Source organism: Myripristis murdjan, chromosome 1 (assembly GCF_902150065.1).
Source record: "Myripristis murdjan chromosome 1, fMyrMur1.1, whole genome shotgun sequence".
Taxonomy (NCBI): Eukaryota; Metazoa; Chordata; class Actinopteri; order Holocentriformes; family Holocentridae; genus Myripristis; species Myripristis murdjan.
In genome coordinates this window covers 11,872,630-12,118,554 of record NC_043980.1, presented here as the reverse complement: position 1 = coordinate 12,118,554, position 245,925 = coordinate 11,872,630, and the positions used below count along the sequence as shown (strand labels likewise).

Genomic DNA, 245,925 nt, shown 5'->3' with positions numbered 1-245,925 from the left:
CAGGCACACACACTCACACACTCACACACACACACACACACACACAGATACAAACGGGTGAAGGGCTTTCATGTCAAACTCAATCTTTTATCTTGATGCTTTAGCGACATTGCTCTTTACTTTCTTGACAGTAAAGCATGCTGTCTGCACTGAGCTGAGTATGTGTGTGTGAGTGTGTGTGTGAGTAGGGGTGTGTGGTGTGGTGGGGCTGTGTGTGATTGCAGTCTAAAAAAAAAAGATGTTCCATTCCTTCCATCACCATTCACAATAAGTATATATATATTTACTCATGTATTTATTTATTTACTCTATTTATTAGATTTTAACATTTCTTTCAATTCTATATGTATATGCCTTTATAATGTATGGAGATCAATTAGGACTTGAGTTTGTACCATTGAACATAACTGTGTGTCTACTTTGGGGCAATGTGTGTGAGAAAGATATGCAGAGAAAGAGGTGTGTGTGTGTGTGTGTGTGTGTGTGTACAGTGTTTCCTGTCTTGGCGGTCGGGTCGATGTTTCCGTGGCAGCAGCATCGTGTCGTTTCTCTGAGAGACATGCAGAGCGGGGTCTGTCAGGAGGAAGAGGAGGAGGAGGAGGAAGGGGAGGGCGGTTTGACAGCCAGCGTTAATTTTCCGCTCCTCTGTTAAAAAAAAAAAAAAAAAAAAAAAAAATGCTTTCACGTGTAGAGGAAGAGGCACGCAGGGGACCGCACAGCTTCCCTTTCCTTTTTGCCAGATCTTTCACCGAGTTGCGTCTTCGGTTTCACAAACATCGAAACTGGAAATTACACACTAATGCTGCAAAAACTCACTTTTTGCATTTCTATTAATATGTTTTCAGTCACGGCTGAGCGCGTTTCCCACCTCATGCCTTATCCCGGCTAGATTCACGTGAAGCCAGCCATAATATAGACCTACATCCGGCCTTTGTTCTTTTTTCAAAATAAATGCACTGCAACTTCAGTGGCCGGAAAATAACAAGTAAGCAAAGAAAGAGGAAACGGCAGTGGTTTCAAGACTGAATGTGTATTGAACAAAAACAGGCAACAAAGCTTGTTTTATGTGTCATTTTCATAACATATGATATGGAAATATATAGGTCTCTACACTGGTGGTAGACTGGTGTTATTTTCCTTAAAAAAAGAGTAATTGTCAGCCTATAACCCATTAAAAGCAAGAAAAAAAGTATACAGCCTATATATGATTTGCAGATTTGTGTCATCATTTGTTCTGTGATTGAAACTGAAACTGACTAGTACTATTACTCAGATTTATTTTAATCTTGGTACTCAGAGCTGAATTAGGAAAGTTGTCATTCCCATGCAGTGCACCTGATATAACTCTAACACCTTATACAAAGAATGATCTGCTAAAAGCCTATCAGCCATCACTAAGGCTGCTCAGAGGCCTTATTTCAGAGCTTGTTTTGACTGACTGTACAAGCCTTTAACTGTACTCTAATTTCAACTGTTCATTATTCCCTCCATAACATGATTATTATCCTGTATTTTAACATACAGCTATTATATGTTGTTTGTTTTTTTGATTTTGATTTTATTATTGTTATTTATTATTGCTCCTGTTGTTTACATTTTGACACCACTGTAAATGAAGATGCCTCCTCTAAGCTCTTTTAAGGTGAAATTAAACTTTATCCACTATTTCAGGTCAAAGTGGCAGCTGTGAAAAAGGTCTAGCAATGGACCAATTGATCAGTCAGCTGATTAACTGCGCTGATATCTCCTGCATTTTGACATTTGTCAGCATCGGCCAGTGTTGGCAGTCATGAGGCTGGTAAACATAAATGTCTGCAGGCGGTCTTGTCAGTGAGGCTGCTGTGGAACAATGTCAGTGCCCCTCAATATTTACTGGTAAATGCTGTTGTTAAGTGCTCTAAAATTGTATTTATTTTTCATTCATAATTAGTTTTTTTTGATGACCTGCGGACATTTATTTAGTTGATACACAAATAAGAGCAGTGTAGACAGAGTGCATATCTAGAACTGTGCAATTCACCAGTGTGCAATAAAACTATGTTGTCTACCATAACTATCCATAGCATTTTTAAATCATTTTATGTATATATTACTATTGAAAACACATATTTTACCTATATTTTTTAATATTTTTTTACCTATACATTTGGCACCTTAATAGTTCTTTTGTTGAACTCTGTTTTTATTTATTATTTATTTATTTGTAATATGTTTGTATTTTATTTAATTTGAACTTCAGTTTTTAAGGGGTGAATGCACCATCAAGAGGATTGTTCTTCAATTTCATTGTACCTTGTGCAACGGCAATGAAGAAATCTTGAATTTAAGTTCAACAGTTTTGTGTCTCATTTGTTGTTATTTGTATTAAATTGTTGTATTTTTGTCAGCCGCAAAAACACAATCAAACAAAACATGATATAGGCATTATACTTTGACCATCATCCATCACTGAAAAACCCACACTGGTCCACCATTAAAAAGGTTTAGTGAAATACATTATTCACCAGTGTGTGATGGGGTCTAGCACTTAAAACACGGTTAAATAAAAGCTAAATTGCCACATTAAAGGGATCAAAGTTTCACTCGCATGCTTACTCTGGTTTAATTGTAGGCTTTTATTTTGAAGCCCGAATGGAACGTATTCCGGTGTTGTCGCGCGCGGCTCGTGCGGAGCTTGACGCAGCTGACGGTTAGGAGGCGACGAGGCTGGGAGCTGCTCAGTCTGCCTGCTCTCACACTCCCGTCCGGACAGAGAGGGGCTCCTCCGGTACCGATGAGACCACACAGCCGGGACCAGGGCTGAACTGAAGAAGACGGACCATCCACATGCAGTGACACATCCAGGGGCTTCACACCGACAGCGTCGCGGCGGAGGAACCGTTTCCTTGGCTGTTTTTTTTGACACATTTTTTTTTTTCTTTTTTTTTGAAAACAAGACGCATATCAGAGGGGGGGAAGATGTTGCTCAAGGAGTACAGGATATGCATGCCCCTCACAGTGGAGGAGGTGAGTTTTCCATCAATTTCTTTACTTCTTTGTGATGTTTTATTATTATTATTATTATTTATTTTTGTTTTTGTCTTCCTCCCCTCACCGCTGCTGAGGTTGTGCCTGCTGTCAGACAAAGTGACAGCCCTCACGTTTGGGTTCGTTGCTCCGGGCGAGAAAGTGGGAGGAGGAGGTGTTGCTGGGTTACGATCAACTTTCAGAAATATACTCACCCAATTTAGCTGCGAGGAATTCATTCAAGACTTAACTCCCGCACACATTTCTCCCCTTTCTCTCCTTTCACGGACAGTCAGTCACACACACATAAGGGTTTCCGTGGCTCTACGCTAATATTTGCGCAGTGGTTCCTGAAAGGCATCAATGCAACGCATCCAATCTCAGGATGTAGCTCTTGCTGCCAAGCCTGTCAAGGATTTGTAGCGTTGCTTACACGCCTCACACATTAGTGGATGCACCGTGTCTCCAAATGCTTAAAGTCTTACACACTTTCACCCTCCAGGGGGGAAAAAAAAAAAGTTTGGTTGTTTAATTGGATACAGGAGAGGATTCCTATGGAAGGCTATATGATGGAGATGTAACACCAACAATAAATAAATGAATGCATACGCACGTAATCCTGTGATAGAGGGAATAAAACACTACAGAATATGGTATTGTTACTATAAAGTCAGTAGCAGCCACACTGTACCCTGAGGGAATATTGTAAAATTGTCAGGCACATGCTCTGTTTCTCTACACGTTCCTGTTCTCTCTCTATCACACACACACACACACACACACACACACACACACACCCTTCCAAACATACAGTTTGTATTACATTATGTTCATGCGGCCCTATTGGATGCACATGATGACAGGAACACAATGCTCATCCTTATGTGAAAGCATGACCATGTGGAGCCAGGGCCCCTACTGCAAATCCATTTAGTGGTGCTTCTTACTACTGTTTGCCCCTGCTTGCACACTCCTTGATCTCAGGGAAAAAGGGCCATTGTCTCTAATCAGACAATTTGTCTCATGACACTGCATCTAAAAATACACGGTGCAGATGATTGCTCTCCTGTCCCGGGATGCACCTTTTTCAATTATCACCCATGCTGTCGCTATTTCTGTAGCTGTCTTCCTGTTTGTCCCTGCTGCCCGTGTTGTTGTAATGCATGGATGTTGGTTGGTTTTCTCAGCTGGGGGCTAGTAGGGATGCAGAGCGACGGTCTGAATGGAGCGCACCGTCACACTCATGCCTGCGGATCTTGAGGAGGCAACTCAAAGGAAATATGATTGGCCATAAAGAAAGAAAACACGTAGCAAAATGAAAACAAGCACAATGCAGCTATTTTCATCAGCAGATAATTTTAAAAAAGGAAAAGGAGCGACTTTACCTTATGGGTTATTGATGATCAACCACTACAAGCTTTCAGATCTTTTATTGTGTACTCATAAATTTCCCTGTTTTTAACCTGCCTAACCAGCTAGTGCAGGTACAGTGTGCTGCAAAATAGCCTTAGGCCAGTGGTATTTGGGGAGGGGGTGTCTGAAAAAGTCTGTAGTAGGCTGTTATAGTAAAAATGATTGGATATTAAAGGGAAGATCCACTTTGGTCTTGGTGTCTGCATTGATTTTTAGATTATTTTTATAGCTATAAAAACACTCATGCTCTTGCTGTGGTAATGGCGAGGTAATTTCATTTAGCTCTGGATTATAGAGTTCAATTAGAATTTAGTTGTTGTAGTTGACATTTTCTGAAAATGACTAGTTTTCGTTTAGGTCTTATTTCGTTTGAGTTTTACTCTTAGTATTTTTTTGTACAATCAGTTCTTGGATGATAAACATCTCAGTTTTTGCCTTATGCACTGTTAGTATAAGATTCTGTGTGTGCTTTTGTAAGTGTGTGTATCCTTTCTGATTTTAAACGAGCTGACGTCGGCCCTGCATTAATGCATCTGGTTGCTGAACTTCTGTGTTTTTGTGAAAACTTAACTTGCATAAAACTAAAGCATCAGACCTGTCTTCCCAGTTTTGCTTAGCTTCAGTTTGCTGAAACAACATCTAAAAACAGATAATGGCTCGTGACATTTTTAAGAGAAAACGCACAACGTCTGCATCACTCTGAAAACCTTTGGCTATCATCAGTGATTTCCACTGAATAAAAGCTGCACTGATATTCTTTTTTGCCTCCATCATCTTGTCGTTGTCCCATTCTGATTTTGCTTCATTGTGTTGCCATTAGCGCTGCCCACTTCTGTCAGCCACTTGCAAGAAAAGAACGCGTTCATCATAGTATACTTTGGGTTGGTTTGTCCTTTCTGAGCCACTGTAGAAACATGGCAAAGCATGTAAAACTGGGACCAATGCCTATATATGTTAAAACATTTACTCTAACTTCATGAAAACACTGCAATTCTTCATTTCTGTTTTTTTCCTACATGAATAAAAAAGCATGTGTATGAATATCCTGTCATTCTTTGACACCGTCCTTTAAAGAACAGCAACAAGTTTTGTGTTTTTTTTTCTTTTTTTTTTTTCATTTCCTGCTCCACTGACTCATGTACCTGAACACTGGAATGACGTCAGCTGTGACACACTGTAAATTAATCTCCATATTGAGCTTTCAGTGCAAAGGTGTTGTCTGATGAGTTTCCTTTGAGTCATCCCTCCTGCACATAGGTGTTCTTGAGCTCTTGCAACTGTATCTGCCTATTCATCTTTGTGTGCGTGTGTCTGTGTGTGTGGGGGGGATTTTGGCCAGTGTGTGATGTGTGTGTTTGCATGTCTTCCTTTCACTTAAACAGCCTTGAGCATGTACCAAAGGTGTATTTCATGCATATAAAATGTCCTCAGTAAGGACAGGAAGAACAGCAAGAGGTTTTTTGCCACATCCCCTGCGCATGTGAACAGATGGTCGTCATCAAGAGCGAGAAGTGGGGACGGCAGAGAGGACGGTTGACAGCGAAGCTCGTCTCACCACCGCTGTAGCACTCAGCCTCCTTGTACTTTAAGTTGCTACCCTGAAAACCACTTTGCTTCCTTCATCGAGAGGCCACACGGAAATGTCTAAAACACATCGTCAGAGTAGTGCTAAAAGGACTTGCACAAACTGCTGATCACTTTCTGCTAGTGTGGATTTTTTTTACACCTTTTGTCAAGATGTAAAATCATAAATGGAGGCTCAGAGAGATCGATAATAATTCAGATGAAGCAAGGATGCAATAGAATATTTTCCTGAACTCTTGAATCTGAAGGCCTTTCTTTGCAGAGAGGCCAATTCCTCCTGAGTCAAATGAACGTTTTTGCTGGGGATTAAAAAGTACTTTGACATGTATGAGTGGAGTGATCCAATCAGAACACAACCTCAGCTTTTATTCGTCTCGGCCCTGTTTGATTGACTCTTCAGCTGCACCTGTTAACCTCCACTCGGCTCATGAAACGGTCGCAACTCACAGTCACCGCACACAACACAAAAGCACACCGATTTTGTGCTTTTCTTGGATAAAAATCCACCAGTTGACCACAGATTATTTTACCAAACTGACATTGGGCCAGTTGCAACAACATTCTCTTAAATTTCTCTCATTTTTCTGTCCAGAGAAAGACTAAGAGGTCAGACTCCGGATGCGTCAAATGTTCTCAATCATCCAAAATGGGGAGCCAACCAGGTGTGCTGAATGATGAATCCCACTTGTTTGTAAACCTGAGGCGTGTCTCTGTATTTGTTGTCGTTGAGCATTGGTTGTCTGTTGTTATCATGACCGTGCACATTGAGCTTGGTGTCACCCCGCATCTCCGATAACTTGAGTGGGTGTTTGCTGTCTGGCTGAGGGGGAAAAGAAGGGCGGATGGATGATGGATGGATGAAGGAATGGTGACAAGTGGGGGTGGGGGAGCATTAAAAGGAGAGGGAGGAGGAAGACGGTGGAAAGACGGAAGCGCAGTGGATGGAGGGTGGAAGAGGGAGAAATCCAGCTGGAGAGAGAGAGGAAAACACACCAGGGAAGTTTTGCAGTTTTTTTCCCCCTCTCTCTCTCTCTCTAAGTCGACCGGGGTCACGAGCTAATATGCTGCATGCGCGTGTGTGTCCGCGTGCTTGGATCTGGAGTCACGGGGACATGCGAGGTCACGTCTCCCTCTCTCTGTGTATTGTCTCTGGGAAGAGATTACTGTCTGCCGCTTGGCTGTGTTACATCATCACAGTCTTGCTACTGCAGATGTGAAGAGATGGAAATCACGGCTATCTGTGCGGTGTTTGGGCAAGTTTTGTGAAGCCCGTTCCGATTAAACAAAACATTTAGCAAGCTTAACCTGATGACTTGTTCAGTGAGCCGTGAATGTGTGTCCTATGAATCATCACTGGTTTGGTTTTGCCCATCCCTTGCTCATTATTCACACCCATGTTCTTCCATATCCTCTTTTCTCTCCTTTCTTCAACTCATAATGTGTGTGTTCTTTTTGTGATTCTAGTATGATAATTTGTGTTTTGTCTTTTTTTTTTTTTTTTTTTTTTTTTTTTTTGCTATTTTTGGGTATTTTTGGGCACTCATTGCTGTTGTTCTTTTGCATTACACTCACCAGAAATCCCCTGTCAATCAAACAGTGTGGGTGATATTGTGATGCCTTTTCCCTTAGAGTTTGTGTCAATGAAGTTTGAGTTTCTGTGGGTGGCGCCTTTTAGACAAACTGGAAAAGACCTACTAAACAGCACAATGACAGTTTCTGTCACCAAGCACAATGCGCAGGCTTTCTGACAGAGAACCTGTCCCTTATCCCAACTCTAACCATAACTTCTTGTCCTGACCAAAAACATCTGACAGAAAGGCTGATTTTATACGAGTCACAAGAGAAGTGTTTCAAATATAAAAATGCTAAAATTATATTATAAAATAATATGAAAAATCATGAAATGGCTACTGTGTCATAGGAGTGTGAATGCGCATCTTAAAGGGATTCAGGCCAATTCACTTCACAGTTTGCTAGTTGGCAATTTGAAATAAAGAATATTTTTATTTTTTGGACTGATTCAGTTTGTCTTTGAGTCAGCAATTGGACACATGCAATAATGTAACACTGTAATATTTTTTCTTTCAGTGTGAAAAAATTAGACAGCAGAATTACTTGAATGTTATTTATTCTAAAAAAGTATTATTGACAAAAAGTTCAACTGATAGTATTCTGTTAGATCAACACAATGTTATGTCCTTTTAATTTAAAGAATTGTGAATGATTCAATTGAAAGAATTTCATTATAATTCAGACTGAAGAGTGGCATATTGTTTATTTATTTACTGACATGCATTATGACAAATATAGCAATGCAGTAAATGAATCATTACACCCCTATTGTGTTATATCCGTGGTTGCTAGAACAACAGACTACTTTAATACATTGAAACTGTTATGCTTATTCTGTTATATTTGCTTCATATTGCAATGGAGTTGCCAGATATGTTGTACCGTATTTCACCAACTAATTGCCCGGCCGCAAATAGCCGCCTGGTTCTTTGAAACGCCTGGGGTCTGCACCCACTTTGCGTATTAAACGCCCAACCGAATAACCACCGCGGTGATTATTTGCATTATATTGAGGTAACCCAAAATAAGGCTATTCACCTTATTTTTGCAGAAGTAAACAGTTAGCCGCACAATAACTGTGCGGCACTTCCGTTTTCTGTCAAAATAAGAGAGCTAGCTAACGTTAGAAAAAAGGGTACCGTAATCTTAAATCGACCGACTGTAAATATGTTGGACAGTAACTGTCATCACAATAATGGCCTGGTGCAGGTCTGTGCAAAAATAAATAAAGGCCTGCAGCGAATAGCCGCTTGGTTCTTTTAAACGCCTGGGGTCCAAATTGATTTTGCGTATTAAACGCCCGGGCGATTAATTGGGGAAATACGGTATTTATTCTTACTTGTATTGATAATATATGCATTAAAGAAACAAATTCAATTTTCATCAGTAGAGGATGAAAAAATCCTTTGTTGTCTGCATACACCCACAGTAGTATGCAGGTCCGCTGCAGTTACCTTCAGTCTTCAGTATTGAGTTGAAGTTACATTTCAGACAAGATTTAGACCGCAATATAACCATAACCACTTAGCCAAGAAATAAACATTTTCCCATTTCAACACCTTGGGTTATAGCTCTATCCTGTTCTGCCTTCAGAGCGGGGCCATTTATCAGCTGCCATGCCCATTTTTTCCTGGAAAGGGATGGAGAGGTGATTCATCACCTTGGACACTGACAGATGTGTTCTCTCTCTCACTTTCTCTATCTGTCTGTCTACTAATACGTCTCTCTCTCTCTCTGTCTCTGCCTCTCTCACTCTTTTGCAATAGTTCTCATGTTCATCTGTCTACCTTGCTCTCTTTTTGGCTGACTCACCTTTTACAAGCTTCTTAGAAATCTGCTGACATCATTCAACCTCTGGATGACCTGAGTTGCTTTTTGCCTGCCGCATGAGCGCCCTTGCTTTCAATGCTGATGCTCACCGCTTATGAACCTAAAGTTCTCTGTTATTCCACGCTCACATTGCTGAGTTTAAAGAGCACCGGAGATAGGCGGAAGATTACGCTCAAGAGTTACAAAGACCCAGACAGCATCCGGTGAATAAGGCTTTCACAGGAGCACGCACTGATCTTTAAGGGTATGCATCCTGCAACTTTGATGCGTTGAAGTCCGAAAGAAAACAGAAAACTCACACTATCAACTCGCTCAGGGGACACACCCTATTTTTTCCCTGTAATGCAAACGCAGCACCTTCATTTTCTCGTTCACTTAACGCAGGACATCATTGATGCAGAAAGGCAGCTTCTATATCTTCCATTGACTGATTCGGTTCAATTACATACTATTGTGACTCATACCATAATGGCATTCTGTGAAGGCCAGTGAAGGAAAATGTTCTATTCAAAGCCAAATTAACTCCAAGTTAGTTTGTTTTAAGTCTATTTGACAGCACTGAGGCAATCATTCCTAGTCATTACCTTGAATGACAGCTCGGTGAAGCATTTCAGCAGATTTTAAACTTCTCTGCTTTCCAGCTTTGGCAATAAATGGGGTATTATCGCACCATTATCACACCATCTGATGTGATAGTTCATAATCTGCTCTGAGACCCACAACAGGATAAAGTCTTTCTTGAACATAGGCAGTTGTTCCAAGCCATTTAGTGCAGAGAGCACAAAAGTGTAAAGTCTCATTTTTGACCTTCATGCTTATCACTTACAGGGAGCAAAGATAAGTGAGCAATTAAGTGGTGAATCTGAGTAGAATGCAGTGCATAGCAGTCACTTCTGCCCAACAATCAAAACTAACTCCCCTCGTTCTGTTTTTAGTGCTCATACCTTTTTAATGAATGCTTTTCACAGGCAGCGTCTAAGTTTAGTAATGCTAACTGTGTTTTGAGATACAAGAGACCTTTTTCGCGGGTCTGTTGCTCGTGTAGGTGCTGGTTGGCAGGCTGAGGGGAGACATGGAGAGATGAATGACAGTATAAATTGAATGGTGTGGGCTGCATGAAAAACTGGACGGATGATTGGAAGGATGCCTGGGTGGCTGGTTTACTCCTTTCAGCATTTTGCAGAGAATAAGCGTCCCTGGAAGTCTTGTTTTGGCCAAACTTCATCACAAAGACTGAATATCTTGTAATGTAATGTGCCCACCACTTGCAAAAGCCACATTCATTGCATTCAACTATTACCCCTGCCTCATTTGTAGCCACTAAGTAATGCCAGTGTACAGAATATAAGTGGGAGGACGATGGAGCACAGGAGGCAATTGAGGTACAGTGGAAGCAAAGCAAGTAAATAAAGTAGTAGTTCTGACAGATCTGAGGCTCCAGTGACCAACCTCACCATCTATGTATTGACCACAAACCTGCTACACACATAGCATATGCACTAAGCTACCCCTTGAAGGAGCTACGTTAATTCCATCACCCAAAAAACACAGCCCCAAAAAATGAGTGGCTGTAGACTCAACCAATTCTGGATAGCCGGTATATATTTGTCCAATCGCCCAAGCCTAGCAGGGCCTCTTTATATTGCACATGCATCAGTACAGCTTGTGTCATTCATCACACACACACACACACACACACCACTGATAAAAACAAATCAAAATAATTTGACTCACACCCTTGAGTTTAAGCAGCTGACACACTGATGCATCAGCTTGTTTCGCTGCCACATCTGCTCACTGCATCTACACTCTCAGTCATTGTTTTAATCAGCTGTTGGGATCCGTTGCCATTATACCAAGGTGCTGAAGATTTCGACCTTTTTTCTCTCACACCAAAAACACCTTGATTATGTACTGATTACTGTGACAGCAGGCATAAATGTGTACAAGACTGTTTCTGAGCAGTCTTGTGCCAGGTATATATCGCATAACGCAGTTCCTCCGTGAAGACAGTTGTCTCCTATGTCTCTGGTGGCAGAACAAAACAACAAAGAAGTGTCACATCAAGCAAGAATCCTTTTCAGTGTAACTTAAATCATTTGAAAAAGGTGATGAATAAAAGCGTTACTATCTCTAAACAACTTTTTTTATTCACATTTTTGGAATCTTTTTTTTTTTTTTATCTTTTTAGGGATATATTTTTATTACATAATTTTTGTCCTCAGACAACCTTCTTCCTTTGGCAGTCCTTCCAACTGGCACTTGTGAAAAACAAATAAACATGGAATTGATTAATGCTTGGGCAGAAAATGATGATCTTTTTACAGAGGCCAAGCCTTCACCAGCAGAAAGACTCTATATGGGTACCGTTATGTTCAGCATTTTTGTGTGAAATCATCAAAATGTTCATGCACCAGTTGTTTTACTGTGATCATTGCACACTCGGATGAAAGTCTGAACCAGTGAAGCCACAATCATTTCGGAAGCGTAGGGGCTAAAAATGTACGTGTGTGTGAGTGTGTAGCGGCAGATAGAGCAGAGATGCAGCACTCGGAACAGGGAAGTAGCTACCCGCCAGAAGTCCACAGTAATATACCCAACTTGAGTCCATCAGCCATGGTGTGAATTTGAGTTCTTTTTGCTAATCATAAATGTGGAAGTGCCAGAGCGCAAAACCGCAAGTGTGCTGAATTGAGATTGGCCAATAGAGCACATACACCGGCACATCTGCCCAGTAATGAGGCAGAAACAAACTGTATGTGGCACACGATAGCAGTACCTAAGTGTTTACTATGCAGCAGTTTTGTCTTGCCTGCCTCTTTATTGAAAGAAACTATTCAGCACACAACTAAACTTATTTTACAGGTACTTTCTGCATGTGGTGGGCAGCTATTATAGGATACTTAATAGGGGGAAAACACAAGCCTGCCTACTTGGAGACAGGTAGACATACTTAGGTAGGCAAACTCACACACACACACACACACAGAACGCTACACACACACACACACACACACACACACACACACACACATGTTCAAGCACCTGTACACACATGCTCCTCTCCAGCCAGCCTGGCGCAGCATTCCCCCTTGGGCAGTACCGGCTGAGCCTGGTCAGATAGGGCAGACGCTGCCACAGAAATGAGAAACAGGTGGTATAGGCGATTGGCATGGCAGCTGGTGAAGTGTCATGCATGGCTGATCGAAGAGGAGTGTTCATGCTAGTAGTGACACAGTACACTGTAGTAGCACTGGGACTGCAGCACCATATTGTTGAGCACTTTCGATCATGAGGGATTATCTTCCAGGGAGATTTTGTTGCACACACTTTTTTTTTTTCTTCTACCATGCTAAGGTTACTCTTGTCAGCTCTTTACTTTGCAACGTCACCCCCTTGAGGCGTTATTAAGAGGCTTTTTTTTCCTTTTTTTTTGCATGCCCTTAACAAAAGATTTCTCCACTGTTTGTAATAGTTTGTGTTAGTTGCTTCATTCTCTTCTTCCTGTTTAGTTAAAACCTCCTTAATAAGGGCTCTTTAACAAGATTGGTTGCCATTGTTCGAGCCCCAAGCTTGTTTCCATGACGCCGGGAGTTCATTTCATGTATCCACAGCCTGGGAGAGCTGAGCAGGGGTGAGAACAAATGCGCTGCAGCTCAGCAAAGGCATCGCGGCTGTTAAATTGGTTCATGAAGTTGTTTGTAGAGAAATCCAACAGGTTGTAGGTAAAGTAACTGGAGGATTTAGTCTCCTTGGAGGCTTGGGAGTTTGATTTCAGAGCAGATTATGTTATAAAGTAGAATATAATGTGATGAAAAGTGATATATTAGTAGCACATGTAGCAAAAATCTCTTTTCTTGAGTTGCCATCTGCAGGGAGGTTAACTACATAATAGCAGCCCTGGAGCTGGTGCAATTCACTGTCTTGCTCAAAGATACTTCAACAAGATGGATGGTTGCCAACATGGGGGTGTAAAGGAAAATTCCCCCCTAAAATATATTTTTTACCATGTTCGACAAAAAGGAGCTGGATATTTGCATTTGCATACTGTCTTGTTGTTTTATAGTATAATTTTGTTGCAGGACAATATTTTTTTTTTCATTGCTAAAATGCCAAACACAGCGCACTTGGGGAACAGCTGCTGCTATGATGGACCTTAACAGAAAGAAGAGGTGTGCGATCCCTCATCTTTGCTGGATTTTTCCTTTATGTTTGTTAATATTGCCCTAAATTGGGGCAATATTTTAGGGGGTGACAGTGAAACCTCACTGCTAACGTTTCTGTTGTAGATCTCTGAAGTTTTTTTTTTTTTTTTCCTTCTAAATGTCGTATAAGTTATGGCTGGTTAGCTGCAGAATAACAAAAATACATCAAACAACACCTCAGCACCAGAGGCAGTGTGAATCACCAAAGCAAGGTTTTTAAATGGTTGTTTATTTCGTTGAAAGGCTGTGTTTCTACTTATTGCATCACCCTGCTGCCTAATATAGTACAAATAGTAAGGCTAAATGGGACACTGAAGCTGTCAAATGACTTGCTGCCACTAGGATTCAAGCTAGGTACACAACAGCCATAATATTTTCTACTCATGTGCAAAGTTATCCATGTCAAATCTCTGAGAAGGGCCGTCGTTTCTACTCCATGATTAGATCCTCTTTTACATTCCAGGGTTTAGGAAATGGCACTTGGCCCGGTGAAATGGGCCTTGTTAACACTGTTTGTTTCTTTGGTGTCATGGTAAGGTGCAAGTCCTTTTTGCCATCTGGTATATATGACAATGTTGTGATTCAATCAGCATGCCATTTACTGCCATTTACTCTTCCAGAGGAAACCATCATGGCTTGTGATGGACCATTATCCACGAATGAGGCCCGTTCTCATTTCCTAGATGGCTCTGTGTGTGTGTGTGTTTGTTTGCGTGTGTGTTTGTGTGTGTTGTACCCCCAGGGATGCTGACAATCCCATTCTCTTCCTAAGAGAGGCTGTTTGAGCTGTCTGTAAAGCAAATAATTTTCTCTCTCTGTCACACACACACACACATTTTAAGTGTAGTTGTTTCTGTTATTTAATAGCAGTACTAACACACATCATACACATACATACAGGACAGCAGTGAGCTCTGTTGTAGATCAGAGAATGAATCCAATGACAAGATCTTTACTATCATACTGCAAGGGAGCAAATGCCAACCTGTGTTATTTTGGAAAATGTCTTGACATATTGCGTTCACTGAGGTACAAAACAGGAACCAGTCCCATATCAGTGTAGGTGATTTGATGTTATTTTTTCTTCTATGAATACGGGTGTCTAATCCAAACATCATAATGCAGTCGTCTGATGATTAATATGTAATCATTTCTGACATCTGTTCCAATTGTCACTTAATTTAGACCCACAGCATACATAACTCAGTAGCAGATGCCACTTGTCCAAACATAAAGTAGCCTGCAGGTTTGACAGTTGTAGATCACAGCATGAACAGAAACTGGGTACTCAAGTTTTTTTTATTTTTTTTTTATGAAACCTATTACTATTTTGAGCTTACTTGGTTTTGTTTATGCAGACTTTTTTTTTTGGTTCACATCCTTTTGTAGACTCTTCATAGAGGAAAAAAGAAAAACACTTTCCTTATCCTTTTCTCTCTGTGTCAACAAAACACAGGTAGTGTGCAGTTTTCCACCAACAGCCACGTATGGAGGTGAATTAAACCAAATACAGCTGAATTTGGCTAAAACGGAGACAAAGCAAACAATTCCTGAGACCAAAATGACTCGACTAATACATCTGCTCTGTGTAGGCAACTGTAGTGTTTTCTTTTTTTCATTCACATGAACATTCAAATTGCCATGGCATTTTCCTGGAGGACTGCTTCTCTGTATAGTCATCACTTTACATGTAATGGCGAACAGACCTTTTTTTTTTTTTTTTTTAGAAAACTATAGACAGCCAAGTCTGTACAAATAGCATAAAGTTCGAGAGGTTGACTGCAGGATAGTGAACTGATGGAATTATGTGGGAGGTGGAACTCCACAGTCTGACTCCTGTGCTTGACATCACAGCCATTCATATGCTGCACTCAGTCAAGAACCTACAAGTGGATGTGTGCATGTTGTCTTGTTTATCAGAATTATATTTCTCACACTATGTGGAATGGTTTATTCTGTGCCTGGATGTGTCTTTAGAATGATGAGACAGTGCAAATAGCAGCATGAAGCAGCATCAGAAATTGTGGATGATATGTAAGTTGATGTGGTGGCACGATGTGAGTCTGGTGTCAGTGGTGCTGAAGGAATTTGGAAAATGTATTTCTGGTCTGCTTTGGATGATACTTGTGATATTATATTGTATGTGCATTTTGCACATTCCTAGTTACCGAACTGATGTGAATTTGCTCCACAAGCATATTTCTACCTGAAAAGTACAAACTGTGTGTGAGGTTCACCACAGCTTTTATATGAAAGAGCACAGATTAAATGTTTGAAAAACAATGCTCGGAGAAGGGTGGCATCCATTGCAGGGGTCAATGGTAAGTGCTGTCCTTTTATGGAGGGTTTTTTTTCCTTTTTCTTTTTTTCAGATTTAATTTTTTATTAATGCTGTATAATTAAAAATTGCTTGCTAGTGACTTGCCTCATCAAAGCTTTGTAGCTGCAGCCACATGTCTCGTACCGCCCATAACTGGGACAGAGTGACACATCAACTTGCTCACAGAAATACAAAACAAAAAACTGTGTTCACATTGTGAACACAGTGAAGGCTGAATTAATGGTTAATATTGTTATTGCTGCCGTTAGATGGTTATGTATTTTCCCACAAGCAGCAGGTCTCCAACAGCACAGCCTTCAGAGGGGGTTTTGCCTTCAACAGTGCCTCCATTCAGCAGTGATAGTCTTCTCCTGCAAGCACACCCAGCAGGCCACTGCATTATTTTTGCTGCCAAATCTGAATTTCAGCGACCCCTTTGCGTTGTATGAATTATTGAACAGTTTCCTATTAGAGGCAGAAGAGAGTTTAACACCCTAAACAGAATGACAGAATAAGCACATTCTTTTGCTTTTGAAATCAAGTCACCATCTAGGCTATATCATAATAATAGTAATGTACAGTGGAAAACAGGTACTGGCTGTGATTCAGATAAATGGTTCGGAGGAAGGTTATGAACACATGATTTTTAAGGTGCTATTTTTTTGTTTGTTTGTTTTGTTTTTACTCTTGAATGCATTTTTAGGGTTTCATGGTAATAAACACAGTGTTGGTTTGATGCCATGAAGCCCTGCTCCAATACCACAGTTTGCTGATCCAGCAACACACCAAGAACAGTAAGCTTAGTGTCTGCCTCGCTCTGACGTCTGTTGCCTGGCTAAAGTGAATACAGTGCTAGTACCTTTAAGACCAGTGCAAAGCTGAAGCCTCTTTGCAAATTTCAAATCCTGCCTTAAGTAAAAATGCAGGCATGTTATGTTCCAGCTTATTTTTACTTTATTTTTGCAATGCTCTTATTCTGGATGAGGCCTTATAACAATGAATAACCTGATGAATAACCTTGCACCAATACACTTTATAGGTATTTATCCTTTTATAGTCTTTCTTTGTATCATATCTAATTACTTTTAAGGTTTACTCAAGAATAGACTCAAGAATCTTCTCACCACTAAATGCACAAGGTAACAAAGATGTGAATGTTTGGTGGTGTGAAGACACACACACACACATGCGCATTTGCTGGACTAAGTAAGTTAGAAAAAAGGCTGTCCCAACATTCTATGAAAATAAAACGTTAAATTAGCCTAGAGGAGGTGGCCAAAATAATTTTCTATCAGATGAGCCACTTCTTGCTGGACTATAATTGCCCAGTCAGCCAAGAATGTGACCTTTTGAAGAGGGTGCAGAAAAACATTATCATGAGACCCATATAAACAAAAGGTGGTGCTTAAAGGCATGATACAGCCTAATAATTACTTCAGCAAATGTTGCATTGATAATGATGTCACTTGAGCGTGAAAATAGCTTTTAAGTGGCCTTTTGTTTATTTGGCTTTGCTATCAGCGCTCAGATATCTACCATTTGCTGTGAGCTGTAACACTGATTAGGGCCTTTGGCTTTCTTGTGAGCTATTTGCCTTTATTTTTGACATGATTTTATCACCGGTGGCTATGAACTAGGGCTTGTCAACCGATCGAATTTAAACTGTCCTTTCTCAGCCTTTGTAGTTTCACCTACATTATGTGTGTGTGTGTGTGTGTGTGCTTGTGTGTGTCTACCCAGGTGCAGTAGTAGGTGGGGTGTTTTTTGAAAGCAAGTTAGCTCAGACCTAATGGGATTTAGCGGCATGCTGACATTTTTATGAACTGGGCTGGTACAGTGAGTCTACACCCCCACTTAAACTCCACAGAGACGTAGGAGAGGCACAGCAGGAGAAAGAAAAAAGGCAAGTTGAGGGAAATTAACCGCTCACGCTTGTAACCTCTTTTTGACTTTTTCCTGCTTTTTTTATATGTCTGTGGAGAGACGAGAGGGAAACAGGAAAGGAAGAGAGATTTAGCAGATGTGGTTTAAGAAACAAGAACAAGGGGAGGCAGATGGAGATGGGGTAAAGGGGTTTAGGCAGATGCTCTTGCAAATGCAACTTGCTGCAAAACAGATGGAAAGTGAAAGAGAGTGAGGCAGATAGAGATTATGAGAAGCTTGAGTAGTCACATAAAATATGAAAGAAGTCGGTAGTAGAGATGGTATAATTCAGCCAGTGGTTTCTGAGTAGCTCTTTAACATTATGCCAGCAAAACTGGCTTTGAGAGAGTCTCTTAAAATAACGTGAACTGTCAATAGTGGTCACTGCTGTGATCCTAACAGCTTTATCAGGTCTGATGAGAATAAAGACCTGCGCAGACCTTTGTGTGTCTTTCGATCACCTTGGTCATGATCACAAATTGTAAAACGTAAAAGCGCAGCTGTGAACATCACTAGTACAAGCTCAAACGACAAGCAGCATGATATCTTTCTATAGTAAGTGATTAAAATCAAACAGTGTTTGACAGGGTTAGGGTTAGGGGTAATGAAAGCCTGTAATAGTATAACTTAACTGTCCCAACATTGTCATACTGAATGATAAAACGTTTACAAGAAGCACCACAATATGTTACTAAGAGCTAAGACGAAACAGGTATGCAATTCAATACAGGTATAAGTGGATTGGGGTAAACAATGTAAACAGTAGCCTATCTCAAAGTGGCAGTCATTGTGTTATGTGTATGCCATTGTGTTGCTGTAGTATGTGATATGGTGTGTGTGTGTGTGTGTGTGTGTGTGTGTGTGTGTGTGAATGTTGTACTACTCAACTGCTGACACTGTCTTTGAACTGAACTGTTGAGTCATGTCCGGATGCTCCTGTACTGCCTGCCAGACAGCAGGATCTTCAAAATTCAGTGGCTGTGGCCGAGAGGATGCGCTGTGTCTTCCTCCTGCAGCGCTGGCCACTGCATTACCAGGCCATGATGCTGCCAGTCAGGATACTGTTGATGGTACACCTGTAGAAGTTGATAAGTAGGCTATTCTGGAGCCCATGCCCAACCTTCTAAGCTGCTGGAAGAAGAACTGTCTTGCCACCTTCAAGACCACACCTGTATGGTGTAACCAGTTCAGGTCCACGCTGATACTGATTCCCAGGAATCTGAAGCAGCTGACTCTCTTCACTGCTCTTCCCTCAATGTGGATGCAGCCTCCTGTAGTCCACTATCAGCTACTTGAGCAGGAGGTTGTTGTCATGACACTTCAGTGTCATGTGATGATGGTGGTGTCATCAGCAAACATTATGAGGGTGTTGGAGCTGTAAGTGGCTGTGCAGTCGTGGGTGAAGATGGAGAACAGCAGGGGCCTGAGCATACATCCCTGGGGTGCACCGGTGGTGAGTGTCAGTGTGTAAGAGGTGGCATTGCCAATCTGCAACACCTGTGGTCTGCCCATCAGGAAGTCCAGGATCCAGTTGCATAGGGAGGAACTGATGAGCACGTCTCTTCTGAGCTTCTTGACAGCAGTCTGGATGGCACTACAATGTTAAAAGCTGAGCTGTTGTCAGTGAACAGCATCCGCATGTAAGTGTTTTTTCTGGTCCAGGTGGGAAAGGACAGTATGAAGTATGAATGCTATTGCATTGTTTGGAGTTGATCAGGTGTGGTGGGCAGAGAGGATGTGATGTGAGCTTTGTCAATCCATTCAAAACACTTCATGACAATAGAGGTGAGTGCTAGTAGTTATGTAGGCAACTCAGGTTTGTTCTCTTTGGTACTGGTATGATGATGGTCCTCTTGAAAATTGTGGGTACTGCAAACTGCAACAGGGAAAGGTTGAAGATGTATGTGAAGACACTTGCCAGTTTGTAGACACATGCTGATGAGAGCATGGCACACTAGGAGCTTTGTCTGTTTGCCTTTTTAAAGGGTTTACACATGCTTGCCCGATATTGCGATATTCCGATATTGCCCGATTTGAAGTGGTCAGTTGTCCTGTTTTAGCAGAAACGTCAGCTTGGTGTGGTTCTCAAAGTGATCGTAGAAAGAGTTCACCTCCTCTGGAAGAGAAGGTGGCACCTCACCCATGCTGCAGCCCTTTGTCTTATAGTCCGTGATGGTCCTCAGCCCACTCCACGTGCCTGGGGTTGTAACATGACTCCAACTTTTTCCTGTATTAGCCCTTGGCCCTCTTTATTGACTTCCTGAGCTTATACTGGGATTTCCCATACTTGTTTGGGTCTCCATAGTGGAAGGCTGCTGTTCTGAGTGCCAAGCATACCTCCAGTTAACCCATGGCTTCTGGTTAGGATAAACCTGTACAGTCACTTTTGGTCTCCTGGCATTTGGTGAATGCCAGGAGAACATTACCTGGCTGACTGCATTGTGCCAACTGTAACGCCTGGTTTAGGAGGGATAATGCTGTGGGCTTATTTTTCTGGGGTTGGTCTTGGCCCTTTAGTGCCATTGAAGGAAAATCTTAATGCTTCAGCTTACCAAGACTTTTTGAACAATTCTCTGCTTCCAACTTTGTGGGAACAGTTTGGGGAAGGCCCTTTTCTGGTTCTGTTGGTGAAGGAGATGAGCTTGGCCAAATCTGAAAGCATCAGGTTTGCGTGTGTCCTGCTTGATGCTAAAGCACATCCCCTATCAAATGCAAACAGCCAATACCCCACTGGTGTTACATGTCAGCATAACCCTTAAAATGCACCAGGCATGGACACGGTGCATCACACAGGCGGGAGGGGCGCCTAGCCGCACATAGATGAAAAAATTAAATAGATCAGCCATGCAAAAATAGAGATCTGCACCGCAAGGCCCACACAGGTGCATGGGGTTTCCATTGGTCAGTGCAACAGCCTCAGTTGACTCAAATGGACATGTTCTGTTGCAGCAACAGTGTCGCGCCATATCCATGATTGGTGTATTTCAGCCCAGGTGCTCTTGAACTGCTCCTATTTTGTGCAAACTGTTTGAAAGTTTTTCTTTTTCTTCTTTTTAAAGTTTGCTTTGACTCTCCGGATGCTGCCAGAGTTACAGTTCAGTTTTGTAGAGTGTACTTTTCCAGGATAAAAATACAGAGGCACATACTGGTCATCATGCTGTTCTGATATGCCTCCAGCCTACACGCAGGTGGATAGCATCTTTGGAAGAGTGATCAGCTCAGCTCAGCCCACGCACACACACACACACACACACACACACACACACACAATTGCACACGCGAAGTAGACAGGCTATAGATAGCTATATGCTGACACAGTTAATTATCATCTCTCGTTTCTACGGTAACCACTGCCATCCATCCCTACCATTACCCCCACAGTGGTGTGGATTATAGTGATTATGGTTTAAGACTATCCCTGGGCTAACTGTCAAATAATGAGTCTTACCTTCTCCAATGTCTGTGAATTAGCACCAATCACTTCTCTGCAGTGTGTTTTCTAGTATCTCACCTTGAACAGAAGAAGAGAAGCTACAGAAAATTCATAGAAGGTCCTGGTCAAATCCATATTTGAAACACCTGGAAAAAGAACAATTTTGAAAAAGTCATCAGTTAAATTACTGTTGCTGTCTGCAGTTGTGCCATGGAAAATCACATACTCAGGATTCCTATAGAGACTCAAGGCAAATGGATTATTCTAATACTTGTGATGTCTGATGTGTGTTTTTTGTCCCTTGGTGGCTTTCCATCCCTACTGTGTTGCAGTTATCCTCACTGCAGCAGTAAAATCATTTAACATGGGAGAATAAAGACAAACACGTCTTTGAAGATGTAGCCTATACACTGACCTCATTTCATTTTGATTGCTCTTGAAAAAGTGTAATTGTAATTCCAAATATTTGACTTACTCAGCTGTTAAATCTTTTGTTTTTGAATGTGCACTTTTGCACTGCAGTTATTTGTTAGAAGACAGGTCCTGACCTGACAAAGGCTTTAGTGGCTTGAAATATTGTCTTCTAATAAATAATTGCCTAACATGTGGAAATGTGTTCCCTTTGTTTCCACTAATGTAGTTTGTTAAACCAACCACCAATCCTGATGCATGTGGACTATCTCAAAAACTGAAAGCTTGAAAAATATCCTACTCATCTCCTTGCCTACTTGACCTTAGATTGCACCAGGGGTAAATGGGACAATATCATTTAAGTATTTTGGGTGTACTTCCCCTTATAAAATCCATCCATTTGTAGTCATTCTGCTGGCTAGGAAAATGTTATCACTCTGGTGTTTTTGTATTTGAATTGAAAGATTATGTGGATTTACAAGTGCTGAATAAAATCCATGACCCTAAAGCCAGATAAAGGCCATTCTGAGGCAATTGAACAGCTTCAAAACTGCACTGGCGTCAGCTGGAGCCCAGCCAGCTTGTCTCAGTTCAATAGGCTGAGCTCCTCCCAGACACTAGTTATCATCAAACAGCAGTGTGCCTCTAACCTGGATAAGATGAAGGGCCAATATTATCTTTGCCAATTGGACACAAGGGGATTGTCATGAAAGGACACAAAGATCATCAACTCACTGAATACTGCAATGAAGCTAATAAACTCCCAACTCTTATCTTAATGGCTTCACAGTGAAGGTTGATGTTCTTGGTTTCTGCCAGGAGGGAGATAGGAAGGGAGAGAGCAGAATACTCCCCTCACGATTAAGTGGACGTAAACTCCTGTTCTCAACCTTTTCAGAGAAAAATTAGACGTAGGATTGGTTTTCCCCTGTCTTTGATGTACATGTGTGGGTGAAAGCCTGCCTGAAGGTGTGCATGCATGCATGTGTATATCTTATTTTATTTTAGAGTCCTCCTCAACTGAGTCAGCTCTGACCGCAGCTGATTTGTAGTTTGATTTAGAGGATTAGGGAGCAAAAACGCCTGCTTAGATGTATTGACTGCAGGAAGTGTGTGTGTGTGTGTGTGTGTGTGTGTGTGTGTGTGTGATAACATCACTCAGGGTGTATGGGGGAAGGAAGTGAGAGGAATAATGTTTGGAGAAAGAAAAAGAAGAAAGATGCACTTATCTTTTAATTTAGAAAAAAGCAGCATCAATCATTTTGCAGTTTCCAGGCAGCCAATTTGCATGAAAGTATGAAGTAACAAGCCGCTCTCTATGGTTTCAATCATTTCTAGATATGGCTCATCAAAGCTAACTTCACTCTTAGAGGTGAGGTCCATGAGACGTTTTGTCCACTTAAAAAAAAAAGTTTACTCTGGGATGAAAACAACTAAGAAATGCATTTGAAATCTTTTCAAAAATCACATAATTTCACTCTTTTAGCATTATGAATATTCATTGATGTAGGGGTCATTCATAGAAAGAATGCACACAAGCTCCCTGCTGTGGCTGGATGAAAACCACATAAATCCAAAAAGTATTTCAAAGCGACTGTAAGTATTTTGAATAAATGCTTCTTTTCTTTTCTTTTTTTTTTGAAGTTATCCCTGGGTTTTAAACAGTCGTGAAACCAATTCAGCACATGATCACATAAACTTTGAAGTGAAAACAAGAAAAATGCTAAAATCGGCTTTATAAGCTTTTCACCCAGCTAAGGCATTTTAATCTTTTTTTTTTTTTTTTTTTTTTTTTTTAAACTGTTCTCAGGGATAATGACCAGTCCCACTTGATTTTTCATTTCATTTGCTATCATAAGCATAAAGACCCCAGTGATCACAGCTGTTTGAGTGTTTTCACTGAGAGGCGGATTCTTTGAAGCATTGGCCAAAATGCAATTAAACAACGCAGCAGTGACGTGCACGTGGAAAAATTGTGCTTATGAAGTTTAAACTTTGATTCTTTGTAAGCATGCAGTGTTTGTTATTCCACTCTCCATTCTGCTAACACTCCTGTTTGTTTATCATGACGCTGCTCAATAGGACTAAGCAAGATAGATTAAGGTTAGATAAAAACAATGCGAGCCACTGTGTCAAACTCCCCCTTATAATATTGATGTCATCGTGTCCAGCGCTCTCAGGAAAACATTTGTTCGAATTTTTCCCACAGTAGCCAAGACAGAGATGTGACCCGGAACTGGGCTCTCTGAGGAATCTGAGAATGCAGCTGGCATTTAAAAAGATTAATTTTTATTTCCTCCCTGGGATCGTCCCCAAGGAGGACGCCACTTTTAGAAGTCCAGGACTTCAGAGGGTACTCTGAGTACTTTCTCTCTGTCTCTCTCTGTCTCTCTCTGTCTCTCTGTCCCCCTCTCTCTCTCTCTCACCACAGTGGTATGTAAGGAAGAAGTTGTCCTTCCTCTTTCAGTCATGATTACATTGTTTCATGTGATAGGTCTGTTGTTTCAAGCCTTTTTTCATATTATTCTTTCCCAGTTATGTAACTGGGAAAGGATAAAAGAAAGGTTTGTCCTCCCAATAGGGCAGCTGCCTACAAAGAAGGCATCAAGGGGATTTATGGCTGCTCGTGGACAGAATCATAAAGTACTGAATAGCTTAAATCACATGACTTCATAGCAAGGGGTACACATTACATAGTAGGAGACATCTGACTCTAGTTATGGCAAGAATCCCTTATGGAATAATAATTACATAAATCCTGTAATCAATTTTAGAAGAGTATTACGCAAATAGCTGCAAAAGCAAAAAATACCTTTAGGGATGTTGCACAGATATTCAAGTGATAACCTACCATAGAGGAAAAGAATGCATCAAGTGCACACATTTTTTTTTTCCTCAAGGATGTTTTTGAGGAGAAGATTTTTTTTTATATGTTGGGTGTACAAGAGTGTGTCCTTGTGCTTCACAAAACCATGGAAATTGCACACAAAGAAAAAATAAATTTCTTTAAACCTTTATAACTCTTTCTCCATATCATAAATGCACAACCATTTAACAATAAATGGCTGCAAAAAACACTTTTTTTCACAAAATACCAACACTTTTTTCACAAGGAATTTCCAGATGGCATGTTCTTTGTGCTTACGTGATGGTATACTAGAGGCAAACATAAAAAATAAACAATACTTTAACAGATGTTTGACCTGTGTTAATGCACTGGAATATGTGAATAGGACAGACAGTAGTGATTGCTATCTTTTCAAATTCTGTACTTCCAGTGTCACATTGTGCATGTCTTAATACAATATACAATATATAATAGAGTTCTGATGGTTAGATTTTTTCCTAACATCTTCATCTACACTCGCCTCCTTCATCCAGTCTGTGCTTTCTTAATGTGTGCAGTTATTGACTTTCATGGCTCTGACATGTTACTGTTGACTTAAAGGGAACTGAAATTGTAGTTCTTTATGCTGCTATTTTCCACTGATTTCCACAGAGAATGTGAAGCCTGTTTTCCTTCATCCCTTGTCTCCCTTGTAAAAAATGTTGTGGATTTTATTTATCCTATGCTGTTGTCAGAGAAACAGTTCATCATGTCCTTACCTCTTCGTTTAACCCCAAATGAAATGAAAGCCAAATTTGCGAGATGTAAACACGGTATGGCAAAGTGCAGGAGCTTGGCTGTTCACATCAGAAGTGTATTTCTCAGTTCTGGTTACACTCTCCCGTGCTCTCTCTCTCTCTCTCTCTCTCTCTCTCTCTCTCTCTCTCTCTCTTTCACTCCCTCTCTTTTTCTTTCTACCTGCATGTGATCGATATATTTTGAATGAGTTGCAGCACGCCAATTCATGTTGAAAGAGCAGCAGCCAATAGGGAAAGCCCAACACATGGCTGACCAATGGTAGCCACCATGCGCCCGTTGTCTTTGGTCAGCCAACCGGTCCTGTAACTCTGATCACTCAGTCTCTCACAACCTCAGTGACACACACAGTTAGGGTTAGTAGTAGGTGCAGGTGCGGTAAAAAAAAAAGCCTTAAAAGCCTTAAAATTGGCTCTCTGAGACTTTTAGATGGCCTGATGTGCATATTAACACTGATAAAGGGACAGGGGTGTCAAAAGGCTTTTAGTCTGTGAGTGATTTTAACTGACAGTCAGTCCTCCTTCATGACAGCCCTCTTCATTGCAGCCTTGATGTCACTCTGATGAGGGACTTTGTCATTTAACCCTTAGGGGCGATTTTAATGTTGATTGCTTTTAATGCTGTATGTTGTTTTTCATGCACTGTTGCTGCATTATTCAAGTTGGCTTAAGACCACAAACTACAGAGGGATTCTGGTTCCCATACAGGGGTTATTAGTTCACACCTAAACCTCATTAAGGGAACCACACACACAATCTTGTGTACATCTGACATCGGCCCAGGCCTGTAGGAGGAGTGAGGAGGATTAACGTTGTCATGGAGCTGTAGCTTATGTGTCTCCAGATATACCAAAAGAATAATATCACCCACTGATATGGTGGATTACATGAAACCACACATGCTCTCTCTCTCATCCACGGTCTCGCTCATGCAAACACACATACATGCCATTATCATCTCCATCATCATTATCAGCTATCAGGTCGAGTGTGATTGTTCTGCCTAGGATTGTGTGCCTCACTTGGGTCTTTAGGTGACTGTAGAGGCTCACCTGGATCTTTGCGGGTTATTCTGGTGTGTTGGTTGGTGGTGATGCTCGGTTTCTCCATCACTGAAGATCATTTTGTGGGCTATAGGGCTCCCTTTTTGGGAGGGCTCCTGGATGATATGGCTGTGAAACTCTACAGATCCACTATATGATATTCATGAAAATAATATTGCCTTTTTTGCATTGGGTGTTCCTGCATACAGTCATGGAATTAAGGTCATGATGTACACTGGGTACACTGTTATGTTGTTATAAAAAATAAAATAAAATCATGTATTTGAAGTCATCACAGATACATATGTACATGCTAACAATATACTGACTCTAATAACCATGGAGTCATTAACACTATTTTCCTTTCTTTTCTTTCTCCACAGGTAAGGACGAGCTTTGTTTTCTTATGTTCAAATTGGCACACCCAGCACCTCGGTCAGTACTTCTTATGAAAACATCATATATGTTGACCTGATCTTGCATAGTTGCATTGAGGTAATCTTCATCTTTCCATCTTTGCTTTGCTGTCACATGCTGCTGTAAAAAGATGTTAGCATCAAAGGATGACTAGAAGGGCTTTGTGTATATGTGTGTACATTTGTGTGTGTGTTTGTGTGTGTGCGTGCGTGTGCGTGTGTGTGTACAACATCTTTGCACAAGTCAGCATTCACAGTAATAGACATCATCTCCTTACATGCAGGAACATGTAGAAATGAACTGAACAGAAAAGAAATGTCCTCTCACCTGATAGCTGGCTCCTGCAAAATATTAAGATTTAAAAATATATAATATAAAATATAAAAATTTCTTGCACTTTGAATATGACGGACTGATGCCAAGATTTAATGTCGCTGATATGTAAATGAGTGTCTTTTCATGTTCAGGCACAGTAACAGCTCTAAATATCACATGTTTATTGACAGGATTTACTGACAGCATTATGCTTAATGGCAGCCATCTTAAGTGTGCCAGTAAATTTATCAGTCAATGGGTGAAGCCCCCTTTTTTGTATCTTCAAAATCTGTTCAATTATTATTATCTCGGCGGCATTGTAAAAGAGGGAAACCTCAACTGTCTCCCGAGAAAAAATAAAGGTTTCAATCAATTCTAGTTTCTATAACAACACTGTGATGTTGTACGATGGTCATCTTAATTGTATCAGCCAAACAACCACCACTCAGAAAAGGTTGATTTGAATGGATAAGGCCTCTTTTGTACTTTGGTAGTCTATGGTTTCAGCAATCCAAGTGTACATCTCATAAAGATGATCTCCCCCTGTCCTCAATTACAACTCATCCTCCTTTCACTCTCCTGGTTTTATAGCCTTGGAAAGGCAAACAGGGGGCAGATGTGCTGGCTCTTTAAATAGACCTAAAGAGGTCTTAACAAGCAGCCTGCTCAGCTCCAATTAAAGTCAGACTGCCCCTCAGTCAACACTGCCAACATACAGCACATCTTCATTTCATCCAAACCAATTAGAATACGTACAGCTTGGGAAATGAAATGTTGAAATTCCAGTCGCATATCTGCCGTCATTAAGGAAATTCCAACAGTCATGCGCAGTTAATCAAATTTATTCCCACAGTCTCTGCTTTCTTTTCCTCCTGGTTTTCTGTGGCATACTTGTTTAGATACCAATTTAAATAGACTTGTAGAACTGTTGCTGACACTACTGAGGAAACATTTTCATGGGGGGAGGGATGAGCAGGATGTGCTACCTGAGTAACATGCACAAACCAACATGTCAATGGAAGGGCTAATCATAAAAGTGCTGATGAAGAGGGGGGAAAAAAAGAAAGACCTGTTCATAAAAATGTATTTTGAGAAGAGACATTAAAGAAGATGCTGATTTTGTCAGCATTTTCTTAACAAGCAAGGCATTCCAGGGCAGAAGCCATGTCTCTATTGCATTTTGACTGTATTATGAGGGGCCAAAACAACAACAACAAAAAAAAGATTTGGTAAATTTGGTAATATTTTTACAGGAAGCAGGACCGCACTACTTATTATGGTTATTGAAACACTTTTTTAAAGGGCAATCTCAGAGTTGCCGTTGTTTAATTGGAGTAAAGTTTGGAACATCCAACACTTGATATCTAAGAGGCATGCCTTTTAAAGATAGCTAATGTGCCGATATCGCTGGATTTTACTAGGACATAAAATGGGGTATCATATGGCCATGAAGGGAGGGTTTATGTTTCTGGATGATGTGACTTAATGGGAGCAGTAAAGGTTGTGTTCTTTAGGATGTAAACAAAAAAAAAAAAAACCTATTGCAATCTTCAAATAAAATCTTAGATGGGTACTATGCAAATATCACAGCACAAGTATACATCTTGATAGGAATATTGTTGTGATACCATGGGAGACACCAAAGAATATATCATGAAGTAGGATAAGTAGTTGTAACAATTCTCACTGCCGAGAGACAGAGACAGTTAAATGTGCTGCACTGATACTTTGTGACTTCGGTCACCAAGTTTGTTTTCTTTATTTTATAAAGCGCAATAAGGAACATCTAACATGCACTGTTGTTATGTATTAAATATGCAAGGGAGGCACATTGTCATGAGGGACCAGCCCCATTCTCTTACTAATTTATTTTCTACGGCTGCAGCCTTACTGTCTGACATGCTGCTGGGACACATACAGTTGTTGGATAATGAATGTGGATTGTATAGAGTGGTATGTGAAATATACAAAATGAGCTTATGGATGAAGTGCTGTTGGTCTTGTTCCACAAGCCATTTTGTGCTGTAAAACACAAAGTACAACTCTGCATCTTATTCCATGACACCTACAGCTTACATTAAGTTACCAAGATGATTCATCAAATATTGATCACTCTGTGCTTATTTTACCTCAATGCTTCTCGCTTCCTGACCCAAAATGTGCAGTTTGTTTGGCGCATACAAACTGATCATGACTTCCCACATGTTTCCCTTCTTGGTGTGCATGTAAGCGTGTATTTGTGTGTGCATGACTCACTCTCATCCCACGTCTTTTTCTCCTGACAAGAACCTGTATAAGAGCGCTGCGCCGCAATCCCAGAGTTTGCTGGGGTTGTTGAATCTCTCCTTACTTAAGAATCTCTTCTAGTCTCAAAATAAGCGTTTTCTGCGACTGCCTACCTTACTGCTGCTATATTTGCATCCCTGGACCAATAAAGTAATAAAAAGTCATCTAGCTTTCACACCATGGATGTCTGTTGATCTGAATTACAATGAATGCAGACATACTGTATATACCCTCACACGCTGGTGAGGGTATATGTATTATAAGTATGCTTTTTATCCCCAGTGAACAAAACTATATATTGCTTAAGAGAGATGCACAAAGGTCAGGAGTAGGAGCTGTGACGTAATAATTACCCAGCTTTAGTGACTCCTTTTGGGAAATCTTCTTTTTTGGCTTGACCCCGTCCTGACACATTAGAAATCAGGGCCAGTTATACAAAAGCACCTCTGGGGCTGGCAGGAGTTCAGTGTCTTGCTCAAGGACTGTTCAGCAGGGTGGGTGGCCTTTTTTTTATTTTGCTCCTCTTTTTCTTCTCTCATTGTTTTTTTTTTTTTTTTTTTTTTTTAGAAGTTAAGTGCATTTCAGTGTATTTTCTTTTAATAAGCAAAGTTTTCAGGCCAGCCAGTTTCTTTTCTTCCTCTTCTACATAATATTATTATTTTTTTAGAAGTTAAGTGCATTTCAGTGTATTTTCTTTTAATAAGCAAGGTTTTCAGGCCAGCCAGTTTCTTTTCTTTCTCTTCTACATAATATTATTTTGGGTGATAACTCACCCTGAAGCTTAGCTAGCTTCCTTTTTGTGAACTGATTTGGTTTAAGTAAATAAATAAATCATTTGTACTTGTAAATTGTGTCATCAAAGCTGGCTTCAGCTGCTGGGAAAGAGCACTCTTTTTATGTTGTGCCCATTAGACTTAGCATAACAAAGCAATAGGCCACTCTGTTGCTGCCCTCTACCTGGAGTACGTCATAATCCCTCTACAGTAAGTACTACAATACGTGGAAGCAGCACAGGAGACTTGTGTTCTCAGGTCAGACACACATGGATGTCCAGTCTTTGGATTTGGTCTCGGTCACTCTCTTCTCTCTTGCCCTCTACCCCTTCTTCCTTGTCTCTCTTCACTTTCTTGCCAGCAGTTATGCAATCTTCACCAATAGCATGCCCAACTCCTCACCAGAGTGTGGCGGTGCATACACACACACACATACACACAAAAGCAGCCCAGATTTGCACAAGCATCGCCACAAGAACAACTGAATAAGATTGTTTTGGTGTAGGTGTCAGTCAGTTCAGTAATTCTTTAAAAGTAAAAAGTGAAGGAAGGCAGGACAGATCTCTTAAAATGTGGTAGTTCTTAGGTGTAGCAGTGTCACAGGTCCTGTTTGTGGCACATAGTAATTTATTTTGTCTTTTAAACTGTTGTCTTTTAACTTTAAAGTGTAGTACTTCAGCTAAAAAATAGCTAAATTAGCCTGGAGACTAATTAAGCAAAGCAGCTTATATTAATGACATCAGAGTATTAGCTGCTACAAAGGCCTACTGAATATGTTAGGTAGTGTACAAATAAGATGAATGAACAAGGAAGTGATGGTTAGTCGGTGAGACACTATGGTTAGCGAGCTAACAAGTGGAATTACCTAAACTCAAAATCAGTCAGATGTACTAGTGATTAAAGTATCATTTCCTGGCCAAAAGCAGCACGAGAAGTAATTGTTATTAAAAGAGAGCAAGATAGGCAGAGAGAGAGAGAGAAAGAGAGAGAGAGAGAGAGAGAGAGAGAGAGAGAGATTGAGTTGGAAAAAGACAGGGGTGTGACCCATGTGACTCTTAAAAAAACTTTTTTATGCAAGAAAGACAAAGATGAAAGAGAGATAAGTCAAATAAGGTCATGCAGAAAGTTTCAGTTCAAGTTAGCTGAAATCCAAAAAGGCTCATTAAAGAGTAATTCTGCATCCAGCCTGATCTTTTATCCTCCTACTGTGGGAGTTAAAAAAAAAAAAACAAAAACAAAACAGTGGGTGTGAGGGGAGGGGTGGGGGCTGGGGTGGTGGTGGGGGCATTATCCTATAGATTTTTAGCTTGGATTGTGGGAAAATGCATTGGGTGGTGTGTTTTCTGGACATGTGCACACACTGATGGGCCTGTGTGCAGGACTTTTAATTAAACATTAGGATTTAATATTGATTTAATAAATGACTTAAGGTTTTGGTATAATTTACCTTTTAATACTAACGATGAATGACGCAGTCCAAGGTCAAGGTGATTGGTAGCCTGTATATCACGAAGATGATATTGTGCTCACATTTTTTCAAAATTAAGACATTTCCTACAAATCAGGAAGCAAAGAGGAAGCTACAACTCGTCCTCTGCCACCCATCCGGCATCTTAAGCTTTACTGAGCACCTTTGACCTATTTTTTTTTAAATTTCTATCCGCCTTGTATTCATTCACCCCACTGACATTACCTGCAACTCTGAAAGCTATTGCTCAGGCCGAGCTTTAAAACCAGTGCTCTCCTCCTGTGTTGTGCTGTAAACCTATCTCACTTTATGCTGTAAAGTACACCTGGCAAAATGCTGTGTAAATAGACTTTTGTATGGAATGATAGAAATGTCTTAAAATGAACATGGTAATGATATATTGATGTTAAAATTATACATGTGCAGTAACACCTTTAAAGACAAAGCCAAAAGACAGATGTAGGGGAAAGTATACGTTTTAACATAGAGGTCCTGTTCTGATTGGATGGCCCACACTCTGATGTGTGAAAGTAGCTTTTTGATCCTTCCTTGCAAAATGACTTGTTTACTAATGGGTTTTTCTCTGCATAGAAAGGACCCCAGATCCTCACAGTCTCAGGATGGTTTTTATATCCAGTGACGACAATAAAAACATGTTGATGAGAAACAACACATTTTAGTTTCCCATCCCTTTAAGACAGAGGTAGAGGGAAAGAAAGAGAGAGAGAAAGAAAAGATGCAGTGAAACTGTTCAAGCACAGCCAAGACAGAGCAGCTCTCCTCTAACCTTTCTCTGAGGAAGGAATGTTTTGCTGGGTAATTAATAAGATATGCTCTCTCTAGTCTGTCTCTCTCTAAACATTCTCTCCCTCCAACTTCTTTCCCCTCTGCACCCCTAGTGATGTCATCACACACGCACACACACACACACATACACTGGCCAAGAATCAACAGTTCAGATATTTTGGAAAAAGAGAAGCAACGTCCTCCAAATAAAGTGGGAAGAGGGGCGGTGCTGCTGGGTTAATTTGGCCTAAATGGGGCTTTGACATCAGTCGGAGATGAAATTGGACTGAGGCACATATTTGTGAAAGCTTCATTCGGAGGGCTTAATAAAGGATCCACCCCACCCCCCCCACCCCTCACCCCATTCCCTGGCTTTGCTGCTGTGAAAATTTATAGGACAACATGGTTGAATGGCACTGAAATGGCAACTCTGACTTACAAACTTGGGAGTATAAAGACAAAGCTGGCATGAGGCATTGTGAAGCACTATAAGTATTCTAAGCACATTGTACTGTTAGTGCATGATAATTACTGCAGTCAGAGCAGGATGTAATAAGCCCAGCGTGCACTGATTACTGGCATGTTGGTTTCTAATTTTGGCATCAACCTTCACAGGTCAACTTTTTCTTAGAGGGGATGTTTTCGAGTGATTTCTGGCTTGCTTGGCTAATAGCCTCGTCTTTAAATGCCATCCGTGTTGATTGATGTAAGGCCAGCTGATTGTGTTTTGTGTTCTGGCAGAAGAACAGAATGCCTGACCTTTGTATGCACTTGTGTGTGCGTGTGTGTGCATGTGTGTGTGTGTGTGTGTGTATTTGTCACTGGGAAATGCAACTAAAATTATTCATACAAATTTACATAATCTTTTGTGGTAGAATAACAAAATATATAATTGATTTTCTTCTGTGGAGGCTAATCACTTTACTGCTTGTAGCCTTACTGGCCACTTGTTGAAGCCTTTGTGAATTTGGATTTCTCTGTCAGCGGACTGACTCGCGTGCCTAGATTACATACATATTACGCAGCATGCTTGATGAATTAGTGCTAACCTTGTGGCTGTCGTTGTGCATATAGTCAACGCTGAGAGTGAAAGGCACATTTGCAGTGTGTTTGCAGATGGATGACGCAAGAGCCGGTCCGGGAAGTGGGAATGTGTCCAGAGGGCTGCACAGTGTGCTGAGGCTGAACGTCACGTTCCCTCCTCTGTTTGTTTACCTTCCCCCTTCCTTCACTGGGTGGCTTCTCTGTTCCGAGGGAAGAAGTGTGAGCAGAGGGAAAGAGGGAAAGAAGGAAAGAAAGAAAGAAAGAAGGGAAGAAAAATAGGAAGGAAGAAAAGAAGGAAAGACATAATGGAAGGGAGGAAGGAAAATGGGCAATTTTTACAGCTGGGAGGAAGTCGTTTGGAAAAACGAGGAGTGGAAATCAACCAGAGAGTCGGCTTGAACTGATGTCATGTCGTACTTACATGACACAGTATTTTGCCATGAAGAACAAGGCTCAACCCCAGTATTTTACAGATATTACTGAAATATACTATTGTTACTTTTGGCTGAGTATTTGCTGCTGACTTACATAAAGCAGGAATGATACGAAATTCTGCAGCCAGGATAGTGACCAGATCCTCATGTGGTCAAACTACATGTGGTGAGGCCTCTCTGCAGCAGTCAGCTGGAAAGATGTTAAGGTTACATTAATTATTTTACCCATTTTAATATTGCTGTATTTGTGTGTTTTATTTATTTATCTATTTATTTTTTCTAACGTCTAGTTCCCTACTGGGTATTGTTAGTAGTATTCAAACTGGGTCTGTTTTCCTGCCATCATGCCAATTGATTTGATCAAAATTCTGTTTCTTCAGTGGAGAGCTCACGCCTCTCTGCTGCTCAGTATAGTCCAGCGTGGCTAAAGGAATTTCGATCCACTGGCATGATAATGAAAACTAGGGAGATAAGAACCATGTTAAAAATATCTGAATTTATCCTCTAATATCCCATAACAATAAACACTTTTTTACTTTTTATGAACAACAAAGCCTGCACAAATGTCCTCTCAATGTTGATGGAAAACTGTCAGGCTGAATTTGTAGTTTTGTTAATGCTTGTTCAGCCTTTATCATCGAGTTTCACATGAAGTTGATGATAAACAAATGTTCGGGCCAAATTTGACCTGCCTGTGGTACACTTGATCAGAATATTAAGCCTGTATCCAACAAACCAGGAGTACTGTTAGACCTGAGGCTTATTTTTGAACGACATACCAAAAATCTTGTTGCAGTCAAGCCTTTTCCATCTTGTGAATGCTGCTAAAATTAGACCCATCCTCAATCTCAGCAATACGAGGATATTTTTCATGCTTTTATCTTTTCTCACTTTGACTGCTGCAGTGCCCTGTTTACTGCTTCAGCCAAAACCTCAGCGTGTTCAGGGTGCTGTTGTGAGACTCTTTACTAAAACTCTGCATCTCCTCAGTGATTCTCTGTACATTGTAAAAATTTTTTAATACCTATAATTACTTGTATGTCTTTGCATCAACATACACTCCTGATCAAAATTTTAAGACCAGTTGAAAAATTGCAAGAATTTACATTTTGCACTGTTGGATCTTAAGAAGGTTCTAAGTAGAGCTTTAAAATGCAAAAAGAAGAAATGGGAGTGAGACAAAAAAAAAAAAAAAGAAAGAAAAATGAGTAAGCAATTTATTGCAAACAACCATTAAACTGAAATAGGCTTTTCATCAGCTGATCAAAAGTTTAAGACCACTGCCTTTAAAAGCCCAAATCTTCACAAAAATGTGGATTCAGTGTCTTCAGTGTCATTTTCTGTCAGGTATCCACACTGTCATGACCTTCTGATGGCAAAGGCAAAAAAAAGCTTTCTTGTTAATCACCTCAAAAATTCGTTTCGGCATGCTTGATGCTAGTGTTTCCAGGGGGCTAGTGGGAATGTTGCTCCAAGTGGTGAAGATGGCTTCACGGAGGGCATCCACTGTCTGGAACTGGTGTCCATTTTTGTAAACTTCCCTTGCCATCCAACCCCAAATGTTCTCAATTGGATTCAGATCAGGGGAACACGCAGGATGGTTCAAAAGAGTGATGTTATTTCTCTGGAAGAAGCCCTTTGTCAGGCGGGCATTGTGAACTGCAGCGTTATCCTGTTGAAAAACCCAGTCATTACCACACAGACGATGGCCTTCAGGCATGAGGGATGCCCCCTGCAACATCTTCACATAGCCAGCTGCCGTTTGACGCCTCTGCACAACCTGAAGCTCCACTGTTCCATTGAAGGAAAAAGCCCCCCAGATCATGATGGCGCCCCCTCCACTGTGCCGTGTAGAAAACATCTCAGGTGGGATCTCCTTGTCATGCCAGTAACGTTGGAAGCCATCAGGACTGTCAAGGTTAAATTTTTTCTCAGAGAATAAAACTTTCTTCCACCTTTCAGTGTCCCATTTTTGGTGCTCTCGTGCAACCTCCAAACAGGTAGGGCTGCTAGACTCTAGTTAATGATCTCTATTCATACCTCAGCTGTGTTTGCAGCTGACTATGTTGGTCCAGTGTAGTTAATGCAGTGATGTGCATCAGGAGCATGCATGTTCATTTCACTTTTCCTCTTTAAATATAATATATCTATGAACTATATATTAACACTGGGTCAATTCACTTTTCACTGTCCCCTTGAACCAGAAGTTCCAGTCCAAGTTTTGATTTCAAGCATCTGTGCGTGGCTAACATGGTGGCTAACAGGCTTTGATGCTCTATTTAACTTTATGATCAAGTTTATGAAGACTCAGACTGGCTCGGCACCGTGGAAAATCAGTAATGGGCACATGTGGTTGCGAACAGACACATATAGCTGCCTACACTGCTCTCAGTTTGTGTGTGTGTGAGTGTGTGACAGCTATTTTAATTCTCACACCGAAAAGTAGAGGTTTCAATTGCTGCAACTTAAATGATGATTGCAATGATGATGACGTTCATCATTACATTCTTCCCATTTATGTAACAAATCAAAGACTGATATTAACAGTTTCTTTTAAGCACCTCTTCACAAACAAAATGGAAAAGAAAAAAAAATGCTTGGCAAACTCTGTAAGTTTCCTAAACTAGTCAAGGGACAACCAGCTTGCATTTGCAGCTCCATGTGTTTTTTTTTTTTTTTTTTTTTTTTTGGCCAAGCCTGAGCCTAATACCATAGGCAATGTTAGCGCAGATCAACATCTTGTCCACAAATTTGTTCTGAAAGTTGTTGTGCCCGAAAACATTTACCTAGCCTCATGCTTGTAAGCAGTGAGAGGGCGGCTGAAAAAGATGCTGAAAATATTTACAGTGTGGGAAAACTTTAAATTGTTTTATGATAACAAGGCTGAGTGTCAAATATGCAAACAAAATGGATCCTCTCTTGCCAGCGCATTGAGCTTGCTAAACCACTGAACCAGGCTACAGGCCAAATGTGGCCTTTTAATGTTTTATTTCTCATGCACAGCTGCATGTTGCTACATTTTAAAGAAACAAAGAAAAACAAAATACTATACTTTAATAGTAAAATAATAAAGTAAAATAAATTATTGGAAAAGATGCCAATTAAAAATGTGTTACTGCATGCTGTTTACATCGTAGGGGAGATAACCAGTGGCACTACACCTCTGTCCTTTGATAAATCAGCATGTATGGGAAGCCGTCCAGTATAGCTCAGTTTGCTTTTTCTAAGCCAATCCTTCCATAAAATGCAGCAATTATATGAATATGAATGTTAATTGTGATGAAAAAGAGGCATAGCTTTAGAAATGCTTTTATGTTGTAATTCAGTTTTTTGGTGATAGGTATACAGACAAAAGCAGTAGATATGCTCACTGGCAAAGCTGAAATCTCACCAGAGCTGGTCCATTAATAGACCTCTGGATGACGTCAATAAATATTTTGGCTCACACTGATGATCAAGTGTTGTTCAGAACGGTGCTCATCTCATGTAAACATCTACCTTGCCCATGCTACCATGAACTATTTCATTGGAGAAAATATCACTGTAAGACAATTTTATTTACAAACCGGAGCCGCGGCGTCTCTTAGCTTGTTTACTGTGCAGAGAAGTCGAGAGGAAACGGGGGAAATTGGGCTCTGTGTTTGTGGTAAACATTCTTTACTATCACAGCAGCTGGCCTTTTGTTTTAGCCCACACGCAGACGATATGGCCCCTGGCGTGCCATGACCCCATCCTGTGACACATCTTTGTGGATATAGACATAAACAGTTAGATATAAACTATGAGTTGTGTGTGTGTATGTGTGTCCATGTGTGTGTGAGCAGTTGCGTAGGTGGCTGTTTCTGCATTTGGTTTTGCTTGATGAGTTTGCTGGTTTTTGTTCAGCTGAAGGTCACCACTCTCAGTGGTCTGGAGATGGAAAATTCTCTGCGTTTCACCAATGATCTGTGTGTGTATATGTGTGTGAGTGCATGGTGTGTGTGTGTGTGTCTGTCTGTTTTTTCATGTTTGTATGAGAGTGGATATTAATTATGTCCATGTTCTTTTCTGTTCCAGCTCCTTTTTAACTTTGTTTTGACTACACACATCTACCTGTCTCTTTGGCCTTGAGTGAATGGTCCCTGTTAGCGAGGGTGTTTTGGAAACACTACTAGTTTTCATTTAGCCACAAGATCATTGGATCACAGACAGAACGACAGACAGACAGACAAAGAGGCAGACAAAGGCCCAGACAGTCTGACAGGAGCCCTTTAGGCCTATTCTTTGAGTCAACATACCGGCGGCTGTTTGTTTGACATTTGTGGGGGTGAAGAATTTGTCAAAGTGGCGTGGTGACGCCAAACAAAGACAAGGTAATGGAGAATCGTAAGCTATTGCTTGATGCAGTGATGCTGATGGGTTTTACCAGCTCCTGCACACTGGAAAGGTCTCCTTCACTTTCCTTGCTTTCTGTGGAAAACCTCTAACATTCCCATCACATAATTTGGTTTCCAGCATTTTGGCTGGACAGTAGAAGTGCTTTTTCCTCAGCAATGCTAGCACGTCCAAGTCCCCTTGCCTTGCACCTCTTATAGTTATGCATCAATACAGCTGAGTATCACTTTTATTTTCATCAATATTATACAGATTCTCCAGCCCCTTGTATTAAGATTTACTGTTCTGTTTTGATGAATTGGAATGGAACTGATTTATTAGGCCTATATGTTTTATATTTTATTAGTCTACCAAGGCATTATGCAGTAGGTTGTAGTTTAAGTTGTTTATACATGTTCAGTAAAATCTGTACAGTATTGCAAAGTATAGTGGTAAACACAATGATCAACAGTGCAGAGAAACTGTAAAATAATTGAGAGTATTCTCCTATGCTCAATTACTGCTAGTGAGAAGTTCCTATACACTTTAAGGTGTAAAATGTATATTTATAGTTTGGAGGGGCATGTTGAGTACTTGATGTCTCAAATGACATATGGTACTTTTTCAAGTTTTTAAACACTCTGTTCTAACCTTCAGCCAACCGTTTTAGTTCAGCCAGCCTCGCCTTTTGTCGAACACAGAAGTTGCCATTAAGTAATAAAAGTCTCTCTAGTGATTTACAAGGACTTAAATATCTTGTCTTGGCAGCCTCTCTGGCCACACCATCTCATACCTCCATCTCTCTCCCTCTACTTTATCTCACACATATACCTCTCTCTCTCTCTCTCTCTCTCTCTCTCACACACACACACACACACACACACACACCTCACAGTTCATCACACTCCACAAAAAAACAGACCTCTGCAAACCTGTAATGCAGTTCTGTTCAGTTGTATAAGTCTACTGCAGTCCGTTTTAATCCATTTACTCTGCAGTGTCCTCCTCTCTCTCTCTCTCTCTCTCTCTCTCTCTCTCTCTCTCTCTCTCTCTCTCTCTCTCTCCTTGCTAGGCCTTGCTAGGCCCTTATATGGGTCAAATCACAGCAGGGTCACTGTTAGTTCTTCTCACCATTGACAGCAACAGGAAACAAATGTTTAGGAGTTATTATAGACCACAAACTAAGCTGGAAACCACATATAAATTATATTAAGAATAAAATATCAAAATCTATTGCAATATTGAACAAAACAAAATACATTCTCAACAGAAATTCATTCCATCTATTGTACCACTCTCTCATAGACCCATACATTACTTACTGCGTGGAGGTCTGGGGACACACTTGCAAAACAGTCACAAATCCAATTTTTATATTACAAAAAAGAGCAATAAGAATAATAAACAGAGCTGCTGATCAGGAACATACAAACATATTATTCATTAATTCACAGGCCCTAAAATTCATTGACTTGTTTGACTTTAAAACTGCACAAATCATGTATAAAGTGAATAATAACATGCTTCCAGAAAGTATCCAGAAGATGTTCCAGATCAGAGTGAATAAATACCAACTGCGAGGGAGTTGCATGTTAAAAAAAAAACAAAAAACAAAGGCAAGAACAAATGTAAAACAAAGATGTATAACAGTAAAAGGTGTAAATTTATGGAATAATTTAGAAATAGAAATGAAATTATGTAATACGCTTAATAGATTTAAAAAGCTATTTAAAAATAATATTATTAGTAAATATAAAACAAAATTATGAACACTAGTGTACTTATGGACTGCCTTGGGACCCTTTGTATATATACACATATTTTGTTTTTGTGTCTTTCATTTACTTTATTTTATTATTTAAGAGAGCTGACGAAATCTTAGTAATGTAAGAAAGATAGGTAAAATAAGCTAAGGCTTCAGCCTATATGCCTTTTCGGTCAGTGTTTATTTGTATATATTATATATTTGTTTTGGTTTTCCACTGAAAGGAAATGAAATATTATTTATTGTTTAAATATTTGTGCATAAGATATTGTCTATTCATAGGTGTATTTAATTTCTGCCGCTTGAAAATGACCGAAATAAAACATTCATTCATTCATTCATTCAAATGCAGTGTGTTGCTGTTTGCAGGGTGTTGCCCCCTTCACCCACCACCATTTATAGAGCAATGCTGCTGGTCCAAAGGTTCTTGCAAATTCATTTTTGTGCTTGTTTTATAATCCATTATTACGATGAGATTTGGTATTTACCACAGAAGGAAAAATGTAACACTGCTTTAAAACTAGGGTGGCAGAGACTGGCTGTCAAGCAAAGCGCCATAGCCTCATTTGCAGGCTTTCCCAAGCCTGGAAGAAGGTCCGGTTATTTTGGAATAACTGGCGACCTAGTAATACCCACCCACCCTCCTCTGATTGGTCAAGTGAGTTGTCCATCTCAATTTGAAAATGAAAGCACAACTTTTTAATGGTCACAGTGATTTTGTACAAGCCTCTTCATTGGCTTGATTGAATATTGGCGCCATATTTCACCGACTGCCCATTTTTCACCCTCACTTTTTCCCTGGAGAAAAATTTTCTGCAGGGTGAGCAGAATCAGAAGTAGAAACCCAAATGATCTCTATCCGTAAAATCTGAAGTCAGGAAATAGAGATCACCGTCAAAGCGAAAACACCAGGGTTCAAGCCCCGATGTCAGCAAGAATCAACAACACCAAATCCCCACCAGCTCCAAAGACATTGACCACAGATTGATCAATACAATATCAAATAAATTAATCCAATACTGTTTTTGTGGTTGCCTTAAAGGTGCTACCTGTACCAATATTAAATACTGTAGGGTCTCAATGAACTCCCACAGTCCTATCCGGTATTCACACCTGGACCTTAACTCCACCCATGGACCCACCTTTCAGCTACCACTGGTCACTGTGACATGACAACAGCCTATGGCGTCAACAAAAAACAAAAGCAAATACCGTATTTCCCCAATTAATTGCCCAGGCGTTTAATACGCAAAATCACCTTGGACCCCAGGTGTTTAAAAGAACCAGGCGGCTATTCGCTGCAGGCCTTTATTTATTTTTGCACAGACCTGCACCAGTCTATTATTGTGTTGATAGTTACCATCCAACATATTCATAGTCGGTCAATTTAAGATTACGATACACCCTTTTTTCTAACGTTAGCTAGCTCTCTTATTTTGACAGAAAATGGAAGTGCCGCACAGTTATTGTGCGGCAACTGTTTACTTCTGCAAAAATAAGGTCAATAGCCTTATTTTGGGTTACCTCAGTATGATAGAAATAATCGGCCCGGCGGTTATTCGGGTGGGCGTTTAATACGCAAAATGGGTGCAGACCCCAGGTGTTTAAAAGAACCAGGCAGCTATTTGCGGCTGGGCGATTAATTGGGGAAATATGGTAACAACAAAGCCAGAACTACAATACTATAGTACAGTACAGAACTGTAGTAGGGGCAGCGACAACGGCTCTGCTCTTCCCTCTGCACTCCCCCAGTTCCCTCTCAGCTGCAGTTCTGCTCTCTTCTCAGTGTGGCCTGCTCAGGACAGGCACACAAGAACTTGCCCAAAATCCTTGGTCACCAAGGTATACACCGCCAACCAAGCAACAGGATTCACAAAGAAAGTTAGCGCCGAGCTGCTAACTCTGCAAAGACAACAAAGGACCCTGAAACTGGTTCCCTCTGACTTGCACAATTAGTTTTCAAACAGTGGTGTCCAAAGGACAAATTTAATACAAGTTAAATTCTTAAATTCTATCAATATTTAATCTAAATATTGAATCTTTTTGATTGCCCACAATTCATAATAAAGCTGTTGCCCCCAATGTCACATTGTGATTTTTAAAAATTTAATGAATAGCATGATATAATGCCTGTAAACAAAAAGAGTGTTATTTATGTGCTACTGTTTCTCAAAATTAACATCACATTTCCTATTAACACCCACCGCTTCCTGTCACAGAGGATGTGGCTACGTGGCCCAGAGGCCTCTCACCATCTCTGAGTTTCTTTCCTAAGATGATTTCAAACTGAAAGTGTTAAAGGTCTTTCTTAAAGTTAAATGATGCATTTAAATCAGATTTAAAGCTGGTGAAAAGTTTTGGCAAACATGTTCTAATAGTCTTAACAGTCCTATAGGTTTCATACTCACTTTTATATTTCTTGGGAAAATGGCAGTAGGGATAAGTGAGGTCAGTGATTGATATTTCCTTCCTAATGCATGAAACTAACAGCAATTAAACTATAAATTATGTTGGGCAGAACCTTTGAGAATGTGTGTACATTTCACAGTTAGCATAGCTGGAATTCTGTATGTGGTAGAGTAACTCTATTTTCAGGTGGCATGACCTACATAGAGGATCAGAAAAACAAAGATTCTGCCCAGTTAGTTTTTCACTGTGTTTTTCCCATAACTGAGGAGTGGACAACCTTTTTAAATAAGGTTCATTTGTAGAGAAATCTACAAATGAACATGGTGAAAATGGTTAGAATATTTACTTTTCACTTGTAGCATACAGACTTCAGCATAACCTGGTTTCAGCATTTTTAATAGATTTATAATTATAAAAAAAAATGTTCTTAGTTTCATGCCTTTGAGCCTTTACCATATATTTTTTTATTTATTTATTTATTATTATTATTATTATTATTCTTGTTGTTATTAAATGAGATGGAATTCCATTGTACCGTTTGTAATTGCCTTGACCAATCAATTATGTCGACCCATGTAGACTTTGCTGAGGACAATGAACATGCCATATTTATTCCAGAGACACCACATGATTTGCCCTCTCTGTGATGAGTCTTGGAGTCACATGGTGTAGATGCTGTTTGAGGCATTTCCACTCTGAATCACTGGGGGAAACACTGGTCAACAATAGTTGGAGTGAAAGTTGTGATTTGTGTGTCAGCGTGGTTCTGAACTCAGCGATGTCTCATGGTCCCCTGACGGAAATAGCTGAGATACTTTTGCATCAGTTTTCATTTCAGGACAGACAGGAGAAATGTGTGCAAAATTCCCCCACCACACACATGGACATGTGTCTGCTCCCTCTCACACAGAAGTACACATAACATGAACACACACACTCTATGCAGTAATTCATGCGTACTTACAGGATCAGGGATGGCAAAGCACTCTTGCAGCCATATGCACACACTGAATCAATGTGTGGCAATAGAGCACTCAAAGAAATACACTTATACACACACGTGCGCGCACACACACACACACACACACACACACACACACACACACACACACAGACACGCACACACACACACACACAGACACACACAGACGGTTTGTACCCATTCAGTCAATAGTCTTACAATGGGTTACTCGGCCTGTAGGAGAGTGTGTCACATGAAGTCCAGCAAAACTCTTTGCCAGAATCAATGACTCATTGCACTTAAACAGAGGGAACAGATGTCCAGGGAGGAAACACACACACACACACACACACACACACACAGTCATATTTACAGTCATATTTACACATCTGCACACACGTGCACATGCACAGGCCTTTTCTCTCTTTCTGTCAGCATTTATTGCGTCACTGCTACTCTATCAGTGATAGGACAGACCGTTCCAGAGGTGAAGTTCTCACATATAAGCACGTGCGCACACACACAGACACACACACACACACTCTCCATCTCTCTCTCCCTCTCATACATGTACGTGTACATACAAACACACTCTCATCACCCTCCAGGAGGCCACTGCAGTGTACACTCAATAAAGAGAGCTCTATTGATCTGTCTACAGGTGCCGAGGTAAAAGAGACCCTTAATAACCCACTCTTCTCTGTGTCAGACAGCCACTCTGGCTTTGTTGCCTGCAGCCAGTAGCAAATCCTGGATGGCCCGCTGCATGCATGTGACCGCAACTAAGACTGCTGTCATTACACACTGGCTGATCGGGGCTTTTATGACCTCCCATTCTAAATGCATATGCATTAATATGGAGTTGCTCCACCTTTTGCAGCAAATTTAGAAGGAAAGACACTTTAGAAGGTTTAGACGGAAAGGCATTGTGCATATAGGAAAATAATAATCAGAAAATAAGTTTTTTGGGGGCTTTACTTTCCAAAATAAAAGTATGAGAGTTTGTTCAAGCAGAAATACTGTGCTAAATAAATTCTCGTGAATTTAATCATGAAATCCAATAACTGAGAACCCTGATTAATATTTGATGTCATAATAATATTGAAAAAAAGTCCCATTTTTACAGTAAACACTGCATACATTACAGTTTACAGAAGGCAGACTAAATTGAACACTGCATATAAAAGTTGACCTCTTATTGCTACTGCAGTAAAAAAAAATGCATGAGGAGAGAGAATGTTTTGTAAGGGAGTGCAAAAGTTTTATATGAGCATTCAAAGTGTTATTATTATTTACTTGTATTGTATTCAGTGCCCCCTTAGGAGATCAGTAGGGGATATAACCCATTTTGCGTGAACAAATCCATTATGTATATTGCATTATGTGTGTCTCCAGGGCTGATGAATGAGGACAAAGAAACATCGTCAGGATGGCCAGGTTCATTCATTTCATTCGTTTTTTTTTTCCTGATTGTTTTCTGGCAGGTGATAATGATTACTGATGCAGTGTTTTTACATGTCACATCACATCCAGAGAGTGAATGAATGTTCTGGGAGCTGTGCCCACTGCTGTTGCCGTTCACAAAATCTAATTTCTGAGACATACTTCAGCAAACAAGGCCACAAATGGTAAACATGGGTTTAAATCATTTAGAATGGGGGTCTTGAACCTAATGAGGATCATGGGATAGCTTAACGTAGTTTAATGTGTCGATATTTTGGAAGACGCACACCCAGCACACAGACAGACTGACAATCATCCATAATGAATAGCAGATCTGCGGTGTCTGCTCTGTGATTATCTGTGCCAGCAATGGCTGAGTGACGAGTAGAGGTCACTAACAGTGAATCCAATCAGAACAGAGAAGTCTGGGCAAGAAAGTGATAATGAGAAAGAGAAAGTGAGGAAAAGATGGAGAGTGAGAATGGGCCAGATGCAGGAAGTGATATACAGACACATTTCTTCTTATTTTTGCTCGAATCTACAATCGGTTCTTATTTTGTTAGTGCCCTCTGATTTCTGGGATCCACTAATGTTTTCTTATTTTTGCTTTTCTCTCAGGTGAGAGAACCTTTTAAGAGTGCTCGAGAGTGTTCTTACCAAGATAAGAAAAAGCTTTCTCATTGTCACAGTCCACAGATTGGTTGTCCAACACATGGTAACATAGATTTTAAAATTATTGTATGTTTAAGTGAGTAATTATAAGGATTTGATTATTTAAATAAGAATATTTGATTGCAGACATTTGAGAGATTGTTGAAAATTACAGCAAACACTCCTATGACAGACATTTGAAATAGTTGTATGCATAAATTATTTTTAGATTTTTTTTCCATGGAAGAACTTCCTCTCTGTTGGTGTCAGGGCTTCATCAACTATCAACTATCATGCTTGGCTTTGGCAATTAATTTTTTTTGCACATCCCTTCACTGAGACAATATTCACAGCATCTCAGATTATTTGCCATTGTTGGCTTTTTGACTCTCCTGTCATACCAGTGCTGATGCATTTTTTAAAAAAAATTAATTTAGTTTTTTTAATGTTCATTAAACAGTATTTAAGTTTAGTTCAGTTCAGTTCAGACCTTTACGTTCATTTTCTTCCTACAGACTTGTTTGGTGGCAGCGGAGTTTTGCGCATGTATAAGAGCTGCCCTTATATAATGTTTAGGGGGTATTACCCTATGTGAGGAACATATGCTCAGACACACCTTTATATCATTCAGCACACCGAGGTAAGAGCAGATTTTGAGGGTTTAGAGCGTTTGGTTTATCTGGAGTTGACTTCTCTGATTTTTTTTCTCTTAATAGAAAAAATAAGAGAAGAGATTTCAAAGAATGTTACTGCATCTGGCCCAATGTGTGTTAACGTCACAAGGCAATCTTGTCGCTCAACATTCCTGACATAACTTTGCTGACTGCCATTAATTTAGTTGAGAGGTCTGTGTGTGTGTGTGTGTGTGTGTGTGTGTGTGCACGCACGCATGCATCTGTGTGTCTGTGCATGTATTGTCATTTTGATTCCGACAAGGCAAGTGTTGAAGGTAATGATCTTTAAAGTAAAATACAAATAAAGATAGATGATGTGTGTTGTCCTCTTTGACATAGAGCCTTGGCATCCTCACCTATGACCTTAACTTGTTGCTGTTACTATGGAAATAGACCTCTGCCTTCAGTTAGCTATTTCGTAGAAAACCAAGCCCATTCTTTGCTTCCTGGAAACCCTGTGGTCCTCAAAAAGAGGTGAAAAAAGGCGATTGGGTAACTCATTGGAAGGGGCCTCCAGTGTTGGTACAGAGCCAACTGAGCTCATTTTTCTGCGTCAGCTGCCTCTGTTCTTTCGGCCTTTTGATTCCTTACTCTTGAGTTGATGTGCTTGTGTGCTGCAGGGTGGCTCTGTGTTAGCCAGGCAGCAAGATTCGCCATGATTGTAACAGTTACAACGTGACAAAGACCCATGCTGATAGCTCATGAGTTTGCTAAATGGGAATGAATCAGACCAGCTCTCCCTGAAAGTGTGGGCCTTTGAGAGGGATGAAAGGGTGTGTTTCAGCTTTCAGAACCGTGATTTGGACCGTCATCTGCCCCTATGGTTCCTTTTTATGTGCTTAGTTTGTAGGCACCGAGCAGCAGCTGCCCTTCTCCCCTCTTGTCCTTGCCTGTGCTTCCACCACTCATGCCTCTCTCCACTTCTTGTGCTTTGTGTGTCTGCTGCTTTCTCTGCCACTCATGGGGAGCGAGAAAGGGTCTAATTCACATTTTTGATTTCTCATTTGTCATTTTCATGTTGTCATGCTTTTTATTTGCAATGCGGCCATTTAATCAGACCGTAAAAAAATCAATGGCTAGTATTTAGAAGAGTGTACATCATCAATAACCGTCCCAATGAATTTCTGTTTGTATTGTTGTCATTGATTTAGTGTAGTCATTTGGAAGAACACCTTTTTACTCTTGATCCCAACAACACAGATGATTCTGATGTTGTAATGACTTACCATATGTGCAAATGATTGAATTAATTCTAGTCTTATTTGACATACTATAATGACAAATAGACAGCACTATAGGAACAGACAAGAGGCTTAACAGAGACTACTTCAGCTTAAGGCTGTAGTTAAATTAAAATCCAATAAATTAGTCCTTCAGGATCCAAGAAACAGATTTGGCAGACACATAATATCCCTATTTCTTCTTTTTGGGTGGCTTTTCTTTGCTACTGAGGGTATATCTTAATTTCACGCAGTTGCATGTGATGTGTTTTCATGTTGATCATGTCCTTGGAATTTTCTGCCACTGGCAACTGCTGCTTAGGATGTGTAATAATATTGTTTGAGAAATTAGCTTGAGTTTAGTGTGTAGACTTAAAGTCAAGACAAAGGCATGATGTCACTTGGCTTTCTCCCTTACAACAGTCCCATAAGCTGCTTTCACAAAGATACTGAAAAAATACTGAAAAAATAATTTTGTTTTGGAAAAAATATACTAATAATTATAACAGCATTTTTCTGACTCTGTAGGCCAAGCTCTACTCTGCTGTATTCCTTTTATGTGCATCTTGATACATCTTCTGCATCTGCCCTTCTCTCTTTATCAAGTGATATTATGCCCTGTGTGAGTGAACACACAAAGAAATGTTTCACTAATTCAGTGTCTGTGTGAACAGTGACAATCATTCACCTCTCTGGAGATGTTATTGCAATTATATACTGAAATCTGTGTGAAAGGGGCTTAAGTGCTATGGTAGCCACCTTAGATGCATCCAGAGCTGCAGACAGATAAGACTGTGGTGTCATGGCTGATGCTGTCACTAATCTGTGCCCAGGTCCTCAGAGACAGCATCATAGTCTCCATGATGCAATCTGACAAGTCTGCATCTGTCACATGACTCTGGGTCTTTTAAACAGCAATTTTAGTTTTTTTTTTTTTTTTTCCCCTTTTTTTCAGAATATGTAAATCAGATTATATCAAATCAATATAATCAGACACCCACTTTGAGAGAGTTTAGATGGTTTAAAAATATCATCAGAGTATCAGTGTTCATTTATAAGCAACTCTCAGGTCCTCTTCACCATTCATGACTGTGCCGCACTGTACCTCGCTTCCGTTTTGCACTGCCATATGTCTGTGTCTGTTTCTATCTGCGGGAGCATTAACTCCATTTCACCCAGTGCCCCCTCTTAGCCCCCACCTGTCCCATATTTTTCCATAAGACTTTTTCCTGTCATTGGCGGTGGCAGGAAGCTGCTGACATTTCCTGGTTAAATTCCACAGAGAACATCTAAAGAGAGATGTCGAAGCCCAAGAGTCTGTAGCTAAAGAAAGATGGCCTGTGCTGTGATACATAGACCCTGACCTATTTTTAAACAACCTCCTGCTCCTTACACACAAAGTAGATACTGTGGGCTCAAACACATACATAGAGATGCACAGCAGAGCAGTGGCTTATGCACAGAGAAGACACACAGATGCAGTGTGATTATTTGGTTTTGAAGAGACACTCCACCCTTCTCTTATACTGCTGAATATTATGGGTTTGGGGTGCTCAGTGCATTCCAGTTATTTTGTGGTGTAGTTGAAGTGCTGTAGTTTATCACCTTTGCCAAGGACATGAAACCTCCACTTGGGGGTCATATGATTGCCCCTGTCCGTCCATCATCCATCTAACTCCAAAAGTATGGGAAACATTTGCAGAAAACTTTACAGGGAGGTTGAGGATGGCCCATCAAAGAAGTGACTAAATTTTTGGACCAAATGGCCTGAATGGGTTGTGACAATCGGTGGGGCTGAGCACAAACAGGAACGGTTTCCAAACACATCCACTTAACAGCTTGGCAGTGAGGCTGGTCATAGGTATAGGTGGCTTTTTTTTGGGTATGAGGAGATCAGCAGTAGTGTGGGTTAGGAATTAATACATTTTACTCTCAAAGTATGATATATGCACAGTCTTGTCGTTTTGTAATGTTTTTTGAATATTTTTTTGTTCAGAATCAATTTAAATAATGTCATGATCTATCTTGTAAAGGATTGGTGAAATACAGATTTTTTTGAAAGCTCTATTGGAGAAACAAAGGGGAAATTTACTTCTGGCATTGGCGGCCAGGCCATGTGGACATTAACATTTCAGCTCTATAAACATGTTGCATTCAGCTGGCTATACATGTAGTTGGAGAGCGGGACAGTGATAGTAAGACCAAAAGAGCCAATTTCTCCATTTGAGAATACTTGAATGCACTGCAGTCTAGTTTATGGAAATTACAGTCAGTGGAGGAATTAGCATTTACAGTGGTTGTTTCTCTGTGTTTGTTTGTGCAGTGGTGGCTCAGGTTAGAGAAATAATTAAGACTTTGTAGCATTGTAGCACTGCAAATTTATCAACATGATGCTATGTTGTGTATATTTGCAGAGTTATCTTTGTGAAAAATACACCACCAAATAAGCAGTGTTCAAGCTGCTAAGGATTTGTTTTTCCTTTGATAGCACAACATTACAGACACATCCATGCAGACACCAGCTAAAAAAGGAGCCATGGTTGTGATTGAAAAGCGACCGGTAACACCTTGTAGCTCCAAAACCCTGAGAATTTATTAAACCATGTGTCAGATCAAAATGAAATAGTTCCATCATGACTCAAGGTATCCTTCAAATCTGCTGTTGGCAGTTCTGATCCACGGCCTAGAGATATCACAGGTAAGAAAAGAGAATGAGATACACAGGAAAAATGAGGGAAGTATGTAAGCCGTCCATTTATCTTGCACCCAGTCACCCAGCTGATCAACAGAATCCTTGTTTTAAGTCCAGCACATCTGCAGTCATCCAGCAATCAAGCTTTACATTCCCACTGTTTGGCCAGTGGCTGTTAAACTGCTGTCTGGAGAGCAAAGCAGCACTAGCTGCTGTAATTTAAGTGGAAATCAGATCCTTTAACCCTAAGGAATGGCCAAGTCCGATGAAATTTTGAGCACAATGGAATAAAAATCGACTTTGAACAATGCTTCATGTGCTTTAGGTGGCTTAACAAGTGACGAGGCAAGTCGGTCATCTGTAAACCTGAAACAGCCATGAGTGGTAATACAGACTCTGATTGGCCGTACCTATTTTATTCTATGAGGAAACGGTTGCTGTCCAAGGTACTGAAGTGTCTTGTCAGCCCATGTGGGGGGCGTTGGAGTCTCACACACATACACACACACACACACACATACACACACACACACTCGCTCACTCTTACACTTTCCGCTTTGTGGGAAATGCTGACATCCACGTTTCACTGAGCCCCCAGCCATGTGAAGTACGTCATTCCTTTTTTCCCCAATATTTTTTTCTTACTGCAGCCAGAGGTTAATTGTGTGTGTGCGTGTGTGTGTGTGTGTGTGTGTGTGTGCTTGAGTGACTTTCATATTCCATGCCCAGCTCCTTATTTCCTGGTAATGGAAAACATCTACCTGTCTTGATGCAATGGCTCATCACTGTAAGCATTTGTATGTGCATGTGTATGTGGGTGGGTGGGTATAGTGCCATATGCAGATGTATCTTCCTATATATGTGTGTGTGTGTGAGAGAGAGAGGTTGGGGTGGGGTGTGTGTGTGTGTGTGTGTGGGGTGGGGTGGGGTGGGGGGCGGGGGGGTAATGAACAGATTATAGCTGTGAGAGCTTGAGGAAAAGGTGACTTAAGTGCTTCAAGACTGCAAATTAATAGCCCAGTTGTCCTTACAGCCTCCTTGTGTCAAAGTTGGCTCAAGGTTAATACTGTACCCAGACTTGCAAGGTTGAGGTTAAAGTCAAATTAAGTTCGCTTAATAGTGTGACAGTATGAAGAAATGCAGCTAACTGTGTGCTAATGCTGCCATCAGACTCTTCTTCTAAGCTCTGGTTTTGACTAAATATGGTTTTGGTGCTTTTTGTTAGATATAACAAAGGGTAACTAACTTCTGTGAGATTTTTACCCCCGTGCTAAGTATAGCCGATTGGTGTGATGTAATCACTGGCATTTGTGTGCCACAGCAATAACTCAGACAATTTCTGTCTGATTTTGATCAAAGGGGGCAGGTTGGTTGGGGGTTAGGTCACAACTTTTCTATTCATTTTTTTTTTTTTTTTTTTGGCAAATCTGTTTAAAGTCAAGGTCAAGGCAGCGCATCAAAGTCTTCATCCATATGAGAATACAAGGGCCATATACCGTGTCAAGTGTTTTATTTTTGTCCTGCAGTATGAAAAAGATGGGAAAATGTGCATCAGGCATGCGATTGATTGTTTTGATTAATTTATTGCATAAAAGAGGGTTTCTGTCTCTCTATTACCATCAGTAGATGACACAAGGTACATGGTTCCCACCCCTAAAATGCTGCATCATTACAGTTCTAGCATCAATTCATCATACCACCAAAATTTGGACTTTCTCAGTCCTATGTAGCTCTTTAGCACTCACTAACGTTCATGAACCTCAGCTTGTAATTACAATGTTTCTGACAGCAGGTGAAGGCAGCATAAATGCATGTGAAAATGACTACAGCAAGCATTGTAAATTAAATTGTAATTCTCCCTAGTATGACTGTTAAAATGTCAGTGGTAACTCCAGCTTATCCTTTCTAGGGCCTAACCAAGCAGCGAATACGTTGATCATTTCAGCGGTTAGGGTTTACACACGAGCAAGCAGGGGATCAACTGAAATCGTAGCAACTCACTGGCTCTCAATGCACATTAACTCTCTCAAACAGTTCACAGCTCTTCAACTTTTCAACAGTCACATACCAAATCAATTGGCCTTAATCATGGCCAGTGGCTTATTTATTGAAATGCCCTAATTCAACTGTGTGGCTTTGCTTGTGAAATCAAAGTTGTAAAACAGTGTCATTAAGTGGCGATTGCTGGAAAGACAGAAATTGTTTTTATTGACAGGTAGTCTTTTGGTATCTTTCTGAAGGCGTTCTGTAAATTGGTTGTCTGCTTTAGTGGTGTGCAGAACTTTGCATTCCCAATATGTCTGCACAGAGCAGTGATTAGACAACCATTGGGCTAAATATTCTGTGACTAAGCTACTTCATAGATTGTAGAATAATAGAAAAAGCATGTATGTATTATTATGAAAGTGACCAGTTATACTGATTTCCAATACCATTTTCAGATTTATTTGTCTTCTGTGTTATAGACCTTCAAGTCAGTTTTGAAAGCAATTATAGTTTTTAGGTCTGACTTGTTTCACTGATAAAGGAAATGTCTTTATTATCATTATTGTCCTGATAATATACACCCTTTACACCTCAAATTTATGGTTTTGCTACTCTCAGTTGCAATCTGTACATCGAGAAAATCCACATAAAGATAAAAAAAAAGACCATCTTTTTTTTTTTTTTTTTTTTTTTCCAATGGTCACTTTTTAGGATTTAGAGTAACAAGATGATGTCAAAAACTAGTAAATGGTTGGACCATATGTGGCATTGTTACAGGGATAGTAGCAAAATATTCTGTTCTTAGATTGCAATAATTTTGGAAGGAGCTGCAGTCAGTGGATAGATAAAATGGCCTGGTCAATGAATTCAGAAGTCTTAGTAATATCTGACAGCAGCAAAATATTCAGTTCGTGCAATAACTTTGGAATGAGCTGCAATAAATGAGTGGACCTGCTGTAAACGCCCCCTGAGGATGTACTAGAAAACTGTTTATGCCGATTCATTTTTAAAGAGCAAGAGCCAATGGGGAACCTCCAACACTTGGCTGACCAATGGTGTAACTTCATCGCTCAGTCAGTGAGTCAGGGATGAACGTTCTTGTTTGTAGGGCTGGCACTGCTGTTGCATTCAAGCCAAAAAAAAAAAAGGAAAACAAACACTACTGGGATGTATCAGTGTGCCTAGAAAAGGTCAGTGTATGGGTTTAAATTTTGGAGCAAGCAAGAGATGGAGAAAGACAGGGCAGAATGGAAGAGAGACAACATGAACACAACATGCACTTGATTAAATATGTACCACTAGATCTAACCTGTGCACTAAATCAAAATGGAAAAACAAGACATAGCCTAATATTTACTTCCTTTGTGTACTGGTTTTCGCAGCAGAATAGCTAATCATGTATTTAATTAGCTTGTCTTGCATTTGGTCACTTCTGTGGCCTCAGTGCACAAACCACAGAGCAGTATGACTGCTCCTGCAGCACACAAGGGAATGCTTCTGTGAACTCAACAGCAGAGGCTTCATTGTTGAAGACACTTCTGGCTCATGGTAAAAAGCTGAGATGACTGTAAATTTGCAGCGTAGTCTGCAGGAAAAGATGTCAGCCTTTTATGTTTCTACAAATCAAGGGTACGTCGAAATGTCAGACGTTTCAAGTTTCAACCGTCGTCAACCTTAACCATGATGACAAAGTTTTTCCTAGCCTTAACCAAGTAGTTTTGATAGCTGACGACGCAAATGAGACAAATGGAAAGTAGCTAAAGAGCTAATGTTAGTTAGCATCTTTGCATGTGTGAAAACAGATGTTGACACAGGCTCCACCCCATAGGCTATAAATCTAAATGGTGACATGCAACATATTTTCTGCTCAGGAACATGGACACTTCAACGTATTTGTTGGTTTGTAGAAATGGAAAATGACAAGATTTTATTCTGGCGACTGGGTTGAGGTTAATGGGGTCATTTTTCTACAGCATACTGTCCTTCGCATGCTGACCTCTGTCTTGCAGGCTGTACAGCAAATCTTAAGACATGTTTTCATCATTCTGCGGCTTTTACATAGGAAAAGAGGAGCCTCAGTGGCATTTTGTGCTGATAACATGAAAAAAGCGGGTTGCACTCTCCAATTCCATGGCAACATCAGAACATGAGATACACTGCGTGGGTGAGAACATGCAGCATTTTTTCCCATTTTAAAATATATGTGGGTCACATAAATACACATTAGTTACCTGTGCTGTTTTCCCATTGGCTTTTGGTGTGTCGAACCATGCCTCGCTAATTTGTGTTGTGCTGAGCCGCGCTTGAGATGGATCAGAGCATGCAAGACCCGCCATCAAGTTGGCTGCAGCGATGTCAGAGGGCTTTGTCATCATTCATTGATCAGAGAGAAATTGAACAGCTCTGAAACTGAGCTGCTTACAACCAGAGCCTCTAGTGTCACTCATGAAAGTTGTACCCTATTTGATAATCTAACCCAATAATGTTCCTGGGAAGTAGTCATTTCAAGTTGGTCTTTCTGTTTTTTTGAAGATAAAACACTGGTATAGAAGGGAGGAGAAACTAGTCCACACACTCACAAACAACCGGTGGGGCTTCACCGTTAGTTAAAGACACAATTTATAAGCGGGTAGACCAGTTGTAATGGAAACACAAATTCCAGCCACACTAGGCTCACATGCCAGGATAAATCAAGTAGAGCCAAGCCAGCATGTGTACAGAAAAATCACAACAAATGCATATATGGTGCTGAAGTCCACTTCTTTTTTTGTTGTACCTGTCAGCCCATATCACATGAAAAGTTAAAGTCTCTTCAACTTTGTCTTAGAGAGCACTTCTCTGTGCCTAAAAAGAAGCCAAACACAACACACTTTTTTCACATTGGCTTCTTTCCATCTGTTTTGCAGTTGCTTCATTCATTAAGGCAAATAAAGGCTCTTGCAGTTTGAAACAAAAAATAACAGCGTGAACACAACCATACTCTGAGTTCAGGCCACCACAGTCACTGTGTTATCGACTTATTGGCTGATTTGAGCTGCACAGCTGATTACTGGAAATGGAGGTGAAGGACATGACCAGAATGAGAAAGGAAAGCATACAACATAGGATATCGTGAGTGAAGCACACTTTCAATGTCTTCCAACTGAGGCTGTCAAAACTTTTACTCTATTCTGACAATAAATTCACCAAAATTACCTTGTTTTGTAGTGTACATTTTCTCGTTAGTATTTTGTGAAAATTTATTATGAACAATAAATTGTCTTGAATTACAAAAACCGTTGTGATGCAAGCATATTTCTCGTACTTGGTCGGGGTTGAAGAAAAGCCTGTCTTCCAGTTTTCCAACATTATGAATTCTAAAGGATATTTTTTTCAGCAAAAACAAAATCCAGTGTTATTGTCTGGATGAATAGTGTCCTATTTGTACACAATGTCATGATGGGGACAGATGCTTGTAAATTAGGACTGGCTCACTTTAATTGTGAAGTAATACACAAATAAACACACACAGTCACACAGAGGAGACAAGGCAGTCTCTGTAGTGACACATACATTCACTTATTCATATATGAAATAATTTACATTCATTAGTGACCAAACCATAACAGCCCCCAACTCACATACACACACAGCTACATGGCATCAGACTGAACAGGTGTGTTAGTATTCCTTAACTATGCTATCTGTTGAGACAAAACCCTTAAGGAAATAGATTCATTGACAGCTCATGGAAGATAAATTACCCTGCTGGCGGGTGATGTTTGTGCATGTTTGTGTGTCCCAGAGTCTACAGCTATAACTATAATTAGCTCTTGTGTTTTGGTTGCCTTGGTAGCGCCATCAGGTCCTTGTAACTCTGTGCATGTGTCGGTGTGTGCATATACGTGTGCATTTTCCTTGAATCGTGCGTAATGGCATTTTCCCTTATCAGTGATCTGCATAGCGGCACTGGGGTCACATCTGAGCAATGTTACACATACGTAACATGCACAGAGGGCTATTCTGTCAGCACAGGTCACTCATTTGAACAGTAGACACCCAGAAATAGAATGAATCAAACCAAAGCAAATAGTTTCTCAGGGGTAAATGAATAGCTCTTGCAGCTCATTTACACAGTATAATGGCAAGGTAAGATTGATCTATCCTGTAAATGACTCAATGTAAGATGTTTACTTTTCCTGGTTCAGTTGTAATTGTGCAGTGTGAATGGCTTTCTCTTTAACATTGTTTCCATCAGCATTTCCATCTTTTCTAATACTAATTTTAGTCACAGCTTCATCAGATTTGCAGGCTCTCTCTGTTATTACAGGTAGCTACAAAGCTGATAAGTTACCAGATCACAGCAACTGCATTTTAGGTACCAATTCTATTTTCTGTTCAGAGTGGTGCTTTCATGATAATAAATGATACTGCAGCTATTTTTAATTACCCCTGGGATACTGTATTACTGTATTACTACCAAAACCTAATGCTGCTACTTCTAATATAATGCTAATTCTAACATAATACTGATTCAGCTTCTCCAGCCACTTAAAATCCTTTAACCACTTAGACATTTCAACTACTGTGCTCTTAATACTACTACCACTGCTACTATTAAACCAAGATCTTCAATTCCTTCAACCACTACTTAAAATACAGTTCCTCAACTGCAGCAAAGCAAAACTGCAGCACAGCAAAACTTTTCCTCAGTGGTTCAACCCAAAGAAAACAAGCTTTAAATGCGATCACACCCTCAGTAAAGAAGTTAGTAAAATATTAGTTTGAAGTGCTCTAGGGCAAGTGAAAATTATTTAGGTGCACACACAATCTAGTTGGGGAGCCAGGCAAGTTGACTAAGAAGACTTTCTTCTTTGGTAAAGGCCTGAGGGAAGAGGGAGTCTCATGGGAATGGATCATCGCTTGCTTTCTCTCTCTGACACACTTCGACGCACACGTAGACTTCTTCACCACACAGTCTCACTGGAGCATTTGGGAATAGGCTGAGGCACAAGTGGATGCATCTCCATCTCTTCCCATCCCCACATACATGTAACCACTCTGGAGATTCAAACTACCCACCCTCTGCTTTGACACCCACTCTTGTGCCTATTAAGCCACTGCCTCCCCAGTAATACACTATTGATTTCTCTCGGCTTGTGAACCCGATGAACCTTTTGCTGTAGACAGGCCTGATTCACACCAGGGTTCATAAAGTTCACAACCTGAAACAAACCAGTTGTGTATTATTGGGTATCAATACTGCACTCCATCAATGATTTTCTGTTTTCAACCATGCAGTGACAGGGTCCAGCATTTTTGAAATGGTTTCCAGGGAGGTGTAAGAGGCTCATCAGAACATTTCACAATCCGTGTTAAGCTGGCACACACCAAAATTAACAGATATTTTAGGAAATCAGGGTTTAGGTTGCATGGAAATGATCTCTCTTTGCTCCTAATTTCAGGTTAAAATTATGTTTGTAATGTCAGAGGAGGAATTACGGCCTTAGCTGACAAGCTATAGCTATCATGTCAAGCTGAGAATCATTAGCACTTGTAGAATTACACCAGTGCACAGTAACCCTATGTATACAGTTACCATGCAATAGTTCATCGTGCCACTCATAAGTACATTGCATCAGTAAAGCATATGTCATGGAAGGGTGATACAGACGTCACCACACGCTAAACGAAAGAGAGACTTTGAGAGAGAGGAGGATGAATGGAAAGAGAGAGAGATATGAGGAAAAGGGCAATGGGAAGAAGAGAGAGTGGAGTATGCAAGGTCAAGCCCAGTCACGGCCATGGGAACATTTGCACCGCACCTGTCTATTATTGGACCAGGCACAGGGGGTCATGGGAAAGAGGAGGTGTAGTGTCAGTAGAGGTGAAGAGAGGTAGAGGAAGACGAGGTCCTGATGTACATATGACGAATGTTTCCCAAGATTTTCCACACTTCCACAACCTGAAAATATTCATCTCCTGTTTTTTTTCAAAAACGTTAAGGAGTCTGTTTCCATTACAGCTCTTCTGAAAAAGCATCTAATGCAGTGGATGTGTGGAACAAGTTGTACAATTTGTTCTGGTATATTCCTAGCCTGATTTGCACACTGAATGACATTATTCAGTATGAAGTTGCCTCTGTGTCAGCAGATTTCTGTAGGTAAGGGATTTGAATCCAGTTAACCAATCTCTAGCAAATGACATGTCCACCCGCTGTGATGTACGAGTCATGTTTTCAGTCAACACTGTACCTGCTTTTGCAAGTTTACAGCGCTATTGCAAGTCAGCTAACTATGGCTAAGGGGCCATAACAAATGCAAGACCCTTGTATTGTGCTGATGGCAAACATTTGCAAAGTATTGTAGGAACGACTGTTGGTCGTTTCATAAGGTATTTACTTAGTAATGTGGATATGGTGACCAGGTAGGTAGAGACAAATAATAGAGCAGTGTAATAAGTTCAGAAAATTGCTTCCCTGTACTGTAATGCAGTCGTTAAAACCAGGAAAAGAAAATACTTCTTGCCATATCACATTATCATGATCCCAGAATCCCAGATAAATCCCAGGTAATATCTGCCCTCATACCACAACATTAATATAATTGTGATATGCTGGCCAGACTTTTCAGTATCTGAAACACACCACTCTAACTTCCATGAGTTTCCTGCAAATCAGTGATGCGATTAAATCCTGGGCAGAGTGAGAGAGAGGGAGTAAGACAAAGTGGAGGGATAAGAGATGTGGTGAAAAGAGTGGAGGGAGAGACAAAAGAACAGGGGGGGTAAGAAAAAGAGGGAGGGAAACTGAGGAAAATGCAGCCCTGTGACTATCCTTGGCCCCTGATGATAGAGTCAAACGTCAACCAGCCCAGCTAAAAATAGCACAGTATCAGCCCTGCTGCTATACAGACAGACAGATAGACACACACACACACACACACACACACACGCACACACACACTCACACACTCACACACACACACACACACACTCACAGTCCCAGTAGGGATTCCCATCAAAGCTGCCTTCACCTCCCCCGACCTTTTCATTTTAGTTATGCTCGCCCCTTCCCCCATTCAGTCTTAGCCATTTATCTGCACGGCGTGTATGTGCAGGCTGCTACATGAAACCATCACATTCACAGATATACAACCATTCAATAAAAAATAACCCTGAAAATCAACACATACATACTCTTTTACACACATTCATCATACAAACCACACAATCCTCACTTATACAAGTGTTAGTGATGCAATTATATGACAATTCAAAGTCACGACTGTCATCACCATTATCTGTATTTACACAGTATTGTTACAATGAGCTGAAACTCTTACACGTTGTAATATTTTCAAACCGACAGTGTTCAGCGCTGAATGTTGTCTGTTGTGCAGTGGTGCAAAACTAAGGCAGTATACAGTATATTGAATTTAAACTGAATGGGTTTATTTCACATGGATTTTCACCGTGTACCTGAAGATAATGACAGCTAAATAGTGAAGCGAATAACAATTACACCAATTGCATTATAAGAACATGAAAACAAACATAGCACTCTGTCTGATGCGAAGCCAAGGCACTGCAACAACAGAGAAGCACACAGCAGGCTGTCATGAAGGGATACATTTTGTTGTTAAGTTGGTCATTTTTCTCAAGTTTGCTTCTAGCTGTAATCTTTGGATTTAATAAGAAAGCCATTTTCAGGAAACTGAAGGGCACATGTATTTTATGAAGGAAAACAACCATTTATACAATCTTTAGTTCTGGTGGAGTGATTTGACAAAAAGTTACCTTCAGTGCTGATATACAGTGTAACAGCACTCTAGTGTTTTACTATTATTTATAACGCCGATTTACTAGTGTTCTCTAACGACATTAATTGCATGAACAGGTGGGATCTATATTGTCACAAACTGTGCACTGCAGCAGTGCAAAGATTGACACATTTCTAAAAATAACTTACATTGAATTGTGTTAAACTGTGAATGCTGGTCAGAAGACAATGTGTGGGAGGAAAGAAGCCTAGATACTGGCAGCTGCTTTCTTTGTTTTTTGCCCCCACTCTTGACTGGCAGCACTGCCTTCCAGCCTGTGGTTGGATGGGGGTTAACAAGCTAGCTTGTGGTCGGGAAACATTGTTCAGTTCAGTTGCTTGATTTCTGATGGACCTACATGTGTAAATCATAATCTGTTCTGTCTTATTGCTGATGAATGGCATTTTTTGTGGATCTGCTGTATTAAAGCAATATCACATTCAAGGATGTGCTGTTACAATGAATATCAGCATGGCTGTGATTTTCTTTGACACTCAGTCTGCTGCCTCGTGCCTACAACCGAATCACAGCCACCCTGATATACAGTAATAACAGCACGACCTTGGGTGTGATATTGCTTAATTAAAATTCAGCATGGCGACATATTCCTTTAAGCCACATATGGAGGGTGTTGGTTTAACACCCCTCAAATGTGAGGTGTTGGTTTTTTATTCCTTGATTTCTTCTTCCATTTCTTATACTTTATTTATTACACATACAGTATGTATTCAGAACATATCAACCATTTTACCAGTTCACCTAATTTCCCCTCAGGGATCAGTAAAATATTTCTGATTCTGATTCTGATTGACATAGTGCCACGTGTGATTTTGTGTGCAGCAGCAAACACTCCTTCTTTGTCATGAAATATATCATTCTAATTCCTGCAGTGGATTATGCAGTGTGCATGGGTCTGTGTGTGTGTGTGTGTGTGTGTGTACTTTCATGTGTAGTCTCAGCTCATAAATCAAGCCCTACTGTATATGCCCTGAAGTCCTCAGAGCATATAACTGGGCTGATATGCAATGCACGCTGGGTAAGCAAATGCACTTAACCTGCTCTGCCTTATATTGATCATATATTGTGTCACATTCATCTATCGAACATCGGACATAGGAACGCACTCAACCTGTCATGTCCCCATTCCCTTTCCAAACCACACACACAACACACGATCCCAGTCAACCAGCGTACCGGGAGTGGGGTCGATGGACACCAGAGCTGCTTTGATTGCATTTGATGAACTGACTGACAGACGGATAGACAGACAGCCTGACAGAGAATATAAGCATGCTGGGTGAAGTGAGAATAAACCAGGCAAGATGAAAAGTGTATAGCTCATTTCTGTGATTTGCGCAATATCCACGTCACTGTTTTTTGAAAGAGCTGTTACTGTTGTTTTTTCCACACATCGGGGTAAGTGCGATAATATTTCTTTGTATTTTGTGTGAACTGTGAACCTTTCATCTTGAGACACAGTCACAGTATGGTCCACTTATACCCTTTTATTATGAGAACACTGTTTTGATCCTAGCAAGGGATTTCCATCAGGGTAAATAATATGAAAGAATACCATGCTCTTTTATACAGTTTTTTTTCTTTTCTGAGCTCTACAGGTCACATGAGCTTGCAAGCGAATATGTCGTTTTAGCTTGTTGTACTGAGTTTCAGTCTGGAGGTCTCTGTCCGAAAGCTAAGATGTCAGTGTGTTATCTTGTCTTGGTTTCCTGTCTCCTGTGTTCTCACTGCCCTAATACAGCTTGTGTGTATGTGCATGTGTGTGCGCATGTGTGTAGGCACGTTTGAACGGAGAGATAGGGCGTGAGAGGAAGCGTTTTATGTGACCACACAAAAACTACATTCTCACTGCACGCCTTCATACTGAATTTTTCACATCACATATATAATTCTTTTTTGGACGACTTTTCATGTGTGGTCTTGGATGTAACTCGTATCTGATACCAGTCTGAACTGACTGATGTTATGTGCTGCCAATGGCATTTATTTTATTCACTTATTTTATAATTCTTCTTTGTACTGTATTTGCAAAGCTCAAACTCTGTCCCTTTGTATTTGTCCTTCATTTCTCTGTTGTTTGTTGCTTTTTTGTGAAGCACTTTGGTGCAAAACTTGTTTTTACATTTGTCTTGTTATTCTCCTCCACTCTGCCAAAATTATGGCAGTTTTTGTAGGTGACTCACACATGATTCATTCAAAAGACATAGTTGAGTTTTTAAATACATTTTGTATGCAGGTCACATGCTTCACGATCTGATTTTGTACCATAAGGTGCAGATAAGAATTGAAAAAATGTGACTCCATGCGGCATTTTGCTGTTATCACATATTAGAAAACACTAAATCTGTGTCCCATGTGATGGAAAACTCAAAATTGGTTCATTTTCAACTGCAGTGTGAATATAGCCAAATAGACAACAACACAAGAGGACATACTGGTGTGGTTTTGCTTGTTTGTGCAACCTGAAGAGGAGAGACAGAGCGAAAAATGAAAAGAAAGGTACAGGACATTTTGTATTTTGACAAGTTTGAAATGAAATTCCATAATTCATCTAGAAAGCCATCCATGTCACCTTGTGCCCCTCTGATGGGAGAACCACTGCTATATAACCAATAATACCACTGTGACTTCAATTTATATGTACTATGAAATTGTTACGGTAATTCTACTACTATGTTTTAATTGTGGCTTTTTGTTAGTAGTGGACACATAAATAATGATTCAGGCCACATTTTCCCTATTCATGGCAGCCAAAATATTAAACGTTAATAAAATAGAAACTTAATTACTCCTCCAGGAAATCTGACCACCCGTGGAGACAAAAAAAGTAATAGATGGGGGGAAAAAGTGTGAAAATGAAACAGACAGAGTCTGAAAAGTTCCCTGGGGAAAAGAAACTGAGTAGATGGGAATGAGAACAAGTGAAAGATGGTATTAGAGGAAAGAACAAAATAAGAGCTGAAGACAGATGTCAGGAGAAAAAAGAGAGAATGGGCTTTTTGGATGGTGTGGAAAGAAAAAAAAAAAAACTTCACAGTTGTGAGCTGTGAGCAGTGATGTAAAAGCCTCTGTCGCGCGGCGAGCTGGTTGCCTGGGTGCTTGGATGACACCGAGGGCAACACTAATCAGTCGCCTGCCTCCTCCTCACTGGGCTTTATGGCTCATTAATTGGTGTCCACTCTTAGCCAATGTCATCATCTTCCTGTAAATCACAGCTTTAGGAGCTCTCCCAGGCAATGGGCTGCATGCAGTATGACCATACATACATATACATATAGACACTGTGGAACGCACTGGCTGAAATATCGTATGGACCTAAAATGCCTAAAAACCTGAAAAAATTGGTTGTTGTCCCCTGAGGCTAAATTGTTGTAAGATGATAGTTGATGGGTTCTGAGATTGCGCAGACACTGTCAACTATTTTGTACTAATATTATTCCTGTAGTTATTCATTAGCATGCTCCTGCTGTACCACTTCTTGGCTGGAAAAAAAAAAAAATTGGGGAAGCGCTGTTGTGGCGGTGACAGCATCAGCAAATATAGGATATGTCACGTCCTCTGTTGTCTGTGTGGATGTGTGGCCATTGTTGTTTATCACCATGGCCTCAGTGATTTTAACAAACTCTGGAGTTTGTGGCCAATGAGTCATGCTTTTTCATAGTCCATTGTTCATACTCGATCAAATTAGATTTGTCGCTCAAAGGTCTGTGAGCTGAATTCTTCCATTTTTGTTTGTCTGTTTCTGTTTTTCTGATTCAGCATGTGATGTTTGTTTTCACCTTTTTGTGGGACCCAGATGTACGGTAAGAATAGACAACCCATGCAAGTGGCCTCATGTGAGCATAATTTTCCAGACCACATTAGGGAAAGGTTTTTTTTAGGATTAGGGGGAGTGTGGGCAAGAGTGTTATTAAAGGCATATTATAGGAATACTACAGGCAGCAGTGTTTATCTATGATCCTTTTACTCTTCCACAACTGCACGTTGCAACTTGTCACTTTGATCATGAAGGACACTGTACTCTATAGAGTGTGTAGGTTACAATATAGTATAGAATTTAGGATTTAAAGCATATAGTTTAAAAATATTATAGATCCAAGACAAAACTGAAGAAAGGTTGGACTGTGCAATTACAATTCCATCTGCTACTTAAGCACCACGGACAGCACCCTGGATTTATCAATACACAGCACAGCGAGGCTGCTGATATTTCAGAGCCACAGCCACATCCAAGGATTTTAACTTGCACAAACCTCAGTCAGCTAAAGGATCAATGAGTCAGGCAGACAATACCAACATATTCAACGAAACAACTAATCTGCACATTTTCTGCTACTAGGGGATCTAGAGGGGGGATTGCAGGTTAACCAGGGGGAGTGCATCACCCCTCATCACCACCTTCAAATTGTCTACTGCTTACAGGTACAATTCTCAAAATCATGTAGGCCAAATGACTGTGTCAGATATTTCTGCAGGCAAACAGGATTAGCCATTGGTGCCCAAGTGCTAATGAATGCACAAGAGGAATACCACGTTAACAACATTTAAAAAACTATAATATTCCAATCCAATGCCACGTGGACTCCCATTTCCTAAGTCCTCTTGGTGTTTATCATGAAACAAAAGGAAAAGTAGTTGTAGGAAGGAAATGACTAGACTGAGTAGGAACAGTTTTACAGGAATCAAGTAGAGAACACAAACTTGGTTAATTTTCATTTTGTGAATAATCCAGCCTGTTCTGAGTTGGTGCCAACTACCTTTATAGTCGGGGAGCCAAAGTCTCAAAAATGGGTTGAACCTGACATGGTCTGCCATACTTTTTATTTGTGTTTTTTCTGTTAACTTTGATCCTAAGAAACAATAATTGGAGGGTCTGCTCTGCTGGAAATATCGCGAAAAAAAATTGTGGCCATTTTAGTGTATGCACCCTGTATTTTTTATCAGAAAAATGTTAAAAACGATTTTTTCCCTCAAATCCTCAGTGGGTTGGGTAGGCTGTCAATCAATGCATTCCAGATACAGAGAACACATGTGCTTACAACATCCACTGAAAAAATAACTCTTAAAACACATTTCTTAATTATTTTGCATCAATTTAATGCAAACAAATTAGGCGTTTTCTCACTTTTTTCCAATATTTTCATCTTTACTTCATTGGCAATCAATTATTCCACCAAGTTATGACATCAGTCAATATGCCATTCTTTTCAACATACTGTATACTCATTCCACAGAAAAAATGATAAAAATCTAACCAAAATCATTGAATCTGTGATGATTTAACTACTAGTTGGCGATCAACAGGCGCTGAACTTCAATGGAATTTTAGACAACTCAAAATTCTGAAAAACATGCAACATTTTTCTGATAAAAAATACAGGGTGCATACACTAAAATGGCCACAATTTTTTTTCGCGATATTTCCAGCAGAGCAGACCCTCCAATTATTGGTCCTTAGGGTCAAAGTTAACAGAAAAAACACAAATAAAAAGTATGGCAGACCATGTCAGGTTCAACCCAATTTATTGAGCTTTTGAGACTTTGGCTCCCCGACTATTACATGATCAGTCATTTACATCTGAAGAGCAAAATGTCTATTAATTTGTTTATTGCATAGAAAATTGCTTTTCCTACAAGTGCAGTAGTGAGGGACTCTTTAGAAGTGAATGTACAGCTTGAAGAGTGCTTGGATTACAATCCCTCACAGGTAGTGTGTGTGTGTGCGTGTGTGTGACGGATGGTTTTCCCTCCGGTAGAGCAGGGCTAATGGTTTGTTTACATCCTCTCGAGTTTCGGAGGGGATTTACAGTCCCTGCGTTGGCCAGCGAGGACAAGGAGGGAGGATTAGAGCAGAAATTTACCTAGTCAGGGACAGTCCTCCTCCTCTGTGCCCTCTTCCTCTTCTTCTAGTCTTTTCCCACATCCTTTCATCTCTCGTCCTCTCTCTGCCTCCCAGTATCCCCAACATGCTTGGTTCATTCTCTCCCCCACTCCTTTTCTTCTCTGTTAACTCTTTCCCCACACTCTTGATTGCTTTCTTTCTCACTTCACCATTCTCACCATTTTCTGCTTTCTCTGCACAAAATAATCTTTCTCACGCTATCCTTTTCATCCCCCTCGCTCTGTTACTCTCTCTAGAGTCATTTAGCACTCTTCTCTTTCCCATTTCTCTTCCAAATTCCTTTTCACTCCATCACTCATACCATTTGTCTTGTCTTGGTCCTTTCTCTAAGCCAGTCTGTCTCCCATTAGCCCTCTCTCTCCCCCATTTTTTTTCTCTCTCTAATTTGGCTGGCTCCCACCTCTCTATCTATATCATCTCCCATCTCCCTCTATCCTTACCTTAATTTTGTCCTGTCAATGTGCTCTGGGCTCTGCTCCTCCTCTTCTCATGCCTTGCAATTTCATTCACATGCCTCCTGATGATATTAAAACTTCAGCTCCATCACAAATTGGTTTTACCAGAGCCCTGCTGAAAAGTTAGAGGCTCCTCTCTCATTTTCTTACTCCTCTTTCTTTATTCTCTAGGTTTTCGATATGAATCATGATGCCACCCCCACCGAATCTTAATCATTTCCCCCCCTTCCTCCATTCCCATTACCCCCTCATGGAGAAAATTCTTTCATGAAAAGAAAAAGACGAGTCCATTTTAGAGCTCTGATCATGAGATGAGTGCAGATTCTGTGCAGTCCCACATTAGCGGAGATGACATATAAACCTAATTATGATCAGTTTATTTGAATGTGATCTCGGCATCCTGGTTCCCCAGCTGCTCAGCTGCCTTCATCCTTTTTAGGGGGATATGGTAATATCTTGGCCTCTCTGTCTTGTCTTATGATATTGGCTGTATAATATATGCATCACATTTGTCATAAATCAAAATAAACCCAGGCTCAAAACATTTATGTTCTTCATAGCATATGAGGTATAATCTTGTATGTCTTTGAATTAATCTGTATTTATATCAATGTAATGCTGATTTTATGTTCTATGCCTGCCATTGTCTGTTTTGTGCCTTTTTATGGCCTTGTGATCTTTTTTACTGTTGTTGAATGCACTGTCTGCACTCACTTTTTGCTGAAATGTGCTTCAGAAATGAAGTTGCCTTGCCTTGCAGATAAGATAAAATCTTGATAAGCATCATGTTGAAAGGATTATGGTGAAAACATCTGGATGCTGACTGAAATAGTTAATACAACACTATGCCTCAATCAAGCTCCATAGATTTTGAATATATAGGCGTTTCAAAAGACAGCAGAAGAGCCTTGTGTGATCTGTGTGTCCTTATGTGTGGTTTTTGATTTTGTTAGTGATGGCCTTTTCAATAATAAAAAAAAAAATGTGTTTTTAATTATGAATAAACAGAGGTTTGGAAGCTTGAATCCATAATCAAAAACATCTGCATTTAGAAAATGATATAGGGGATAAGCTAGGTCTGGATCCGTTTTGAGTCTAGAAGATGGTGGTGACTGCAGATGACCGATTGTTTTTGAAGATGGAGCTGATGGGGAAGAGCTGGGTCATGCATACTCAGTCTGCAAACACAAAACATAAGAAAGCAGTGGAGATATTTGAAGTTCAGCCTCACCTACTCGATTGGTTGGCTACAACCGGGCTGAACGCTGATTGGATAACAATTATTACACTTTGAATTTGTAAATGAGACAGGCTGAGCTGAGCTTTAACAGTGTGGGAAAGTTGAAATGTTGTTGCATAAAATTTTTTAATGAAAATGGGAGATCTTCTTTATTTATTAGCATTTTAGTTAGAATCATTTTCCTTTTGAAACTCCTCCCAATTCAGAGACTAATATAGGTTGACAAATACCTCTGCATTTCACAGCCACTCTGACCAGCCTTACATTCACATTTGCCCCTTGCAGGATGAGCACATTGGAGTAATTTGCACTATGAACGCTACAGACATGCCTCAAAGTTAAACGTGGTGTGCACCGTGAGCTCACACAGCCAACTCTCTGTGGATGTTCACAGCCTGGAACAACAGTAGCAAAACAGTTACCACTTTCTATTAACAATTTGGATTTCAATAATGAAACTGTGCAATTGAAAACCATGTGCAGTTTGACAGCAGTGAGGTATTAAACAGGCTGACCTTCAACATACACCCACTCACATCTATCTTTGCACATGCATGAATTCATTTTAAAAGCAGACTATCAGTGCTTGGGTAATGGATACAGTCAATTATATAATTACTCGACCTATTGAAAAAATGTGAAAATGAACCACATTCCTTGCCCTTGAAGTTTGTTGGAGAGCACTGGCATACTGTCGTCTGGATCATTCAGAGCTAAGTGGTTGTTTGAACCCTTCGTGAGCTGAGAGAATGGCCGAGAATGGTGTGTGTGTGTGTGTGTGTGTGTGTGTGTGTGTGTGTGCTAGTTGCAAGTTTTTGCATGTGAGGTGGACAAAATGAAATACAGCATATCAGGTGTCAGGGAAAATAAAAAAAAGACTGTTAGTGAAGCAGCACATACACCATATTTATAACTCTTATGAAAAAAAATAACTACATCGTCTCACGCACACACACACACACGCACATACACACACATGTTCAATTTATGTACCTCAGCCTACTCTGTATCCTGAAAGACAAAGCCAATGACACATTGAACACTGAACATATGTCAACCACCCCACACACACACACACACACACACACACACACACACACGCAAGCGCACTGCATGGTGACATATTTCAGAGTGCTCTCCACGCCACTCCACAGTTGTGACACACACAGGCTGCAGCAGCTGTGGGTGGCCATCTGCAATTCGTAGAGCACTGCTATGACCTTCACCTCAATTACAACAGCCAACTGGGTTTCAGCCCCATTCCATACTGGGGTGGAAATATCACCCAGCTTGCTGCACTGTAATGAGTATTTTTCAATTTGGACAGGTGTAACATTATCCTGATGAGGCAGCAGTTCAGTGGGGTGTTTAAGGAGCAGTTTAGTGTGGAAATATCATCCAAATAGTCTGGCATGTATCTAAAACACTCAGGGCTTACTCCTGGTACAGCAGGATATGATAGACATCAAAATACTCAAACAAACGTACTCTCTGACAGAGTGTGAGAGTCAGTGCATTTACAGCTTCTTACTGTCGTGATCACCTAAGCCATCCCTCTAAGGACCCTGAATGATCCACCCATTATACAATAACACAAATTTTGTGTAAATGTGTACAGTAAATTGGAACCATTAACATTTAGGTGGTTGTCGTAACATTTTTTGCACTGGGAGGCGGATCTAGAGGCATGAAGGCCCACTTGAACTTCAAGTGCGGCCCAATTTTCAATTAAAATATTAGCAGTGAAATGAGCAGAGGCAGAATTGTCAACTGAACAGATTTTTGATAGTGTAGTGGTCATATATCGGAACTATACTCGCCTGATTAATTTTCTTCTCTTTCCGTGTACATGTGTCCAACACCCCCCACCCTTCCAGTTCACATTATGCTTTGATTTCAGTATTGCTGAATTATTCTAATGATTTCTCACGAGAATTCTTGAGGGGGAGATAACACATTAGAGAAAGAGCAGACAGACTCTCATAACTTCCCAGTTTCTTTTATCTTCTCAGATATCTTTTCCATATTTAAGTCCAAGCTTGAACTTCTCTCCTCTGTGGCTCTCTCTCCCTCTCAAACTTTCCATGATGCCTCTTCCTTTCTTTCTTTTCCCCTCTCCCTCCCTCTCTCTCCTCTGCCTTGGTCATCATGTCACGACCAGCACCTTAGTCACCGGAAAACATCCATCGAACAATGACTCTGGCATCATATTTGTATGGATAAATGTGTACTGTGCGCGAGCGTATGTGTGGCTGTGTGTGGGCTTGTCTTTGTGTGTGATGATATGATGAATAGTAATAGTCCCGGTGATGAACAGTCCTGTCCTTGACGAGGCGTGAGTCCTGCGTGTGGCCTCAGCTGGCCAGCAGTTTGTCCCACATTAGCACCGACTTGAAGCTGACAGGCCTCAGGTTGAGCCACAGGTGGACAACTCAATACAGTTTGTTTCACCTAAAGGTCAAGGGATCAGCCATCAAAGTCAGCAGAAAACAACATAAATGAGATTTTAAAATTTTATGAGATATTCCGCTTGTCCGCTGGCATTTCCTTTGCCTCTTTGAAATATTGAAAATGTTGTAAAACATATCCTCACTGACATTGACAAGTTGAGCTCGGTATTTTTCAGGTAATTGTATCATGTATTTCATTTAAACAAAACAACAAGTTGTAAGTAAACGTATGTACTTGTATATAATATACATGTATATAATATACTTGTTTACATTTCATTTGTCAGCACCCTCCAACTGTGTCACCAGCACCATACAGAAATCTTGATGGTGTTGATGCCTGACTTTGAGTTGACAAAATCCCACATTGCTACAGCTAACTCTTGTGTTGTAAACATGTGGTGAATTGCAACTATTGAATCATTTTACAATGTTATTATTTTAATTTTCCAATAAAAAGAGAGAGACAACGACCTGTATCTGTAATAGACAGATATGTAATAGATATTGAGAACAGGAACTCAGTGGATGCATGTGGAAATACTGTCTTATGAGTCTTATGAACTGTAAAGAAAATAGAATCCAGCACGGCAAGTAACAAAAAAAAAAAAAAGTGTGATGATTGCCTTACCACAATAAAAGCACAAGGTTTGTTTTCTGCACAGAGCACATTCGCTGACAGTAAGTGATGGCTCTAATAATGGGATGGCCTCAGCTCAACCATCACCAGCTAGAAGATGAATTGATCATATATCTGCTGTGATCTGCAAGACAGAGACAAGAAGCACATTAGAAAAAAAGTGTTTATTTATAATTCATATTTCTGCTTCATTGTTTGCCCCTCTGTTTCTTAGACACACACACACACACACACACACACACACACACACACACACACACACAGAGAACAGATACAGACACAAAGGCACATACACTTTATCTTATTTCTTTCTCTGTCAGTGACAAACAAGCACACTTTCCCTCTCACATACAAACTGTAAATCACCGCTCTGCGTGCACTCATAACGGCAGAGGCAGGGAAGGCGGAAGATGCATTGAGCTGTTCTGGAGGATGGGGCAGACGAGATGGAGATGCCTCTCTGCCCTGAAACATCGATGCTCTGTTTTTAGCGCTGTGTTTGTCGAGGCTGGCCGATGCAAATGACTTATCTCTTGTCTATTTTCCTCTCACTCTCACTCATCTAGTTGCGACAGTATCTTGCTTATCTTTTCCAGTCTTGCTCATTTGCTCTTTCGCTTTATTTCTCCTGGTCTCTCTCTCTCTCTCTCTCTCTCTCTCTCCTTCACACACACACTAATTACACACATAGTGTACCTATTGACTGCCAGCACTACAGCTGAAGGATAATCTTATCTGGAGAGAGCAGCCCAGCCCAGTGCAGACTGCTGCTCAGTTGATTAAATGTGCGCAGAACAGGAGAAGGAGATAGTGTGTGTGTGTGTGTGTGTGTGTGTGTGTGTGTGTGTGTCTCATCACAGGGAATGCAACCACAAAGTGATGGGTCCATAGCTGAGCCAGCAGTATCATGGGATGATGCATGTGTGTATGTGTGAGTGTGTGTGTGTGTGTGTGTGTGTGTGTGTGTGTTTGAGAGACAGAAAAAATGAGAGAGAAATTAGGAATCTCATGAGCTTCAGCATACGTGCTGTAGGGTGTGCGTGTGCTGTTAACATGGTGACACACAATACAGCACAATGCATCATCTGCAGTACAAAATACTGTATACTTCTGTAATCAGTGTAGTTTCACTTAGCCATGCAGTGTTTGCAGATAGTCCTGAACAATTCTTTAAAAAATGTATTCGCTTACAGTAAATCACAGCGCTCATTAGTTTTCTGCTATCTCCCCAGACACACACACATACGCAAAGTGTGCCCCAGCGCTCATAGTGTCTCCCACTGTCACTGTGTGTGGTAATGCAGCAATTCGTCTATAGGTAGAGCTCATTGTTTGCTTGTAGAGCTGAGGGGGAGGGAGGCTGATCGGTGTAGAGAAATAGGACACAGGGGACACTAAAACACTGAAAGCCATTCGAATATAATCCTTTAAGGAGGGTTAGCAGCTCTTTAAGGCGGCGTGAGCCAGGCCTCACTGCAGGTTTTGCAGTTTGACACCCCTGAAGCTGTTGAGGGAAATCCATAGAAATCATATAAGACCTAGATGTGGCAATCCCACTCAGTTTTGAAGCCAACTGTGAGGCGGCTTTGAAAATGTTGCAAAAAGAAGCCTTTCTCAGTAGACCACTATTATAATCTAAGACTGTAAATAGTTGCAATTGGAATATTTTGATACTGTATCTGTTCAGTCTCTATAATTAAGATAATCACACATTTTCTCATGGACAGCACACAGTACTTTCTTGCCTAGAAATACCCAAAAATATATATTTAAAATATTCAGTTTTCCCATAATAAAATAACCTGTATGGAGGAACAGCATGCCACTGTGTGCTGCCTGCATCATTACACTGCAAGTGAGCACCGCAGACTCTCACATATGAATATCATAATAAGAATCTCCCAAATCTGCTTTTGTAAATCTCCCTGTGAATACATTCTAATAACTCACCATGGAATTCCTGTTTTTTTTTTTTTTTTAATATCATTGATCAGCATCTTGTAAACCGTGTCTGAGGTTATTACTTGCTTTTGCCACAGTTTCAGTATAAAACATTCCAAATGTATCGCAATTATCAAGAGTGTGAGGAGATAACAGTTCTGATGTTCCATCAAAGACATCTAGCATTGTTATTCACAGATACTTACTGAAGTTTGCACGCTATTTTTCTATTCCTGTTTCTGTTTTTTTTCCCATAATCCTAATGTTTCTTTGAAACGACCTGTCGCCATGTTGAATATGGCGAAAAAGATGGCATCAGTGTACAGTCATAGATACGAATAGATCAACCCTTCTAGTTCTGATATGATTTCTATGGGAAAATCACATCCTTGCTTCCATCGTAGAAGTGAGGATAACAATAGTTGATCAGTTTCTCACTTTTAATAAAAGGTCAGTGTTTTCTTGATATATTGGCAAACATGTATATTTGTCTGTGGTTACCAGAGCGGTCAGAGCACAGCAGCAGCCATTTATTCTGTACTCTGTGGTAGAAGATAAACGGAGAATGACCCAGCACCTTTTTTAATTGTTTTGACTCCTGGAAAAGGCTCCCTTTCAAATTGCTGCTCATAAATACACAGCTCGCTATTTCACCTCTCTATTTGCTTTACCACAATTACCCACGTGTTCACAGCCTGCGATTAGCATGGTGTGATCTATAGACCTGCTTTCCACACAGACTCATTCATGCAGTAAAGCAATGAACAGTGTGCTAATTTATCCACGCTCTGAGCTGAGGATTATTTTTACACTTTCACTGTCTTCTTCATACGCGTTTCTTACTGTAATCATTCAGAGACAAGCTGAGCAATTAAAATCATGTGGGCTCGAGGCAAGGAATGTATCAGTCTGTAGTTTTTCCTTTCCAAAGTTATTCTTTGGGTTTGTCAGCGGTTATATACCTGCCAGGTACAAAATGGTCTCTGTCAGGCTTCCATGGTGCCCCCGGAGGCCAACATTAATATGGCCATGTACAAGTGGAACAGAGTGATTAGCAGAGCTATTAGTGTAGCTATTAGCTCACATTAACATTCAAAGGGGGTGTGCAGACTTGGCTGTTGAGAGTTGTTGAGTACTGTTTGACTTTAGGTTAATTATGCCTCGACTGATACTTTTGTATAGGTTGCATGAGGGTTTTCTGCAGAACCTAATTCATAGTTTGGCATGCCAAGGTTATGTTTGAAATCTAATTCATTAAAGAGGACCGATGCTTTGGAATATTGGAATAAGTTGATCAACTGGAATGTTTGCATTTATCAACGAAACCTACTTGCTTGCAGTTCCTCTCAGAGCACTTTATTTATTACTACGCACACACTATTTAAATATCGTTAATATCCTCCGCAGCCATTATTTTAAAGTATGCAGAGTTATGTAAAAGGCCACAATCTCACAATCTAAATTAAATTTTCCATCCATTATATATTCCAAATAATCCAACCAGTAACAGCCTCCTTTGTTTCCTAACAAAGTAACCATAATGTGATTGTGTGCTTAAAGTAACTGTCCAAGTTACTAGACACCATTTCTTTGTAATTCGATGGAATAAGGTTGGGACGGGTTACTCTCCGAACCTGTTGACTTTCAGCATCTCTCCACATTGTTCAGTGCCTTTGGGTACTTTCAAACTCTGCGGGTGCTTTGTTCTTTGGCATTCAGCAGCATTAGACATCGGCCGTCTCTTGGGACCATACATTTTCAGTGTCATTGATACAGCTAGCCTGACAACTAATTGCAATGGTATGTGGATTATCCATATCCCCACATGCATGCCAGATGTTACAGCGAAGACAACCCCCAAAACATTTTGTGTGCATCATGTATCTGTGTCATAGATAGATTGCTGTCAGCATTGACTTTTTCTCACTAAACTGTTTAGACGTGTGTAAATGAGGCAAAATGTTTGGCTCTCGGCCATGGCCCTGCTTCCACATGCAATTAAAAGCCAAGATGAAAAGCTTTAATCACTCTCTGTGTGTGTGTGTGTGTGTGTGTGTGTGTGTGTGTGTGTGTGTGTGTGTGTGTGTACAACAGAATGCTTTAGGCCTCTGTATCTCTGACAGACAATGTTGTTGCACAGAATAATGAGGGAGATCATCGCTCAAAGGGACAGAAAATTCCTCCTCTCCTCCTTCCTTCATTTCTCATCTATTTCAATTCATTGCTCTTAGTTTTTGGATTCTCTATTCCTGCCTTATTTGTACATGGTGATATCAACTCCTCTCCCCGTAACCCCCCCAATCTTCCCTCCTTTTTTGTTTCTGTTTCTCTTTTTCCCTTTTTCCACTCTGCCCCTCTCCTTCCCCTCTTCTTCCTCTTCCCTCACCATCCTCCTCCCACCTCTCCTCTCATCATCTCATGCCATCCTCCGTCACTTCCATCTCTGCCTCTTCATAGCCTTATTGACCATAGAAACACGTCAGCTCATCTCTTTCTCCTTTTTGACTTCACTCTGACTTTCTCGATGATGACTGTGCTGTAGCTTTATTGACTATACAGGAATGCCAGGGGAGTTCAGATTGGCCACATATTGATTGTTGCGGCTTAATGCTGCCTCTGTTGTTTATTCATATTATTTTCTCCAGTGGTCCAGCGTTAGGCTACATCTGGCCGTCTCACAGCCAGTCTAGGCCAGTCAAGGCCCTCGAGGATGAATGCAGCAGTACATAATAGAACTTATTTTATTGTTGTTAAGGTCTTTGGGTTGTTGTTTTTTCAGATTTTTTCCCCCTGTTTGACTGAAAATGCAATGAATATTTGCATGTTTGCTGGGCCTGGCCTATACCACAAGATTGACAGAGACCTCAGATGGGTGGAAATAAATTGGCTGATAATTTATTGGATTAAAAAATGATTGCAGTGAGAATAATTTGAACCTACCTCAGAAGCACCGGACTAAGTGTATTTACATTTTTCTTAATGGGAGTGAATTATTCAACTGCCATCAGGTCAGGGTGACAGGCCCACAGAGTCTGAATTCAGATTTAGGCACGCCCTTTACTGAATGCTAATGAGAAATAGAAGGTCTAGGGAAATGCATGAGTGCAGGATAAAATGTTGTTTTCATAATGTCTTAATGAGTCTTTGCAGCACAGACATGACCTTTTTTATTTCTAATGAAAGGTATACAGATAAATGGACTGGGAGGGGAACTGGGGAGATGAAACAATTAAAAGCATTGATGTTATGTTAGGGTCCATTCATATCAAACATATTTAATGTGGTTTATTCCAACTGAGTTTTACTTCTTTGGTAAATTTTGCCAAGTTGGAGCGATCAGCATTTAAAATCAGGTGGCATTTATGTAATCTTCCAAGAGAAGAAGTGGGGTTTGTTGTAGGAGAGACAACATAATCCAAAACACCTAGAGGAAACACAAAATGCAGGGTATTATGGTATAACTACTGTGTACTAAAGTAGTGATCGATGCCAAATACCAATCTGTTCCATTACTTTCACTGAACAGTCTAGGCTTGGATCTTCACTTTGGTGTCACTCGACAAAGTACCTGAAATCCCCCACTATTTGAGAAATACAAGCCTACTATGTGCCACAAAAATGTAGAAAATACAGAAAATAAAGACAAAAATCAAGGTTTTGCTTTGATATGTTACTCAGGTGTTTTAGTGTTGGATATTAGTCTTAGGTAAAATCAGTTTTCAGTTCTGTGTTGGCACTGATACTGACACCAGCCGATCCTTAGATATGAGAAGATCAATGTTGACATTTAATAGACAGCTGTTTGTCATGCTAGAATAATAAAATGAAGCCAGAACAAATGGCAGGCTGAACTGATGCCCAAACAAGCAATAAGTCAATATGTCTTGTTTTTAACGGGTATGAACACCAGAGAAGATCAATTACAGCAAGGGTCAACCAAGTGCATCGTGCTAAAGTTGCAGGGGCTGGAATCTGATTTTGCTTTGACTGCTTCTGCCACCGAAATCTCTAAAAGGGCAGGATGACAGGTTACCAACACCTGTACCATAATAAAGTGCTGGTAACTCTTGGAATGGTTCACACCAAGTGCAGCTTGCATGAAAACTCATCTTAGTGCTCCAGCAGGGGATAGTGGGTTGTAATTTAATGGTCATCCGGAATGCAGCCCTCTCATTTTGTGGATTGAGGTTATAACCACCAAGACCAGACCTCTGTGATGGCAGCAATGATGACAATGCACTCCGGTTTGTTGGCACTGATAGATGAGCAACAACAAACCCAGAGTGCATTGTCATCAGACAAATCGAATAAACAGGAGGCAAGCCCTGGCCTCTTTCTGCTCACTGCGTCATGTAGCTAAATGATTGATCTTGCTGTGAAGATGCCAGACGAGAGACAGAGTTAGTATTACTTAACTGCTGCCGTGTTTTCTGCAGTGTGATTGGTTACTTTGCTCCCACGGAGAAAATCATAGCGCCATTTGATTGGACAGCTGAGCTTTTTTTGTCGTTGTTGTTGTCCATCCTTGTTTTCAAGTGTTTATGGTTGAGCACATACATCACATCATCCTCACACACTTCAAATGATCACACAGACAATAGCCTTCACATGAGACTAAGATAATATATGCGTGTCCTCGATATTTTTAGAAGTTAATGACTGCTACAGCTCATCAATGACGACGTGAACAGAAAAGGACGTCTCTTGACAGTGAATTTGTTTGATGTCCCACTTTACTGCCTCCATAAACCTTTTGTTTCTATTTCTCTCCCTCTTGTTTTCTCTTTTTGTCTCCAGCCTTTTACTCAGTTGTCCTTTAGCAAGACACTCACAGAAACTCCCTCTCCTTCCTTGTCCTCTTTTTAATTCCCGTCTTAGGTTGTCCTCTGCCCCTGCGCCATCCCTCAGTCCCACCTCTCATCCTCCTCTCATTTCATGTCATAACAGAGAGGGATGGGGCATCTGAGGTTTTTACAGTAGCTCTTAACCTGAGAGGCTCACTTTCAGCGCAAGCAGGAGCTGTTTTTAGAAACACTACCTTTGCTTCCAAGACTTCAATGAAAAGGTGAACTTTTATTAATGGAGTGGATGTGGCTGTGGGTTGGTAGAGAGCAGACACTGGATAGGCGGAAGGTGAATCAGAAAAGAGATGTTATGCCTTTAGTTCTGTTGCATTAGCTTGGGTATAATGAAGGTGATGTAATTTGTTCAGCTCTTTCATGTCTGTTTGCATTCATGCCATTCATATAAAACAAACTGCATCCAGGTATTTACCTTGATATATTTGACTGGGCATTGCATGCAGTGTTAATACATCAACACATAAATGGGCAGATACAGCTTTTTCTTTTCCAAATACAGCCATACCATTTATGGAATAGCATGTATTTGAATATACATTTTCATACTTGAAATCTTGACAAATCTTGACAAATCTTGCCCTTTATCATTAATTTATCTTGACTGACTTTATTCAAAATTTATTGAACTGTTATGACCCACCCAAGTCTGATTGGGACTGTAGACTAAAGGAGTTCATCTAGGGGCTGGTATATTGAATAAATGCACTAATGTAGTTTATTTACAGTTGAATGGAGCCAGCCCAGTAACAGTATTAGATAACCCATGGACATGCTCAATTCATTGCAGGGCTGCAGCACTCACTGTGCTGTACAGAGCTGAACTCAGTGAACGTACACCAGGAGTCATTCCAGGGACAAGTTTTCTAACACTTACAATCTACACTTAGCTCTGCTGTGAGCAGGAAAACATCCTTTTGCCTGCAGACTGTCTCTTATTCTGTTTTTAGTACTTTCCACACCAATGGTCAAGATGTAAAATGGAGGTGGGAAAGCTGATTTCTTATCCACACTTAAAACCCCAAAGTAAAATAGAATCAGCAGTTGAAAGATTACAAGGCACATTCAGCATACACAGTAACTTTGACCTCGTCACCTTTTTGTGAACTATTGATTGGCTTAACAGGTTCAACCACAGAGCATCCGATGTCGGATCCTGACGTCGTTCATGTCATGCAGGTGAAATGAGGACACGGTTACACATATGGTTGTTAGAAAATCACTGGTAACTGCTCCTTGAACCGTAAAATTGGTGCCACTGATTTGTCAGCATTTCGACACCAGCTGCCATTCATGTATCACCGCCATGCCTCAGTCAGCTCCGTAACGAAAAACAGCTCAAAATGTCTCACACCTCCATGCAAGTCAGTTGGACCACACAATCCAAGTTCATGCCAGAAAAATGAATTAAAAACATTTCTTTTACAAGACGTTATGGTCTCAGTACCTCTAATTTCACTTTCATTAATCAGTCCTTCTATGGCATGTTTTTTTTAAAATTTGTAAGTAATTGCATTTTAGGTAGACACTTTACATTGTTCTAGAAACTGACATCACACTCATTTCATCCACTGTTATTATCAGCCTGTGATTTTACCTTTATAACAATACTGCCAGCACTTGAGTTTTCCAGCTCCCTCTCAAGCTGTCATCTCATGTTAGACATGTGGCATGGCAGAGCTGGTTTTAGCCTGGCAGGCCTGACCCAGGGGGGCGTGTTGTTGTCATGTTGTTCAAACCCATTTATTTCAGTTCAGTTGCGACCATTGCAATGGAGTTCACTTCAGTCCAATACATTTCAGAGTCCAGTTTGCCAAAAGCGTCATAGCATTAGCAAGTCTTTGGTCCTCTGAAAGCCAAAACAAACTGGCAACGATGAGGCTCTTTATTACAGTCATACAGTGATCAGTTTACAGCAGGTTGCAAAAGTGCACACCCACACAAATATGCCACACAGTCAAAGAAAGCACACAAATGGATAAAAACATTTTTTTATGTAACACATTCGTTTCTTTGGCAGGGTCAGCCAGCCGAAGTGCCGTGTTAATAATTGATCATCTGATAGCTTAATGTGCTGCTGTGTCGGGCTTTCTAGCAAGGACGTTTGTGCTGAGGCATCCTGCTCTGTGCTCAGTTTACTGTATGTGTGTGCTTGCATGCTGTATATTTGCGTGTCCTTCTCTGACACAGCAGCCTTCCACCTTTGCTCAGAGATGCTTTGGAGCAGAGAAGCCTCGGAGGGAATATATAAAGAGGAAGTGAGTCATTCAGTTGCAGCCAGTTGTCCTTTTCATAGAGTTTCACAGAGAAACTAGTGGAGCACAGAGGACACACAGGCAATGTGATGATACAGCTGGTTGTAGTGACCTTGAACATATAGATAGATAATGAAAGAGAGGTGGAATCAAATGTGCATGAGTGTGCTACAGTTTTGTAAATCTAGTGTTACCATCGAGACACAAGCCTCTTAGGTAAATACAGTACACCACACATTTTCTGTTATTGTTGCATCTTCTTTAGAAAATGCATTAATTAGAATTCATGTTGCATTAACTATTAACTTGCATTGCATTAACTGTTATTAGCTGTGTTCAATCAAATAGTCAGTATTGGCTAACTTGTGTTTGTTTATTCTTCGGTAAATTGGTCGAGATGATTCAATTCCAGATAACATAAAGGAGTTGTAAATTTTGATTTCTAAAGGCTGCAGCTAAAATGGGCTACACAAAACACCACATAATGGGATCTGCTGTATGGTATTACGTCTTTCCATTATGCCTGGCCTGATGGCTCAGGGGGCTTCAGTGTCCATGTCGAAAATCTCTTTCCTTTTTTCTTTCTTTCTTGGCTGTTTTTAGCAAATATGTGAATAAATCAGATTATCCATCTCAGACCTCCAGTAGCATGGCCTCTCGTTGCATGACCCCATTTTGTGTCCCCTAAGGAGCCATTGTGGGGTCAGCACTGCACATTTTCCTCTGATGGCAGTTCACAGCTCAGCTGACAGCTGCAATAGAAAAAGGTCACAAAAAGAGGAGGCCGGGGGAGCTCTGTTGTTCTAGCTCTCCATTTCCGATGCCATACTCTCCCTTTTGGAGTTTTTTTCTAAGGAGGAGGAGAGGAAAGGGGGTGGGGAAAATAAATGGTGACTGAGCAGGGAGAGTGCAACTTCACTCATTCATATCCTGTAACAGAAAGGATTGTAAGCATCATTTGCCATCTTCAAACCTTTTTCTTTCTTGAACTATCTCTACAATTTTTCCATTATCTCAATCTGTTCCTCAGTCCCAGTCCTTTGTCAAACATTTCCTACAATCTCGTTTTTTTTGGTCCCCTATTAATTTCACCCCCTCTGCCTTTGATGCCCCTCAGTCTCTCACTCTTACAGCCTCTGCCTTTTCTCTCCCTTTGTAATTCACCTCCTTCATTTCCATCTTTCTTTCTCCTTTCTTGGCCTTTTGTCATAAACAGAAGCTTGAGAATGTGAAGATTAAAGATCAAAAGCAGACAGAAGTGGCGCCTTCAATTAGTCAAGCCACAATGTATTGCTGCAATGAATTAAACACGCTCCGAGGCATCTCTCTTCTCCAAACAAACGAATAAAAAATAGACCTTACTGCATGTCCAGTTCAGAACACTTTTAATGAACACAGTCCAATCTGCCACAGTGACCTTCATCGAAAGAGAGGAAATTCAAATCATGTTTTATTTAAACGTTTCAGCACACTTCACATTAAAAAGCAAGCTAAACATATTCAGCTGATGAGTGTAATATACTGAATCTGATTATGTGCTACCAAAAGTAATAACACCTACTACTGAGTAAAGCATCACCACACAACGCTGATTGTGATGGTATTAACGAGTTTGGCATTAACCAGGCATGGAGTTTGTAACTTGCACTCCAGTCACACATAACGTGCATACAAACTCAGGCCTCAGGCTGAACGTGGACTCAAATGACGTAAGACTTGACTTCAGGAGCAGAAGTGACTGAAAAATCAGCCTCTGTAAAGGAATGCCACCGTTGCATTGTATTTTTTTTTTTTTCTATTTAGGTTACACATAACTGTGACATATCATATCTAAATGTCACTGCAATACGGTGACATTTGTTAGACTTCAAAACTTTAAAAACCAAGCTTTTACTGTTTTTTTCCCCTATTACAACAAACTATGACATATTAACTTATGATGTGCACTTGTGGATCCTACCTGTATCTTTGTTCAGATTGCATTATCATTTTATTTAACCAATGCATGATATACCACTAAGACCATTTGACTTGACTGAGACTGGTGACCAATGACTTGAAAGTTTATTCATAGTCTCTCACACACTTGAAACTTGAGTTGGACTCACATTAAGTCACTTGTGAGCATCTCTCGCATTAACGCGTCCTTCTAGCCTTGAGTGCAGCCCGAGCTCGGCCCCACACAGTACAGTGCGTGCTAAAATGTCCCTGCAGTAGTCACTGTTTGTCAGAGGTATTTGATCTTTTCCTGTCTCTGTGTTTTGTCTCCAGTACCGGATCGGGCAGCTGTACATGATCAGTAAACACAGCCACGAGCAGAGCGACCGAGGAGAGGGGGTGGAGGTCGTCCAGAATGAGCCGTATGAAGACCCGGCACACGGCCAAGGACAGTTCACCGAGAAGCGAGTCTACCTCAACAGGTCAGCAGAGCACCAGGAAGCCTCTGCGTCTTATTATTGTCCCACACATTATGATGCATCTTTACACTGTGTTATGGCTTTTAAGACTACACTGATTGGACCCACTGTATCTTTTTGGATGATGCATCATCGCAAAAGGTACAGAGACTCATAACATGATGAAATATTGATTGATGAAATGCCCACTTGGCTTGTGATCTGAAAATCTCACCCGTCTACTGGGCTGCTTCAGGACTATCTGAACTCAATCGCTCCTAAGATCACAAAATCACTTTTTTCCAGTGTTGGAAAAACCTTGAGTGGGAAGTAGAGGAGAAAACTGCAGATAGGTATATTAGTGAGAACTGCATTCAGCTTTATGATAGGGCTGTGAAGGTCGCTGTGACTCTGAGACACACACACACACACAGATACACACGTGCACACACACAACGAGCAACGAGAGGCATCGGCACATTGTTGCCGTCGTGTTGCCCTGAGTTACTTATCCATCACAGCTGTATATCACACCATACCACTCTGTCAGCTTGCATCCCATGAGGCTCTCTGCCCTTTGTATGTGTGAGTGATATATATATATATATATATATGTGTGTGTGCGTGTGTGTGTGTGTGTGTGTGTGTGTGTGTGTGTGTGTGATCTCCCCACACACATCAGTGAGGAGGGGCATTGTAAGTTGGCAAGTCCTACAGGCGTCGGTGAGAGGAGGTGACAGGGAGAAAGATGGAGATGGTGAGAAGAAAAGGGAATGGAAAAGAAAATTAAAGCTTGGAAAGAGAGAGGGCAAAGAAGGAATAAAATGAAGAAAGGAGGGACAAAGAAGCTGTGGGCCATTTGTTCGAGCACAAATACCTGTGTCAGCGATCACGGTGCAGGGGAACTAATTATGTTGAGTCAGCACAGCGCTGCCCTGCAGAGGAGAGAGAGAACGGTTGAGAAATAAAGAACACAGAGCCAGTGAAATGGCAAAATAGTTTCCATTCAAGTATTTTCATGCGAATTATGATATATTGCAGATGAAAAGCTGAATGGGATTTGCAAATGTTAATAGAAATTTCCTCAGTTTGACAAAAGTGAAATGTTTTCCACTCCCTTGATGCATTTTTTTTTTTTTTTTTTGGTAATAAAGAAATTGTGATGGAAACACATTTGTTGAATTGGGGAGACTTGGATCATTGAACAGTAGCACTGGAACTTCTGAAATCTAAGAAATGTCATACCTGTTGTGGCCCCCATGTTTAAGTCTCCAGTGTGTTTGCTTGGCCATTATTTGGTGTATTACAGTATAGCCAAGTGCATGTGTGTGTTTTCAGCCTCAGGCAATGTGAAATATGGCTAACATTAGCTGACAATAAAATAACAATAAGTTCTGACATTAGGACATTTATTCACTTCAGTGCGGCTGATGAAAACACCGCACCTGATTCCCATTTTGCTTTTTGTGACATTTCAGAGCTTAAAATTATGCTTGTCAGTTGGATGGAAGAATGATTACAGAGAGAAAAGAAAGGAGGGAGGAAAGAAAGAAAGGGTGGGTGGGGGGGTACAGAGTGAAAAAAAAGAGACAGATAGACAGACGATAAATCCAGACCTCCAAACTCTCAGCCTTCACGTCCATATGCACCTGCAGCCGAAATGGAAAAACACAGAGGCGCTGACCTTTCCAAACAGAGTAGCTGACATTTTCTTAGATAATCTGTTCATTTCTCTGAATGATCACTACATGATGCATAAATATCAGTTTGCATAGCGAAACTTTCTCCCACTCAGTAACCCAGCAATCCTGCAATGAAATTCAACTGAACCTGCCTATTAGTACGGTATGTTGTTTTCCCAGCTGTTTGCACTGACATTTCTTTTGCTAGATGCGCCATTTAGAATTCATTTTCCCTCTTTCAGGCCAGGGTTGTGAATTAGAATTGCATTAAAAGTGTCTGACTACTTAAAATTTAAATGAAATATGCGCTGAAATGAATAACTTGAAACTTAAACTAAAGTAACTAAACTTATGGCAAATGGCTAATGGATGGATTGAAGTTAACTTAATCTTAGAAATGTTACTTACTTCCCTCAACTTCTTCAGGTGACAGCCTATAAACCAACTCCACACCAGCTGGTGGCAGTAACCATTTCAGTCAGGAGGAGTAACCAACCACAGCTCACGTACAGAGCAGCAGGGTTGGTTAGTAAACATGGAGTGCCCCAGGATGATAGAAAAACAGGGAAATGTCCCACTCAGAATCATAGAATGATCATAGAATAATTATAGAACCTCCACCCAAACAAGTTACCTGAGGGAGATGAAAACAAGGAAAAGCAAGGATATATATATATATATATATATATATATATATATATTCATATTACTTGTTTTGCCTTTTTTGAAGCACAGCTTCAGGAGGCAGAGATTACAGTCACACTGACTGTAGCTCCGTAATTACATGGATTGCATTTTGCACTCTCCCGTCCCTTCACGAGGCTTTATTTTCCCTTCCTGATCAAGGAAACACAATGGAATAGTCCTTCAGATGTAAACAGCCTCTCGCTAGTGTTGTTGCAATACTCCACACAACCGCTGCACTGTCTGTACCGGATTGGAGCTTGACTTAAATGATTGATTGATTTACTGAGTGACTGATTAATGAAATTATCCAAGGTATTATTAAATATGCACTTTGCAAATTGCGAGGGTCAGTTGAATTGCGGACCTTTTAGAGTCAGCTGACAGATAAGGTGGACTAAGCACGTAATTTGATGGTTTAGTCTACATGGTTCAATGCACTGGGCAGGTACCCCACCTGTGGCTACCTGTCCACCCTCCCCCTCTGCTCCCTTGTATTGTTTCCATTTGAATTTCACCTCCAAACCCCCTTGCAGGTGGTGGCTCCTACTGTAGGGACACTTATTGACTCATTCCTTTTGTTCTGTAGCCAATCAACATCAACTCCATTTGCCCTATGCCTTTGGTATACTGTAGATTTGAGAGCCGCCTGTTCGCATCTCTCTCTTGTTGGTGCAGTGGGAGCCACAGAAGTCCTTTGTTTGTAATTACTGTACAATTCAATATATAAATATATAAATACAAAAAAAAAAAAAATCACAAAAGATTATTGGCCTCATCATTTAATTCCACTCCAGTGCTTGCACTGTTTTTTGTCAGCCGAGTCTAATGGGCCTTCGCTTCAGCTGACCCATGGCAATTTTGTATAGTGCACTTGTGAATACAAAAATGTAAAGCAATTAACGTAAAATAAGAGAAATAGTAAATATGAGGGAAGAACATAAAATAAACAACTACAGACAAAAACCACTATAGAGGTTGTTCATCCGGCCCTGCAACGGGTAAACATGTAGCTCCAATTCACCAGTAGGGAAGTCAATCTGGACCCATTCTGTCACGCCTCAGTCACTCCATTAGCACTCACATTCTGCCCAGTGCTTTCCCTCGCCATTTGGCCTGATCCCGTACAACCTGAACATCGATTCCACGCTTGTTCTGTCAATACTCTTCATTAAGAACATAGAGGGATGGTTGATTTTGTGATTGAATTAAGTGCTGCTTCGTGGCTACCTTTCCCTGGATGCATTTGACTAGTTTCTCTGCCAGGGATGCTTTTTCTTTTTTCTTTTTTCTTCTTTTTCCCTCCTTCTAAATAACCGGGCTTGGTGTGAAAGCTGTGAGCTGTGAGAAAGGCCTCATACCAACCACCTACCAGATTTGGCAACGTGGGCTCCTCCAAGGCAGCTTCTGGCAGAGATCTTTAAAAGAAGAAAGAGGGAACGGGAGAAATGAACAGATGGAGGTGGAGGAGGAGTGTCAGCCACTTTTTTTGGAAACGGGAGAGAGCGGATTGAGAGAGAATATACCGGCCTGTCAACATTCACACAATGCGACCGTCTGAGGCTGTTTTTATTCACAGCTGTCACGATGCGGTGGGCGCCATTTTCCTGCTCCTAAAGAAATTGTTCTCTGTGCCAATCAAAAGGAGCGGAGATGAAGGCAGGCTACATGAAAGCCTGTGCAGTTCTGCATTTGACACATCTTACAAAGTTTCAGTGCAGCCCCAATTATAGGCTTACCAGAGTTGGGGTAATGGAAGATCACAGAGTACAGAGGATGCACACACACACAGACATCCACACATCCACACACTCACTCACTCACTCACTCACACACATACATACATACAAACATACAGTATATATTCTCTGCAGTGCATGTAATGAGCACATGATGTCTAATAGAGGTAGATGCTTTAAAAGGGGTCCTGAAAAGTTTGGTAAATATTCAATTAATTTCCTAAATTCAATGCCTTCAAATGTATTAATACATGTCTTAAACACAGTCATTAGAGGTTTTCTTTTTTAATCACTCATTGATTGGTTTCATCTGCAAATCAGATCATCAAAATTTCATGTTTGCTCGTGGAAGTGGTCCTGGGAAGTGATTAGCCATCCTTCAGTTCCAGTAGTCTGTATTCTAGGCAGATTTACACAGAAATGTAATTTTTTGAGGATAATTGCATGCAAGCAATTAATTAATATTGTCTCGATCCCCTCCCACCTCCGTCCCTTCTTTGTATAAATGTACAGGTTGAAGTCAGTTCTCACATCCATTCTGTTTCCAGCCCAATGCAAAAATGACTTACATATTTGCCTTTAAAAGTGATTGCTTTCTCATTCAACTCCTGATTAACCGAGGTAGATTTTGACCATTTTGAAGCTGCATAAAAATTACTCGCCATTGTCAAGTTCTGTTCATCACTGATGTCTACAGGCACGTTCACAACTCCGGAAACCTACTGGCCTCGACTGCTTTTTTTTCAGCCTGGTGAAATACTGTGGACTTATGATAACTGTATCGTTTTCTGAGATCACTTATTTTTTTTCAAAGATGATCAGAGATGTGTTAAAAGCAGGGAGAACCAGTAGAGTATAGAAGTAGACAGAAGTAAAGTAGAGACTAGTTTAGTACCACAAGCGACAGCAAGACTAAGAAAGAGCACATTCTCGTAACCCAGGGATGCAACACCCACACAATTAAATTCATTAATGCTATAAAATATATAATAAATGATATATGGTTGTTGTTTTTTTAACTATATTAACCATAATACCCAGTATATTACTGAGTATATTACTTAGTATTTCAAAAACAGATTCTTGTTTGTAATAGGCGATAAACAAAAGCATCCAGAAGCGTACCAGAGAGCCATGACATGACACTTTACAGGCCTGTTCCTTTATGTCTCTCACACTCTCTTCATCTGTCTGTATGTCTCCTCACACACTCTCTCTTCATCTGTCTGTATGTCTCCTCACACACTCTCTTCATCTGTCTGTATGTCTCCTCACACACTCTCTCTTCATCTTGTCCCTCTGCAGTAAATTACCCAGCTGGGCTCGAGCAGTGGTTCCCAAAATCTTCTACGTGACAGAGAAAGCATGGAACTATTATCCTCACACGATCACAGGTGAGCACACACACACACACACACACACACACACACACACACACACACACACACACACACTCATGCGCACACAGTCAGTGTGTTTGAACAGATATCCATACAGGCCGGCTAATAACCCTCATGCAGCTGTGAGAAAGCCCTGACCGCATATTGCCCAGTATCACACACACTCACTCACCACTCACACCATATCTAATCCAGTTAGCTACTGTAACAGAAAGACGATAGCCTTTCCAAGCCCAGCACACTCTTCCACACCACATGTCTTGTGTAGAAATGGCGTTTACAGTTACTCAGGTAAGAGTAGCTTAGCACTGCAGTCTTGTGAAAACATAACATTTCCTAAAGGTCAGCTTCTCAACAGGTTTTTAGTGGGCTCCCTTGGCTCGGGAGTCATAATATTATCTAAGTGGTCTTTCGGATTTTCAGTTTGCTTGGTGGTCGCTGCTTAGGGAAGTTGCACATGGAATTAAATGATGAGTTGACGAGATGTTCGGGGAAGTTGGGGTGGCAAGAAAAGACTTTTCAAAAGTAGGGAGAAGAGCCATTGTGAGTTTGTCCTCTAATGCTGAACATGCCTAGTCAATTTAAAATACAACATCCAGTCATCACCCATAACTACTTTCCACTGCAGTTTTAAACACATCTGATGTTCTTTTGGTTAGAAACAGTATTTTTTTTTTTTTTTTAAACCAAGGTCAGCTGCAGACGTGTTGCATAATGCAGGAAATTCAGACAAGTTCCCATCCTTTGTCTTTCTCCTCCCGACCCAATTCACAGCAGCGATAAATTCTTGTCATCGCAGTATGATCATGTAAGACACAAGTGCTAGTGGGAGAGGTAAAAGTAAGAGCTAAGGAGAGAGATAAAGGGGAATTGGAGGAACTGATGAGAGCAGATTAGAGAGAGTAAAAGGGAAAGACACGGGGAAAGGGGATATGAATCACTGAGGAGCGTGCACTGTGAGGTATTTAGTATGTGATGGTCGATATTTAATAGAAGCAATCTCTGAATGCACCTTGGATATTTCACACACTGTAACTTTGTCATATCCTTTTATATTGTAGAGTAACTGAATGGCTGTGTAACTAACATTGTGCTTTTGCCGTGTTCTCCCTCTGCTCTGACCTGACGTCTTTGTCGCTCCACGCCACGGTCTCTAGAATACACCGTAAGTATCTTGTCTGTATTCTTACTTATCTATCTATCTATTTATCTGTCTATCTATCTGTCAGAGACCGCTGAGAGAGTTCTTGTTCTTCAGTTCAAAATCAAGACAACAATGTTTTTGTCATGTTTGCCCCCAACACCAGGCGAACTCGGAACGAAAATTCAGGACTGTGTCTTCTCATGTGAATGGTATCACCCATTTTTTTTTTTTTTTTTTTTTTTTTTTTTTTTTAGTTTTTGAAGCGGGCAGTCCCAAGTTTAAGAGAAGAAAAAAATAAAATAAAATGGATGTGGTTGGTGTTGCAGTGGTGTTACAGACGCTTCACTGATATTTATGATGAGTGTACACAAGACTTAAAAACCTAAAAAATGTTCTTTTATGAGCGTTCGTCTGAAGGTTTCAATTAAGAACCAAAATTGCCATCCCAGCCAGTTTGTTGACTGGATTTAACTCTGATTGAGCTGCGGTTTTTAGAGGATTAGGGCAACAATCCCCTGTTATTTTTTCTTATTTTTCTCTGGCCTGGTCTTGAAAATTGGCTCGGTGTGGGTATTATTCTTCATCAGACATATGTCATGCTTTAGGAAGAAAATCTCTTCGCTGATTGTTAGCATTCCTCATTAAAACCCAGCAGCTGTAGGTTTAGCGCAGATACATTCAGCGTGGATTGTATAGAGGCTGCACATACAGCGAGGGGTGTTTAGGTTGTGTTTATGTGGATTTTATTGTCTGAGCTGGTTTGTTGAATGTGCGCCAGTGATTACCTCATGACAAGAGCATGACAGTGCAATGAAACAGATTTGTTTGTGCATATATGTGTGTATGTGTGTCTGTGTGAGAGAGGGAGAGAGAGAGAGAGTGTGTTACTGCATGTGCTCATTGCTGATGAAACCCTGTACATTCCTTAAGATTCACTTTCAGCTTCTCTTTACCCTGAAGGATTTAACAGATGGTGAGATGTCCTGTGATGTAAATTCACTGAAGTTAATGCATACGTGTACATATTGAAGCTTCTTGTGGTCCAGTGTTTGTGGAAGTGGGAATTAATGTTTTATGATGTTAACTTTGCCATCTGCTGCCCCAGTGCAATACCTTCCTTGCTAGAGTATTTTTTATTAAAAAAAAAAAAAAAAAAAAAAAGATACCAGTTGTTAGTCACAGGCATTTTCCAAGTATGCAAACATAAACACAAATAGTTGCAACTGCTCCAACACAATTACACACACACACACACACACACACACACACACACACGCACAGTCACACAAATAAACACACTTGCTAATGGCGATGTCGTTGCTAATGAGCAAACCTGCCTGTGTGATCTGTGATTAACCCTTGAAATACGTCACACACACACACACACATACACACACACAAGCTAATGTGTTTTTATAGCAAACACACACACACAGACCCACACACACAGGTACACACATATATACACAGCTGTAAGGGTTTTAAAATGCAGAGAGGGAGAAATGTCAGTGGCATGACTCACGCTGCTTTAGGATGGAGTGATGGGAAGGATGGGAGGGGGAAAGGGACAATTTGTGACAATGACAGAATGCTTGGTAATGTCTCTGTGTATGTGTAGGAGTGTTTGGGGTGTTTATGAGTCACTTTATATATATGCATGTCAGTTTTACATGACAGAGCAGGCAGCACAAGCTTCCAGAAATTTATATATTAGGTTCTGTCAGCATTGACAGTATGGAGGGAGGATAGACAGAGAGAAAAGGTTGCAGCAGATTGATTGTAAACTGAAGAGGCATAAAGAAAATGTTACAGATGTTTTTTTATATATTCAGGAGAAACTGAGAAAGACCTGACATTCAGGTGCAAGGGAAGCTGCTTCGAAACTCCTCGTTCACAAGTTACCACTTTCCACTTTTGTTCATTTGAGAAGATGCAGTTTTACAGTAAAGCCATCGTTAGCCGAAGTATAACTTTGATAGCTGAGGTTGAAAAAAAAAATGCAAAAACTACCATTGAGTAGGATGTTATCACAAATCATACTTTACCTGAAATAATGCACAAGAGATGTTGACTGTGATGATGATGATGATGATGATGCTTCTTGGCTTCAATTTGGCTTCTTCTGGGGAGAGGGAGTTTTATCTTTTTGCTTTGTCTATAATGACACTCATGCATTTTCATTTAGGGAGGCAGCTGAAAGTCAAAGGAGGTGGGATTAATACAAGAGGGGCAACAATAAAGAAGAAATAAATAAAAGGGTTAAAAAAAAAAAAAAAAACAATTTCCAGCTTTTGTATTAAGCAAGCTGGTAACTGCAGCTCATTAACTACTAAAGACATCTTCCTTGTTTACAGTTAGTTGAACTGCCACAAAGCAGCTACAAAATGTTATGAACCGACTGATTTAATTACATGTAGTCAAACTACTCCCTGACTGCTGACAGCTCTGCAGCTGCAGAGTCAGAGAAACAGAAGGCTAGCGTGAAGTACATTTTCAAACTGGTTTTGTCAGGTAAACGTGTTTTTTGGATTTGTCGACTGAAGCAATCAAATGTTCATGAACAAAGACAGAAGCACATTTCTTGTCATTCAAATACATGTTACCCTGTTCACTAATGATATGCTTGTTTCTTTTTTATGCAGTGCTCATTCTTACCCAAGTTCTCCATCCACATAGAGACAAAATACGAGGACAACAAAGGATGCAATGACAACGTGAGTATCCTATGTGTCTCTTCAGGTCTTCTGTGTGTGTGTGTGTGTGTGTGTGTGTGTATGTGTGTTTGTATGGTTGCTTGTACAAATGGACTTCTCAGTAGTTTCCTCTGTAAACGAGCACAGTGAACAGTGGTTACTATCGCAGACGTCTTCAGTTTTAGATGTATTAACCTTGATGTCTGGCCTTTGTCCTTCTCAGACAGTAATGAGTACAACTAAAAAGGCAGATATCAACAAAAAAAAAAACTCTGGTTGCTGACGAGGCCATTCTCCAGACAGCTGAAACGAGAACATTTTTGTTCAGTTTTGTGGAGAGAGCCACAGTGTAGCAGGCACCCAGGAGAAAATGAGACTTCTATGTAGACTACACTAGTCAGTGAATCCAGGTAGACTTGGTAACTCATAGACCCCGTTTGTAATCATTTAATATTGTAATGCCAACCATACACGATCCTTCAGACTCTGCCAGAATCTCTTACACTTGTTGGACAGCTCATTTCATTTGGGCCGTTGCCCCCTTCCACTCTGCCTCCTTCCAGTTTTCTCCGCTTTCCAATTTATAGTGACATAAGTCTGGCATTGCCTTGGCAATGAGGGGGAACCACGGCAGGGTGGAGCAGCAAGCAGGTTAATTTAACTTTATCCTCATGTTTTTCTTCAAGTCTTCAGTGAGTACTGCAATTGTATAAAAGAGGAAAAGCCCCCCCACACCTTCATTGTGGTTGAAGTTTCTTGCTGCTGTGTCTGTACATACTGTAAACTATAGATGTGTTTTCAAACAAGCAGAGAGTGTAAAAGAAATGGTGAGATTGTCAGTGTGTATTCAAGATGGAAGTGTGTTGTAGGTTGATGTTTATGTGTTTGGTTTGACAAGTCAAGGTGAGATATCAATGTTTTTTTATTGACTGTGATAACAGGAACTACCTCAATGGGTAAACTGAGGCATATCACAGCTCTGTTGTATATACACAAGTGTGTTTGTGTGTGTGTGCTTGTTCAAAGGCCAGATCGTGTGAGATGCCTTTGGGTATAGGAGGAGATATGCAAGCAACTGAGAGATTTTAGTGTCTGTACACACATGCTTTGTGATACAGATGTAATACTTAGCACCACATTCATAACAGCTTTGGGGCAAACAAACAAGAGGTTTGTTGTCTTATGCATGTTTTATGGCACTGCATAAGTGAACCACGAGTAGATAACTTTGCTATAAAGGACACAGTGAAATAACATGCAGCCAGCTGTGATCTGTGCTGCAGACGTTATGTAACAACATGCTGCGCTCTCTACAAGTGTCATGTTCTCCCATATGTGCACCACGCTGGGGGCATAATGTACATGTCTCCAATCACTGACTGCTTATATGTGTGTGTGTGTGTGTGTGTGTGTGTGTGTGTGGAAGGAAAAAGAGCAAGGAGGCAGGAGGGTAGGAAGGAAGAGGATCAGAAAGCGAAAGAAATACAGAAAGGATTGAGGGAGGAAGCAATTAAAAGAGTAGAGAGGGAAGGACAAAACCAAGAAAATCCAGCTGGAATGAAATACTGAAAGCAGGAGAGACTAGAGAGACAGAGGGACCAAAGACAAATGGAAGGTAATAAGTACAACTTAATGAAGTGTGGAATTGAGGGGAGGGGAGAAAATGGAAGAAAGGACTGAAAGAAGAGGAAGGAAGGAAGGAAGGAAGGAAGGAGCTAACAAAAGAAGCATCCAAACAGGGCAAAGGAAGTGAGGATAAGGAAATACTGAAGGAAGGAAAGGAGTGACAGAAGAGAAGGACAGAGACGAGGGAAGGAATGCAGATGCATAGGCGAGTGCATTGAGGAGGAGGAAAGGTACGGGGACGGAAATGAAGAAAGAACTGCGAAAAGCAAGAGAGGACAAGCCTGAATGTGCAGACAGGAAGTGAGTGGGTGTGTGAGTGGACAGCGTGCATTGTTTGAATGGAGGGTGCGGTTACGACGCAAGACATGATGCAGAGTTCCTCAGAAGTATCCGGTGTCACACAGGCGCACACGTTAAGCTCTAATACATGTGGTGAATGCTGTGTTGCTCTGTGTAACGTCTCCGGGGACTCCTTAACTAGACACACACATCTGGTTCCTAGCCTGTTCACATCAGAGCCAAATGCAGTCGTCGCTTCTCATTTCAGTTCATAAAGCACCACATTTACTGTAATATCTGCAAAATGTATGTACTCCACATTTCTGCTAATCTTTTCCCAATGTTAGCAGTCATATTTTAGAACTCCATCTGTTTTCCCACCTTTTATCCAGCCACCGGGCTCCATTCATTCCACTACGGCAGAAAATTTACTTTCAGAGACAAACTTTCGTCACACTAGTATTTCATCAGCATAATAAAGTTGTTCACATTAGTTTTCCCTAAAAGCAGCGCTGTTGCGTTTTTGATGACTTGAAAATGGGCGGAGTGAAACGATGATCATTACGTCTCAAAAAGTCTTCACAAAAGAGCACATTAGTTTAAGAACTGTTAATAAGCTCTGGTTTAACAAGAACAACATCTAACAGTCCTGAGCCCTCCTTCAAACAGGTCGCAGCAACCTAAGCTGACTCTAGTTAGAATGTATAGTTACGGCAGGTAACGGATCAACTTGGTAGGATGATGGAACAAATTATTTTGAGGGTTCAGGGTGAAGGATGAGAGGTAAAAAAAAAAAAAAACACGGAATTAAAGAAAACCATGAAATATTTATATTTTTGTTTAAAAAAAAAATGCAAAAAAATGCAGGCTGCTTGGTTTGAACGGCCAGATAAGCAGTGCCTCATAATGTTAACAGCTTTATAAGCAGAGTGTAAGAAAGTAGAACAGTGAAATGTATGGTATATTTCCTAACAGCACTGAAAATACAGAGCTGAATTGTGGCGCATGTTCATAATTCCAGGTATTGTCAAAATTTAAAACACGTGTGGGTGCGCTGACATGGAACATGAGCAAGTCCGGTTGATAACAACAGTTTTTAAGCCCCAAGATGCTAATTTGAACAAGGCCTCTTTCTGTCACCTATGCCTTCTCTTTTTCACTTTTTTACATTTTTTCCATGTGTCCCTCTCATGCAATACTTCAGACACACCTTTTTTACTTTTTCTCTCTCAACCCTCATCCCAAACGCACACACACACACACACACACACACACACACACACACTAATGCACATACACACATGCTGCCACATCTCTCCTCTCTCCTCCTCCTGTCCTCTCTGTCCATCTCTTGGCTGCTTTTCCTCCACCCCCCTCTCTCTACTTCTTCTTGTCCTCTCCATTTTGCCTCACAGTCGCTTGTCCCGTCTCTCCATTCCTGTCGCTTGGCTGCACTCAGGCATGCTGACATATCACCCTTGTTGTGCCAGCAGTACTTCTTCACACTGTTAGTGACAGAAGGCCCCTCAGAGAGGAGGAGGAGGAGGAGAGAAGGGACAGGGAGGGAGAAGGAGAGGGAGAGGAAGAGGAAAAAGAGAGAGGGAGGACATGTGAGAAAGCAAAAGAATGGGGGATGAACTTGAAGGTGCAAATGATGTATTGGAGGTAATTACCTCCTTCTTTAACGTGTCTGCAGCGAGAGAACGGCATTTTAATCATATAGTGTGACTAAAGTTTAAAAAAAAAAAAAAGCGAAAAGCCAGGGTGCAGGTGGTGAGACGCTGCAGATCCATCATATTTCTCAAAAGGATGTGCACCAAGGCATAATTACTCAAATTTGGTTAATCCATGTACCTGGCTCTTTGGAATTGAACAGTTTTTTTTGTTATCTGCCACGATCCAGGAGTGGAGAAGGGACAATGGATCAGTCTGTCTGTCCCTCTTAGTTCTTAGTTCTTTATTCTTAGTCTCTGCCGCCTGTCTTGAATGAAACTTGAGGGAATTATGGCTTTTGATACTGGAGTCCAGCATTTTGAAGCTTGATTGGCTCACCACAGCACCACCACCTGACCAACAGGACCCTGCGCTTCCTACTATAATCCCTATGATTTCTGCGATGAAGAAAACAATTATTGAATTTGATAATGAAAACAGAATCAACTGTAAAACATGGGATAATGCAGGATTTGCCAAAATACGGAACCGAGTAATAAAAATATGTCTTTTTCCTACCATTCTAAATATTTTTTTTCACAGCGCCTAAGGCAAATAAACAGAAAAAAAAGTATTCTGAGAGTGGCTTCCGTGTCTCGGTGTCATTTATGTGCACGCTGCTGCAGCTTCTGTCATCTGACGTCTGTGTCAGCCCCTTTTTCACACACACACACACACACACACACACACTCACACACGCATACACACACACACACACACACACACATGCACACACGCACACACACACACACACACACACACACACACACACACACAGAGGCAGCATGCTAGCAAGAAGAGCTTCACTTCAACCAACTCAGCAGTGCAACCACATCAGCAGTTTTTTATAACTGTTGAAGCACTTTCTTTGTTTAAAAAAACATAGCGCAGTGCTGTTACAAATTCATAAATTTTGAATATTGAATATTCCTTATTGTAGTTGTAATTGTATTCATCCACCATATTTGACACTTTCTGGTGAGAAAATGTGCTTAAATCGTAAACGAAGATTTCAGAAAAATTAAAATGGAAAACACGGAATGTAGGGAAAAAATTTAAATGCATTTCACAAAATCCCCTGTCCTTAAGCAGCAATGTCTTAGACGCTGCACATCACAAATGCCAAAAACAGTTAGACCCAGGGTGACTCCTGCCAGCAAAAGCAACAGCAGTGAGTGAAGGCTCCTTCAGGGAATGCTGGAATAACCAACTATGGCTGAAGCTCTTCACTGCCTTCAACCCAGCAGTTACTAAGAGCGAGACATTTAGTAATCTAATGAAGCAGAGTAATGAAGTCCTCAACGTTCAGATACTTCTCACTGGTATTTGGTGTCAGGAATATGTGCGGTTGCCTTGTGCAGCTTTAATAACTTAAAAATGACTTAAAATCTCTCTAAGTGGATCAAAAATGTAGTCCTGTTCATGTAATAAATGACCAGATAACATCTTCAGGCTGATATTTTAGTTTAGTTTATAAGTTTTACTTTATAAGATTCTGTTGGAATTTGGTTGTGCATCATGTAGTAGATCTACTTGCTCCTTTATATGCAGTGTTCAATCTAAACTACTGCACCTGTGCATAGTTTTAGCAGTGGGTCAATCTGCTAGAGCAGTGATATTCAAACTGTGGATCCTGACCCACTGGTGTGTTCCAGTGTGGAGACAGGTGGCTCATAGGAGGACTGCATCAATGTATTCTTTTCTCAGTAATAAAGGACATTTTTTAATCATTAATTGCAGACACAATTTCTACATACCAATCCTACAAAATGGACAGAATTTTAAAACCAATGTCCAACACATCATAACGTTTTTTATGGATTTATGGATCATATTGAATGTAAAACAATATTTGACAACTAAATAGGATAAACATAAACTTCACCATACTGATGGATATAAGTGCATTGAAACCATAGCTACTTTTTTTTTTTTTTTTACAACTTTATTTCACCGCAAAAAAAATATTAGGTGGCACAAACAGTAATGTAACATAGAGTAAGCTGATGTAGAATAACACATATTTAGAACATTATCTACAAGTCAGATATTTTCAGCAAGATTCATGTAGGAAAGACACTCAGGAAAATTACTGCTGTGTGGCTGAAATAGAAAATTTGATGTTAAAGAACAAAGTTTGCTAAAGCATTGCAAAACATACCATTCTGATTTTTGTCTTTCCTTGGATTTGTGAGTTCCAAATTAATTACAAATGTGTGGAATTATAATAAAATGCTGGGTTACATGTCAAAACAAGCTATACCTGTGTAGCTCAACTAAGTGGCTTTGGATTGAAGTTTGGATTGGAATCGCAAGTATAGCTATTAAAGAAATTAAAAGGCTGTAGTCATCTTCTATGTTGATATATTAGCCTGTGGCAAAGTGATTACAATCAGTGCTGTATCATTTGGCCTTATAAGAGAATAAAGGCATAGAGCATCCCCTGTTGGTTGTATGGACAAAGACAATATTATAGTTCTTGTAACTTGGCTGTTTGAGATGAGAACAAGGGTACACAGTGACAGTGTTACAGTGACAGAATGAGTAATAGGCACATATTTTGAGCAGTGTAGCAGGTTAATTTTCCGAGCAGCAGATGACAAAGCGTATGTTTCTCTCTGACTGATCTGATGCTCAAAATTAGAACTTTCTGAGGTGTTTTGATGAATCCTGAGCGGCTGGCGGAGGCTCAAGTGAGTGTTGGTGAGCTGTGATGAGTGACAACTGCTTTTGTTTTCAGATTTTCGACAGCGAGCTGAAGGACCAGGAGAGGGAGGTGTGTTTTGTCGACATCGCCTACGATGAGATCCCCGAGCGCTACTACAAAGAGTCTGAGGTGAGAGTGTGAGCTGCAGGTGAGTGTGTGTGGGTGTGTGTGCAGGTGGTGAGGTCTTTTGAGAGATAACAGGCCCTGAGAGGTGTAAGTAATCATATATCACAGTTCAAAATTATGTTGAACCTGGAAACACAGTGGTAAACAATATGATTAAGATGATTGAATCATCAGGCCCTTCTGTAACAAATTGTTAATATCTGTCATATTGTGATCTGCCTCAAATTGTCTTCCTGAATTTTGATTCGACCAAAACTGTTTTCCAATCCAGTACCATTAAAAAAAAAGGTAACTCATGAGGTTCTTACTTGAAGTAAATTAGTTGTCTAATCCCTAACACTAACATTAAGCCTCACCTCTACATGGCTAACCTTAAAACTGACCCTAACCTAATAATAAGAATCCGAATATCTATCTTGACCTTCAAACTTGGTCAGAAATGAAAAGGAGCTTCAGGCAAAAAAGTCCTTGAAAGTTTATAAAATGACTGTGAAATGAAAAATTATGAGGCACAAAATACCCTTGTCAGTTATGTGTTCCCATTTACACACAGTATGACCCTTTTCCAATTTGTTGTGTTGTCAAATTTTCATGTGTGAATGTTAGCACTGTCCCCTGTTGGCCCCATACAGGATTTGTGGGAGTAGCAATTGTTTGCAGTGTGCGCTACAGTCTATTGTTCTGGTCAAATGAACTGATTTTTTGATCAGAAAACCACCCAGTATGCAGCCTGAAGCAGTAGAGAATCTTGGCACCACACAGCCAACAGTAGAGGAAAATGCCAACCCACACAAACCAAAAGGTCAGCAAAAAATAAACAGCAAATATCAGGACTTGTTCAGAACAATGAAAAAAGTACAAGTCTCAAGTAAAGCCTGCTGCCAGCTTCCAGCAGTGGGAGAAAAGTTGCAACAAAACTTCCATCCATCCATCCATCCATCCATCCATCCATCCAACCATCCATCCATTTTTTGCCATTTATCCAAGACTGGGTCACAGTGGTAGAAGGCTGAGGTCAGCCCAGACGTTCCTTTCCCTGGTCACATCCACCAGCTCCTCCTTGGGGATCCCATGGCATTGCCAGGACAGCAAGGATATATTCTTGTAGCAGGGAACCTGGCACCCCATACTCCCATAGCTCCACCCACAGGACACCCTGGGGAACATGATCATGAGCCTTTTCCAAATCCACAAAGCGCGTGCAGTCTGGATCTGAAAACTCCGATGATCCCTCCAGTATCTGAGCGACAGTGAACTGCTCATCCACTGTTCCACGGCCAGGACAGAATCCACTTTGTTTTGTTTGTTCCTCCTGAATCAGAGGTTCGACAATGAGCCCGAGTCTCAACTCAGTCTCAGTGAGCCCGAGTCTGAAGTAAGCTTTCCCATGGAGGCTGAGCAGTGTGAAACCCCAGTAGTTTGTACACACTCTGCGGTCCCCTTTTTTAAAAATGGGAACCACCACCCCTGTCTGCCACTGCACACGCACTGTCCCTGACCTCCAAACGACGTTGAAAAGACGTGTCAGCCATGACAGGCCAACAGCTTCCAGACCCTTCAGCATTTTAAGGCAGATCTCATCCGGTCCCGGCGCCTTGTCACTGAGGAGTTCCCTAACTTCTTCTGTGGCCTTGGCCAGGAAGATGGGTGATGACACCCCCAAATACTCCATCCCTGGGTCCTCCACAGAGGGTGTGTCAGTCAGGTTTAGGAAGTCCTCTCAGTATTCCTTCCAAAGTCAGACCACACCTTCAGTAAAGGTCAGACATTCCCCGTCCCTGCTGAGAACAGCCTAGATGAGGCCCTTCCTGCCTCTCCTGCATCACCTGGCGTTTTCCCAGAATCTCTTTGAGGCCAACCAAAAATCCCTCTCTATGGCCTCCCAAACTCCTCCTGTATCCAAGGTTTTGCTTTCATGACCGCCATCCTTTCGGCCAAGTCCCCCAAGCTAGCCAAGCCTGGAGGGCTGGCATCCACCACTGGGTCCTTGGGTCGCCGCCACAACAGGCACTGATGACCATCTAACCACAGCACAAAGCTGCTGCTTCAACAATGAGCTCCTACCAACCCCAGGAACATGACTGCCTGAATCCTGTTTGTATAGCAGCTGCACATTTTGTATAAACCCCTCCCATCCCATTCAACATTCATCTGGTGTCTGAAAGAGTAATACTTTCATACTTAAGAGTGTGTGGAGTGAGAGAGCTGGTAATTATCTTTTGAGTTGTTTGATAATAGATTGCCTGAGCTCTAATGAGACTGGATAGAGATTCTCCAGAGACAAGAGTGTTTAATGTGAATGTTATTTAATATTGGCATGCAGTTATGCATCTAATTTTAGATTCCCAATGAAGTCTAGTTTGTCTGAGGTTGTCTTTTGGTTAATTATTGTAATCTAAAATGTGTTTGTGTGTATATCTGTGTCCATTTTCCTCATTGCAGGACCTGCGGTATTTTAAGTCAGAGAAGACGTCACGGGGGATGCTTCAGGAGGGCTGGAGGGACACCCAGGATCCCATCATGTGCTCCTACAAATTGGTCACTGTCAAGTTTGAAGTCTGGGGTCTACAGACACGAGTAGAGCAGTTTGTACACAAGGTGAGGAGTGCCCTGTGCCATTACCTGTCCACATCTCATTTCATTTGTTATCGTCATTAATCTTCTCATGTATTTGAGTGGGTTTTAGTGTTGGTACACGCTGCCAATGAAGTGTGTATGATTTCACGTCTTCTGCGTTTACTGTAATTGAATTTGGGAGTGTTTATCACCTTTAGTCATCTCACCCTAATTGTTTGCTTATCACTAGAATGCAACTAGGCTGCAGACAGGAACTCAGCCAGAATCATGCATTTATTGTAGCTAACTGAATTTTGTTCTCCATCCCTCTCTGAATGTCTCACAAGGTGATGTTTTAGCTGTTAGTTTGCTTTAAATAACTGAGATGCACCATCATAATAGTGAACAAATCACATACCAAGTGGCATGCATAATGAGTCACAAAGAGATAATTGGATTAACTAAATATTTGTAGGCTTTTTTTCCCAGCTGAAAAATGAATGGCAATATATTGTTGATACATTGTGGTAGGATTCAGATGAAGGCTGTCTGAACTGCACGTTGACCTGACATCAAGTTTGATTCATTTGTTTAGTGTCAATGGAAGCATAAGTGAACTACTGAGAACCTGTTAGGAAATGCAGATTTCCTTTATGATTCTTCTAAATGCTAATAAATTATATATAATTGCTTCCCAACCAACCATGTCTCCATAATATCAGCTTCTCAGAAACCAAGGAAAATAGTCTGTCACATTTTTCAGTTTATATAATCAGTTTTGTAAAGGTTTCATGACCCCAAGGGTTGTAGAACATTCTGAACCCATAGAGGAACATGTAAATACTCAAATCAAGCTAAAACATGAACACCAACCACCAACTCTCTTCTAATGTAGTTAGGCAGTGTGACTGCTAGTGTTACGTTGTGCTGTAGTAACTGTTGAGGTCACGTATCAAGTAATAGATATATTGTAAATGGAGGTATCTCACCAAAGTGCTCTGAAGCCAGAGTTTCAGTGTCCTTTGCGTTATACTGTAATTTGTGTGAGAAGCACTGGCCTATATGAACTAATTTGTTATAGCCTGCCTAAATTAGAAACATGACAAGAGGATTCTTGTCCCTGACTGCATTTCATTTGTTATTCTTCCAAACCTATAATGAAATTTGATTATAAATTCCAAGGAAGTGCTGCTGAAGCACTGAAAATGTCTAAAAAAAAAAAAAAAAAAAAAAAAAAAAAAAAAAAGTAACACCAGGTCTTGTAAATTTTAAAACAAATTACAGTACTATTTAGATAACAGGCATTTAACACACTAGCTTAGGTTGACAAAATGACAGCACTCTTACAAACTGACTCCTCTCTGTTTTATAGACATTAAATGATGACATGTGGTTAATGTATGTTATGTGTGTGACTATTTTATGAACCTCACTGTGTTGTGTTGTGTTGTGTTATGTTGTAGGTGGTTCGAGATGTACTGCTACTGGGACACAGGCAGGCCTTTGCCTGGGTGGATGAGTGGATTGGTAGGTGAACCAGACGGGTCCTATGGTCCTACTGTCTATACTGTCTAATCCATCTGATTTACTCCAGTTTGCACACTGCAATCTTTCAGTCATCCAACAATTGACTTAAAGCAATTCATCATAAATGTTTTGCTAAAATATTTTTGTTAAATAAACATGTTAATATCGTAATTAACATCCAATATGTTATCAGTTCCTAAGTGTTTTTTCAAAAAAAATATTTTACAGGAAAATCCATAGTGCAGTTTCCTTATATTGGTGTATATTGTGAGTGAAATATATATTTCACCTGAATTATGAATACAAATGTTTATAAAACCCTTAAAGGGTAGATTTATTTGCATTTATTTAAACTTACCTCTGATGACGTTTTACTTGAATGTAATTTATGATGTTCTATAAAATATTAGCACTGTTATACTGTAGCTATTTAGATTATGTAAGTTGCTGTACTGTTAACATTCTCTAAACCACTGCATTTAACCCTGTCACTGCCAGCCTTGCTCAACCTCTTACCGCATGGATCCTCCTCTTGGTATCAGTAATAACCTATTAATGAGAAACGCTGTACCCCAGGGTCAAGGGATGGTCAGTGTGTTTGTTTCAAATAACAACAAATGCTCTCAAACCACACCCTCCTTTCATGGTTCATGATACAGAAATTGAAGAATTACATTCTAAAATATGAGGGGTCATTTTGAAAAAAGTGACACCTACCCATAAAATGAAACATTGGTGTGAAGGCTCACCATGGAATTCTGTTGAAATTATTCAATATATAAAATATATATATATACTTACAAATTACTTGCATATTTAAAATGCAATAATTTCACATAGAAAAAAACTATGGCATTAAATGTTTTACCATGCAAAGAAAGTCAACAGTAGCAAAGTGTAAGTATTATAAAACAACTTTGACACAATTTTGCACATCAAAGCCAAAGATTGGCAAGTTTGGTTGTTGTGGCCAGACATTTTAGCCAGCTAAAATGTCAAGCCACAGTTATCGAAATGTTGTATACTCATAGACAAGGATTGGCAGTTCACATTGATTTTAAAAGACAATCAACTCACTGAAACATGAAAGCTGTTTTTTGTCTGTATGTCTGTTTCTCTGTGAGTCTGGTTAGAAAGGAGGCAGCCCTGCTCACAACCATTACTGGCTGCATCACTTTCACTTGGCTCTCAGCGGCTGAGCTTTTTCCATAGCTGTAGGGCATGCAGATTACAAGCCATTATTCTTGCCATAAAATACATTCACTTCCTCTCCTCTCCTTTTCAAGAATGATCACTAACCTCTTTTCCTGACTTCCCACAACCTGGATGTTTTAGAAATAATCCCTAATCCTGGTGCATTTGGAGTGATTTTGTCACCTCTTCCAGATGATGTTTCCTTTGCTTCCAATGATCCAACCTGTTGGCTATGGATCATTCATGCTTTTCCTTATTCTTGAAACATCCTTGACCTTATCCTTCCCTTACTCCCTTCTTCCTCGCCTGGCTTGGATGTAGCTGTCTCCTCTAAACTAGTGCTGTGATCTTCAAAGCTTGAACTTTGAACTTCAAAAAGCACTAATCACCCATCAGAAACACTATGCTCACCCACGGAATGCCCTTTTGCCACCTAACCCTCCCCCCCTCATCCCTCCCCACCTCGAGTGCCATAATGGAGGTGTTATCAACATTACAGCCCTCGTTCCTCCCCTCCCCCTTCTTCTAGATATGACTTTGGATGACGTGCGGGAATACGAGAGACAAATGCATGAGAAAACCAACATTAAAGTTTGCCATGAGCAGCAAGAGCATTCCACACCAAATCCATCTTCACTGGACATAGAGATCCATGACAAAGCAAGCGTATGTGTCTTTTCATTGTTTCTTACTCCATTACCCCTCCTGTCTCCTATTTGAACCATAAAGTGACTCACCTTGGAAGCTGACCACAGTTCCACATTTAACTCTCCACACATCCATTCTCCCCTGTCCTGTACAGAGTGAAATGATGTACATGAAAGACTTGTTACTCAAGAATTATTCAACCATGAAAAATATATTGCCTCCGAGGGTTCAAACAGCAGTATTTTATGTTAAAAGTGCAGTCTACCTAAAAAACTGATGGTATAAAATGTGTCTGGAAATCACAAAATAAGACTATCTGCACATTGTTAGATCTTAATTACAATAGTATGGTGCAAGATTACACGAACGGTTACTGATCAGTGGGTTTTGCATCCCTATGTTCTGGGTATGTATGATGTTCTAGAAATGACCGGTTCTGAAAAGCAATAGATTTTCTTAGACACAAATCCACAAAGGATCTGAAATGTTGCCTACTTTCCCAAGTCCCCAACATGACATTATGTCCTTTACTATTTTTCTCCAAACCAGACATGACAATGGATGAAGTGAGAGAGTTTGAGCGCACCATTCAGGAGGCCACCAACCAGAAGATCGGGATATTTCCCCCGTCGATCTCCATTAGCGAGACGCCCCTGTCCTCCTGTGCCCTCACCGGCCCTGCCAGCGCCCCCTCCACACCCATGTGCACTGATGCGCCCGAGTTCCTCTCCGTTCCCAAGGACCGACCCCGCAAGAAGTCTGCCCCAGAAACCCTTACCCTTCCCCACCCAGCCCCGAGTGATGTCCCCCAGGGCTCCACTCTGAGCCCACAAACGGTGTCAAACAACCTCCCATCAGCCACACCCCCCTCCTCCAATTCTGATCACGCTGAGGCAGGGGGACAGTAGAGGGACACTGGGATGCTTTCCTCCACCCTGCTTTACTTGTTCCGCCCACACCATTGTCTTAGTAGCCCAGTGAGACTAGTCTAATCTCCACACACCAGTGCCCAGACTTTCAAGTTTCTCTAGCGATCCCTTGATGTAGTCATGAGCACAGACACACACACACACACACACACACACACACACACACACACACACAAACCTCTAATGTAAAGAACCACTCTACAATTCTTCAACAGTGTTGTCCTGACCAGGCAGCTGTAGGCTCAACCACGCCAGTGTGGCTGACTTCCTCTTCCGTGAGCTTAACCAATCAGATGTCTTATCTGCTCTTACAACCAACCATGATGTCTCATCACGATAAAGAGCATTCACAAGGATTTTTGTTCAGTCGCTGTCCATTATTGTACATGAATGATTCTCATGGTTTATTTGGTCATGTTTAGAAGTTATGTTTTTTTTTTTTTTTTCCAATCAAGCTAGCTGTTTACCTTCAAGCTATTGAAATATGAAGTAGTTCCCTTGGCATCGCAAAGCCAGTGGTTTTAATTAGTTCTAACCACATTAGCAATTGAATGACTGATAATTATTTTCTGCTTGTCAGTCAGACATCAGCTAACAGCCATTTAACTTTATGATATTATCAATCAAAAATGAAGACAATGGATAAAATCAGCAGTACAAATTTATGTGGAGTCGTACACTCACACTCTAAAGAGGCAGCCAAGTACCCTCAGAATGACACCACCCAGTAACTGTTTCATTGACAGTCCATCCAAACTGGCCTCAGATTTGTTTGCACCCATCCTGTCCATTCCACACTCCAGTTATAAAACAGATGCAAGATCAGTACAATCATAGAGAGAGTTTGCACCTCAGGTCTCCCCAACTCTACTGGGTTCACACTTTGGAAAGGCAGGGACTTAACTGTACTTTCTTTCCCTGCTTATTGCCAAACAGCCACATTTTATACCTCCACCGATATTACAATACAGAAACTATTGTTATGTATTATTTCAATCTACTTAGTCCTTGGAACGTTTACACATTAGCAACCATAGAACATTTGCAGATTAAAGGTAACATTTTAGCATAAGCTGCTGTTATAACTGTGTCTGCAGTTTTTTGAGTAGCATAACAATTTAATAATATTACAATGGAGGTTGTTCAAGTTTTTGTTGCAGATATACAGTATTACTCAAGTTGACTGAAAAGTCATCACAACAGCAAACTTAAGTAAAATGTTTCCTGAAACAAATGCTGGACTCATGCTCATGTGACATAAATGTGATCCAATTTTATCAAATCAGCAAATCACTTTAATGTCATATGTAGGAACAAGGCCATTTTGGGGAGTTTAAGTGTTGACCGATATTAGAGCACAGTGGAGGTAATGGAAAAATCACAACTCAATTTTGGGGAAGGGCACTTGCATCAAGCTGACTTGAGTATGTGCTTTGTTAGCTGTGCATTGATTGCATTGTGTTTGCAGAGATGCTGATCGTTATTGCTTGCCAGTGCTGGTAAACACCGAGCCAATGTTTTGCCGGGCTCGGAAAAATGATTTTGAAACCGGAACATCCTTTGCAGCGACTTCTTTTTTGTGCTTGGCTTGCACTGCTAGTTGCCATCTAAAACCTTAAGGGGGAAATGAATACAGGAGGACAGCAGGTTTTTCTCTGATGGAAAATCCCCCCTTTCTTTACAAGGATGCTATTCAAAGAAAGGGTTCTTATATGCTGCATGGAATGTTCACAAACATATATACATATTATAGAAAGTATATATGTATATACTGTAAATGGCTGGATGCGTATGTTTGGTGATGAAAATGTATGAAGAAAGTGAATGCCAACTTGGGAAGCTCTGTAGTAATTTTTGTACAATAGAAAGTTTTGATTGAAACGTAAGCATGCCCTGAGAGTATAGGCCTACAAACTCTCTGAACTCAGTGCCTCTGCATGCAACAACTGTATCGTCTCCTACATGTATGTATACCAAAATTTCTTACTATATTTCATCTACAAAAACACAAACTTTTTGTGTTACTTAACCTATTGTTTTTATCTCAAGTTTGCTAATCAGTTTATTGCATTTTTACCAAGAATAAAGAAGGCTGCAGCCTCACATAGCCAAGGCCTACTACCAAGACAGATCCGCTCAGTCATATCAAACCACATAATCAGACTTTCCATTTAACAGGGCTAGCTTGCTGATGTTATATTTTAGGAAACATAAATATTTTTTCCCCGTTCATAGCAGTTACTTTTACCTGTAAAGTTCAAATGCATTTAGCACTTTCCAATCTTTGACACCTTATTTGACAATGAAGGAATGTGTTACAGTACAGTCAAGTTCTTGTTAGGTTATGTTGGACCAAAGTCCTATTCTATTGCATAGTAATTTCAAAAGCTGGTTGAAGAGATAGTCCTCAATGGTCTCGCCATCAAATATTGTCAATATTCTGTACAAAGGGTTCTCACTTACTTTTGTTTGAAAAGAGAAAACAAAAAAACAGAACTGTAGCTATTTATCTGTAACTGTAGCTTTTGTCTTTGCTGTTTTGCTGATTTAATTTCTTTTAAGGATACAAGTTTCATACACCAGTTAGTGGCCCTCTATACTGATGTAATATGTATAGATTATACATATTTAAAACTCTGGTATTGACCATCGCTCTTGTCAGGAACACAGAGATCCAGGGATATGTTTGATCTACAACGGGCTATTAAAAATAATGCAAAATATCCGACTGTGTAACATCAAGCTCTGCTCTGTTTGACAGAGTCATATATTAGATATTGTAATACTGTTGTAAATGACTAACATTGGTTTCTTACACTGAATCTGTTCCAAGTTCCATTACAGATATCATCACATGAATATATTTATAAAGATTTCAAGTGGACAAAGAAGGATATTCTTTAGTATTTGTGTAATGGATGATGTGATTTTACATCTTCAATTTCACAGCTATGGATATGTTTTATTCTAGAGGTAGCCGTAATATGTGTCTGAATCTCTATGAAATCATCAACCATTCAGGATGCTGAGTTCACACTCCTCAGTCGGGAATTAAGACTCCTCATTGTAGTGGTGCACTTTTGACTCTCCAGTTGCTTTTTGGTGACCCTGCAGGACAAAATTCTTTGTAAAAGTTGTAAAACAAAAGCTTTTCTTTCGAGTTGGGTGGCTGCTTTGACGTTTAATTGCCATGTTTTTTCAGAGGTGATTGGCTTTTCAGTTGTAACTTTTTTGTAGTAAACCTGCTGTAACTTTGATTTTGTGGTTGCTGTATTTTTTTTTTTTTTTAAGGAAAATTTAAATTTGTGCATCATTATTTCTCTGGATAAAAGGACCAAGCTTTTCACTCCCCTCCCCTCCTCCTGATGCAATTTGCGTTTTGCCAGGCTGTTGTGCTGTCTCCTGTTATCTGAAGTGCCATCCTTGTTCGGCTGCTGGAAGTCGCTCTGGGTTCTTCCACTTTAACTATTATTATAGTTGTTATATTTTTACTGCCCTTTGAGGTTAATTTGGTTCTCTGTTGTAATTATTGTTTCACTATTTTCTGAAATAGACAAATAAAGTTTACTTGCTATTACAATTTATAACATTGTTTGGTGTGTTTTTCATATATTTTCATCCTGTCAAAGGATTTGTGCATGAATGATAACACTTTTAAGTGTCTTTTAACATTATCATACAAACACGTCCATTTGCAGGTCTTGATCATATTCACAGCCCTTAAACTTGCCAGCAAAACGTTATCGCCAAGTAATCCTCAAACATCAAAACAACTACACCTATGGTTTCCCCTCTTCAAAATAAAAGCTAAATTGTTTAAATGTGTAAAAAATGTATTTGAACATTGGTTTTCATCAAACCCAATATTAGAGAACTAGATTAAAAAAAAAAAAAAAAAACATTTTGTTTAACTATGAGTGCTGTGTACATTACACCGAGCAGCAGCCACACACACATGCTAGATTAGATACCACACAATTCACCTTTCATTGTTGCTGCACAAACTCAAACTTACATGCATGCACCTGTAATTAAACAACACACTTGCTGTGGAAGAATGTTCACATTTCATCATCACATATTGTTTGATTACCTACCTTTTTATTCAATGGATTGTGACGGGGTATCAGATCTAATGAGTGACTGCATTTCACCGTCACCTTTCACATATTTCTGGTCATCACTGATTATTCACTGAGGTTTTCATTCATCATGTGAAAAAAAAATCACTGAATGCAGGTAGGGGGTACAGATATTGAGTAAGAATTTTATATAAGCTTTTTTTCAACATTAACATTTTTTTAATTATTAGTATTGGTTATGATCCAACCCATGAGAGCATTTATTATGGGAAACAAAATTTACAGAGCCCACTGAATTGATCAGAAAATCATGCTAAATGCCACTAGAGAGCACTAAAGGACAGCAGACCTTTCCCCTGATCATTCACACCTCTCTGTCAGCTTTACCACAGATGTAAATTAGCGGACTCTGGCTCAGCTGTTGTGCCGTGCCCAGTCCCTGCCAAATAAAAAAATAAACTAAAGTAACCTGCCCAGTGCCAGGGAGTGTTTCTGCACCACAGAGAGGGAGAAAATGCATCGACTCTTAAGTCAGCCATAAATTTGAATTATTATTTTATTTTATTGTATTTATTTATTTATTTATTTTTGTAGTAGTAGTGAATTGCCCGAAGGAAGAGTGATATTTTTGATTAATATTCCTGTGGCTGTTTATACTGTCTTTAATTAGTTTATTGTGATTTACACTATTTTGACTGTAGCCTACAGTACTTTTGTCTCTTATGATACAACTAAAGTATTCCCATATGACTTTTTTACTGTATTATTATAGAATTAATTTAAAGCTTACTGCAGTTTATAGCTATTATAATAGCTATATACTATTATAGTTATTTTTCTGTTGAGGGTGGAAGCCTACTTTCTGTCATATCCACCAAACTATAACAGTAAAAGTAGTGAGGTGTATAGGAAGTAATATGATTTTTTTTTTTTCAGTTTCATGCCAATCTGTGTTTAGACCATTAAAAATCCATGAGCAATCCACAGATAATCCTGTAAATATCTACAGTAGGCTATATCAACACTGTGAAGCCATGCACAGTAAGTATAAAAGTATAGGTATAGAGTATAAAATAGAATAAATTGTACTATAATTTCAATAAAGAAAATAGTGGGAAAGTGCATTACTCAGCAATAAAGTAATACAGATATGTTACACTTACATAGTACTGATAAGCATGTCTAAAATAGGATTTCAGTGCGGTAGCTACCACCAATGCCCAAACACTAACCACCAGACACCACTGCTGAATTTTGGGTGGTGACCCAGTTTGAGGACTTTCTGCTGAGCCACTCACCTGTGTGTTACGAGAACCTAAATTTCTCTTTCTCAATCTCAGTTGCATTTTCACAGTGTTCACAGTCTTAATTCTAATTACGCTCTTTTTGCATCTTCTAAGGGATGACTTTATACAAAGAGAAAGAAAGCTCAGCTTTATTTTACTCCCTTCAAAAGCAGGGGTAATTCAATCAGAAGCATTTTGTCTGGTGTGAAAAAAAAGCTTGAAAGCCTTTCTGAGAGGGCACTTGATTCATGTGCATGCCTTTACCCCCTTTCACTTCCAGAGGAGAGACATCACAACACTGGTGAGAAGAAACTGTGATGTGGTAAAAGTGTGCCCTCTACTGGTTGTTGTTGCAACCGCAGTTGTGTTGACAGCAGCAGTTGTGTTGACAGAGGGAACTGTGGTGTGCACAGTGAGTCTAGCTTGCCCCACGCATGTCCCCACATTTCCTGCCCCATCTACGGCAACCACCTCTACGGTCTGCGAACAGCAGGAGGCGCTGTAAGAAATGACCGTAATGTTCTCTCCCCCTGCTCCAGTCATCATGCTGGTGTTGAGGGTGCCGTTCCCTTGGCGCACAGTGACACTTTGAATGCCGGTGCCATTGATGCCATCAGTGAGGTTTGCGGAGAATTCCCACTGGGAGGAACCGCAGAGTGATGAAGAGGAGGGACAGATATCTGATACACTGGCTGCCTGACACACTGGGCGGGTGAAATCTGTGACCTGGGGAGTCAGGGTGAGAGGAGGGAAAATACGACAGGGACGGGAAGTTATAACAGTACCACTGGCATGAGATGGAGGCTGCCTACTATCTGTGACATTCATTTACAGTAATACCAAGATATCACTATTGATTTGACAATGATATATTAATGTTTAAAATGCTACACATAGCACCTTCAGCGTTTGAGAAAAGCACCTGATTGAACTGTTATCACACCATTCAATGAATGCTATCAGTCATAATGACCCCAAGAGGTGTGGCTAGGAGGGCCCTACTGCACGTTCTGGTGCGTCAGAAGGCTGTTGTCATGTATTGTTATCAATCAAATGTTATTCATCAAACGTTAGCTTTCATTTGCTTTCGTCAGCTTAGCTTTCTTTGCCACTTGGTTAAGGTTTGGAAAAGGTCCTTGCAAATGTAAGGAAAAGGTTTGTCGTGATGGTTAAGGTTAGGAAAAGGTGATGGCTAAGGTTAGTAAACTTAATGCAACGCTTGTGAATGTTTCTTAGCTAAAACCAAACATGGCTCTGGCTTCAGTCGAGACTCAATCCCTGGTCTCTGGATGTCTTGCGTCAGTCAGGATCTGACTCATCTCTAGAGTGAAGGGCCATGTGATTTACCCATCCACTTCCTTTCTTGCCATGACCTCACTGGTCTTTGCACTACGTCAAGGCACATCTGGCTCCAGGGTCCCTCACATTTGAGTGGTTAAGGTGGACTGGCCATAGGAACAGATGATAACAGCCTTCTGAGCCACGAGAAGGTGCAGAGAACTGCAAACCCATGCCTGTGGGAGCAATTATGACTGATAACGTCCATTCAGTGGTGTGATAACATTTCTCTGCTCCACCCCGGATCAAACCACTTTTGCTTTTACCTTGGCAACCACCGAGAGCCTGAGCACGGCATAGTTGGTGTCACTGGTAGCCGCATTTTCTGCTTCAATAGTCAGGGTCACGTCCGTTCCTGAGGCGGCACTCGCCGGTACCGTTAAGGTTACGGTACCGTTGGCTTTGCCTCCACTGCCTGCTGCTATGGAGACGGTAGTGGGGGAGGTTGAGGTGTAGCTGCGGTCGTTGGTGGCCCGCACTGTGAATGTACCGCTGGCAGAGTCGTTGACAACTCCGTTGGTGGTTATAGATACAGTGAAAGGGACGGAGATGGTGGTGCCTGGTTCTGTGGTGGTGGTGTTGGCTTGGGCCTGGAGAAGAAAGAGTGAACGGAGGGAGAAGGGGAAGTAAAAGAGGAAGAGACAAAGGAAGGCATTTTTTGACTATTGGAGATAATGGTATAATGATGACGTGTGTTGAGTTGAGCCTGGCAAGGATGAAGGGAGCGAGGTAGGAGCTAGGTAAGAGAAAAGACACCAGGATGAACTTGTGTCTTCCCATTTTGTTAATGTTCAGCTTCGATATGGGCAGGGATGGGAAACAGTGGTGCAACCATGCCAGAGGAGTCCCAGGTGACAAGTGAGGGTCTGTTTAAGCCCTTCTACTGGGCCAACATCTGGTCAAGACATTAGGCCAGTGTAATTTTGTAACATGCTTGCTCAAAATAGTTATGTTCCCGTACATTAGACCAATATTGGACCACTGTTGGCTTTGGCATTGGCATTTGGCATTGGTTGCTGTTTTGATTAATTTTTGCTGCTATGTTTGGTCAGTGTTGTCTTCAAATTTCCAGTAAAACCGGGGTTCATCAAACATCATCTCACTATAGAGGATACTGTTGGCTGAAACCTTTGATGAGGAAAGGAGGAAGGCACTATGGCTCTGTATAGTAAATCAGGCATTGGTAACTGAACTTGGGTGCTGTTTGGCAACTCTAAGGTTGGTGCTGTTACCCAGATAGCAAAAGTTGTTAAATCAACATTGATTTATGGTCAGAAATGTTGATTTTTGGTTGACTTTTGGTTAGAGTGTTGAATCAACATTGTATTGTGGTTGAATTTAATGATTGAATGGCCAACATTGAATTTATGTTGAGTCTATATTATAAATAGTCTTGGTGGTGGTGGTGGTGGTGGGGGCGGGGGGTGATATGGAAGGCTCTGGGTGAGGCGTGGCTCAGGCGGTAGAGCGGTTATCTAGTAACCGGAGGGATCCTGGTTCAATCCCCGGTTCCTCCAGAGAGTGAACATTGATACTGAACCCCTCACCGCTCGTTACGGACAGCTAGGCACCTTGCATGGCAGTTTCTGCCATCAGTGTGTGAATGTTATGCAAACATTGTAAAGCGCTTTGAGCAGTCAGTAGACTAGAAATGCAGTCCATTTACATTTTGATCAGCTAAAATGTACATGTAGATAACCTATCAGATGATGGTTGAATCCATATTGATTCAGTAACATTGTTTCAAGGTATAATCAACTAAAATTTTAATGATGGTTGAAGCAACATTGATTCAGTGTCAGTTGTGGTTGAAAATCCAACATTTATTCAACGTCAAACCTAGGGGACACTTTCTGTATAATTTCAATGTCGGGTTTCAGCATGGATTCAATGTTTCTGCCTGACCACATTTCAACATTGTTTCAATCACATTTTGCTATCTGGGTAGTTTGTTAGTTAAAGAGAGATTAGGGGCAAGAATGAATCTGAAGCGTTTATAAATTAGATCTGCTATAGCAAAATGGTATTCATTTTTACTGATTTATTTATTTTCAGTTTTCCGGAAGTTTTTAAGTCTGTTTGTGATTATTTGTGGTTCAAGCAAAGTGCCGGATTGTGTCCTTGAGGTGATGTGATGGTGCTGATAGTGTTGATGGTGTGATGGCAAATGTGCTCACGGTGACAGAGATGCTGGAGGTCCTGATCTGGGTGGAGCCCTGCCTCTGGAAGCTGCTGGATGTGGTTGTTGACCTGGAGGTGGTGCTGTCCTCTCCCCTCAGGCGTAACACAAAGGCCCCCTCCGGGACACCATTGACTGTAACTAGGTAGTTACCACTTCCCACTGACTATGGGCAAATAAATAGAAAGACAGATTATGCATTTTGTTTTGAGGTTTTGTGTCGTTATGGCTCAAAAGTTAGACGATAACATGAGTTAATCAAAGTTTTCACTGCCACTAGCTCCTTTTCTCCATACTGTGTGCACTGTGCTTGATTCATGAGTGAATAATATTTAAACTTTGGTATTAATGTGGCCAAAGGTGCCTCTTATCACATCTGGAGAGAGTTTGAGCGATTAATTCTTCAGCGCATGTTGAGTCGGTTCACGGTATTTATGGATTACTTTGTTGCGGCTTCACCTTGTCCTTCAGTCCGATTCTACTGGGACATTTTTTCGTAAAAACCCTGCCCACTTAAATGACAAAAATCATTTTAACTTGTTTCCATGCTTTGTCTAAAAAACAAATGAGCAAGTTAAAGTGACTTGACGTACCTGCAATGATCCATTGACTTCCCGGGACCCCGAGCCTTCCACCAGAGCAACGTCTGTGACCTTCATTGTGTCACCTCCTGTCACTGACACCAACAGGCTGGCATTACCACCTGAAGGTCGGGGGCGATGGAGAACAAGGATTTAGATAAGTGTCACTGTGAGAGGTCACCAAATAGGCCATCAAAATAGACAAAGGAGGACAGCAGGAGTGTATTCAATGGACTCAAGAAGAAAGAATAACTTGACGTTGGCTGGTTGAACTTTATTTAGCAGGGAATGAATATTAATGATGAGGAAAATGACAAAATAAGCTTATGACAATGAATAGATTATGACAATGAAGATTATGACCTGTGAGAACACGCCCCTCTTTCAGGCTGAAGTCCCCGTGTGCTCCCTCATGTGCCTCCACAAGGTTATAGATAAAATTCACTGAACTTTGACCTAGTGCAAACAAACAAAGCAGATACATAGGATAATTTTTTTCAGCATTCAAATGAGACCTCAGAAACAATCTCACAGCAAAATCCATTGATTTAACACCCCTGATTCACATTTTAACTCTATAATCCTACTGACCTGTGACCTTGAGAGAGTAGGGGTCATTGGAGTTGATGCTAATTTCCCACGACCCCGTCTGATTGTCAGTGTTGAATGTGAAACGACGTAGATTTCCCACTGTGGTGAAGGATCCCAGAGGACCACTGGACTCACTGGAGCTCTGGGAAACTCCTGGAGGTGAGAAAAAGAAGTTAAAAATCACTCTGTGTGGCGTTTTGACACTTATAAAGTACCAAATTAATTTTGAGAGATTAGTAACGTGACGATAACTGAAGAGAACTGACAACATGCTGTGTTTGCTGCATTTTACATTATGTGCCACCATTGCTTTTCAGCACAAAACAGGGCACTGTTTTCACAGCACCAACAGAATTCAGGTTTTAAGAGTTTCTCTGAATGGCAGATGGTCTAAGGAGTGAAAAGCTGATGGAAAAAATACTTCTAACATGTGTGGGAGGTGGGGGAACGTCAGCACCCCCTCTCATGTGACAGCAACAAACAGCGGGTTATGGGAATTATGGTCTCAATTTTGAGAAACACACTAAAAATACCACTGGTGTGACTATGAATCATCTTGACCATGAGTTCATCTGTTTATGGTAACTATATTAAAGCATCACAACTAAGCTGACAATAGTGTTCATGTTTATAAATGCTACACATAGGGCTCTATTTTCCAGCTGCCATTAACCATGGTGACCTGGTTGAAACCATCTCCACACGTGCAAATTCATTTTAAAAAGGGACATACTGGCAACATATTTGTGTAGTGTGTATTCATATTTGAGAGCTGTATAGTTATGGGGGTCTGTTCTGCATGGACTGGGCATGCAGAGAAGATGAGACGACTGGAGCCCCGTCTGAGTTTTAGAAAATGCCACTGTGTCATGTAACGGGGAGTGCACTGTTTTTGAAGGGGCTGAGAGAAGCTGATGTGATTGGCCTTTGCTGATGTCTACCCAAACTCCACCTGTTAATAATGTATTTCTCCTATTCGTGGTGTTAGCCCCCTCTCTGGATACCACCAGGATAGAGATTATCACCACGATAACACTGGAAAATTGCAAAAAATAAGTTAAGGCCTAACACTTTTCCATGAAAACAGAGCCCTCACTTTCTTTAAAATATCACATATACTCACTCTCTCTCTCTCTTTCTCTCTCTCTCGCACACACACACACACACACACACACACACACACACACACACACACACACACACAAATGGCTGTACCTGTGGAACTGGTTAGACTGAAAGTGAGTGATGAGACTCCTGTGATATACGCAGTGAGGTTCTTTATTGATCCGTCAACTAAAAAGGTAAAGTTTTCAGGCTTCCCTGGACTCCTTACTGCCTGAAAAACTGTGACCTGAAAGAGGGAGGCAAAGAGACTGTGATGGAAGCGGCAGAGATGCATGTGGAGCACAACTTTGTACTAAATTACAGTGATATACACAATTTGCAAATGAGCTGTCCCAGCTTCAGTTTGATATTGATTTAGTTTTTTTATTAATTTGCCTGGTACAGCAGGCGACTTACCACACCGCTAGTTGAAGCATCCTCTATAACTGTGGTAGCCAGGGAGAGGTCTGTCTTGGTGACCTCGATGGACTGACCTCCAGAGGCCTGGGAGAGGTCACGGTACAGCTGGGCGTCTGCCTCGCTCAGGCTCCGTGACCTCCCGCCCTGCAGCCCTCGACGGCGCCGCCGGCTGGACACGGTGCCTGTCAACATGAAGGTTACCTAAAAGAGGGAGCAGAGCGCAAGAAGCTGAGGATGTGTAAGACTCAACTCAGAGAGACTTATCCTGTGTCTGCAGCATAAAACCAACTGTAGAGTGGCTTACGAGTGACAGCATTTTTGGATTAGAGTTGCATGGAAGGCAGCTTACAATGCAATTTGATAAATAACGACACCAAATTGTCAGAAAAATCAGAAACGAATTTACAGACTGTGACATAAAATGAAACTAGCCCACATATTCTTGCTTGACATTAGGAAGACATTATTTTGGTACTTTGAAGTGGTTTGTATGTTTTTTTTTTATTTTTATTGCTTATGTAAGAGTTTATAAATACCAACTTCTTATATCATAATTCATTTTAGCATTTTCTGACCAATACATTCTACTGAACATATGTGTAAACCATTGCTTGTTTTATATTTATTCTATACTTTCATATTTTTTAATGTGTACCAAACCAAAGGGCTACCTTGACATGTGATGAGAGGACAGTGAAAACACGACTCACCACAGACTTGGTGCTCTCTATGAGGGCAATGATGGTGGTTTTCAGATGAGCGTCTTTGGCTGGAGCGTCCGTGAAGACAAAGATCTCAGAAGAGGGTGGAGCCGCCGTCAGGGCAAGCTGAAACATTTGAATTATTTTAGTGCACATGTGACATGAGTTGTGCTCCCTGAATCACTGGTTTCTGGTTGAATTTGGTTATTGGTTGGTGGGCAACACCATTTGTTACTTTGAATAAAAAAACTCTTCTCCAAGGTTGACTGACATTATAAAAAGTGAATGGGTCAAATCGTCTATTAATATGTCATCTGACTGCAAAATGAAACTATTTCAACACACACACACACACACACACACACACACACCTACCTGTAGTCCAGACAAGCACAGTTCTGGGATGTCCCCTCCCCCGTTTGCATCCAGCTTGTTGATACTGGCTTTGAAGAGGTCAGCGTCAGTTGTCATGAGCAGAGGTCCAAAACCTGAGCAGAAACCATTACACAGACACTCAGTGGGCAAAATATTAAGATCTTCTTGATACTGAGCTGTACTTCCTTTTGTACCATCAACGTCTCAATAGTCAACTAATTATCTCAGGGTTTTTATTTTTTTTGCCCTCTCCTTTACTTCCATTTCTCCTTGACGGCTGAAGAGGATTTCATGAGTAATATCAACAGGGGATCACTGCTCTCCGCTGGATGTGGCTCCTCTGTCTCATGAACACAAATCAATAAAGAAAAAGGCCATCGCACTCACAAAGACGTTAGAGAGGCACATCAGATCCAAGAAAAAAAGCCATTTATTCAAAGCACTAAAAAAAAAAAAAATGCAACCCTGGAGGAAAGAATGAAGGAAAGACGCACAGTTTGGCTCTGATACTCTCAACAGAGTCAGGCAGAAAAGTGAGCATCACAAAAGAAAAATCCATTTATTTCATTTATTTATTTAATTAAGTCTTAAGTACGGTAAGGCAGACTAAAGATTTTTTCTCTTACCTGAATAAATGCCATGGTATGGTATATATATGTTGTTTTTTTTTTCCCTTTGTTGCTGCCACTTTTCAAGCCTTTTACTACAGAAAAGAAACCTCCAAGATTTTGTTGCTATAAATCTTGTTTATTTGTCCTGAGTACAACTCCTCGCAAGGCATACTTTATCATATTTAAGAATTTCTCATGACATATTCACGTTGGATTTGCTCAGTTGAAGTCATCCACCTCCTAGACCTACCAAATTCGTAATCACAAAGGGAATAACTAGCTGTATACTTTTACATTGCCAGAAACAAACAGTAAAACGGTGCTTTAAATGGTTATTCTGAGCTGTTTAAAGCTGCTTTGGTGGCACACACACAAGCACAGATTTGACATTTATGAGGCAGAAGACCAAGACTAGAGGTTGCAACAGCCTGCATTTATCCTCAAAAAATACATTCAAGACCCAAAAATTAATAATTTGAGCAACTATACTACAAGCTCAAAGGCTTCTATTTGATCCATTGAAATATTTACTTGAGCATTTGTAAATTATTCGAATTCACGCTTAAGACACAGGGGTGTGATTGTCCTTTGACTGTAAGCTCCAAAATGCAGGTTGTCGGCTGTTTTGCAACAACAATACCTTCCCAGATCCTGGTTCCTTAGCCCTATAAAGCCTGAACTATGAAAGAATTGGCAGAAAATTCCAATTTTTTGAAATTGAACCCTTTATTTAGTCCCATAACAATATATATATATATATATATATATATATATATATATATATATATATATATATATATTCAAAAAATATGTTATTACACGACCTTTCTGGTGTATGATATATGATATGTACTTGAAGTGCCAATGGTATGGTCCAGGGTGAACAGGGGAAATGTTCAAAGGTATACAACAGTATTTTGGTCAAGTATTGATTAAACTGAAAACGAAAAACGGAATTGAAAATGTGTATCATATATGATACAAATGGCTTTATAGGGTTAACATGTACAAATCCTACTCATATTTAATACTCTTCACTCAAGTGCAGATATTACTACTGTGTGAAATACCCACCTGGATCATTGAAAGGGACCAGTATGTAGGCCGAGGGCTCCTGCTGGGTTCCCCTCTTACTGTCAATGATGGAGAACGAGACTCTCTTGGCCTCAGCTATGTCGTCGCTCATACTGCCTGTGGTGTCGATGACAAAGCACAACACAGACGACTGGGAGAGACCCATCAAGCTGGGGGAAAAGAGAGAAAGAGAGACGCAACAAATAATTATTATTCAGTGCTCCCATGCTAATTTGGGGCTGCTTGGAGCCTCAGGTTCCACATCCACACTGCTCATGATCAGCAAATCACCTTTTAACCCTGCACATCAGCATCGATACGTGGTACGAAAAATGCCAAATCATCACAAAAATGATTTAGCAGAAAGTGCAGCATGATGGTGCATAACCTCCAGCATCGTGAATACATTGACCAATTATTTGCCTGCTTGCAAGTGTTACATAATAAAGGCTCGGCGGTGTTTACATTAATACAAGCCTACCACTGGCTTATCATATCATATCATGGACTGTGCACACACAAGCAGAAATAGCCCATTATCATTTCAGGTCAGCAGGCATAGCAGGAATTTAACACTGCTATAACACAACTTAGAAATGGCTACACAGCAATGTGAATTTTAATGGGATAGCAATAATAAAGCACAAAAATAACAAAACAATTTGAATTCATGCCATTCACTGTACATCACATAATTGAAGTGAATTTTAATTTTTAGAGTGGTTGGTTTTGAAACCCTCCTCAGGAACATTTGGCTCAATTCACATGGGGATGCCAAATGGCTCAAGTCAAAGTAAGCGGTACCGCAGGAAGTTCTGGTCTCCAACAGCCACTCTAATGTCCTCCAGCAGATCCATAGTAGCGTTAATAGCCAGGTTTGCTGCTCTGTGGTGGAGCGATCCATGGCTGGCCTCAGTGTCATCCTTGTTGATGCCCCCCACCGGGTCCCGTCGGCTGGTCATGTCAAATGTACCACCGTGACTGCATTTACCTTGAGGGTAGAGAGAAACATGTTCCAGTCCTGTGCATGTGGTATACCTAACTGATGATAAATCATTTATTTAGATGTGATATCAGCTTTTTGGAGAATATAGTAATGTTAATTTTTTTGGCCTTAAACATAGTATACAGCATATTATGAAAATGTAAACTCAGTAGCCACTTTATTTGGTCCACCTGCACAATCTAATACAATCCAATACAACTGTTCCACCATTAAGTTTACTTTTCTGCTGCCTATAATGCTCAAGTTTTCTTTTTGTCACAGTAACAGAGGTGTTCATTCAGTTCTATGTTTGGCATTGAGCTCCTAGTTAGTGGTGCTGCTGTCTGGACTGCATTTTACTGATAGGTGTTTCTGATATTCTGTCCTCCTCATTGTATATGAATAGAGAGGACAAAAAATTAGAAACACCTCTCAATATAATGCAGCCCAGTACAAGACCCTGCAAACTGCAGCCTCACTAATAAACGCGAATTAAATTTACACATTCTCCACAATGTCAAGAAAAACTGAACATTGTAAACTTTCTTAAAAGGTAGATTTATGGAAGAGGTGCTGCACTGAACTGCATTAGATTGTACAGGTGGGCCTAATAAAGTGGCCACTGAGCGCATATATGAAAACTCTGCTTATATACAATCCTTTTATCCTAAATTCTAAGATTTGTGTGGCCCTATAATCATTAAAATTTAGCGACATACACTCTCATGCTAAATGAAACATGAAATTCCTCTTTAGGCCTATGTGACATGTGAGTTTCTAAACACAACGTAGCACAACACAACTGTAGGAGAGCCTCCAAGTCACCTTCAGGCTTTGCGGAGGAGAAGATGTTGAAGTAGCCTGAGGTGAGGAGCCCCTGCTGCAGCAGCTCTGGCAGAAGGTTGTCGCTGCAGTCCTCGCCCGTGCAGTTCCTACAGGTTGGAGTAGTTAGGCCTAGTGCACGGTGAGAGCATAACAGATTAGATTACACATTAACACATTTGACAGGGGAATACAGAATTCCTCAGGGACAGGTAAAACAACAGCTGTTCATGTTTTCTCACTTCAAGCATATGGGTTTTATTTTTGCTCTGAAGAACCAAAACGACAAAAATAAACCAAAACAAGTTCAGCAAATGGTGTGAGAAGGAACCCGTCTGTGTTTGCACATATTTGCACATTGGTGTGATTTGTCACTCAAAACCACACATATCAACTACTGGCTTCACTGCCGTTCATTTCTGCTTCATGCTCGTTTTCCATCCTTTCGCTCTCCTGTCTAGCTCCTTTCTGAAATACACTGAGTGACACAGAGGACAATAACAAGGGTTACAGCCAGACCACGCTGGCCTACCTGCCAGATTCTGCAGAGGTACGTCAGGTTTGATCAGAGCACTGTAGGGGGCGCTGTTCCCCAGCTCCACCCAATTACTGTGACTGTAGAAGTCCTACAAACATAGAGAAACAATGTAATGAATATCTTAATCAGCTTCTTCCCCCCAAAACAACAGTACCACCTGTGTTGTTGTGTGTATATCCCTCAATATAAGAACACTGTCCAATCAGTTGCAGAAACAGCATTATCACTTTACACCTGTATACATGTAGTATACAGTGTGTCTATCCATCCATCTCACCTGAAGGGTATGACAGATTCGTCCCAGGGTCCACCTCCCTGCGACAAAGTTCTCCTGCTTCACACTGGCCTTTACAGCAGATATTCCTAAAGAGAATAACGGAAGAGTTAAATTACGACAAACCGACCTTAACGCTGCTCTCGGCAAGATGTTTTATGTAAATTAGACCCGTCTTGTCAGCCTAAATAAGGAGGCAGGGTTGTGACAGAGGAGAGTCTCACAGGCACTCTCCTTCATTCTGCTAGTCTGGTACCAACACAGGCAGAAAATCCTCCTCTGAACACAGAAAATGATGCACTGAAACATAACTGTGAAATGCAAAACTGTCTCCAAAACAGGAGGAAGTCAATCAGGAGTCCAAGCATTTTAGCTTTCTTCCTCTTTTATTTCTTTCCTCTGCCCCCTTCTGCACCTTAGAGGCTGTGGAGCCCTGGGTGAAGTGGCAATTTTGTTGGATGTGAGTGCATTTTTTCTGTCCTGCGCTCATTTTGTAGTTTTGTGGCAAACCATGACAGTAATTGTGCCAAAATGTGCAGAGAGAGCACTAGAAGTGTCAATAGAACAAACGTGGCTCAGTGCAGTTTTGTTGTTTTGCTCCTCTGCTTCCTCAGACCACCTCGCAGTGCAGATGCAGGCTGATTGGTTTATTTTTGTGGCTTTAGTTGGTGAGGAGACGCTCACATCGACCCTGCAGTATCATATACAACCCTTTTATCTATGTAGTGCTTGCCTTTTACTTTGATTTAAATTCAACCAGTAGATATATTTACAAACCAATGTGCTTTTTTTTAGTTCCACAGCCTGTGTGGCTGTTCTACAAAACAGCCTCTACTTCTCATATTCATAATTTGAATTTGATGGCAAAGACATACAAAAAAGGAAATGAGGTATAATTCCCTTGAACACTTGAGCTACCAAATTTGACATACATGCTTGGCTTCCAGCTGCAGCAGTCAAAAAAGCTTTTCACACAGCATATTTAAACTCCCTGCATCACCTTTTTATCCACTGAATTTTGATACTTGTCAAATGGAAAGGACAGCAAAGGCACACCAACAGGAAAGAGTGCATGATTCCTCAATGCCTAAATGTTTCAACAGCCAGTCTTCATATTTAAATGTTTTGCAAAGGGCTTGGAGGTGCACCAGACCACATTTTGTTGCATTCTGCAGCTTTATCATATGGCCAAAAATAGCAATTTTTCAAACAGTAATATGTCAGACATCACTTCACCTTCAGCTGTGGGACCAAATTCTTCTACCTTTGAAATCAAGTTTTTCAGAGATGATGAATCAAGCTTATATTCTCATCTCACATCAGATCAACCACCCGTGGGCTTGGACCCTGCTAGCAATAGTTGCATTGGTTTATTTAAACGGTGAAATTCCCCTTCACCTATCAACTGATCTGTCTCCTCCTCAGTTGTAGGAATCCCCCCTTACACATCTTGATACAGAAGCAGTTTACCAACATGTAACCCTTCTAGGATGGAATTTCTCTTCATTTGTAACACAAAATAAAAATGTACAGTGTAGCAAACACTTGTTTTTTTCAAACAAGTTGGTAAAAATACAATTAGTTGTGCCTCATAATTTTAATTTCCTAAAAAAATTCTTCTTGGTTGCAAAAAAAAAATTCTGCACCAATTTTCTGCGGATGTATCATTTTTGGGGAAATAAAAGTAATGCCTGAAAATCATCATTCCATTTTTTTTCTAAAGTATAGGATCCAATCTGAAACTAGTTTTGGAGCTGTGTTTATTTTTTTTCTTTGTGTGTGTGTGTGTGTGTGTGTGTCAGGGACGTCTCAGTTTGGACCTGCTAAGATGACGTCACGTCCTCCCTCGAAGGTCTCGTCATCGAAATGGTGCTCCTCACTCAGCGCAAACACCACATCCACCTTTGCGTTGCTGAAGTACATGTTGGCGAGGGACGTGTGGAAGATGACGGTGGAGATGATGGAGCTGGTGCCGGTGGAGGAACAGGCCCGTTGTACTTTGCTGACTGACAGGCTGTCATCAATCTGGAGCGAGAAGGAGAGAGAAATAGAAAGGAAATGAAGCCAAAAATTAAATCAATATCTTGTCTTTCTACCAAACACACCTCAGCCTCCTAGTGGCAATGGCAAGAAGGATGGGAATTTTTGGTGTGGCCCAATGCGTCATCACTAATTGTTGAAGTTCAGCACAGGCAGTGAACACAGCAGTGAATCAGCTGAGGCTGGCAGCTGAAGTCTGCAGGTTTATTTGAAATTTGTAAGTAGAAATGTTTTTGGATATGGGTGCTTTGGCATGTTTAACACATTAACGTGACTGAATTGTAGTAATGAGATGTCATCGCATTATTCTGCTTCTTCCAATATGATGTGAACTTGGCATTATACCTCGTTCAACAACTGGAACCAACTGGAATTTCCTTCTTGCCACATTAGAGTGACTGCTGTGAAATCTTTATGTATCGGAATGCAGGAATTTGTAAAATCAAATGATTCGTCAGAGTCATGAATGTGCCCTCTATTCCTTCAACTGTGTTACAAAGAACAAATTACCATTTCAGTTGTATTGAGTGGTTTTGAAAGTCTGTTGAAAAGCATAAAATATGCCGTTATTAGAGGTCCCAGCACTGAAATTGCTCGCTCCCTCTCATGATTGCTTGGATTATTATTTTGATACAGTTTTTTCTTCTTTTCTTTTCTTTTCTTTTCTTTCCTTCTCTCTTTCTCACTTCTCTGTTAAAAGTATCTGTATCTCCAAAACCGTAACAGCTACAGCCACCACATTCACAACATAGGTCCCAAATGTCGCTCACTACTCAAGCAAAGAAAATGGCATCAATTGGCCAGATGGTGGTGCTATAATAAACAATTTCACATCACACATGAAAAAATCTAATTCAGTGCACCGGACTGGATCTCATGGTGCTGGAATGTGTTTGTCCTACATGTTAAGTTCAATCATCACCAAATTTGCTGTGCATAATCTCTAGCCACTCAAAACAAAAGCTGTCAAAAGATTTTTGATGTCCGTAACCGTGTTTTTGAACGTTATACAAAATGCAAACTCTCAGAAAAAAACAGCCGTAACTCATTAGCCGTTTGTCGAAGCAATACGTACCTAAAGGCACGTTTTCTCAGGTGTGCATGCGTACCAAATGCACCTCACGTTCCAACTCTAGGTGGCGCTATAGCATAGCATAGCATTAGGTTTACATCTCAGAATCTGCTGCAAGGATTTGAATGAATCTTTTCTCATATGTACTAGGGTCATGTCCAGTTCACTGCATACAATTTGGAGATGATGAAGCAACAAGGGACATAATTTTAAAAACATTAGCACCCATTGTATTAAAATTGCAATCCAAATATAAAAAAAAAAATCATGTAATTTCTAGATTGTGCTTTCAAGATTATCTGAAGGTCGTATACATTAGAAACTGTCTATGGACACCCTGAATTGCCACTTGAGGATATATTTTCATTTAATTTCATTTCATGTCAGTTCAAGGGAATTCAAATGCCACCATGCTGCTTGGCAATATCAGTGCGAGGGCCTTTCGCAGATCCTTCCTACTTTGAAAAATCCAAGTTCCTGTTTGTGATGAAGGCAGCACTAACCCACTCACCTTCAGGTCAAAGTCCCGTCCCTCACTTTCAGCGATGGCTCGGCAGACCTCCGCTGTCTTCCTGAGGACCGCCGTCACGGTGATGCCAAGGTGGGTGCTGGAGTTCCCGCTGAATGAGAAGAGAGGCTTGAAGCAGTGGGAGGAACCTGGCAGGCACAGGACCAGTAGCACCAAGAGGGTGGCGGTCTGCAGGGCAGCCATGCTGGAGGATAAGGGGTGGAGATGGAGGAGGACCGGCAGGGTGGTGTTTTAGGGGGGGGATCTACGTCTTAACAGTGAATCGATGGATGTTCTCTTTTAAATCCTCCTGGACTGTCTTAATTCCTCTTCTTGTCTGATTTCAGCCCTTTCCTTCTGTTCCCTTTCCTTGTTCTGTTCTCTGTGTGGGCTTCCTCCGTCTGGATTTCCTCACACCCCAAATCAACCAAGTAGAAGTTCCTACTGAGGTGACCACTTTGTGTGACTCGCTTTTGTAATTTAGCTGTCTGTCTTCCCCACTTTGTGTAACCTTGACTACCACAGCGGTGTGCTTGATGTACGCTGCAGTCAAGCACGGAGAGGATGGGCACGGCTGACCAGGTGCAACAAGGCAACAAGAGGCAAGTGGCAACACCTGTGGAGGAAGCAGAGACAGAGGGAGAGAGAAAAGGCATTAGAAATCAGATTAGCTGTGGGAAAATAGAACAAAGAATAATTGCTGTTAAACACTCACACAGTTCCTACAGTGAACACCTCAATCTTTCAAGAGGTAAAGTTAAAAGTGAGCAAAGATAATGTTTACAATACCTGGATGGCCTGTGGAGGTTATTTAAATGGACGTTGTTTGGAAAGCGTTTTCAAAAATGAGTAAGTCACATGTGAGAGTCACTCCCCAGAAAGTTGAAATCATGAATCCCATGTAAATGAAATCATCTGCGTGCCATGATTCAAAAAAAAAAAAAAAAAAAAAACACAAAAAAACAAGCAGGCAGTTTCACGGGTAAAAAAAAGTAATACCAAAAAAATATTTTAAATAAAATAAAATATAATAAATAAAAAATAAAATACTACTACTACTAAAACAAGAACAGTCACACTATTTCAAGTATTTTTTTTATTCCTACTAATATAAATAGGAATACAGAAAACATTAATGTTCCTAACTGTGCTCTTACCTTTGTGTATTCTGACCTTTTCTTGCCGTCCGAGATAGATCTGATGCTGGCAAAGTGCGACTGTTATTTCTTTTCTCTTTCCTAAGTATTTATAGTATGGAGAGAATGTTGGTGTGAGAGAGTGAGTGAGTGTGTGCGTCCTCATGCTTTCCTCTTATATGTGGCCACAAGCTGTGTGGCAGATTTGGCCCAAACTAAAGCGGTATGGTGGCGAAGATAACAGTTCTTTTGTTCCTGCCCAAGCCGGTAAAGTAGGTAACATATTTTCACCTTTACAATCTGTCAGTAAAACATGCAGACTTATAATAGGGAATGGTTCAGAGATGTCATGCCTCATATCACTGGTATGATGAGTAGAAATCCACAGACTGTATACGTGTGTATGTATGTCTGTGTCACTTTATGAGTGGGAGCATGGGTGTGTATGTCACGTATTCGTGTTTTCACATATTTGACATTTCTTTTGTTTTGTTGAGCAACCCCCCTCCTCCTCCTCGTCCTAGCAATGCCTCCTGGGAGTGTTTCTAATAAGCTGAATCAATGAAGGTGAAGACAATTGCCCAACAAGCAAACCACGGCCCAGGAAGTGAAAACTTAGTCACTTTGGGGACGGAAATGCTTCCAGAGACACGGTACAACACTTTTAGGAATCATTGGCTTTGAAATTCAGTAGGCTAGGTGATGTTATTTCTGGGAACACACACACACACCCATACACACAGACATGCCCAGGGACTTTTCACTCTCTGTAATTCTTGCTAAGATACCATTTTTTAAAAAATTTTATTATTATTTTTTTTTTTTTGCCTTTTTTGGCCCCTGTGAATATTTTAGTGGGAGCTTTTAGATGTGAATCCTTTCTATGAGCTCTAGGTGAAACTCACTCACTCACTCACTCACTCAGTCATTCACAGGATCACCATCGCTATGGCTGTGCTCCATTTGAATGTGCCACTTTGCAGCAGTGAGAGCCAATTCGTTGGGCCAAATTGACCCAAAATTATAAAAAAACATTGGTAAATTTGAAGGCAACAGGGGGGTTAAGAAGATCAGAAAATATTTATGGACAATCAAAATGAAGTGAATAAACTGCCATGGTCTTTCTATTTGGAATTCTGAATTAATTAATTGATTAATTAATTAATTAACTAATTCATTCATTCATTCCCCCCCTAAATATTGCTGTCAGGCAACCTTGAATGAGTGGGACATGGAGGTTGCTTGAGACATAACATCATCAAAACGAGCCACTTGAAAACATGATAACCATCAAGGTCAAATGCATAAGATAAACAAAAACAGTCCAGAGGGCTGTATATGAAGCGAGATGAACAGATTAGCGAGGTGTGTTGGGTCTAAAGCCAGAGTTGGCCGTGTCTTTTCACCCGGCTTCATCACCATGGTAACGTAGCAAACATAACCTGCTCCGTCGCTCCGGAACGGTTATGTTCAGATTTTCTGCTCAAAATCCGCTTTTTTCCTGTTTGCTTCAGGTAATACGTCTGTCAACCTTTTAAATTTGACACTGAATATCATCCACAAAAACAAGAATAATAACCCAGCAGCAGCTACATGCCACTTTGAATGGTATTTTTTATGCTTGGGGCTCTAGTTTCCCGGCGCAGCGCCGGGTGGCGCAGTGAGGCGAACCCCGCGCAGAGCTAGTTTCGACCGGCGAAGCGGCAGAGGCGGACAGTTTCCAAGTTTCGCAGGCGGAGGTTCGCCGAGATGGGAGTGGTGGCGCAGCGGGGGGAGGTGCCGACAGATTCGGCTTGGCACAGTGACAGTTTCGTGCCAAAAGGCTTCGCCGAGGTGCGCCAAAAGCTCGCCATCTGAAACCACGTCTACTTTCAGCGCAAGGCGGAGCGGAGCTGGCGCAGTGGAAGTTTGGCTGCCTGGTGCACATCACCAAAACCTCACAATCAGCACAAACGGTGCCAATCTCCTTTGATCTGACATCAGCTGTGACGGGACAGTTGATATGGAGATATATACAAGGATACAAGGATACAAGGAAGTTTATTTGTCATTATACAACAGGTTGAATAATGAAATTAAAGTGTGGTTCCCTCTTGATTGATTAATTGATTGTATAGAAAATAAAATTATTAAACATGGAGGAGTGCAGATGGTGCATTTAGTAGTCTCACAGCCTGAGGGAAGAAGCTGCTCTGTAGTCTGGTTGTACGGCAGCGAATACCTCTGTATCTTTTGCCTGATGGCAGCAGGGTGAACAGGCTGTGGCTGGGGTGATATGTATGTGCTGATTGTGATTGTAGCATTGAATAGTGTTTTTTTCGGTATTTATTGCATCGTTCATGTGCCTGACATTCCGGAAGCCTGCCTGTGAGGTTTTGGTGACGTGTCCGCACTGCTCGTCGGTCTCCGCTCCGCGCCTGTCTCCTGGGCTCCACTCCGCCTGCGGCAGTAGACCTCCATGTCAGTTGTGTAAACTTTCATTACGCCTTCACGCAGCGCATTTTAAAGGCAAGGACAGGGGCTCATTTGATTGGTTAAATGTGAATCGGCTGTGTCAAACCCACTCCATGCCTTCTCTCCTCCCCTCCGCCGGTAGGAGGGACGGCGGAGTACTTGCGCCACCGAGCACGGCGTGCCAAACTTGGAAAATCCGCCTGGCCACACCCAGTTGACGAAGCGCATCTGCGCTACGCCCCCGCCTCGCCTGGTCTGCGAAACTAGAGCCCTTGGTCTTTATTTGCTGCCAAGTGTGTTTGACGCTGCAGGTAGGCTAACACATCTTATAAAACACCAGATAAAAATCAAAGTCTATCACGCTTAGGCCTAATATTATTACTTTTATTTCACTTGATATTGACAAAAACTACAGTGATTTACATGTATCTTTTGTTATAGGATAGGGAGAGTCCTTAATGCAATTCTTGAGTGTAATGTTTAATTCATAGAAATAAACTGGAAAATAATTTATTTACACAATTTTCTGCCAGCATTCTTTTCTGGCCTTACTTGCAGCCACAGTAATAATTTTTTGTCCTCCTCATAGCTCTCCATAATGACAATTTGTTCCACCTTAGTTAATTCGGCGGCACGTGATTGGCCCATTTTGTGCAGAAGAAGAGTCAAAATGACCAAATGGCTCTTTTAATGTGAACGTGCACAGAGCTCAAAGAAGAAACCGGAGTTTCACCAAACCAGCTGGTAACCACCATCGTGATACCAGTTGTCTCAACTTGGGGCTTTAGGTTTTGTTGTCGCAAAAAGAAAGCCTGGCTCTGTTGAACGTGCCTGGTAGTGCAGCCGTCAGAGCTCACGTGTAAGGAAGCTCTACACAGAAAAAATGGAAAAGCTATTAAAAGTTTATTGTTACTGATGAGCAACTCGTATTTCTAAGTGTTTACTTTGGCCGACCTGGAAATTTTATGTAATACTGGTGCAAGACTGATGATGCTGATTTAGAGGAACATTGGCACCATTTCTCTGCCTCCACCTACAGTGATGCACATAATACAATGCACAATACCCTGGAATACCCCACAGTGTATTTGCAATCTGATGTGGTTTCCAGCGAGTGAGTCAGCTTCCGTTTCCACACCCAAACAGCTCAAGACAAGATATGACAGACAAAAGTGACAGCAGGGCTCAATAATAAAAGAGCAACCCTCGGTAAAAACAAGATAATAAAAAAGCCATTGGTAAAAGCAAGGTCAATAAAAAAAAAATGTTGAAATTAAATATGCCATTAATCAGTAAAAACAAGTTACTTAGCTAAAGTTAACAAGGGCCATCAGTAAAAACAAGATGAAGGAAAACAAGCTAGAAATGTGAAAAAAAAAAATCAATAAATAACAGAAATTTGCTCCTACAACACAGACGCTGAATTATTATGACTTGTTGATCATACTAATGACTGCTGGGGCAAAGCTGTCTTGTATCATATTTATAATTCATCACGTTTTTATATCATATTTTTACATCAGCAGCTTAAAAAAATAAAATCACAGGTTAGCTGACATCAGACAGGATTAATAAATGATATTCAGGTTGCTCAAGATGGATCGCGGTGCACTGATAGTCAAGTGCACTTCATTTGTTTTATTATAAAATGAGTAAAAACAAACCTCTCCAACACATGGTATCTTATGCCAGCTTCTACCAATATTTCTCATTTTTATCCAGGTATGAAATCGCATTGAAAACATGACATAACAATAATAACAATAACAACAACAATAATAATAATAATAATGATGATAATGATAATGATAATAATAATAAATAAAAAATTTAAAAAATCACAATTTCACCAGTTAGTGGTAATGCCAACATGCACGTAAACTCACACACTGCCTTGGGATGTGCTCAGTGTTCATTTGATCATAATAAAACTACTCCTGAATAAATAAAAAAGTGTTGACCTCTTACAAAGACGACTCAGACGACTCTCAACGATCGTCGTTCACCAGGGTTTCACCTGACTCTGACGACTGTCGTTAACACTAGACCACAAACAATGGTCAAGTGAAACCAGCCCCTAACGACTGTCGTTAACACTAGACCACAAACAATGGTCAAGTGAAACCAGCCCCTAACGACTGTCGTTAACACTAGACCACAAACAATGGTCAAGTGAAACCAGTGCCTGCATGAACACACCCACAGGCATTAGGGTGGACACTCCCACAGAGGTTAAATACCTGGACCTTACCCCACTGTCTTTGTCAGACTAGTGCGGACTGGAAAGACCGATGCGCATGAACTGATGGAGCCCCTTGGATAAGAGGCGAAACGTCTTCCTAAGACAAATACAAGTCCAGTTGCCTACGATTCATTTTTGCCCAAAGAGAACGATGACCTGGATAAATGAGAATATCCATAGACACGCCCTTACCAAAAAGAAGTCAACTTCTAGTTTACCTTTCCAAGTATACACTATATTGCCAAAAGTATTCGCTCGGCTGCCTTCACACACATATGAACATGAGTGACATCCCATTCTTAAACCATAGGATTTAATATGATGTGGGCCCATCCTTTGCAGCTAGAACAGCTTCAACTCTTCTAGGAAGGCTTTCCACAAGGTTTAGGAGTGTGTTTATGGGAATTTTTGACCATTCTTCCAGAAGTGCATTTGTGAGGTCAAACACTGATGTTGGACAAGAAGGCCTGGCTCTCAGTCTCCGCTCTAATTCATCCCAAAGGTGTTCTCTCGGGTTGAGGTCAGGACTCTGTGCAGGCCAGTCAAGTTCTTCCACACCAAACTCGCTTATCCATGTCTTTATGGACCTTGCTTTGTGCACTGGTGCACAGTCATGTTGGAACAGGAAGGGCCATCTCCAAACTGTTCCCACAAAGTTGGGAGCATGAAATTGTCCAAAATGTTTTGGTATCCTGAAGCATTACGAGTTCCTTTCACTGGAACTAAAGGGCCGAGCCCAACGTCCGAAAAACAACCCCACACCATAATCCCCCCTCCACCAAACTTTACACTTGGCACAATGCAGTCAGACAAGTACCATTCTCCTGGCAACCACCAAACCCAGACTCGTCCATCAGATTGCCAGACGGAGAAGCGTGACTCGTCACTGCAGAGAACACGTGTCCACTGCTCTAGAGTCCAGTGGCGGCGTGCTTTACACCGCTGCATCCGATGCTTTGCATTGTGCTTGGTGATGTAAGGCTTGGATGCAGCTGCTCGGCCATGGAAACCCATTCCATGAAGCTCTCTACGCACTGCTCTTGAGCTAATCTGAAGATCACATGAAGTTTAAAGGTCTCAAGCTATTGACTCTGCAGAAAGTTGGCGTCCTCTGCGCACTATGCGTCTCAGCATCCGCTGACCCCGCTCTGTGATTTTATGTGGCCTACCACTCCGTGGCTGAGTTGCTGTCGTTCCCAATCGCTTCTACTTTGTTATAGTACCACTAACAGTTGATTGTGGAATATTTAGTAGCGAGGAAGTTTCACAACTGGACTTACTGCACAGGTGGCATCCTATTACATTACTATTACAGCACCATGCTGGAATTCACTGAGCTCCTGAGAGCGACCCATTCTTTCACAAATGTTTGTAGAAGTAGTCTGCATGCCTAGGTGCTTGATTTTATACACCTGTGGCCATGGAAGTGATTGGAACACCTGAATTCAATGATTTGGATAGATGAGCGAATACTTTTGGCAATATAGTGTACTTAAGTGGAGTTTGAGTATACTTTATCAAGTATACTTTCCTTACCAAGTATACTTGTATTTATGTACTAGTAGTGTACTTACATATGTACTAGTTAGTATACTTACAAAGTATACTTATACTAAAAGTACCCTGATTTGGCCCATTTTTGAGTATACTCGGGTAAACTTCAAGGTTACTTTACTTATATATAAGTATACTTAAATTATACTATTTCTTGTACTTGAGTTGTACTATTCTTTAGTTAAAGTAACCATTCGTATACTCATTAGTGTACTTCAAGTACACTATTGCTTTACTTACTTTGCACTTTTATAAACTTAAAAGTGTACTACTCTTTTACCTTCAATGTACTGTACCTACAATATACTTTACTTATACTTGATGCATACTACAACCATACTTGAATTTGTTGACCCGGCCGGGGATTGAACCCCCAACCTCCCAGTCTCAGGGCGGACACTCTACTACTAGGCCACTGAGTTGGCACAGTCTACTTTGAATCAAATAGCTGAGTAGAGAGGTATCTCATGTGAATAAACACCTCTTGGAAAAAATGCACTTTAATGAACGAAGAACTGAAAAATGCGAGGTACTGAATGAAAGTGTTACAGGGTTTGGGCGCCAACCTTGTGAGAGCAAATGTGACAAATAGGCATGGCATTCAAAACTTCCTTTCCAAAAAGGAGTATACTCAAGTATACTTATAAGTATACTTTTTATGAACTAAGTATACTTTCTGTGAACTAATACTTAAGTAAGTATACTTTTCAGATTACTTTGAATGTACTATCAGGAATATAAAGTTTAAATATACTCCAAGTATAACATACTTGATATACTTTAAGTTTAAGTATATTATCCAATAGTGGTTAAAACTTAGTACAAGTATATAAAAATGTTGTACCTGCTTGCAACATGGAGTGTTATTTTACTGTATTAGCTGGCTTGTTGTATAGCTATTTTACACATTGGCTGCTTTGCCATAACACATACACTGTGAGTGAACCTGTAGTGTACTGCTTATACTTGACTACATTTACACTTAAATACTACTATATTCATGTATATACTGTTTATAGGTTCAAGGTTGCCAGTTGCCACACACAAGGTTTGGAAGGGATCAACGTCATCAAAACACTTGATGACGTTGATCATTTGTATGTTGCCGAATGTATATGAACGTGACTACAATATGATGATTCATGTGCAGTGTGCATTTTCTTTTCTTTCTTTCTTTTTTTTTTTTTTTTTTTAAATTGTAAAGCACTTTGGCACAGTGTTGTTGTTTTTAAATGTGTTTTATAAAGAAAGATGGATGGTACTTTAAGTATGAGTTGAATTCTGATTTGAGCATTGTGTACTTGTGTGTGGCAACTGGCAACCTTGAACCTATAAACAGTATATACGTAAATATAGTAGTATTTAAGTGTAAATGTAGTCAAGTATAAGCAGCTGTAGCGTAGCTGGAGGTGGGGCAGGGGGTCCGCGCGCCCCAGGCCCCAGCTCATGATAGGCCCCCTGACAAGGGGGCTCTTGACGGCCGATTGCTGCAACCACACTGCTGCAATCTGTTTGCCTCACAAACAGATTTGCTGTGGTTGCAGCAATCGGCCGTCATCTGTCAATTCAGCCCGTCGCAGTACCACTTTAACAGCCCCCCTCCCCCGTGCCGCTAGTCTGTCAACGCGCTGGCTGGCTGGCTGGGCCGATTCTTGCATGAGACTACCCGGCCCCCTGTCACCAGCAGCGCTCGATTCTAACCTCTCTGTAGCCTATGTAGGCTATTTGTTTCCATATGCTAATAAAATTAAATTACAGTTGAAATAAAAAAAAATAACCCTAAAATTTAGGCTACATTTTTTGTTTAAAATCAAAAAGTGAAAAGACAACATTAACTTACGTTACCACACCAAACTTCAAACTAGTAAGGGGGGAGGTGATTGGCTGTCAAATGTCACTCCTAGCCTACTGTAACGTTACTTCCTTGTATACATGATGCATCATTTTGATTTGATCGAAGTCTGAAGTTTGCTGACGGTCCCGCTAGCGTCCGATTGCGTTCAATGCTAAAATGGGGAAAAAGTCGGGATGGCAAAAGATCAAGGAGAAACAAAGGAAGAGGAACCTAGTGGCCTTGTGTGCTTCACAACTCAACCCTCTGCTTCGACATCTGGGGTCCGTTTCACAAAGCAGTTTCAACAAACTCCGAGTCTTACCCTGAACTCTGAGTTGATCTACTCTGAGATAGGAAACTGATTTTTCGGTTCCAGAACAGCTGATTTGAGTTAGTTTGATCAACTCTGAGTAGTTTCACCTGGAGTTAAGCGCGTGCACCACAGGTATAAAAAGACAGCGTCAATGGAGCCCCGATTTGACGAGTCACCATGGCAACGAGGAAGCGTCGGGCTGCGTTTCATTCATACAGTGAGTTTGAACAAGTTTTTATTATTATTATTATTTTTTAAAGTGCAACACAGCTGCAGCGGCAAAGGAGAGGGAGACGGTGTGGGAGAACACTGCTACTCGGGTCAATGCTTATGTTTAAATGTCGTCCGGTGCAATCACAATAATATTACAGGGGAAAACTGCTTAAATGGTAGCCTATTCATTTATTTCATTTAGGTGCAATCCCGCGGGGGAGAAGCGCACTTGGCAGCAGCTTAAGATGAAATATAAAAACATTGTTCAATCATGCGCGGTCTTATAACCATCTCCCGACGAATATTTAATTCTCTGCGCAGTAACACTGCACCTTCATCCACGGGATTGTTGTCGAAAGGACATGCCATGTTCGTGGAAAAAAAAGCCGCCACCTAACAACTAATGGACTTCTAATAAAGGCCTACTGACTGTTTTTTTTTTTGTTTTTTTTTTTAAAATAACAGACGGCAGAACTAATATGCCACGCCAAAACTCGCCTGCTGACTGAATGAATGAGGAAGTTAAATACGGTGTGTGGCTGAAAGAGGGCGGACACAGAGAGAAACTCGAGGTTTCATGAGAAAAACCTGGTCCCGACCAGGTTAGTTTCATGGAGTCTGTTACTGCGGTAACTGACCGAGAGCTTCAGTTACCTCCCTCTGTGAAACAGGCTAGAGTTACCCCTCTTTCTCTGCTTTGACTTACCCCCCTTTGTGAAACGGAAAACTCAGGGTTTCCCTCATTTCAGGGTTAACAGACTCAGAGTTTTCACTAAACCTGCTTTGGGAAACGGACCTCTGGCCAGCTGAATGCTCGCCCCGCTAACCTTACCAAAAGTTGTGGGACACAGCATGTTGCTAACGTTAGTATGCGTATCGCTGAGGATGATGCTAGTGGTAGCGATGAGGAGGATAGTAGTAATAATCTACGCTGAAGACACCATTGGTGAGTAACTTGTTTCATATTATTGGCTTAAAGTTGTCATAAATCTGTCTAGCAAAATCTGTCTACCACCGTGTTTCCTTAATTTGTGTTGGTATTGTCGCTGTCGCTCACAGCTAGGTCTACTTTGCTCTGCTTGCATTGATTAGGCTGTGTGTCTTGGTTGTGTGGAAGGCTGCATGGCTTTATGATGATTCATTCAACCATCACATTATTTGGTAAATCCATGGCGCTGACCATGGTGCTGAAATAGGCTGTTGTCGCTTGTACATTAGGCCTACGTTTTGTGTGGATTGATTAGGCGTATGTGGCTTGGCTTGATTGTGTGAATTGATGTGGCTGTATTATGATTTAACCATCAAAAACTACCATAAATTATTTGTAAAACCCATGGCAATAACGATGGTGCTGAAATAGACTACAGTTGGCCAAGGCTAAAGTGTTGTTTTGCAAAATATCAGCAGTTCACTCATCCGATAAATCCATGGCACTGCCATGGTGTTGAAATAACACTACAAGCTTCTTTGACTCCTTACAACAACAACAACATTATAATAACAATGATAATAATAATAATAATAATAATAATAATAATAATAATAATAGGCCAAATATTAACAATAAAACACTTTGTATAGCATCTTATTCCTGATAGGCCCACTACAAGGTCCCGCCCCCCCTGCATTAACCAGCCAGCTACGCCACTGATAAGCAGTACACTACAGGTTCACTCACAGTGTATGTGTTATGGCAAAGCAGCCAATGTGTAAAATAGCTATACAACAAGCCAGCTAATACAGTAAAATAACACTCCATGTTGCAAGCAGGTACAACATTTTTATATACTTGTACTAAGTTTTAACTACTATTGGATAATATACTTAAAGTATATCAAGTATGTTATACTTGGATTATACTTAAACTTTGTCTGTGTACTCATCAGTATAAACTAAGTATACTTTTGTTAAGTATATTCCTGATAGTACATTCAAAGTAATCTGAAAAGTATACTTACCTAAGTATTAGTTCACAGAAAGTATACTTAGTTCATAAAAAGTATACTTATAAGTTACTTGAGTATACTACTTTTTGGTAAGGGCGACCTCTTACAAATTACAAATGAATGAATGAATGAATGAATGAATGAATGAATGAATTAATATGTTTATTTCGATCACAGCAGCACAACTTATTAAACATAATTAAAGAATTAAAGAAAATGAATATGGTTTGTTGAAAAGGGTTTTCGGCTGAAGCAAAAGCTTATGGCTGCCGAATCCTTGTAATCAATTTCATTTCTGTTTCATCCTGAAATTCTTTATAACGATAAGCAAACAAAACACAGGTAAGATATTAATTGTACTGTTTACATATACATACATGCATAAGTGTGTACCTGAGTGCACATATATACATATTGTACATGCCAGCTGTCATACAAAAAGCATACATACTGACATACATACTCTTTTTTAACCTCTGATAACTAACAGGTAAGTATATGTCTGTGTCAGTTTGGGAGCGGAGTTGAGTACAAACTAAAGCAACATGCTAGAGAAGACACCGACCGTCTGTTTCTGGCCAAGCCGGTAATGTAGGTGACATAGTTTTATCTTTACCGCAATCACTTTGTCAATAACCTTTGTTGACTTGCATGAAGTGATTGCGAAATCCTGGCAAAGGGAGTGGCATAGTACCCATGCATCTCCATCAGCGTCTCTATCTGTGTCTCTATCTGTGGTTCAGTCTTTGTGTGTGTGTGTGTGTGTGTGTGTGTGTGTGAATCTTTTTATGTGATCAGATGCAAAGAGTTCGTAAGAAACTGCCCACAAAATGCCCTTCCAACCAAATTTGTTAGTAGTTCAAGAAGACGGAAGTGGACATTTGCTGACAGGGCTTAGCACGACAAAATAAAGTGAGGACAGACCACAATCTCTGTCATCATGTGTACTTTGAAGTGAACAAGAGGGTCGTAAATTACGGCAAACAACAAAGTTCATTAGGTTCAAGTTACAGGGAATATTACTGGATTTGTTTTCACACAAAATTTTCCAGACTTCCACAATGACAGATTTAATCATTCATTTGTTTATTTATTTATTTATTTTTTTTTTACAGGGCCAGTGCTCAATAAAAATGTTGGTCCTTGTGAGCCTGACAACAGCAGCGAGTGAACCTGTTTAAACAGTGTCGGCAGCATGAGGTCCTGACCTTCACACAATGTTGGATGACGGACTAAACAGAGCGCTGTTGATTAACATCCAACCTCACATACCTTTCCAGATCATCATCAGGCCAGGCCAACATGAAGGACGGCTTGCGTCCCCTGTGAAATCTGAGTTTAGTTATTTTGTTGTATGATAACAGCAATGCACTTTGTCATAGACTATATTCATGACACTTGATTTTGTAATATATGTTTTATTTAAGTTACAGATTGCAGCGCAAGTGCGAAGAGAGTTGGGTTACCTGTTGTCAAATTAATGCACCTCTAGCCGTGCCAAGTTTTCCTTTATGCTGCTTCTTGGAGATTTATTTATTGCATAATTTTATGAAACTCTATGTTATAAAAAGCCTGATTCTGCTTAATGCAGCTCATAAGTGTGTATGTTGGGGCAAAACTCAACTCAAACATTACTCAACAAAATCCCTTTTCTTGAATTTGTTTGTCTGGAAAATACCAATTTAGTGTCAGAATGTTTGGAAGATGTGTGTCTTGTGGAAAAACACACCTCAGTGACTACAGGTCATAAGAATCAATCAGAATCTGTACTCAGGTAAGAGTCGGGACCTGCCCTTTGCCCCCCTGTGTGTGACTGTGATGCTGATCATGAAATCACATGTGGGACCTCCAGGGGTTTTAGATATGTGCAACAAATGGGTGAGTCCAGTAATGAAATGGAAAGTGACTTGGGGAGTTTTGTTTCTGTTTATTCAAATAATGCAACCATATATGGATGAAAGAGTGTGATTCCCCGGGTTGTGTGTGCAGGTCATGTACTGTGTGAAGCTGTTCTTGGACGGGACCCAAGAAAAATGTATGAGGAATCATGTGTTATTCTGTCATACAGAATGTAAGAGGTGATGAGATGATGAAAGAGAGAGAGAGAGATTGAGAGAGAGAGAGAGAGAGAGAGAGAGAGAGAGAGAGAGAGAGAGAGAGAGAGAGAGAGAGAGAGAGCTAGATATCCACCAGAACCACACCTTTTGGCAGAAGAGAGTACCCCGTTTTAGCGTGGCTTTCACCAGATAAACACTGCAGAGCATAAAGCAAACACTACGGCAACATACAAATCAAATCAAGTTATAAACCTGAGTTGATGTTGCCTTTGACATTTTGCATTTTAGAAAGGTGTGATCCTCGACCTTGTGCGTCAAGTGGAAATCCTCAAATTTATACTACAGTAAGCCGAGGCACAAGGCATACCTTGTGTTGAATCTTTACTTTGAAAGCGGAAAGATTTTTTTTTTTTTTTTTTTTTAAATCTGGCTTGTAACTTACAAGGGATGTAAAATCTAAATATATACACCTTAGCAAACTTCTCACTTTTACCGCTTGCATCCACTCATCCTCATCTTGGTCTCTGGCTCCCATTTCCTCACAATAACAACTTAAGTCATCCACCTATTGTTTGTTGTTACAGCTAAATACCACATTTGTACTGACATTATGTTAGTCGGGCACTCTGGACAATCGCATACCTGTGCTGGTGGTTTCCCAACACGGTGAGGCTCCAAACAGATGCGCAGATTGAATAGTTCTTGTAAAGCTCTGGTTGTATGTGATGTACTTACAGCGATGCTTGCTTTCCAAAGAACAGCTGATATGATCCAGGAGAGGAGAGCAAAGGAGAGGACCTTGAAGTCGCTCCATTTGGTTGATCTTCATCTTGCGACGGCCACGAGGCTCAACAGCGCTTTGAGGTTCGTGGTGCAGCCGTTAGCCACACCGTGCTGCGATGCCCACAGGGAGCTTGTTGTTGTAGAAATGTCTGGTGATGGCCTAGGTCTTTGCACGCCGTCTGTTTCCAGAGCTGTCATAGCAGTAGGACCTTTGCTGCTGCAGCGGGCCAACACCATTACCGTCCTCAGTATGGCAATGGAGAAACAGGAGAACGACTGATGGTTCCATTGCTGTAGATGACATCCCAGTGGTCGCTGATGCATAGATTGATTCCTGCAGTTCCTCAGTGAATGAGCATCTCAATATATGCATGTAGAGAGGCTAAGCTGCCATCAGTGTGCAAGTTACTTGGATTCAGTGAAGGATCAGTGCTGACATCCACACAAGAGGGCAGGGAGGAACAAATAACACCATGCTCCGGACCCCGGCATTGTTTGGTTATTAGGGGATAGTGGTTATTCTCCCTGCTCTTATCTTCTAATGCCGGTCAAACACCCTGAACACTGGAAAAGGGCAACTGGTGTATGGAAGCACCGGGTGTGCTGCATCAGCAAACACGTGGTGGCCTACAGTTGAGGCCCAGTGAATGCTGTGCTGTTGTGATCATCACATGTTGGCTCAATAATCGTTGGTTTACACAGGAGAGTGCCGTCGTCTGTGTTGTTTTAAGGATATTTAATTGTAATGTAATTGTAATTCTTGCTTTGGTTCGATTTCCTGTGGCCCAGTTTTCATGGTAGGCCTGTTAAATAAATTAAACAACTGTAGCTTGTTTCCCCAACAATATCACCCCTTAAATTGTCCTTCATTCATTTTCATCACTGAGCAGGAAATTTTAAAACACAGTCACTCAAATATGAGCCAGCATGGCAGATATTTAATGCAATCACATTCAAACCAAAGGGATTTGTGCAAAAAGTTAAAGATATAGTAGCTCTTTAGGAATGTTTATTTAGGAATTCAGCACCACAATACACAATGTTTATCCATTTTTTACAATTGAATTTTAATGTCACAAAGAAAAAAACATGATAATCAAACTACAGTAATGGGAGAAGACTTACTACAAGGCATTATTACTTTCATAAATATGACACCAGTTAACATAAAGGTGCCTTGTCAACATTTTGTTGTACTTTTTCCTGAAGAAAAAAAAAACAAAAAACATTGTAATATATAAGTTTGCATAGGTGTTCTAAACAAACTTGCAACTATTGGGCAATGTGTGTTTTGGAAAATGTACCTCAAGTCAGAAGGTAAATTCTGGACAAGGAGCAGACACAACAGAGCTTTCCATTGTTTCACTTGCACACGGCAATTATATTTACCGTGCAATGACTACAGCTCGCATTACTAGATCAAGAATTTATTTTGCCACAATTTTAGTCTGATATTGTATGCCACTGGAAGTAAAATCATTTCCAGAGAATGCAGCCACAACATTTAGAGCTGGAAAGTCATGAAATCACATAAATGTCCTTTACATCACTACTAAGGTGGCCATTATGGCTGTTTTTTTCGTTTTTCCGACTTCATGAACAGTTTAAAGTTAAAAAATACTGGCTACTGTACAAGTTTTTGATGCTTTGAGCTTCAGTAAGACAGACTCTAAACACTACACTGCCTTCTAAATCACGACTCCAGAGCTGTAAGGAGCACTGTGCATAGATGAAACACTATAAGCAGCAGTTTCCTTGCGGTTTTCTAACACTTTAACAATCACCAAGGTCAGCATTAAAGATACAATGGCGATACTACTGATGATGATGATAAGCAAAAATCCATCCACTGGTACTGCAGATATCGGATGCAACGTGTTGCTCTCTCTGTTATAAACACAGTTCAGATTACTCCTCAGTGTGTAGGTGACTTCACATGATGGTGCGTCTGTCTGGATGCTAGAAACTTTGAAAACCTCATAGGGAGGAATCAGCACCTGGCCGCTTTGTTTCAAGGCTGAATAATGTGTTATCTCAGCACCAAAACAGGTGTAAATCTCAAAACAGGAAGCGCTCCCTGGAGGGCTTATATCCCGACTGAGAGAGCTTAAAACGAACGTGCTGAATCGCATCTGTTTCTTTGAAATATTCTGATTCAACAATGTCTCTGTTTTGTAGTATGTGTTAAAACATGACACCTGGCCATGTTTCAGTATCTGAATGGCTTCGCTCAGGTAAAAATAAAGGGAGCAGTGATCAAATGTCTCCTTTGCAGCAGTTCTTTCTTTCCTTTTAGCTGCAGTCTTGAAGTCTTGGTTGTCAGGGAGCAGTGCGACACTTGTGTACATGTAAATGGCGGCTGAATGTTTTTTCTCCATGTACATGTGTGCTGGCTCTTTAGCTTTTTGCTGGTCATCATTCCAGGCCTGACATGAGTTTGTACTGTGATCCCACCTCCGGATCATGTGCTCATCAGCCACAGTTGCTGGTTGGACTCTGCAGTCATCATACATGCTGTCACTGGGGTCATGACTCATATCCTGAATACCTTTCTAGAAAAAAAGCAAAAACAGCTTCCATCCAGTAGATGGCGACATGCACTGAAGGTACAAAACATAGAGGACTCACCTGATCTACATCTTCTCTTTTGTGAATATTTAATAAGGGAAATCAGTACAACATTATGTTTTTTACCTTCATTCATCTCATTAAAATACTTTATAAAAACAGCAAGTGTCCTTAAAATTTATACCTCAGAGTGGCAAGTCTGTTAGATAATAAGATTTTACAGAATATGACTCCTTTTCAGTGGATGTATGGTTTATATGCTTACATGTGCTATATCCCTGAGAATATACTTTCACTAAATGTCATAACATTTTACTGTTTATTTGGCAGAAAAGGTCAATGAAATGTTCAAGAAAGAGCTTCCAATTCTTCCCAGAGTTTAAAGGTTCTGTAAAATGTTAAATACCTTTTCACCATCATTCCATCTGAAAGTGAAAAATATGACAGTGAACGCCAGTGACCCGAACAGAAGGACGAGAGAGCTGATGGCACACATAGAAAAGATTTTCTTCTGACATGTTTGCCTCTCCCAGGGAGGCATACTGCATCTGGAACAGAGCAAGTGTGCAGTGTCACGAAGCTGACAATTAAACTTTTATGAAATGAAAATTATTATGTATGCAGTGGTGCTGCAAAGCCTCAGAAATACTTCATTGATCCCTGAGGGGAAAGTTGATACCCTCCTTAACCCTCCTATTATCTTTGGGGTCAATTTGACTCCATTCAGCTTTTAACATGTCTAAATAAATGCTAAACATAATTCATATTGCTTAAACACGTGGCTTCCTATTTAATGACTTTTTCTAAGATAACTAAGATAAAAAAACTTGCTTTAGCTTCAGGGTCCTGAAGTAACATAACTATACCTGTTGTAGTGTAAGAACCACTGGGGGAGGGGAAAACAGGATTGCCATGAGATCTTTGGTGTATAATGGAGGGTGAGTACAGGGGTTATGTTTTATGTTTAGGACAATATAGGTGGCCAGCAAAGAAACAAAGCCTGTGACACATAAACTTGGAACAATTTTAATTATTAGCATTTTCTGGAGGTTTAAATTGTATTGGTCAAATGGGCCCCGAGGATAAAAAATGTAAGTAAATTTGAGTTAAGGTTGTAGCTATTGATTTTCACTGTCCTATAAATCCAAATTGTGGATTGGAACATGCAGTATAGCAAAGTTTTCAAAATAATTTAGCTATTTTGCTGACTCTTTCACTTACCATATCATAAGCAGCTAGTGCTCTGATCACCGCCAAGTGTAGCTATTCCATGTCAACAGGACGTTGAATTTCAGCGGCGGCCTTTTACTTTTCCTTTTTGCTTAAAATGAGCCATCTACAGAAGGCTTGTTAAAAAAAAAAAACAACGTTTTTTTGTTATTGACTGTTTTACTGTTCAAAATGTTTTCCTGTAGTCTAATTTTGCCTGCGCAAGCTTCTCTGCTAAACAGGATTTTCCGCTGTCCCCACACATGGTACCTCCCTCTCTATTCAAATGCAAACAGTGAAGTGACTGCATGATAGAGCTGCAATGGAAAACAAACTTTCACTGACAACTGGCAATGTATTTGCTGTCCTTTCTTTCACAAACGTAAACACCCAAAATAATAGATTTGTGTATACCGCAAATATGAATTTTGCAACTTCACTTTTTTTTTTTCGCCCAATGCTACTCACAAGCAAGATAAGATCCATACTGCCTCTGCTTTGGCCCATGGGATAGTTTTAGATTTGAACAAAGGTGAGGAATGCCTGTGCTGTGCTGTTGGACCTGTAAATCCTGTGCGGTGAATCCTGGTTGGAATTTGCTTGCAAGCAGAAGACGCTGAGGCAGAGCTCTCTCAGTGCTCAGTGCTGTTTGTGATACTTGTCACCTCTGAGGAATGTTACGCTCCTTTTGAAAGCACCTGGCTGTGGAAAGGTAAGACAAAATAATCAGAATTCACACATTTGCTGGTGGACAGTATCAGGCTTTAAGGTTCATTGGCAGGACACAAGGGAAAAGCAGTAGATGCAGCTTATGTATGCATTTACTTCTCTTTCAGCCAATCAGCTGTCACCCTTACCCACAGATTTAATGTGCAAGCAGCTGATCTAATCAACATGCTGGCAAATAAGTAGACTAGTCATGGAAATGTGATGGACAACAACACAAAACGAGAAGATAGAGAATGTTGGTGCAGCATTTTTGTATTTCCATTAGCTTTGCTTTGCTGAAACCTTTAGTAATTCTTACATGGAAAACATTCTTCCTATTCAGATATGAAGCTCTGCAGAGGGCCAGTTTGTGTAAAGAGGACAACAAGGAACTGGGCAACCCTTTGTTTGATGTTAGCGGTGACGTTCATATTGTATCATGACCCATACATCATACTCTGGTGGCATGAGCTACCATTTCAGGTAGGATGACTTTTTTTTTTTTTTTTTTTTTTTGGTTTGAATTAATAAAAAAATCCATGTGTTATGTGTATATGAAGCAGAGTACTATTGATTTAATGTGTGTGTGAAACAATACTTACAATACTGAAATTCGATATTAATGGCACTGAACATTTGTAAAGGATGCACCACCAAATGCAACACATGCACTCACATGCATAATAATTGATTGTATTATTTATGTCCACATAATCAACAGAAATTGCAAATCTATCATATTTACACTTGCAGACTTGCCTCTGCTCAGTCACCTATGCTGAGCTGTTTCTTCTCTCTATCTGCAGAGGAGTAAGACCGCTGAAGTGTCGCTGGATATGGCGGCTGATTCCATCGATGACATGTACCATGGTTGCCAGTCTGAAGTGGCAGATATGATTGAGCAGTTTGGCATTTTTGAGTGGCATATCAACCCCAACCTCAGCATAGCTTGGGCCTTATCTGAAGAAAGGGCAGCAAAGCCCGTGGACAAAGACTTGAGAGAAGAGCACGCCACGGTTTTGTACCTGCACACAAACGTTAAATTCAAACAAATCCAGCAAGACTTCAGCCAAGCAGCGAAATGGGGGAGAAGCAAGTACAGCACGGTTGGATTCCAGTACCACTACCTGTACTTCCACCTGACCGAGGCCACTCAAATCCTGAGGCAAAATCAGAACTCCTGCAGGACCACCTATCTCAGAACCAGGACGCGTTTGAGTCAGAATGTTGTCAACCAAGAGATGCGTTTCGGTATTTTCACCTTGACAGCCTCAAGCAAGTACTCCTTTGTTTTCTCTGGGAACGTCTCTTGTTTTGAGATCTATACATGTTTCGGCGCCGAGATAACTCATTATTCTTCCATAAAGCAAGATGGACAGGTGTTGATTCCTCCCTACGAGGTGTTCAGAATCACTGACGTCCTGACAAAAAGCCAGTGGTGTAGCGTGGTCTACAAGCTACAGAGCACCAAAACACCTAGGAGCGATTTAAACTGTGAATTAGATCCAAATAAATTAAAAACATATACCGGGCCACGCTGCCGTCGGCCATCGTCGGGATCAGCTTAAATAATACGGTCGATTCTAAGCTCTTTAGTCTTCATAAAATAGATAAAATAAATGCTACAATGATATAAACAAATGTGGTAATGGATTAAGCAGAATTTTGTTAGCTTCTATTAAAGTTATAGTGAATTTAAAAATGACTACAGTTGTAACAGTAGTGGTGTCTTCACCATCCCTGAAAGGAGACATGTTTTGCATCGAAACAAGATAAACATCATAACTGCATCATAAAATAAATAAATAAATAAATAAAATAAAATATTATCATATAAAGCACCAAGCGTTAATTGTCATAATGTGGGGATTTTCAAAACTTTTCATGTTCTTGACCCCCAAACTGACTTTCATCAAGCAGCGAACCCCCATTTGAAGTGATTTTGCCTCAGCAAGCTGATATTAAGTTGTGAATGGCAAAACAGCAAGACAACATCAAAATGGTGCTGCCCTGTGCACCCCCGGTTACCCATAATCTCCCTTACTCTCAAAGTAAACAGAGGATTGCATAACATAACTGTATATAGACTGCTGAACATCAATTGAATAACAGTTTATGGGGAATTATGTTCAAAGGTCCATCATGTGTCAACTACAAAATGATATTTTGACACAGACTCAATGTGGTGACATTAAAATATACAATCACACAGTTTTGTGTCACAACAATTTATTTAGTGAACTGAATTACAGTAAAATTAAAGTCCTCCTCTAGGCACAGGAACTCCTTAAGGTCTCCTGCAGGTTCCTGGACCCCACTTGAAGTTACATCTCACCTCATGTGTGTCCAGTCAGCAAACCAGTTTCTACAGCTCTGCCTCAAGCTCTACCTGGATTTTCACACAGAGGCATTTCAACCAGAGGTGTCATGCAGGGACAGACAGACTCAGTAAGAGACATTCAGCAGGCCTGTTGTTGATTGGCCCAAAACCTCTTTTCACATGTAATATTATCAGTTTTGTAGCACTCCCAGTTATTCTGTGTAACTACGTCAGGGGAGCACTGGTCCAATAATGCATGTTACCTGTCAAGTATTGCTGCATCCACATTGTGTGACAGTATATTGAGAATGAATGTGGAATGTTAGGTATATTTGTAAAAATGATATTTATGTATAATGTATTAATCTATGTCTTGCAGTGACCCATTGCAGTGTATACCGTATATGAGCTGGTGTCATCATGTAAGTGCTGTGTGTGTTGTACAGCTGTGGAAACTGCAACTTGCAGTGTTTTCCAAGTCTGATTCTGTCCTTATAGTACCAGGCAAATAAAGTGGTTCTGTCAGAAATGTTCATCATTGAACTGGTCAAGTGTATTTTCAGTTCCCACAATGTGATTTTTTTTTTTTTTTTTTTTTTTGGAATTAAATAAATGTTCAATTAAATAATGTTGTGTTTAATCCACCTCTAAGGCAAGATATCCTGCATATTTACTGAGTTATAAAACATACCAGGAATGCCTCCTCTATCCACACAACTGCATTTATAACTTTTTATTTATTTATTTATTACTCAATCATAGCTTTAACCATGTCATGTGATATGCAACTTCAGCAACGTACATTTTAACAAACAAAAAATATCACAGGGACCGCCACCGAAAATTGCATATGAACCTTTAATATTGAGGAATCCCCATTATAGCCACTTCCACTGACCACACAGTTTTGACCTCTATCTTCTGCATACAGTTGGATAATTGTGGGAAGTTGCGCTGTAAAGAAGATCATTTGAGCCCTTCTTCCATTACCTGAAGATCCCAAACTGTTATGTCATGAAATTTTTATGTGAAAAGTTCTGACAAGAAGTGGCACGATATTTTACTTTAATGGTTGGTTAAAGATGCTGGAGTTTTTGCCTGACATGGGACTGAGGAGTCCATAACGGCGAATGCGGCACAGGACTGAAACAGCAGAGATGGTCTTGTAATTATTACATTACCCCTCCTCCCCTCACAAAACTAATCCCATGCCAATAAGGCTCAAGACATTATAATGAAACCTATAATTTCTTATTATTGCTATTAGAGGAAGGGAACTTTTTTTTCAAGTTTTTGAGGCATCAGTCCCATCAAGTCAGTTGAGAAATGTATTATGCCAAAATTGGTAGCTACGATTTAATATAACAACTATTCTTGGTAAAGTATAAGGCTATTTTCTGAAGATCACAGGTTCAAGTGAAATAGGATGATCAAAGGGAAAATGGCTGAGCATAGGCTGAGCATTTTTTTTTTTTTTTTTTTTTGTCCAGTGAACATAATGTTTTTACTGAGCAAAGATCTGAGAATTGTCAGAGTCACAACACCTGAACAAGTTAGAATAAACTGGCTGAAGTGTGATCCACTTATCAAATATAGAATAAAAACTATAGAATGAGAGACTGAGGAAACAAGGCTGAGCATTAAAAGAAAATGAAGCAGGTTAATGAAGGAATAAAAACAGGAAACAAAACAGGAACTCAAGTCTTTTCACCTGAAACAACCCCAGGTAACTTATTGTACCAGCGACCAGGGTCAGGTTACTGTGCATATTTAGAAAAAATAGAAATGTGAGATGGCAGAGAATTTGGCGGCCAGGCTGGGGAACAACAATACAGGTGCACGTTTCATTTTGGAGTGCCTGAAATGCCTGTCAGCTCTGATAATGCTGACACAACAGGCCTTTGAACATACGCGCAGTTTGGCTGGGGGCAGCGGGGCACAATTACTGGCGAATGGCCGCATTGCGCAGTCACTAATCAACCATTTTGTCTGTGTCATTGTCCGTTGTGCTGCTGCAGCCGTGTATGAACAAAAGTTGATTTATGATGAAAGGTATATATGGCAGTAGGTGTGCGCCGCTCACCTGTCAGATCCGGCAGACCTGACTGGGTGGGCGTGGTACTGGTGTTATGCCAAGGTACGTATCCCAGATAAAAATTGTGTCCCCTGTCCGGTTTTGCCGAGTAAAACGTGGGTTTTCATTCAAAGCAACTGCTTAAATTTGCTAACACTAACCTGAAACCTAATCCTAACCCTAACCTTAACCCTCTGCAAAAGCTCGTGGATAAAACTTGACCACTAAATCATCGTAGTTCTGCCCTCGTTGAATGTATGCACGCTCCTGTCGGCTCCCGCAGACAGGGGACACAATTTTTATCGGGGATATGTACCTTGGCACACCGGCTGGTGCCGCGGCTGGCCCGCCTGATGCCAACCGGTGTTTTTTTTTATTATTTTGTCCATATAAAAAGTATTTTTCAAAAAACGGGTCTTGAAAAAGAGGGGTCGTCTTGAAATCAGGGTTGTCTTTTATGCGGGTCAATAGTAGCCTATGGTACTTGGTTGTTGCTGCTGACTGTGTGCTCATTGTGCTGGGTTGCTCGTAGGGCTGGTGGCGAGCTAACGTATCTTTTATAGATTTCCGAGGAAAATATGCTGATATGTGGTGAACCTACTGTATCAGCAGGATAAAGGTGTGGCAGTTGTTACATGGTCTGTCACCCCCACATTGCACCAGATTGCACCATTTCACTATACAGTTGAAAAAAATCTCAAACCCCTCCCTCCATGTTGCCCCCCCAAGTCAAAAAGTCAAACTGCGCCTATGCCTTTGAATGAGAGACCACCAAACAAAAGTGCTCTGTAATAAAGCTGGTGCCCTCACCAACAACAAATAAACTATTTACAAAATGTACACTATTTAGACTATTTCCACATCCCCAGGCAGCCAGTACCGCCAGACGCAGAGGACTGCTGCCTCAAGCCAAGGCGCCAGACGCAACCGGGGCTTGCCGACCTCACAAGACACTAAGGAACAGAGGGATGGAGAGGACGGTCAGATCAGCCTGCCAGACGCAAGACTGACTGCCAAGAAAGAAATCAATCAATCAAACTACCAATAACTAAATAAATAAATAAATCAAACTACCAGTAAATCCTCATCTGCAGCAGAGGAGACATTTGTGTCAGACACAGTGGAGGTCAGCTGGTCCAGCTGGACCAGAATAATAACAAGGACCACCAAGGAGGGATGATAGTTCCAGCTGTCAACTCCCACTGAGAAAATGCTTCTGCTCACAGAAATGTGTTAGCATGTGACTGGTAGAAGTAGTACTATTAGTACTACTACTAGTACTACCACTACTACTGCCAATAATAATATCAATAATAACATTTTGGTGGTGGATGGTGTTCAGAGCACTGTCCACATCATGCTGGTAAAAGGTGTTCCTGGTCACTGAAACTATTTTTCACTTCAGTATCAGCAGTAGAAAGAAATTTAGAAAGATTTTAGTAGAAAAAAACATTTTACTGAATGACTGGCCTACAAAACTTTTCTGCTGACATTCAGTTGGACAACCCCTCTTCAAGATTTGGCTGCAGGAGCCCAGAGTGAGCTCTAGATGGCACTCTACTCTGAATGCAGCACCTTGTACCACTATGAAACAGAAACTCTTCATACGTCCTGACTTTTTCCTCATGTTTTCCCTGAACACACACACCACACTCCTTAATAAGGCCTTTGTTTCAAGACCAAATCCATCAATGCTACCTGAAATGCTACCTCAAATTCATCAACATCAAGACAATGCACCTCTAAATTTATTAATTCACACAAGAAGTCACCAGTTGAAAATAATGAATGGGATTTCCCTTCATTTTTTTTCTACTACTTACTTTTTAAAAACCCCTGAATTTCAAAACTCAAATTGAGGTTTATTTTTAAGACAAATTTTGGTATTGTTTTAATAACTGACTTTAATAAAATGACTCTTCCCATCTGCTGTTCAAATCAATTCGTGATTGGTGAGTTTGTGCTGCTCCCGTCAGGCCGCAGGTATATCCTGCCAAGATGCAGAACGAACAGACTAAAATACTCTTTTGTCCCTGTTGCCATTGGGTTTCTGAACAAATGATTGATAATTGTCTGTTCTAATTATTGTTTCATTCTGTGTTATATGAGTCGTCATTCTGTGTTTGTGGCTGATTGTTTTGTCCTACTATTGCTGGCAACTTGCCCCACGGGGATAATAAAAGACTCCTTGAACCTTGAACCTTGATTCCTGCTCCAGATTGAAAATAGACATACTACCGTCAACACAAAAAATAAAAACAACAATAAAAAAATTAACTAATTAAATACATGAAACAAAAAAACAAATGAATAAATAAATAAATAAATAAACAGCCACAACAACAACAACAACAAACAGTCTTTATTAATAAGGACAAACAACATCTGAAATAAAAAAAAAGCCTTTTGTTACTCCTGGGTATACAATTTCTGATGGTTTATGACTATCAGTGCCACTGACTTTATTAAAATGGAGAGCTTGTTAAAATCCTTGTTCCACACCTGATTGGAATGACCTGCAGCTGTTGACTATCAGCTCCAGGACAGCAGATATGCCGGAAAGCCACAAAAACATCAAAGCACCTAAATGGTGAATTTCGGTGAGTAAATAAAAGCAAATTATCGAACTATTTTTCTTCATTTATTTCTCTCTTTAATGTGTGTGCTAAACATTTTCTAAGCTTTGCTGAAGTCATTCCATATAATAATAAAGCTGGTTCAAATCCTTGTTTGTCCAGCCCTGGGTAGTGGCCTACGGGTGTTTTAGGTAAGAATACATGTGATTAAATATATGGAGGGAAGTGAATCAAGAGTTTAGGAAGCCTGGTAACCTACTGATGAGCCTTTAAAATAACTTCTATCCATCCAAACAAGTTTCAGATATTGACAGCACCCTCTGATTGTCACTGGTGAATGATTAAAGAGGAAGTCCACATGGATTCAAATGATCTCACTTCAAATCAAATGATGATTGATTGCCACAGGTGATCACTGGGGTGTCGAGGTCTTATCTGCAGTTTCCTCTGCTGGTGGAAGATGGCAATGATGGCAGTTGTGGCAGCAGTCATAATGACCTATGGAGTGGTGAAGGTAGTGTGTGTGTGTGCCTGTGCTTTAGTATCTTTAGCATGTCTGTTTAGTCAATGTGCTTGAATCATCTGCAAGTGCACTTACAGCAAAGTGAGATCATTAGCTCATATTGTGTGTATTATTTTTGCAGAACGCTGCTGAATTGGGACTGAATGATTATCTTTCATTGGACATGGCTCCTAATTCTGTCGACGACATGTACGCTGGCTGCAAAGACAAAATGGAGATCAGAGTGAAGACACGATACCTGGAGACGGAGAAAAACAAAGACAGAAATTTCACACAGGCCTGGGCTGAAGCAGAGAGATACTACAACCGGAAATGGAGGAAGTGGAAAAAGGGGAAGAGACCTTCCACTGCGCTGGCTAAAGAACAAGTTATGGCTGTTTTTGTTTATACGCTTGACAAACCAAAAGTCTACCTTGATTTCAACAACGCAGTCCGAACCCAGAAATCTAAGTACAAGACCATGTTCAGGTATCACACTCTCCATTTTTACCTGACCGATGCCATTCAAACACTCAACACTCGCAAACCGGAAGCAGAAAGATGTCTGACCAGCTACCGCAGAGTGAACAGCTACTTCAGCAAAGAAAATGTTCTCAATAAGATGATTCGCTTTGGATCTTTCACCTCCAGTTCTTTGGGTTGGTACCCCAGCACGAGCAGATTTGGAGACAAGTCCTGCTTTGAGATCTTCACATGCCTCGGAGCAGATGTCTCGCTGTACTCCAAACTCGGGGAGTCAGAGAGAGAGGTGCTGATTCCTCCTTATGAAGTGTTTAAAGTCACCAGGATCAAGACGAGATCCCAGGACAAGAGTCTGTCCTGTGAGACTGTCTACAAAGTGAAGAGCACAGGCAAAAGCCTTTCCAACCTCAACTGTGCTCTCTTCTGACCTCTTCAGTTCCCCAGAGAAATGAAATACCAACTTGGCCTAGCTTTGAACAATTTTAGATTTGGGTTTGCTTACAAGAACATTTAAATTAATGTGACACATTAAATATTAGGACATCCAGCCATTTCCTGCTTTAAAATTGTGTGAATAATGAGAATTTCCATGGACAGGCATTCAAATATATTGCCAACCTACATTTTTTTTTTTTAATATGCATGTGACATGCCACTAGTCCAACATAAAGAAATAATTGAAGTCAGACATTGCGATTTAATTTGACATACTGTATACTGTAGACCCAATAGATATGAATATTAATCCCTGATTCAAAATTGTACCCAGTCCCATTTGGATTTAGATCAGAGCATATTTTCTACATGGGAGAAGAGCTCTGCAACAACGAAAAGTCTGTCATTATCTTTGAGTAGAAATGTCTAAGAAAAAAAAATGCCTTGTGTGTCAGAAAGTCCTGAAATTTGATCAGAAATATGTAAGGATTTAAATAAAACTGCCATCATCAGGAAGGACCCGGGCAAATAAACTACACGTCAACTGGTGGGAGACAGAGGATTAGATGATGTGGAGATGAACTCGTTAGGCCATTTTCTGTTTTTTGCTCTTATCACCAAAGATGTCAGAGCTACATTTTTCAACTAGATTTCAGATCTTAAATAAACAATAAATAAATAAGCTAAATCTGGTGCATTGCAATAGGTTAAATCTACACTGGGAATGTAAAACTCTCGCTGTCAGAGTAAATGATTAGTTTCAGCCTTATGGATATTAACCGCTGAGTTTTGACTTTTTTTTATGTCAGTAGCTAATGGTGAGGGAAAACAGCAGGATGTCAGTACCTATGAAATAACTGTTGAATAAAAAGACAAAAAGGTATGAAAGTGTCTCTCAGTGGTGTGCCCTCATCAGAGACCGTCTTCACATCTAAGCTTTGGATTAACATCTAAACTACTCTTTCATTCTTTCCTCTTACCTCACACACCGCATCCCTGTTTTCCTTTCTTTTTTTTTTTTTTTTATTCATCCATGCACACCTGTTCCTGCTCCAGTTTTCCCATATATCATTTGGTGCCAAAGCAAGCAAGGCTGCTCGCTTTGCATGCAAATGCTTTGTAGAATCACTTATATTAAATTACTTATCATGAGGCCTTGAAAACAGAATGGCTGTAAAATATTTTGACAGGCAGAGCTTACTCTACCATATTCTGGTTAACCCTAAGCCTAAACCTAGTTAAGCTTAATTTGATCTCATAATTGGACATGTATAAAATAATGCTTCCGGCTCCACATCCTCAAAATGCTTTACTATAATTAAGTGACATTTAAAAACTAGTCTGCAGTAAATTGATGTATGAATTGTCATAACATAATGATTATGGATTAACATATTTCTCTTTCTTCATCTACCAGGTGATAAATTAATGGTTCTTGCTCATATTTACTCATTAATAATGAATGATAAATCAATATGAGCATCATGTACAGCTCCCATAAGACCATGTGTGCTTTAACTTTAACCACAGCCAGATGGATCAATGGAAGCCAATGCCACAATTAAAAGATTTTATTCAACCTTTTTCTAAACTTGGCATTTGGGTAGAATTCACTATGAGAAACAAAAGGATAAACAAACATGGCACTTTTACCAGATGACTCATGGTGTGGTCAGGTTGACCTCAGATGATGGTGATTTGATGACCCATATGCTGTGTGGATGCAAATAAGATCAAAAGTTTTTCTTTTCTGCGCTATGCAAAAATCAATAGTAATATATAAACAAATACTGCTGTGCTCGGTGTGTACAGGAGACACAGTGCTCCTCTCCTCAGTGACGAGTTTCCACTCTCTGCCTATGATTTTAGGTTTGCTGGTTGGCTGCACCCGACATCTGTGAGTTTGTGTAAGGCCGTGTCGAAGCTCTGTTTCTGTTACATGTAAAGTCCTATATTACAGACACAATACAAATCATAGAGCAGGTAGAAGAACAGGAGGGAGGAGGAACAACTAATCTAATAAATTCGGAAAATTACATCCCTTCTCTAACGCAGCCTTTAAAACCAGGAAAAGACAACACATATTGTGATATTATATCCAAAATACCAAACCATATCTAGTCATATGTTACAATATCGATGTAATACTGATAGATGATCCAGCCCGATGGCAAAATTACTGATAATAATATGAATTTTTTGGTTTTATGAGTCAACCAAAGCAAACATAAGCCTAAGACACTGACATAAGACACCACAAAATATGAGGTTAAAGATAATAGAGTTTAAAAATAGTATTTAAGAACACTAGTATCCATGTATAATACTCCATGGATTACATGCTTTATACATAGACTCTGTTGGTCAAAATCAATCTGTGTGAGCTTCATTCTTAGGGTTAAGATGTTTCATGGGTCAAATGTTGTTTTAGGGGTATTAATTGACACTTAAATAGCCAAGAGGGATTTCAAACATTGAGCATCAAACACCATCACCTTAGGTATCATGGCATGTTTAATTTTATCCACACACAGCAGTGTTAGATTTCTGATACATGTGGGTGGTTTATAATATCCAGTCATGTGGAATAAGCTGCTGCACCTTGAACCCTAACCCTAACCACAGTTTGGAAAATTTTTATCTACATATCTGACATTTACAGGTAAAAAATAATGCCAAGAATAATTTACAAGGCCTCCCTCAAGACCCTCAGGACCTACAGGAGCACTTTAATATTCATTCAATTACTTAGCATCCAAAATATCATGCTGTACTATGATTATCTTTCAAAAGGCCGCAGATGTGGTAGAACTAAGCCCCCAAGTGTTGTGCTGTTCAAGGGACTCAAGTAAACATACACATTTTTGCGTTGCTTTTAAGTTTAAAAATGGAAAAATCCTCAAAATTCAAGTTGTTCCAAATTATTTGCATGGCTGAATGAGGGTTCACTATTGAGAGTCACCATCAAAGGCACTGCACTATGCTTCATCTTTGTTTCTTTAGAGGGTATGTCCAACAAATATATGTAAAGCACATGTACATATAAAAACAACATTCATGCTGCCGGTGGCTTTTGCACCATCATCTCACAGCGGAGGCACACATCTCACACCTGACCTTCCACACCTTCCAGGTAGGAGAAATTTGACTTTGATTTGCACAGTTTCTTAGTAACCTTTTTAATATGTTCTCCATCCCCCATGTTGACTTTCATGAAGCTGCTTTGAGGTGATTGTGCCCTATCAGACAATTTACCCTGATATGAAAAGATAATTTGGTTGGTGTTGTAAGTATTACCTTGTTTAAATACTTGAACGCTGGCAAATATTTTGAAAACAGTGAGACTAAAACATAATCACTCATCTGTTTTTTTGTGCTTTGTCTTAATTTATATAGAGGTGAATGGTAAAATTGAACATTTTCTTATCTGTCTGAAAACCTCAAAGTCCCTCAACTTTGCCACCTAATGAATGCTGTAGTCATCAAACAGTTGTTGAAATAAAAGTCATATCAGTTATACTCATAGATAAAACTATATCTGCGATAGTTGGTGGTCCAAGTACCCAGCCCAGCTCTTTTTAACTGGCATGGCTGGTGCCAAGTTTAAATTTGTCCTAGTAAAACACTGATTTGGATTGTGATTGTGACTGATTTTAGATTGTATAGACTTACAAGGGTCTGATGTTAGTGCTTCACCCAAAAGCTATCTGTTTTGTATCATGTACCCACCCTGAGTAGTCTCAAATGTCATGGAGAATGAAGGCTCTAAAAACTGTAACCAGTTCTGTAACCGTACACAAACTCTTCATACATCCTTCATACAGGATAATGTTTAGCTGTTGGTGTAGCCCTAGTTTTTGCACTGTCATTGCCATTATCAGTGTTTGGCTTAGCGAGTCAATGCATGAGAAGAGAAAAAGAATTATTTTTCACCTTCGTCTCTTACTTTCTTTCTTCTCACAGTGCCAGTGCCATTTACAACTTATCTGACTTTCGCAATTAGGAATAGCTACTACAGTACAGGCCAAAAGTTTGGACACACCTTCTCATTCAATGCGTTTTCTTTATTTTCATGACTATTTACATTATAGATTCTCACTGAAGGCATCAAAACTATGAATGAACACATGTGGAATTAGGTACTTAACAAAAAAAGGTGAAATAACTGAAAACATGTTTTATATTCTAGTTTCTTCAAAATAGCCACCCTTTGCTCTGATTACTGCTTTGCACACTCTTGGCATTCTCTCAGTGAGCTTCAAGAGGTAGTCACCTGAAATGGTTTTCCAACAGTCTTGAAGGAGTTCCCAGAGGTGTTTAGCACTTGTTGGCCCCTTTGCCTTCACTCTGAGGTCCAGCTCACCCCAAACCATCTGGATTGGGTTCAGGTCCGGTGACAGTGGAGGCCAGGTCATCTGCCGCAGCACTCCATCACTCTCCTTCTTGGTCAAATAGCCCTTACACAGCCTGGAGGTGTGTTTGGGGTCATTGTCCTGTTGAAAAATAAATGATCGTCCAACTAAACGCAAACCGGATTCCTTCAGTTAGAATCTACAATGTAAATAGTCATGAAAATAAAGAAAACGCATTGAATGAGAAGGTGTGTCCAGGTGTGGCCTGTACTGTGTGTATATATATATATATATATATATATATATATATATATATATATATATATATATATATGTTGTGCTGTTCAAGGGACTCAAGTCCCTATATATATATATATATATATATATATATATGATGCAGTTTGTGGTGAGGAAAGTGTGTGGCTCCAGTTCTGGTTTCCCTTTTTGAATGACAAATACAGACTACCACCACCTGTTGGTAGGGAGAGTTATTACCTCTCATGCAGGCGCAGAACATTGTGGCCCCAGCACAGATCACGTACGGTGATGCAAAAGTCGGCTTTTGTCGTCGCCAGTTCTTTCATGTAAGTTTGGTGTGTCTGGGCCTTAAAATAATAATGATACAGAACATATAGCTTTTGGATGAAGCATTCTTAAGTTTATATAGAGTGTTTAATACTAAATAATGTTATGTATTTTCTCTGTCAATCATTAGGGAGAAAATGAACATCTCCAACATCAACCAAACAGTCACACCACTGGCGTTCATTGTGCAAGATGTTCTGTTTACAGTTGCATACACAGTCAACCTCATCGTGGGTCTCCCTGCCTACAGCTACGTCCTGTGGTTCATAATGAGGGGAACACAAGAGAAGATCACCTCCGATTTCCTCACCCTCAATCTGACTGTGTCTGGGATCCTTCTCTGTCTTAGCGGCATCTTCTACCTCCTCATGCGTTATCTATCACGTGGTTTCTTTGAAAAATTGTTTTTCTTCTCTTCTTCCATTTCTTCAGTCTCACGCCCCCTGTTGCAGACCTTTGTCTGTGTGGAGCAGTACCTTGCGGTCCTCCACCCTGTGGTCTTCCTCAGGTTCAAAACTCTGAGGCACAGGGTGGTTTGTTGCACTGTTTCGTGGCTGATCGCGACTGTGGTGACATCTGTGCCTTTGATTGAAGGTTTGACAATGGTTTTTATCAACCTTTTAACAACTCTGTATGCGTTTCTCTTAGTGGTGATGTCTTTCTGCTGCTTGTCAGTTATCAGAGCTCTGAAACGCCCCGGACCCGGGGACAGGCAAAGCAAGCAACAGAGATCTAGCAGCATGAAAAAAAAGGCAGTTAAAATCATTTTTAGTAATCTAATGTACATTTTGATATCTGAGCTACCACTGGTGGCAACAGCACCCTTTACAAACATCATACCAATACCCACATATGGTGTAATTTTCTCAGTCAATGTCTGTATCTTTGTTATAACAGGTTTTTTTCCACCCCTCTTTTACCTGTATAGGGGACAGCTGTAAATGTATTTAACCAGATATTCTTCAAGCAGGTATTAGAATTTCAGTCTAATCTTTCAGTCACATCTGAAATACAATGTTCAAACTGTATAATTGTGCAAGAAATAAAGAAATGGTTCATATGTGCAATAAATTTAGATGAATGCTCACTTATAGATCCTTTAACTGTCCACTGGTCAGTGGATATGGTCAAAGTTATATCTTATGTTTATTTATTATTTACAAAGAAAAAATTCTAACATACATTAGAAATTATCTACTGTATACTGGTGTATATCAAAATGTTAAAACAGATTGTACTATGGGCAATCAGAAATATGTGTAACAACATTGTTTAGATATCAGTTTTTTATGTACTGTTGGAAATAGATGGCATTTGTTTAAAACCTTAATTTTAAACAAAATTAAATAGAAACACAGATTTAATGAGTTTTCAATGCAGTCTTCAAAGCAGTGCAAAACAGCAAAACAGAGAGCTGACTGTGTGTGCAGAGCTTTGCTGTTCATTGTATGTGTATAGCACGCACACACACACACACACACACACACACACACACACACACACACACTAGGGGTCAGCATCAGGCTGCAGTTTTGGCCCAAGCCCTGCTGTGCCCATCTACTTTAAGGCCCAGCAGGTCCCACAAAATATCACAACCCAAATTTAATCTGTACAACTGCAAGCCCATGTGCAACCATGGCCCTGTCACATGCAGATACACAGACACAGACACACACACACACACACACACACACACACACACACACACACACACACACGCAGACACTCAATGAATTTATATAATCCTTAACATTATAGTTTGTGGAGGCATTAATGTGACACATAATAAATAAATAAATAAATATAGTGATATCATGGCAACAAAACAAAACAAAACCTTCCAACCAGAGCCCAGCATTCTTCCTCGGGGCCCACTGGGGTCGGATAACACACGTTATCCCTCCAGCCAGTCAGCCAGGTTGCCAGATTGCAAATCTAAATGTACATTCCTCATGCTGGAACTCCTCACTGCAGTGACACATGAAACAAACACACTGGCACTCACTTATGCGGTGCTACATTGTGATTCTGAAGTTATTTACAGTCAGACATGATAGATCACAGGAATGTAGCTCTTCAGTTCACTTCACAGCAAAACCCAATGTGTGTCGAGGTAGTCTAAACAGAGAGATACTCCACCCATGAGAATATCTTGGGCTACCTCCAGGGGGAGTCTTGGTGTGCTGAAACTGTGAGTGTGGACCTTTTCTAGAATGAATTTCACGAAGGAATTGCTTTAATGGTGAATGGGAGAAAATTAGTAGATGGTGGTTAATAAGATGCACAGTTTCTGTATCCTTGGATGAATGAAATATGTAATCACTTAGGGAAAAATACTGTTACCTAAATGTTTCCTAAATGCATCCAATAAATATAAGATAGCCTCAGTGCTAAAATGTTTAGAAAGATTCACATTTTCCAGCCACTGATTGTATGTTGGAATATAATGATGTCTTAATAATTGAGTATAGCCCAGTCACTTGTAAATACTATGAATCAGCTGTAGTGATTTATGGCCTTTAGCTCCACTGAGCAGCATGTCATCTCCTCTGTTTAGCAAAATGCTCAGCACTGCCCCTTGGTGTCATAAAGGCTGCACTGCACTCTTTTTTTCTGTCTCACTGCAGTCAATCACTGTGATTCAGCCTTCTCTCTCTATACACTTTGGTTGTGGATTTTACTTGTTATCACAATCTTTATCATAACATGTTATCATCTTCTTTAGTTTTGTCCTCAGAGAACTCAATTTACCTTCTATCCTTTTACGAGTCCATCATATATTTTCATTTTTGTACAAGCCATCTTTTGTGGTGCATTTTGTTTTGGAGCAAAACTTTGAGCATACTGAATCACTATTTACAATGATAACTTAAGGATGGAATTAACAGGCTCAACTCAGCCAGAAGATTTGTGCATGGGTGCAAAAGCAAATGAGTGAACAAACGAAAAATGGATATTGTAAATGAAAGTGTCACGCATTCAGATCATATTTACATGCATGGACATTTCAGGCAGATCCGTGATTATAAACATAATCTGAATAGAAGAAATGGTATGCAGACATCAACTTACAATATTTATCTTAATGATGAAATTTCACTGACGGTTGATCTCAGTAAGGCAGGGGATTGTGTTTCACCTGGCAGAGGGTAACTGAGGAGCCCACACCAAAACCAGCCAACAAGGGCTCAGTGAACTGGGCTTTGAACCTGTGGATAAGCTCCATAGTCTCTGATACTGAGTAAAAGGCCACGGTGTTGCCAGCATAGTCCAGGTACACACCGATCCGCGTGGCCCTCGGTGCACCAGGCAGTTCCTGGTCTTGTTTGTTGTACCAGGCAGAGTATCCCGAGTCTGAGCAGAGGAGGCTCCACGACTTGTCATTGTAGCCCAGCAGGCTGTGAGAGTTCTTCCCCTTGCGACTGATGCTCCTGTAGGCCACGCCGATGGAAAACTCCCCGCTCCACTCAGCCTCCCAGTAAAACCTGAACCCACTCAGAGGCTCCCTGCACAGCACCTGGGAGAAGCCGTCGAAGCGTTCAGGGTGATCGGGGTAAAACTGGACCGTTTTCTTTCGGGTCACCTTCTGGTTCCCATCTGACAGGACCAGCTCTTTATAGACGGTGTTTGGGTCGAACGACAACTTACAGGAGTCTGTGGAAGGAAGGCCATACGCAACACAAATTTCTTAGATCATTCTTCATTTATTTTTTAATTTATACTCACATGGACTGAGGGAGTGAACACACGGAGCCCGAATGGCATCAACATTTCAGGAACTAGCTCCTCTGAGAAAAAGTTGTTTTTTTTTTTGAGGTAATCAAACACATTTTGAAAAGGTTTCATTGGCCCAAGAGTCCTAGAATTTTCTTAACCATTGAAGACCATCATTTTTTGTTTTGTATATTTAGTACATTTTTACATTATACATATTTTTCATTCAGTTTTTCTGTGTTCTTTCTTTGTTCTACTGTATAGTATATTAATTATGGCATACATGACATAATTAATATATGCTCTTATTTTTGGTTTATAGGTTTCTGTTTAATACATATTAGTGTCTGAACCGTCAGATGAGTGATGTTTAATCATTTGTAATCTATTCTATTTTTTTATATCCTGTTATTATCGTTATTGTTGTTGTTGTTGTTGTTATTGTTGTTGTTGTTGTTGCTGCAATAACCTGTCTCCCTCATGGGCATGATAAAGGTTTCATCCTATTATATCTTATATCATACTCTTGTTTTCATTTCCAGCAATGAGAAAATAACATCAGTTGTTCATCCCTGAAGAAATGATAAACACTAAATGGACTGAAGAGTAAATCGTCTACTCACATCTCAAGAAGTCTGCTCTGGTTTTTGGCTCCTGAAAATCTGCTCTGGAGGGAACTGCATGGATATGAGAACACAGTCTTTTAGCATATCATCTTTTGTTATAAGACTTATTAACATTTCTACCTCTAAAAACAATTGCACAATTGAATCAAATAAAACCCCACTGAAAACTTGACTATATCCCCCAACCCTTGTTCACCACCCCAAAAAGGCTGCATCAACATCCAAGAAGTCTTTAGATTCAATGCGCTTTGAATATTTGAGTTAACAGACACTCACCTTTAAGCCGCTTGTCTCCATTTCTTGGCAAAAGTATGTACACAGGTGTTTCACTGACTGTAAAAATAACAATGCATTAGATTGGCCTGTTAGTATCCTGCTTTATGGTTTTCACATCATATAGGCAACAACTAAAGGGAAGTTTTGAAAAACAAACCTGTCTTTGCGATCTTGCTCAGTTCCTTCTTACAGATGTCGTCTACATGCTCCTTCATGTCTGAGGCTGTCTTGCTCATCTCTCCAAAGGAGAACTGGGGGTTGATGAGCACCTTGGGCACCATGGGCTCAGGACGAACGCACAGTGTAGGGAAGTTCTATACAACAAGCAAAAGAGACTCTAGACTCACCATATTTACCAGATAAAATTAGGGTGTTGGGTAGAGACACCTTGCTAAAATCAAATCAAAGCTTAAGACAGAAGTAAAAACTGGGCACTCTATCCAGAAACAGCTGGATTCACCGGTGTTACATCTTTTGCCTCTCTTGACTTTTGTCTCTGTGCTGTGTGCAGTTTACTGACAGCATTTCTGGGTATTTAATTTCAATATGTTTAAAGAGGTTCCTCTTGGTTTCATTTGGGGCCACCCACATGCAAAATAACTTCCACCAAAATATATATTTTTTAAATTTAACGTAGTGAAAATGCTCTTGTGGTTTTATATTATGCAGAAATGACATGAATGCTGATAATTGCTGGGCGATCCTCCAGTACCTGCAGAAAGTGAATGTTGTCCTCCGTTTCGAGGATCTGCCGCAGCTCTGCATCTCTGCGCTGCAGCTCCAGTATCTCCTGCTCCAGACGCTCCACGTAGCCCTCGGCCTGCGACATGGCTGCCTGCATGTTGGCTTTTATCATCTGGTTGATTTCGGCGTGCCAGCGCTCCACCGCCTGGAGCATTTCATGGAAGGTCTTGTCACTGTCGGTCTGCGCTCGCTGGGCACAACTCTGAGGAGCGGAGCCAAATGTCAGGAAAATCACTTTATGCACATACAACATTTCTTAACAAGGATCAGACAACACAAAAGTTACAGCAGAAGGAGAAATTCACTGACAGTTTCTGTGGAAGTCAGAGCTCTCAAACCAGTTTAATGAATAATTTATTTACACTTATAAATGGGCTTTCCTTACTGAAAAAAACAAGAAGTTTTGCAGTGTGTCTTATGATTGTCACAACGGCAAATATCTACAACAATGATGATACTGAACAATCTGATCACACCTTTGGAATTTTCACCTGTTTTTTTTTTTTTTTTAATTTTTAATTTGCATGTTTTCTTTTTTGCAAGTGAATGACTGTATGTATAACTCAGTAACTAACAAACTTAATAAAGAAAGAAAGAAATACTCTGCCAGTGGGTTGTAATCACTTGCTTTGTTTCCAATAGAAATTTAAAAAATACATAGTTAAATAAGTTTAATCTTCTTCAACACCAAATAACATTTTCCACTGAGTTCATCTCCAGAGGCAGAAATGTCTTACATGTAAGATGCACAACAGAAAATATCTCATGTTATCTTATACAGTTGCAAACATTTATATAAAACCTTGCCTTGAGGACATCGACATTATGCCTGAGCTCCTGCAGCTCCTTCATCCTCTCCTGAATGATGTGCTGGACTTCAGACTGGGTCACCACCAAGACTTTCTGAAGGGAAAAAAAGATAATAAGAGGACAGTACCTTTATTAATATGTTTAATTTGTCAATAGTAATTACTTGACATAAGTTTATGGATTCCCTCTCAGTGTTGTTCGTTTGGATGTAGCTGCTGTGAGACTTGCCTTTTCAAACACTCAATAGTTCAGTAATGGGAAAAAATAAATGGGTATTAACTACAATATTGTGAACTGTCACAAGGGCAAATATCTACAGCAATGATGGTTTGGTTAAACATACAGATAAACCAACTGTTTGACATTCTTGCCCATAATAAGGCTTTATATAAAAGGCTGCTGACTCACAATGCAAACATATTTTGACATTCTAGTTGCTTAAAGGTGAAAGGACACTTCCAGAGAGCCATTTGAGTTAATATGAAATAAATACAGCCATTAGGTTTAAAAAAAAAAAAAAAAAAAAAATCCATGGGATTTTCTTTCAGAACAGGACTTTTTTTTTTTTTTTTTTTTTTTTTACCTGTGTGATGGCACCATGTCATGATCAAGACATGTCAAAGTTGTGAAAAAAAAAAAAAAATGTGATCATTTTTTGGTTTACCCTTGACAGGGGTATCTAAAAAAAAAAAAAAAAGTTTTTCCTGCACTATACAGTCACATATCTTATTCTGGGCATAAATAACAATATCTTCCAATATCATGTCTTCAGGCAAATATGAGTGACAGTAGCTCCACATGTTTCTCAGCAATAACAAGAGCGATATGCCAGGCACAGTCAGACAGAGCAACACGATCCAAACTCACTTGTTTCTCAGTGCGCTCTTCCTCTGCTGAGATAATGTTGTGGCTGCGGTGCTCTCTGACCGTGCACAGCACACAGATACACATCTGGTCGGAGCGGCAGAACAGCTCCAGGCCTTTCTCATGCTGAGGACAGATCTTCCTGTCCAGGTGACCCGTCTCATCCACCAGCTTGTGCCTCTTGAAAGTGGATGACTCGTAATGTGGCTTGACGTGCGTCTCGCAGTAGTACGCCAGGCACATGAGGCACGACTTCACGGCCTTTTTGCGACGGCCGACGCAGAAATCGCAGAGGGAGTCTCGGTGCAGGTGGGGGAACGGGGTGAGCTCTGGCAGGTGGCGCCTATGCTCATGTTGGACGTCAGGCAGGTTACGCCTCAGGACAGGCCGCGGTGTGAAGGACGCACGGCACTGAGGGCAACCGTACACCCCGATGTGGTCAAACTGGTCCCAGTAGATCTTGATGCACTCTAGGCAGTAGGTGTCACCACAAGGGATGGTGACCGGGTCTCTCAGGGCATCTGTACACAGTGGGCAGGGGTAAGCATCTGGTGGAAGAGGGAAACTGGACTCAGCCATGGCGTTACTACAAGAGACAAATGCAGTTAAAGAAATTTCAGTCAGTGTCTAAATCCCCAAACTGCTACTGTGAGGATTATTCTGCCAACGATGCTGTGAAGCCACAACTCCCCCCTGACAAACAAGAGCCGAATCTTTCCCTGCTGGTATTTAAAGGGGAAGCTTTGTTTCTACTATAAGCAGACAGGTGACGTCTTCCCACAGAACCCACTGTTTCCAGCATCTGGGTGAAAGTACCAAGGTCTGTAACCATGAAGGAATGTGCTTCCCATGCAGGAAATACAGGTATTCTCACATCCTAAATGCAGCTTGTCAGCAAAAAAAAAAAAAAAAAAAAAAAACCCTGCAGGTTTTAAATGCAATATTGTAAATGTATTTAAAAAAGCACTTGTCATTGTAACAGACTTGTAAGAAGTTGAAGTTCGCTCAAATTGGGGTTGAAAATCCAAGAATTGAAACTCTTTGACATGAGATTAATATCCCATATATACTGAGAAAAACAATACAGTGACTGTGATGTCTCTCATAATTGCTGTAGCTGACCCTGGGTATAGATTTTTTTTTTTAATGATTCATTCATTCATTCATTTTTTATATATGTAATGTGTGGTTTCTGAGACACTGCTGTATGAAGCTCAGGAGCTCTTTGGCCTGTTGGTGGCGCTGTGATGGACCAGTCCCAGTGGCAAAATCCAGCATTCCCCCAAGTTTCACCCAAAACAGGCCAACAGAGGCTCAGACGTTGCGCAGGATAAAATGATTAATCTTTAGAAAATGACTTTCAGCTGCTATCTAAGAGAGAGTGAATTTAACTTACTCTTGATATTGTTCACAGTATTCATATTTCACATGAACATTATGTAATATTGACAAAACAAGTAGGCCTATGACACATAAGGTCGGCACACCCTGTTTGTCCTTTGAATACCACATGACTCATCATCCAGCCGGTAATTTGTGCCAGTAGCTGCAAGTCTGTGTTATATTATTGCTTTACCTTCCATTTTGTACTAAAACATTTGTTACTATTAGTTAGATATTTACTAATTTGTGTTAACTTGGGGAGACAACATTGCCCTTTGCTCCCTTCATCTCTGTCAGACTGGACAGGGAGTTTCATGGTGGCTCATGGTGTCAAAACAGTCTGTCCTGTTTCTCTTGTGAACAAAACACAGCACAGTGTCGGGATGTGGGCGCCCACAGACACAAAGACAAAAAACAAACACGTCCCTAAGTGCAAGGTCAAACCCTACGGTGTAAGCTGAAATTGTGGGATTTTTTTTTCCTCCTTTTTTTTTTTTTGTTGTTGTTTAGATTTATATAAGTTAGCCTGTTGAAAAACAGTGTCCTATATAACCAAGTGAAAGGAAATGGAGTGAGATGAAACTCCAGTTATTCACATAAATGTTTAGCAAGGTTACTTTTGGACTGAAAAAGACTAAAAACTGAAAGACTGAAAATGTGTTAAACATGAACTTCTGTCATTATTAAATGTTTACCTGCCATATGTTTACTGCTGTATGTGTTTACTTCTGTTTTGTATGTTTAAAATGGAACAGTCCATTTATACTGCTTTCCATATAAAGGGATAAAGTCTCAAACTGAGCCTGTGGCAAAACTGAATGCGATTTTTGAAACCTGTTTGCTAGTTATGTGGTTCTTATGGTGAAATAATGTAGATATTACATGTATAAACCTATTATATTTTTAATATAGAACTTTTTTTTTCCTCCGGGCACTCCGGTTTCCTCCCACCGTCCAAAGACATGCAGGTTAGGTGAATTGCCCCTAGGTATGACTGTGTGTTTGTCTGTCTGCCCTGCGATGGACTGGTGACCTGTCCAGGGTGTTTCACTGCCTTCGCCCTATGAGCGCTGGGATAGGCTCCAGCAACCCCCCGCGACCCTGGTGAGGATAAGCGGTTTAGAAGATGAATGAATGAATGAATGAACTTTTTTTTTTTTTTTTTTTTTTGTATTTGTATACGAACCATGGGGCTGATGTGGCATTATCCTCATTTTCACAAAGCATTGACATACTAGACTGAAAAAAAAGATTTTTTTTCCCCATTTCTTTGTTACAGCCTTGAACCCCCCCATCCAGAATCCATCCCCCCAAATATAAGCACCAAACCCCAGAGAGCAAAGCAAAAGCAAAAGTAGTCAGTTTTAGTCCTAGATGTAGTTAAAGGCCATTACTTCACTCCACTATTCATTTTTGGAAATGAAGAGACTGAATAAGTGTGGGAACAGGAATCCTTCAGTTGGATTCAGTCCAGTCTAATTTCCCTCAGTTCAGGAAAAGTTTGTCTTCCTGCCTGAAAAATAAGGAGAAGAAGAAGGAGAAAAAGGAGGGGCAGAAGGAGGAGGAGGAGGAGGAGAAGAAGAAGAAGAAGAAGAAGAAGAAGAAGAAGAAGAAGGTCTGTCATATTTAACCCACTGACAAGCGTTACATTTGAAGTTTACTGAATTAAAAATGAATTATGACAGCTCAAATAATTATAATCAAACTGAGCTTTGCTGACCAAGTAAGTACATACAAGCAATTTTGGTGGGTTGCTCATGGCAGTGACATTTAAGACGACATAAAAAGCAATTATGCATTTTAAACACAGAGATTTAGGTAGTAGAGATTGAAGTACTAAATAAATAGAAGTACTACATAAAAAGTAATACTATATAAATGAAAGTGTTGTATAAACATATTTACATAAAGAGTGACATTTCTATTCAGTATGTATATGGTTCCCTGTTAGAACTTGACTAACTGCACTGATAGGAAGATAAGGAAGCTGGTAGTAAACCAACCAACCAATCAACCAACAACAAACAAACAAACAAACAAACAGGAATACAAACAGATCTAGATAAAACTGCATGGGGTCTGAGCCTTTTGAAAACTGCAATGAATAGAAAAAAACAGTATAAATGAGTTTAAATGGTATAAACAGGGTGTATGTAAGTATATAGACTGTATATAGAATCAGTATATGACAAACAACAAATCCTGCATGAAGCTGTAAGATGGGAAACCCTTTAGTAACATTACCATTTTTACACTGTAGATACTGTTTGCCTTCTGATGGGCTGCTCTCATCTTTGTTGAGACAAGAGGGCTCTTGTGATGAGGAGGAGAGGCAGAGACTGCCAAAGAGAGAGAGAGAGAGAGAGAGAGAGAGAGAGAGAGAGAGGGATGGGCGTGGCGGACAGCTGTGCTAAGTAACTGAGGCAATGGGGAGGGCGAGAGGAGGAGGCTTCAGATTAAGGCAATGGAAATAACTGAATATATGGAGTGAGAAATAAAACAAAAACAGACCATAATAAATAAAAAAGGTTGGAAAAATGAGATAAAGTCTCACATGAAGGCAAATCTACAGAGAGAGGGGAAGGGTGAGTGAGACTGCTGAGGCACAAGAGATGCTGGATGATGATGGTGATGATGATGTCATCGACTGTGCTGGTCGGTACTCTCTCCCTCCTCCCTCCTCCCTCCCTTTCATGCATCCTCTCCGAGCTGCTCCCTCTCTCTGCCGTCATTGCCTGAAAGCCTGGGAGTGGCAGGAGGAACGCGGAGGAGAAGAAGAAAGAGGAGGAGGAGACGGAGGAGGACAAGCAGCTGCACTCGCCACAGGATTCCCCAATCACTATCTCTGCTCAGCATCTCCCTCCATCTACAGCAAAACAGCAGGTATGCCTGATTTTTCTGCGTTTTTGTTGATGCACTGGTGTCCAAGGGCAGCGGAGAGAGCTGGAGTCGCATTGCTGCTCTTCTGCCTGAGAATAATAAGCCAATTTTCACTTGAGCTGCAAACGCAAAAGCAAATTTTATGATTTTACTGTTTGTTTTGTCCGTCATAAACCAGGTAATATATAAAATGTGATTTAACATTTGGCATAACACAGTGTCATACTTCGTCATGCTCCAGTGATGACAGGATATGTATAATATATGTGATATAGTTGGCCTATACTGGCTTGATTTGCTTGAAAAGATGTATTAATATTGTACACAGCCATGCAGAAACATGACCTATCCTCAGATGTCCATGGTTTACACACAATATTTCATACACAGTATTAATGACTGGGGCATGCTATTGCTATCAGCTTTGCAATGCTATCACCTGCTGTGTTTTTTGAGCTTCCTGTTTACAAAACAAAAAGTGAAAGAGAAGAGAAAAAGAGAAAGGGAAAGCAAAAAAAAAAAAAAATCCTCAGGGACAAGGGATGTAGAACTGAATTGAACTGAGTTGAAACAGGGTAAAAGAATAATTGCGGTTCTATTTTTAAATGGCCCGGTGCTCCATCACTTTACCAGAGTTTAAATTCATGCTTTGAACGCTCTTATGCAGATCAGCCTTTTTGAATTAGCTCCTTGTTTATACCAGAGTGGCTTGACGAGCCGTAACAATTCAGTGATGGTTTGTGTGTGTGTGTGTGTGTGTGTGTGTGAGAGAGAGAGGGAGAGAGAGCGAGAGAGAGAGATTGAGTAAGTAAGAGGGGCAGAGAATGAGAGTGAGAATGTTCATTAAGAATGAACAGTAGAGCAGCCATTTGTAAATTGAGCTTATTGAATTAAACGGGTCTCAGAGAGCAGCTTGACCAACCATAAGAGATCAGTGATGGATGTGAATGGGTGTGTGGAGAGCGGGAGCGATAGAGAGAGAGAGGGAGAGAGAGAAGGGGAGAGAGAGAGAGAGAGAAAAGTGAGCACTGTGGCAACTTCTTCTTGGCAGGCAGGCAGTCAATCAGCTAATAGGGTCATTATGAATTTCAGCGTGTGGTCGTGTATTTCCACCCTCACAGTATGAGAGCAAAGTGTCCTCAAATGGACATAAATCAGACCCCGACTGGAGAACCCGATGAACCCCTGGTGCCCTGTCTGTGTGGCGTGGCCTAGATCACTCGCCAGTGATTAAAAAGCAAAAGTGGATTTTGCAATTTACCTATAGGCCACAGTAACACAGAATCAGCACACCTCACATAGCATACATACATTGTTTTGCCCTTTTTCATCAGTCTGTGCTCTGCCATGTGCACCAAATAGCAAAGTGCATGAAATCTGCATGAATGATGGACACTAATATAAACACATGGAATAAACAGATGGCTCACATAGAAACATTTTCAGAGGAAAGTGTGGAAAGTTGTGTTTCTGAATATGAGACAACTTGCATCACATCTAAACTATTATTTTGAGGGTTTATTTTAAAAGAAAATGGTATTGTTAGCCATTGTAACATGTCTATCTTCATCGTGCGAACTTTGAAAAGAATGATCCTGCTCCACTTGAGTGCAGATTCCTCAAATGGAAAATGATTTGTAATTCATTTGTGGCCATGGACTCTGGATGGAGAGCTGTTAATTTCAACAAAACATGCTTTTTTGTGTGCATTTTATTTGATAGCAATAAATGGTTTTCAGTTTCAGGATTTTTCATTTGTGTAAACATGAACAACAGTTTTAAAAAAAAAAAATCTTGCGTGTCCCTCAGCATGGCAGAAGGCTCGGTGTCGTCCGCAGACGTGGCAGCTGCCTTCAAGAAGTTTGCGATCCATGGAGACACCAAGGCCACAGGGAAGGAGATGAACGGCAAGAACTTTGCTAAGCTCTGCAAGGACTGCCGCATCATCGATGGCAAGAATGTCACCACCACGGACGTCGACATCGTCTTTACTAAAGTCAAGTAGGACTTGTCACAGTTTGGTTATGCATTTATTTTTGTCTTTGACATAAGGACTAGTCCATTTGAAATGAGAGATTTGTGGTCCAGTGGAGTAGTAGCTGTCGCAGCCACTCTCTCACTTTGCGTCTGGGTGAATGTTTGTTTCTGATTGGCTGGAGTGTGTACATTTAAACCCGGTAACGCAAATGAAGACCAGTTCAACTTTAATCCCTGTTCGAAATTCATCTGCTTCCCATAAAATTTGAAATGTGACTTTAGCAACAAACTGAAGAGTTAAAACGCAGACTGCTTCAGAATTATTGTGATAATATTACAGCAGTTATCATTGGTGTAATGTTAAAGCAACAACGAGCTAGTTGAGCTATTTTTGTCTCTTGTAGATATGTGCCATTTTTAATGCATTTTGGCAAACCTGCCATGTGTAGGCTTCGTATGTCCACTGCATGTGGCTCAAGGTGAATAATATAAGCCAAATCAGCTGGTAAAACCTGTTGCCAGCTTGTGTACAAAAATAGTGTGAGCAGATTTGATTTTCTTTTTTCTTTTTAATTTTCAGAGCATATGATCCTCTTAATTAATTGTCTCTCCCTAGTGGCGATGGCTTACATGGAATAATCCATGATGAGGCGTGTGTTGATGTGCAACATGGAAGCAAAGCCACACCTCCTTGTGGATTATTGCCTGTGTCTCTTTCATTTATTCTTCATTTCTAGTGGAGTGCACTGTTTCAGAGTCATAAAATATGCACACTCACAAGCGAGCAGCACAAAATTTGTTGTTGCTTGCAGATAATTCCTTAAACCCTCTAATCGCCAAAAACAACTTGAAAGAGAACAAACTGAAGTTTTGCCAACAAATTCCCCTTGGGGCACAGTGATAATGCAACACCACAGCATGAACAGCTTCTGCACAGACACATTTGTATTTTTGTGTTTCCTCAGGGCAAAGTCAGCTCGTGTAATCACATATGAGCAGTTTCACCAGGCGCTGGTGGAGTTGGCTCCTAAAAGATTTAAAGGGAAAAGCCAGGAGGAGGCGCTACAGGATCTTTATGATCTCATTGGTGGGAAGGAGCCGTCCAACGTTGGGATCACTGTGAGTGTTTCACAAGCCATAAACAAAGCCTGCTTATCCTCCACTTCCAGCTGATAACATCACAGCTCCGGGCTCTGGCCATTTTGTTGGAGCCATTTTGGTTTCATCCATGCAAAGAGGCTCTTTGGAAAATGTCAAAAGTCAAAGCATATTGAAGTAATCTGCAGACCTTATGAAACCACGATATAACCTTGAAAATGAAAACGTAATTCCACGACAGCTGACCCGGTTTTCCCATAACATTTACAATTCACTCTTATACAGAGGCTCTTACAATTAGTGTGATAATAGATTCAGCTTCATCTCATTCAAATAAAACTGAAATTACACTTTTCACACTATTTGGCTGGGGTTTATTAAGACCCCTGGGGATGCATTGTACCAACACTGGGTTAAAATGGAGTGATGAGTTGGAGGTTCAACCAAGACTAATAATATCTGATACCAAAAGCTATGAATAACATGTTAGAAAGAAAAGCAAACTGTTTTGATTTTCTTCATTTTTGGCACAGAGGAGTCTGTATTTATCAAATCAAAGCAACTCTAATAAACTGCCCAGTGAAAGTAAAAAAATTCACTGGGCACTTGGCAACAGTCACAAGACTGGGACGGGATGGGAATTAATTAATCTGGATTGGGCAAGACGTTTTCCCTCCAGTGTCACCCTCTAACTGGGCCTACATGCTTTGAATTTACTTATTAGTACAATAGAAAGAATGGCAGCCCCTTTTCACTCTTGAATTGATTGGAGGGTTTCGGGTTTCAGGGTTAGGATTTTCCTCCACTCCTCTAATGCCTCTTCAGTGTCGATTTGCCAACCAGATTTGTCCTGTAAAACTTTGTTTGCGCCACTTTTGTGTAATCTCACTGCTGAGGAATGAGTGGGACATTTCTCTCATTTGCTATCATCCTTGATCGCTCAGGGAATGTATGTGTTTGTGTCTTTTGGTGTGTGTATGTTTTTCGCTGAGGGAATGAACGAGTGAGAATAGGCTTCCTGCTTCGTTTTGTTTGGTACATTTCTCAGTGGATTTTTTTTTCTTTTACTCCTCATTATTCAACTCTATCTTTTTTAAATAAAATTTAGAGAGTGGCAAAGGCAGCTGCGGTGGACAGACTGACTGATGTCTCCAAGTACACTGGATCCCACAAGGAGCGGTTTGACGAGTCCGGCAAAGGAAAAGGAAAAGCCGGGCGCGAGGAAATCCCAGACACCAGCGGCTACGTGTCGGCTTACAAGGGCCAGGGCACCTACGATGACAAAGTGAAAGAAGCATAATCCGGCCGACAAAACAAAAACTTCACATCATGAACTTACTTGCTGGACACGTAAAGCATAAAAAAACAGCTCAAGTACAAACAAGAAAATCATTCAGATAGGAGTTAGGAAGTTTTCATGTCACCAGTGATAGCCAAATGGGAAACAAACCGATAGTAGTCCAAAGAAAATAAGAATAGAGATCTATCAGTACATACATACATACATGCATTTTATTTTATTTTATTTTTGAAGGGGTCTTAGCATGAAAAACGGGGTGCACTGTACATTTTAAGCGATTTCAAAGGGACCAAAAAAGAAAAAGCCAATTTTAGCTCAACCCGCCTTTTAGAAACTAACTCTGCTTTGTACTATAGCCTAACACTGTGCCTTATTATTATACAGGTTGCCGCTTACATGTATATCCTGATATAATGTTGTGCTATTTTCTGTCACATTATCAGCAATGATGAGAGTCCACACACTTGGCATCACACGCTAAACTTTTCATTTCACCGTTTCCAGTTTAGATCTCCATTAATGCCGTTTGCCTTATGAGCGCTCTCGCCTTCACATCGGTAAATATTTATTTATTTATGTATGAAGATGAACAGCAGATAACAGCATGTCATTATTCCCAATGCTGGCTGTTTTACTTAACTAATTGCTGCTTTGCGTAGAATGTGTCTTCCTCGGTGAATGGCAGGCTGAAATGTGCACCATAATCAAAACGAATGTAAATATTTAAATAAATAACACAAATGTCACAGCATTATGTGTTTTTGTGATGTTTCTGACCTCCATGGACGTACATTGTGTTCACATAAAACCCTTAGCCACGCCTAAAAAAAAAGCAGGATTTAAAGCTGGATTTCTATAGTATAAATGTGTAGTGTCTTTGTATAAGTGTCTGGTATAAGTTAAACGGTCAGGGAATGGGATCAAAGCAATTATGCCGACAGATCATGTGACAAAAAAACATCCTCCCCTGCCCTACTGATTTCCAGAAATAGCCAAGATATAGTTTCACACCATAAAGAGTCTGTGTCCTGTTTAACCCCCGTATCTGGATCCGCCTTGTAACGTAACCCTAATGACATCTACGGCTGATTCACAGGGAGGAACTGACAATGCGCTTTGCACCAGGAACGATGCCTATCATCTCATTGTGCCTCACACTATGGGTCTGGGCGATGCATCACCCAGGTCTAGTTTGAATGCTGGATCTGATTCTACAATACAGAGCATGTATTGTATGTAATATCAAGCCACACTCATGACTCACCACCATCTTTGAGATCAAGATACAGACAACCTGCATACATACAATATAGCTAATTTGTTGGGTAGATATAGACTACCTTCACTGAGACATGTTTATGTTTTTGAAAGAAAATTTTAATTCACCAAGGTAACAGATTACAGCCAAGACATTGATCGTATTACAAATTACTACTTCTATTTAAAATAACTTAAATTCAGTCTTTAAATATGAATACAAAGCCCCTTTTCTAGTAGCTTTTACTCCAGGGTGCTTGCAACACACTGTGTTACCCCGTCCTTAAGTCAACATGCTGATGTATTATGTTGGCACTAAAGAAACCACTCCCATTTTATTAATTTTCATTGAATGCAACTGTGCTGTTTACTAAAACTACAGCTACCTTTGATTCAGTTGCTGCAGTATCCAGCACACTGGCATCTCTAAAGCTGGTTTAAAAGCATGGCCAAAAAGAAACAGTTTTCTCTAAAAACTCATCAGTCAGTTGCTGATTGGAGATGAAGGCTATTTCATGCATGAGATTGTCAGGAAACCAAAGATTATACCAAGGTGTCTTTAGAGAAGAGATTAAGTCGAATCTGACAAGGTAGTTGGTGCTTTCCCATAAGAGACAAGGGAGCAAACCTAGAATTAACATTCACACTTAAATAAATGCCCTCATATGTTAACTGTAAGACATTTTACAGCAGAAATAGACAAGTAAATATTATCAGCCTTCCTTTTTGATAATTTGCTACAAAATAAGCTAAAACATCCAGCGTATCACAAAGGACATGACTCTAAACTTCTATTATAACACCGCATATCCTGATTTCATAAATTACAGACTAGTGATTACTCCCAGTGAACATTATAAATATTTTTTGTGTTCATTAAAAGCTTTTTTGGGTAAGACTGATGTGTACAGGAAACCTCTCCACAGAAAAGGCGAGTGGTTACACCTGTGCAGCGTTCATGCACAGGTATTCATAAAACTTGTCTCAATATTAAAATTTTGGGGCGTTGTTCACCTGGGACGGCCCCTCTAAACTAAAGTAGGCCTCTCTTTGATCCAGTATCATCAGCTGGAAGCGGAGGAATAATCGAGCAGACAGGGAAGAGCTGGAATATGGTAAACAACAAACCTGACGATCTTATCAGCCAACCTGACACCACTGACCTAATAACCCATGTATACACACACCGGCTTAACATATACAATGGGGAGATTTTCCTGTACACTGGAGAGCTTATCAGGGTGGTCCCTGCTGAGTCCTGATCTCTCAGGTGCCTCCTAGCCTGAGGAGCATGGGGCTGGAAGTGTGCATGGGAGGGGAAAACTTCATTAGATTACACAGATTATGCTGCATGCAGGTTGCATGCAGCATAAAAAGATGTCTCCACCCAAAACTGACCTGAAAGAGAACATCTCTGGTTCCTGGCATTCAGTTATTCACATTTTTCAGTGGTATAAACTCTGGACTTTGAGCTCTCAAGTGGACACTGATTAGAGGAAATCTTCCCTGTGCTGACGCAGTGAGTCAAGTCTCCGGTAAAAATACTTCAAATCTAAGTTGTTTTTCTCAGAACTGTAGCAGTTTTAGCAGCTGTTGTATGAAGCCTGATCTGTTTCATATGCTTCTCTGCAAATTGCCTAGTTTAGTTTCCTCACAGCGAATTGGACAACCTTAGTGATACATCATGACAAACAGTCTGCTGTTTGTGCAAAACAATCAGACGGTCTTCTTATGAACTCTAATTTTGCCCCAACACAGTCTCCGTAGACTGTGTTTCCCAACCTCAATTTTATTTTATTTTATTTTATTTTATTATTATTATTATTTAAAAATTTCCTCAGGAACAGCAATGGTAGTTTACAATATTGTCATAATAAAAAACAAACAAACAAAAAAAAGGACAGTGATGTAATTCATCTTAGGGGAAAAAAGTTGATTATTTTTCCAGCTGAGCTTAAACCGAAGAGCAGAAATTTAACTGCTAATTGGAAAGTGTTATATGGGACAAAGGGCCCTATCTTGTGCCACCCGCTATCCGCTGCCACTACCCGCTACCCGCAAATTGCGGATTTAGGAGCTTCTGCTATCCCTAAACGGTATCTTGCGCCACCCGCTACCCGCTATCCGTTATGCCGACTGCATCATTTGCGCCTGGAGGTGCGTCGTGGGCGTGTTTCATGCGCTATCCCTAAAGTTGCTATCTTGCGCACACACTTTAGGGAAAGCGGATAGCGGGTGGTCCTGACCACCCGCTATCCGCTTTCCCTAAAGTTTGGGCTGTTAGGAGAGCGCGTCCAGGCGGCTTCAATGCGCGCCCCGACGGAGCCTCGCCACACACACGGTCGGACTGATACCGGGACGCCGCCGGAATGGACTGAGTATATTACTCATATAGACTGTTTAGAGGAAAGACTGTTTTAATTGGACACTTACGCCAGCACGTTTTATTGTTTTATCATAAGCCAGTAGCTGTGCTATATTTTTATTTTTAATATTTTATTTGCCCAATCTACCTTGTCAATAAATTAGTTTACACATAGTTCCACCTCTGCCTCTTGTGTGTGTGTGTGGTGTGACCCGGGGATTTTACTCAATCAGTACAACCTTGTGATACGTCCACTTGGACACATGTGGCTCCACCTCCCGAATTAACTCGCCTATAATATAATATATAATATGTATATAAAGCCAACTTGCTTTAGCCTCAGTAGAAGCCCTGAGAAAATCTACCTCCCTCTCTCCATCGCGGGTTTAGGATTTAGGATTTAGGATAGCGCATCCTGCCCTTAAAGGCAATGGCACCTGGCACACTGATTGGTTTAACTGGCGTAACGCCCAAAACACGCCTATTCATAATATAGCGGGTAGCGGAGGTGTTTTGCGGATAGCGGGAGGTGCACAAGATAGCAACTTTTACGGGGGAACGCCTCTTCCTAAATCCTAAATCCGCAAATAGCGGGTTTAGGGAGTCTGGCGCAAGATAGGGCCCAAAGTGTTATATTACAAAGTTTTACATAAGTTTTGCCCAAGTCAGCTGGGGAGGGGGTGGGGGGTGGAGGGATTTGTTGTTGACATAACATGTGTGTCAGAAATCACAGTGAACTTTCATGTTACTGCTATCTGTCTCTTTGGCATGAGAAAATTAGATTAGAACTGAATAAGTGTGAGGAAATGCACTCAACAACCTTCAGTTATCAAATGCATTTCTGCCTGCAGACTGTCCAGTGTTGATACAGAGATGAGAGCTGTAACGTGCACTCTGCTGGTGTTGGGGCTACTTTGGGACGTTGTGAAGGCCCAGAACGCCGTCACCAGCCAAGAAGACGCAGCTGGTAAACATTCAGATTTCAACGACTATTCAGCTACCACACATCATGACATTTCACTTACTTCTTATTAAAATGCTCCATTAATATTTGAAAATCAGAATGACAACGTTGGAATCTCTTGCTTGTAAACACATTTATTGTCTATAGTTATGTAACTTTTAAAGCCTCTGGAGGCAAAAATGTCATTTATTGGCTCATATTGGGCTATGCAAATGTGTGTACAGTATTTACATGTATATATAGCCAACCTTTCTGCCTACCCGCAAACAAGAGTTTCCAACCTTGTTATTCTGATTATCCATTGAGCTGCTTTGGAAGCTTTGGAAGTTTTTTCCCACTTTTTCTTGTGCATCCAGTTATATTTGAGATGCACATTTTTAACATTTTCTTGCTTTACTTTTACTTTTCATTTATGTGTCTATTTTATTCTTTTGTTCTAAACCTCTTAAATTTGCCTTGGTTACCCAAATTTAATTTAATCGTCATATGGGCATTTGGCAGAAAACCTGAGCAACTGGCTGAGCTTCCTCACCATCCCAGCTCAGCAGCCATCAACAAGAATATGTTTAGTTAAAAGTCATAAAATTACACAATCCAGTGTGCGAAGCTGGCTAGCTTTAAATATACAACATTTAGTTATTCTATGTAGCTGCTATGGAGCTTCAAGAGCCTCCTGAACAATATCAAGGCTAAACCTCGTCTACACTGGGTCTAAAAGTGAAGTTTTATGCATTAGAGTCAAACTTAAAATTAAAAAAAAATAAATTAAAGGAGATCTATGTCAAGTCTTTACCTCTCTCTCTCTGTGTTGTTAGTGCCATGCGGAAACTGGAACTGTGCGTGTGTGTTCAGGCACCAGCGGGGCTGCTGCTGTGCCAGCCGTCAGCTCTACGAATTGGAGGATCAGGCCTTCAGGAGGACGATGGGCCTGAGGCTGAGTGTGTGGCAGCTGATTGACAGAGTCCAGGAAGTCATAGGTACTCTGGGACAGAGATGGAGACATAAGCTCTTTACCAAATGCCAATTAAGGTGCTAAGGGTGTTATTTACTTTGTGGTCCCTCAGTGTGATGGGGGTCCTTCAAGGTGCAGCTGCACTGTCCCAACATCCTGTATTTCTGCATCTAAATATAATGTGAGCATGAAGACATGTGAGAGGCACAAATAAGAGAGAGCACATGTGGTTCATAGACTGAGTAGTCCAGTGATGCAAAATAAGAAGCCTGCTACCCAAAAAAAAAAAAAAAAAAAAAAAAAAATCAATTTATTTCTATTTTATCAGATCCATTTTTCATAGCCCTACAGACTAATTCAGCACACGAAAAATAACAATTACAACCTCCAACTGTCTGGTGATTCCACTTTTAATTATTCCTTATCCTGTAAAACAAAATCACATCTGTCATGGTTGTATCATAAACAAAGTCTTTTACAGAGCCACTGTCAATAGTGAAGTAAGACAAATATCTCACAATATCTCATGGAAAAATATTATATTTTTTCCTCTCCTGTTGGTCTGACTCTGTCTCAGGAGGGGTTAGAGTTGCGTTCACAGCCTCCATGAGTCCCCGAGTGAACTGCTTCGGCCCTTTCAGCACCGACATCCCAATTCCCTACAGCATCATCTCCCTCAACCACGGCAGCGGCTACAACCCCGCTCTGGGTACGTGCTAAAGCAGTAAGTTCAACACCATCGATCAGGCAGCAACACTGTGAGTGAAGTTACTTACAAAATGTGATTTATTACTTATTCTCCCCATTAAAAGCATGTTGAATTTGTGAATTATTTTGTGAAGTTCTACAAGCGGTAGGCCGTTGAAAATCATAGAAACAGACAGAAAATAAAAGACAATAGACTCTTTTAACCCTTCAAAAAACACAAATCAATAACAATTTAAAACTAGCAGCAAATACCAACAACAGTAAACAAACAAATTAATTTTGTGCCATAATTGGGATTTGGATCGCCTAATGCCTATGAGCTTCCAGTAAAAACTAATAAACATCATAGCAAACATGCTGTGATGCTCGGAAATAATGAATGAAAAATAATCTCATTGTAAGCCCACTGTGCTGTTGAATAACTGCACCACTTTCCGAGCCTCACAGTCACCGGTAGTGGAGCTGCTTTACAGAAATGCACTGGACTTGATTTGTGTGGTTTCGTTTTTACGATTAAAATAAAATACACATACAAGGGGAACCTCCTTATCTGCGTCGTGCAGAGACTGGCGGCCAAACCACATCTACCCGTTCACGTGACGTTCACAACACCCACTGTCTCTGACAACACTTCTAAACGAGGCTGTAATATTATGTTTATTGTAATTCAGCTATTCCACAATTACAAACATCACAGAATAACACACACACACACACACACACACACACAAATCCCCTCAATCGCTCCCTAACCGCACTCAAAAACAAAGAGATAAGATGAGATAAGTTGAGGATAAGGTCAAAACTTAAATTACATATTCTAATCTCAAAATTATTAATTAATAGTAACAATAAAACCTTAACAGAAGCTTTTTAAATGTAATGTTAAGTCATGTTAAATATAATAGATTTACTCCTTCTTAGATAGTAACTCATTACGCTATTCCATAAATCAAATCAATAATCTCAAAATTATAATAAATTACAATAATATGAAGAAATTTTTGGCTTTTCATTGTAGTCAAATATTATAGCAGTGAACAGGTGGGGGCACTCTGTGAAATGAGCTGTTGGGTTGAAATGAAAACCTACAGATGTATGGATGTTGAGGGCACAGGGTTGGAAACCTTGACGATAATATGAAATGCATTGCCTTCGGTCTGTCTGTCTGGCCTTGTTTAATTTAATTACTTCCGTTTTATAATATTAAAGCTGTACAGGGCAAAAAAAAAAAAAAAAAAATGCAACTGTTTCATCAACATACAAAAAAAAAAGTGCTCTGCGTTGTGCAGCTTCACTGATCCTCGTCTTTGTCCCACAGGTATATTCACGGCTCCCCGCCCCGGCCTGTACTCCTTCTCCTTCTCAGCTTACTCCAGGGTGCGCAGGTCTGGAGACAGGATGTACTACAAGGTGCAGCTGATGAGAAACGGCGAGGTGATGGCTTCCACGTGGGAGGACAACAGGGAGGACGTGGAGGACAGCAGCACCCAGACGGTGCTGCTGCAGCTGCAGAGAGGAGGCCAGGTGTACGTACAGCTGCTGACCGGCAGGCAGCTGTGTGGGGACATCAACGGCCTAAACACCTTCTCTGGCTACCTGCTGTACTCCTCTGAGACCTAGCATGGCTGTCACACACACACACACACACACACACACACACATACACACACACGTACATGCTTATGACTGTGTCCTATTTCTTCTCAAGTAATGAAGCAGAAATGAATGACAGCAAACTCATGAGTGAAAAATGTTCTTATTCTTTTTATATCATGTGGGACAAAATGTGGAAAAATAAAAACTGTCTGTTGAAGATGTTTACAAGCTTTGATTGAACTTAACTGTGTTTAGCGAATGAGGTAGATCTATTTAGATGGATAGATAGAAACTTAACTCAAACATACAAACAGCAACTCTGAATATGACAGTATATGCTGTTCATGTTTTTGTTGATATGAACAACTTTTTTTTTTTTTTTTTTTTTTTTTGTATTAAAACATAGTACTAACTTCACCAAAGCAGAAAATGCACATATTTTGCCATGGCAATTTCAAATAAAAGTTAATGAATGGAATTTATAAAAACCTAATAAACTGGGTGAATATGAAATGACAAGGGAAATGTGACCTCAGGACAAAGCAAACAAACTGAATGTGACATGGTGTTCATGTTTGTTTTTGTGTCAACAGTTTGTGATCACTTTTCCAAAAAACGAGAGTGCTTTTTTTGGTCATGTGATTAATTTATTGATCTCATAAAGCAACTTTCCAAATACAAGTATTTGTTGTGAAATCTTGCTGATAAACAGAACAGCAAATCAAAAAACAAAACCTCATCAAAACAGCACACAGCCTCTGGTAGGGTTTTGTGCCACAACATGTTTGCAGAGCATGAACAGCAATCCCTACTAGTAACTACAAACTACATCAGCATTACTGTAAAAATACATTTGGGGTTGTTTCAAGAGGGTTCCCAAAAAGCACTCATAAGGTTGGCTGAGAAAAGACATTCATTCAATAGTAATCCAATGTTTAAGGGAACACAGATTGCACTGCAAGACCCATTTACTTAATCTGTGCCCAACCAGCTGAGCCCTTCTATACCAGCCGCTTGGCAGTTCAGATTGCTGTGAACTCCTGCGCTCTCTAAGATAAAGAGAACTTTACAGTCATCCAGACCTTTTCTCTCTTTAAGTTCTTTACCTTTAACTTTCTTGGTTATTTTGAACATCTCATAGGGAGGAATGAGTACCTCATCCTCATCATCGAACACTGAATATTTACCCAGGGAAGCACCTAAATTCGTCCAAATTTCAAAGCAGCTTTTGTTCCCAAAATGTTTCAAGTCTGTACTGAAAGAGCTAGAAGTAAAAGAACCAAATCGCATTATTGTGTTGACCTTACCGGTGAAGACACTATGTGTTCTTCGGTAGGTAGGCTTGATGGTACTTTGACTATTTTTCAGCGTTTGTACAGCAGATGTCAGCAAGAAATGGAAAGCATGGAACTCGAAAGAGGTGGTATACTTTTTCCTCCCGGTGCGAGTCACAGTGTTGAAAAGTTCATAAAACATTTGGTTAGAGTCTATCATATAATCAGATGTATAAAGACAGATTGCTTGGATGTGATCTTTTGTGAGAATCCCATTCTTGTCCTGATGTCTGAGCTTCTCATTTGCACAGTTTTCTGCACTCTGCCAGGCTTTTCCAAACATTGCACTCGTCTCGATTTTCATGAATTTGTCCTTGACTCTTCTCATCATGTGGTCAGTGCAGCCTGCGTACATGTCATCAACGGCATCTTCAACCATGCTTAATGGGATGGGACCGGAAAGTGGCCGACTGAAATTGCGGGGAATCTAGAAGGGAAGGAAAAAATGGAGAATAGAGAAGACTTTATAAGATGCAGAAGTAACTATCCCTCGTGCTAGTTACTGTGACTTACTAGGTTGAAATCTGAATTAAATGTTAAAGAAAACGGGGTGAGTGAGGAGTGAGAGATGTAACAGGGTCATTGAGACATCTCTCTGTGGTAGGTGCATATATTAATTCTCTGAAAATTGCTTGTATGATTTTTTTTTTTTTTGAATGAGGATGGAGAAAAGATAATTGAAGTTAGAGAAAACAAAACAGTGACTTGTGGTAAGGAAGAACAATAGGACATGTGATTTATGTCAGCCTTGTTTAAAGCATTTCTTTGTTATTGGGAAATTTACAGTGACAAGTGGTTGAAAATAAAACGGGTGAGAAAAGAAGGTGCGATAGCATAGAAGAAGGTGTAATAACATATTTTACCCCCACAAATCACTGTCTCCATGTCAATACATTTAGAATCATATTCAGTTATAAAAGTCTTGTTTGTCTTAAAGTAAGTGGGGTAAAATGTGCTAAGGTTATGAGCTAGTTTTGCTTATTTCTAATGCTCACTTGCTTCAGGAATTTTTTTTTTTTTTTTACGGTATAAAGCATACATGGGTTGAAACAAGGCAGAGTAAGGCCACTGGTATCAAGAAAATGCCACTTGATTCATGCAAAATCTTAAAACAGTTTGCCTAGCCTTGGAAAAATGTAGGTTTATTGCATTTCACCAGAATACAGTCTACTTGCTGTTGAATAAAAACTTTACCAACATAGAAGATGATTGTATGTAGACTGTTCTGTAATGTAAGTGTGTCAGCATCCTTACACTATAAAAATTTTACTGAAGTTTATGATGACTGATTGACTCCAGAATGTGCCACTCACCACCCTGGACTCTGCAGGCAGCATCCAGACGAGAAGAAAACCCAACAGGGCAAAGGTCAGCATGTTGCCGTTCATCACTGCAGTAAAGCAAACAGCTCCTGGGTTTGCAAAGAGGTCAGCAAGGAAGAACTGTACCTGTGTCACAAATATTAAAATCTCGGTATGGTACATGGAAAAACAAATCCCTTCAAAAGATCTTTTTCATTCAAAAACACACAACCTTTGAATTTACCATGAATTAAAAAAAAGAAAAGAACTGATTCTTCAATTTGATTTCAAATATCCACTCACCAATCCTGTTTGCAGACGCTGAGCACCAAGTGAACCCTCAGATCAAAGTTTCTTCTGAGTCACTGGACCCTCAGCACTCAGATCAGAGCCAGTGGTCCAGTACTTATACCTCACCAAGGTGGCCAGACAGCTCAGTACGCATGTGCATGCATACGTGTAACTTGCACGTAGATGGATGCAAGCATGTGAGAGATGTGTGTAGGTATGAGTGTGTATGTGAGTGAACATGTTTGTTTGTGTCGTGTACAAAACACAGGTGTTGGTGTGATGCATTTCACAGGAAATTCATTGTTTGACAAATGACTAATATGTTCCAACTTAAGAAGACCATCAGCCTATAAGACACAAATATCTGCTTAAAGTTTGTGAAGTTCACAACTCTTAAATGCTAATAAGTATTTTTTTTTTCAAAAAAAACTTGTAAAAGGAAATAGTAAATAAATTATAAATGCAAAGGCACACAGGCAAGCTATGTTGATTTGAAAGCCAGTTAGCAAGGAGGCTTGGCAATCGGTTTATGTAAGTTTTCACAGAAAAATAGAGACAACTCCAGTAACGAAATTCCAAACCGGAGAAACAGAGCCCAGAGCCCAAAGTGCAGAGTCACCAGTACAAAAAGTGCAGAATTATTTGTTATGTCCAATTTAATGGTCCTGAAAATCATGAAAAGCATGAAAAAACATGTTCAAAACAAACAGTATTATCAATAGTGGTTGTAAATTGAAGCTTAATGACAGGATAGGAAGACACTTACCTTGATATTTACAAGACAACACAAAACAACTGTCTCAAGTACAATGAACTGTACGAAGCACAGGCCCGTATCCCAGTGAACTACTGAGGCACCTCCAGTCTTATCAGTTTGACACAGTGGAGAACGTCAGCACAGTTACTTCTGTTATTATCTGTGTTTTACTTGCATGGAATTGATTAAAAACTTCACACTGGCATGAAGCATTTTGTCATTTTGACTGATGCACCAACACAGAAACATCAGTACCAATGCAGCCAGTGTTCAGCTAATTTTATTTTATGTTATTTTTTAAAAATGGAATCACCCCCTCACCACCCCAGCCATGACAGTCTTAGCAAATACTCTTCACAATAAGTCAACAGATCTACCGTCTGTCTTTCATAAGCGTTTCTCTGAGTGACAGATGGTGCATCAGTGGTTTAAACCACTGCTGATGTGTTGTGCTGATTTGTTGTGTTCTCATATCTAACTCTGCGTTTATGTCTTGTTTTCTCAAATTTGCAGCACAGCATAAATCTTTTTCATTGAAGGACAGGTGCAAGTCATACAATATACAACACTTGAAGCTAATACTTTTTCCTTCCATTTTTCTTTTCTTTATCTATATCCCTCCCTCCCCACCTCCCACCCATCATGTCCTGTCTCTACTTTAAAATATAAATATCTACAGGCTATTAGATAGAAAGAGAGAAAGCAAAAAAAAAAAACAAACAAACAAACAAAAAAAAAACAACATGTGGTCGTACTTCTCAGTATACCACACGCCTTTGTCTGTGTCACACACACAGACACACACTCAGACACATCCGACCGCACTAACAGTAATGCAGACCTCTTCCTCCATTCTTCATCCTCCTTTTTCTGTAAAACACACTGGCCTGTGTGGAACATGCTGTTCACAGGTTACAGTCATCAGTTTTTCACAAGCACCATCTGTCTTATCTATTTCTTCTTATCTATTTGGAATTTTCATGGGTCATCAGATGCAGTTTCATTAAAACAGACTTTATATAATGTTTTTGCCTCAATAAAATGGCAAACAATAGGATTTTATTTATTTATTTTAAATTTATCTAAGGCTACTTGGTATGACTAGGCAGTTTAACCTCTCAGATGTGGGAGAACAACCTGATTAATCTTTTTTTTAGTTTATTATTTTTGCAGTCACTGTCGTAACACCACCAACACAAAAACATTCCCCACCCACAGTCTGGGCAGCATTAAGTAGAGGCCACATTATGACCCCTCTTTCCACACATACCTTTTCCATAGCTCTTATGTCATATGTGCTGTCATCAACGAAGTCCGTCTGCATTGTTAAAGCTGCAGGTAGTGTGCATTTGTAAGGGAAAATGAAGTACGTCAAGTCTTTGGGTAAGATGAGCAATCCCCATATATAGAGAACCACATATTGTCACATGCAATTAAATTACAAAAATGTAATCATTAAATGTAATTATAATCCACTGCAGTAACTCAGAAAAAATGTAATTATATGAATGTAGGGTTACTAATCAGACAAGAACGCCTCAGTATTTTCCTTCTGAAATCAGAGAAGGGCTTTTGCGTCCAGAAGTTTAAATCATCAGCTGATCTGAGCTGAACAAACCTGCAAGTGTTAGACCTAAAAAGAGCAGCTAAACAAGTGTCAGAAGGGAGATTTGTTCAGTGGCAAGGGAAGAGAAAATCGATGGGGTGACACTGAAGAAGCTCACTGAGAAAACTGACAAAAGAGAAGTACCAGCAACAGGTTGAGAGAGACTAGCAGGTGAAAAAAAATGGAGTCTGAAGCCAGTCTGATCAGTTTCATGAACTAAATCCCTGAAAATGTAGAAAGCTTGAATTTGGTTGGGCAAGGCCAATGACATTTCTGTTCTAAAAAGAGGTCTGATGTGAATATGAATCATTTATTTTCTATTTTTTTTTTTTTTTTTTTTATTGTGAAGGGTGAAGGGTGAAGGAGAAGGGCGATCAGGCGTTTGCCATAGCTGCCCCAAAGCTCTGGAACAGCCTACCATATTCAGTGAAGTGTTCCCCTTCTATTGACATTTTTAAGATGAAATTAAAGACCCATATGTTTTGCTAGGCACTGATTCTTGAGAATTTGGATAAATCATGTCCCACTAAGAAAAATGCTATTTCTGCTGGAAATTTACAACATTTTAATGAATAAAAAGAATCAAGGGCATAATCAGGGGGTCCTTTGCACATTTGTAAGGTTCTTTTATAGGTTTATTTTTAATTTGTATTAATTTAATGATTATATGTTGGCCCATGCCCTACAAAACCAGCTGTCCTCGGATAGGAGATAATCATTTCAACTTGATTAAAACAACAAAAAGTAATAATTTCACTGAATAATATCTTTACCACATGAAAGAGTACATCATAATATGTATTAAAAACTACAAACGATAGGTTTTGAACAATATTTACTATTATTTTGTGGTTGCTCAAAATCTGTCCCAGATATTTGTCACCACCGTCAGATATTTATTTAAAAAATAATAATAAAAAAAACTACAAGGTCAATTACATTCCCGAGGACCCCTTTTCAAACCTTCAGCTCTACTGCATGCTTCAAGACCGCTCAGGCTCCTGGAAGTTTTCTATTTTCTCTTAAATCTCTTCATATTTTGGGACACTGCTACTGTCACAACCATAAATTGTCAACACCGTCACTTCTGTATAAAAAATATTAAATTAGATTATGGAATAAATGTATACTTTTTAAGAAGAGGTCTGATGTAGGTAGCAACAGGGCGAAAACAAGATGGCTAATGTGAACAACTCAGGCTTATTATGTGAAAGAGCAGGTTTTTGTCACCACCATCAGATGTCACCACCGTCAGGTTTTCTGTCTGACGGTGATGACTGAAGTCTGAAAAATGCTGATAACAGTGCTCAGGATTCTTATTTTTTTTATACCAAATAGTTAAATAAAGTTGTTAAGCAAGAAGCCATTGACTTGAGTGGTATAAATTTTGGAAATGTATGTTTTAATGAGGCCACTGTCACCACCATCAGATTAGTGTCACCACTGTCAGAGGTAGTTAAATTGGTTTTAAATGAATGTGCTTACAATATGTTTCTTTGGTGCTGCTGAGTTATTAAAGTAATAGTCTCTTCAATACAAAAATATGTTTTTCAAATGAAAAAAAAAAACATTATGGTGACGGTGTTGACAAAAACAAAGTAGCCTAATAACTGGAAAAACCTATTTTATGAAAAAAATGCAAAATGAGGAGGTTGCACCGGTACATTGCTGAACAGCCAAGACCTTGGCCTATAATTATATACCTTCAGATTTTGTAATTTAACACACTTTTTTTTCCTCAAAACTAAAACCTGTTTTATCCAAATTCCCAAGAATCAGTGTAGGGTTTTGAATGTCCTTAAGGTTTTATATCTCACTTTGATTCACCTGTGTATATATGTGTATATACTCATGAATTTATGTTTTTCTTTTCCTTTACTTTTTTACTTGTTATTACTGCTATCTTGCTAAAAAAAAATTTTAGACAGCACTTTGGTCAACTTTTGTTTTTTCTAAATGTGTTTTATAAATAAGTTTGATTTGATCTTTAGCACACATGATCATGTATCATTCGCCACCTGCTAACTTAAATACCCTCAAATATTCATGAATCATCAGTTAGACCCACAGGTCATGCCTTTGCTTTACAGTTTTTTTCAATCGCTTTACCTCCTTTGTCAACTCAGAAATGCTGGTATCAAAACAGTTAATCCATAGGCCTAATGAGAGGTGCACTTCCCAGAATAACACATTTTCTTTGCAAAAGGCTCTTACCATGACAAAACATTTCAAACATGCAGCAAAAGCACATTTTGTCACCGCCCAATACAACTCGCAGTCAAGCGACATAATCCAGCCACTCACTCACTTCATACTCAACACCAAAATGCAACACACCTTTTTTAGTCTGAGCAGGTTCAACCTTACTTTTTTCCTGTGTGTATTGCAGTCATATTTTTGACAGTTTACATAGTTACATATTGTAAAGCAAGTAGCAAAATCCAATATTTCCCTCAAACAACTCAACTTCTGCCCAAATGAGTAGATTCCTTCAATCAGCTCTACTGTACTGTAACACAGCTGACAGCAGAATACAAAACACAGCTATCAGTTTGAACAAGGTTCTCCTGTGAGCTGCACATTCAAATGTGAACTTACAGTAAAGAACTGCATCCAAACTCAGAAAGACTTTGAAGTGAAATTTTACTGTATTGATGGCAAAAACTGAAATACGGTAAGTCACATACAGTATTACACAGAAAAACTCAAAGGAGTTGAGAAAAAAAAAATACAGAATACAATTTATAGGCCCCTTTTTTGTAGGTGCATCCTGATTGATTGGTGAATGGTGATTTGTGGAAAGGGTAGTGATGCAGGTGCACTAGTGATTTCATAGTGATGCAGGTCATTTCTATCAGCTGTGAGCAGATGTTTTGCTTTTGACTACCACAGTGAAGTCAATGGAGTCAGGGCCATGTAAATGACACATGTGAGAAGTTTTGTGCAAAAGAGCCTGAAAAATGTGTGAATCCAATGAAAAGGTATGAACACATTTGCAAAAGAAAACTTCTGCTGTGGTTTGGAGGTGAAGATGACGACAAAGTGGATCCCAGTTTCATTATACTGGAAAAAGCGATTGAAAAAAACTGTAAAGCAAAACCTAAAGATAGGGTTTGCATAGCAAGGAAGCAGCCACAGCTCATGACATCAGATCTGAGGTTTGGTTAGCAGAGACACTTTCAATCTTCAGCGCCCCTCTCGCTGTACTTCCTTCTCTCTCAGGTAGAAAGCACAGAGAGCTGGCGCAAGAACACCCCCCAAAACTCAGCCGATGTCTTTGGCAGTTACCTGCAGCGCTTTATCAGTCTGCTCATTTTATTCTCGTATGTAAAAGCTGTCACCACCTCTCAGATGTTGTTTTACATGCAGCAAATGGCAGGTTTGTTGAAAGTTTTGCAAGGAGTGTGTTCATTATCTTCACATCTCAGTAAAATGTCTTGCTAGATCATATTAAAAAACTGACAAGTTAACTTTGAGTTATATTTCAGCAAACACTACCCATATTGTACAACATCTACAAAACATTGTGAAACAACTTTAAAATTCAGTAAAAAGCAACTGAATCATGCAGCATTTAACTTCAGTGGAATCTCCAGTTTAAACAGCTGATTCACCAGCTTTTACTGCAGATCATCTACACACACTCTCGCAGCTGTAGCAAACACTGCTCTAACAGTGAAACTTGAAAGATGTCAGGTGAATTTGGAAGTAACTAATTGCATTTACTCTTGTTACTGTTATTTATTTATTTTTTTTGTACTTTTTTGACATCAGTAAATTTACTTATGCATTTTTTTTTGCTTGAGTATTGTACTACACTACATGTTAAATCATATCCATTCCAACGAACATTAGTGAACTTTAAAAGACTCTTTTTCCAACTGCATGGAAAAGATCACAAGAATGCAGTTTCTGTTTTGAAAAAGTAACTTAGTATCTTACTGAGAATTTTAAATGAGCTACTTTATACTTCTGCTTAAGTTAATTTTTACAGCAGTATGTCTACTTCTACTTAAGTAAAATGATAGTGTAGTAATAATAGTATAAAAAATAGTATCAACTGGAAATACTACCTGGTTTAAAAATGGCTCAACTACCCGTACATTACTGGTAAATGTAGATAAACTTGTAGCTTTGCCACCTGTTGTGACACTGCTGATGTCACTGTGAACTTCTCTGGAGGTCAGACAGATGTGTCATTTCTCTGCTACAAAGGACTTCATTTCCTGTGTAAAGCCACAACACACACACACACACACACACACACACACACACACAGAGTGCGTATTTAGTACTATTTTTGACATTTTTTCTGACTTCTGACACACTATTTTTCCTTCCTATCAGGGCCTCGGGGTCCAGAGGAAGTGTAGTCCAGTGTCGCAAATGCAAGCCTTGAGTCTGACCCGCTGCCGCTACACTGCGACGACTGGCTCTCCCTTAGCGATGTGTGATGGCTGGAGCTGATGAAAAAAAGAACAGAGACCCAGGTCAGCAGGCCCAAATCCTCCTCTTGTCCACCCAGACTGGAAATCAAACAAAAAACAAAAAACTAATCATGCAACTAAAGCAAACTATACTGAAATATAACTATCAATCAAACGAATAGAAAACGCTCAGAAGTGCTGTGTCCCGGACACACACACACACACACACACACACACACACACTGCACCCTGTGACATGTACACCAGGAGGCATAACGCAGTGCTGCAATGAAATTACACTATGCAGTGAAAAAAAAAAAAAAAAAAAAAAAAAAAAACGCAGAAGGCTGTGGGTTCCTGCACTTACATTTTAACACAGAACAGTTTTTTTCAATCGCTTTATCTCATCTGTCAACTCAGAAATCGTGGTATCAAAACAGTTAATACATAGGCCTAATGAGAGGTGCTCTTCCAAAAACTAACACATTTTGTTTGCAAAAGGCTCTTACCATGACAAAACATTTCAAACATGCAGCAAAAGCACATTTTGTCACCGCCCAATACAACCTGCAGTCCAGCGAGTTACAGTTTTTTTCAATCTCTTTTTCCAGTATAATGAAACTGGGATCCACTTTGTTGTCATCTTCACTTCCAAACCACAGCAGAGGTTTTCTTTTGCAAATGTGTTCATACCTTTTCATTGGATTGACACATTTTTCACGCTCTTTTGCACAACACTTCTCACATGTGTCATTTACATGGCCCTGACTCCATTGACTTCACTCTGGTAGTCAAAAGCAAAACATCTGCTCACAGCTGATAGAAATGACCTGCATCACTGTGAGATCATGAGTGCACCTAGATCACTACCCTTTCCACAAATCACCATTCACCAATCAATCAGTACACACCTACAAAAAAGGGGCCAATAAATTGTATTCTGTATTTTTTTTTTTCAACTCCTTTGAGTTTTTCTGTGTAATACTGTATGTGAATTACAGTATTTCAGTTTTTGCCATGAATACAGTAAATTTTCACTTCAGAATCTTTCTGAGTTTGGATGCAGTTCTTTACTGTAAGTTGACATTTGAATGTGTAGCTCACAGGAGAACCTTGTTCAAACTGACAGCTGTATTTTGTATTCTGCTGTCAGCTGTGTTACAGTACAGTAGAGCTGATTGAAGGAATTTACTCATTTGGGCAAAAGTTGAGTTGTTTGAGGGAAATATTGGCTTTTGCTTCTTGCTTTACATATCTAACTATGTAAATTGTCAAAAAAAAAACAAAAAAAACACATGACTGCAGTACACACAGGAAAAAGTAAGGTTGAACCTGCTCAGACTGAAAAGGGTATGTTGCATTTTGGTGTTGAGTATGAAGTGAGTGAGTGGCTGAATTAGTTGTATTGGGCGGTGACAAAATGTGCTTTTGCTGCATGTTTGAAATGTTTTGTCATGGTAAGAGCCTTTTGCAAACAAAATGTGTTATTTTGGGAAGAGCGCTTCTCATTAGGCCGATGTATTTACTGTTTTGATACCAGGGTTTCTGAGTTGACAGAGGAGGTAAAGCGATTGAAAAAAAAAACTGTAATTGGCTGGACCACAGAAGGAGAAGCAATCAGCTGGTTTTGTTTGATAGGATTTATTCTCTTTAAGTATTTCAGTCAGAGAAAGGGGAAGCGAGTGGTTTAATATTTACTTTTTATATTTATATTATATTTAATTTTACGATTAAAATAAAATATACATACAAGTGAGGTTCTATCACATTATCTTGAATACAGAAATCAGGAAACAATCAGCTCATCAATACATCCCTCATCTACCCGTCCATGTGATGTTCACAATACTGATTGTCTCTGACAACACTTCCAGACGAGGCTGTAATATTGTTTTATTGTTATTCAGTTATTCCACAGTTACAAACCTCATAGAATAACACACACACACACACACACACACACACACACACACACACACAAATCTCCTCAATCACTCCCCAACCGCACTCAAAAAAGAAGAGATAAGATGAGATAAGTTGAGAAGATAAAAACTTAAATTACATATTCTAATCTCAAAATTATTAATAGTAATAATAAAACATTAACAGAAGCTTTTTAAATGTAATGTTAAATATAATAGATTTACTCCTTTTTAGATAGTAACTCATTACATTCCATAAATCAAATCAATAATCTCAAAATTATAATAAATTACAATCCTATGAAGAACTCTTTGGCGTTTCATCTTAGTCAAATATTACAGCAGTGAACAGGTGGGGGCACTCTGTGAAATGAGCCGTTGTAGTGTTGGGTTGGATTGAAAACTTACAGATGTATGGATGTTGTGGGCACAGGGTTGGAAACTATGACGATAATATGAAATGCATTTCCTTCGGTCTGTCTGTCTGGCTTTCTTTAATTTAATTTCCTTCGTTTTATAATATTAAAGCTGTACAGGGCAAGAAAATGCAACTGTTTAATCAGCATAAGAAAAAAGAAGTGCTATTGTGGGATGCATAAATAGAGGTCTGTTTAATTTTTATGCATTTCAGTTAAGTTCAAGTTCAGTAATAATTTTATTTTTATTTCCAGTTTATTATTTTCATGTGTTTACTGTCTAGCAGCTCTGTTTGTCTGTGAATGTGGTGTAGAGTGTCGTGGGGCATGTTAGCCAGCAGGTGGCAGCACCACCGTTTCTGACCGTTGTTTAGACTGAAACGGGATCTTGCGCTTCTTCTCTGTAGTTGCAGAGCAACGTCAGTGAAATTCCTGTTTACACCATCTTTTGCAGGTGAGCTACTTTAGTTAATAGGATCTAATCTGGTCACTAAGTGAGTTAAGAGTGTGTACAGACAGTTTGATCAGAGTTGTAAAGTGTTTATGACTGTTTATGAATGCTGTAGTAAATCGCTAGCATGTTGGCTAGTCAGCAGTGCGGATGCTCTGTCTGAGAAACCAGACTATTGCTACTAACATGATGGAGTGTTAAATGGAAGGGCATGGAAGGGCGCAAGGGAGTAATTTTGTCTAGAGCGCCAACATAGGTAGAGCCGGCACTGCACACACACACAAACACACACACACACACACACACACACACACACACACACACACACACACACACACACAAACACACACGCATGCGTACATGCTTATGACTGTCCTATTTCTTCTCAAGGAATGAAGTAGAAATGAATGACAGCAAACTCATGAGTGAAAAATGTTCTTATTCGTTTAATATCATGTGGGCCAAAATGTGCAAAAACAAAAACTCTCTGTTGAAGATGTTTACAAACTTTGATTGAACTTAACTGTGTCAACTTTTTTTTGTATTAAAGCATAGTACTAACTTCACCAAAGCAGAAAATGCACATATTTTGCCATGGCAATTTCAAATAAAAGTTAATGAATGGAATTTATAAAACACTAATAAACTGGGTGAATATGAAATGACAAGGGAAATGTGACCTCAAGACAAAGCAAACAAACTGAATATGGCATGGTGTGTTCATGTTTGTATTTGTGTCAACAGTTTGTGATCACTTTTCCAAAAAACGAGAGTGCTTTTTTGGTCACGTGATTAATTTATTGATCTCATAAAGCAACTTTCAAAATACGAGTATTTGTTGTGAAATGTTGCTGATGAACAGAACAGCAAATAAAAAAAGCCTCATCAAAACAGCACACAGCCTCTGGTAAGGTTTTGTGCCACAACATGTTTGCAGAGCATGAACAGCAATCCCTACTAGTAACTACAAACTACATCAGCATTACTGTAAAAATACATTTGGGGTTGTTTCAGGAGGGTTCCCAAAAAGCACTCATAAGCTTGGCTGAGAAAAGACATTCATTCAATAGTAATCCAATGTTTAAGGGAACACAGATTGCACTGCAAGACCCATTTACTTAATCTGTGCCCAACCAGCTGAGCCCTTCTATACAGAAGCTTGGCAGTTCAGATTGCTGTGAACTCCTGCGCTCTTTAAAATAAAGAGAACTTTACAGTCATCCAGACCTTTTCTCTTTTTAAGTTTTTTACCTTTAACTATCTCGGTTATTTTGAACATCTCATAGGGAGGAATGAGTACCTCAAGCTCATTGCTGATCCTTGAATATTCACCCAGGGAAGCACCTAAATTCGTCCAAATTTCAAAGCAGCTTTTGTTCCCAAAATGTGTCAAGTCTGTTCTGAAAGAGCTGGAAGAAAAAGAACCAAATCGCATTATTTTGTTGACTTTACCCTCGAAGGCACTATTTGTTCTTCGGTAGGTAGGCTTGATGGTACCGCTACTTTGATTATTTTTCAGCGTTTGTACAGCAGATGTCAGAAAGAAATGGAAAGCATGGAACTCGAACTTGGTGGTGGTATACGTTTTCCTCCCGGTGCGAGTCACAGTGTTGAAAAGGTCATAAAACTTACGGTTAGAGACTGTAATATAATTAGATGTATAAAGACAGATTGCTTGGATGTGATCCTTTGTGAGAGTCCCATTCTTGTGTTGATGTCTGAGCTTCTCACTTGCACAGTTTTCTGCATTCTTCCAGGCTTTTGCAAACACTTCATTCTTTCTCTCGATTTTCATGAATGTGTCCTTGACTCTTCTCATCATGCGTTCAGTGCAGCCTATGTACATGTCATCAACGGCATCTTCAGCCATGTTTAATTGGATGGGACCGGAAAGTGGCTGACTGAAATTGAAGGGAATCTAGAGGGGAAGGAAAAAATGGAGATTAGAGAAGATGCAGAAGTAACCATCCCTCGTGAAATCCGAATTAAATGTTAAAGAAAATGGGGTGAGTGAGGAGTGAGAGATGTAACAGGGTCATTGAGACATCTCTCTGTAGTAGGTGCATATATTAATTCTCTGAAAATAGCTTGTATGTTTTTTTTTTGGTTTTTTTTTTACTAAAACTGAATGAGGATGGAGAAAAGATAAATGAAGTTAGAGAAAACAAGACAGTGACTTGTGGTAAGGAAGCACCATATGTGATTTATTTCAGTCTTATTTAAAGCATTTCTTTGTTATTGGGAAATTCACAGTGACACAGTGTTGAAAAAACGGGTGAGAAAACAAGGTGTGATGGCAAATTTTCCCCCTCGTACGTGGTACATGCCTGAACCAACTAACCCACTAGGATGCCCTTGGATGTGGACTGCTCTTCTTGCCACATAGTTAAAACAACAAGCTAAGACTTTGGACATGCGGAAATGTTTGGTTTTAGAATCATAGTCAGTTTTGAAAATCTTGTTTGTCCTAAAATAAGTGGGGTAAAATGTGCTAAGGCTATGAGGTAGTTTTGCTTATTTCTAATGCTCACTTGCTTCAGGATTTTATTTTTCACGGTATAAAGCTTGCATGGGTTGAAACACGGCAGAATAAGGCCACTGGTATGAAGAAAATGCCACTTGATTCATGCAAAATCTTAAAACAGTTTGCCTAGCCTTGGAAACATGTAGGCTTATTGCATTTCAATAGAATATTTTAAAAATTATTGTAAGAAAAAGACACTCTACTTGCTGTTGAATAAAAACTTTACCAACATAGAAGATGATTGTATATAGACTGTTCTCTAATTTAAATGTGTCAACATTCGTACACTATAAAAATAAGTTTATGATGACTGATTGACTCCAGAATGTGCCACTCACCACCCTGGACTCTGTAGGCAGCATCCAGATGAAGAGAAAACCCAACAGGGCAAAGTTCAGCATGTTGCCGTTCATCACTGCAGTAAAGCAAACAGCTCCTGGGTTTGCAAAGAGGTCAGCAAGGAAGAACTGTACCTGTGTCACAAATATTAAAATCTTGGTATGGTACATGGAAAAACAAATCCCTTCAAAAGATCTTTTTCATTCAAAAAACATGCAACTTTGAATTTACCATGAATTTAAAAAAAGAAAAGAAATGATACTTCAATTTGATTTCAAATATCCACTCACCAATCCTGTTTGCAGACGTTGAGCACCAAGTGAACCCTCAGATCAAAGTTTCTTCTGAGTCACTGGACCCTCGGCACTCAGTTCAGAGCCAGTGGTCCAGGTCTTATACCTCGCCAAGGTGGCCAGACAGCTCAGTACGCATGTGCATGCATACGTGCAACATGTGCATAGATGGATGCATGCATGTGAGACTATGAGTGTGTATGTAAGTGAACTATGTGACAAAAGACTAGTATGTTCCACCCTCAGAAGACATGCCAGCCATCAGCCTTTAAGACCCAAATATCTGCCTAAAGTTTGTGAAGTTCACAACTCTTAAAGGTTAACAAGTAAAGTAAAGTAAAAAAGTGCAGAATTATTTGTTGTGTACAAGGTAATGGTCCTGAAAATCATGAAAAGCATGAAAAACATGTTCAAAACAAACAGTATTAACAATAGTGGTTGTAAATTGAAGCTTAATGGCAGGATAAGAAGACACTTACCTTGATATTTACAGGACAACACAAAACAACTGCTTCAAGTACAATGAGCTGTACAAAGTCAACATCTATCTTCACAAGTATCTCTCGGAGTGACAGATGGTGCATCTGTGGTTTGAACCACTGCCGATGTGTTGTGCTGGCTTGTGTTCTCATGTCTAGTTCTGCATCTTTATTCATTTTGCTCAAATCTGATGCACCGATAATTCAATCCAATAATGCATCAATACTTTTTTCATAAACCTGTTTATTGAAGGAAAGGTGCAAGACATGTGAACATTGAAGCAATATTTTTCCTGCCATTCCTCTTCTCTTTAACAAGCATCCCTCCCTTGTGACTCTGAGATTACCACAAAACTGTTAGTCTCTAACACACACACACACACACACACACAAACACCTTTCACCACACTGGCGATAAGACAGACCTCTTCCTCCATTCTCTGTCCTCACTGGCCTGTGTGAAGCATGCATTTTTTTTTTTTTTTTTCATCTTTATAACTTTATCACCTCAATAAAATTTACAGTTCATTGATCCTATTTTGTCAATAGGCAATGGCAATCAGTAGACTACAGAAAACGTTCAAGTTTAGTTTTATGTTTACCTACTGGACAGTCTTAAAGCTCCCATTTTGTACAAAACTGTTAAACCTTTGCCGTCCCACGTGTAGACATGGGATGTCTTATCCTCCTTGTGTTTTGCCATAGTTTCCTTGCTTTTAAAATCCTCTGGTTCTACAAGTCATTTTGACATCACTTTGGGCTAACAACTAATCGCTTTCACCAAGTTTAGCAGCTTCTCGTGTCATTTTTTTTTAGGCATTTTGACAGTTACCATGGAGAGAGACAGGGGGAGGGGGGTGACATGCAGCAAATGGCCTGAGGTCGGATTGATCAGCACTCAGTCTTAATGAGGGGCACAGGCTTGTATCCCGGTGAGCTACTGAGGCGCCCCCAGACTTATCAATTCTATGGCACCTGATCCCCGAGTCATAAAGTTTGACATCACTTAAGTCATGCTGAGAAATTTGCCAAATTGTTAATTCACCAATATTTCTATTCAATCATGTACAGTGGAGAGCGTCAGCACAGTTACTTCTGTTATTATCTGTGTTTTACTTACATGGAATTGATTAAAAACTTCACACTGGCATGAAGCATTTTGGCATTTTGACTGACTCACCAACACAGAAACATCAGTACCAATACTTTTCACAATTACCTTCACAAAGTCAACAGATCTACCGTCTGTCTTTCACAAGTGTTTCTCTGAGTGACAGATGGTGCATCAGTGGTTTGAACCACTGCTGATGTGTTGTGCTGACTTGTTGTGTTCTCATATCTAACTCTGTGTCTATATCCTGTTTACTCAAATTTGCAGCACCAATTAGTTTTCCATAAATCTTTCATTGACGGACAGGTGCAAGTCATACAATGTACAACACTTGAAGCTAATACTTTTTCCTTCCATTTTTCTTTTCTTCATCTACGTCCCTCCCTCACCACCTCCCACCCATCATGTCCTGTCTCTACTTTAAAATATAAATATCTACAGGCTATTAGATAGAAAGAGAGAAAGCAAAACATGTGGTCACACTTCTCAGTATACCACATGCCTTTGTCTGTGTTACACACACACACACACACACACACACACACTCTCAAACACATCTGACTGCAATAACAGTAATACAGACCTCTTCCTGGAACATGCTCTTCACAGGTTACAGTCATCAGTTTTTCACAAGCACCATCTTTCACAAGCACCACAATTTTTTTAAATTTATTATTTTTGCAGTCACTGTCCTAACACCACCAACACAAAAACATTCCCCACCCACAGTCTGGGCACCATTAACAAGAAGCCTCATTATGACCCAGGGCTCTCAAGTCTCATGCATTGGGCATGAGACACACGCATTTCAACCCGTTCACACACACACACACACATGCCACACCTTGTATTTCTTACGCAGAGAAATTACCAGGATAATGCCCACCATGTTGTGCTGCTATTTTTTATAACAGTGGAACAGGTAGAAGAATCAAGTGAGTTCCGGGTAGAGTTCAGAAGGCCCTGCCACGCACGAGCTGATCAAATAAAAAGAATATTCCAACGATACATTGATTCACGTGCTTGCTGAAGTAGCTACAGAAGACGTCAATTGACACATTGATGCCCCCCAACCCCCACTCCGTCCCATGTCCCCCATCCCCCATCCCCACTGCCACCGCCAAAATCTCACTCTGAACTCAGTTCAAAACTTGAGAGCCCTGTGACCCCTCTTTCCACACATACCTTTTCCATAGCTCTTGTGTCATATGTGCTGTTACCAAAGAAGTCTGTCTGCATTGTTAAAGCTGCAGGTAGTGTGCATTTGTAAGGGAAAACGAAGTACATCAAGTCTTTGGGTAAGATGAGCAATCCCCATGTATATAGAGAGCCACATATTGTCATTGTAATAAAATTACAAAAATGTAATCATTAAATTATAATCCGTTGCAGTAACTCAAAAAAATTTAATTATATGAATTTATGGTTACTAATCAGATGATTAGTGAGGGTAATCCCCAACACTAAGGCCTATATGTAAAACATAATATTTATTCTGTTGCTTTGCATCTTTTCCTGATGAAGGAATGCTGTCTTTTGGCATGTGTCGGGATAACATGAGTCAGCAAAAACATTGGGACTAATTTGAGTGTAACACCATCAGGATGGCTTATAAGGAGCTGTCTTTACGTCAAACAGGCTCCATTCATTTGACAGTATGTGCTCAAATTTTAAGTGCTTTTGATTGGTTCTCCAAAGCATGTAATAGAGCCACCGGTTCAACAGGGGAAACCGTATTAGTGTCACGTTTTGCCTCGCCTAGGCGTTACAACTACACGCAGGAGCCTAATGTTAGCAAGGTGACATTAGCAAACATGTTAAAAACACACTCGTGTCTTGAACTTGAACTTGTGTTGCTCACAGGTGAGTCTTTGTGTTTGACCCATCCACCTGCCCGCTTACCCACTGATATAGATTCTGTTGCTCCCTTTGCACTACATCACATTGCTGCATTTTTCACACCTAGGCGATGCAAAACGTGGCACTGATGTGCTTTTCTATGGTCGACCAGCGGGTCTATGGCACACTTTGCCATAGACCGGGTTGGGTTCTCTTGATTGAATTTGAATCACCTCTTGCCAGCCAATCAAATCAGTGCCCTGTTGCTCTAAACAAGATGCCATATCAGCGACCAGCCGACCAGGCAGGTGGCCATGTGATCGGACAAGAACACCTCAATATTTTCCCTCTGAAATCAGAGAAGGGCTTTTGCAGCTGAACAAACCTGCAAGTGTTAGACCTAAAAAGAGCAGCTAAACAAGTGTCAGAAGGGAGATTTGTTCAGTGGCAAGGGAAGAGAAAATCATTGGGGTGACACTGAAGAGGCTTACTGAGAAAAAAGACAAAAGAGAAGTACCAACAACAGGTTGAGAGAGACTAGCAGGAACATGGTGAGAAAATGGAGTCTGAAGCCAGTCCGATCAGTTTCATGAACTAAATCCCTGAAAATGTAGAAAGCTTGAATTTGGTTGGGCAAGGCCAATGACATTTCTGTTCTAAAAAGAGGTCTGATGTGAATATGAATCATTTATTTTCTAAAGATTTTTTTTTTTTTTTTTTTGTGTTCTACTGTTAAACTCATAAGAAGAGACAGAAGTAACAACTGTGCACCACCAAACTGTGGTATAGATAGGAAGGAAGTATCTTGGCCGTATGACATCTAGTGAATCATGGGAAGGGGTAAGGGTAACGGGTTAGCTATGCTAATTTTGCTATATTAAGTGAAAACTGGTAACCTCTTCCCCTTGTCTGCTCCCATCAACTGTGGAATACCACAAGGCTCCATTTTAGGTCCCATCTTATTTGCCCTATACATGATCTAACTAAGTTCCATATTCCAAAAACACAATATCTCATACCATTGCTACACGGATGACACTCAGCTATACCTCCCATTAGAAAAAGACCAAGGTGGTCTTAATTGGATCCCGCAACTCGACCAGGGGTATAGCTGAGCACTTACAGCCCCTGCCACCTAATTTACATCCATTTACCAGAAATCTAGGTGTATTTTTTGATTCCACTTTAAAATTTGACAAACACATCAACTCTCTTGTAAAAGGCTGTTTTTTTTTTGTTTTTTTTTTCCAGCTCTCAAATATTGCCAAGGTCAAAAGCCAGCCATCCCCCAAAACTCCTGTGTTCATTAAAGGTGAATCCATCTCCATCACTGACACATTCAAGCTCCTTGGAACCCACATCAGCAACAAGCTCAAATGGAAAATAAAGAGACCACATCTACAAAAAAGCCCAGCAAATACTTTTCCATCTCCGACAGCTCAAATAATAATAATTATAATAATGAGAATAATAATAACTTAGATTTATATAGTGCCTTTCAAAGCACCCAAGGACGCTTTACAAAACAAAAACAAATCAAACGAAAACAACAGACAGAGAGAACAAACATCACAAGGTAAGCTAAAAGAGAAACTAGCCTAGCTAACAAGGACGAAATGCCAGAGTGAACAGATGTTTTTTAGATGATTTGAATGAGTCCAAGGTAGGGGCGTAACGTATCTCAGAGGGGAAGGAGTTCCAGAGGGTGGGGGCAGCAACACTAAAGGCTCTGTCCCCAATGGTGCGTCAGCTGGTGCGAGGGGCGATGAGCAGACCCATGCTTGTGGACCGAAGACTCTGGGATGGAGTGTGATGATGAAGGAGGTCGGATAGGTACTGGGAGTGGAGGGACTTGTAGGTGAGGAGGAAGAGTTTATAGGTGATGCGGAATTTCACTGGGAGCCAGTGGATGAGAGTGGGGGTGATGTGCTGCCGGGCTTGGTGTGGGTGAGAACCCTGGCAGCTGAGTTCTGAACGCACTGGAGCCTGTCCAGGGTCTTACTGGTTGCCCCGAACAGGACTCCGTTGCAGTAGTCCAGACAGGCAGGGACCGTTTTTGCTATGGGCAATGTGGGCAACTGCCCAGGGCGCAATCTACCTGGCGGCGCATGAGCACCCTCCAAAAAAAAGAAAAAAAAAGTGCATCCTCAAAAAAAAAAAAAAACATTAAAAAAAAAAATCGCCAGTTTTCTAGACTACCATATTGACCCGCATAAAAGACGACCCTGATTTTAAGACGACCCCTCTTTTTCAAGACCCTTTTTTTTTGGAAAAATAGGCTACTTTTTATATTGACAAAATCTTGTTTGAATAAAAAAGCCACCGGTCGGCATCAGGCGGGCTAGCTGTGGCACTGGTCGGCATCAGGCGGGCCGGCCGCAGCACCGGCCGGTACCGCGCCCACCCGGTCAGGTCTGCCGGATCTGACAGGTGAGCCTGGTGCCTCAGTAGGAGTAGGCCTAGTAACATGGAAGGGTGCAAGCCAGTAATTTCGCCTAGGGCGGCAACATAGCCAGAACCGCCACTGCAGACGGGTGGTGATGAAGGTGTGGATGAGAGTTCAAGAAGTTCAGAGTAAGGCCTCATCTCCTGCTCTGCTTCTATACAGCCATCGTCGAAAGCATCCTCACCTCATCCATTACAGTCTGGTTTGGCAGTCTCAACACACTCTCCCGGAAGAAATTACAGCGAATCATTAACAGGGCATCCGAAATCATTGGTTCACCCCTACCATCCCTTGAATCACTCCACCGCAAACGGACACTACGCAGAGCCCACAAGATCATCTCTGATCCCACTCACCCTGCACACTATGTCTTCCAGCTACTGCCCTCTGGGAGGCGCTACAGGATAATTTCTTCCAAAACAACCCGCTTCAAAAACAGTTTAATTCCCATTGCAATAAACATTCTGAACTCTGAACACTGAGAATTAAGCATCAATTATGTATTATGTAATGTGTCTGTCTGTATGTACAGTACAGGCCAAAAGTTTGGACACACCTTCTCATTCAATGGGTTTTCTTTATTTTCATGACTATTTACATTGTAGATTCTAACTGAAGGAATCAAAACTGTGAATGAACACATGTGGAGTTATGTACTTAACAAAAAAAGGTGAAATAACTGAAAACATGTTTTATATTCTAGTTTCTTCAAAATTGCTCTGATTACTGCTTTGCACACTCTTGGCATTCTCTCGATGAGCTTCAAGAGGTAGTCACCTGAAATGGTTTTCCAACAGTCTTGAAGGAGTTCCCAGAGGTGTTTAGCACTTGTTGGCCCCTTTGCCTTCACTCTGCGGTCCACCTCACCCCAAACCATCTCGACTGGGTTCAGGTCCGGTGACTGTGGAGGCCAGATCATCTGCCGCAGCACTCCATCACTCTCCTTCTTGGTCAAATAGCCCTTACACAGCCTGGAGGTGTGTTTGGGGTCATTGTCCTGTTGAAAAATAAATGATGGTCCAACTAAACGCAAACCGGATGGGATGGCATGTCGCTGCAGGATGCTGTGGTAGCCATGCTGGTTCAGTGTGCCTTCAATTTTGAATAAATCCCCAACAGTGTCACCAGCAAAACACCCCCACACCATCACACCTCCTCCTCCATGCTTCACAGTGGGAACCAGGCATGTGGAATCCATCCGTTCACCTTTTCTGCATCTCACAAAGACACGGCGGTTGGAACCAAAGATCTCAAATTTGGACTCATCAGACCAAAGCACAGATTTCCACTGGTCTAATGTTCATTCCTTGTGTTTCTTGGCCCAAACAAATCTCTTCTGCTTGTTGCCTCTCCTTAGCAGTGGTTTCCTAGCAGCTATTTGACCATGAAGGCCTGATTCGCGCAGTCTCCCCTTAACTTTTGTTCTAGAGATGGGTCTGCTGCTAGAACTCTGTGCGGCATTTATCTGGTCTCTGATCTGAGCTGCTGTTAACTTGCGATTTCTGAGGCTGGTGACTTGGATGAACTTGTCCTCAGAAGCAGAGGTGACTCTTGGTCTTCCTTTCCTGGGTCGGTCCTCATGTGTGCCAGTTTCATTGTAGCGCTTGATGGTTTTTGCGACTCCACTTGGGGACACATTTAAAGTTTTTGCAATTTTCCGGACTGACTGACCATCATTTCTTAAAGTAATGATGGCCACTCATTTTTCTTTAGTTAGCTGATTGGTTCTTGCCATAATATGAATTTTAACAGTTGTCCAATAGGGCTGTCGGCTGTGTAGTAACCTGACTTCTGCACAACACAACTGATGGTCCCAACCCCATTGATAAAGTAAGAAATTCCACTAATTAACCCTGATAAGGCACACCTGTGAAGTGAAAACCATTTCAGGTGACTACCTCTTGAAGCTCATCGAGAGAATGCCAAGAGTGTGCAAAGCAGTAATCAGAGCAAAGGGTGGCTATTTTGAAGAAACTAGAATATGAAACATGTTTTCAGTTATTTCACCTTTTTTTGTTAAGTACATAACTCATGTGTTCATTCATAGTTTTGATTCCTTCAGTGAGAATCTACAATGTAAATAGTCATGAAAATAAAGAAAACACATTGAATGAGAAGGTGTGTCCAAACTTTTGGCCTGTACTGTACATCTATATGTTTAGTGTTCAGTGTTTAATGTAATGTTGGAACCTGTACCAAGGAGCTGTACTGAAAACAAATTCCACCAGCCTGGCTGTGTGGTCATTAAAATAATCGATCAATCAATCAAACAAAGACCAGTACAGTACTAGCATCCCTTCACTAGCTACCAGTTAAGTTCAGAGTAGTATTTAAAACTTTTATTTGTTTTTAAGGCACTACATGGCTTCTCTGAGACCCTCTGCCCCTTTCCAACTCCGGATCACTCAGATCCTCACTCAGACCAGCAGCTCTTCGCTGTCCCGCAGTCTATGTTGAAGGGGAAGGGGTGATCAGGCATTTGCCATAGCTGCCCCAAAGCTCTGGAATAGCCTAACATATTCAGTGAAGTGTTCCCTTTCTATTAACATTTTTAAGATGAAATTAAAGACCCATATGTTTTCCTAGGTTTTTGAATGTCCTTAAGGTTTTATATCTCACTTTGATTCACCTGTGTATATATGTGTATATACTCATGAATGTATGTTTTTCTTTTCCTTTACTTTTTTACTTGTTATTACTGCTATCTCGCTAATATTTTTATACAGCACTTTGGTCAACTTTTGTTGTCTCTAAATGTGCTTTATAAATAAGTTTGATTTGATTTGATTTGATTTATGCCATTCCACCCATGTTCATTTTTTCTTTGACCAAAACAAGAATCACTTTACCAGAGTAATACTTGCAGGTTAATATGGATGTATAGCCAAGTCTGGATGGAATGGCTCTTGACATCAGATCTGAGGTTTAGTTAGCACAGACACTTTCAATCTTCAGCTCCCCTCTCGCTGTACTCAGGTAGAAAGCACAGAGAGTTGGTGCAAGAACACCCCCCAAAACTCAGCCAATGTCTTTGGCAGATACCTGCAGCGCTTTATCAGTCACACCAACTGTGCAAGCGAGCACGTGCACCACCTCTCAGATGTGGTTTTACATGCAGCAAATAGCAGGTTTGGTGAAAGTTTTGCAAGGAGTGTGCTCATCATCTTCACATTTCAGTAGAATGTCTTGCTAGATGATATTAAAAGGACTGAGAAGTTAACTTTGCCTTATATTTCAGCAAACACTACACATATTGTACAATATCTACAAAACATTGTGGAACAACTCTAAAATTCATTACACAAGAAACTGACCAAGCAGCATTTAATTTCAGTGGAATCTCCAGTTTAAACATCTGATTCACCAGCTTTTACTGCAGATCATCTACTCACACTCTGGCAGCTGTAGCAAACACTGCTCTAACAGTGAAACTTGAAATTGGATGTTGGGTGAATTTGGAACTAACTAATTACATTTACTCTTGTTACTGTAATTGAGTAGCTTTTTTTGTACTTTTTTGACATCAGTAAATTTACTTATGCATTTTTGCTTGCTAGTATTGTACTACACTACATGTTAAATCATATCCATTACAGAGAACATTACAGTGAACTTTAAAAGATAGGTACTCTCCTCCTCTTCCAACTGCATGGAAAAGATCACAAGAATGCAGTTTCTGTTTTGAATAAATGACTTAGTAACTTACTCTGAGTATATTTTAAATGAGCTACTCAATACTTCTATATACTTAGATTTTTACAGCAGTATATACTTCTACTTGAGTAAAATAACAGCAAAGTAACAACTTTAACCTGAGTAGCAATTTGTAGTGCTCTTTCCACCACTGCCCAGATGGCCCTACTCTGTAAGCAGAGCAGCAGCACAGGCTTAGATGTAAGCAGCTTGCACGAGCTACAACTTGTGGAATCTTTGGTGGAGCACCAAATCACAAGATAGTGACAAAAAATAGTATCAACTGGAAATACTTTAAAAATGGCTCAACTACCTGCACCTACCTACCTAGAAAAGTAGATAAACTTGTAGCTTTGCCACCTGTTGTGACACTGCTGATGTCACTGTGAACTTCTCTGGAGGTCGAACAGATGTGTCATTTCTCTGCTACAAAGGACTTCATTTCCTGTGTAAAGCCACAACACACACACACACACACACACACACACACACACACACACACACACACACACACACACATTCTTTCTCTCTCGCTCTCTGCCTCACACACACACACACACACACACACACACACACACACCAACACACACAGTACATAACTAGTACTCTGACTATTTTTGACTTCTTTCTGACTTCTGACACACTATTTTTCCTCTACTTTTGCTTCATGCACTCTAGTTTAAATGCTCTGGTGTTGAAATTGGATTCGGTGGTGAATCTTTTACTGTTGATACTGTTTTTATAATTATAATTAGTATTTCCCTTATTTTTATTTTTATTCTAACTTCTAAAAAACACAGATTTCAAAATTTCATTTGCCTCTGTGTACTTTTCATGCATTACACACAAGCATAGAATAGATCAATTTCCTGTCTTTTTCCAGGGAACACATGAATATACATTTGCTGTCTTTTACATGGATCCTTGTAAATCTACGTGACATGCACACAAAAATCAGCAGGGCAGCCAGTGCCCCATCAATATTCATTCATAGTCACATGTAAAACTTTGTAGTTCAAAAAGATTGTCCTTAGTCTATTGATTAATCATGGGTGTGTTTTGGGTGTAACATGAAAGAAACCAATCGGAGTGCCATTTCCCATTCCTTTAAAAGCCATGCACACTTGCACCTTGATGGATTATTATTGTTGCAAAAGGGAGCATTTGCCAGGTCAGAAGGAACACTTCTTTGTAGAGGAAACAGAGCTGCTCGTGCACTAAGTTACAGTGCACGACCATTTAAGGCAACAGCACGAGTCCCCCAGAGCTCCCTGAGGCGAAGTTACAGTAACATCCACTCTGTCTGCTGTTAAAAATTAAAAGTGACTCCTCCCTTTCCAGCCAAGGATGACCAATGCTAGAACAGAGTTTTGCAGTCAAAAACACTGATTTATTCTCCAACTCACATGAAAAAGATGGTAGCCAACAAAATAAAATAAAATAAAATAAATAAAAAGGAGCCAAACTAACTAACTACAACCAGGCTACCTGGACTGCTTTCAAAGATATTTACAAATGTACAACAATGTTCAGTATGAGCAGCACTAAAACCACAACCAGCTGGCAGCACGGTCCGGTTGGGAGACAGGAAGGAGGAGAAGTGAGCCAGTATCAAACAGACAGTCTTTTAAAGGCGCCATGAGTGTCCCGTCCAATCACCAACCGCCACCTGAAACTCAGGATATCAGAGAAAAACACACAACATCGGTGAGCAACTCCACCCTCAGGCATGGAAGGCGAACACCAACCAAACAAAAACACACTTAAATATAAATTATGAGGGTCATAACACAGGGTCATGCTGTGTTCTGTTTGCTTTACAGTATGTGACAAAGCAGGTTGTTGTACCTTCTCACATCTCTGGAGCGATATCAGTATTAGCTATCATATCTGAAAATGGTGGGGATGTCCCAAACTGCATTATGAGGTTGGGATGAAGTGTTCTCACACGATGCTAGAAATGATGTGTCGTTTTCTGAGACACCTCAGTTGGCTGAGTTATCAAATGTGAGCATGGAATAAGGTAGCTGGCAAGCCTGTTTACCACACAGCATCATGGGTACCAGGGTATGGGTGAATGAAAAATGTCAGCAATTTTTTTTTTTTTTTTTTGAGAGAGGTTGTTGAGGCTTACTTCAACCAAAGAGATTACTGAATGATTACTGAGCAGCTTTTCCACTGGGAAAAACCAGGACAGCTCAAACTGTGCTGCTGTGCAAAATGTGTAAATGGGAATTGGCAAATAACATCATTTTACATATTTCCAGTGACTAACTAACTAAACAGCTAGGACCAGGGATTATAAATGTTTCAGCACTGTCAGTGTGTATGTGTGTGTGTGTGTGTGTGTGTGTGTGTGTGTGTGTGTTGGAGAGACATAGAAGAACTACTGATCAAAGGTGTGTGAGAGGTCCAACCAAGTGAGAGTGCAGTAAGTGTGAATATTAAATTTGGCCATGACAGATATGACAGCTGCTGAAATATTAACCACTGCAGAGGGCTATGTGTGTGTGTGTGTGTGTGTGTGTGTGAGTGCATGAGCTACCAGATTTAATTCTGCTTGAAAAGTCCAGTCTGCAGCATGTGTCTTAGTGTGTGTGTATATGAGTGCATGCATGCATATTTGTGTGTGTGTGTGTGTGTGTGTGTGTGTGTGTTTGTCAATGTATATTTACAGCTGTCTAAGGTAGGGTCATGGAGTGTGTGTTTTATGATTAATACCAGTGCAATTTTAGTTCTAATCAACAGTCTAAACCCTCAGGTCCAAAAAGTCAACTTTGCACACACAAGGCGTCATGAAATGTAATTAGCTCACTGACAGTCACATCACCTTGACTGTGGTGAGCCTAAGGCTTTTCCTCTAGTGCCACCCTCAGGCCAAACAATCAAAAGATATCTAAACTGCAAGGGATGGCTTGTCAAGTAATTTGCTGAGGGTAGCCCACTCTATAAATAAATAAATAAATGACCCCTTTTAATTTTGGTGACTTCATGACTTTTCCTCCAACACCAAACTGAGACCAAAATATCAGATGTCATATCTCAAAATCTTCCAGAGGATGAACCCTATCAGCTTTGGTGACCTCTTGACTTTTTTTTTTTTTTTTTCTAGTGCCACCTTCAGGCCAAAATGCATAAACCACATTCTCCCTCTACTTGTGCTTCACCAACATGCATCAATCCCATGGAGGACCAGCTGCAGAGGGACTGTTATTTATTTATTTATTTTTTTAAACATGAATGGAAGTGAACTGGGGTGAATTTACCTTGACTTCTAGACTATCAGAGCAATCGATAGCTGTGATGATAGTATACGTTCACGGCTGGTGATGGCAAGTCAGATTAGGACTGGTATGGTCCTTTAAGCCTGTGTGCTAACCTGTACTTGTACTTGTTTCATCTCTTTTTTGCTGCTCCACTGCCATTTGTGTCCATTATATATCCACTGAATTGAGGAGAACAGGAAGCTTTTGCAACAGCGGTTCCAGTTTGAGCTTGTAAATGCCCACTCAGCACCCGCTGCACTCCTGGCCAGACTGGTACGGGCATGCCTCTTTCTGTGATCTTTCCCAAGATTGCCCCCACTTTTTTCTCCTTTCAGCCTCTGTTTTTTGGAGTTTTTTCACCAGCTATGAGGATTTAAATCAGTTTAAGTTCATTTTTCTCCATACCGTGGGACTGTAAAGCCTTTGACACTGTAACAGTGATAAAAAGCTGTAAATAAACTGAATTTGACCTTGAACTTGAGCAGTCACACATGCAGGGCCAACGGGCTGTGTGCCTGCCCTGCTTCTTTAAGGAGACTGAATCCAGTTTTTTTTTTTTTTTTTTTTTTTGTCCTTCTCTGTCAGATACCAAAAAATCACATTAGTCTTATGGATGAGGTTTCACTTCTTCTCCAGTAGATGGCAGCACATTCCCACAATTTGGCTCTGTAGCATTGAGTTGCTTTTTCAGCTTGAGCTGTTCTGCACAATGTGTGTCCGCATGTGTGTGCACACGCGCATGTGTGTGATTATTTTTCAATGTAATCCTCAGCAGAGGCAAGACAGTGAGAAGGGGTTATAGAGGGGAAGGCAGGGCATGTTGGAGAGACGGAGAACCACAGAGAGGGGGGTAGGGGGGAACGAATGGATTGAAGAAACAGAGGGAGGGAGAGGAGATACATGATGCTCCGAGAGCTGATAAAAGGTAAGGTAAGGGAGGAGGGAGGGGAAATGAGGTGTGAGGGAGGGAAAGGGAGCAGAGGTTTGAGGTAGGAGGGAGAGAGAGAAAAAAAAAGAGACGAGGTTGGGAGGGTTGGGAGAGAGGGAATAGGCATCAGTCTACCGTTACACTGCAGGCCCAGCAGAGAGAGAGGAGAGAGAGGGAGAGGAAGGTGAGGACATGGAGGGAGAGGCAGAATGAGAGCAGCCTTGCCGGAATGTGAAGTGGATAAAACAGAAGAACTAGTAAGGGAAAGGGAGGATGTGGAGGGAGAAGAAAGAGAAAGGTACATAACTAGCTAGAAAGAAGGGACAGAAGAGAGGAAGGAAGGAAGGAAGGGAGGAAGAAAGGAAAGAAGGAAGGAAGGAAGGGAGCAGTTTAAACAGACAGCAAAGTACAGGTGTGTGTGTGTGTGTGTGTGTGTGTGTGTGTGTGTGCATTAGTTTTCACTTAATTATCTCCAGAAAACCCAGCAGAGAAAAGAGAGGTGCGGAAGTGAATCCAGCTTAGAAACAGAGAGAAAAGGGAGCAAATGCAGGAGGGAGGGATGGGACAGTCAAACCACAGGGTGGATATCAGTGAGTTAGCTCCAACAGTGAAAGACAAGAAAGAGAGAGAGAGAGAGAGAGGTGGGGGTGATGGAGAGAGGGGAGATGAATGGAGAGAGAGCTGGGGACACGAAGAGGAGGAGACAAGGAAGACGGAGTTCCAGCGGAGAAAGGAGACTCGGCAGCAGGGAGGATGGTACAGAAAATATTACAGGAGGAGATTTGAAAGGGAGTGAGGACGCGGACAGAAGGAATGGCCAGGGAGAGAAGAAAAGTATGAATAGAGAGAGGAAAAAGGAATGAATGGTGAAGGGAAGAATGAAGAAGGAGGATTGGATGAAAGCAAATGGAGAGGATCTCGTTCACTAATAAAAAGAATGGAGGGATACAGAAAGGGAGGACAAAAGCGATGGAGGGTGTCGCGTACTTTTTCTTAAACTGAATTAGCTTCAGTTGATAACTGGAGGCAACAGAGAGAGTGATGGAGGGAGGGAGCATTTCAGTGGTCGAATTGGTCTTAAATTCAATCTGAGCTAGCATTAAAAAAAAGTTTTAAAAGCCTTACGTTTGCCTTTGTGAAACCTGCAGATATCCTGTATGGGCAGTGGTGATGTGTGGGAGGGTGCAGGTATACAGACAGACCGAGATTTCAATGACATTTCTCTGCAGATAAAGTGGGGAAGGACGTAGGGAGAGAGGAGGGATTGAAAAAGAACTGGGATCAGTGAATTACCTCTAGGAAATCACCTCATCCCCTCCCATATTTTACACCATGGCCACTTGCTAGCAATTAAAACAAAAACAATAGGTAGAGTTAATTAATTGAGGTAATTGAGGGAGCAATATGCTCTGAAAATAAAAAATGTTCTGCCAGCACTATTTTCATATGGGATTAATATCTGGAACAGCCTAGCAACAAAGATGCCACCAGCTGATTAGGCTATTCATCTTGAGCCACAGCAATATTAACATCATGGGTTTGCCAAACGGATTAAAATTTGTGACACCTATTTTTACAAAAATGGCTCAACCAGCTTAATAATTACTGTTACATTAATGGTAACTGCTGGAGAAATACTCAGATAATAGTTTTGAGGCAGTCAGGATTTTAAAAAGTGGGCATAATGCACCTAGTTAGTTTAGCTGTAAGGGTTATTGTCGTTATGGTTAATATATGTTTTGCTGCATGACAACATGTCAGCTACAGTGCTCAGGAAAAAAAAAAACAACAACAACAACTTTAGCACAGGAAGGCTGTTTGATTGTATGTATCCTAGGTTTTCATCACTGTTGTGCTCTACTCCAATGTTAGTCCAGTAATTTTAGGCCAAAATTGGGGTCAACCTAGGACAAATTGCAAGAGAAGCAAACTCAACAGATTTTATATCCTCAGTTTGTCCTGAGTGAGGGAAAAAAGTCCCAAGAAATCCCATTGGTGGAAAGTTTTGAAAATCACCTATTTATGACCATATAATACCAAAAAACAACCTTTTTAAACACATAGGGGAAAGGGGTTCAAAATTTTACTTTCAGATATCACTATAAAAATTCACAAGTTGATCACATACACAAAGACAAGAAAAAAAGTCAATTACAAGTTCTTTGAATTATTCTGTTTACACATGCATATCACACATTATCTGATTTGATATGCGCTAATAAGGAATATAAGGAATAAATGCCAGAAGAGATATGTAAACAGTGAATTAAAAGGTTACTATAGTAACCTTGAATTAAAAGGTTACTATATAACAGTGAATTAAAAGGTTAGGTTTTTTCATAAAATGACTGGACTATGTCAGAGGGTCAGAATCACATGCAGAACTGATGGACAAACCCACAACATCCGCAGATTCAGGGTTAAAAGCAAATCCTCCATCAAATCCATCACAGAGCTCCAGTTTGCTGATAACAGCGCCCTTCAGATCCATTCAGACGACGGTCTCCAGTTTCATAAAACATCCTTCACTACGCACCACCCAAAAGAAATGCCCCTGCATCACCCCCAGCCACTGTTGCTGACAACACAGACTAGACAATGTGGATCACCTTTGCAGCATTGTCTCACTCCGAGGCCTCACACTGATAGCGAAAGACACCATCGTCTACACCAGTGGCACCTTCTCAAGGCTGACAAATAAGCCTGAACGCACACAGCAGCCACCTGAAAGCTCCAGAGGCACTTCTGATGTTGTGCTTCCTCTAAATATCATCTAAATATCACCAACATCAGTGTCCAGAAGGAGGCCACCATCCACACCCTCTCAGCCAACCATCTGCTTGCCTGACTCGTGTTAGCCAAAAATAAATTCTATGCTCCGAAAGAAGACAGAAGCGATACAAGGACAGCATTAAAAAAAAAAAAAAAAAAAAAAAAAAAATGAACACCAGGAAGTGCCACATAGACCTAACCATGCTGGGGAGCTCAGCAAATGACAGACTAAGAGAGAGAGGAGCCTATGGGAGCTGCATATTATGTCAATGACCTCAAGGGTGCTACAGAAGATAGATGCAGATACAGGAAGGAGAGAGTTTCCACCAAGAAAGCCAAAATACCTTTACGTACCACCATGACTCACCGCTGCCCACACTGAACCAAAATATGTGGCTCCAAGAATGGCCTGAAACCTCACAAAGACGTGAAAGATGGGCGATCATACTTTGCGTGATCACCAGTGATTACAATAAGTTTTATACTGTGAGGATTAATACAAAATTGTGAATTGGACTATGTTTGAGGTGTCTCAATATGTGGTTTTAATGGACACCCTCCAGACAATCGGTTTTGAGTATTCTCAGTGGCCATGATATAGAATAATATAATCCAAAAAAACATAAATTAATGCAAACATAACTGTGGGCGGTGTATGGGGAATGTGTTTCCGTGCAGAGGATGGCTTTTAATTTTTTTAAAAAAAGACATCATTTCACTGGCTTCAGCGCAAAAAGAATAGGTTTCATAAAGTTAGTGCCAGCTATAAATAAGCGGAAGGGATGAAGTAGGTGAATGGTGAATATTTCAGCTACTTTTCTCATGCTAATGTGATGTAGGGATGGACGGGGGAGGGATAAGCAGGCAGGCGGGATGTGAATGAGGGATGGCGGACGAGATACAGTAGAGATGGTACTGATGCGAATGGATAATAGATTTCAATGCAGCAACTGATGATGGAGGAAGGAAAATGGCAAAAACCAGCTGAATGGAGGAGTTTCAGTTTCAGTGAGTAAGATCCAGCTGATATGCCGAGAATAGAGGGATGAGTGGGAGGAGGGAGAGAGCAGGCGGAGGTATGGAGGGAGAGCATGGAGCATGGAGGGAGGGCGGAAGGGAGGTGTAATATGTTTCAGTGAGTTAGCGTCAGTAGACCCAGTAGCTTCAAGTGGGTCACGGAGGCTGCAGAAACAGACATTTATCATACATGGCAGCGCAGCATTGTGTGTGTGTGTGTGTGTGTGTGTGTGTGTGCGTGTGCACGAGTGTGCAATTCTCTCCCTGTCTCCATTGTTTCTTTGGATTTTATATAGAGTTTGGAAAGTGTGTGTGTGTTGTGTGTGCGTGCACATGTTAAAGTAAGTCAAGCGGCTATGACAGGGCACAGATGCTGCGGCAGGTGAAGACAGACTGAATCTTCGCTCTCTCACTTGCTTTCCTCTTCTCCATTTTTCCTTTTGCCTCCCCCCATCAGCTTTACCGTCACCTCGGTGCTCCTCTTTCTCACCTCATTTTATCGGCCTCTCATTTGTCCTTCTCCGTTGTTCATCTCAATTTGTCCCCTTGTCTCTCTTTCTCCTCACACATTCTCTTTAGCCTTATTTGAATGTGACCAGCATTACTTGGAGAGCTTGTGCGTATAAGGAATTACCAAGCCTCTTCATTTTGTAAAAAAAAAAAAAAAAAAAAAAGTTTGTACAGAACAATGAAATTCACTGAATTCACCACCCTGGATACATTTATGTAAGGTCTTGCTCTTACTCCTTCTATATGCTGACTCAAGTAGGTTCTATGAATTTTTATTCTTATATATATAGATTTTTATTTTTTTTTAATTCAGAACTGCCAGCTACAAAGAAAAGCAGATGTTACCATTTATATTAGCAGAAGCTGTGTATGCATATTTCACCTTCAGGTTAATTGGTGTCTTCCAACCCGACTGAAACAGTGTTTTCTCCCATGTTCATCCTTACAAATGCACTATGACCTTTCTCTATGAGTCCAGTCCCAAAGATGGTCATTTTCTTGATAATTTCTCATAGTACATAGGTTAAAGTTGCATTGAGGTTTACTTAATGGAGTGGTGTGTCCTGTATCATTGAAGTGGGTAGCAAATTATCAAGTGACTGAAGCTGAAGGAGGTGATTTTCCAGGGTTGTTGCAGGTCTCGAACGCAGGACTGAAATTCAGGGTTAATCTGTTTACAGTGAGATCAAGTCCGACATGGTGGTGGGATTTTAGGTCCTTATAAAACAGGTAAAGATAGAAAATGTCTGTGTAGAAGAAGGAGAAGAGAAAAAAAAAACATACAAAACAACAACATCAGTGCTTATTCTGGTTAAATTCTCACTCGTGTTGCAAATAAGTAGAAACAACCAAAGATGAATCTTGTTAATTTAAAAATGAGCCTGGTTATGTGTGTATGGACTGGAATGCAACTTGACAAGCAGAAGTTGAAAATACAGTGTGAGTGAGCCCTGCTAGGCATTCATAACTGGACGGTACTGAAACTGCTCATGAATAAATTACGGGATGATTTTGGAAGAGGGGTGAACTCTGGTTCTTTGGCTTGGGAGTTGTTTTAGTATCTCCAGCAAATGTGGAGGGCCCTACTGAAGAACCTAGAGAGAGAGAGAGAGTGAGAGAGAGTGGAGGCAGGAAAAGCAAGCACAACTGCAGATGTGGCCTCTCAGTGTATGTGGGACTCTTACCTGATGACTGGGAGGAGTTATGAACTGAAACAGGAACAGGAACTCTTGCTGTTATCATAGCTCCGTCAAATATCTGCGTAGCAAAACTCGAAGTCTGTGGCTAAAATGCAATCACAGCATTCCTCTGTAGATTCACAGCACACAGAGCCCCAGCAGCCTTGCACGTGGGAGACACAGTCTGCAGTAGGACAGTACGGACGATGTAAAACACAAATCAACCATTTGGAGGCCGGTCTGCTCTGCAGCAACAGACCAGGAAGCAAATGGGTGATTTTCTAACTTTACTGGCTGAGTCAATGCAAAAATGAATCATTTTCTTAGTTCCAGCCACACGAGACACCACATCGCTTTGGCGTTCACAGGTGGAGCATTAATAGTGACTGTGATTTCGCTCACTTCAATCATGCATGGTTTCTACTCAACCCTTCCAACATGGGTTTTGAATCACGTTAATGCTCCCTCTTTTCCCTCTCCTTCTCTCTCCTAATTTGTAACTTCTCTCCTTTCTGCCTCCCCCCCTCTTCCTTATATCTCTCTTCATTATTATCAGGTAGTGTACAGTGTTGGTAGCGGCTGCAGCAGTCCCCCAGTGCCATGCTATCACTCTCACTCCCTGCTGTACTTCAAATGAACTGCTCCGAAGGTAACTGTGGTCGGGAGTCAGGAGTCATGCTGAAGTTTCCAGGAATAATAATGAAGAAGCGGTGGGTCTCCTTGTGTGTGTGTGTGTGTGTGTGTGTGTGTGTGTGTGTGTGTGTGTGTGTGTATGTATGTGTGTGTGTGCGTGCATCTTTCTTGGTAGATTGATATGGTCTTGTCAGCAGCTAATGGGAATACAGGCGTACAGGCAATGTAACAACTGAATAAGGAGTGACACAATGTCACGCCACAGTCAGGTAGAGAAACAGAAACATGATGATTGACAGACAAAACAAATAGACAGGCGCTGACAGGATGTGCACCCATCACTTTACGAATAAATGGGTTTTAAAATGGAATGCAATGTGTGGCCTCAAAATAAAAAGGAAAAGAAAAAAAACATGAATATGTTGGAAAATAAAACAAATGTGACATGAGAAAGCTGTAATAAATAAGATTTTTTTTTTTTTTTTTTTTTTTTTTTTATAAAACTACAGCTGTCTTATCAGACTAAATGACACAGCTGAACTGATACACATAGGAATCCCATCCATATTAGCCCCAGGTTTCAGATTTTATGATTCTCCTACTTATTTTAACTTTTGACAGGTATTGGATGTATGTTGGTTGCTACGGTGGCTTGGATTTGACTGATACACCTTAATATTAAATTTCGATTTTCCATTCATCCATGCATTTTAATCTACAGGCAGCAGACGCTATGTAGATTACAGTTCATGAGCTTAAAGATATATTTGCACAGTATAAATGTCATGTTTATTGAGGCTCTGATGGTGGATGGATCCAGGTTGGGCTCAGAGACAATTTTTTTTTTTTTTTTTTTTTTTTTTTTTTTTTTTTATCTTTGGTCAGCATCAGGCTCAAGATTTTGCTCTGGTTGGCTGGTTGGGTCAGGATTGAAGGAAATGGTCTCAGCCACAGTCGGGTCAGGTTCAATATCAAGCCCGATTCAGTTCTTATTACATCCAACTGATTGTAAGGAGACAGTTTTCCTCAGTTTGCACTAATTAAACTCTTGTGCAGGGATGGGCCACATTGATGGGAGTAAGGGCCACAAAATATTTGAAGTCATTATGTAGGGCCACAGGGGTCCCCAATGCAGTGTATCCACAGACACCTACTTACACCAATTCACTTTCTCTCCATCAGACAATGGCTTTTTGACTTTTGCTAGTTCCAGTACTGCTTGGTGGGATGCATCCAAGAACATTTTTGTCTTGTAGCTTCTTTGAAAAGGCTCTGCAGCTTGTTTACTTTTCTTTTAAGAGCTTTAATGACCTCAAGTCTTGCAGCACCAGTGTATTTTTCATATTTGTCTCTATGGCTGCTGCTATAGTGCCAACTCATATTCTTTCATCACTGATACAGTCTGCAAGCACATAAAAACACTGTGGTCTACTTTGTAGACTCTGTAAGCAGGTAGTCGTGGTTTCTCATTTGTGTTGAAACACATGGTTTCGGTTATTAATTTTTCTTGCGCTCTTGGCGAAAAAATCTTTGGAAATCTTTGATGAATCAAAGTGACGTGATGATTCAAAATCTAAGAGTGAAATCAAAACGGTCACCTGAATAGAGGAACAGGCACTCTGTCCACAGATATCTGGACTTACCAATGCTAGATGTTTTGCCTCTCTTGTCCCTTTGGTATCGTTTGGCATAAAGCAGCACAAATCAGCCAGGTTATGATAGCACTGTGTGCAGTTTACGGATGACACCGTATATATCTGGGGTTTGAGGTGAATAAAGTCAAACAGTTGCTTCAAGCTGTCATTTGGGGCTGCCAGTGTGTGAAGTTATTGTGCAGCTTTAATAACAACACATACATTACACATTTATACTGCATGACTACCTAATACTTTTTTGCCTGGAGTTGCACTGATTTATTTCAGCTCCTAAAAATGTCAACACATTTGGATCTCTGTTAATGGTGTCAGGAAACACAACAAAATACAGAGGAGCAAGGCAGAGCTGAGGCAAGAGGCAGAAAAAGAAAAGAGTTCTCTGACAGCGAATGAGAAAATATTATTCTGTAATGCTTCTGTGTCTGATGCTCATGGACTTGAACTTGTTTCCACACTTCATCGTATTTACTCTCTACGTTGATGCTCATATGTGTGAAATATAGAGATGGGAAGATTAACCGATTCGTATCGATACACGGACATGTGAGGGCACAATATGAGTGCATCAGTAGAGCAGCCATGAATAGACACAATTTTGTAATGAAATCGAGATGCATTGGCTTTTGTGTCTTTGCATCAATAAAATCTGATCCGTTTAATTATTAGATGTTCTATGCCTTTATTTAGAAATGTGTCCCATCCAATAATTTGATATTATGGATTATTTCTCCTACATTACCTGATGCTACGGAGTGGATGCCGACTGCTGCTGAGCATTGTGGGTTAGGGGCGACACAACAAACTCATGCATTGAGGACGGCTGAGGTGGAACAAACACACACACCAGCAAACAACATAGTGTCACATACTTGCTTTAAAATCAGATATGTAAAAGAATTTAAGCTTCATCTTCATGTGTACTTTCTAAATGACAAATAAATAACAACCACAACAATAACAACAGCAGTAATAATAATAATAATAATAATAATGATAATAATTCTGGTGACTGTATCACTGACCCTGTTTATACTTGGTTTTAACATGTATTTTGGATGAGCGGACCATCACAAGTGGACAGCGCTAGATACAAGTGTAAACAACCGTAAAGATGCACTGTGATCTGATCACTCAAAACACCGCAGAGGTGGCCTGGGACGCATTTGACCGCATCATTTGTAGGATGTGGTGAAGGAAGTGGAGGCAGGAAGAGGTCCGCCAAGACACTTGTGAGAATCACGAGAAAGACAGGTGTGAACGGCAATGTGTCTCGGTTGTCCACTTGCATTTGGATCACTGTGACAAAATTGTAAGCAGGGTCAATAATGGAAGCCAAACTACATATCAGGGCTCCAAATAAAACAAAACAAACAAAAAAAAAACAACAACTTTAGAAGCCATTGGTTCCTAGACCCAATATTTGGGAACAAATAACATTTTTTAGGCTTAGGCTCTCTCTCTCTCTCTCTCTCTCTCTCTCTCTCTGTGTGTCTGCATGTGTGCTTGCATGTATGCAAATGTATGTTTGTTGTCTGCATAGATGTGTACATGGCCGTGATGCTGTGAGAACACATACTGTGGTTGAGTTGGCAGCCCCCCTGCAGCTTTTTTTTTTTTTTTTTTTTTTTTCCTCCCCTCTCATGGGAGCGCATTACCAGCTTGTGGCCAGCAGGACTCTGACCAAGTACAACAACAGCACAGCTTTAATATTTATGCTCCTCTTATTGATGTCCCTTTAAATCTTTTAAGTTTTATTACTAGAGTAGATTTTGGTCACGACAACAGCAATATGCTTTCGCTAATAGATAGATCTCATTAACAGCTTTAACTAGATGTGTATAAAACTCATTTTGATATATAGAACTAAAAATTCCTCTCACATTTCCCTGGCTCCTAGCCATGGGTTTGTGGTTAAGTCTGGAGCCAGTCCCAGCCTGGTAGAGTTGTATACACTTGCCACCTCCTTTCCTCTCTATTTCCCTCTACATTGTCCACAATAGTCCCTGATGGGGTGTTACTGTGGAATTGGGTTGAGGTTTAGGGCTGAACCTGACTGCCAACATGCTATTCTAGACAGAGACAGCTATTTGGATTGTTTGGTTTAATGTGTGGGAGTCTTTTTTTTGTTGACATTTTTGTTTAGTTTGCAATGTGTCATGTGAACCTTAGTCAATAGTGTTGCAGTTAGTTTGGTTTTATTTTTGGACATATCGGGATCCATTTGCACTGCACCATTACCGGGAAAATAGAACATTTTGTGAGCTGGAGTGTTTGCAGCATTGAGAGAAAGGGGGTAAAAGGTTGTCGTCTGGCAGTATTGATTTGCGTTTAATTTGAAATGTGTCCCACAGTCAGCACACTATTCCAGGCAGTGACGTCCGTGGGGATTTCATTTGAAGAGTTCAGGGGATTTAGTTTGGATTTGTGTTTAGTTTGAAGTGTGTCCCACTGCCTGTATTCTCCACCAGACTGCGAGTGCCACAGGGAATACTGGGTTTGATATGTAATCAGTGATGTTGTTTGGATTTGATTCAGGATGCATCTGACACACCCTGTTGAGAGAATTTGTTGGGTGTTCTGAGATTTTGAGAGGAAGGGGAGGCTTTATGCACTTCCTTCAAGTCGAAAGGAATGCTCAATGTAGGAAAACAACGTTTTATGGAGGCATTCAGTTTATTTCTGCTGAGTTTGGAATAGCAGCCATTATACTGATGCTTTTAGCATGACTTTTTTTTTTTTTAATCCTCATAGGTACAGTTTGGCAGGTTTTCACAATTTTATCTAAAATTTCAGTTGAAGGTCCATATGAGCCTAAAATTAAATTAAATTTTACAACACAATGGTCCTTGAAACTTTTGAGCCAGACAAAGCAAACTGTATGAAACCATTTTTACCTCATGTCTTCCACATGATTCATATTCCTACCAGAGAAGAAGGATTGTGAGATTACCAGTGAGGTGCATCAGCTGCAGTAATGTGGGTGTAGCAGCATATAACCATGGTGGTGAAGAGAGAGGAGCCACAGAGCAAAGCTGCTGATTTACCAGTCAACCTTCGTGTCAACCCTCACCCGTGGTTGCAAGCTCCCGGTAGTGACCAAAAAGAATGAGATTGTGGATAAACACGGCTGGGATGCAGTTTCTCCACAGGGTGGCTGACCTCACTCTGCCTGATAGGTGAGAAGCTCAGCGATGGAGTACGAGTTCATTGTTGTCCTGCTGGTCCTCCACACTGAGAGGAGCCAGTTGAGGCGGTTCAGAGACCCAAGGATTCACTGAACTACATCTCCCAGCTGGAGGAAGATGCTGAGTGCTTATCCTTTTGTCACAGTGACCCTGGCACAAATAGGTTACTAGGGCAATGAATAAATGGACGGGTGGATATTCATGTCTATGTCAGAAGGTGGTTGCATCATGAACAGGAAAACCAAGCAAGTCTCTATCACAGTTTGAATGGAGAGAGGAGTCATTGAACTGGTCTTACACTGCATTCATGCCATGCTGTCATAACTGTAAATACAAGCTTCTTAATTGGAGAAAATCACATCTTCGCCCTAGTTGTATGTACTACTTGGAAACTTATGCAGCACAACATCGTCAACACTTTGGACGAGCATGAAGTTTATCATGACAAAAGAGCCAGAGATAACATTTGTTAAAGTTCCCTTGCTTGTCTTACACTTTATTATTCAGTTCATTCATTCATACGGCAGGCTAGTGTTAGTTTTAGTGTTAGCTGTTAACTAAGAAAAGAAAAATTTGTAGTCTGTTCTGCATGGTGTGAACGCAGCATTAATCTGACATATAACCTCACATTATCACCTCAGGCGACACTATTTAAGATAAGAGATTATATAAAATCATCAAACTCCTATCTATAATGCTATTCAATTCTAAAATAGGGATGACGTCCTCCCTGAAAACAATATTATTTCAGTCATCTTAGGATCTGTGTCATGGCTCTGGTTGTGACTCTAGTTTTTGCTTGTGTTTCCCTGTCCCTCTTGTGTTCTCCTCCTTACCTGTTTGTCTCTGTGTCTTTGTGTGTGTGTGTGTGTGTGTGTGTGTTTGTGTGTGTGCCTGTGTGTGTATGGCGTGGGCGAAGCTAACTCTCTCCCCAGAGTCCTGCTTCACCACCTCACCTGCCTGCAATCAGCTCATTAATGCAACAGTATAAGAGCCCCAGCACTCCCTCCACTCACCACCAGATTGTTCAGCCTGCTACTGTGATTGGATGCTATCTTGGCTGCTCCAGTGTTTCACTAAAGATTTTTCCTACACTGCTTCTCAGTGCTGCCTTTGTGCCTCCTGTGCTAACTCAGTGTCTCCCTGCGACCAGGACACCTGCAGCCCTCTGTATCGCCTTGCCTGCCCACGCCACTCCTGCCTGCCTGCCTCCTGGGACCGCCTGCCCCTCAGCTCGGTCTCCAACCTTCATCACACTCCGGGACTCCATCCCCTGCCTCCTCGGTCTGACCATATCATCACCTACAATAAATCCTTCATCTTTTCATTCAACTCTGTGTCTGTGTCTGCGCTTGAGTGCTGCCGGAAACCTCACCGTAACAATTTGAAGATGCTGATGTGTTCCAATAACGTGATATTTATGAAAGCAGCACTATTTAAGGGTTTGCATTCTTTTTGTAAAAGTTTGATTTCAAGCGAGAGGCTATGTGTGGTTGGGAGTGTATCTTATCACAATCTCCCTTGGTAGTATTTAATAGATCCAGTGGTCCATTTGTTCTAGACAAGATGGATTTTACAGAGGAAAAGCATTATTACCCATCAGTATTTCCCTATGAATAGAACAGAACACCGAACTAGAGGAAGGAAAATTGTTTTCTCTAAGTAGTTCACTAAAACAATGGCAAAGTGTGTCATCATTGCTGTTACATGCTGAGATGCCGTTCCATTTTATTCCCTCTAAATTATGGGCTTATGTAGGTTCGAGTCTGTACTTTCATCTCCTCTCTGCAGGGAAAGTATGGAGCTATTTTTTTCAGTGTGTCCTAATACGTTGTTTTCAATGCGTCACTCTGTGTCCCAAATAGCATCTTAGCAGAGAATGTGTGGACCTTTTGATTGACATGTTTAACAGTGTTCAAAAAGACTCGTGAGAGGTGAACTACATAGCAGGAATGCTGTGTGTTTATTACCTCAGCATCCACTATTGGAGATGTGTGTGAATGTGTGTGGTGTTTGATTTGAAATGCATCCAAGATTCTTAAAAAAAAAAAAAAGGCAAGGCAGACATGCAAAATATACAGTATGTGTATCATTTTGGAACATTATCCGGTGTATGTCAGTGTCATCGCTTTGGAGGATGTAATGCTGGGATTTGAACATGTTCCAGTGTGTTTAATACTGCTCACACCCAAACAACAACAACAAAATCTGCTCCTTTTAACCTTTTGCAGACAATATATGATGATCATGTGGTTATTTAATCAGGGAAAAATTATTTTTTTAGTTTTTTTCTCCCTGTATTGTCAGTCAAAAAAAGACTTGTGCCATAAAGACTTAAAAAAACATACTGTATGTCTGTCTAAAGCAGCCAAAAAGATTTATTAAAGGCCACATTTTTACCGTGTTGGAACATGATATGCCATGTCTCTTTGCTGTCCTCCCCAGAGAGGGTGTAATGCTAGGTTTGGAGCGTGTCCCAGTGTGTGTAAAAATTTGCTGACTGACATCCTGTATAGTGCTGAGTCTTCCAGCAAAACCCCTAACGTCACCTCTCATCTTCCTCATCCAGCTCCTCTCTCTCTCTCTCTCTCTCGCCTCTCTCATTGCTTCTCTCCCTCTCTCTCTCTTTTTGCCTCTCTTTTCATACAAACGCTCTATTTCTTCTTTTCTCTCACACGCTTCCGAAACTGTTGGCTGTTAAGTGGTTCGTACTCTTGCTACTCCTCTCATTTTCGCTTTACTATGTCTCACTTGCTCATCTCTCTGTCACACACATGCACTCGCGCCCATGACACGGACATGCAGACACAACACAAACACATATGCATTGCCTGTCTCTTTCTTTGATGCCAGGTTTGTGCTGAGCAGCAACAGGGCCCTTGAAAGAACCTTCATTTAGCATCCAGTTGATGTGCCGTCGTTCAACCACAGGAGGGCAGCAGGGAGCAGGACAGCAGTGCAGTGCAGTGCAGGAGAAATAGCAGATGTTACTCACAATTTTCAAGGTGAGCTATCTAAAACAGACAGGTAAACAGAGAGACATTTGACTGAGGATGCTGAAATTTTAAGGTGCTTGACTGAGGATCAACAGATTTGCGACTGAAGAATGCAAAACAGATTTGAATAAGGACACCTAAATAAGGATACCTGCAAAAATAGCCATTTGACTGAACACTCCGAGCTGTCACTTGACTGAGGATCCACGACCAGGAAAGTTCAAGGTACACCAGTCGTCATCATTGCCCCTGCCACTTCTTTTAATCCACATTTTTACATATATTTATCTTGCTTTCCCCCCCTTTTGTTGTTTCCTTCCACCATAAATTCAAGTTAACCAGTGACCCTGCCAGCAAAATATAGTTGCCACAATGTTGTGATAATGTGACCATACAACAAAAAGAAACAGTCATGGTAATGTAAGCTATTGCAACCAAAAAAAAAAAAAGAAAAAAAGAAAGGAAAAAAAGACAGGCTTTCACCGTTTAACATTTTTTTGGAACAACTAGTCTGTGTCCTTGGATGGCAATTTTCTGAATGACAGGTAATGGGTATTTGCTCTCCAATTTTGTCTTAAATGGGGGGAAATTACTGTCATAGAGGGCAACCGCGTCATTACCTGGTTAAGTCATGAAATTAGGGGCATATGCTCAAATGTGGTTTTATTCCGGTTTCATCCTATATAACTGGGATTTATTTCCAACATGCCAAACAGCCAGGTTACATAAGATGTTGTCTGAGGGAATGGAACAGAGACGTACCTTTACTGCACACAGATTGCAAGCAAGCAAGGCTTTTTTTTTTTTTTTTTTTTAATGAAAACAGTGATGACAATAAAAATTACACCACTGTTTAAATGCATAATGAGAAATTAATGTGTGAATGTGTGGAAATGTTATTTGCGTATTAATTATGCTGGTAAATTACATTACGCTGTCGATACTATAGGCGTTTAATTTTCACACAAGCCCTGTTATCTCTGTTAGCTATGCACAGCAGACCCCGCCACACTGACTGACATTTTACGCGACTGACAGGCTGATATCACAGGAGACAGTGCAGTGGCAGTCTCCTGCCTGCTATCCAAATGCCTTCAATCAAGCAGAGTGAATTACTAGGTTAGACCTTTGCTGTGGTCTGCGGTGCAATCAATACGGCCCACAACAAAGGCTTACCAGGCCGGCTGACACTGCAGAAACATAAATGTATTCAGCAAAAATATTTAATTGCAATGTGCCATCTAGCTGACACGTATCGCATATACATAAAATTAAGTAAATCATACCGTTCAAAATGTCCAATTACTGTGATTACTCACACGTCTCATTATTACAATGAACTGAACATTTAATATAAGGAATAAGCAGAACTAACACAGTCACTGAGGAAGAGTTTTTTTTTTTTTTTTTTTTTTTCCCTATCATTTAATTTATAGAGCTTCAAAGTTACAAAGCTGCACAGAGCTACAGGGGTAAGAAAGATAAAATAAAATAGAAGATGTACATCAGCAGCTTAAATTCCCAGGATTTTCATAAGATGAAATTAGGCAAACTCAGCAGCTACACTGGCCCTCGTCTTGCTTTGTACATAAAACTTAACACCATGAATGTGTCCTCAGTCCCTGACCACACTGATAGTGAAAGTTGGGGTGCAAAAGTCGCCATAACAACGACAGTCACTGAAGTCACTGTTTAGGTTATTTTTCCTCTGCTGTTTAAATTGTTCATATTTCATATTTCTATTTTTTATATATTCCTTGTTTATAGTGTATATACTGCTTGCTGCTATTTATCATCTGTTTATACTGTAAATTTGCACATTGCCCACATCTATGCACACGTTTTTTTGCACATTGGGTACTTAGATCTCTGGTGTCATCTTTTATTCTTTATTTTTTATTTATTTAATCTTGTAATCTGTGGATACTGTTGAAAACTGTGAATTTCCTTCGGGATGAATAAAGTATCTATCTATCTATCTATCTATCTATCTATCTATCTACACTATATTACCAAAAGTATTCGCTCACCCATTCAAATGATCAGAATCAGGTGTCCTAATCACTTGGCCTGGCCACAGGTGTATAAAATCAAGCACTCAGGCATGCAGACTGTGAAACAAGACATTTGTGAAAGAATGGGCCGCTCTCAGGAGCTCAGTGAATTCCAGCGTGGAACTGTCATAGGATGCCACCTGTGCAACAAATCCAGTCGTGAAATTTCTCGCTCCTAAATATTCCACAGTCAACTGTCAGCTCTATTATAACAAAATGGAAGCGTTTGGGAACAACAGCAACTCAGCCACGAAGTGGTAGGCCACGTAAAGTGACGGAGAGGGGTCAGCGGATGCTGAAGCACATAGTGCAAAGAGGTTGCCGACTTTCTGCACAGTCAATTGCTACAGAGCTACAAACTTCATGTGACCTTCAGATTAGCCCAAGTACACTACGCAGAGAGCTTCATGGAATGGGTTTCCATGGCCGAGCAGCTGCAGCCAAGCCACACATCACCAAGTGCAATGCAAAGCGTCGGATGCAATGGTGTAAAGCACGCCGCCACTGGCCTCTAGAGCAGTGGAGACGCGTTCTCTGGAGTGATGAATCACGCTTTTCCATCTGGCAATCTGATGGACGAGTCTGGGTTTGGAGGTTGCCAGGAGAACGGTACATTTCAGACTGCATTGTGCCGACTGTGAAATTTGGTGGAGGAGGAATTATAGTGTGGGGTTGTTTTTCAGGAGCTGGGCTTGGCCCCTTAGTTCCAGTGAAAGGAACTTTGAATGCTTCAGGATACCAAAACATTTTGGACAATTCCATGCTCCCAACCTTGTGGGAACAGTTTGGAGCGGGTCCCTTCCTCTTCCAACATGACTGTGCACCAGTGCACAAAGCAAGGTCCATAAAGACATGGATGACAGAGTCTGGTGTGGATGAACTTGACTGGCCTGCACAGAGTCCTGACCTGAACCCGATAGAACACCTTTGGGATGAATTAGAGCGGAGACTGAGAGCCAGGCCTTCTCAACCAACATCAGTGTGTGACCTCACCAATGCGCTTTTGGAAGAATGGTCAAAAATTCCTATAAACACTCTCCTCAACCTTGTGGACAGTCTTCCCAGAAGAGTTGAAGCTGTAATAGCTGCAAAAGGTGGACCGACATCATATTGAACTCTATGGGTTAGGAATGTTATGGCACTTCAGTTCATAGTATGAGTAAAGGCAGGTGAGCGAATACTTTTGGTAATATAGTGTATCTATCGGAACTCCAACAACTCTAGAGTGTGTGTTTTCGGAGCAATGGGCTTTCAAGCAATGGGCATTTGTTTTTGGCCCACTGGATGAATGAGCTTTCTGTGCAATGGGACATTTTTGGGGCTACTGGGGCTTGAGAACCAATAAAAATCAGTGTTAATAGAGACCAAATTGAAAAGCTCCTACGAAAAAGTCATGAGAGCTTGTACAAGACTGTGGAGACTTTAAGAAGAAACCAACGTCTACACACAAACACACGCGCTAGGACCGTGAGCAGAGTAGAAATTGTTCAGTTACAGTAATTTGAGCTAAGGCTTCAACGACGCTTGCCTTGTTTTCTGTCCATTTTCAAGCCAGGAGATTGTATTTGTGGTTGCCGCCATGTTGAGTTGTAGACTGCGTGAAGGTGGGTTTCAAATTGTTCTGGAGCCAGACGCTAGGCGGAATCAGAGGAACCTTCTCTGCCACCACACTAAAATAGCTTGAAAATTCACTCCAGGATTTGGCTGCTTGGATTCATCAGACTGTGGTGTACAAACCTTTTTCTCAGAATGAGCCGAGAAGAAGAAATTTGAAGCAAAATGAGCAAGTGAGTCCCACATTGAACTCACCAGGGAGCGAAATATTACAAATAATTAAGTTCTTCTGGCCACTCGCTCAATAATTTTGCTAGTGGACACATCTTAATAATTTTCCTGGTGGACAAAATCAGGTCAGTGAAAGATGATTGGCTTTTTTGTTTGGGATCTAATAAGGCAAACACTTCAGCCAGTCAGAGAGGACACTAAATTCTGCGGTGAAAATTACTGTACGAGGGCGGTTTTGTTCTCAAAATTAGAAACACAATATGAAAACCAAGGGAGCTGCAAAGGTTTTATGAGGTAGAAAATGTATTTCTCTTGTTGATTTGGCAAAAGCAGTTGGCCGCAGCATTTATCTGAGGGAAAATTAGATTAGTATTCATAAGTTTAATTTTCCTTTGGGCTGTATTTTACACTCAGGGACCCCACTACTTCTTTGGACTCCTAATAGGTTCCATATTACAGCCAACTGTGAATACATACTAATCAAGTATTTCTGCTTTTGCTGTCAATAGCAGCGAGGGGCAGATCTCTCCATTCTGTGCCGCTGCAGTTGATACATGAAAGTGACGTTTGAAAAGACTGGAAATCACTCAAAGTTTAAAGCTTAAAGCCACGAGACTCAATACCGAGGTAACACACGTTGACACTAAGTGGCTTCCTGTTTCTTATTTACAAGATGCATCTTTGTCCACTTAAGGAGGAACATGAGAGCCTTTGAAGAACTTCAAAACCGTGTATCTCACAAAAGCATCGGCTCAAATTTTTTTTTTTTTTTTTTTTTTTTTTTTGCCTCAGAAGGGAACAGATGAAATCAGCCTGAGAGACTCTGGAGGAGAGTTCACACACAATACACACACAATTTGTAGCAATCTGCACATCCCATCTGTTTGACTGAGGGTGTTAAGGTCTTTTATTACTAGAAGAACCCCTCAAGACTCACACACACACACACACACACACACACACACACACACACACACACACACACACACACACATCGTCCCAGTATGAGCCGTCGTTTTCACTGGGAGATATTTTTTTAATTATCATATTCAGTTCTGTATTTTACTATGAATAAAATCTTACATGTATAAAATCTGTTTTATACTGAAAAGTTAAGGAAAGTCATTCTCTATTGTATTACAGTCATGATGTGTAGGCGTAGGTTTTACAGTTTTAGAGGTATAGAGGTTATTATGGTGTTTTATGGTTTAATTTGTTTTTCTTCTTCTCTTTAATGATCTTCTTTGTTTAAAGGCAGAATGAGTAGGATTTGTTGGTTGTGGTTTGTAAACACAACATAACACAAACACAGCAAAGATCGCTCCTCCTCCCTGGCTAAGCAAGCTGGCGGCGGCGGGTTTTTGTGTTCTAGGATGGCAGCAGAAGCCAAAATGTAACGGTGCCATCCTAGGAGAAAAAAAAAAAAAAAATTGGCCCACCAGCACCAACTTGTTCAGCAGCAAACGGGCCAAGACTGTGTTGCTCTTCATCCTCATCCTCTCCTTCAGTGCTCGATTCACTTTTGTTGTGGAACGAGCTTTTGCCTTGCTGTTTCCTTTTTTTTTTTCTTTTTTTTTTAATTTAAAGAAAATATCCCACTCACTCTGCCTTTAACAGCACATTGCATTGCATTTTAATCCAATCAATAACTAAATTAAAGCAGGATATCTGCTAAAGCATGCTGCATACTGTTTTTGGACAGACAATTTGTCTTGTGAGATTATAGTTTAATTTATAAAACTGATAAAAATGTAAACTTAATTCTAACTAACTTGGAGTTGAAGGTAAATGTCCCTGCCTGTCCACTCCGCTGACCTCCACAGCCTTACCTTTCTCCTCACTACTCCTCAGAGCAGTACCCATTTCTAACCGAGTCTCCTCTTTTTTATGATGGAGAAACTTGGGGGAAATTTCATGACACTTCAGGCGACAAGGCTCGTCAGTTCCCGGTACTCTGTAACCAATATAGATGTATATAAAATAAGCGCCGTGACATGTAAATGGTGCTTGGTATACCGGCTTGTGATGACAGGTGCTCGACTTCCACATGTGGCACGACTCCACGACACTGCGGCTGGCTGCTCGAGCTGTGAAGTACCTTTGTCACTCTTCATTGGGAGCATACTGTGAGTGTGTGTGATTGTTTGCATTGTCAATGTACACTGAAGGTGTTGCGCTCGTGCTGCATGGACCCTGAAGTTCATTGTTTGTCAGATCAGTTCTCATGCAGCCACCGAGGCACCAGATCTTCACATTAGGTCTCAACAAATTTAAATTTTTTTCCAACAAATTGAAAAAAAAATCCCAATATTCAGTTTTTGTCAGAAATATACCGTAGTCAAGATGAAAAAATCGGAAACAACACTTCCATCATGGGATTCTAAAATTCACCTGAAAGCAATATTGTATTTTTTTCAAGTTCGTTGAAGTCCCCATGAAATGACCTCTAAATTGACCTTTACTTTCTGTCTACTATCACGAGTATCTTAGTGACATCATCCTGCACTAGGACATGTAAATTAAAATTTCAACCAATAAAACCTTCACACATCTTCTCTCATCCACCAGTCCCTTCAAATAAAACTCTGTAGATATCTTATTGGTTTGTACTAGTGAACGATCCCTCCCTGCACCCAAACCTCCTCTTTCAACAGGAACTAGGTAAATCAAGAAGGTAAGAGTCTGTTTCATGGGGTGTCATGGGGTGATGAAGGCTGCTGCATATTGTATAGACCAATGCACTGCATGAGCTCTAAAAACTAAAATCATATCCTTATCTCCATCAAACTGTGACAGGTTAAGATCTTTATTTAGTTTGCCAATCTGGTCAAATTAGCCAGACATATTGGCAAACAGTCAAAGCCTAATCCAGATGTTTCACACCACTGAGTTATTATTCTACAAATATACCAAGTTTTGGCTCGTATTTGAGAATGTGTAAGTTGCAAAAGCTGCCACAGCTTTGGCAGAGGAGGCAGGAGAGATGAAAGCATAAATAAAAGGGAACTTGTCTTTTTCAGCATGGGGCTGCCACATCGCTGCTCATCTCCTGCATATGTCGTTGACAAGTGTAATGAACCAGTCACACACATGAATCGGTGTGCGCCCACACACGTGTGTGCAACAATACAGACACGCACACACACTGGGATATTGGCCATTGTGGTCCTGAGGCAAAGTGGCATCAGACATCTGATCCTCAATATCTTTCAGAGAATCTAATCAGATGTAATGCAATATAATGACAATATCCAGAGGGAGCATCATATATTGTCTGTGTTTGTGTGCACATATATGTGTGTGACTGCCTTAGAGGCCCCATAAAGTGGTGTGATTACAGGTGTAGTCACAGCAATCACCTCCCACACATTCGTAATATGTTCAAAGTGTTCCTGTGTGTGTGTGTGCGTCTGCATGTGTGTGTTTTGCCCATAGATTATTGCACTTTGTGGACTGTGAAATAGTGGGTTAATGGGAGCCGCCATGCACCCCTCATCTACTCACATAAAGGGAAAGAAAATACATGCGCGCACACATACACAATCTCTCGAGGTATAGACAGACAAGGCAAATAATGGCCTGGATAAAATAGAGGTTTAATGATGTAGGGAAGCAAGGATGGAGGAAAAACAGAGCCTCATCTCCTATTGCCATCAATCTTTCCTGTCTCTTCACCCGCTTTTCCCCTTCTCCTCTTCTTCCTTCCTCGCTGTATATCTTCACCGCAGTGTTCTTCCCTCCTGATTGACAAAGTACCCCCTTAATCCAGTTTTAATTTTCTGTCATTCATACCTCTTATCTTCCCCTCTCAGTCTCTTTCTTATTGTCTCTTCTGTGCCATGTGCAAGACAAGAAAGAGAAAGAGACAAACTCCTCAGCTTCTGTAGATAAGTTCGTGCATTTTAGGTTAAACACACAACTTTTTTTTTTTTTTTTTTTTTTTTGGCTTGGTTGGATTTTTACTGCGCTGATAAGGGCTGTTACTGCACCGTTTCAGAGATAAGTGGGAGATGAGTCCTTTCTTAGAGTCGCGCATGCACCCCACATACAATCACTGGGGATCCTTGTATAACCTCAAGGTAGGAACTCAGAAAAGAAGGCTGAGCTTAACAAAATTTTATGAAAGATGCAACTGACAGTGTAGTAGTTACAAAAAGTTTTTCACATGTTCTTGCAGATCAAAATGTGTTAATTTAAGGGTTTTTTTTTTTGCCCCCTTTTTTGACATTTTGTGTGTTTCTATTATGTGCAGTAATTTCCTTCCCCTGGTGCGCCTGCTGCGGTATCTGTGTGATGGGTTGCAGGTGAGCTCAGCTGTTTGTGACGGTGTGTGTGTGTGTGTGTGTGTGTGTGTGTGTGTGTGTGAGTATATGCTGTTCCAGGGAGCTGATTGGTTGCAGCATCCAGTGGGGAAGTTTAAAGGCTGGTTCCTCTAGGCTCCTGCAGGCTCTCCTCTTTGCACCTCCAGCCAGCATGCTGCCAATCAGCTTGTTTTTTGGGAAATGCACAATTATACTTGATAACTGATTTCACAGCCCAGGTTCAGTCGGGGTGGGTGGCATTTTTGTTGAATCTCTTTCTCCTAATTTCGCCAAGCTAACAGTCAGGTTAACCTTTTGTCTTTCTGTTTATTTTGATTTGTCTAAGGTAAGTTGCTCATGTAAAGTTTCTGTGCTCACCCTGAAGCCAAACACGGATAAACCTTTAAGGGCTGTTTCGTGGTTGATGGTGATTCTTGGGAGTTGGGAAGAGGGGTGTTTCTTTTGCTCATGTTGCACCAGGGTTTCCCCTTGGCTGGGTCGTAACATGAACTTGGGGCTCGTCCGTTTTCTTTTTGCGTTTCCTGATGCTCTGTAAGTTGGAGCTGTTAAGGTATGTGCTGTCTCTGGTTTTTATTTGTGTGAGCAGGGAGGAGTTTCAAATGGATGACTTTACTATAGACTTGTCTTTGATTTGTTGATAATTGCCAATTTCTTTGATGTACAAGTGCCTTTGAGTGCCAAAAAAAGCTGATCTAAAGCGTATCCTTGTTGAGAAACTAGTGGGGAAGGGGATGTTTCCCGAGCCGTTTGTGGCTGCTGGTGGAGACGTGGTGCGTAAAGAGACGCTGCCTCCCACACCTCACATGGATCCTCTAATTCAGCCGAGCATGACTGCTGAGGAGCTCCAGCTGGTGCCTCGTATTAAAGAGCTGGAGGTGAGAAGCAAGGAGTTAGAGTGGGAGGCAATGCATCTGCTGGTGTGAACTCCAGAGCTGGAGCGGGAACAACCCCCAGCGTCTGCTTCCACTACCCAGGTAACCTCACCTACACGCGCCCCTCGGGATAGCTTAGACGTCAGCAGACATGCAGCACTTGTTCCTCCAGAGTGTATTTTGAGCGTTTTGCATTTGCTTTACGAACACCTAAAGACGGGTAGCCAGTAACGTTACAGTGCAAATTGGTAGGTAATGCAGGGTTGTAACAAGTGCCCACGTGAAATTTACAAACTTCACAACAAAATGCAAAAAGTGAACTGAACATATCTGTTTTTAAAACATCAATTTCACTTTCAAAATGGTTCAGATTTGACCTTTCCTGGCCTGGACGTCTCCGTTTCAGTACAGCTTGATATTATACTTTATAATATTTTAATGCCAGAAGTAGTTTACATCAGTATGCTTGAAAAATCACAACAACATTTAAGTTAAGCTTCAAGAACAAAAAAGGGGGAAAAAATGCTCAATCACTGTATGTTACGTGCTATTTCAAACTTTTTTATTCATGTTTTTCTGCCTAATTTTCTCACTGACTTCCACAGGAGAATCAGAGAAGGTGGAGTACACCAAAAGTGAAGAGACAATGTATTCAGGATTTTTAAGTGTAAATAAAAGATTAATAAAATGCTCCGTAGTGTCTTTGCCAGTGAAACAAAAGGAGTGAATACTTTCACAGACTAGATTTTTCTGTCATTAGAACTGCACACTTACACAGAATTTTGTTGAATTTCCATTCAACTCTGAAAAAGAGTGAAGAAAGTCATTTGCATTTAGACCAAAAAAAAAAAAAAAAAAAAAAAAAAAAAAAAAGTTAAAATGTAATTTGATGTAATTTTGTGGCACAGGAGAATGTGCAAGTCAAGGAGGATGAACACTTTTTATGGCTCCCACATTTCATTTGACTTATTTTTTTCCTCCCTTATGATTACCTCGAGTCTGCGGGCATATTGCAGCGAGACTCATTCTGTAGCTTTTAACTTCACTCTCTCCTCCTCCCCCTCTCTCCATTTATCTCTGCTCCCTGTGTCCCCGCCGTTACCTTCTATCCATCTATCCATCCCTCTTTCCCTCTGCTGCCCTTTTGTTGTGTCTTCTGTTGTTCTCACTCAGTCCTTCTCTCTCAGTTTGTGGCTGATTTGTTGAACAGCAGTCCTGCCGGTTGTTGGTCTATCCCCCGGACCACAGAAGGAGATGTGTCCTAGAGAGAGAGGGACAGAGAGAGAGAGAGAGAGAGAGAGAGAGAGAGAGAGAGAGAGAGAGAGGCTGTCCTATGTGTGTTCCTGTTGGCTGTGTGTGTGCGTGTGTTTGCGTCTATGCTTCAGCGTGTGGGCAGCTAGCAGCACGGTGAAGCATATTGATGGTAATGGAGGTGGCAGGGCCAGGATGAGGTGGAGAGGAGGTCAAGTAGACCATAGCATGCACACACACACACACACACACACACACACACACACACACACACATGGAGCACTAGAAAAAAAGTACACAGCACACAGCCTGCATTCAGTATTGCACAATATGCATGAACACCCTCAAACTTATACATACATTCTCTCTCACACACACACACACACACACATGCACACACACGCACGCACACACACATGCACACACACCTTTTTTGTGTTAACCTGCTGACTTAGAGGACAATGTAAATTCAGTCACGAATGAGTAATAACACTGCACATGCACAGATTTCCAACACACACGCACACATACACACACACACACACACACACACCTTCCTACGCATGCCTCCTTGCTTCTAATTTCTGACAAAGCAACACCAGTACAGACCTGAGGCTCATACTAAGCAGCATGTAAAAATAGAAACACTGGATATGCACAAAACCCAGATGCTCGGCTTCCAGAAAATGCTAATTCTTTTGTCGGGGCATGCAGAAACGCATAGAGTGCAGCCAATTTCTTAGAAAGCAGATAACCAGAGGCGCACGGCTCGTTTGGAAAAAAAGACGGAGTGGAATATGAAATTCTTCATGGGACAGCATGTGACTGTGACGGGAAGATGTCCTGCTGTCTGAAACGGTTAAAAAAAAAAAAAAAAAAAGTAAAGGCTTCATCAACTTCTAATAATTCCCCGCAGTCATTTCGCATACTCCAAACTCTAAAAAAAAAAAATGAAGATTTCTTAAACTTTTGCTGATCTCTCTAGTATATCTGTCAAGAGTACAGCACAGTGCAGCACTTACACTGTCACCGTCTGGAGTGGGGTCATGCTGGTGGGTCAGTGACACGGCCTGATGCTGGAGAGATCGTCTGCTGCTTCACAACACAAACATGCCGAGCTCCGGTCTTAAACTCTGGTGCTCGAGGGCTGCTGTGGTCCATTCCTGACCGGGGAGCATCAAAAACCTGCAGGGCATGGGACCTGGAGGACTAGAGTGGCACATCCCTGCTGTAAAACCTCGATCTGTGGCAGGAGAGATATGAATATGATTTTCCACTCCCTTTTCTTCCCTCTTATCATCACTCTCTCTCTCTCTCCTCCTCCTCCTCATACTTTCACGAGCTTTACATTTGCTCTCTCGAGTTTTCCTTCCAGTTATATCTGACAGTAATGACACTAACAATATTACAATTATTTTGTGAATTTTTTTTTTTATTATCAAGGGCTAAATACATCAAAAACAATACATCAACAAAAGCTGCTGTCACATTAGAAGAAAAAACAGACAAAGAAAAGAGCATAAAAGAAAAGAGAAACAATAATGTAAACTAAAAATGAAAGCACAACCATAACCATCCCCACCACAGAGAAATCTGAAGGGTGAATATGGCACAGCGATATCAAAAATATTGGAACAACTGGATGCTTCATTTCCTAGAAACAATTGTGTGGATATCACACCACAGTGGCCTACACATGGAGTTTGGAAACAAAATGTTTATGAAAAACAGAACATATGAATCAGGCTCAGAAATACCTCATCGATCCCCAGGGTGAAAACTGGGTAAACTGGGTACATTTTGTAAACATTTGCCTCATTCTTCTTTCTAATGCCAGTTTTCACAAATTAAAGAAACTACTCTCTTCCATGCATTTTTTAGATTATCCTTATTCATTTTCTCAATCAAGGGAGGAGCTGAATACAGTTTTAATTTTAACACACTTATGCATTCAAATCTGTTTTTTTGGATGGTTGGGGTTACAGGGATGTGGTGATAATAGGAGACCTTGCCCCCTTGCTGACTTGGTCATTCTATTTAGCAACTTTTCAGGCCGTGTCCCATTATTTCTCCAAAGGAAGTGCTGGTCTCTTGTTTAATCCGAGATGTCTGATCAGAGTGCCTCAGCAGCCACTGATATGCAAATTTGTCGCACATCCTCTGGTGACTTCTAATGAGTTTCGAGCAGCTAATAGCCACGTTCTTTGGTTAGAGATCTGGCGACATCGCTTGCAATTAAACATCAGTTGATCATTCGTATTTGTGTGAAATTAATTTATCTGAGCTTGAAACAGGCTCTACTTGAATTGCAGCCTGAATCCCGACTAGTGCATTTGCATCATTTCATTGTGGGAGAGAAGATTTGGCACTGCCTGTCGTTCGGTTTCCAATACTGCCTCCACATTCAGTGTGTGCCTGTGTTTAAATCTGATCTGTGAATTTGGCCAGAGAATATCTTTATTACTTATTAATTTATCTTAAAACATGAAGCACATTTAAGATATTTAGAGATTGGCTGAAATCGATTTGAAGTTGGGAACGCATGAATAAAAAATGACTTTCCAGTGGTTTGAGGAGATTTCAAAACAATATGCCTTGTTAAAGAACCCATGAAATGGAGATGGGAGCTCGCATTATGACAAGTGGCCCTGATAAAAAGGAAATAGGCAGGAGTTTTGCAACTTGAAAGGTAGTGGAGCATGGAGCATCAAAACTTCTCAGTGCATTTACCAGAGGGGTGAAGAAAATGATTTGGGGGCTGCATTATTATTATTATTTTATTTTATTTGAAACTTTCAACCTGTATCAGCTCCTTGGAGAACCTTATAGTGAGATGCATCACTTAACACCTCCAGAAGTCATTTTTCACTTCATGGGGTCTTTACCAGTGCTCATCACATTATAATAACATTAGAGTTGGCTGTTTTCTCTGCTTAAGATTTGGCTGTGTGGGAGTTGGGGACTGGAAGGATTTTTTTTTTTTTTCCTGCAGAGAAAAGTGCAAACTTCAAACTAAGTTTCTTACACATATAATTATGCACCTGTCCATTAAAACTAAAGACATTAAGTAACTTAACACAAGTTTTAAAAAAATCAATCACATGCATACAAATATGCACACATAAACACACAGAAGCACACACTCGTTTGTAAGAGATGCTCGTTTTCCCGATCCCTTGTTACCTCACCTGCTCTCCACTTGCTCCTCATCGAGGTAATTAGTTTGTGCATTCATCACACCTGCTAGAGAGGGAGAGAGAGAGAGAGGGAGAGAGAGAGAGAGAGAGAGAGAGAGAAACTGTAAATTATGAATAAATGGAGCCCAGCATGTTCAACTGTTTGGCATCCTTCGTCATTTCGGTGTTTTTTCTTTTTGTTGTTTTTTTGTTGTTTTTTTGAGAGTCAAAAGTTCAATTATCTCGCTCCCTGCATGGGTTGTGTAACTTCTTCTCCTCTCTTCCCCTTTCTTTCTTTCATTTTTTATGTGATGTTTTCCTGATTCCATGACAGATCCACCGAGAGAGTATATATCAGTAAAATTAGACGGTTTCTCGGTGAGGTTTTGCTGCTTTACAAAAGGCAGGGCTAGGTCAGAGATGATAAGTTCAGAAAAATAACAGCTGAATTTCTCTTTAGCAGTGCCTCTTGATTCACTATGCTCAGGACATTTTTCTGTATTTTACATTTACATTCAATATTGCGTATGATTACGGCTTACATACATGGGCGCATACACTTTAGTACGAGAGCTTTGTAAAGGTGCACTATGGAAAACCGAGAGTTGATATAAGTCAGGACAGTTTATAGTCAACTGACAAAAAAAATGCAAAATAATGTCAAAATAATGTTTGTGTCTGGACCAACTGTACTCAAATCTGGTAGTCGAGGTCCACAGCATTCTGCAAGTTTTCTTATTCACATGGCTTCCTACGTGTAAGTCACCCTCGAACCTACAGAGCAGGTAGGTTTCATTTTAGCTGCCTGAACAGGGGGATTTCGACTGAGATATCAGGTGAATGCAATCACCTGCCTGGTGGGAGAGAAAAGCTGCAGTCTCTCTGGACCTCAAGGACCAGGTTTGAGTTACCACTGATCTCGACGCTCGCCACTTCAATCGACCCTTAGTGCACCTTACAAGGCATTAATTAAAGAACCATGATGTAATTATGATATGGTCCCATAGATGCTGTGACCAGCAAGCAGTATGACAGTCGGTCAGAACGACGCACGGCGGGTGTGTGTGTGTGGGCACTCCCGAGGCCATATGTGCATGCTTTTCAGCTTGAAGGTACTGTGAGCTAATGAGAGCGACTGCTGAGTGTCTCCAACATAGTGGACATCTGCCCTCCCTTCCCGCTCTCGTTCGCTCTACCTCCTCTCCCCTCTTCCTGTCGGTGCCTCGCTCTCTGTCTCTGACAACCTTGGAAAGTCTCTCATCTCAGCGGGGGGGCTCAGTGTGACTGGATATGGGGTAATGTCAGACAAAGTACAGTAATTTCATGGGCTGTCTTTGCGGATCAGAGATCTGAGGCAGACATCGACTGACAACATCGCTGGTTTTATTTCATCCTGCGACTGTTGCCCCGTATCCTCTATCCTCTATCCTCCGCCTCTGTCTCTTTCCACGGGGTGTTTTTGAAAAATAATATTTAAAACCAGGAAGATCACACAGTTTGGAGTGTTAAACGCCCATTTATTCTCTTGACGCATATCATGATTTACATTTTTGTGTGTTCTTGTGTCCTCTCTAACACATTTCACGTACTATTTAATGGCTAAAGCACCATTCTGAAACAAACATGCACACAAAATACAAAGCAGGGTCCGTTCTAGCCTACTAGAACGGACAGGAAAAGTGTTTTTCTTGATCCTGCGCAAGATGTCGAGCACACACTTCCTCTCACGCTGGGTTCAGACCAGACACAGAAGCGCTGGGATGCGTGAATTTGCACACAAGCTGGTGGGCAGTTCAGACGTGCGTTTCTCCACACCACTTCAGAAGCGAATCCTCTCTCTTTCTTCTTCTTCTTCTTTTTTTTTTTTATACATATGTGGTGGTTATTTGTCAATAGTTGAGCCTGTGCCTGTGGAGATGTTTTAATAGTGATAAAAGTCAAAAGTCTGTCTCTCTAGTTCTCATGGTTGGAATAAATTAAGTTCTCATTGCATTTTTTTTTTTTTTTTTGTGAGTTGACTCTAAACCATCCTTGTTCTCGTGATTTCACTTCACTGTAGCTCTAACACATGAAGCTGTTTTGCCTCTGACAGAAAAAAGTGTTTTCAGTGGAGATAGAGGTAATTGGAAGAGAACATTGCCAATAAGGTGACCAGAGTTTGAAAGTTGATCAAAATATTACAGAAAATCAGAAGAAATGAAACTCCAGGGGAACGTCAGGAGAACGTCAGGAAAATCAGCAGGGTTGGCGTGGAAGGGATGCATATTTGACCATTTATAGTGTGTTGTCAATGTGCAAATACACAAATATTACACATTGGTATTAGATGTGAGGCTTGTCAGCATGGAGGTTGTGACCTGGATAATGACAGACGAAAACAAAGAGGGACTCTTATCTCAATAATTACAGCCACTGGAAACACAAAAGCGGTGTTTTCCAGTCATGTGGGACACACAATAGAGTAATCTATTAAAAAAAAAACAGAGATAACAAAGATCACACTTTAATGATGAAGGTGTAACCATAAGCTGTCCTTCACCCTTCTCTCTCCCTCGTCACACACATGCTGTACTCTGAGATTGTGCTTCATGCCGTCGCAGAGGTGCAGCCTCTGTCGTTCAAGGTGTCCGAGGCGACAGTCGTCAGGGAGATGTAGCAGTACCCGAGTCTGGTAAAAGAGAGGCAGTGGACCACACACACACACACACTGTCACACACACAGAGACAGACTATAAATGACAAGGGCATTTGCTCAGCAGGTATACGTTTGCTGTCCCGCTACCTGTCACATTATGGAATGACACACACACACACACATACACACACACACACACTCACACATGCTGACACTATGCAGGACATAGTGTTCATAATGGAGAATACTCCCTGTATGCCCTCTATTTATTCAAGGCCAGCATACACATTTTACTAACAGCAAGGCTGCTGTCACGGTACATGGTGACAGTGAATGGCCCACTGCTACTCAGAGCTCAGGCTCACCTGGGTGAGAGATTAATTAAGTCTCATAAGACCCAGGGCTTCACACAGAGCAAACAAGGTCAGATTCAAAAAAAAAAAAAAAAAAAAAAAAAAATTAAAGTGCTGATTGAATTTCTCTTTAAAAGTATTTCATGTTGCTTAATTCAGGGATCTCAACCGCACAAGAGGCTGGTTGACTACATTTTGAAACTTTAATTCTTCAAAAGGACACAATAAGAGGTCGATTTAGTGTCGACCCACCACATGACTTTTGATTGACTTTGACCCAAAGAACTGTGGGATTCATGTTCCTAAATGGTTGAATTGAATTTTGTGCTCTCCATAAATTATTGCTGGTGATTGTGTGCTCATCTGACACGAAGTTTTATCTCATTTTTTAGCCTCAAAATGCATGAATGAATGGAGTTTTATTTTTGTGCCGTGGCACATAGCTGCCCCCAGTCACTTGGCATATTTTTACATCAGTACTGGTTACAACCCTGTCTCCTAAAAATTAACTTCCCGTACAACTAAACTGCATTCTTTGAAGGGAAATGTATTTTGCCATGGATTATGTTTATTTCTGATACATCACAAATACCAATCAACATATCTTGTATATTATGTTTGGCTGCATTTTAGCCAGTTTCATTACGTTTAGCCACCAAAACTGCTTAGTTAAAGATAAAGAAAGGTTAAATTTATGCATAAAAACCACTTGGTTCCAGTAACGTATGCAACAAATGACCAACACTGTCGATTCGCGCTGCACTCAAACTTGGGTCACCTGGGTGAAAGCCAGATGTTTGACCCATCCGCCGCCCTCCTTCCTCCAAAATTTAGCGCGGTATTCCGACCGAGTGATTATAAAACTTGCTTGTGTTACGTTACATGCAAATGTAATCCGCCGACGAAATACGTTTACCTTGAAATGTAATTGAGAACGCAGTTTAGTTGTCTGAGAACAAAAGTTTAAGGAGACAGAGCTCATTGATTAACGCTTGGAAGGAGAGGGGGCCTTGAATGTGCCAGAGAGGAGGAATGGTCCTGATTTATATCTCCTCACCTCACCAACTAATTACCCCTCAACCTCCAAGCACCAACCCCGTAGCCTCAGGGGCTAATTTTCATTCATCATGCTCTATTACACATGCATTTTTATTTGGTGCCTTTGCCTTGTCTTGTCCAGAAGTGGTGCTGTAGGTGGTGTTTTCAAGTTTTGAGGCTGCTTACATTTCCTGTCTAGGTTATCCATGCACCGCTTCATCTTCGCTAAATCTGCACTTAAGACTAAGATAGTTCACTGGAATAATTCACTTTATTTTACAAAGCTATCACTGGTTTGCTTTCTTTGTTGTGTACCTGTAAAAGTTTTTTTTTTGTTGTTGTTTTTTTGTTTTATATATATATATATATATATATATATATATATATATATATATATATATATATATATATATACAATACAAGGTACAGTTTGCAGTCAAATAGCTATACATCCATTATCGGGTCCATTAACAGGATTGGGCAAGACAGCCTTTTGTGGTAAGGCCTATAATCTTGGAATGAACTGCACCCAAAAAAATAATAATAATAATAAATAAATAAATAAATAAATAAATAATAGTAATAGTAATAGTAGTAATAATAATAATAATAATAATAATACACCTAAAAAAAAGCAGCTCATCCACATTTCTAGAGTCAATAAGACTCTTATTGTCAATAAGACAATAAGAGATCTGTTTCATTATGGCTTATGAACAGCAAGGCTACAGACTTTTGTACTGTTTTTAATGTGCATATTTTTATGTTCAGTATTATTCATCATTCATTATTCACTTGTTTTTTTAAAGTGTGCACTGCCCTTATTCTCAATGTGACTACCCAGGTTAAATAAAAAATGAATGGGCTCCCCAGTAGCTGACTTGGTGGAGCACGCACCACTTGTTAAGGCTGAGTCCTGGTGGCAGTGTCCCGGGTTTGAATCTGGGCCCAGGCCATCAAATAAAGCTGAAATGCCAAAGGGTATTCTTAAAAATAAATAAATAAATAAAAACATAATAAATAAATAAAGATCCACAGGATGGAGTTCTCGCCAGCATGAACGTGTTACAAGTTTTAGTCGTGCTTCGACATGTGAAAAATCAGCATTCAGAAAAATGACAGTTTCAAAAGGTAACCCATAATTTAATGTAATCCTGTGGCAGAGTGATGCACCGGTATCAGATTCCCTCATGTGAAATGAATGAAGTCATGTCACCGTAATGCATTCAGCTTACTGCGCACAGTCCAGGGCCAAGGCTTCACACCATATACTACTGATGCTGGATAAAAAAAAAAAAAAAAGCCCGAATCTTGAATTTTGGATGGCGTCGTAGCTTTTGATGTCAGGACACTCTGAATGATATGGTTTTGAAAGTGGAGTTACATGGTTTTGCAGTGACACTCGCAGCATGTTGCACTACAGCTGCTACAGAGGGAGAGAGCACTGATAGAAGCCAGTTTGAAGTGGTAATTTCCTTCAGAGCCAGAGCTAGATGATAAGAAATTACAAAGCCTCGACCAATCAGCTGGCTCGTGTTGGACTGCTGACTCTCTCTGACACACACACACACACACACACACACACACAGCGTTCTATATATACAGATACATATTATAATATTGGCCATGTGCTTATACACACACCTGTAGAGGCAAATCAATATGTGTGAATGCAGCACCTTCACACATACTAATGCAAAAACATCAATGCACACAGCTTCACCTTCACACCTTCACACACACACACTATTTCTCTCTGTCTCTCTCTCTCCCACACACACACACACACACACAAACATAAGCATTCTCTCTAAGTGTCTTTGAGATGCCTCTGCCTGTCTCTGTTTTCAAATCTCTGACAGGCTGAATGAAGATTATGGGCCTGCAGAGCATCACCTTTGATAAGCAACACTCGCACGCGGGTGCGCTTGTTCATACACGCTCAGAATTTGCAAGCAATCACCCGCGTGTGCCCTCGGACACCCACACACACACACACACACACACACACACACACACACACACACACACACACACCTACTCTCATAAGCCGCTCAAGCCCACACAGACAAATATTACCCTGTCAACACAAACTGCAGCACATACACCACACACATTTGCACACTTCCCATGCACCCCGTCTGCATGGGAGGGATGGCTGATTACTGCTCGGGGTCTGACTAGTAACAGACCTGAATCTGCCCAAAAAGCTGATATTTTCTGTTGGTATCTAGAATCTTTAAATTTGAACGTTTTATTCCCAAAAATTACAATTATTCAGAGTTTTCCCAAGAATTGCATCCTTTTGAAAGAGCCTTGGATCGTAGGACAACAAAACACACAAAATAAAAAATACTTCAAATACTAAAGCAAGGTGAACCACCTCGTTGATTCAATGGCAGGAGAAATCTAATGAAAAAAAAAAATCAGATATTAATGCAAGATTTACAGGCTGTTTTATGTCGGTTTGGTCAGGGAGGATCCTCAATCATGTCAGCAGCGGACGTCGCTGACTGGCTGAGATTTTAAAAAAAGCTCGCCATCAGCCTGATATATAGGTCTAAATCTAATTACGAAGACCACCAATCATTTTAGCTGATTGAGATTTGTCACCATCGAGGGGATGAAAGTCATGAACGTGCTCTTGCCAAATCTGCGTATAATCAGGGCCGTGCACAGACTTTTTGAAGGGCAGGTGCTCATGGCATGGCCGTGCTGAAAAACATGCTGTTACTTGTTTGATGCCAAGACAGTCGACTGTGATCAGTTTTCCATCAACCCTTTTTTATGAGCATTTTGCCGTATCGATTTTAAAAATGCTTGAAGGAATCAATATGTGTGGCTAAAGGTTTATACGCTCGCTTGAGGTGGATAGAAGAAGATGAAGATGAAGATGAAGATGAAGATAGTGTTGATATAGCAGGTTACAGGTTTTTATAATGAATTATGATAATATTAACAATAATGTTGATGTATAGTGAACTTATCAAAACTAAGTTACAAGGTGCTTTACAGAGTAAAATTAAATGACCAAAATGAATGATAAAATCCATAAAGGACAACATCTAGAGCCTGGTCATGAACAGTCTTAAAGGTAATCAATAAAATCAATCAATCAAAATCAATCAATCATCAATCCTGAAGCAAACAGGCTTGGTTCTGGTTAAGAGCCTAGCCTTCTGTAGTCGTTTCAAAGTTTTTTGATTAAGACAAGAGAAAAAGCTGCTCCAAGTAACAAGACACGATGAAATTAAAGCATGTGTAGCATCTCTATAATTTAACATAGATCTTATTTTTGCGATATTTTCCAGGTGATTAAACATGACTGGACAAGCTTTGTGGTACGTCGCTCAAAACATAAATTGCTTTCAATCAGGAGACCAAGACTTTGTGCAACAGGCTTGATATGTTGTGACAGGTAACCAGCAGATGGTGCTATTTGCACAGATGGCAGTTCTTAAAGTGAAAGTTCGGATTCTTACTCGTATAATTGTATTTGGTAACACTTTACAATAAGAGTACAACAATTAATGTGAGTTAGTGTTAGTTAATGCCGTAATGGTTAATTAACCGTTAGTTAATGATTATTATGGCATTTACTAATGTTAATAATATCTACAATAACCCTTAAATAACATATAAATTAATACCTTAGCATGAACAGCACTAGTACATGATTCTTAGACACATTAGTTAACGGTTAGTTAACTGTTACTTAATGTTTATTACCTGTTACTTAATGTTTATTACGGCATTAACTAACGTTAATTGTTGTAAAGTGTTACCTTGTATTTCAAAACTATCACTTTAAACAGATGTTATGGAAACACATTTTAATTCACTTGATTTTTGTGAAGAACTTAATTATTCGCTTGCAATTAATTTGAATGTAGTATTGAATGCTGAATGCTGATGAAGCACAAATATGGCATCGATATGGTTTATTTTTGTGGTGCAAAATAAATGA

At 40.4% G+C, this 245,925-nt stretch overlaps 9 protein-coding genes and 1 long non-coding RNA gene across 12 annotated transcripts; 5 read left to right on the top strand and 5 right to left on the bottom strand.

The window, feature by feature from the left end:
* Positions 1-2,704: 2,704 nt before the first annotated feature.
* LOC115362722 (cytoplasmic phosphatidylinositol transfer protein 1-like) lies at positions 2,705-108,245 on the top strand. Of its 2 annotated transcripts, XM_030056790.1 has the most exons (10): positions 2,705-3,006; positions 81,890-82,038; positions 87,425-87,513; positions 88,677-88,684; positions 91,306-91,377; positions 97,715-97,810; positions 100,250-100,405; positions 101,827-101,890; positions 103,614-103,750; positions 104,282-104,386. In XM_030056790.1, the coding sequence occupies exons 1-10, from the start codon at positions 2,959-2,961 to the stop codon at positions 104,285-104,287; spliced, it is 825 nt and encodes a 274-aa protein (XP_029912650.1). In that variant the 5' UTR covers positions 2,705-2,958; the 3' UTR covers positions 104,288-104,386. The 2 variants fall into 2 exon arrangements, with proteins under 2 accessions (XP_029912650.1, XP_029912641.1); XM_030056781.1 differs by lacking the exon at positions 103,614-103,750 and having other exon boundaries at positions 104,282-108,245.
* Positions 108,246-109,596: 1,351 nt separating this feature from the next.
* Positions 109,597-126,506, bottom strand: LOC115368883 (von Willebrand factor A domain-containing protein 7-like). Its single transcript, XM_030065300.1, has 18 exons — positions 126,400-126,506; positions 125,246-125,858; positions 123,443-123,647; positions 121,626-121,711; positions 121,343-121,436; positions 120,814-120,942; positions 119,808-119,994; positions 119,004-119,173; positions 117,319-117,431; positions 116,953-117,069; positions 116,240-116,443; positions 115,934-116,069; positions 114,719-114,871; positions 114,491-114,583; positions 114,140-114,249; positions 113,545-113,712; positions 111,634-111,957; positions 109,597-110,755 (listed from the first exon to the last, which is right to left on the bottom strand). The coding sequence occupies exons 2-18, from the start codon at positions 125,444-125,446 to the stop codon at positions 110,300-110,302; spliced, it is 2,946 nt and encodes a 981-aa protein (XP_029921160.1). The 5' UTR covers positions 125,447-125,858; positions 126,400-126,506; the 3' UTR covers positions 109,597-110,299.
* Positions 126,507-141,356: 14,850 nt separating this feature from the next.
* Positions 141,357-143,664, bottom strand: LOC115364908 (T-cell ecto-ADP-ribosyltransferase 2-like). The gene is made up of 3 exons (XM_030059579.1): positions 143,564-143,664; positions 142,749-142,890; positions 141,357-142,326 (listed from the first exon to the last, which is right to left on the bottom strand). The coding sequence occupies exons 2-3, from the start codon at positions 142,881-142,883 to the stop codon at positions 141,463-141,465; spliced, it is 999 nt and encodes a 332-aa protein (XP_029915439.1). The 5' UTR covers positions 142,884-142,890; positions 143,564-143,664; the 3' UTR covers positions 141,357-141,462.
* A 543-nt stretch (positions 143,665-144,207) lies between these two features.
* Positions 144,208-145,931, top strand: LOC115365536 (T-cell ecto-ADP-ribosyltransferase 2-like). Its single transcript, XM_030060599.1, has 3 exons — positions 144,208-144,263; positions 144,603-144,742; positions 145,066-145,931. The coding sequence occupies exons 2-3, from the start codon at positions 144,605-144,607 to the stop codon at positions 145,825-145,827; spliced, it is 900 nt and encodes a 299-aa protein (XP_029916459.1). The 5' UTR covers positions 144,208-144,263; positions 144,603-144,604; the 3' UTR covers positions 145,828-145,931.
* Positions 145,932-151,123: 5,192 nt separating this feature from the next.
* Positions 151,124-153,532, top strand: LOC115366352 (ecto-ADP-ribosyltransferase 5-like). 2 transcript variants are annotated; one of them, XM_030061874.1, is made up of 4 exons: positions 151,161-151,253; positions 151,392-151,420; positions 151,638-151,743; positions 151,874-153,532. In XM_030061874.1, exons 3-4 carry the CDS (start codon positions 151,690-151,692, stop codon positions 152,639-152,641), a joined length of 822 nt encoding a protein of 273 aa, XP_029917734.1. In that variant the 5' UTR covers positions 151,161-151,253; positions 151,392-151,420; positions 151,638-151,689; the 3' UTR covers positions 152,642-153,532. The 2 variants fall into 2 exon arrangements, with proteins under 2 accessions (XP_029917652.1, XP_029917734.1); XM_030061792.1 differs by lacking the exon at positions 151,392-151,420 and having other exon boundaries at positions 151,124-151,253.
* A 6,396-nt stretch (positions 153,533-159,928) lies between these two features.
* On the bottom strand, positions 159,929-165,304 carry ftr84 (finTRIM family, member 84). The gene is made up of 7 exons (XM_030064108.1): positions 164,624-165,304; positions 163,754-163,849; positions 162,915-163,148; positions 162,360-162,516; positions 162,203-162,259; positions 161,924-161,977; positions 159,929-161,240 (listed from the first exon to the last, which is right to left on the bottom strand). The coding sequence occupies exons 1-7, from the start codon at positions 165,197-165,199 to the stop codon at positions 160,699-160,701; spliced, it is 1,716 nt and encodes a 571-aa protein (XP_029919968.1). The 5' UTR covers positions 165,200-165,304; the 3' UTR covers positions 159,929-160,698.
* A 3,442-nt stretch (positions 165,305-168,746) lies between these two features.
* tppp2 (tubulin polymerization-promoting protein family member 2) lies at positions 168,747-173,724 on the top strand. The gene is made up of 4 exons (XM_030057375.1): positions 168,747-168,886; positions 170,693-170,884; positions 171,826-171,979; positions 173,067-173,724. The coding sequence occupies exons 2-4, from the start codon at positions 170,694-170,696 to the stop codon at positions 173,256-173,258; spliced, it is 537 nt and encodes a 178-aa protein (XP_029913235.1). The 5' UTR covers positions 168,747-168,886; position 170,693; the 3' UTR covers positions 173,259-173,724.
* Positions 173,725-177,753: 4,029 nt separating this feature from the next.
* On the top strand, positions 177,754-181,127 carry LOC115361797 (cerebellin-1-like). The gene is made up of 4 exons (XM_030055433.1): positions 177,754-177,847; positions 178,660-178,821; positions 179,374-179,505; positions 180,826-181,127. Exons 1-4 carry the CDS (start codon positions 177,754-177,756, stop codon positions 181,125-181,127), a joined length of 690 nt encoding a protein of 229 aa, XP_029911293.1.
* Positions 181,128-183,761: 2,634 nt separating this feature from the next.
* On the bottom strand, positions 183,762-190,544 carry LOC115363271 (uncharacterized). The gene is made up of 3 exons (XR_003928581.1): positions 190,534-190,544; positions 184,888-184,894; positions 183,762-183,845 (listed from the first exon to the last, which is right to left on the bottom strand). It is a non-coding gene; the product is annotated as an uncharacterized LOC115363271 (long non-coding RNA).
* A 4,023-nt stretch (positions 190,545-194,567) lies between these two features.
* Positions 194,568-196,603, bottom strand: LOC115365417 (ecto-ADP-ribosyltransferase 4-like). The gene is made up of 2 exons (XM_030060415.1): positions 196,471-196,603; positions 194,568-195,526 (listed from the first exon to the last, which is right to left on the bottom strand). The coding sequence occupies exons 1-2, from the start codon at positions 196,543-196,545 to the stop codon at positions 194,756-194,758; spliced, it is 846 nt and encodes a 281-aa protein (XP_029916275.1). The 5' UTR covers positions 196,546-196,603; the 3' UTR covers positions 194,568-194,755.
* Positions 196,604-245,925: the final 49,322 nt, after the last annotated feature.

Coding starts and splice junctions, on each gene's coding strand:
- LOC115362722 (XM_030056781.1), top strand. CDS start 2,959: ATGTTGCTCAAGGAGTACAGGATATGCATGCCCCTCACAGTGGAGGAG. Junction 82,039..87,424: donor AAGCGAGTCTACCTCAACAG/GTCAGCAGAGCA, acceptor GTCCCTCTGCAG/TAAATTACCCAGCTGGGCTC. Junction 100,406..101,826: donor TAGAGCAGTTTGTACACAAG/GTGAGGAGTGCC, acceptor GTTATGTTGTAG/GTGGTTCGAGATGTACTGCT.
- LOC115368883 (XM_030065300.1), bottom strand. CDS start 125,446: ATGGCTGCCCTGCAGACCGCCACCCTCTTGGTGCTACTGGTCCTGTGC. Junction 120,943..121,342: donor ACCTCTGCAGAATCTGGCAG/GTAGGCCAGCGT, acceptor ACCGTGCACTAG/GCCTAACTACTCCAACCTGT. Junction 113,713..114,139: donor AAGTCAATGGATCATTGCAG/GTACGTCAAGTC, acceptor ATTTGCCCATAG/TCAGTGGGAAGTGGTAACTA.
- LOC115364908 (XM_030059579.1), bottom strand. CDS start 142,883: ATGCCTCCCTGGGAGAGGCAAACATGTCAGAAGAAAATCTTTTCTATG. Junction 142,327..142,748: donor GATGGAATGATGGTGAAAAG/GTATTTAACATT, acceptor CTTTTTTTCTAG/AAAGGTATTCAGGATATGAG.
- LOC115365536 (XM_030060599.1), top strand. CDS start 144,605: ATGAAGCTCTGCAGAGGGCCAGTTTGTGTAAAGAGGACAACAAGGAAC. Junction 144,743..145,065: donor GGCATGAGCTACCATTTCAG/GTAGGATGACTT, acceptor CTCTATCTGCAG/AGGAGTAAGACCGCTGAAGT.
- LOC115366352 (XM_030061792.1), top strand. CDS start 151,690: ATGGCAATGATGGCAGTTGTGGCAGCAGTCATAATGACCTATGGAGTG. Junction 151,744..151,873: donor TGACCTATGGAGTGGTGAAG/GTAGTGTGTGTG, acceptor TTATTTTTGCAG/AACGCTGCTGAATTGGGACT.
- ftr84 (XM_030064108.1), bottom strand. CDS start 165,199: ATGGCTGAGTCCAGTTTCCCTCTTCCACCAGATGCTTACCCCTGCCCA. Junction 163,850..164,623: donor AAGAGCGCACTGAGAAACAA/GTGAGTTTGGAT, acceptor TTTTCCCTTCAG/AAAGTCTTGGTGGTGACCCA. Junction 161,241..161,923: donor CAGAGCAGACTTCTTGAGAT/GTGAGTAGACGA, acceptor TTCCTTCCACAG/ACTCCTGTAAGTTGTCGTTC.
- tppp2 (XM_030057375.1), top strand. CDS start 170,694: ATGGCAGAAGGCTCGGTGTCGTCCGCAGACGTGGCAGCTGCCTTCAAG. Junction 170,885..171,825: donor ATCGTCTTTACTAAAGTCAA/GTAGGACTTGTC, acceptor GTGTTTCCTCAG/GGCAAAGTCAGCTCGTGTAA. Junction 171,980..173,066: donor CGTCCAACGTTGGGATCACT/GTGAGTGTTTCA, acceptor AATAAAATTTAG/AGAGTGGCAAAGGCAGCTGC.
- LOC115361797 (XM_030055433.1), top strand. CDS start 177,754: ATGAGAGCTGTAACGTGCACTCTGCTGGTGTTGGGGCTACTTTGGGAC. Junction 178,822..179,373: donor CAGAGTCCAGGAAGTCATAG/GTACTCTGGGAC, acceptor ACTCTGTCTCAG/GAGGGGTTAGAGTTGCGTTC. Junction 179,506..180,825: donor CGGCTACAACCCCGCTCTGG/GTACGTGCTAAA, acceptor TTTGTCCCACAG/GTATATTCACGGCTCCCCGC.
- LOC115365417 (XM_030060415.1), bottom strand. CDS start 196,545: ATGAACGGCAACATGCTGAACTTTGCCCTGTTGGGTTTTCTCTTCATC. Junction 195,527..196,470: donor TGCCTACAGAGTCCAGGGTG/GTGAGTGGCACA, acceptor CTTCCCCTCTAG/ATTCCCTTCAATTTCAGTCA.